Source organism: Equus przewalskii, chromosome 9 (assembly GCF_037783145.1).
Source record: "Equus przewalskii isolate Varuska chromosome 9, EquPr2, whole genome shotgun sequence".
Taxonomy (NCBI): domain Eukaryota; kingdom Metazoa; phylum Chordata; class Mammalia; order Perissodactyla; family Equidae; genus Equus; species Equus przewalskii.
Window position 1 is genome coordinate 77285646 of NC_091839.1, and position 288358 is coordinate 77574003.

At 39.4% G+C, this 288358-nt stretch overlaps 4 protein-coding genes across 40 annotated transcripts in view; 3 read left to right on the top strand and 1 right to left on the bottom strand.

Moving 5' to 3' along the window:
- The window catches only part of ARG1 (arginase 1), a 12487-nt gene extending 6920 nt beyond the window's left edge, over positions 1 to 5567 (top strand). For all 6 annotated transcript variants that reach the window (XM_008508175.2, XM_008508180.2, XM_008508177.2 and 3 more), the window contains exons 5-9: positions 1651 to 1810; positions 3035 to 3129; positions 4270 to 4374; positions 4585 to 4721; positions 4963 to 5567. In XM_008508175.2, the coding sequence (XP_008506397.1) occupies positions 1651 to 1810; positions 3035 to 3129; positions 4270 to 4374; positions 4585 to 4721; positions 4963 to 5129 (664 nt within the window). In that variant the 3' untranslated portion in view covers positions 5130 to 5567. The remainder of the gene's footprint in view (positions 1 to 1650; positions 1811 to 3034; positions 3130 to 4269; positions 4375 to 4584; positions 4722 to 4962) is intronic.
- A 1671-nt stretch (positions 5568 to 7238) lies between these two features.
- MED23 (mediator complex subunit 23) lies at positions 7239 to 46711 on the bottom strand. Of its 10 annotated transcripts, XM_008508183.2 has the most exons (30): positions 46388 to 46711; positions 45993 to 46024; positions 45746 to 45833; positions 43513 to 43637; positions 42297 to 42408; positions 40579 to 40677; positions 39635 to 39736; positions 39129 to 39198; positions 37722 to 37834; positions 36632 to 36727; positions 36073 to 36090; positions 30930 to 31130; positions 28738 to 28881; positions 27498 to 27643; positions 26292 to 26537; positions 24659 to 24801; positions 23456 to 23630; positions 22634 to 22797; positions 19843 to 19967; positions 18602 to 18807; positions 18332 to 18512; positions 17138 to 17308; positions 16488 to 16704; positions 14558 to 14794; positions 13429 to 13594; positions 12792 to 12864; positions 11602 to 11816; positions 10794 to 10914; positions 9970 to 10101; positions 7239 to 8364 (listed from the first exon to the last, which is right to left on the bottom strand). In XM_008508183.2, the coding sequence occupies exons 1-30, from the start codon at positions 46433 to 46435 to the stop codon at positions 8197 to 8199; spliced, it is 4134 nt and encodes a 1377-aa protein (XP_008506405.1). In that variant the 5' UTR covers positions 46436 to 46711; the 3' UTR covers positions 7239 to 8196. The 10 variants fall into 10 exon arrangements, with proteins under 10 accessions (XP_008506405.1, XP_008506406.1, XP_070413244.1 ...); XM_008508184.2 differs by lacking the exon at positions 36073 to 36090; XM_070557143.1 differs by lacking the exon at positions 45746 to 45833 and having other exon boundaries at positions 46388 to 46588.
- Positions 46712 to 46715: 4 nt separating this feature from the next.
- On the top strand, positions 46716 to 134757 carry ENPP3 (ectonucleotide pyrophosphatase/phosphodiesterase 3). Of its 12 annotated transcripts, none has more exons than XM_070557154.1 (26): positions 46786 to 46980; positions 57177 to 57416; positions 66065 to 66140; positions 70773 to 70895; positions 72599 to 72724; positions 75798 to 75858; positions 78913 to 79010; positions 85624 to 85703; positions 87770 to 87889; positions 88453 to 88562; positions 89824 to 89889; positions 90625 to 90697; positions 95495 to 95603; positions 98045 to 98173; positions 98536 to 98567; positions 101640 to 101767; positions 107305 to 107371; positions 109513 to 109600; positions 110915 to 111093; positions 113294 to 113345; positions 114431 to 114585; positions 119235 to 119370; positions 121642 to 121719; positions 122327 to 122459; positions 128405 to 128561; positions 134491 to 134757. In XM_070557154.1, the coding sequence occupies exons 7-26, from the start codon at positions 78944 to 78946 to the stop codon at positions 134659 to 134661; spliced, it is 2130 nt and encodes a 709-aa protein (XP_070413255.1). In that variant the 5' UTR covers positions 46786 to 46980; positions 57177 to 57416; positions 66065 to 66140; positions 70773 to 70895; positions 72599 to 72724; positions 75798 to 75858; positions 78913 to 78943; the 3' UTR covers positions 134662 to 134757. The 12 variants fall into 12 exon arrangements, with proteins under 12 accessions (XP_070413258.1, XP_070413257.1, XP_070413263.1 ...); XM_070557159.1 differs by having other exon boundaries at positions 46850 to 46980; positions 89827 to 89889; XM_070557157.1 differs by lacking the exon at positions 75798 to 75858 and having other exon boundaries at positions 46716 to 46980.
- A 46304-nt stretch (positions 134758 to 181061) lies between these two features.
- Positions 181062 to 288358, top strand: part of LOC103544232 (ectonucleotide pyrophosphatase/phosphodiesterase family member 3-like) — a 112718-nt gene continuing 5421 nt past the window's right edge. The window contains exons 1-25 of one of the 12 annotated variants that reach the window (XR_011522118.1): positions 181098 to 181339; positions 219037 to 219112; positions 223831 to 223953; positions 225658 to 225783; positions 237911 to 237971; positions 241095 to 241192; positions 248092 to 248171; positions 250227 to 250346; positions 250924 to 251033; positions 252157 to 252222; positions 252934 to 253006; positions 258057 to 258165; positions 259670 to 259798; positions 260161 to 260192; positions 262808 to 262935; positions 267971 to 268037; positions 269905 to 269992; positions 271308 to 271486; positions 273895 to 273946; positions 275045 to 275199; positions 281467 to 281602; positions 283251 to 283342; positions 284133 to 284210; positions 284802 to 284934; positions 286546 to 286702. Coding sequence is in view for 6 of the 12 variants with exons in the window: in XM_070557166.1 (XP_070413267.1) it covers positions 181130 to 181339; positions 219037 to 219112; positions 223831 to 223953; positions 225658 to 225783; positions 237911 to 237971; positions 241095 to 241192; positions 248092 to 248171; positions 250227 to 250346; positions 250924 to 251033; positions 252157 to 252222; positions 252934 to 253006; positions 258057 to 258165; positions 259670 to 259798; positions 260161 to 260192; positions 262808 to 262935; positions 267971 to 268037; positions 269905 to 269992; positions 271308 to 271486; positions 273895 to 273946; positions 275045 to 275199; positions 281467 to 281602; positions 284133 to 284210; positions 284802 to 284934; positions 286546 to 286702; positions 287961 to 288053 (2679 nt within the window). In the remaining 6 variants the exon portion in view is untranslated. Of the gene's footprint in view, positions 181340 to 215872; positions 216032 to 219036; positions 219113 to 223830; positions 223954 to 225657; positions 225784 to 237910; positions 237972 to 241094; positions 241193 to 248091; positions 248172 to 250226; positions 250347 to 250923; positions 251034 to 252156; positions 252223 to 252933; positions 253007 to 258056; positions 258166 to 259669; positions 259799 to 260160; positions 260193 to 262807; positions 262936 to 267970; positions 268038 to 269904; positions 269993 to 271307; positions 271487 to 273894; positions 273947 to 275044; positions 275200 to 281466; positions 281603 to 283250; positions 283343 to 284132; positions 284211 to 284801; positions 284935 to 286545; positions 286703 to 287960 lie in introns of those variants that run through there. The other 11 variants (XM_070557166.1, XM_070557165.1, XR_011522119.1 and 8 more) reach the window with 11 other exon arrangements.

Here is a 288358-nt window from a genome sequence, read left to right on the forward strand (position 1 = left end):
GCGCTATCCTTATCTATCACAGCAGAAAATACATATACAATACATATGAAATGATTTTGGCAAAATATTCAGCAGAGGCTTACATTTCTAAATAAATAAGGACTGAGGAAATTCATAGTCAGCTTACTATACTTCACCACTGATAATAGGAACAACTCTTTTAGGCCAACATTTAAAAGTACGTGTTTTCCACTATAAAAGTAATAATTACAAAATTTTTGAAACACACACAAATGTTAAAAAAAAAAAAAACAGCAGTAATTGTAGCTACCTAATAACCATTTCAACTGGAATTGAAAATCTAGCATATTTCCTTCACGTTGTATGTTTTCCCTTGTATATGATTTTGTTTTACAATTGCGTGTACGTGTTTATCTACAGTACAAATTTCCTTCCGTTACTTCACATATATAAGCATAATATTTTACTGTTGCATAATTTTTCATCAGGGTATTATATCACTATATGTATCCATACTGTCAGATACTCACGGTATTTTCAAATTTTCACCATTACAAATAATGTGGAAAAGATCATCTTTGCGCACAAGCCTTTCTAACGTTTACTCTTAAGGTCAAAGGATATGTTCTCAGAAGTACGATCTGATCAAAAAGTACAAACGTTTCAAAGGCTCTTGATGCTGGAGTCAATTCCTTCAGCTCCCTCAGCTTTCTCCTTTAAAGCTGAACTCCGTTCCCAGGCTTTCTGTGACAAAACTGCAATTGAGAAACTAAGGCTCATTTCCTTTTTTGAAGTGGAAACATTTGTAAGTGGAAATTTTAAGAGAGGAAAATGGCCCAAAGACAAGAAACCTGAAGGGAAAACAAACATCAAGCTGGATAATCAACACCCTAACATCAAGGCAGGATTGCTTCGTCTTTGAGAGTCTACAAACTTGGGGTTCTCTGAATGAAACTTGAACATCCACGAGTGGGAGAATAGGCATTGTACGGCAAATCCTCATCTCTCAACTTTTGTGTAAAATATTACCTAGCTTTTCCATTCTGGCAAATTTTCTGGAGCCTGCAGCATTTGAGATGAACCTTGAGGGTTGTGGTCCTGGCTAAGGATGGGTCTTTAAATGTGGGGCAGGTTAAGCAGAAAGCAGGGCGCTGAATAGAGCGAGTGAGCACCGGGATATGCTGGCTGAAGTGGGTGTAAAGACTTCTGAGTGATGCTCCCTAACTGTAAAAGAATTGGAATTTAGGAAAAACGGAAGGACTCTCATAATTCATTTGGTAGAATTAAGAATTTACCAAGAGTGAAGAGAGTGCAGAAAATGAGCCTGAATTAACCCTGAGAACTGAGTATGTCTCGTGCTAAGGAATTTCTTGTGTGTCTAGTGTTTTTACACATATTTGAATTTTGGTTAAACTGTAATTTGCAATTTTATTAGAAGGTGGTTTCGAAAAAAAATCGCAAATATTTTAGTAATGCCATCGATGTAAATAACTTGTTAGTAACTATTAAGTGTAAGCTGTATTTTCTCAATTGTTATAATTGTTTAATTGGCATCTCCAACTTAAAACCCATCAGAAATATCAGCCACTCTGACTTAAAGGAAAACCGAGAGAGAGCACTGAGTTAATACTATGATGTATGTAATGATACTGCAAGCTTGATGTTCACACCAACATTTTTCCTCTAAAGCTTGGCCATTGGCAGCATCTCCGGCCACGCCAGGGTCCACCCGGATCTCTGTGTCATTTGGGTGGATGCTCACAGCGATATCAACACTCCACTGACAACCACAAGTGGGAACTTGCACGGACAGCCTGTGTCTTTCCTCCTGCAGGAACTAAAGGGACAGGTAAAAGGCTGGGTGGTTTTCTACTACCAAAGAATAATCTTTAGAAGTTTAGGTGGTGGAAGGGGAGTGAGAGCCCCTGTGCCATCTTATTCTTGGTGTAATCTCAAACCATTTTCTCAGCAACCAATAAGCAAAGGATTGGTGGGTAAAGGTGGTGAGGCTCTGTACCTCTACTTTACTTGATGGTTTGCATACTGACTCCATATACATCTTCCCTTTTGATTCTTAAACTACCCTTTTTAGTAGGTGGAACAGAGAATAATCCTTTATAAGCAAGTTAGCAGAGGTTCAGAGGTTAACCAACTTGCCCAAGACCACATGACAAGCGTATAGCAAGGCGAGGGCCAGACTGGTCTCCCGACATCACCTCTTTCTACTACACCTCACAGCATCTCAGTCCCACCAGTGTCCCCCCTTATGGGGTCTTTTCAGACACGGAGTTTTTAAATGCACATTACAGTGGTTTATTATTTAACATCTTTCCTGGGAGAAGCACATATCGAGATCAGAAGATGAACTACCCCCTTGTTCCCTAGAAACTTCTTTTCTGAAAGATGTAAGATGAAATTCCAGATTAAGATTTAACGTTGTCGCTCACAATTTTTATTGATATATGCAGTATATCAATACAATTTTTATTGATACAACTGTAGTATATTGGTCTTTATGATGATACTTGGGGATTCAAACCTCCTCATGTTAAATCGTCAGACATAACGTTTTCTAAACTGATGACCAAGTGATAGGTTTATACACTTGCAAAACCTGTGACTAGCACATGGGAACGGCCAAGCTTGGCTACAGGACATGGAAAAGCAACCGAGGTCTGGTCAAAATTTCCCTCAGCTACTCAAAGCCATCCTCTGGATTAAGTCCTGACTGAGAAAGAGAAGGAAGCGACGAAAGTAATGGAAGCACAGTGATTTCTTTACAGGAGTCTGGGAAGGTGGGGCCCAGTGGAAATGGGGTACAGAGCAGGCAAAGGCTGACAAGAGATTCAGGTTATGTCTGGGCCACAGGGTGAGGCTGGGTAAGGCCGAAGCACTTGAGCGTGCCACAAGAGGAGGCTGGCCTTCCCTTCTTAACTTTTATGATATTTTAATGATTTCCTCAAAAACTTATGTTTCGAATATAAGATACACGCAATCCAAAAGTCCATAACTTTCAATGTAAGATTTGCTCCATAGAGGCGTATATAACCAAATGGCAACACTGCGATTTTAGATCCCCGATGTGCCAGGATTCTCCTGGATGACTCCCTGCCTATCTGCCAAAGACATCGTGTACATCGGCCTGAGAGACGTGGACCCTGGGGAACAGTAAGTTTATTCCGTGATGCAATTTACTTTCATTTCTGTCCTTTTGCATGCTAGCTGTGCTGGTCAAACCTATGACAAAAAAGTATTTTAAGCCTCAAGTCTGTATGTCTAGATCCATATCTACATATGTTTACATATAGTCATGTGTCACTTAGGGATTCACTCTGAGAAGTGCATTATTAGGTGATTGGATCATTGTGCAAACATCAGAGTGTACTGAAGGAGAACAAAATGTGCCACCGCAAAATGTGTCTCTTTAACATGAGGATTATTTTAGGCTGATTATTTTCAAGAAACAAAAGACTCAGAAAGTTGTTCTTGTTGCCTCCACCTTAACTGCCTACAAGACTGCAGATAAATAAACCTGTCTCAGGAAGCAGCTATCACCTTAGCACAACAGGAACTAGGTGGTGGACAGGGAGGAACCTAGAAAAGCCCATTTCTTGGGCACCCTCTGTGTTTTTCTGCTTCTGTGTGGCCAAACACTTGTTTTCCAAATGTTTGCTCCTTGTCACCTACCTGTGAATTGCCTTCCTTGTCCTTGAAGTCCCTGAGTTTCCCCCCCAACACCTTCTTTTGTCTTTAGCTGGGTGGGGATGGTATTTAAGGTGAGGGCTTCTGTTATTTTGGAGAGCTACCTGGTTTTCCTGTGTTTCTCTCATGTATACATTTTATTCAACTTTTGTTTGTTTTCCTCCTGTTATTCTGTCTCATATCAATTTAATTCTTTGACCAGCCCAAAGAACCTAGAAGGGTAGAGGAAGATTTCCTCCTCCCCTACAGTACTCACACAAACCTAGATGGTATAGCCTATTACACACCTAGGCTCTAGAGTACTAATCTTATGGGACCACCATTGTATATGCAGTCTGTCCTTGACCGAAATGTCATTATGTGACACATATACACACACACATATATATATATGCAGGTGATTTTTATCTTAATGGACTTGCTATTAAAAATACATTGATACATACTTACAGTGTATTATATGTATTGATATACACATCACAGAACTTAAATATTTTAAGTTAAACATGTATCTTACCAAATTGAACTTTGCTTTAAAAGGAAAGAAGAGAACATAGTCAGCCTCCTTATTAATTGTAGATTATCTTAATATCTCCTCTTTCGCAGCTACATTTTGAAAACTCTGGGTATGAAATACTTTTCAATGACTGAAGTGGATAAACTGGGGATTGGCAAGGTGATGGAAGAAGCACTCAGCTATCTAGTAGGAAGGTATGATGCTTGGGTTCGTATGTGTAACATACATATTCTTAAAAGGACTTGACAGCAGTGCTAATCAACGTAAGTTATATAAAGTCTGTAAGTAAAATCACCTAACTTCACAGGGTTGTGACTTTTTATAAAGCAAGGTAAGAACTATATTTATCTACCAAGTATTAAACCACTGACTTTAAACTGAATTCTTTTCCCACCTCTTAAAAGAAAGAAAAGGCCAATTCATTTGAGCTTTGACGTTGATGGACTGGACCCATCTTTCACGCCAGCTACTGGCACACCAGTCGTGGGAGGTCTGTCTTACAGAGAAGGTGTCTACATCACAGAAGAAATTTACAAAACAGGTAGGTAAAAATCTGAGTGAATGATCAATACATACTTTGTCAATACATATCAATACCTCCCTGATCTGAAAATCAAGCCCCAGCCTGACACTTCCAGGATACCTGTGGCATGATGCAGTAACTATAGTGGTTTCCGGCGGTCACGCCCTCATCACCCTCCTGGATAGTATTTCAAGTCCAGGTACTGAATTTGAAATGTCAACTATTTAATAAATTGCATTACTTCCATTTGTCGTTGCAGGGCTACTCTCAGGATTAGATATAATGGAAGTAAACCCATCTCTGGGGAAGACACCAGAAGAAGTCACTTCCACGGTGAACACAGCGGTGGCAGTAACCTTGGCTTGTTTTGGAGCTGCTCGGGAGGGTAATCATAAGACTATTGACTACCTTAGCCCGCTGAAGTAAAGGTGGGACATCACATAAACATCTCAGCTAATGACGTAATTAGCAAATCTAATAATTTACTTAAGTTTACAGTTATCCTCTTAAAGATTTGGTCTTTCAGAAAAATGTTTTGCCTTAGTAAATATCAGTACAATTAGGATAAACTGTACCAATTTCTTCTTGGTGTAAAATTCAAGATCTGGAAATTCTAACTTTTGTGAAATTAAAAGGTTTACATTTCCCATTTTGGCAAAAGACTTATCCTTAGAAAGAGAACCATACATTAATTTTCAAAAAAAAATGTACTGGCAATAAAAATAAACACACACCTTCTTTAGGCCCCCACACATAGAGTGGGACTCCTGATGTCAGGAGGTAAAACCACCCCTCCTGAAAAGGGATCATATTTCCATGTTGTGCCAAACATGTAATTTTTATAATAAACTCTTTATAATAAGATTCTGTTGTATCTACATGTTTCTAAATACATGCAAAATACACACACACTCATCCTGCCTAAAACTATCAGGATTTAAAAAGCCACAGTGAAATCATCACCCCCCAAACATTGGAAGACCTTGGTGAAACTGAATCTCTGGCTCCGGTTTCTCCATCTGTGATGTGGGTAATCTTAAGGCCTGAGCAATCTCTAAGCTCATTAATGTTACATGACCATGTTTTACTTTTTCTAAACCTCAAACATGATATTAGTTTATTTAAGCATGTTTGCTATTCAAGCAAACTTTTGGGAGGAAAAAGAAAGAAATCTAGTGGCTCTTGCTTCTAAGATCTGCTAGTTCAGATGGGGGTTTCAATTAAAATTATCTGTGGCTTCCCAACACTCCAGCCTCACCCACTGCAATTAGAGTCTGTCTCTTTAGCTGAAATCCTTAAACCTCCTAAAAACTCACGTTGGCTCTGGAATACAGGGAGGAGAGTGGAAAAACAAATGAGAGTAAACTCTACTCAAAACCAGGGAAGTAAACTCGTGCCCTTCTCCCCAGCTTACATAGAGCTCAAGTGGACTCTGTAAGGAAGGAGCCCTGGGAAAGGATTTCTATTGCTGTAGCTGTTGTTTTGTTGTAACAGCTGTATGTTAAAGAACCTCTACCATCTGATTTTTCATACACAGCCCAGAATTTTAAACCTAACTACTGACACTATAGACTTTGTAAGATCAATATTTTACTGAATCCTTTTGGATAAGAGCAATTGAGATGATCTTGCTCTGGAGCAGATTCCCCAATGCAGTAGCCACATGTGGTTATCCAAATTAATTAAAGCTTAATAAAATTTAAAAAAATTCAGTACCACATTTCAAGTGCTCAGTAGGCACACGTAGCTCCCCACTACTGTATCGGACAGCACAGACACAGACTATTTCCACCACCTATTAGATGGAGCCACTCTAAAGTTACTACCACTTTTCAAAAACAACAACTTGTAGAATGTAATGCATATAAAGGCATTTTGTTCCCCTTAGGTGCATTCTAAACCCAAATAAAGCTTTCGTCTTCTATTAATGTCTCTGCTTAATAACTCTTTTAAAAGCCTATTTGGAGAAAATCACATTCCCATTTTTTAAGCTAGAAGAGAAAAAAAGAATTTTTAATAAATTAATTGGAATGTATATGTCCTTGAGAATAGTGATATTGATTTTCACTTCCTATATTCTATTTGTATAATACCAGAGTCACAATTATTCCCATTGTAGGATCTCAAAGCAATATATTCCTCAAGGCAGCAAGAATATATTGAGACTATGTTAACAATAATACTTGAAATCAATTCTAGCATAAAGTTTCTGGAGAATTTTAAGAATTTATCATTAACCTAAAAATTACTTACACCATTATGTAAATTTTAAGCTGGACTTGCATGGCAAATAAAGATTTAATGATGATAATAATATGAACCTTGAAGAGGAGAAAGGTCTAGGAGGAATGTATTTGGAAATAAAAATTTGAAGTATAGTTGGTTAAACTTGACTAATTCTTTTTTAAAGAACTGAATTAATTCCTAGGTTACTGTCAGTCACCAGCTGTGGTGTACAACCCATGGAGGTGGCCCAGTTCCCTGTTAAAACCACGCCAGCACACTGCCTGGCACACAGCAGACACTCACTCAAACTGAGCAATTAACCAGACAGTTTATTCATTCAACAGATTTTACTAATTATTTTTCAAGTCTTTTACAATCTTAATGCCATTTCCCCCAAATTAACAATATGTTTCTCAAAATCTAATAAACCCTAAAGAACCAAAACTTACACTATATTTAAAAGTATAAATACTTAAAAATTTTAAGATTATAAAAATTCAAAGATTCACATCATCTGCCAGGTGAGTGTGCTAACCTGGAAAAGCAATGAATTTATTTTTAAAAACAGAGATTGAAGAATCATGATTTAAGCACATTTTATTAAGTTTATGCATTTCTAGCTGTGTTATTTTCTTACGTGGCTTCCAACTCATTTCATACAGTAAGTTCAAGACCACAGCAAAGGCAAAAACTTGTCAATCTACCTCAATAGAAATATTAGCCCATTTACTTGGAAATCTACGATAAAAATTTTAAATCCTTTTTAAAAGAATATGAAACTGTGTTTGCTCCTGCAATGCAATGAAATCTAGAGTCCTTTACTTGACAAAAATCTTTTACACAAGATATACTGCAAGAGATTTAGCTTTAAAAGGATTTACATGTGTGGTGCCTTTAAAACAATGTATTTGAAGACTGAATAAATCATTAATAAAAAATAAAAACAAAGCCAATGGCTAGAATACGAAGGACTGAGTGTCCAGTCAGTCATTTGATCACAGACACCTCCGTGCCCCTACCTAGCTCTAATAAACTGTTATGGATATGAACAGCACGTAGCTTATTTGATCTCTCAGAGACAAAAATATAGCCAGGGAGATGGGAATTATAAGGTGTCAACAGATTCACCACTGGAATCAAAATAAAGCAATCTGAACGCCACTGCTTCTTCTGTATCACTGTGTAGTCCGAGCACGTTCAGATTTAAGAGATTTGAGTCCACTTCCGCGGACAGATGTAGTTCCCTTTCCCACAACACCCCGCGACTTCACTGAGTTACTGGAAGGGACACTGGCCCCTGAGCAGACGGGGGCGCTGGAGAGCCACTACTGACGGCTTGCGGAGGTACTGCAGCTGGGTCCATCTTGCTAATGTGTGTGATGAATCGAAGACGAAGTTTTAAAGCTGGTTTTAAATTACAGATAATCTTCTCTACCTAAAAAATGAAAACATTAAACAACATTTTAACCAGAGAAGTTCAACTTCCCACCTTTAAAGCGGCGATTTATACACATGTCCTGAGACGATACACTCGGGAGTGGAGTCGGGGGATGAGAAGTCTCTCCACATTTTAAGAAAAGCAGATAAAATTATTTCTCTCTTACGTGAGGAAAAAAACACGTATTCTCCCTCACGTAGACATTAAACATATGTACGTATGCGTATGTGCATATACCTGCATATGCATATGCTTACAAAAACATACCAGTCACCCCACTGCCAAAAGCTACTATAGTTTACACCAGAAATTTTACATATTCACTGAGTTGATCATCCTTTCAAAATGCCATCTTCTCAGAAGCAAGAAGCACAATTATATTTTGAAGTTCTTTGAATAACTTATGTCAGTAACATTTATCTACAAAGCTAATTTTTTTTGGCTCTAATTTATACTTGGGATTCAAAGTAAATAATATTAGATCTACTCTTACTTCAAATACTTTAGAGAAGTAAATACATCAAGCAGTTCCACAGCTTTCTCAGCTTTACTCACATGATCTTTGACTTTACTAGGAAAGATTAGCCCATTAATAATTTTGCCTTTCTGTGTTCCCTTGTATCAAAGTTTCTTAGGCCCAAATATAAAGGATATACAAGTAAAACATTTCTGTTTTGGTTCCCACTCAACTTTCCATGACAATCTTGCTGAGGCATAAAGGAGTTAACGTTCTCCCCACCCACGTCCCCAGCTTCAAGGAAAGAATCCAGTAGACTAGGACTTACATGTTTATATACCAGTTTACCTTTCTTTTCCATTATAGAAAGAAGTAACATTAAAGCAGGGAGGGGAGGTCATTTAGCTTCACCCATCTGCCCTACCTCCACCCTTCTAAAAGGCTGAGATTCTGCTTCCTAAAGAGATGAAACAGTTACGATTTAGGAGGTCCTTTCCACTTCACACAGCTCTACTGGGAAGTGGCTCTTTATATACTGGGTCAGAATGCGCCTCCTGTTTACTTCACCAAAGTTTATATGTCCTTTGAAGTGACACAGAACAAATCTAATACTTACTCCAAATGGCAACCCTCCAAATAGTAAGGACACGAACAATTTCCTAGGGCTTTTAAAATTCAAGGTAAGCATGGCAGCTCCTTCAGATACCCTTCATGAATTACTCTCCTGACCCTCCTGGCTTCAGTCCTTTAGTCACTGCAATTTGTCCAGGGTCCCCACAGTGCACCCTAATGACTGTGGATAAAAGCAGGACCTCCTTCACTCACAACACAACACCTCTCTGGTCTTTTCAGTAGCCATCCTGGACTGTTTCTTCCTAATGAGATTACTATTAATCAGCCCCCTAGGTCTTTTTCAGATGTCCTGCTTCAAATATCATGGGGGGAAAGTGTGAGAAATTAAACCATGTATGTACTTTAATACTATATCCAGAATAACATGCTCATGTAGCCTAAAAAGGTATATCAATCTTTTCCCCTTAAAAGAAAAACATTAACAAAATCCTCACCCAAACAAAAAAGTCTATCAACACATGTTCATGTTTTCTAAACTAAACATCATTAAAAAATAACTAAAGTTAACTTACTTGCTCTTTTACGCTGTCACCAGTAAACATATACTTCATATGATATAGGAAGTCACAGATGGGATCCATGTAATTTAAGTGGGCGCTACACTGGTCTACATTCAGCAGCATGTCATAAAACGCAACACCAATCTATTTAACAAATAATATAAAATTACTTAAATAGTCAAAAATGGTTCAATAACTCAGCATGATGTAGCTGGACACTACCACAAGAGTAGCACAGAGAGGTAACATGTTTGTTGAAGGAACTGTCACTGATTACACAAACTTCTATGCTCATGGGAGATATGACACGTCCTGCATTTATGACGGAATCCGTAGTGCTACAAAATGCCCCCTAGTAGGGCTTAAATATAATTTTTCTTCATAACTTAGTAATTTCTCTTAAAATTAAGAGACAGACAATCTCTTGTCTAGAAAGCATCTCTCAAGTTCTGGGATAACTGCGATCTCAGGGATCCTTTGGATTATACCTTCTAAGTTCCATTTGGTGGCTCCTACTTTAAGGTTCTATTCCTGGCTCATTTTCTTCTCTCTATACTCTTATCATAGGTGACTGATTTAATCCATTCCCAAGATTTTCATTAATTCTTCTGCACCATAGTGCAGGTGCTCAAATGCACTTCTCCATCCTTAACTTTCTTCTCAACCCTGAAGGTGTGGGTACTTTCCCTTGTATCTCCAGTTTAACACACCCCACAATAAACTCATTATAGGCATTCTAAGTTATGGGCTCACTAAGTCCTCTAACATGGGGGAAAAAGCCTAAGTAGATCTTTTAGAACTTAATCTTATCACAGAAAACCCAGATTATATTTTACCTCTATCATGCATCGAGTTCTCTCTTGCTGAAATCTTTGTAAAAATGGCCCCACAAGATGGTATACATAAAGCAACTGGAATTCAGTCTTCACTATAGGAAGCAGTACTTCAGTGAGAAACCTAAAATTTGAAGATAAAAATAAAAATCTCTTATGACTTGAAATCAGAATTGTTTGAATTTTGTCAACCCAAGTATTTGCAAAACTTGTAATGATTTTTTTTAAAGTTCTTCTTAATTTTGATAACATTTCTAATTAATTTCACCTCTCTTACTGGCTCTTATTTTCATCTGATTATTGAAATAAATTGCTTCATACTTAGGAGTCATTCTTAATAATAAAACTACTAAAAGACAGAGGTGAATTATCTGAAATAAAAAGAGAATAATCAATCAAATAGAAACCCCATTCCTGAGAAATTTGAATCTAATTAACGCCAATTTTATAGTCAAGAAAAATGATCAGAAAATAAGCTAATGTCAATTTTTCAGTTCAAAAGGCAACTTCTGGGATATATTTTGGAAAAAGCATGCATTCTGGGATATATTTTGGAAAAAACATATCCTGAAACTGTAATGGAAAACTAGATACCAGATTATTACTTGCATATACAGATTAATTTTTTTCAAACAATTCTTAAATAAAAGAGGCTTTCCGATTATACAGAAACTCTTAATTATAACTCTTATTTCAAAAGTTGTCCTACTGAATGAGATATATACCCCATGTGTAAATGAGATTTAAAAAAACCAAAATACAAAAACAAAATGAAAAAAGTAAAATTTCTTTAAGAAACCATAACACTTACTTGGGAATGAGAGAAAGCTGCCCGATGCTAGAATGGTGCCACACAGCATGTGCCAGAGCTAAGGTATAGCTGCAGCTCATCTCAGAGTAGGACTGATGGCAAGCAGTGAAATCAAAGAGGCGGAACGGATAGCCGACCCACTCTGTCTCGGATGTCAAGCTGGGACTGCTGATGACACTCACGATTCGGTCATGGAGGACAATCCAGTACGGCTCCTTTAAACCCAGAGGAAAGCCTGATGAAAAACAGTATTCCACCTCATATCTAGTATTTCACTCCAAAGCCTAAGATAACAGTGCTTCCTCACTTAAAAAATTTTCCTACTTATCTACTGTGTGTCTTTGCATAGTGGAGATTTTGAAATCAAAATTGCATGGCTTCATTATGAGTCAAATTAAGTCAATAACAACCTGGGGAGAGGTATCTGTGAGGTAGAGGTCTCCATGCATGTGTCTCTATACTAAATATAGTACCTGGTATTTACTATACAGTAAATTGACTTAACCAACATTTACTATACAGACAACAGTGGTACACATATATAATTCACAAATAAATATAGAGGGGTGTGAGGAAAAGATGATTCACAGAGGTGCATAATCAAGTAAGTCTGGGTCGCACGGGGATAGACATTACTGAGATTCAAAGATATCACAAGAGATGATTGTGTGGTGCTGACTAGACATGTGGCGGTCACAGACTTCACATGAGTGGAGAAGTCAGGGAAGGGGTCACTGAAAAAGCAAGCCCCAAGCTGGCAAGGAATGAGCAGGCTTAAGAGAAGCTGGCGAAGGAAGAGGATTCTGTCATAACGCCTTGTTCACTAACATACCAGAAGTCCCTGAAACGTGTCTCAACAAGCACTACCTGCATGAGCAAAGGCTCTAGATATATAACAGGTTAAGTGATTAAGAGGAGATCAGATTTGGATGCAAAAGCTAAAGTTGGATAGCAAGACCAAAGGATGGAGGAACCTGTAAGTCAGGTAGGTTTATTCAGATCTAATGCAGAGGGCAAACAAAATAGTCACTGTAGATTTTTGAAGCAATAATATGAAAGACAAAAAATATGAAACAGTTCATTAGCTTCATGATGTTTTTGCACAAAAGCATCCTATACGATCTTATTCTTTCGGCTGACAGGAACAGCTGCATTCCAGCACCACATACAAATCACGATTATGAACTCACTGGTAGAGCAGTGATGATCAAGCCGATTGCATTCATCCACGCTGTAATGTTTTCTCTTGGCACTAAAGGCTGACTGAAAAAGAATACAAATGTGCAACTATAAAAACATTTTATATGGTTGACAAGGGATCTTATTTTGAGAACGTATATAATTTGGGGGCTGACAACTGACCTATGCCAATAAAACAACAGTGGATTCTTATCGACTAAAAATTTAATATACACAAAAACAAACTAAGGCTTTTTTTTTCTGGTTGCCTCCTTTAACAACGGTCACTGGGCTGAAGATGGTCTATTTCCACTTATTTATACTTCTCCAATCATTATCCCCTACTTTATGCTGAACTTTAAGAAAGGAATCTTGAAAGTCTGTCTTTAGTGACAAGTTAACGTTATTCCTAAATTAAATGTCAAAACGCTAACAAAGAGAAGAAATGGGTACAAACAGAGGTCTTCTGACCCTGTCCAGGCTTTATTCCATTATACATATATCCCAAAGACAAGATCTGGAACCAGACAACAGTTACTATCCAGTGTGCATGGTCTTGGGACAACAGGTGTGTCTAACAGCTACAAATAAATATCATTCTCTTCACAAATAAACGAGAACTCTTACTGCATGAAACAGGATACACACCTTTTCAGGACGACATTTAGAAGGGCATTTCCAACATCTTCACCTGAAACAGCCAAGGCCATGAGCTCCACACAAGTAACATGCAGAGCGTGGGCAGCTGGGTTGGGAAACTCATTGAATCTCCAGTCACAGTTTGGGAAGGGACCAGGAGATTTGCCAGCCATTGGTGCAGATGATTAAAGAAATAACTATTTATTTTGAGCGTAATGGCTCACATTTATATAGTGCTTTACAGTTTTCAAAATGTTTCACATGTAAATGTCTCATTTGATTATCAATTTATCTGATTATGAGCCCCCAAGAAATGATTTATCAGAAAGACTAAGAGGCAAATAATACAAACCAAATACAAATAAGTTTCACATAACTGAAATGTACTGACAGCAACCATGTGATCAACTACAAGCCATAAATGGTTGGTCCTACATAGGTGGCCTCTTATAACTATGACATTATGATAGCTACAGATGCAACTAAGGTATCCCTAGGTTTCATCAACTGATTTCTTTTAATAGTTACAGGACAGCTAGTAAGCAAATTACTCTATAATGAGTAATTCTTTTACCCCAGGAAAAGAATTCTTTTGTAGGAAAATAAATCATGCCCATTTACGTAAAATTGCCCTATCTAGTAAATAGTGGCATGGTATATAGACATTAAGTATAGTGTACTGATAACTTAAAACATGAAATCAAAATGAAGAAATAAAATACCAGAATAGCAGCTTTTTCACTAAAAAAGAGAGAAAAATGTTTTATCTATTAATATTAACATTTTAAAAAGTATTCAGGGAGTTATTTAAAGCAACAGATTCTATATTCTCTCGTAGTGAATAGATGCATCTAATACAATACACGGTACACTTATTTAGGACTAGGAGTTTTTTCTTTGAAACAAATCTCCATAAAGTCTGTTTTTAAAAACAAATTTTAATGGAGTGGATTTCAGCCCATCTGGCATGATGCTGCTAATTTAAGATTTCAAAACTTTTATAGAAGTAAAAATAAAAATGATGTTTAAAAAAATTGAAGTCTTAGAATATATAAACATATTATCTCAAAAAGAAAAAGACGTTCTCATAATCAACAGTTATTTCTGATGAGTTTGGAAAATTATATAAAAAGGATATTATCTACTAGTCTGCCAATCAACTTGCAATAGTAGGAGTCATCTGGGACCCAAGGATTCTCTTCTCGTGCATTCATAGCGCACTTCAGGTAAGTGTCACTTAGACACCAGCCCTGAGGTCGATTGTCCTTGAGAGAGCCAATGATTGCGTGGACAAGTTTTCGTTTGAGAAAGGCACGATCTCTCAGGTGCATTTCATAATAGTGCAGAGTGTTATACAAATAAGTCACTGGACGATCTGCCAAGAAGAAAAGGGATCACAACAATGTTTATCTGGTTACTGACATCTGTGAAATCCTGTTTTCAAAACTACTGAAAAACAGCTCAGAAGATTATTAAACTATTTCACATGCTGGGTAAATTGCACACAATGCCTATTTTTATTTAGGACAAGGCGGAAGTCTTCTACTAACACACACAGCATGTATTTCAGGATATTCATCACACTCTGACTTAGCAATTTCACTTCTGAAAACTTATCCTATAAAAATGACATATGTGCAAGGAACGTCATTATAGCCCTGTTTACACTAGCAAAATATTAGAAACAGCCTTAATGGTCAAAAACAAGGGACTGATTTAGTAAATTATGGCATGAGTGTGGCAGCTTTTTATGTGCTGCTATAAAATAACCAACCCTAATACATCATAAAGATAGAAAAAACAAGATGCAGAACAATGCGTATACTACATTTTATTTGTGTTAAAAGAAAACCAACAGAGAATATCTAAGGAAGGATACACAACAAGCCAGTAGCAGTGGTTGCCTCCACAGAAAGAAACTGCCCAGATGGAGGACAGGGATGGGACTAATTACTTTTCACTGCATATCCTTCTGTACTGGGTACATACATTACCTAATTCAAAAGAGAAATATTTTTGAAGGAATGCTCTGGACTTCCTAGCTATTCTGTAGTGCTAAAACGCAATTCAGGCTTCTGCTTGGAAGGAAGACATCTTTGACAAAGGACTCAGAAGAACTGCCCTACAGATAATACACTTGATCCCCAGAGTGGCTGCTCAGGGCTTCTGCACTTCTTTCACTGACCCCACCACTCTCCAGTGACCATGCTTAAAACGTTAGAGTTGTCTTGGATTTCTTTCTTTCAATATTCTTCCCTCCATAACCAGCTCATCAAGTTTTAGTTCTTCTTTCTTGCTATCTGTCCCTTCTTTCTCATTTCCAATGCCTTCACACTTGTTTAGATACTGATCACACTCCTGAACTTTCTGACAGTCTTTGAAATGGCTTTCTCCTTCCAAGACATGCTGCCAACTACAGCTGCATTTATCTTTCTAAAATAATGCTCTCCATACCATGGCCTTACTTAGTCACTTCTAGTTGACTCTCAATTATCTTCAGGTTATAAAATAAAAACTTCTCAGACTGGCATTTAAGGTGATCTATAGTCAAGTACAATATATAAATTCTCAATTAAGCCCAAGGAGGTAATTGCTTTTCAAATGCTTTGTTTTTTCTACTTCCATGATTTTCCCAAAGGATTCCTTCTGCCTAGTATGCTCTCATCTCCTTTCTGTTTATACAAATCACATGCATCACAGTTTCAATCCTATCCATCCAGGAAGCCTGCCAAGATCTGTCTAATTCAAGTAACATCACTCTGTTCTGAACCCATATTTTCCTCCTTCTACACTTATGTGGCAATTAATCACACACTGCATAAAATAAGGTGTTTCCTGCATATCACTTTTTTTTTTGCTATTTAATACATTTGCAATGATCTACCAATTTATATTTTTATGTCATATTTTATACTTCATGGCATCATCCCACAGCACTTACCCTCAAAACACTTTTATTTAAAAAAAATTAAATAAAACCTTTACAACCACTATTGTCCCTATGGTCAAGTCCAGCCTACTTTTGTTTATAGAGCTATTAGATGGAATTAGAAGTTGAAAGAGCTCACCATGAAATTTATATAAGCCTCCTAGGTGATCCAGTAGAGTCTCCAGTGATTTGGATACTGGAAGCAACTCTAAAAATCTGTGGATTACTATATCAAACACTGGAAGGAATCGGAGACACACATTTCCAAAATAGATGGGCAGATAGGGCGACTGGATCTGCACGGGAGGGTCGACCTGTTCTGCCAAGCCCTCAAAATACAGCTTCTCTGGATATTTCTGTGCAAGAGAGGAGATGGTAAATGTTTAGGGCATCTTTCTTATTTTCTTAAAAAAACGAGCTAAATAAACTTGCCAATTTCAAAAGAATTATGAAACCATGTTTGCTCCTGCAATGCAATGAAATCTAGAGTCCTTTACTTGAAAAAAAGTCTATTACTCAAAGATACACCAAAAGAGACTCATGTATAAAAGGAGTTAGAGTAACTCTTTTCACTTTGTATTAAATACCCATGTCCACTAAAACTGCAGTTTCAATTTATTCTTCACATTAGAAGGATTACAGAACCTGGAGAAAATTTGGAGAGCTAATTTACTTCTATCCAGACCAGAGAGAAAACAGCAGAAACACAGCAAAACAGCCAAATCAATGAACCAAACAGCTAAGTATGGCTTAAAAAGGACGAACTTAAGCACGAATTAGAACCAGTACCTTGTGATAATTCATGTGCTTGGTGTGCCAGTCGTTCTGTAGCCAGTGCTCTGGGGAATTTTCCTTGACAAAGTCACTTACTCGATTTCTAAAATCATTTGGTTTCAGTAACAGCAACTGAATTATGAAATAACAAACCTGGGCTTCATTTCCTTCGTGACTACGCATGGCCTTTGGGGAACAACAGAAAAATTATATGAAAATGCTCATACTGTGCTAAGGTGTGGCTCTGCCACTCCTTTGGTCTAAATTGTCCAATGGTCTAAATTGTAACACAGTAAAAATCCCACTATTATTAGAATTTCTCTATATATCTAGTTTATTCCACACCAACTGTTCAGCCTTCCCCAAACATATCTGAGCCTTCCTTGCTATTGTGGCTCTCACCATGCCTTTTGTCTGGAACGTCCATCTCTATTTTTTGAAATTTAATCCATCCTTCAGGATCCATCATCTACGTGGATGTGATCTCTCACTGTTACCTGGCGATATTTTCCCTGCGCCCCTATCTTATCCTTTTATTTTAGTGACTTACAGACTTAGCGTATTTCCCCTACTAGATTATAACCAGCTTTATATCTATGTTTCACAGCTCAGAGGTTAATGTTAAACCAACTAAGCAAGCGCAAATATCACCACTAATAATACTTTTTTAAATGCAGCATTTTCCATCCTGGTTCAGTGTGTCTTTTCTTAAAATTTTGCCTGAAACAGACATCAAAGTCAGGAGAAAAAACCATTTGGGGAATATTGGGTGGCAATGAGAATCACTGAGCTATGACTGTGGCTACCAAAGTATCAGAAACGGTTATATTAGCACTTCGCAAAGAAATGTAGTAACTTTTTACTACTTCCTGCCTCTAATGGGAGCCTTTGAGAATCAACTCGAAGTCTAACTGCTTGTACTTTTAGAACATCACAGGCCAAGACCATGTCTGTCTTACTTACCTCTATACCTCCTGTGCCTAGTACACAGTAGATATTCAATATATACTTATTGAATGAATGAATAGAGAAATTGGGAAATCTCTACTTCCTTAGGGAAGTGACAGCAATGCTTGATTATAGTATAAATTCATTAAATCTTTAGAAGCAATATAAAGTAGATCAGCATGAGATCTATCAGCTACAAACCTTGATCCAAAAGAGAATGAGACAGCTCAGAAACGTATTCTTATGTAAGCATATTCTTACCAGGCAGAGAATTAATCTGTCCAGTGTAACAATGTTGTACTTCCATACCATGTCATTAAGAATTTCAATGCACTTGTTGAGCTGCTGACCCCCAGCTGATGTTGAGAACTCATACACCAGGAAATCTGCAAATGTTCTCACGTGGGCTACCAAGGCCCTGGCTCCAATTCTCTCTAATACTCTGGAAGGCAGAGAGTAAAAAATAAACTGTATTGCTGCATGGGTATAACGGTTTGCCAAATGGAACACAGATCTAGGTTTCTGGCTTACCTGTAGCCAATCTGATTAATATGATCTGTTTCCAAGAGCATTTTCCAGAGAAGACAAAGGAAGAGAGGAGGAGAGCCTTGCATAGAAAAGTGGGTGATGATGTCATTTTCATTGGTCATTGATTTCCACTTCCTGTATTCCTCCTCCACGTTTTTCTTCAGATTGAAACGGCTTTCCTGAGGTACATTATTTTGTTTGAAGAATGCCTAAAAGGAAGGTCAGAAGTTTATTACAATGGTTGCAGTAAAAAGAGCACTGGATGTAGAGTCAAGGAACCAGTTCTAGGGTTGACTCTGACACTAATAAACTCTAGGTGACCTGAAACAACTCAGTAATCAAGGCCTGAAGTTCCATATCTGGAAAATACATAGGCTTGAAGAGATTATCTCTAAAATTCCTTTTCCTATATTTCCTAAACAGAAATTCCAAGCAAGCTTGAATTCAAAGCTTTTTCAATCATCTGTTGATACTTCTGCTCATCTCTGAGGGAAAAAGAAAGGAAAAGAAATTTATGTACCCTTCGCTCGCTTCTTTTAGGATCTCTGTAAGGAAGATCCCTTATACCAGACCAGTGATTCTCAGAATGCGGTCCCTAGGCCAGCAGCAGCAGCATCCCTGGGGCCTGGGAGAAACGCACATTCTGAGGCCCCACCCGGACCTACTGAAGCAGCAGCTGTGCAGCGGGGGCCCAGCACGCTGCGTCTTCCCACGGCCCTCAGGGACTCGGAGAAGCTTGACAACTACTGCTCTAGACTATGAGAAGTTACAGAAAACACATGTTCATTTTGCCTAAAATTTTCTCTGAATAGCAGAGGACAGATGAGGTTTTCCTTTCTCCATGTTATAAAAGCCAAGTTCACAGTTCTTCTCCCTGTAACAAACTATTCAGTTAAGTGTAGCATATATGTACTCTGAAAAGCTCCATTAAATTATATTTCTCCCCATTTCAGTTCTATGAGAAGGAATTTTTCAGGTAGTGTGTTAATTCTCACAAGTTTCTAAAATTGTTAACTATTAAGATGAAACCATAATGATTAAATTTTTAGAAATGTATTCATTCCCAGAGTAGGACAAGAAATAACTCAAGAGATTTGAGTTTTCGGAAGTAATAGGAAAGATTAAAAAGAAAAAAAAAGCACTAATTTTCTTTGGATATCACCAAAGCTAACTCTCTAGATTAACACTGTAAATGGGAAGAAGGATTTCACACCTATTCAATAGGTAATTCAAGACCAGATTACCTGCAGTGGGCCTGGAAAGCAGCTAAGGGTGTGTGAAGCCCAATTATGAGGAGTAAAACTCATGATGGTCTGAAGTATGTCTTTACACCAAGTTCCCTGAATTGAATCAGAGCCTGTAAAAAAATCTAAACATAAACAAGCAAATGTAATCCAGATATAAGTGATCACAGGCAAAATTCATAAACGATTAGCACAGAGAAAGTCACAAACAGTTCTGCACACTCAGAGAATGTCAGTGAATGTCACCGCAGTGCATTCACTTGCCTAGCTAGTTAGAGTCAGCTTGGGACCTAAATTTTCTTAGTTTATCAATGATCTCAATTATTGCATTAGTAAAAAGGAACACAATCAGTGAAAAGAAGACAAAAGACATTTGGAATCGTTGTTTTAGGTTACAGAGCACCAAGGGTACAATGGTAGTACACCACTCTTGCTCATTGAGTTCACTATGACACTGAGGCATCAGCACCTTACCGGGCCAAGGGAATAATAGATTAAGAAAGTAGATATCTCTCCTGGCAGTTGAAAAGCTATTGACTATAAGTATAACTCTCTAAATCAAAGAGGTTTTATTATGTAAAACAAGATAGTTTACACAAATGGATTTGAGGTTGCTAAATTCAATAACCTAAATTTTTAAAGCACTTCTCAAAGTGTAGTCTGCAGACTCTGAGTTCCCAATATCCTTTCAAGGATTTGATGAAGTCAAAGCTATTAAGCAATAATACTACTAAATTGTGACTGGCTTTTTTACTGTGTGGATATGTGCACTGATGATGCAAAGGCACTGCAGCCCTCGGAACAAACCCATCAGTGGCACCACACTGTGCTAACAGCCCTTGCGATCTTCACCACCATACTCTCAGGGGAAAAAAGTGCCAGGTTCACTAAAATATATCCTTGATGAAGTAGTAAAAAGTATTATATTTCGACCCTTCAGTACACCTTTTTATAGCACTGTCTGTGATAAAATAGAAGTAGGTAGGCATAAAGTATTCCAGCTACACAGAGATAGGATGGAGATCTTGAGGAAAAGAACTTGTGCACTGGGTAGTGAGTTAAATTAGCTCTTTTTTTCATAGAATTCCAATTTTACTTGAAAGAACCTCTGACAGCAAACTATAGTTCTTCAGATGGGCATTTAATGGACATTTTCCTGAAAATTAACAAATGGAGTCTATAAACAAATTTAGAGAAAACAAAACAAAAAAAATAGACTTTAGAGAAAACAAATGACTGCACCTTTTCCCAACAATAAAATCTTACAAGTGAAAATTAGAATTTTGGAAAACTTGTATCCACCACCATGAGCCTGATAGTTTTCCAAAACTTAAAAATTGTCTAATGAAATTTGTAGTGATTTTAGCAACTGCAATTTTCTGATACTGTATAATGAAATGTGTCAACATTTGCAAGATCTGCATAATTCAGTGAACCAATATTTTCCAAACCACCAATTCATGAAGTTACAAAATATACATGGATTATAAAAAATCCATTAAATATACAAAATAGACCAATGGATTATAATGTAACAGAGTACAAAAAGTTCACTGATAAGATTTTGGATTCCACATTGCAACTAACCTTTAAGAAACTATCACCTGTCCAATTTTAGTGTGACAACAAACAATATTCATAATCAGCTGAAAACGCTATTAAAATACTCCTCCCTTTCCAACCTCATACCTATGTGAGGCCATATTTTCTTCACTTACTTTTACTAAAATAACATATTGTAACAGATTAAAGCAGAAGCAAATATGAGAATCCAGTTATCTTCCCGTCCATCAGACATTAAAGAGAGATACAAAAAAATATAAAACAATAGTGCCTCTGCCCTCACTTAAGTATTATTTTGGAAAATATAAGACTTTTTTTCATAAACAATGTTATTTAGGGGCTGGCCCCATGGCCGAGCTGTTAAGGTCGTGCGCTCCGCTTCAGTGGCCCAGGGTTTCACCAGTTCAGATCCCGGGCATGGACATAGCACCGCTCATCAAGCCATGCTGAGGTGGTGTCCCACATGCCACAACTAGAAGGACCCACAACTAAAATATACAACCGCATACTGGGGGGCTTTGAGGAGAAGAAAAAATAAAAAATAAATAAAATCTTAAAAAAAATGTTATTTATGTTAACACATAATAAATTTATTGTTATTTTTAACTGAATCAAATAAATATTTAAAAATCTCTATTTTAATATCCAATAAAGTAAAGATTGATAGATATAATCCATATAAATAGAAAATCTTTGGGAATTTCAACTACTTTTTTGAAGAGTGTAAAGTGGTCCTGAGACCAAAAAGCTCAAGATCCACTAACTTAAAAATGACGTTTAAGGGTTGGCCCCGTGGCCGAGTGGTTAAGTTCGCGCACTCTGCTGCAGGCGGCCCAGTGTTTCGTTGGTTCGAATCCTGGGCGCGGACATGGCACTGCTCATCAAACCACGCTGAGGCAGCGTCCCACATACCACAACTAGAAGGACCCACAACGAGAAATATACAACTATGTACCGGGGGGCTTTGGGGAGAAAAAGGAAAAAATAAAATCTTTAAAAAAAAATGACGTTTAAGATGGCTGAAAGCTGACGCTCAGCCTAGTTAAAATGATGGTACACAGAAGAACCCACACTAACAACTGAAATGGTGAAGCTATCAAAACACTTGTTTTTTTCCTGAACAAGTGAAAAGTGTCTTTTCTGCATGTGACTCCCTTAATCGTCAGCAGGAACACAGCACACTTAAATTCATCTGTGTTTGTCACTGTTGGTCGCATGTTCACCGTACCTGTCACGTGAGTTGCTCTAGCTAAGGTCAGTATCAAGGCTCGGTTCAGCTCCTCGGATTCCGCGGACAGCACCGTCTTGGGATCGCTAAGGAAGCGTGTGAACTGCGGCTGGACCTCCGAGCTACCTAAGGCTGTGATGAGCCTGAGCGCAGTGCTCTCCACACTGAAACGGGAGAGAACAAAAGGAAACATGAGGAAGCTGACTTGCCTATAAAATTTCAGAATTATAGAATTTAATCTAATTCTAGGTTAATTATAATGGAAAACCATACAAACTATGAATTTCTCTTCTTGATTAGAACTCTTCTGTGAGAATGAGCTTTCCTTACTTTGTTTAAAAAAATCTGAGGAGCCAAAATGTTACAGTGAAAACCATCTGACATTTTTACACATTTGAAAAAGATAGCTTGTAGCCGGTGGGACTAAAAAATTTCATCTGGATATACAGCATTTCAAAAACTACATTTTTCTATCTCAAATATATTTTCAATTAGAGCAAAATCAAAATGACATGCTACTTTAACCATAATCTGAAGTATATTTAAATCCAGTATTCTAAAGGGCTGAGTTAGAACACAATGTCAAAGGCCTCGGAAGTACTTATTCTCAGTTCCAAGACCCCACGGCAAGGACTCAACTATCTTAACAAGTTTCTGTTTAAAAAACTGGACTCGACTCCCTCTATACTGAAATTAAAATACTCTAGAAGGAGAGTTTTATGACAAACGAAGAAAAAAAATGACAAAGTACAGGATTAAGTTCCCCATCTCCAACAAAGTTTCTAATAAATCTTAAGGAAAGACAGTTTCCCATGAGCCCACCAGAGATGGAGCTGGTTCTGGTTTGTTTGTGCAACTGCAGCCAAAGTATGAAGATGGCTCAGGAGCTGAACTCGGTAATGAGGTTGAATATGGTGCATCCGGTAGCTGAACATCTCCAGGAGTGTGTGTAAGATCCCCCAGGCATGAGACTTGAAAACAGTGGGCAGAAGCTGACCTTGAGGAATAAGACAATTTAAAGTACCAATTATTAAAAGCTACTCATTAAAAGCTATTTGAAGAAAAGTCACATTGAGTAAAATCTATGTAAAGATTTGATCATGAACACACACACATATACACATATATTTTCTATTCTTTCTCCATAATTTATATTTTAATTGTAAGAAAAAAATGCAGATCCTAATTATAATGCCAAGTTTGCTTTTTCCTGCAATTTGACAAATGATACTCAAGTTCATCTGGAAATCTAAATTAAGAGACAAGATATGAAAAAAAATTACTCTACCTTCCTCACTTCTCAGTTCTCTTTTAAGCTATTTTTATAGTTAATTTTCCCATCCTTTTGAAGCATGAGAATCACTTTTTGATATACAAATTGCAGCATATCTGCTCTTATTCCCTCCTCTCTCCCAAGAAAGTTTGATTCAACTCTTAATTATCTGGGAGGAAGAGTAACTATGGTTAAAATTAAAGTTATACTGTATTGATGAAAAGTCAGGATTATCATGAATCACAAAAACACTTCCATATTAGAAAGTACCTATTTTTTAGAACTGCAGAGTAACTAACAGACATTATAATCTGTCTTCTGGACTGCAGGAAAACTGCTGCCCTGCTGCCACTCAGACTTAGTTCCCATTGCTGCCTCTGGGCCAACCAGCAAGACACACAGCAAAGGGGGCAAACAGGACCAAGGACTCCATGAGGACAGGGACCAGTCTGTCCTGCTCACTGTATCCCAAGCACCTAGTACTGAGCCGTTTTCTTACCACTTCATTAAAAATGCAACTCACTCCCCTGACGCTCACACTTCCTATCCTTTTTTGCTTTCCTTTTCTCTATAAGACATCACCTGATAAATTGTTTATTTCATTTATTTACTTTTTTTGTCTCCCTCATTAGCAGGTGACCTCTATGACGACAGTGGCTTCTGTGCACTGCTGAGTCCCCAGCACCCATAAGAGTACCTGTTGAATTAATGAATGGGTTAATGGTTACAAACACCAGAAAGTCCCATCTTACTGATAAATCCTTTGATGCCCAAAGACTCTATTTCCATATAGACCAGTAAACGACTGTAAGTTTCCACAAGGGCAGGAGCCAAGGCCACGCTGGACTTTGCATGAGCAAGTTTTATCACTCTGGTAGCAATGCTGTGAATAAGGCTGAGGAGAAACAAACGGAAAGAAAATAAAAATTCCCATTTTTGACACACATACAGGAGTTACTCTACTTATAGGGAACCCGGCATAAATCTGAACTTAACTATCTGAATTAGCTCCCTGTCAATCATTTTGGCTGTGTAGGACACTTGGCAGTGATGCCCTCAGAGCCTGAGCCTGGCCCTGGTCTCTGTGGCACTTTCAATGAGCGTCAGGAGCCCTCTGCTCACTGAGAAATAAGAACATGCTTGAATGGTTTTAGTCTGTTTTTCAAATATGTAACTAAAACCATTTGAGAAATTAAATAACTTTTGTTATAGAATTACTTAATAAGTCACTGCTAAGACCCAAATGTTAGGTTCTGACGGGGTTTTCTCTGTCACACATGCAGGTAAAGCACACGTACAATCCCATCACAGTGTCTACCATGTGAAAAAGAGCATGGCTTTTCTAGAACTGATGCCCCACCTGGAGGCCCACAGGTGCATTCTCTTTGACCTACAGTGTTTGAAGTTTGAGCCGATACTTAAGAGTTGAAAGACTAGAAATAAAAATCTGGATTTCTAGCCCTTCTCAAGAAAATTTAGAAGAGCTGGCTACACTAGTCTGCCTTCTTACACATTCCAGGAATTAGCTCAAGTGGCAGCACCATGGGATGAGCCCAGCACACTGCAGCCGGCCGCAATTCCCATCATATGCACATGCTTCCCTGAGCACTAGGATCCGGCTCGCCTTCCCTCAGCACCAGGTGTCTCTCACTTACATTATCGCCTTAGCTCCTAGGGGAACTTGAGGTGCTGGGATCATACCCAACAGAGCCTTTTCTGTCTTAGAAACCGTAATGTCGATTCTAAAAGCGCCCCTATTTGTAATCAATACAATAAAGGGCATTACAGTTTTTGCATCCCTGCACTCGGCAACTGTACTTCCAGCAAATTGTTTAATGAAAATGTCAGTTATGGACAGGTGCAAAGACAGCCATAAAGACCGTCTTCACAGCCATCTACACTAAGAAATTACAAACCACCTCAATGTCCAACAAGTGAGACTGGCTAAATAATCATATATAGCCACACAAAAAACTTCTTTGTAGCAATTAAAACAGCTGTTTTTGAAGAACATTGGCCCAAAAAGGTGTTTTACAGATTACTATGGGGAAAAAGGTGGTTAAATAGCATTAAAGTAAAAGCGCGTAAGGTAAAAACAAAACAAAAAACCTCCATAAATGCATATATTTATACATAGAAAAAAAAAAGACTCAAAAACTGTTTACAATGATTATTTCTCATGGAGGCATTACAACAATTATTTTCTTTGGGTTGACTTGTATATTCTAGAATTCCTATAATAAACACTATCATTTTTGTAATAAAATAAAACTGTTTTTTACAATGTACCCGACCATAAACACACATACATAATCATAAAATCAAGTCTGTACTGTACTGATACCAATTTCCTGACACAGGACCAAATAAATAAAAAGAACACACCTCATTTTGGCATGAACTGTCAGTGAATCCAGAAGGTTCATTGGTAAGGGAGTAATGGATCCTGAAGCCAAACAGCTCATTCCAGGAAGAGGGATCCTCATAATTCCATTTCCATAAATAGTTTCTACCAGAGCTCCCATGGGCAACGTAAAACATTCTGAATTTGTAGAGTATGCATTACACAGCAGGGCAATCTTATAGTCATTCATCTGTAAGCTTTTATTTCTAAGACTCTGCTGTAGGAACCTACAATTTTAAATTCCATTAAACAGAAAAAATGCAAATAATTTCCAGAAAGTTAACTTACGTTTTTAGAAAAGTTTAATTTCACCCAACTATTTACTAATACTATCTTCATTCCTACAGATATTATAGTTTCTGCCCAAAATGTAAAGTGGAAACACATCTAAAAGTTTGAATAGCATTTCAGATAGAAGTAATTATAAATTAACAATTAATGGATATTTGTTAAGTATGCACTATATACATAGCACTAAGATTCAGATAATGAAGAAATAACTCACAAATTGAGGAACTAGGTTTCTTTTTATTATCTATCTGCTTAAGCACAACAATATGCCTTCATTACAGAAGTCATTATGAGAAGACGGTTAAGGGGTTTCATAAAATGAAAGCCAAATGAAATGTGAATTGTGAGTACCCCCTCGTCTCCTATTTGGCAGTCCTTTTCAGAAGTTCCAGGGGGGAAGTCAGCTATTCCTAATGCCCGACTGAAGCCCAGTCCTATCTAAAAAGGGCATCTTTTTTGAGTAATCACAGCTTTGGAAATGAGGTAAGGGAGTACACCAGCCAGACCAGCTCAATCAATCCTCACAGCTCAGGGAGTGAAAGATATCTCAACCAGATCATGTTTAAATGCCAGTACTTAAGAAATTTTGAAACATTTTCACATACTTTTGGAAATTAAGAACTTTAAGGTAAACATGTAAAAGCAAAGATCAGACCTGAAAATTTAAAAAACATATATCCACATACATATAAACAGGATTAGCTAATCGTCTAGTTGTTTTCCGATGCAGGCATTGGTCAGTTTCTCCTGGTACGATATACACATTAAATATTCACCCTTACCTCCTGTGGGTGTGGGGAGATCTCCATACTTCACACAAATACCAAGACTAATATTAGTCTACAATATACTATTTATTAAGTAAAAAATTAACTGTCAAGCTACAAAAAACTTACTCATGGTGAAGCTTTAGGGAATGAGGTATTGGAATCTGTAGCTTGGAGTTGTCATTTTGGGCTTTTCTATTGAGATGAATCCAAATACAGGTCATTGCAAAGGCATGAGTTGACTGGGGTTTGTTAATATCAGGAACTGGAATATACTGAAAAATAGCAATTTGCACATTATAAGAAAGAGAAGAATTAACTAATTATATGTATTTTAGTAATCCACTTCTGATATATCTCTTTTTAAAATATCCTGTATAATTTAGATCCAGTTGTTCTTTGACTATTCCGTAATACAAATCAGAAGATCTAACAGCTATAGAATATTGAAACTATTACAAGATTGTTTTTACTTGCCAAAAAAATAACAGAAATTCACACGTGCTTACTCAAGCTTTTCCCTCTCTGCCACATAGCATTCACAATCATTTAAAAACTTTTATTCTTTAAAAATTAAACACATCATTATGAAGTCTTACTGAATGTGATAAATATACTGAAAACGTAATTTCTAAAAGTCACATATATGCTTTTCAAGAACATAAAAATTACGAAATCCACAATCTAAATGAGTATCATCAAACACATTATATGCTGACGGGTGAAATGACATGGATTTACTTTAAAACTGTGCCTCTGGAATTTGCTTTACAATTGTCCAGCAGTAACAAAAAAGATGAGGAAAGATGAAACAAGAATATTTCTTGGTGACGGGTACACAGGAGTTTATTTTTCTATTCACTCCACTTTTTTGTGTGTGTTTAAAAATTTCCATAATAACATGTTTCTTAAAAAATGGCAATCATCAATATATACCATATTTTACTCAAAGCATCTTATATACTAAAACACTGGGGGATATATTCAATTGGCAAACAAACAAAAAAGATATTAACAGACACTGATGTTATTTGGTCATTCAATGTGTATAGGTTAAAACAGCTTAATGTTTTTTAAAATTGTAAACCTATTTACAATGTAGAGAAATAGCTTGACATAATAGACGTTCAACTGTGATTTAAGATAAACTTCAGAAATAACCTAGTTGAATTTCTTCATATTACCTGAGTAAACTAATGTCAAGAAAAACTGAATGTCCATCCCATGATCATGGTTAGTCACAGAATTGGGAAAAGAACTCAGGTTTCCAACTTCCAAATCCAGAGTCCTTTTCACAAAATCACACTAAAACCCTTAAACACAAATTAGACATAATTCACTCACCACATTAACTATGCAGTAAACTTACTTCTTTTTCTGGGTATAGAAGGTCAAAGAGCTTCATGACAGGGAGAAAATCAGCTAGCGCATTTTTCTGAATACTTCCGGAAATGAATTGCAGGAGAACCCACATCAGATGATCTCTGCCTTTAATCAGTCCTCGCCCCGCTAACTGTAAAAGACGTTTAAATACACATCTAGACAGCTAGTTGAAGAGATGGATGTCAAATTTAAAGAAAACAGAAAGGAGAAATCTGCTCTCAGAAAGTTAGCATCCAACTTTGGCATTTACTAATTACTTAGTCTCAACTCAAGACACACCAAGCAAGGTCTTTTAAATTATTTTAATATTAGCTTTCCTTCCTGATCCCTAAAACAACTATGCATATCAAAAATTTAATGTTTTACACAAAGGCATAAAGATACCTGCACCCCTATGTTCAGTGCGGCATTATACACAATAGCCAAGAATTGGAATCAACCTAGTTGCCCATCAAGGGACGAATGGATAAAGAAGATGTGGTATTTATACACAATGGAATACTACTCAGCCATAAGAAACGATAACATCTGGCTGTTTGTGACAACATGGAAGGACCTTGAGGGTATTATGCTTCGTGAAATAAGTCAGAGGGAGAAAGTCAAATACCGTATGATCTCACTCATAAGTAGAAGATAAAAACGACGACAAACAAACACATAGCAATGGAGACTGGATTGTTGGTTACCATAGGGGAAGGGGGGGAGGGCCAAAGGGGAGGTTAGGCTCACATACAAGGGGATGGACTATAATTAGCTTTTGGGGGGTGAACATGATGTAATCTACACAGAATTTGAAACACATTATGATGAACATCTAAAAAAAAAGTATGTTTCATAATAAAAAAAGAAAGATTAAAAAAATTTAATGTTTTAGAACATAATTAAGTTGATAATGTGTGCATGAGAATCAAGTTTAATATGGGATAATTACTAAAAATATCTCATCAAAACACAAAGAATACTTTAATATGCCAAAAGGATGTTTTTTCAAACTTAAAATCCTCAAGGACTGGTTATCAAAAAACACTTTTTCTGGTCTCCTATAGATTACAACAGAAATCAATGGGGGTGGGGGAGTAAGTGGTGATTGAAAGGATTCTAACAACTCTTATGAAAAATTTTCCCAAAAGTAATCCATGCTGTAGAGAGATGTTATAAATATAACAACACTTATTTTATTCCCATTCGGTGTGCCTAAAACCTTATGACTAAAACCAACTCTTCCCCAAAATTTACTCTCGTACTTCCATTCTCTGTTTTGGATTCCTTGTTCTAACTTTCCACTCACTGCCAAAGTCAAAACCAGTGAGAGATCCTGGACTCCTGACTCCCTCTGTTACCATTGTCACCAAGTCCTATTCACCCAGCAGCACACCTGGTCTCTGGCTCCTCCCCTCTGTCCTGGATCAGGCCTCCAGCATCTCTCACCCAGACTACTGCAGTAGCTCCCTTATGAATTTCCTTGCCATTGATTTTGGTCCCAGCCATCTCTACATCTCTGTCTTCCTCCATGTGGCCACCAGCAGTAATTTTTTCAATTTGTTTATGATGACGTCATCCCCTCCACTCCCATTTGCCTCCCAAAGAAAATCTAAACTCTTTAGAACAAACACATGGCCATATAAAGTTCTCCATGTCTGGTCTTCTTGCCTTCCTCATCTCACCAGCTTTCCCCTTTATATTTTTCTTTCCAGTTCTCAGACCCTTTTATCCCTTTCCAAACGATAATCTTATTGCTATAAACACTTTCCTATCTTTTCCTTTTGGTAAATTTCTATTCGTCCTTTAAGTAAGCCATTCCCGATTTCTTTAGCAGGAACTATTCTCCTTCATTCCCATTGCAGGGAAACATGCTTCTATCATGTGAACTCTTAAATTGTAACCAAATTGTTTATACCTATATTTTCCCACTAGTAAGGAGCTCTTTGAGGGTACTACAGTGCCTTTTCATCTTATCTCCTCTGGTCTTTGCACTGTGAATATGTGGAATGAATAACTGAATCCAGTTTTTATAGTGACAGGACAGTGAAAAGTTAAGAAACCATAAAAGCACTGAACAAATCAGAAATCAGGGCTCAGAACTTCTGCCACTGCTGAAGTCACTAGGCAAGGTCCACACCAGTCTAAAACATACTAATCAACAGGTGAAGTGGCTCTGACAAAAGACTCAGTACTGACCTTCTGATGAAGAGAAAGGACCATATGTGGAAAACTTGCAAACTGGAAAAGCACAAAGAAAATGAGCTGACTTGAGAGATGCTGCCACAGGAGTTGGCTTGTGCCCCCATCGTCAAACTTCTCCTCGGTCTCAGATCGCTCCATGGCATAAACCACCAGGTCCACCAACTGGTCCTCCAGCACAGGGCAGCGCTGCTTGTGCTGTAGGGTAGAGATTAAATACAGTATTCCAAAAGCCTCCCGGTTAGTTTCAGAAGTTACCAGTTAATGGGCATTAATCGTGACGAGAGGCTGAGAAGCATGGAATGAAGTTGAACTTAGAAAGTTAAGGTTAGATTTAGTCTATTAAAGCTGCATCATGTTACATTTATCATAGAGGATGAGTTTCATTAAAAAATTAGTTTGAGGTCTCATAGAAAACAGATTTCCCATTTACTTTTGACTTTCACTACAGACGTCATCCTTTCGATTTGACAAAGGGCACTGCACGGAAGAAAACTTTGTTATTTATCCTTTGGAAAAAGGTAATTTAAAAGGCATATGAAATGGGGACAGCAGTATTAATTTTGCAATCTAACTCAAAATATGAAAACCCGGGATTTCCCAGAATCAAATACTGGATAGGAGAGCAAACAAAACAGTGTGTGAATATATTTATTTTGTTTACCCTAACTTTACGTACAGATGTATACCTAAATAGCTGCCAGATTACTCAATGCCTGTTTTTCAATGCGTGGTATTGATCCTGATACTGAAATTGAAACTTCCTCTACAAAAAAACTGATCTCTGCTCCTCCCTCTCAGAAGCCAAACATAATGCAGCTTTAATTTTAAATTAGACTATTTTAAAATCTAAAACAAGAAAAAGAATTGAGTTTAAACACTAAAAATGAAAATGCAACTTCCCTTTCTAGAGGCAAAAAGATTTATGCTTTTAAAAGTGATTTTAAAAAATATACTTTTACCAAAAGAAATATGTTAAGCCATATTTTAAGCCATTTTCATATTTCCTTTATAAAATATGTTATATGACTTACTGGTCAGGCTGCTGGAAGCCTTTCTAGTGAATACAGTTACTAATATAGATGCTTCCCCTCTAAACTTTAGATGTGATTATTAGTCTTTTGCCATGAAAAAGGGATATGATTTCTTTAAATTTAGGGGAAAAATGCAAAATGGGGAGAAATTTGGAAAAAAAATAAAACGTAATGAATAGCATCCCCTCTTTTGCATGCTCTTTGCCAGCTCCAAACTTGTAAAGCTCCAATATAGCTGCACTTTCTTAAAGCATGCAAATAAAACAAACATCTATCCAAAACAGTAAGCATCAATGGTTGTTTCATATTGTTTCCAAAAACACAATGCCATGATCACAGTTCAACCACATTACAGGTTTACGAATAGCAATATTAACACCACCAGTTGAGACTACAGTATTTTTCCTCCAGATGTAATTGTCATTATGAAGCAGAGCAAAGTGCAACAGACAACACTACAAACTATTTCTTAAACCAGCATGCAAAACTACTGTGTACAGGGCTTGAAATTCACTAGTTCTGCCAACCACCAACAACCTAAGAAATGTGTCAGACAACACAAATGTAGAGTGAGATCATTCAAAGTAACAAGAGTCAGAAAAATTTGTGAAAAGAAGTAAAGCCAGGATTTCCAGTAGGAATTTTTCATTAGTGATGGGAATTTGCTTCTAGTTTGGAAACTAACCAATTTGTCATCTATTCCTCCATCCATGATGGTCTTCCATCAATCTGCTTCAGGAAAAAAGAGCAAACTAAATAAAATTGGTTTTTAGCACCTGAGTCATTTTGGAGTTTCCCTTTTTAATATTAGCTATTTGCTTTAGGAAACTTGATTTTTACCTACGTATTTTTAGGGGTGTTGTGATGGTCATACAGTTAATGATTTACAGAGGAAAACCAAAACTATTAAAATTTTGACAAAGTATGAACAACCAGGAAATTTATAGTTAAAGCTGATGATCTTTCAATACATACCATGACTTGGGATTACCACCAAATTTTCTATTAAGAATTAAATCAGTTAGGAATGTCTGTGGTGCCAAATGCCCTGATGTCTGAGGGTAGCAGAATATCTATCAGGATTAACTCTATATTTCCCAGGTGTCTTTGGTTAAAGCCAAGGATATTTCATAAACCAAGCTTAGCAATAGCTTAAACATGTTGCCAATTTTAATAATACCTAAAAGAAAGAAAAGTCTGAAATATAAAATTATCTATACTGCTAACTACTTTAGAATAATGTTTTGCTCTAGTTTTCGATTACTAAAAGATACGTACAAAGTGGAACAAATGAAAATTTATAAAGCAGTTTAATGATCTGTGAATAAATGTTAATTATCAGTCACAGCTACTATAATTCTGGAAGCTAGTGGATGCTATGTCTGTGGAAATTCACAACTTACTTTCTAAAAGCTTCTGTAAATTTAAGTGTTCAAGACATAGGCATATAAGTTAGTTTACATCATATCTCTACACATATTTAGTTAAAATTTGTTTGAGCAATAAGAATCTAAATTCAGTATTTTAGCAATTCAGTTTCTGCATAATAGCTCGAAGTGTATTGGAAACATAGAGCTTTGGTAAAAGCTGAAAATCAGGCACAAGCCCTCAATAGAAATATTAACATTAACCTCCATCCATGCCCCTGATTCTTTCCCACCACTATTTCAAACGGCAAATGAGAATGCTTTTCAGTCATAGTAACCATATCCTATATTAAGTGGCCTCTGACACTTTTCATATAACAGTTGTGGCACTGCTTTTGTGGTGAAATTTTAACATATTGTACTTAGGTGGGTTTAATTTTTAAATCATTATTTCAGTGCTAGAAATCAATTTTAAAGCAATACCTATTCAGGACAAGTTGGAAAGACAAATCCCTTTGCATGTCATTTATCATATTCTCTGCCAATCAGAACTGGAGCCTTATGCCCGTTACTACTACTTTCAATGGTGCCTTTCAAAGACAAACTGAGGGATTAATCTAGTACGCCACTGTCTCAGGGTAGCCAGAGTTCACACGCCACCAAACAAGAGCTTGAGGAGTGTATCTATTTTGTAAGGCTCTTAATCAGTAGAAAGAACACAACCCCTTGCATAAAAACACAAAACAAGAGTCTTCCACTATGAACACTCCTCCTCACTGGTCACAGAGCTGGGCTATTTATGACCTTCTGAATGCAACCGATTTTAGGATTAAATATAGCCCAATTCCTACTGGAAAATGCAATATGGACAGCTCTTAAAAGGTTTCAAGCTTTAAGTAAATTATTGCATTGCTAGAGAAAGGACAAGAAAAGTATAGTGCAGGATATAGTTCTGTAATGGTAAAAGATGTGATAACTTGTCTATTTTTAATCATATGCTTCTTATACTGTGCATTCTCATTTTCTACTCTGCTTTTCAGGTGGTAAAAATATCAACTCAATTCAGCATATATCTTCCATCTCCAAGCCCACTCATTACAGAGTTTTCTACCAAAACAATTACTGATGAATTGTGAATTTTGACAATGTTTACACTGCAGTGGGACCAATACTAATAATGTTCTGTCAGCATTTCCATTATAAACTTTATTTTTTACGGATTTATGTCTTAGTCATAAACTTTAGGTTGAAACTTCTTATTAAAATGATCAGATCAGAAATACTCTTCTCTGAGTTTTGTCGACTTTTAGTTTGAGAAGAGCTGCTCCCCAAAAGAAAAATGCTACAGACGGCTCAGGATATTCTGGGGGAAGGTACTTGCAGCTCAGATGACCATGGGCACATTTATCCACCAAACTGTAAAAAAATGGAGTCAAGAATGACTTAAAAGTTCATTGCAAAAATTAGTTTTATGACATAGCATGGAGCATTCTTTCAAAGTGAACTGAATACTTACCTCTAACTCAAGTGAAGTTGATCAGAATTAATGACTTGGTATTAAGATGTTAAACTGACAGATTACAGGAGGTAGCTATCAATACTGTAGTGTGAGTAGTTTCAGTTTCACGTGTACAAAGGCTTGTCCAAACAAGGAAACTTGGTAAAGTTTTCAGAAGAAAAAACTTAAAATAAAAGAGATACTGCTACTAGGGTGAGGTTTGGCATGCAAAGTTTCAACACTGAGCAAGTTTTATGGCCAAGCTATATGTCCTTAAAAATAGGGCTTTATAAATGGAAGCACTGGCACAACCTTCACTATAGTATTGCAAACAGTAACGCTATTTTATGTAACCTAGACAAGAACGTCTTTTTAAAATCAAAAAGCTGGTCTATTTTAATATGTTGGGCTCAAAAAATTTTAAGAAAAATAATTGGAACCACTATTTTGCTTAAAATCTCAAAGGTGAAAAGTCCTGGAACAGACTTGGGACTGTACAAGAGTTCGGTTTATAAAGTTCGGCCAGTGTTTTTCTCCCGCTGTAGGTGAGCTTCAACTGAGAGGCTCGCTCTAGGAGGAAGACACTTCTGGCAAAGACTGACAAAGAAGGGTGTTTGTCAAGCAGGTGTGGGGTCACCTAAGAGTGTGACATTTCTTAGTCAATCCCCATGTTTCCAAAAAAACCTTTCCTGTATAAAGTTTACCACTCCAACTTTTAAAAGTAACATATCTCTATTAAAGTGCTTTTTTTCTCTTTTTTGTTTTGTTTTTAATTTGTTTTTGTTTTAAGGCAAAGCAACATAAGTACTTTTATTGATGTTGTTATTTATTTCTGTTTTAATAGTCTGGAAAGATGAAGGCCACCACAAATCTTTCCATTTCTCAAAAGTCCACCAGGCTAGCTTTAGCCTAAAGTATGAAAAACAGTAAAATGGAGTGGGAAGGAAAAACAACCCATCAAAAAATGACAGGCTTTCTTGGGTGCCAGGTGTTGTCTCTTTGTTGAAAAAAAAAAAAAAAAAGAATATTAAAAAAACAAACACCAAAAACCAAAACCAAAAACAATCCACCAAAAACAACTCTCACATCCCAAGAAGAAATGCATTTTAGTGGCCTTGGTCTCAGCATGGTCCTGCCAATTTCAAGCCCCGACCATACATGTATTCTCTAAATGGAATCAGTGGCTACAAAGCGGCCAGCGTATCGTTAGTCACAATACAACAGTAAGGTTGTGAACATACCTGAGCAATGTTCAAGGTCTAGAGCATTGGAGGATGGGCAGGACAAGACAGGACAGAACAAAAATAAAGGAAGAAAAAAAGAAAAGACAAAACAGTGACTATGAGGCCAGCTTCAAGGAACCCAGAGTCAGCACAAACCCTCCCACATGTTCAACCACCAAAATCAAACATCCACCAAAAAGAAAAAGAAAAATCAGCAATGAGGCCACGCTGAAGACACCAAGGGTTACAAAAATAGACACCCAGACAAAAAAAAGTCAAAAATTACGGTTCAGTCATGTGTAGGTTTCTCTGGCAAAAGGTATACTTGAAACTGGCCTTATAGAAAAAAAAGCAATGCAAAACAAACCAACTTTTAAAATATCTCCTTTTTAATTTAAACATTCTTAAAGCAATATATAAATGATAGGAACAATACATTGTTTAATAAACCATATAGTAAAAAAAAATCACCAAATAGTTCTTTACTGTTTTGCTCTGTTAGCTATAGCAAAGAAAAGAGAAAAGAATAGTGCAGATTCTACGCAGAATTTACTAGGTTTGCAGCATAGTACAGTACCTGCTTATTTAAACCTAGCATATTGCAGACCATATCCCTGGAATAAGGCTGCTCCAATACATATCTCAACAAAGCAGTCTGCGGTTCAAACAGATCCTTTAAAGAAAATAAAGAAAATTATTGCTTCAAGATCAAAATAAATATTAATTCAAATAATTTGAAATTGGGATCAAAAAATCCTCTAAAGGCACTTGTTACCTTCACACAGTAGGCAGTATCTAGTGGGAAAAAAAATCATAGGATTTTAGTGCTTACAGTTCACCTGTTCCCGTCCCTCATTTGATAAGTGATGTAGCTGAGGCGAGGGACTTGCTCAAAGACATACAGAGGACACAGTTAGAAATGACTTCAGCTACAGGCACACGAAAGTCTTAGGCATCACTGGAAGGCAAGGGTTTTCTGCTCGGAAATCTAATCAGAGGAAAGGAGGTAGTTTCTAATCACTCTCACACATGAATAAACACAAACACTATTTTCAAATGTGGAGAGGACACAGAATCTGAGAGCACAGGGGTTAAGGGTGTAGATTCTGGAATCAGACTGTGTTGGTTCAAATCCTGACTTTGCTACTTCCTAAAGCTGGGGCCTTAGTCAAGTTACTACCCGACTCTGGGTCTCAGTTTGATCATCTGCATCATGGAGATGAATGAGGAATAAGGGTTATTGCAGAGGCAGCCCTCATGGCTTAGTGGTTAAAGGTCGGCACGTTCCGCTTCAGTGGCCCGGCTTCGGTTCCTGGGCGTGGAACCACACCACTCATCTGTCAGTGGCCATGCTGTGGCAGTACTCACATGGAAGAACTGGAAGGACCTACAACCAGAATGTGCAACTAAGTACTGGGGCTTTGAGGAGGGAAAAAACAGGAAGATTGGCAGCAGATGTTAGCTCAGGGCAACCAGTGGAGCATAAATACCTGCAATATCATGAACCACAAGTATACCTGGATACTGGAACCACATGATAAACCTTAAACTATCTTTCATTAAATATTTACTTCTTCAGTCTATGAAGAGACAATTTAGCATCACATCATATAATCCAGGATAAAGACTTAGATGGACCAAAAGTTCCGTTATATTTAGCAACATACCTTATCATATGGCAAAAGGCCTTTCAAAGGAAAACGAAGAGTCGCAGGATCCAATTTCCATGAATTACAAATGGCACCGGAGTTATTTACAACTGGCAGAAGGCTGCAGCGGCCTGTATGTATCACAAAAAATGTTTTGACGTAAATGTGAGCCCAGCAATGCCTGTCCTTCATTCACTCTACAAATACTTAACGAATATCTATGCTGAACCAGGTACTGGTTTAAAAGATGTTTTAATTAGTTAGATGTCTGCGAATTTTCTTTGATTATTTTTTGTACAGATGGTTGGAGACAAATTCATATAGGCCTTCCAAACTCAAAAATGTTGCATTTGTCCAAGTATCCAGGACAGAGGTCAACAAACTATAATCCACAGCCCAAATCCAGCTGGCGACTGCTTTTGTGAAGTTTTATTGGAACACTGCTGCTTTAGCACTACAATCGCAGAGTTGAGAAGTTACAACACATTGTGTAGCCCTCAGAGCCTAAAATACTGACTATATCACCATTTATGAAAAGTTTGCAGACCTCCAGTCTGGGGTCAACATGATTAACTTTAAGCATGACGCAGCCAGAGGCCTTAGAGGTAGCAGAGGATCATCAGCTCAAATATCTGCCTGAGGAATATGCCACTTGGATGTCCCACAGGCACCTCAAGCTCAACACTGAACTCATCATCACCCTTCCCAAACCTGCACCACTTCCATAATTCATTAAAAGATACCAATATACACCCAGTCACAAAAGCTAGAAGCCTGAGATTTATCATCTAGTGTCTTTGTAGTTTTTCTACTTCCAATGTCTAGAACAGCACCAGGCTCAAAGGAAGTGCTCAAAATTTGGTCATTAACTAAATAATGGTCTACACTCCCAGACAGTTCTGAGGCCACCATGATTTCTAGAAATAATTCAGAAGTATACATGGGGACTGCAAAAATTGCCAAATCACATGCTTATTTTTAAAAGAAAATTCTGAGAATCTAACAAAACATGAAAAAATGGAAAACAAAATAAATGAAGCACAGAGCAAAGCCGTGAACTGGAACAGGCTGGAAGAGCCTGATTGTCCTGTGTACTGAGGCTATAGGGGGACAGGTCTGTTTCACTTCCAGCTGCCTGGAGGTTCCACGGAGCTTTACTAGCTCTGTTAAAAGTTCCCTCTGATTGCCAGGAACTACAGCTTCCAGAACGGTTCTACCTGAGGCTTAGGTCCAGGCCAGGCAGTCGCTTTTCCCTCCCTCTACCTACTCACAAAGTGCCTGAAAACAAGGAAAAGGCTACTATGAGGCTCCAAGAGAGTCACTAAAATGACGAGACATGTATGAGACACCATCTGTCAACTTTGTTCAACAGTCAGATCACTAAAAATTAGGTACTATTCAGTATGTTTTAAATGTTAATCCTACCACAAATGGAGTTTATCCTTGCTGTGGGCCTGAACGTATCCACAAAGTCTGACACCAGGTTTCCTAGTAACTAAAAACAGAACAAGACAAACACCAAATAAATATGAAAATAAAATCAAGATTGCTCTGAATATAACAATCATTTACATAAAACGAGATAATAAGTAAAGATTTAGTACAATGCCTGGCACATAAAATATACTCAAGAGTTAGTTCTCTTTTGCTTCCTTTCAAACAATTACTTACCCATTCACCTGTCCCTGAACTCAGCCAAGTCACAGCACCATGTCCTTAGCTATCTGATGAAGCTGTGTATATTTTATCACTTGGTACACAAACTATCTCAACAGGACAGCAGATAAATGAAAGAAATACATCAGAATGATAAAAAAAAATTATCTAACAATAAAAGTGACCATTTTCAAAAATAAATACAGAAAAAATAAGATTAATTATTATTTTTGATAAAAATTTCTATTAAAACTTTTGGAAAATTTCAAATTTACCCAATGTGGAAGTTTTCCCTCAGGATACAGTTTCCTGATCTCTGTGACTGCAAAATAGGCTGGTAATAAACAGGCATTTCTTTCCAAGATATATGCTATAACCTAAGAAAAACAAAAGGACAGTGTTGTTATTCTTGGCTAGTCCCACAAATAAGCCCTTTAAATGCAAGAATGGCAACAACAACAAAGATAGTAAAAGCAGAGATATTATTTCACGGATTTATTGGGCTAAAACTGTAACATAAAGGAATTCACTTATATGTGAAGAATCTCTGAAAGTAAAGATTAATAAACAATGAATTGTTGATGGTTACTAAATAACATCGTAAATGCTTTAAACAGTGGTTGAGTCCAATAGGAGAGTAATGCACCAAAGTAACATCTTGCAATATTAGTTACACAGCACAAAGATATTTTAAGTGGTCCATAAGCTGATGTCTTGTAACGGTTGAAAGTACTTTAATATTTATATTGTTGTTTTTATAATTAAAAAACAAAGTAAAACTTGAAATATAATCAAGGTAAAATAGAATCTCTAAAACTAAAAGTGATTTTTGTAGAAGTAAACAAAAGGAATATTTCACAAACTACTATAAGCTTTAAAAGCACAAAACTATATAAAACTAGATATTTTTCTTTCTTTCCTTTTTGGTGAGGAAGACTGGCCCTGAGCTAACGTCTGTTGCCAATCTTCCTCTTTTCGCTTGAGGAAGGTCGTCCCTGAGTTAATATCTGTGCCGGTCTTCTTCTGTTTTACTTTGGTATGTGGGACACCACCAGAGCATGGCTTGACGAGTGATGTGTAGGTCTGTGCCCCAGATTCGAAGCTGTGAACCCCAGGCCACTGAATTGGAGTGTACGAACCCAACCACCACACCACTGGCCAGCACCAAAACTAGACATTTTTTGGGTTATGATCAATGAATTAGAGACATCTAAATTACCTCTCTTGCTGCTAGAAGCTGCTGTACAACCGCGGAGCTCACTGTATTGGGAATCGTCAAGATTTTCTCCAAAATCACTTTTAAGAGATCTCGAACACCCTGATAATAAGAAAAAAGTCATAGGTTAAAACTCAGTAACGTCCCCTGTGCTAATTAAAACATCTAAAGGTTTCAAGATTATACACTCAGAAAAAACTGTTAGCTTCAAGGTCACACCTTTCATCTCCCTGAATCAGAGCTCACATTCAACTCCTTAACGTCAACCTAAGAGAAGAGTCATGTTCCAAAATAGAACTCTGAAGAATATCTTGCAATATGAAGAAACGTCACTTAGAAGTGAAAATTAAACCTTCCATACTCTGCTAAACTTTTTGACCCTCATAATACTGGAAGAGTTTCTATTGTTACAACGGTCAAAAAAGGTTAACTTGTGTATATAGACAGAAATACGCTTGAATGGAACTTGAAAATACTCTGAAAACATGGGCCATAATATTACACTTCCTGGCAGGTGACCCTTTCTGCCCACCCCCTTTGGCATTCTAACTTTACTCGCTTCTCATCCATCACACACCTTACTCCCTCAAACTTATCCAACAAGGCTATTACGTTAACTGGTCATTTCCTCATTCCTATTACCTGTTGTGTTATTTCAGAGCAGAATCTGATATATAGAGAAGAAATTTCATTCAACATGCATGTCTTGAGTATAAACTATATGATCAATCTTGTAAAAAAGAGACAAAACATACACATGACAGAAATTAGAAGCAATTATAAAGCACCAAACAAGGAAGAAGGTAAAAACTGCAATATTAATCTGCTAAGGAAACTGAAGTATAAGAGAAAATAATCAGAGATTCTTGGAATTAATTTTGTATTAAATAATGATCTAAATCAATAATGATCAGCTGTCATTTTAGACTTAAGGAAAAACAGACAAAAAGCAAAGGGGGAGGATTTGGCAATTCTTTCCGAAGGCACACTAGCAAAAGTGGCTAGAATGGAGTAGAATGGCTTCTGCAACTATGGAGAGCCTGAGCTGTGTTACGACACACAGTGGAGAGTGAGTCCTGTTGGTCTCGGTCAAGAACAGAGTGCTGAAGACACGAGCTAAGGAAGAACACATGTCCAAGGGCAGTCGAGGCAGAGGTGCAGCAGGACTTGCTCCCTTCATCAGCTGAGGCCTACATACCTTCTCCTTCCACACAGCACTGCTCTGTGCTCTTTCATCTGAAAGGGGCCCGACATGATAAGACCTCTGACATGAAGGACCCCGAGTCTGCTTGGTGACTTCCCTACTCATCATGAAAATACATTACCCACTTGCATTATATTTTTTCTGAGGAAGATTCGCCCTGAGCTAACAGCTGTTGCCAGTCTTCCTCTACTTTACGTGTGGGTCACTGCCACAGCATGATTGATGAGTGGTGTAGGTCCATGCCCAGGATCTGAACCCGAGAATCAGGGGTGCCAAAGTGGAGCACACCAAACTTAACCACTCGGTCATGGGGCTGACCCCTCACTTGCATTTTTAAGAATGTTAGGAGGGGGCAGAGAAGCTGTGGGGAACATTGAGCAATTTTAAATCCCATTAGGAAATACAACAAAAAATAGATAGCTTCCACTTCATTTCTTCCATTTGAAATTAAGATATATACCCTGAAAAATTAATCAACGCCTGAAAGTGATTACTTCTTATAATTAGGAAAAAGTACCTTGTAATCCACTCCTCCAATTATTTTCCGAACCAGTTTAAATGTTAAGGCCCAAAGCTGTGTTCTTTCCCATTCAAGAGTGTCAGAGTTTATCAGGGATTCACAAACCATCCTGGAAAATAGGAATACCCATTCCAGTTACAAGACAGAATTTTGCAATTTCTCTAATAACCAAGGTCTGCATACTCCAGACACTGTATTTGTCATAGTAAGCATTTTTGATAAAGGTACATTATTACTCAAGAACACTTTAAAAAAATTACATACAGTATTTTACATTTTTTACTTGTATGAAAGATTAAACACAGAGTAGAACTAAATGATATTAATTATGTTATACTTTTACTAGAAAGAAATCTAAAAAGCTATTGGTTGAATGTTTACCATCTATCAGTTTGTGGCAGATTGTATTTTTCCAAGATAGCCGCAACCAGATTTTTGATCCCACACACTTTTGAAATGTGACATTGATACTCTTCCCATGAAGAGGGGGGAGAAAGTCTACATTCGTTCGCCTTAAATTTGGGCAGGCCTAAGACTGGCAGAAGGGACACTGTATGACTTGCACGTGTGGGTTCCAGCTGAGGTCCCAGATGACAACCAGGTATTAACCACCAGACATATGAACAGGAGAGCCTTAGTCATGACTCCTGCCCTAGCCACCATCTGATAGCAATCATGAGACACCAAGAAAAAACTGCCTACTGAGCCTACCCAACTACCATAACCATGAGTGTTAATCACAAAATGATTACTACTGTTTTAAGCCACGGAGTGTCGAGGTAATTCATCACGCAGGAAAACATAACTGGAAAAAGTTCATCAAAGTGAGTCATCTTAGCTTCTCACAGCCTGCCTGGATTTGAGCCTTTAAGTATTCAATTCTAAGAATACTGCATCCTAGAAATCTAAAACCTGAGGTATTATGGAGGATTACTTGTTGGGCCTACTTTCCTTCTTCATTCCCTTATCCTTCTACAACCACCTTGATCAATTTCCAAATATTAATAAAAAGAAAACTCTTTGAGAACTGATCGGTGGTTGCCAGGGGAAAGGGGGGTGGGGGGAGGGCACTAGGGGTGAAGTGGTGTACCTACAACAAGACTAATAATGATGTACAACTGTAATTTCACAAGGATGTTAACTTCCATAACCTTAATTAAAAAAAAAAAAAAAGAAAACTCTTTGGATTGCTCATACCCACAAGTAAACATACCTGGGTGGAAGGAGGCCAGTCTCAACTGCCATTGCTAAGCAGTCATAAAGAAAAGAAATTCTTTTGGGACTATGCTGGCCATGAATGAATTTAACAATCCACTGGATACATTGTTCATGAGATTCCTGGAAAGTTAGAAAACCATTATATTTTAGGTCTAAAGTTATATTCTGTAGCTAACAAACAGCTAAGACTACACCTGAGAGTACATCAAGACTATGAATAAGATACTCCACTATAAATATTTGTGGATGAAAACAAGTAAAAAAAATGAAAAAATTCAGGTTTAGTATTTCAGTCATATTAAGCTTTAAATCTTATAATTATATAGATTAAACTCCCACTATTTTTATCACATGGGACCTCCAAAAAGAATAAGATTTTAACATATTCATGGTCGATAGATAACTTTAATAAAGATTGCATAAAGCATTGTAAGCAGTGTTCCTAAGGGCAGAAATAAATATTCCTGTCACTGGGGGGAAAAACTCATTATGAGTTAGTACATTGGCCTCATGAGAATTTAGTGTGAATCTAACCCCTAAGAGCCCAATTATGGACCCAATGACATATCAAATTTCTAGAACTGCACAACTAAATATAATACCAAACTATAGTGACCATATCAAAGTCTGTCGTCTAGGACACCCTCAAGAAGATTCCCTATGTCCTGCCCCTCTGCACTTCCACTGTCCTTCATACACACTTCTACTGCTGAATGTATAATGCTGACTTATAAATGTCTATTTTTTTCCTGGCTCACCTCTTAGAATATAAACTTCTTGAAGAGAAGAGCCATACCTTACCTCACATTTAATGTTTAATAAAATAACTCATGTTTAATGAATTATTAAAAAATTAAAATATGTTGTAAAGATATTCAACATCACTCACAGAAATGCAAAATATAAACCATACTGAGATAAAATTTCTCATGTTTTAGAAACTTTAGAAAAGTTCATTAACACCCTACTGTGAGACTATAGAGAACAGATACCCTTACACACTGCTGGGGGAGTATAAATTAGTATGACCCTTTTGAAAAGCTATTACACAAATTCTATAAAAATTACAAGTAGACATAGCCTCCGATCCAGCAATACCACTTCCAGGAATTTATTGTGTCCCATGTATATTATTAGTATTGTTTAAACTGGAGAAGGTAAGACGCAACCTAAACGTCAGTCAGTAGGTCCTGGTTAAATAAAGGAAGGTGCAGCCATATAAGAAAGCCTGCTATAAGAAAGCAAGAAACGGAGGAAGGCAGAAGTAACTCTTAAGGGATCGATGTAGAATTACTTTCAGAATTTAATACTAAGAGTAAAAAAGCAAGGTGCCAATGAACAGTGTCCACACTATGGGAACATTCCATAAAAAGGATTCTATATGCATAAAATACTTTTCAAAGGAAATAAACGGGGGATACTGGCTTCAGACAGGGAAAAAACAGGTGATTAAACTAAGAGAAATGAAAGGCAGACTTCACTGGGTCCACCTTTTAGCACCTTTTCCATTTTGAACCATATGAATATATTACCTATTAGAAAATAATGAAAACAAATGTAAAAAAATGAATGTACTGCCTCTATGTGATCCATGTCTGTGATCCATGCCAGTGGCTCAGCTGCCAACCGTCCTCATTTTCCTACCCATAACGCCCCCTGAGGAGATAATGCACTAGAGGAACATCAGCTCTTTAAAGACCACACATTTTGTCTTTTTCGTGGATATGTTTTCTGGTGACTGTTCTTTGCTACTAAGTTTTACTGCTCTATCCTCATCGTTATTATATTTTTGCATCCTTATTACAGAACCTTTATATCCTTATTGTGGCATCTATGTATCTTCCCTATGGCATCTTTATTATAGCATCTTTGTAGCAATGCTGTGTCAGTTCCTTTATTGAGTAAATGAATGAAATTTTTATCCTTCAGAATCCCTAACACAGCTGTCTTCAAGTGCACCAAAAAAATCAGAATCGGATCAAAACGACCTTACATAATCTAACATGAGGGAGATTTTAAAGAACATCTTACACTGCTTTGTCATCAACTTGACTTCTCAATACAGATTCTCCACTGGGAGAACACAAATGGAAACCAGAATAGACAAATAAAAGGTGATGACATTTATTTCTCCGCTTCCAGAAATATCTTAATAGCAACATCAAAGCAAACCTAAAAAAAAGGAGTCAAAAATTATCAGCTGAATGTATTGAAAACGCAGTGCTCACCTGAGAAAGACCACCCCAAAACTGTCTGAAGGCCCCCAAACAGCTAATTAGTTTTGTTTTTTCATCTTCAGGGGTGTCCATAAACATGCTAAAAAAACAGAAATCACATGATTTACCACTAGTCTTAAAAGAGGTAATTCCACATAACCAGAACAGTGGATCCTATAAACCTCCAAAATCAACCCAAGAAAATCCTACAAAGATATGCTCACGTAAAAACACGAAAATCTGCCATGCATATACTCACCCAGGGAAAGCCTCTTCTATAATTTCCGTTTTCTGTAAAAAAAGAAAAGTAAATGATGTGAATTACCAAAAAAAAAAAAAAGAAGAAGAAGAAAAAGAAGGCAGGGGGGTCCAGGAACAAAACATTACAATATAACACAGGGCGCGTCCCTCTCAGCAGCAGCACGCAGACACCACCACCACCTGCCCGGCCTGTCTCCGAGGGCGCTGGGGATGCAGCGGGGCCCTTGCATCTGTCCGCAAGGAGAACGGCTGACCCCTGCGCGCACACCGTGTCTTACAAAGGGGCGGTGGGGCGAGGCGGCCGGGCCTGCTACTCGCACCGCTCCCCGGTCTCCCCGTTCGTTCCCCCTCGGTGGCCCCGCCGTCGCCCCCGCTCCCCGGCCGTCCACTCACCACCACCTCCTCAAAAATGCTCTGTAGTTGCGTCTCCATCTGGACCATCGCCCCCGCCTTCCTCGGACGCCGGCGCGGCCCCGACCAGGAACAGGGGCCGAGGGGCGGAGACGCCGCGGGAAACACCCGCGCTCCTCGGCGCTCGGCCGAGCGTCCCTCCCAGGGCCCGGCCAACCACCGCAGCCCGCACGGAAGCCCGGAAGCGCCGGGTGCGCGCCGATTCCGAAACCCGCAGAAACCGGAGAGCCAGCCAGAGGGTTCCGCCTCGGGAGAAGGGCGGCCCGCGGGCCAGACGACAGCGCCCCCACGTGGAGCCTCGAGCCTACGTCCCCCCGAGGCGTCGTCGGCTGCAGGCCGCCACCTGCGGGCTGGAGCGGGAGCTGCGTCCTGCTCGGGCTACTGCTTTTGCATGTGGAGAAGGAATAAAGCTTGAAGCCCCGGGGCTGCCGCCTTGGGGGAACGCTCCTGCCGGAACCCGGGGTCAACCGGAAGTCTGTGAACTGCGACCCCGGGAGGGAGCTCCCTCAGCGGCCTGGGGCCAGGAGTTGAAATCACACTTTTCCTCGTGACAGGACCCTGTTTTCTCAGCAATGGTAATGTCAGAGTGTTGCAGGCTTTCAAGGAAGGTGGAGAAAAGACGAATGAACGCATCATGATTGATTTTTACTTAGAACAATCCGAAAATAATACCTACCGTTTTCAGTTATAGTCATCTAAAAGTAGCCATATTGATCACTTACTGAATAACTTAGGCTCTTTGGTGGGGTGGGGGCGGAGACGGGTGGCAGAGGAGAGGTCTGACCCACTGGTGTGGTCACAGCAGGAGCCAGGTGCGTGAGTGGTGGGTCCCCTCCGCTTCATTCTTTTGAGCCTCGCTTTGACATCTTCGTGGCAGCTGGCCCGCCTTCTTCAAGCTGATTTAGGCGTCTCTTCTGTATCCTCATATAACACCTTTGTGCCTAAGTAGCGGAGTACTTCCTTTACGGAGTGTTTAGTCACCGTTGGCTCAGTGCTAGGCGCGGATGTTGGCGATTTAGTGACCTGTGTTGCAGTTATGGGTGTTGCTGAAGGTCCAAGCTGGAAGGACACCAGAGCCAGAATTGTTGAAATCCAAGTCCCCTAACGATCTCCTGTTCTTTTTTGTGCGCTAACCAGATGCTCTTATTGCAGATCGTCTTTACTCAGATGCACTTCTGAGACAGTTTTCACTAACTCTCTGGACGATTTCCATACAGTGGCGCTGGAGACTGGTCTAGAAATGGATGGCCAGTTTTTATTCAATGAATGGAGCATCAGTAAGCATAATAGAGAAATCGATTTGTATTTGTTTCTGGCCAAAATATAACCTTTTTATTATACAAGTCCTGGCCAATATTAAGATTTGCTGGCGTTTGCTGAGAACACACTGATTTGCAAGGACAGAGCCCCAGTCATTGACCTGGCAGAAACTTAGTTCCCTCCTGTATCCACATGCAACCACCATATGCCATTGTTACCACGGGATAGCTTCTAAAAGCTGAGATGCAAGGTTTCAGATTTCCTGTGGGAGAATGGCTTCAAGAGTTAGGCTTAGGGTCTTAGTTTGCTTTGGCTGCGGTAACACAGTATCCAGTCTGGGTGGCTTAAACAACAGTTGCTTTTTTTCTCAGAGTTCTGGAAGTCTGAGATCAAGGTGCTAGACATCTGAGACCACAGTTTCCCATTTTAGTCAATGAGTCATGATCCATATTATCATTATTTATTTTGATAAATGTATCGATCATATATATTTATAAGTGATAGGGGTATCAGTGGGTTGGTTTCTTTTGAGGTCTTTCTCCTTGGCTTGCACATGCTCATCTTCTCCCTTTGTCTTCACATGGTCTTTCTTTTGTGCACGTCTGTGGCTATTTTCCTCTTCTTTTTTGCTTTTGTTTTTGTTTTTTTGAGGAAGATTAGCCCTCGGCTAACATCCGCTGCCAATCCTCCTCTTTTTTTGCTGAGGAAGACTGGCCCTGAGCGAACATCCACACCCATCTTCCTCTATTTTATATATGGGATGCCTACCACAGCATGGCTTTGCCAGGCTGGCCCCTAATTTCCTCTTCTTATAAGGACACCAGTCATGTTGGATGAGAGCCCACCATAATGACCGTATTTTAGCTTAATTACTTCTTTAAAAACCCTGTCTACAAATATAGTTACATCTTCAACATATGGATTTTGGGGGGCATAAAATTTAGCCCCAAAACTCCTCCCTGTGGTCCCCAAAATTCGTGTCCTTCTAGCATGCAAAATACCTTTACCCCATCACAACAGCCCCAAATCTTAACCCATTCCAGCATCAACTTTAAGTCCCAAATCTTATCTAAATATCTTCTAAATCAGGTATAGAAGACACTTGAGGTATGAGTCATTCTGAGGCAAAATGCCTCTGCAGCTGTGAACTTGTAAAACCTGATAAGTTATCTGCTCCCAAAGCACAATGATAGGACAGGCCTCAGCCAGGTATTCTCATTCCAAAAGGGAGAAATTGAAAAGATTAAAAGGGTCACAGGTTCCAACCAAGTCTGAAATGTAACAGGGCAAATTCCAGTAGATTTTAAGGGTTGAGAATAATCCTCTTTGGCTTCATGCTCTGTCCTCCAGGCCCCCTGGGATGGTGGCAAGAGTGAGGAGGGCTTCTATGGGAGGGTACCCCTGTGGAGATTGTAGGCACCTGAGTGGGATGAGGTGGGCATCCAAGCACGGGAGGGGGTGGTGGTGAGATTGAGAGGCTGGTTCCCTACAAGGGAGTTTATCAAAGAAGCAAAAATAGTAAGTTCAATGAGAGTCAGGTTTGACACTGTGGGAGATGGGGGATACATAAACAGAAAGGGGAAAAGTAGAATGAACCCCGTAGTGCTTGGTAGGAATTGGAATTTTGATATAAACTCATGGATTTCAATAGCTAGTTTTGGAAATAAGTAGAGATGATAGGTATAATGTGCACACACACGTAAACACACATGTGCACACACTCATACATACATTATTTAGCTCTAGGAATGGAGAGGGCCTGGGAGCAGCTGCTCCAGTGATCACACCTGCAGCTCAGATCTAACTACCGCTCTCGACTTAAAGGAGTCAGCATCTTGGCAGTAATGCTTGCTCACAAGGCTGGGCCAGGGAAAGTACAAGAGAAGCATGAAGCATCTTGTTTTACCAGAAAGCTAGAAAATTCTTAAAGAATAATGGGAGCTTGAAACTGTTCCCACTGGCCGAATTAGTCACAATAGGAGCATCAAAGTGAATAATGATAATAATGGATTATAACTCATTGAGTAGAATAGGAAACCGTGGGTGCATAAAGATGTAAATAAATAGATGGGTAAATGAAAATTTTGCTGAGAAATTGTATATTTTGTACAGTTTCAATGCAATTTCACATATAATACGTATTCATAATAATGAGTATTATCATAAGGGTAACTTCACAGTGGAGAAGCTGGAAGCCACCACTTTAATCAGGTGATCAAAGTGAACAGAATAAGGAAGGGGACAAATTGAAATCATGCACTGCCTTTTAGGATGTGTAAGAAGGACACAGCATCATTACACTTATTCTCCTGCCACCGTTTTATATCCTGAATCTTCATGGGGAAAGAGAAGACAATACTGCATTGAGGGACATTCTACAAAACCAGTGTGTGATATTCAAATGTGTCAAAGTCAAGGACGTCAAGGACTAACTGAAAAACTTCCAGGATGAAGGAATTGTTCCATGACAACTAAATGCAAATGTGATTTTGAATGGAATCTTTTCACTCTAAAGGACAACTGACAAAACCTGAATGGGATCTGAGGATTAGATGGTAGAAATGTATCAGTGTTAGTTGTCTGATTTTTATAGTTATGTAGGAAAGTGCCCTTAGGTAGAGGATATGTACACACTGAAGTGCTTGGAGAAGATGGGAGACCAGGTTGGCAACTCACTCTAAAATAGTTTAGGAAAATTTGTTCTTTGTGTTGGTACCTCCAACTTTTCTATTAGTTTGTAGTTATTTAAACATAAAAACATTTACTAAAGGTGAAATCACATTTGCGAGAAATAAAAATAACGCCAGCAGTTGCCTCCATGTATTTGAATACGAAAGATAGACTCTTCCAAACCAACGCTCAGTGACAAGAAAGAGATGGTCCTGTTAATTCTGTGTGCCATAAGCAATAGTCAGTCTGTTCTGTTAAAATAGTCCCCTGAGTCCTTATCTTGGAATTGCTATAAAATGGTATAATTTCCTGAGCAGAAAATGTCAAACCAAACTACAATGTTCACTAGAATGAGAAAAGAGCAGATAAGAAGAGGACTGGTTGGAGATGGCTTTCCTCAAAAATGACTAAGCTCTCAGTGGGAAGAAAAATTACCTGGAGCAGCTAAAAGCAGATGGAGCAAAAGGGGGAATTTTGCTCACTTAAGGAAGTGTGCTAAGGGTCAAAAAAGTGCAACTCAATTGGCTCAAGGTGGAGGCTTGGTGCTGGGAACTGGAACTAAGTCAGAAGTTCAGGAGACAAGGAAAGACAAGGAGATGGAGGTGCCCAGAAAGTCCACTACAAGGTGAGAGCATCCTGGAGGTCTCTGTGGAAAAGGCTGATTATATTTAGATCATGGTTAGAGCTGGTCTCATGACAAAGAGTTGGATCAGCCTGGAGAGGGAGGCAGGGTAGACGGCACTCAGAACTGGAGGACCCTGAAAGCCAGGATGGGAAGTCTGAGTCAGCAGCTAATGAGATGATTGCTTTGGGCTTGTAAATAATGGAGTGAGCTACAAGAAAGAAAAATAAGATAAAATAAACCACTTGGTTTAGAAGAAATATTGGACTAGATCTGAGGGTCAGAGGATGTACCTGCTTCCCTAAGGAATAAGGTATCACAACTCTAATGGGAAGCTGGAAACCCTGGATGCTGAGGATGGAGATGAAGCAGCTTGGGGGCTTTGGAAGATGGGAGTAGAGGATAGGGAATAACTCAGCAGATGCCATCAGCATGTGAGCGACTTAAGGACATCATCTCTGTCTTCATGTTTTCTATTCTAAATACTAATAAAATGTCATAAATAAATAAATGAATAAATACATGAAAGGACACTGAAATTGTAAAGGAAGCTGTGGAGAGTAAGCTGGGTTCCATGTAACAAGCAGATAAGAAGTTATCCTGTGTAATCAATGAAGTGAAAATCCCGTTGGCCAAGACCATAAAAAATCCCATTGGCCAGGTATCAGAGTCCAGCGGTTTTTGAGGACTTTGCCCTAGTCCTGGGGAGTGAGCCATTGCTTGGGGATGGCATGGTGGGGGTAGGGGATGGAGGTGGGGATATGGGTCCTTGCTTCACTGGAGACCAGGAATACTGGAAGCCAGCGCTTTCTGGATTTTAGAGTGAGGAGTAAAGTGAACTAACATGAGAACTGTCTCCCCAAGGTAAGGGCTAGAGATAGGGTCTGCAGATGGACTGGAGATGACACAAAGACTGGACGACTCTGATAAGCACCTGTGTCAAGCTTGCTGAGTGACCTGAATCTATGTATGTAGTTGTAATTACAGACACACACGAACAAATGGACTCTGGTATTAAATAGCCTAGGTTCCCATCCTGACGCTTCCCACTTAACTGTGTGCCAAGCCCTTTAACCTCTTGAAGCTTCAATTTTACCAACTGCAAAACTGTCAATTCCTGTGGGAAGGAAAGGGGAATGTGCTTAAAGAATTCAGTCCATACCAGGCATAGAGGAAGCGATCTATAATCGGTAGGTCTGGTTACCTTATGCACTTTAACTCCCTCTTTGAGACAGCTGGGCCCGTCAGCAGAGTTCAGGTGATGTGGAGAACTCCAAAATAAATTGAAAAGAGGGAGAAAGTCCTTGTCTCAGGGGTAAGACCTTTGGAGGGGACATTCACACTTTGTTTGTGCGTGGGTAGGTCAAAAGGAAAGTATCCTGATAGTTCTGAGGCTGGAAGGATGTTACTGGGGAGCTGTTCTGGGAACCCCTGTAAAGGAACATCATCTAACCATGTTAGCGTTTGTGTATGTGATGGAGGGCCAGGATGGGGACAGGAGTGGTTGCACAGTAATGAGTATTGTGTGATGCTGTATCGAAAGAACTTAACTTTGACCAAAAAGAGGTGTGGTCTTTGTCCTTGACTTCTGGAAGGTAATCTCTAAACTCTTGGGATGTGATGGCTGACAGAAGTGTTTTGGTTTGCCTGGGGTCATCTTAGATAGATTAACAATGTGATTGAGGTGGAGAAGGTCATGAAGTATCAGTTCAACTTCTGGAAGGACTGAACTTTGAGATGGACAGTCTTGTGCCTCATTATGTGGGCAGTCAACCATGCCAACATAACGGAGCCCCATAAAATCTCTGGGCACCAGGCTCAAGTGAGCTTCCCTGGTTGGCAATATTTCATATATGTTGTCATGTATTGATGCTAGGAAAGTAATGCTGTCCACTACTCCATGGGGAGAGGACAACCTGAAACTCTGCATTTGAAACTTCCCTGGACTCTGTCCTATGCGCCTTTTCCCCTTGGGTGATTCTAATCTGTATCTTTTAGCTATAATAAACCATAACCACGGGTATAATATGAGTCCTTCTAGAAAATTATCAAAGCTAAGAGTTATCTTAGAAACTCCCAAACTTGGAATTGGTGTCTGTAGTGAGGCTGATCTTGGGGACTGTTCCTTCTAACTACACATGTCACAATTCCATTTTTGTTGGTGGGAGGGAGGGAAGGAAGAAGAGGGGGAAGGAGGAAGAGAAAAAAGAAAATGTCACCCACTGTCTATCTGTGATAGGTATATGTTTGCAAGCACATGGAGAAAGCATGGAAGTATTTTTGCTAGTGGAAGGCAGAATAACTCCCCCTGCCCACCACCCACCACACACAGAAAGATGTTCAAATCCTAATGCCCGGAACCTGAAAGTATGTTGGATTACATGGCAAAGGGGAATTAAAGTTGCAGACGGAATTAAGATTGCTAATCAGCTGACCTCACAATAGAAAGGTTACCCTGGATTTTGTAGGTAGGCCCAAGGTAACCAAAAGGGCCCTTACATGTGGAAGAGGGAAGTGGAAGAGGAGAGTCAGAAGGACATGTGACTAAGGAAGAATGGTCAGAAAGATGCCAGATTTCTGGCCTAGAAGATGGAGTCAAGGGGCCATTAGGCAAGGAATGTGGTTAACTTGCAGAAGCTGGAAAGGGTAATGAAACAGATTCTTCCCCTAGAGGCTCCAGAAAAGAAACAAGCCCTGCTGATAGCTTGATTTTAGTGAGATCTGTATCAGACTTGTAACCAATAGAACTGTAAAATAATAAATTTGTATTGTGTTTTGAAGCCACTGGTTTGTGATAATTTGCTACAGCAGCCACAGAAAACTAATAGAAATGCCTGAGTATCAATATTGGCTCCCTGAGAGGGATGGGAGAGATTATTTGACTTGTTATTCTTAAGTAATACTTAAAATAGAGTGGCAACTTCTTTCTTAGAAGATATTCTCTTTACTTTTGATGCAGAAGAGTCCAACATGAATGTTCTACAAATAACTCAACCTCATTAGGTCCAAAACCTAACTTGTAATCTTTCCTGAAAACTTGACTCCCCTCCTGGTGCCCCTCTCTCTGCCAGTGATGCCACTCTTTTCTTAGCCACCTGAGTTCAGAATCAGTCTCTAAGCTCAGGGGTGCTGCCTTCATATTTCTCAAACCCAACAGTTATTTTCTATTTTCACTGCCTTCATCTGGCTTGTCCCCTGTCATAGAACTGTGACAGCTATGCCCACCTGGCCTCTCTGCCTTCCTCTCTCCCCACTCCCGTCCACTCATACTTTGGCTTTTCATTTCCTCCAGACTCACATTTTAATTTCTTCAATTTAGCCTTTTCCATTTCTTTTGTCTTTCTTTTGCTACAAAATGCCTTCTTATTCCAAATTTATTATTCTTTCAATCATACCTCATAGATTTTACAGACTGAAGAATTCTAATTTTTATATTCTATTCTGCCTTATAAAAACCTCATTGTCCTGGATCATTTTATTTATATATAGGAGTTTTGACTCAAATAGTACTTTAACTCATATTAGTAGTGTTCATTGTGTTGTCCAGAATTAAAAACTTTAGTTTTCCAGTTATACATTTTGAAATCAATTCCTAATATTATTAATATAATTAGTAACTCCTTTTTGCAGTTATAATTTTTCAAAGTATTATATGTAAATATTAAAAAGATGACTAATTCTCCAAAGGTCATATTAAAAAATAACAGTTCCTGACCAAACTTCTCCCCACCTTCAACTCTCACTCCCCAGACGTAACCATTTTCAATTCTTTTTCTTAATGACATACTCTTTTTTTTTTTTTAAAGATTTTATTTTTTTCCTTTTTCTCCCCAAAGCCCCTCAGTACGTAGTTGTATATTCTTCGTTGTGGGTCCTTCTAGTTGAGGCATGTGGGACGCTGCCTCAGCGTCGTTTGATGAGCAGTGCCATGTCCGCACCCAGGATTCGAACCAACGAAACACTGGGCCGCCTGCAGCGGAGCGCGCGAACTTAACCACTCGGGCACGGGGCCAGCCCCAACATACTCTTTTTTTTAAAGACTGGCACGTGAGCTAACATCTGTTGCCAATCTTTTTTTTTTTTTTCTTCTCCCCAAAGCCCCCCAGGATGTAGTTGTATACTCTAGTTGTGCCTCTGGTTGCGCTATGTGGGACACCGCCTCAGCGTGGCCTGATGAGCGGTGCCCTGTCTGCTCCGAGGATGCAAACTGGTGAAACCCTGGGTCACCAAAGTGGAGCGTGTGAACTTCACCACTCAGCCACGGGGCTGGCCGCATGACATGCTTTATCCCACTATTTCTTGCTATTTCAGTTTTACGTATTAGGTATTGACTTCTTATTATGAAAGATGAGTATTTAGTGTTCCATTTCCTCCTTCTCCATCCTAATCATGTATCAGAATTTGTTGGTTAGATAATTATAGACTATTTACATTGTTCTGTCTCTATAGCTGTTATTTACACTTTAGCAACACAGTGCATTCTGGTTACACTTTCCTTTTCTGGGGTTTGTCTTCGGAGTTAATATTTGTCTCCTGTTTTTTTCTTTGCTTAGTTTTGAATGTGCCTATCACTACTTCATCCAGAAACCTCTGCCTGAGATATTAATCTCCTCTCTGGAAGTGTTTCGTCTTGCTCGAGGGGACATCCTTCCTGGAACCTCTGCCCTCCGCTGCCAGTCAGATTGGCTGCTCCCTGAGCCACCTCTTGGCCACTGTCCAGGGGTGGCATCCTGGTGGTTCTCTTTTGCTCTCTCCTATCTGCACCTCTCGTTGCTCGGTTTCATGTCTTCCTCTTCCTCAGTTTACTCCCTTGTTTTGGGATGGAGGAGAGCAAATCCTCCATTAACTTCCTCAGAGAGACTGTTTCTTTCCCCTCAAGTTTTCATTTTGAAAAGAAATTAAACCTTGAGAAAAATTGCAAGAATTTTACAATCAACACATATTTTAAACATTTTACCACATTTGCTATTTCCCTCTATCTCTTCCTTTCTCTCCTCTCTGTCCTTCCCTGCTCTCTGCCAATCTAATTATCTCTATGTGAACTATTTGAGAATTATTTACAGATGTCATAACTTCACCCTTAAATACTTCATCATATTCCTTCAGAAAGTCAGGCATTTAGACCTAACTTGCATAACAACAGTACACTTATCACTCTCAGGAAAGTTAACATCCATACAATACTATTGTCTACAATACATCCATACTCACATTTCCTCTATGGTCCTGATCATGTCCTTTACTTACTGCTTTTTTCTTCCACCCAGGGTCCAGTCACGGGTCTTGCACTGATTTAGTTTTTAGGTTTCTGTAGTCTCCTTTAATCAGAACAGTTCATTAACCCTTTCTTTCCCCCACTTTTCATAAAATTGACATTTGAAGATTCCAAGTGAGTTGTTTTGCAGAATGTCCATCAATTTGGATTTGTCTCATTTCTCATGATTATATGCAGGTTAAACATATTTTATTTTCTGTAGGTGTGTTATTTAGGTCATGTTGTATATAACTTTCAAAGGGTTGTTTCTTAGAAGGTTTAACTCTTCGCCTTGGAGACTGATGTAAGCTATATAGGAAACAAATACATGCAGATATACACAAATAAAGTTTGTGCATAATTTCAAGTGGCTCACAGACCTTCTCTTGAAGCCTACCCATGCAAGTCCATGAGATTTTGGCAGACTCTGCTGTAAACACAAGCAGCATGGGTGATGGGACTCACGTTCCCACTACTCAGCAATAGAGCTTGAGTTACTTTTGTTCTTCTGGTGAGGAAGAGTTGCTCTGAGCTAACACCTGTTGCCAATCTTCCTTTTTTTTGCTTGAAGATTAGCTCTGAGCTAACATCTGTGCTAATCTTCCTCTATTTTGTATGTGGGTCACCACCACAGTATAGCTTGACGAGTGCATTAGGTCCACACCTAGGATCCAAACCTGCAAGCCTGGGCTGCCAAAGTGGAGGGCACTGGAGTTAACCATTATGCCATGCAGTCAGCCCCTTGAGTTACTTTTTAAGTCCATAATGTTTCTTAGAATATTACTTCTTAAGGTACTATTGTGTGCTTTTTTTCCCCGAAGTTCATTATGTTCAAGTTATAACCCCCAGTTAGGATTCCAACCTAAGAATGTGACTGTATTTGGAAATAGAGTCTTTAAAAAGATAATTAAGTTAAAATGAGGTCATTACAGTGAACCCTAATCCAATATGACTGGTTTCCTTAGGAGAAGAGAAGATTGTGACGCAGACAGAGACACAGACGTGTATGTACAGAGATGACTATGTGATGATGCAGGAGAAGATAGCCGTCTGCAAGTCAAGGAGAGAGGCTTTTGAAAAAACCCACCCTACTGACACCTTGATGTTGGACTCCCAGCCTCCAGAACCGTGAGAAAATAAGTCTCCGTTGTTTAAGCCCCCTAGTCTGGGGTACCTTGTTCTGGCAGCCCTACAATCTAACACAGGTACCTTTCTGAATTCCCTTAGAAAAGTTTATCACTTCCTCTATTCCCCTGGTGCTTCATTCATACCACTAGTATAGCACATTCACACTACGTTATGGTTGAAAATGTCTGTTTCTTCTACCAGACTGAAGCTCTTTAGACTAGATACAGAAACTGAACATTCTTGCATCTCCTAACTCCTGGCGTAAACTCTGGGCCTTGGTGGTACTCAGTTATCATTTGTTACTCTGGATTGAATAACAGCATCCAAAGTACATTTATTTCATGGGTGAGGCTTCGTTTGATGTAATAGCTATTTCTGAAATGCTGGATGCAGAGAGAGATTTGGATCACATGCAAAGTTATATCTATAAACTTATCAGAATCTATACCAATTTGCTTCACTAGACATTTATGAGGTGGACTTAGACCTCTAAGGTTATTTCTGAAACCATTACATAAGTTATTCAGCAAGTGTTATTGAATGTCTTCTAGGTGGTGGCCATTGTGTTAGACACTGGAGGAAAATGGAAGCCTAAATTACCCAGTCCCTGCCCCCATGGAAATGACATGCCTGAGGGTTTGGGGAAATAACCCACTTCCTGCTAGAGTTCAGAGAAGTAGAATGAACCCACAGCCTGTACCTTCATGGACCGGCACTTGTGGGGCTGCCTCCCAGCCTTGGAGAGCCCAGGGAGCACGGTGGCCCTCTGCTTAGGACCTCTCTTCTGGTGATGTCTCTAGAATCTGAGTCGTGAGAGAGGCCCTCTTAAGAACACTGAACACAAGAAGAGCCTACTAAAGCTTAGAAAATTACAGGAAATAAAATGGTTTCTGAGTTTTGAAATGAACAAGAGAGGGCTGCTAGAATTCTAACACTAAGAAGTCAGATTTCTGCACTGGAGGCAAGGCTAGAGAAGCAGTCCTCCAGGCCCCAGGGACACCCTGAGAAATGACGGCTGTCCAGTAGAAAACAATTGCGACACCACAGAAGGTGTGAAATCAGGTTTCTGACTTTCTGAATCATCAGTTGTAGTAACCAATGGTTCAAGTGACAAGCTGGCACAGATTTCTCTGGTTCAGTACATTAGTGCCAGGCTTTGAGGCCTGGAAGAATTAGGGGGTAGATCGGGGATCAGCAATACTGCAAAGGGTCAGTTAGTAAATATTTGAGCTTTGTGGGCAGAGGGGCAAAACCAAAGATAATATGTAGGTTTGCATATGAAATCAAAGATGTGTGCACTTACAAGAGAGGAAAGAAATTTTCACACATTTTTAATGATAAAATTCAAAATGATATAGTAATAGAGTACATTTTTTCCTTTTTGGTAATATGGGTCTGCTAATAAGAAGAATGGAACTCTTGTTTTTCCCTCAGCGTTGAGGGAAAACATTTTGTGTAATTGAGGTTCAAAATTACTGTTCCCTATCTCCAGGTTGATTATAAATGTTTATCTGTGCTGACCAGTCATGAGATTGTGTGTGTTTCATTTTGGAAAATGTCTTTTCCCGCCTTAGGTACTGCAAAATACTGATATTAGTTCATGAGCATTGATTCTACTTTATCATAGCCCTTGCGTGGATGTCTGGGAACTCAGCCACTTTACTGATGTTTCAGTTCCAAGGACTTGGGTCCCATAGTCAATGCTGACATTTGCCTTGTCCTCTCTTGTATCCCATTGCCTCTCAGCCTTGCTTTGGCGTTGCTAACACCAGTCCCACCTAGACAGCTGGTTCTAGATTCAGCTCCAGTGTTGGATCTCCCATTGCCAGGGACTAGCGTCTGTCCTTCCTATACCAACGGCCTACGTGGTTAGCTTTCTGCTCACGGCATGCTCACCCTCTCCCTGTGGGTTTTTCTGCCTTTTCCTCCTGGTGGGCCCTCCTTGAAGTTGGCCACCTGCCCACCTATCCCTGCTGTTATGTTATTTGAGGTCTCCCTGCCTTGATAGGCTCCTTCTTGCTGCTGGACCTGAGCCTGGTGTCTGCTTCCTCTCACCACCCCACTCCATGGATCAAGTTTCTGTGGACTTTCCCAGTCTGGCTTGTGCAAAAACCATCCAGGCTCTAGTGCCAGAACCAGAATGAACAGGTTTATGAGACTTAAGGAAGTTGATATCAACAGGCCTCTGGGGCTTTCCCGAGACTACAGCTAGTGGGTTTCCTGTGATTTTAGAAAACTTCTTAGAATGGGCTTAGAATGCTGTGGACACAGGGACTTGTAGAATGTGAAAAATGTTTATGATTGATGAGGGATGTGAGGGCAGCTGCCTTTCAGAGCACATTCTAGGCCATTAAGCATCAGAATATGCAGAGTGAGGCGTTCAGAACCCAGAAGGTGCCGATTGTTCTGAAGCTGAAGGGAAAAGAAGAGAGAGGCTTCTAAGTTAAGCAACTTAGGAAGTGTAGGTTCAGATCTGGATGACTCAGACAGTCTATTCCAAAGTCTAAGTTGCGTGGAAGGTGTGGATTTGGCTGGTGTCCACTGCCCAGGTGAACTGTTAGGAATAAGTTTCTAAGACTTGAGAGATCGAAAGAGGTTGAGGTTTAGGGTTCAGTTAGGGGAGTTGGTATAGCAGAAAATATAACTAGACACTGGTTATGACTAGATGTTGGGCAAGGCCAACCTCTCTGCTCTACCTACCTGTATATGCCCTGGGTAGATTCTCTGAGGTTTACTCACTTCAGGAGCCGAAGGACTAAGATATTTCCCCCTTATAATATTTAAAAGTTAGTAATTTAGAGATAATCTTAGATGACCTTAAAAATAAAAAAAGACTTTGATGTCAAGTCAATTAACTTGTAAGTCACAGAGACAAGACTTTATCAGAGGCCTCTTGACTTCCTTACCTAGTGTTTTATGTGCTCTCAGGGTTGAAAAGGGGTGCGAGATGAGGGTGGAAGAAGAAAGGAGGGAGATTCTGGCCATGTGGGAGATAATGAATCCCAGAGTGAAAATATAAAGCCAGAGTCAGTGGTACCCTAGTAAACAAAGCTGGTATCGGATCAAGTGACATCTTGGAGAGTACCAGGAAGCAGAGTCTGAAAGTGCAGCTAGGGTATCAAGTAAGCATTCTGGAGTCAAGGTGTACAAATTCACACAGGAAGTATCAAGGCAAGAAGTTAAAAATCAACAAGACAGTCAGAAACCTTGAGAACAGATCCTGGAGGTCCAAATACAGGAGAGAGGTCATAAGTGAGGCAAAGCCTTAAAAACAAGGAAAAATGTGAGAAGACGTTCAAAAGGTGTATCAGTCAGGGTTCTCCAGAAAACCTGAACAAGGATAGAGAGAGGGGAAGGGGAGGAGGAGGGGGTGGGAGGGGAATGAATTGGCTCACTTGATTGTGGTGGCTAGCAAGATGGAAATTTATAGGGCAGGGCTGGCTGGCAGGCTGTAAACACAAGTTAATGCCCTGGTCTTGAGGCGGATTTCTTCTTCTCTGGTTAAACTCATTTTGTTCTCAAGGCCTTCAACTGGTTGGATGAGGCCCACTCACATTAGTGAGGGTAATGTCTTTTACTTAATGTCAACTGATTGTGGATGTTACCCATCTACAAAATACCATCACAACACCACCCTAGATTAGTGTTTGATTAAATAACTGGTTGCTATGGCCTAGCCAAGTCAACACGCAAAGCTAACCACCACAGAGGGGAAGATAACAGCAGGAGTGCTGTGAACCAGTGTCCAGCAGATGAGATAGATTGTCCTAATGGCAGAGAGGCAATTAGAACCCTGAAGCCCAGAAAAATAGAAAGCAAATGTCAGATGTTGAGATAAAAGTCATAGATCCTAGGAATCTCCTAATTTTGAGGCAAATTGTGATGTAGGCTTGATCTTCCTTTACACATTCAGTATGAGTCAACAACGACAATAACAACAAAACACCCTGAAGAGGGAGTCTGAGGACCTGGTGGAATCTGACTTCTGCGCTGTCACTAACCAAGGTGATCTTGGGCAAGTGATCCGGCCCCTTGGGTCCTCTGGCCTTATCTGCAAAATGACCAAGTTTGATTAGAATCTGGAGTGAATGTTTGCAGAAGAGAATTCAAAAGTGTATTCACCGCTCAAAGCAAAGTGTTTACACTGACCTTGGATATGTATAAAACCCCTTGGCTGCATATAAAATCCCATATCAAAAGCACTGCTGTCTTAGCCCAAACTCCAGAAAATTCTAATTCAATTGAAGTGGAGCCCGGGCTTTAGAATTTAAAAAGTTAAAATTAAAAAAACTACTTTGGCTGCTTCTAAGTTTATCTTGTGCTGAGAACCACTTGCCAAATGTATTCAAATATGTTTTTGTTCATTTCTGAATTTTAAAGTCCTGGTAATCCATTGTGGTCCATGGAAAGAAGTCTGCAAGACCCTGGATTAGATGATCTTGGTGGCATTTTCTAGTTTGAAAACTAATTCCTTCTGTTATAGCAACAAATGCAGATGCTTCCACTAGTGAGGCCTATGGGTGGAAGTGGTGAAGTGGGGATGTCCTGGACCGAGGGAGTGATGGGGAAAGAGGGCTCAAACCCTCACAGCCATGAGAGGAAACGTGGCTCTTATGCTGAAGATGTTTCCTTACAGGAGTGGACTTCACAGAAAAAGGGGTTTGATGCGATTTTCAGAAATATCCTTAACACTTAGGAGTCATTGTATATTAGGATGGATTCTTATCCTCTTTCTTTCCTCTGCTTTTAGGGTTGGAATAGTTTACAAAAGTATTTTCCGAAGAGTGGACTGCAGCCTAGAGGGTTTTTACAATCTTTACGTTAGAAAAGAGTTCTTGAGCTTCATTTGACCAAAGAGGTTATCAAAGGACTGATGTTCCCTGGGATCACGCTTTGAGAATTTCTGCCTCAGGGTCATTTAAACTGGAAGAGCTTAATGCCCACGATTTACTGTAGCACTCTTTGACCACAGTGCTATTTATTTAGCTTCTTTCATCATAAAGCTGTAACCCCTTGGCTGCATGAAGGACATGCATCAGGATGCTGTGGTCAATATATATATATATAAAAGAGAGAGTTTAATTGGTTAGTGAAAGTTTCCTTGGGTTTGGGGAGTTAGAAGACTTGGGTTCTAGTTCCACCTCTGGCGTCTGGTAACTATGTGACTTGGGACAGGTGAATCCCATCACTTAATGTCAAATAATCAGAGCGTTACTTTACTCATTTACAAAATAGGGCTGAAATGTTTATAACGGATATTGTTAAGTTTGACATGACATAATGCATATAAAAACATATCAAATTATGAACAATGTAAAAAACAAGACATAATTATCACATAATTAAATACTTTATATAGGTTCAACAGAGTTGGAATTCCTGCTATGGTTAAAGCACATTTTTAATATGTTGGTTTTCAACTGTGACATGAAGTTTATATAAATGTAGAAACTCCCTGGAATTTCTGTAACAAGGCCTTTTGTTTTGGGTTATTTTTAAAGAAAATAAATGGTCAGATTGTATTAAAATTTGATTATTGTAGCATTCTTTTTACATACATTTTGCTTAACATTTAGTATAAACTGTGAAGAGGACAAGATTGTCTACAGTGTACTGGAAATGAACTTTCATCTCTCAACACTATTGTCACTACAGTTTTTTTCCTCTCTCTCGATTGCCCAATCACTAAAGAGCTGTGACCTTCCTAAACATTTAAAAGTCAGCCCCAGCCATGTAACTCGTACAGTTTCTCTGCCAGAGTAGCAAAAGGAAGGAATACTGTAGTCTGCTAGTAAAACAGGTTTATGTAGTTAACAGAACAATGGATTCTATGCTGTCTTTATCAATGGAAGAACCTGTTAAGAAGAACTCTATTAAGAAACTTAAAATAATTTGTTTTGTAAGTATAGTTTTTAATTCTAGTCTTTCTAGCATTGTGAGAAATGTTAAGTGTATGACTCTCTATTTATAGTTGTGTTGCTATATTTAAATGTAATGTTTTAAGTGATTGTGTTCAGTTTTATCCCTTATGACAAGTTAATCATATTTTACAAATTTGAGTAACATCAAATTCATATTTGATCAAGCTAAAAAGTTGGGATCAGTGGCAGGACACTTTGCGGCATTGATTTTACTCTGATTATAATTGGTAACCTCCAAAGTTACCTTTTTATTGCATGAATATTTTAAGACCAGAGCGTGAGAAATTAAAACCCCAATCTTATATTCTTTATTGGACTGCTGATTTTATCCCATTTTACTTAACTCCTAGAGATCGTCTCTTTTTCCTGTTTTCACTTTGTTATTCATTTGTATGGTAAGATCTTCCCTGTCATGAAAAGAAATCTTTCTTTGATTGTATTACTCTTTCTTTTTCCTTTACCATCAAACTTTTGGGAAAGAGGGAGTTGTATCCACTGCCTGGGTTTTCTCACTACCCAACTTCTGTTCTCTGGCTTTGTGTTTACTGTCATCCCCTCGAAAGTTGGTCCTTCTCCCCTGTCCTTGTCCTGCTGAGTATCCATAACAACAATATATGGATGTTGTTGAGTATTTTCTCATTTTGAATTGTTCTTTCCCTTTGCTTGAATGATGGCTTTGAAATTTCCATTTTTATGATGTTTCTCCTTACCTGCATTCTTGGCTGATTTATCTTTCTTTTCATTGCATGTTGCACTTAAGTGTTCCACCAAATCCTATCTAAGGATCTTTGCTTCAGGCAATCTCATCTTCTTTCATGGTGCAGTTTTCTCCTGACTTCCCTACTCTAGTTAGTGTCACCACCGTTCCGTGACTCAAGCACAGTTTCGAGGAGTAAATGACACATGTGGAAGCATTGGGCCCAGTGACTATAACAAAGGAGACCGTGAAGACATTCTATTTATTCAGTATTCTTCTGGGAACTTTGAGTGGTCTTCTAGTTCTTAGGCCGTTTATTATATTTATCCTATCTCACAAAGTCAGGAAATTATAAGCTCCTTGGGAACAAAATTTGGACATCATTTATTTCCCTTCTTTGTATCTTTCTAGGGTTTATTAGTACATATAATATTTTAAAATCGTAGTTTGAAAGGTACCCTAATGTTCCCAAATTTTAACGAAAGTTTCAATTAACAAATTTAAAAGTATGTACTGTGTTTCTAGGATGTTAAATTCAGCTGAGCCAAAGCCAAATGCTGCGTTCTCAGTGACTGCTGGAGCCTAGAGTGCTCCTCTCTGCACTTTGTAGAGAGCTTGAGCTAGGTTAAGATACAGATGCACCTCGATATCAAGAAACTTATTCAGAAGTACCTATTTAGAGCAAATGAATATATGGGAGATTGAAAATGAAACTTCTTACTCTCAAGGAGCTTACAGAATAATGCAGCGAGACGCTAAGATTTAACACTACACAGTTTTAAAGCCTCCCAAGGACAGCAAGATGTTTATTTTTCCAGCAAGTTTGAATGGTGAATGGACCAGCCCTAAGATGTCAACCAAACTATGCCAATTTGTAAATCTATGATGCATGAAATTTACCATGGGAAAGTTTCCCAGTGTTTTGTTGCCTGGTAGTATTCCTAGCCACACTCCCCTGTGGCTTTCGAGCGTCATAATAAGGAACTAAGTGCAAATGCTGTTATTTAATAACTGTTTGTGATCCCCTTTTCCTCTCCATCCTCTCCACTGAATGCACACCTGCTGGAGGGTCATTGACCCTTGGGATAGCTTTGAAACTTCATATGATCATTGTTTTCATAGTTTTAACATATTTCCCCAATTGTTGAATTCTCCTGTATTGTAAGAGTTAGATATGTTAATTTTTCAGCTGATTTTCAGAATAAATGTAAACAAAAAATCTGTAGTTTATGTAGGTCTATATTATCTAAGCAAATTTTGATTTTGTGTTTTTTTCTTTCATAAAAGTGATACTTTTTAAAGCCACAACAAAGGTTACTGGTAGTGTAAAACGGTTTCCTAAGGAATCTGTGTGTTTGTTGCATTTATATTCTTTATGTCAATACACATTATTCAAGCTCTATCATCCAGCATGCTTATCATTGGACTTAATGGATGGAGAAAGAGGTCAGTGGGAAGAATTCTCCTGAATTATATCACAGTTTAATTCTAGTCAGAGCATAAAGTCCACTACACTGAAGAGCTTTGTCAGCAGTCGTGGTAATGAATGACACACACGATTTTTGGTCACACAGCTTCCAAGTTACCCTACATTATTGGTTTGAGCTGTAGAGTAGAGCAGGTTGTTTGCCAGTTAATTAATTGGACACTGTATTTTTACGTATGTTAAATATTCGCATTATCCTCTGATGGACCGGATGAGGAAGAAGAACCCTGCTCCCTAGGAATGAAGTAGTGAACATTTCACAGTTTTGGAGTGCTTTTAGAGAAATGATTTCCAAGCATCTGTCTAGTTAAGAAAGAAAACTGGGCAAAAAGTAAATGGCTCCATTGGTTTCGTTCACGCTTTAACTTAATCTGGGATTAAGCTCACTGGGAGTTATGTATTTGAATTTGAAGATCTGTAATAAATGGTATTTAAAAATTCTTCCCAAACCTTTCTTACTTCCAGGCATTAAATGAAATTATGTACCTCTATCATTGTTGGATCTGGTATCAGGCATAACTAGCACACTGTGTGCCCTTAATATTCACTGAGGGAGCCTGGTTGTCTGGATCTTTGTACATTTTAAAAATATTGTAAGGTCACTTTCCTTTTTTGTAATAGGTTCTTCTCGCTTTGTTGGTGATTGTGTCACTTGGATTAGGGCTGGGCCTTGGACTCAGGCAACCGGAAAAGCAAGGTATACCCCTCAGCAATGCCTCGGAACACGCTATGGTGCCGCTTGCCCCTCACCTTCACCTGTGAACACGTGTGCACTCCTCTCCCAAGCTCTTTCTCTCCTCCATGCGGCGCTCTCTTACGAGGCTTCTCCTTCTGCCAACCCCACTTACTGGGAGCCCGCATCCCTGGTTGGCACTGTCCACTGTCTTTTCTGGATTTTGCTTTTGCCCTCCTCCCCCTGCTCCTTTGCGATTCATATCACTCCAGAGTTTTCTCTGACTTTTCCTCACCTTCATCGAGGACTTTGATCCCTGATCAGAGCTTCCTTCTATCCCCGCTCCTCCTCTAATCTTTACTGTCTGGTGATAAACTTGGCCTCGAAAGTCTTTGTTGCTCCATTCCCAGGACCTCCTGCCCCACTCCTGCCCCTTGATATCACGTTAGTGTTGCTCCATCCCTGAAATCTCCCTGTGTCTTGGTTGGGCAGTGTCACATTCCTGCAACATAGTGCAGAATAAAAGCTTCACATTTTTTCTCTCGTAAGAAGGAAAAAAAACAAAAAGGAGATGCATGCCCCAAAATATCAATAGACCTCATGTTTCTTTTGTCATATCCCATTAGTGTGCATAGTAAATAAACCACTTACAAGTGGCTCTATAAAAAGCACTTTCTATAGTCTTATCATGTGTTGTTTTCACACTTTTACTAAGGGGAAGTATGAGGTCAAACGTTAGATCATTTATTCCCCTTTTTAATTTGACTCCACTGGGGAAAGTCTTCTCAGTCCTTCATTAGGGAAGATGACTGATAATTTTCCAGTTATGTTTCCATTTAAGAATTAACCAACACTCAGTACCCCTAGTGTAACAGGGGAGCACAGTGGAACAGAAAATGTGGGCATTAGCTGGAAAATTACTGTCTTTTCTTGCTCCCTTGGCTCTTGTGTTTCTGAACTACAGTACCAGTCCTAGATCTAAGAGATGTCAGCAGGGCATTTTGGTAGTAGTATTCTGATGTTACTGTATATAGGTGAATGTCATTTCTTGCTTATTTTATCCCACAGATCACAAATTAATTGCAAGAGGCATATACTAATCTCCAAAAAAATCTCCTATTAGTCCAGCTCTTTCACTTCCGTCCTTCCTTTAGTACAACTGCTGGTTGGCTTCCCCGAGCCAGAGTCATTGTTCCTTATTCTCTCCCTTCGTCTCAGTCCATCAGCCCTCATGTGGCATCATGCCCTTCCCCCTCCCTCTCCGCCCTCCCAGAGCCTTGATATTTAACTCCAGTCCCTCTTTGCCAGCCTCCTTAACATATGCAGTCCCTCATTCTTCCATCACAACTGTTTCCTAATACCCCACCCTGGACTGTTTTCACCATTCTCCACTCCAATTAAACCACTTTTCATAGGCGATCTATTTTTTTTTTAGTTTGAATTTTTAAACTAGTTTTTCTAGTTTGAGTTTTTATGCATTCTTACAAATTTATTGTTATGTGTGCACGTACTTTTTACTTATTCTTTTACAGTTGAGAGCTGACTAGGTGCTAAGTACTATTCTAATTACTGAGGATACAGTGGTGAAGAAAACAGCCAAAAATCCTTCAAAGAGTTTACATTTTAGCAGGGAATATAGAGAATAAAAATGTAAATAAGCAAAATATATATTGTATGATAGGGAAAATGCTAAGGAATAAGTAAACCTAAAAAAGGGAAATATGAAATATTGAGTGAGGGTGGGGTGGGGTGTGTGTATGAAGTGACTTTTGTAAAGAGCTGAAGGAAGTGAGGGGGAAACAGGGATATTTTGGGGATGAACAGTCCAGGCGAGAGGAAACAGCAGGAGGGAAGGGCCGGGCAGGAGCTTGCCTGGGCTGTGAAGAATGCCATTTAGAGAATAACAGGAAGATCAGTGAGCTAGAGCTAAGAGGACCAGAGGGAGGGAGTCATCAAACAAGATCAACCAAGAGGAGCCAGATCAGAGAGGGGTTGGTGGGCCACAGTATGGCCTTTGGCTTCCCTTCTGAGTGTGATGGGAAGTGATTGGAGGTTTTGAGCAGAGGAAAGACATGCTGTGCTTTGCTTTTCAACACAATCACTCAGGCTGCTGTGTTATGAATAAATCGCAGAGTGAAACTAGGTTGAGAGAGACCAGTTAGGAAATTATTGCAATGACACAGACAAGCCTTATATCTTGGACCAGGGTGGGAGCATTGTAAGTGGTGAGAAGTATTTGGATTCTGGATATCTTTTGATGTGGTGGATAGATTTTATTGACAGATTGGCTGTGGAGTGTGAAAGAGAGGAGTCAAGATGACCTCAAGATTTTTGGTATGAACATCGGAAAATATGACATTTCCATAATTGAGATGGGGAAGACTGTAGAAGGAGCTGATTTCAGGAGAATAATCAGGAGTTTCTTTGGGATGTGTTAAATTTGAAATATCTACTAGACGTCCAAGTAGAAAAGACAAGATGATTGTCTTGTTAGATGGTAGTTGAGGCTGACTTTAGAGGGCAAGTCTTGGCTGGACATACAATGTAGTGGCTATCAGCATCCTAATTGGGGTTTAAAGCAATGTGACCAGGGTGTGCCAACCTTAAAGGAATGAGAAAATGAGAGGGGAAAAAAACAGAGAAGGAGACTAAGAAGGAGTGGCCAAGACCGTGGGAGGAAAGCCAGGTGATTGTTGTGTCCTGGAAGCCAAGTGTGGAAAATGTTTCAAAGGAGGAGAGTGAATGTAAAAATGTGAGTGTTTTATGTAAATGGAATATAAATATTTTTATCTTTCTTTTTCACTGAGTGATTTTTAAGATCCCTCTAAATTGCTATGCTTGCATCACTTCTTATGCATCTATCTACTTACTACATAGCACTCTTTGGCATGTATCCAACACACCCTTTGACTTATGCCCTCTCCCAGTGCTGGATACCCAGGTGACTTTAGTTCCCCAACACCACATAAATCCTGCAGGTTCTCTTATGGATCTGTGTTGGATTTGCTTTGTCACATACCCAGCAATGGCAGTCCTGGATCTTAGGGTTTACATTTTAACTTGGGTAAGTAGTCCCCGGTTGCTTTCTAGAATGGCTGCCACAGCCTACCCTGCCTTTACCATGCATCCCCACCAAACCTAGCATTATCTGGCTCCCTCATTTTTGACAGTGTAAACTTGGGTATAGAGTGAGATGTTTGATTTTAATATTTGTTTCTCTGTTCTGCTGCTCCAATCTGTGTTGCTTGCTCTCTCGGTTTGTTTGTTGTATGATTGGTGTTTCCTTAGCCTCTCCATTGTCCTGGATCTCATATTTTTTGGATCTCTTTTTTGGTTTTACTTCCTCATTTTGCTGAAGGACATTCTTCAGTAGCTTTCTAAAATAGGATGCATGAAAGATATAACTTGAGTTCTTACCTATCTAAACACATCTTCATCATTCTAACCTAACACTTGAGAGTTTGAATTCTAAGATGAAAATAATTTTCCTCTAGCAATTTCAGACATTGTTTTCCTGGCTTCTAGCTTCCAATGTCACTTTTAAGAAATTTTATACCATTCTGACTTGAGACCCTTTATAGGTTGCTCATGATCTTTCTCTGGGAGCTTTCAATATCTCTTTATCCCTGTTGATCCCTTGGTGTGAGTTTTGCCCTGGGAAAATGGGTGAGCAATTTTGTTGTAATAATTTACACTCTTCGGTTCTGGGAAATTTTCTGAATACGATTTCTTTGATAATATCATCTCCATTTTCTTGTTTTCACTTTTAGGTACTACCTCTCTGTTTTAAGGTCAACTAAATAGTAGCCTTAATTACATCTGTAAAGTCCCTTTGCCATGTAAGGCAACATATTCACAGTCTCAGAGATTAGGGCATGGAATCTTCTTGGGAACAATAATTCCCACTACCAAACCCCTCTATTGAATTTTTTATTACTGCTCTCATGTTTTTATTTCCAAGAGCTCTCTGAATGTTATTTCTCTCTCTTTTAATTATGGCTTTCTTTCTTATTTCGTGGAAGCAATATCTTCTCTTTTCAGAGGACCTCAATATTAGTTGTGCACGTGTGTGTGTTTGTGTGCCTGTGTAACTCTTCTGCTCCCTGCGTTGTTTCCTTTTCCACCAAGTTTTTCTTTTTTCCTGTTTGTTTTGGTCTTTGTCTTTCATGCTGGATGCTCCCTGCCATGCTCAGATGTCTGGTAGCCATCTGTTCACATTTAAGAGTAAGGCTGATTCATCTTTTCTCATCATTGCTAATCCTCTATGTCTGCTGTCCCTGTGATGAGAGCCACTCCTCCTAATTTCCTCCAGATTATGAGCCTTCTATTCTCTAGTAGGAGGTGTGGTGGGTAGTCATTGCATATCCAAACTTTCAACCAATTCCACTATTTTTAGCCTCTGCCTGTCCCACCCACCCTCATCTAATGGTACTCGGTATCTCTGAGTCTGGGACGTCTTTGGGGTCCTGGGGGAAAATCACTCATTATTTGTCACTCTTTATTTATTACTTTGCACTGATGGATCATACAGCACCATAACAATTGCCTAGTTGTCTGTCATAGTCTGTGCTAGTACTTCTGTGTGCTTCTACCATCTAGCTATGAGATATTGGATACTCTCTAAGCATTGATTTCCTTATTTCCTTCACTCTACAGGCAGCTGCAGGAAAAGATGCTTTGATTCTTCATATAGAGGATTGGAGGGCTGCCGTTGTGATGTGGGATGTAAAGACCGAGGCGACTGCTGCTGGGATTTTGAAGACTCCTGTGTGGAATCAAGTATGAATTCCAAGCATAAGTTGTTTAGCACGTTGATTGTGCCATCATTGCTGCACGCGCAAATGCTCACCACACACCTTGTGATCAGTTTGCTAGGGCTGCTGTAACAAAGTGCCAAAGACTGGGTGGCTTACACCACAGAAATTCATTTTCTCACAGTTCTAGAAGCCAGAAGTCCAAGATCTTTGTTTCTTCTGAAGACTGAGAGACACTCTGTTCCGTGCCTCTCTCCTAGCCTCTGTTGGCGGGCTGGCGATCTTGGCGTTCTCTGCCTTGTGGCAGCCTAACTGCAAACTCTGCCTTCATCTTCATGCAGGTTCTCCCTGAGTCTTCACAGTCCTCCCTGTGTGTGTCCGTGTCCAAACTTCCCCTTTTTGTAAGAACCCCCACCACACTGGATTAGGGCCCGTCCTAATGTTCTCACTTTAACGTGATTATCTGCAAAGATCCTTTTCTAAAGTCAAGTCACATTCATGGCAGCGAGGGTTAGGACTTCCACATTTCTGAGGGGGTACAATTAAACCCATAACGTCTTGTATGCAGGAGCTAGGATTATGCTGTCTTCCTTTGCAGTGCTAAATGCAGAATGTACACTTCAGTTAGCTGAGGTTGAGGAATAACCTACAGCAGATGAAATGCCGCATAATTGCTTATGTTCAATGGAGTTTCACTATGGTGTACGTTAATGCTCTTATTTAGTTTCATTTTCAGTAGTTCTCAGATTTCAGGTGCATAAGGCTCACTAGGAAGGCTGGTGATTCTTGGTGATTCTGATGCCAGCGTCCTCAGAACACAACTTAAGAAACTTTGTTCTCTAAGTGGAAGACACAGTTTGCAATGTTTGATTTCTAAGAAATCAGGGAAGGTGGGGAGTCTAGAGGGTCAGGAGAGTGAACGTTAGAACAGTAGAGCTCCTTACGTTATGCTCTCTGCGAAGGGCAGGAGGGAGGGGATGACCTAGTCTAGATAAAGTCTGTATTCCCTTTCCTTAATCTCCTGAAATCTTTTCTTTCTTAGTAAATACTAAACAGTGAGGAATGAAGAATGCTGTGCACAACTGAAGCACGCAGCAGCCGCCTCTCCCGTGGGTTTGTCTAAGCGCAGGACTGATAGTGATTGTAGTCACTGCTCATGAGCAGGTGCGCTGGGAAGCAGCCTCACTGCAGCCCCTGGTTGTTCTTAGCGTCGGGACTTGTTTAAACTGACCTCGTCCTAAGTCTATAGCCAGGGAGACACCAGAAACTTGGTGGGGAGCTGCTGTACCACTGCTGTCACTCTCAGCTGGGAGGCCCCTGACCTGCCTACACTCTTACGGGCCTGACCATGTTCCTGTTCCTTCCTTGCTGCCTGTCTGTAGACAAGGCTGGGAAAAGCTGCTCTTGAGTGGGAACAATCGCTGAGGGTTAGTGGTTCTTCACCATCGGGAGCTCCTACCCTTGGGTGAGAATAGGATTGATGTTTAGAGTTTCTCCAAACTCAGAGGTGAACCTCTCTAGGTAGCCCAGCATCTCTCTCTGCGACTCGTGCCAAATGAAGAAAAGCAGTGGACTGTCCCTTATTTGTGTTATGTAATTTCATTTACTAATGCAGGTAAATCAAGAATTTGTACAATAAGACAGGGAGAAATGCATTAAATTTATATTTTTAGTATTGGATACTTAAAACAAGTTAAGTGCTCAGAACTGAATTTTGTAATTTTACAGCTCAAATATGGACCTGCAATGTGTTTCGTTGTGGGGAGACCAGACTAGAATCCAGCCTTTGCTCTTGTTCAGATGACTGTTTGCAGAGGAAAGACTGCTGTACTAACTATAAGAGTGTTTGCCAAGGTAAGCAGAGGATGTTGACCCATTTGCCTCTGAGAGTGCAGTGACCTGAAGCTGGCTTAGGCTGCAAAAATTTAAACAAGTCAGAGAATCTTTAGCTAGCCCATATAGAAGAAAAGACAAAAGTTCACTGCGGGAAGAAACGTGGTTTGTGCACCATAGAGGAAGGGAGGTCATAGCGTAGATACAGGAAAGAAGAGAAACCTTAAAGTCCTGTATTTCTCTGTAAGGCACGGTCTTTTTCAGTCCAATGACTCTTCTAGACCTGTGGTTTGGGACACCAGATGGCAGATCCTAAAGTTAGAACATCATAAAAGAAGTTATCTGGCTTAAACATCAGTCTGTTAAACCAAGGTTGTTGTTGAAACAACTGTGTACTGAGTTGTTAAATTACTGATTTAGGACCCCCAGGAAGTTAAGGCAAAGCCATAATTATCATCCAGGTTGTTCAACTGCTGCTTCCATCCACCTGCCACTTTACAGATGATGCAGATTTTTTTCTTAAATCACCACTCCCTCAGAACATCTGATGAGATTTATGAAAAATGCACATATGCAGCTAGCAACAAAATTCCTTCAAGCTATCAACTCCTTTTTCATAACACCATATCCAATAGAGCTAACTAACTTACAGGTTTAATATTTTTAGACAAAAAAAGGGATTAGGTTGAATTCTGACTTTTTAAATAGGAGGAAAATGTTATAATAGAAATATTATTAGCTATAATCTCATAGTAGAAAATAGATTTTGCACTAATAGAGGAATCCGTTCTTACACAAAATATAATTGAAAATCAGCTAAAAAAGGCAATCAGAAAGGAAAATAAAAGTCTGAAATGGTAACTCTGCTTTTAAATAATAACTGCTTGATATTTAATAGTGAATTGTGTATCATTAAGAATCCCTCTAAATTCACAAAGGCAAGTATTGTCTCTGGTTTGCTTATTTCTCTAATGAGTTCACTGATCATACTGCCTCTGACCTCTATATTCTCCTGCCTTCTATCCCATTGTTATAACTCTTGACTTTTATCTCAAGACTGATCCTCAGGTCATGTGGTAAATTTTTCCCACTGAATTCATCACACAATATTGTTTGAGTTTAACAGAAACAAAACTAATTGTTATAAGCGGTGTTGAAGTTTACCATTACCACTAATTTGTTACTTTGTTGGAGTTAATTTAATCATTTCAGCTTATTTTTTAAATTATTGAGAATGTTTTCTCACTCTAAAGATTCAACACTTTATATTTAAAGATATTAAATGATTTTTGCCAAAACTATATCTTCAGACAGTAGTATGAGGGAATTTGAATAATTTTTGTACAGGAAACCAGCTAGTTACTTTCGTATTTTAAGTTTAGAACTTTTAAAACCTTTATGGTAAATTTCTAACCCGTAAAAAGGAGAGAATAGTATGATGTCTTCCCCATATGTCCATGACCTAGCTTCAGCAAGGATCAACTGATGGCCAATCTTGTCTCATATTGACACAGTATAATTTTCAAAAAGATAAAAACACAACTCTCATATGATTGTAAAGTGAACATGTCGAAGATTTATTAACTCATTAATGAGATAACCAACTGGAATATTAAGCTGACTCAAAGAGAAATCAAGAGACTGAGAATGTATAGGACTGAAAGAATGTTGGAATACAATCACTGAAACTCTAATTTTTGGTGGGACAGAAATGATTTGCATTTCTACAGGGCAATTTATTTGCTTTCAGACAAGAATCAGCCATATGGCTATTCATTTCCACCAATTACCCTTCTTGAGTTGTAGAATGAGTTGTAAAGAATAAGCTAGGTAAAGGTACAGACTCCTGGGTAATTAGATAATTCATAGGTGGGCTTTTTAGATAATTCCTACTTTGAAATGAAGTTGTGCTCAGCCCTCTTTTTGCTTATTTCCAAGTTTTGAATTTTTTCTTAATAAAATATACTCTTTATTACCCCCAACCTATCTCTCAAAATTTTAGATTATGTCAAAACAAAACCTAGAGTTATAATTCATTTGTAAATATTTTCAGTGTATCTAAAAAGCATAAGGATTTAACAAAATTATAATGCCATCAATATATGTAAAAATATCAATTATTTGTCATCAAATATCCAGTGTTCTAATTTTTCTATTTCATAATATTTTAAAAAATAGGATCCAAATAGATTCCATACATTGCAACTGGCTGATATATTTCAAGTCCTTTAAAAGTCGATTCTCTCTCCCTCTTTTTTTTTGCCTTGCAATTTACGTATTGGAGACATGAGGTCGTTTGTCCTGTAGAATTTTCCAGTCTGGGTTTTGCAGATAGCATGTCCTGTGACTTAAGCAGTGTATCATCTCCTGTATTTCCTGAAAATTGGTAGTTAGCACCAAAGGACTGTTTAGATTCAGGTTTTGTTTATTTATTTAGCATGTGTACTTCATACATCAGGATATTATTTCTATTAAGAAGCACATCTTGTCTGCTTGTCTCCTTTTGGGGGATGTTAGTTATTGATCGTTGCCTAGATCCACTGGTGTTGCAAATAATGACATTCAAATTCTATCATTTCAACTTTGCTAATTAGCTGGAGTGTTCTATTAACAGGAATGTCCATTTTCTGGTTAAGATCTTAAGTATTTGTTGTTTCAGTTTTGTCCATTTGATATCAATTATTGTCACTGGCTATGTTTCCTTTTATTCATGCCTTCTTTTTTCTTTAGATTGTATATCTATATTTATTAACCTAGGGTTTTTTTAGCAGTTGGGAAAACATTGTCCATGAAGAAAAAAACATTATCAAAAAAGGAAAGAAACTGTCCCTCTCTGGCTAAAGGCATCCCCTTTGTTTTTCTGGGTGAGGATGGGCTTCCTGGTATTCAGTTAGTGCAGATTTCTGTTCTGTGTGGGTCACGAGAGGCACTGACCTGCCATCGTGTGAAATGGCGCTAAACACGTTCTGGAAGAATTGAGCCACTGGAGGGACAGGAATTAAGTAGTTTTGAAAGGTCATGTCCATTGAACTTTTGCTTCTCTTTTCTTGTCCCTGGGGCAGTCATCTAAAGCTTTTGATCCGATGCTTTTCAGGAGAAAGCCCATGGGTGCAAGAGGAGTGTGGCACAGCCCAGCAGTCTCGGTGTCCAGAAGGGTGAGAACACCATGGGGATTTTCATCCTCCTTTCACAGAGGGCACCCGGGAGTGTAGCTGAGCGGCAAGGGGGAGTTTCCTCCACTCTGTTTACGTTGTAAAATGAAAAGGTTAACAAACGATGAGATTCCTTGTGGCTTCCAACTCATAACAGAATTTTGTTTGCTTTACTGTTTACAAAGCATATTTATATTTATTACATTCATGTCTTACCAGAATGGCTTGAAAAATTGGTTGAAGTCCTTATACTAACATTCCCATGGTTCCTATGGTCAGGAGTAGAATTTAGGTCTAAGTTACCCCGGGCAGAACTCTTTGCTATTAACATCCTGGCACCTCAAATTTGTTCTTCCTGAGGGAAGGGGAAGCGGTTTGTCCCTGGAAGGCCTCACAATGAAAGGTGGACCTTGAAGAATGAGTGAGGGGCACTCTGTCAGGTGGGCATGGGTGATGACCACGTGAGGTGACACCCGTCACCCCACCCCTCCATGCGTCTCCTCCTTCTTTCTTAATGAATTTTCTACACATTGTAGTTAAAACAGTCTCAATTTTCCAGTTTTATTTTTTGAGATATAGTTTATATATATTTAAATATTCACATTTATGTGTACGGTATAATGAGATTTGGAAATTCGGAAACCTGTGTAACTCACAGATATAGAATATTTCCAAGATATAAAATATTTCCACTGTTTCAGAAAGATGCCTCATGTTCCGATTTCTATCACCGTGGATTCCTGTTTTAGCATTTCATATAAATGGAATCATACCCTATGTTCTCTTTGGGTCTGGTATTTTGTTGCTTAACCCAATGTTTTTGACTCATCAATGTTATTGAATGCCTCATACCTCCCAAGGGTTTTTGCACAGCACATTTTCCCCAATTAAACATTGGTCCCATGCTCTTTTCATATTACTTTTATTTGTTCTTTAGGGCTTGGTTCACATGCCATACCCCCTGGAGAGCCAGCTCTCACCTTACAAAGATTGAATCTGACGTCCTCCTGTCTAATTGGATAGCACCCTGCTCAAATCTAGCCCTTAACCACGTCTGTTTATTTCTCAGTTTCATTGCTAGATAAGGGCTGGAATCCTTTCATGCCTTTATTCTCAGCACAATGTCTGACTCAAATATTTGTTAAATGAATTGCTCTAGAATAAATGCATCTTCTGGGAAACCAAACGGACTTGTCCTCCAGACTCTCCTCACAGCTTCTTTTACAATGTGGAATTAGATGGCTGCACTGATATTTTTTCCAGCTTTACTCAAGCACATTAAAAGAACGGAAATTATTCTTCTTATTTTTAGCTGGTGTGAGCATTCAAAGTTTTCTTCATAATAATATTGGGTGTTTGTCAGAATTTTTAAAGACTTTTTCTAACCAAACTTCTCGGAAAAGTATATTTTTGTTAAAAAATTTAGACGTGAAACTGCTTGAGCACAGAGTTGAAAATAATTTCTTTTGCATTCTCACATGCATGCACTTGTTTGGAATTTAAAACAAATTTACTGTCTTCATAGTTGCTATTTACAATAGCCCTAAATGGGAAAGTACGCAAATACCCAACAACACTAGAATGAATAAATTGTTGTTTAGTCATTCACTGGAATACTAGACAGCCATGACAATGAATGATCTACAACTATAGACAACAATGCGGATGAATCCCAAATGTAATGTTAAGTAAAAGAAGCCAGACACAGCAGAATACATACTATATGGTTCAGTTTGCATATAAAGATAAGTGCAAAAATAGACACCACTAATCTATGCCCTTAGAAGTCAAGATGGTGATCACCAGTGGTGGAAGTGTGGTTGACAGAAGTTGGTGATTAGAAGGAACCATGAGGGGAAGGTTCTAGGGTGCTGGTAATATTCTGTTTCTTGATCTGGATGATGGCCACACAGTGGAGTTCAGTTAGGAAAAATTTATGAAACTATACATCTCTGAAAAGTGTGTGTGTGTGTGTGTGTATGTATATAAAATACAAGTAAAATTTAAAAAACAAAAAAATATTGAATGAAAAAAAGACAGTCTCTGCTATAACCCAAAGGTTACCTTCCATCATTTTAACTTAAATACTCATCCAAAAAGAGACTGTAATGCTTTTAAGGTTAATATTAATATTCTGAGATGTTAGAATAAAGAGTCAAGAAATGTAGAACTTTAGAATAATAAAACACCTTGTAAGCTACAGAGTTGCTAAATTTCATATCATAATTACATCCAAAAGAAGGTAGAATAATTGTAACTTTTATGATATTTGAGTTTGAGCATTGAATTCAGTTGTCATGGCTTTTGGCTCAGTGCCAAAGCCAGGACCGTGAAAGGTCTGCAATATAGAACGTGATTTCTGGTGATGTTTTGTTAATCCCCTGCTTGCATGCCACTGACCTCTGTTGGAAAACCACAATTAATTAGCTCTGTGTATTCTTATCACTGTGAAACGCTAAATATATCTGAGGTGAGGCAATGATAACAATGTGCTGTGTTGTGATGATTCCAAAGTATCTGCTAAGTGGGTTGGGATTGAATTTTGAGAGGTTGAGGAACTGTTTAGGATTAAATCGTTAGTAAAGAATGAAGCCAAGAAGTGAACCCAAGTCTTGCTGAGGGCGAAGCCCTTCCTTTTGCTCCACAGCACACTGCCTTTCATCGTAAACTCTCGGGGCTAGAGAAATTTCATATATGACATGCCTGGCTCTCACAGACAGCCAATGCCAAGGAGTACACGGGAATAAGGAAAGTTAGCCAAAGTTATTTAAACTCTGGCACTCAAAGCTTGGTAGATCGCAGAGTTGAAAGACAGATAATTTACGTAACACTTTTTCTTTTTATAATTGAACATTTATATTAAGGGTTACCATCATAAAGGAAGTATAGATTGTTAAGGGAAATAATTTTTAAAAAGAGAAAGGAACAGTTGACCTAGAACTATTTTCTTAGTGTACTTTCTAAGCATTTTCTAATTTGGAGAATTGTAAGTAGTATAGAAAAGAGTGTATTTATTTTTCATCAAAATAAAGGACTAATTTTTGTTTCCATTTTCAGATTTGACCTGCCACCGGTTATTCTGTTTTCCATGGATGGATTTAGAGCTGAGTATTTACAGACGTGGAGTCCTCTCATACCTAATGTTAATAAGCTGAGTAAGTCTTCTCCAGCTGGAGGCAGGCAATGAGAATGACGCATCATTAGTCAATCTCTGGGTGGTGCACTTTTCTCGCTGATCTCTGACGTCAGTGGTCTGTCTTAGCACAGGGCCTCTCAGGATCCTGATGACTTTACTACCTGGTGTCTATTTTCGTGCCTGTTGGCTGCTCCTTCCTTTTTTTGTAGCATGTTCATCTTTTTGTTTGTTATTTTGATTGTTCCATATTTGAATATAACTTCTACTCTATGGAAATCTGTTCATATCTACTGTCTCAAAAGTGGCATTTGTCAGACCTGGGTGCTGGGTCTTCACAGGGTGAATGTGAGCAGCCAGGACAAGGTCCTGAAGGATCCTGAGTAGACTGGACGGAGCCAGCACATACCAATGCTCCAGTAGGTAGAAAGTCCGGTATCTGTACCTGGTTCTGGAATCAAAGTGCCTGGAACCTGGCTCCACCGCTTAGTAGCTGTGAGACCTCGAGCCAGTTTACCTCACCTATTGGTGCCTCAGTCTCCTGGTCTGTGAAATGGTCACCTCCTACCTGATAGGAATTCTGTGAGAATATATATGTAGTATACATTGCATGATTTTAAGTGATTCCTATAATCACTCCTTTTTTTTTTATCATCTTTATCATGTTGTTATACATCCACATTAGGGCAACTGGCCTTCATACAATTTTATAAAGTGAATAATAAAGAGAAATGGACTCCCCAGGGACACAGAGCTATGAAGTGTCAGAGGGTTGGCCCCAGAGTCCATACTCTTCTCTCCTGCAATTCCTCTCTTTCTGCCAACTTCTACCAGGCCCTCTTTTCCTTCCAAGGTCCTCAAAGTTTATAGCAATTTTACTGGTTTCCTATTTTTATGTTTCTGCCAATTATTGAAAAATAGCTATTTGGCCCTGAGTCAGTTGATTATGTGTTCTGGGTCTCCATTTCCTCATTTATAAATGAGAGGATTAGGTCTAAGGATTTCTACTGCTAGTTCCAACTCTAAAATGCCATGGTTGTAGAAAGGGAAACTCCTTCTGCCTACAACACAAGGTGCTTTGTCCCTTCAGCTTCTCCCTCACTCCTTGAGGCAGATGTTGGGGCTCTGCCAGAACTGGCTCCAAATTCAGGACCTGTCACTTACTGCTGATTTACTTTCCCCTGGAAAGTTAACTGACACCTCTCAGTTTCTGTTTCCTTGTCTGCATTTCCCTTGATCATCTGGATATCAAATCCTGTGTCCAAAAGGGAAGTTAACTAGCCAGGCTGTACTAAACGCCTTTTGAAGTAGAATTATTTGGTTCACTCATCCCTTTGAGAGTTGGAAATGACACGAATGAAATATTGGACCATTGAGAGCTTTCCTCTTTCTAAGGTTTAAACTACTTTCTGTAGTCACCCAAACAACATCTCAATCCTTTCACTTGTGAAGACATCACTAACCAGCTCTACCAGGGCAAAAGGGACTCTTAGTTACTAGGAGGCCCAATCAAGAGTGGATATGGTGGAAGAGCTGGGATTAGGGCTCCCAGGAATGGTAGGCTTGAGGGGAGGTATGTGACAGCAGACATCCCTTTAAGGAAGTCTGGGACCCCATCTCTGGTGTCCATCAAACTGCCTGGGTTGGGCTACAGAGATTCTGGAAACTGAGCCTGAGTGAGTCCTATCAGTGACTAAGGGGACTCTGGGACTCAACTCTAGTGGGGAGCTAAGGTCTTTGTCTTGTGTCAGTGTGTGTGCGGGCAGACAAAGAAGGGCCAGGCCCAAGATCAGGAAACTGTCAGGTGAGATGGAAGCGATTCTGTTGGAACTAGAAGTCAGGCTTCCTGGAAAGTCAGTGGGAAACTGAGGATAAAACAAGATTAGTAGTAACAGGTGGATCTACAAGCAGCATGTGCAGAGCTGTGAAGATTAGAGCAGTGAGGCTGACATTCATGGAAAATAGAACTCACATTCTCCACAGCAGATGCCGTTTGCCATCTGCCTTTTATTTATATTTTTTTGAATTTTACTGTGGCAAAAACACTTAACCTTAGATCTACCCTCTTAACAGATTTTTAAGTGTCTGATACAGTGTTGTTATCTACAGGCACAGTGTTGTACAGCAGATCTTTAGAATTTATTCACCCTGGGTAACTGAAATTTTATACCCATTGATTAGCAACTCTGCATTTTCCCCTCCCTGAAGCCCCTGGAAACCACCATTCTATTCTTTGCTTCTGTGAGTTGACTCTGTCAGATGCCTCATGCGAGTGGAATCATGCAGTATTTCTTTTTCTGTGATGGACTTATTTCACTTAATGTCTGCAAGGTTCTTCTGTGTGGTTGCATATTGTAGGATTTCCGTCTTTTTTAAGGCTGATTAAAGTTCCGTTGTACGTGTGTGTGTATATATATTCACACAAACAAACCACCTAAAAAAGTCCATTTATCTCTTCATGGACATTTAGTTTGTCTCCACATCTTGGCTACTGTGAATAGTGCTGCATTCAGCATGAGTGTTAATATCTTTTTGGGATCCTGATCTCAGTTCTTTTGAATAAATACCCAGAAGTGGGATTGCTGGATCATATGGTAGTTATATTTTTAATTATTTGAGGAACCTCCATGCTGTTTTTCATAGTGGCTGCACTATTTTGCATTCTCACCAACCATGTACAAGGGTTGTAATTTCTTCTGATCATTACCAACACTTGTCTTTTGGGTTTTTTTCATAACAGCCATCTAACAGGTGCAAGGTGATATCTCATGTAGTTTTGATTTGCATTTCCCTGATGTTTAGTGCCATTTATCATGTTTCCTTATACCTGTTGGCCATTTGTATGTCTTCTCTGGAAAAACATCTGTTCAAGTCCTTAGCCCATTTTTTAAATTAGGTTATAAGTTTTTTTTCTATTGAGCTGTAGGAGTTGATATATTTTAGAAATTAACTCTTTATCAGATATATGGTTTGCAAATATTTTCTCCCATTCCATATTTTGCTTTTTCACTCTCTTGATGGTTTCCTTTGCTGTGCAGAAGCTTTTTAGTTTGTTATAGTCCCACTAATCTAATTTGCTTTTGTTGCCTGTGCTTTTGAATCATATCTGTGAATCATTACTAAGACCAATGTCATGAAGCATTCCCCCTATGTTTTCTTCTAAGAGTTTTACAGTTTCAGGTCTTACATTTGAGTCTTTAATTCATTTTGAGTTGGTCTTTGTTTATGGTGTATGATAAGGGTCTGGTCTCACTCTTTTGCTTGTGGACGTCTGGTTTTCCCAGAACCGTTTGTTGAAGACATTATTCTTTCCTCATTTTGTATTCTTGACATCCTTGTTGAGGATCAGGTGACCATATATATGCTGGTTTATTTCTGGACTCTCTATTCTGTTCCATTGGTGTATATGTCTATCTTTATGCTGGCACCATACTGTTTTAATTACTGTAGTTTTGTAATATATTTTGAAATCAGGAAATGCGATGCCTCTAGCTTTGTTCTTCTTTCTCAAGACTGTTTTGACTATTCAGGTACTTTTGTGGTTCCACAAGAAGTTTAGGATTGTTTTTTCTTTTTTTGTAAAAGACGCCATGGGGATTTTGATAGATATTGCATTGAATCTATAGATCTCTTTGGGTAGTAGGGACTTTTTAACAATATTAAGCCTTCTAATCCATGATGTCTTTCCATTTGTGTATGTCTTCTTTAATTTCTTTCATCAAAGTTTTATAGTGTTCAGAGTACAAAATCTTTCACTTCTTTAGTTAAGTTTATTCCTAAGTGTTTTATTCTTTTTGCTGTTATTGTAAATGGGATTGTTTTCCTAATTTCCTTTTCACAGTTCTTTGTTAGTTTATAGAAGCACAACTGATTTTTGTACGCTGATTTTGTACCCTGCAACTTTAATGAATTCCTCTATTAGTTCTAACAGTTTTGTGTGTGAAGTCTTTAAGTTTTCTATATATAATATCATATCATCTGCAAATAGGGACAATTTTGCTTCTTCCTTTGTGATTTGTATGAGTTTTTATTTTTCTTGCTAATTGTTCTGGCTAGGACATCCTATACTATATTAAAAAGATGTGGTGAGAGTGGGCATCCTTGCCTTCTTCTGAATATTAGTGGAAAAGCTCTCAGTTTTTCATTGTTGAGTATGCTGTTAGATGTGGGCTTTCCTCATATAGCTTTTATTATGTTGAGGTAATTTCCCCCTATTCCAAGTTTGTTGAGAGTTGTTATCATGAAACGGTTTTGTATTTTATCGAACAATTTTTCTACATCTATTGGGATGATCATGTGATTTTTATCCTGTATTCTGTTGATGTGGTGTATTGTATCAATTGATTTTCATATGTTGAATCATCCTTGCATCCCAGGTATAAATCCCAATTGGTCATGATGTAGGATTCTTTTAATGAGCTGGTGAATCCAGTTTGCTAGTATTTTGTTGAAGATTTTTGCATCTATGTTCATCAGGGGTATTGGCTTGTAGTTTTCTTTTCTTGTGCTGTCTTTGTCTGGCTTTGGTATCAGGGTAATGCTGATCTTGTAAAATGATTTTGGAAGTGTTCCCTTCTCTTCAATTTTCTGGAAGAGTTTAGAATGATTGACATTAATTCTTCTTTAAATGTTTGGTAGAATTCACGAGTGAAGCCGTCTGGATCTGGGCTTTTCTTTGTTGGAAGATTTTTGATTACTGATTCAACTTCCTTACTAGTTATAGGTCTGTTCAGACTTTCTGTTTCTTCATGATTCAGTTTTGGTAGGTTGTACATCTCTGGGAATTTATCCATTTCTTCTAGGTTATCCAGTTTGTTAGCTATAACTGTTCATAGTAGTCTCATAATGGTTTTTATTTCTGTGGAATTGGTTGCAATGTCTTCTCTTTCATTTCCGATTTTATTGATTTGAGTCTTCTCTCTTTTTTTCTCAGTTAGTCAACTAAAGCTTTGTCAATTTTGTTTATCTTTTTAAAACACCAACTTTAATTTTGTTGATTTTTAAAATTGTCTTTCTATTCTCTGTTTCATTTATTTCTGCTATAATCTTCATTGTTTCCTTTCTTCTGCTAACTTTGGGTTTCATTTGTTGTCTTTCTAGATGCTTGAGGTGTAAAGTTAGGTTGTCTGTTTGAAATTTCTTCTTTATCAGTGTAGATGTTGATCACTATAAACTTCTCTTCTAGTACTGCGCTTGCTGCGTCTGTGCGTTCTTCAGCTGTTTCACCTACTCATCCATTTAGTCTTCTGCATCTTCTTATAGTTCATAGTTACCTTAGAAATACATTTATTGGATTCATATTTTCATATCTTTTTAGTTGGTACTTTCTTTTCTAAAAACACGATTTTTTAAGGAGTAAAATATGTAAATGGTAAACATTTTAAAACAACATTAACGGGTATATAGTAAAAAAAATCAACAAACAAAAAAATTCTGTGTTTCCTGATCTTTCTGGGTTTTTCTGCAGAAGCAGCTACCCTTATTGGTTTAAAGTGTCCTTCCAGAATTATTCCTTTCAGTCATAATTTAGATTACTAAAACCTGGAAGAAACAATGGTAGAAGATCTTGCTTTCGGGGAGCTGTTCTACTATGGCTCTGGTTCAGACGGTTGATCCGACATGGCAGCCTGAGTCCGTGGATAGGCAGCAGGTGTGTCCTGTGTAGGACATCCTTACTAGGGAGGTGTGATGTTTTCACAACACTGGGAGCTTAGTATTTTCTTTTATACCCTGTGCCTTTAGGCATTTAAGAATTTGCGTAAGCCATGTTTCAAGGAAATAAAAACAGAAACTGACTTTATATCTCTGTTTCTTGTATGATTTTTTCCCTACTTAAATTCCTTTAATTATATAAGTGGGACGGATGTCATTTTTATTATCTTATATAACTTCTTAACAATATTAAATGTGTCTTTCCCTGATTGAGGACATGGTTTAATTTTGGCGATATTGACTACAAAAGAAAAGAAAAAAGCTTATGTTAGTCTTTAATTTTACCTATGATTCAAGCCCTAGAGCAGGCCACAAACTGAAGGACGTCAGAACCACTTGGGGTGCTTGTTAGACATGTCGTTAGACATGAGCTCCCTTTCTTCCACCTTCCACCCACCTCCACCCCCAACCCCAGCAGAGTCCTGTTTAGTAGACTTGATATGGGGCCAAGAAGATTCTGAAGGAGGAAATTCCTGGATCATATTGGGAACACTGAAGTAGAGACTGGGAAGGAGACCAGCTCCAAGCCTGTTTGAGAAGACATTCGTTATGTCAAGCTGCACAGTGTGTCCTTTTCTGAACAACAATCACTTTCCGTTTTTTTTTTAAATGTGGATCTAATCTATAATGGTGAAGCTTCTTTCAGAATTAGAGTTAACATGATTTTGGAGTGGGAAATGTCTCGTATTTCACTGCTGCAGTGGAAATGTCAGTGTGTTCTTGTGATTTAGCTCACTCCGCCCCTAAAAACTCACATTCCTTGGAATGGAGGAGTTCTAGGTGCCAGAATTTCCACCTCTTTCCATCTTCAATCCATTCGGTAGATTTCTATTTCTCTGGGAAACTTTCCCGTTCAGATTTTTAGTTATCTGACAAACTTCTGAGGAAGTAACCCCTTAATTTCCCACTCTACTTTGTTGCAGAAACATGTGGAATTCATTCAAAATACCTGAGACCTGTCTATCCAACCAAAACCTTCCCTAATCACTACACCATTGTCACGGTAAGTGCTTGACCCAGCGGAAGACTGAGGCCCAGGCAGGCGACTGACCCCACCAGAGGTGCCCAGGCAGCCACGGCCATGCCCCAGGCTCACATTCACAAGCGCATGTGGTGACAGTTTGAGGCTTACTTCGGGCTGGGCAGGAGCGTGTAGGTGTGAGGCCGATCCAGGTCTGTGTGGAGTTAATGACAAGGGAGTGTCCCAGCGTTAGGCTAATGCACTGTGTGTGAGGCCAGGTGGCCTCTTGGATGTGACAAATACCATTTTCCTCTGATCTTTTGATTTGCCTCCACTCATTTGAAAGTCTGCTGGGAAGGGCAGGCTATGCATGAGGACAGCCTCTTTGATGTGGGGAATTTCTTCCTTTCTTAGTCTTTTCGTTCTATGTAACTTGATAAAGGATTCTGTTTCACCAATGAATTGATGCTGCTTATGTCTCTTTAGATAAAGCAAGTAAATTCTCCTTGATGTAGAAAAAGACAAAAGTGAAACAACTGAAATGAACTCAAAGGAAAATTTTGTTAACACATAGATTTAGAACACAACTTAAGGAAGCCTCTGCCAAGGCCTTTATTGAGTCTTTACCACTTTGCATTTAGTCTTTCATTACTGTCAAGCAGTAACTATAACTTATTGAAATTTTAACCCTAGTAAATATGTATGTATAGATGTATATATGTGTATGTATATTATATGTATGTATGTGTGTATGTATATGTGTGTATATATATATACACATATATATACACACAAATATATGTACATATTTGCAGATTATATATTTGCAGATTTACCAACTCATTAAAATTCATTTGTAACCCCAAAATCAATACTTACGACCTATTCATAGTCATTTGTGGACATTCACAGAGCGGCAAAAAATTCGAGTTGCCCAGCTTGTATGTTCCCAGCTGGGGTCTAACAAGGTGACACTCTGCCTTCTTGCTTTAGCTCTCACACTGTAAACAAATGTTGCTTTCATAGGGTGTTGTCTGTTTAGTGCCATGTTTCTCACATGTTCGTTTTATTGGTGGTTTTGCTCTTTAAAACGGCCCTCTAGCATAGCGCTGACGTGCTGTCCAGTGTTCCTGTGAGCAGGAGGCTGTGATGTGCATACAGAGGAAACGCGTGCACTAGATAAGCTCCATTCAGGCCTGAGTCATTGTGAACCAACAATGTCTCCTAAATAAGGGACCTTTAAACAGAAATACTCGTAAAACAAGGTTGTGTATTGATCAGTACGCAGAAATGTGACCAGAGGCTCGCAGAAGCCCAGCCCTGTGTTCTCCCTTGGAGCAATGCTTCCATGTCCGCTGTTTAGCGTTGGCAGCAACCTTATAGAACATCACTGCAGCGGATAACAAGGATCGACTGTATACATACATCCGTATGACAATATGCATACATAATACATATGCACATGTATGTATATATAAATAAGGGATTATGTGAGTGCTATTCATTTACTGTATGAGAGTAGATGTATTCGTATTAATATATATACTAATGTTCTGAAATAATAACCCTGAAATCCATCTAAAAGTAGTTACCACTGCATGAGATATCATAGGCATAGAGAATGTGTGGAATGATTGAGTGAATATTTGTGATTGGATTGAAGGAATGATTGGATTGAGGGATAAGTGGATGGGAGGGTGGAGATGGAGTCTTGGCAGCCTCCCTTTTAAAGTGCTGGAACACACTTGAACCCATTTAGCCAGGATATTTGATACTTAAGAGCTTCTATGTAGTAAATTTCTTGCTATTATTGCCAACATAACCAGTGGCTAATCATTATTGTAATATGGGTAATTTTAATTCACAAATAATTCTTAATCACACAAGAGGTATATTAACACCACCAACACAAACCGTCTGCCTAATATTGTTCATTTGCTGCTATAAACCATATATATATATGTATATTTGGGTTTAGATCCAGGAGTTTTATATTGAAAGATATATGACATCCTTCCAAGATATGAGTTATAGATCTTATGTTTCAATTTAAATAGGTGTTTTATTAATATTTTATCTTAAATCTTGTTTTGAAATGATCTTTTTAGGGCTTATATCCAGAATCACATGGCATCATTGACAATAATATGTATGATGTAAACCTCAATAAGAGTTTTTCACTTTCTTCAGTGGAGAAAAATGATCCAGCTTGGTGGCATGGACAACCAGTATGTAGCCTTCTACATGTGGCACCAAAGTAACTTCCATTTTCCAATGTGACAGCAGGTCACTCTTCTCTCTCCAGTTTGAGTTTTACATTATCTTTCTAATTTCTAAGGGCTGTGGGTGGGAAAGCGTGTCACCACTACTTATAGTAATAATTTGAATCTTGTAAACATTTATAGTTCATTTTAAACAGTTATTTTATCTAAACAGCCTTTTCTTGAAACTTGTATGTTGTATTATAAACATATTAATCTGGAAGTTACTTGGAAAGATTATCTGTTAACTTTTTTCCTCATTCTTTACAAAGGAAAGAGAAACTATACAATTTTACCAATTTGAAAGAGTGATTTTCCCTCTTACTACATTACTACATTTTTGATTTTGGGGTGGATTCCTGGATAGTTAACTGATACAAAGACAAATTTTCAATAATTTAAATAAATTTTAATAATTAAATAAATCTTGCAATTGTTAATATTGTTCAGTTTCTAATAAGTGGCACCATGTCTACCCAAACTGATTATTCTCTTGACTTCCATTTATCTTAAATTTTCTCTTCCTGTAGGTCTGGCTGACAGCAATGAATCAAGGTTTAAAAGCTGGCACCTACTTTTGGCCAGGATCAGACGTGGCTATAAATGGCTCCTTTCCTTCCTTATATATGGTTTACAACAGGTAGTGAAGCACTTGTAGATATTTCCCTGTCTATGCAGGAATGATTAGGATTTTTTCCGTCTTAATCTTGGTGGTAATTCTATTCTTCCGGTTTGGGGACCAAAAATCTTATAGTCATTATTGATTCCTCACTCTTGCATCCGTCATCCAGTCTGACAGTAAATGCTTGTGGCTCTAATTCAACATATGTGCAGCCTGAGAACTTTCTGTTACCTCCAGCATTAACACTCTGGTTTGGGGTGTCATCATCTTTTGCCTGTCTTCCTGGTGTCGCCTCTTTACACGACTCCCTGCTTCTGTTCTCATCCGCTATAAACAATTCTCAATCTACCAGCCAGATGGTTAATTAAAAAAACAACTCCAGCTATGACACTCTTTGGCACTAAAACTTCAATGGCCTCCTTTCACTCAGAGTAAAAGCCCACAAGGCCCTTCGTGGTCTGACCCTGACTGTGCCCCTGCCTGTCAGACCTCCTCTCCCACTCCTCCTCCCGGTGCTCACTCTGCTCCAGCCACGCTGACCTCCTTGGTGGCCTCCACACTCCAGGCTCGCTTCTGCTGTAGGGCCTTTGTGCGGGCTGCACCCTCTCACTCCAGGTATCCATCCACAGCCCACCGCCAACCCTCCTTCAGGCCATTGCTCAAAATTACCTTCTAAACGTTGTCTTAGCCTGATCACACTAAGATCTCAAATTCAAGGCCCCTTTCTCAGTGCCCCTTTCTCTGCTCTAGTCTCTCTCTTTTTTCTCACCTGTTAATGCTCTGTATAATTTATTTATGTGTTGGGTTTATTGTTTATTGTTTGTCTTCCTGCTAGTGAATGTAATCTCCAGAAAGGAAAATGCCTTGGGTTTGTTCCTGATAAATTCTGTTTAAAATGATCAAATAGTGACTGGCAATACATGCTCAACATACTTAAGTGCAAAAATGAATGAAATGAATAAAAATAAACAAATCGAAGGAATGGATAATAATTAATGGCCTCTTATTTTAGTTGGGGGAAAACTGAGGGAGGGAAGGATGAGAAGGAAAGAAAAAAACATAGATTAGTTTATGTGAAGCAAGTGGGTCTCTATATACTTTATATATTAAAGTAGGGAAAACAGGGACTCCTTTGAGTCATACTGAATCCATTTCAGTATTTTGTTCACATATGAACACAAAATGAATATCTGAAAATATCAACCTGCCTTCCTGAGCAGGAATATAATGGAATTATTCTTGACTTGATTGATTTTTTTAAATTATTTGCCATTTTCAGTAGTGTCCCATATGAAGAGAGGATCTCTACATTGCTAACCTGGCTGGACCTGCCCAAAGCTGAAAGGTAATATCTAGTGTCAGAGAAGTACTGGCACAGTGGGATATTTGCAGGTGTAAAATAAAATTATTTCTTTACTTTAAATGACCATTTTTGAAAAAAACTTGGCATTTCTTTTTAATGGGCAATGCTCAAGAATTATTTCTGAGAGCAGTTGACTTTTTGCTCTTGAGAGTGTGGTTGACATGATGGGACAAGAGAGATAGAGCAAGTACCAGAGAGCAGAGGCAACTACCACCACAAGATATGGACTGGGAGCAGGACCGAGGTGGATCTGACAGTCAGTCATGAGGACTGACTCAAGGAGCCAGGGGTGCCAGGGCAAGGCCATGGCAACAGGCTGGGTCAGGGCATCCTGAAAGAGAGTGCCAGGTCAACAGTGCATCTGAAACCAAACATTTAAAGGAAATTTAAAGGAGGGGCAGAACAGAATCAGCAAAAAGTCAGAAACCCAGAAATATGAAGTGCTGAGGCACATCAAGAGAAGTCTTACCAGTAAGAACAAGACATATTTTCATTACTGAGTCAGACCAATGCTCACATCCCAGAATGTCGTATTTAATCCCCATCAGGAGGCAATCCCCACTGGGGCAAGTGGAACCACTGGACCCAGATGAAGAGATGGAGGCCAGAGAAAGAGAGAAGGAAACAGCCACAAAGCTCTAGATCTACAAAATCCCCAATCCAACCTGTACGTTTATTTCAAACTGATGTCTTTCTCTGTTTCAATTTCATCCCTAGACCCGATTTTTATACCCTGTATGTGGAACAGCCTGATTCCGCAGGACATGAAAAAGGACCAGTCAGTGCCGCAGTAAGTATTTTGAAAACAAGTGTTACATCATCTAGCCCTAACCCACAAAAGAAAATGATGTTCTATAATTCCCAATGAATACAAATGTATTTGATAAAGTAGTTAAGTCTAAAAAGGAATATCTGCCTTATTACCCACATTTTGACACATTTTATAAACAATTATTGACTACGTACTTTGATGTAGTGCTGTTATTTATACAATGATCACATCAAGGCTAGATACTGCATGGGCCAAATTAACATGTTAGTGCAGCCCATTGCAAGCAGGGTCCCCTGCAAGTGCATGGTGGAATACCCAGCTGTCTGTTCGTACAGTTTCATTTATAAGCGCCTTGTAATTGAACTTAAGACATTATTGCCTCAGGCAGAGTTATTCCCCTCCTGGGCCACCATTATAACTGAAGTAGACTTTTTAATATTAGTTTCTTCACTATATAAGCCATTTTGTTACACTTTTACTACAGAAATATAGTCCTTAAATATTACTTAAGAGAAAAAATGTCATCTCTGTTCTAAAATCCACTGAAGCCTATTTTGTCTTCGATATGACGCAATGCTGCAAAGGTCCCCATGAATATGGCATTTGCCTACCCCATGGAAACTCACTTCACCATCGTCCTCAATGGGAATGCAAGCATATTTATTCTGGGAGCACGACTTTGCAGTTTATCAGAAATGCCCTTCTTCTTCTTTCCCTTTAAGCCCAAATGCTTCTTAATGAAAGGCCCTGCTCAAGTCTGACCACTTTAACTCTTTAGACTCCTTTGTATTCCAACACCACGCACTGCATCACAGGATTCAACACTTAATCAGGTTATTCTAAAGGTGAACGGCTTAGGAAATATCTGAAGCATAGTCCCCATTTCTTCTTTTCTCTTTCGATTGTTATCTGTATTTGATATGATTAATTCCTTGAGAGGGGACTCTACAGTCTGCATTTGTCTGAACTGTACAGCTGACAGGATTAGGCACGATATCTTTTTCTTCTGTTCAGTGCTCCAGGTTAGCACCCAGATAAATTTTAAGTATAATTTTGAAAAGTGCTGCAAAGGAAAAAAGCAGGGTGCCCTGAGAGGTCTTGGAGGAGGTCCTAACCTAGTGTGGGGCTGGTTAGAAAGTTCTCCTCTGAATAACAAAAAGGAAGAAAGATCACCAATGACCCGATTGAGGGAGGAGTTGAGCACATTAGAGGAACACAGAAAATGAACAAATGGACAGATGGCGAGATACATGGACAGCAAGATAGTGGTAAGAATAAGAATAGCAGCTAACCCTTGCTGCGTGCTACTCAGTGTCAGGTACTGTTCGAATTGCTAGATGAGTACTATCTCCCCCCAGTGTCTGGAGCATTGTGATCCCAGGGAGAGGGCTCAGAGGATGCCTAGAGAAGGAGGCAGGCACCAAATCATGCGGGTCCTTATGGGCCATACAAAGTGCAATGGGAAGCATTGAGGCATTTTGATCAGGGCAGTGACATGATCAGATCTGTGTGTATTTACAGATCACTTATATTGTGCAGAAGAATGGGTTGGAAGGAGCAAAAGAAAATGGGGATAGACAAGTTAGCTTTTGCAGCATTCCAGAAAAGAGATTGTAGTGACTTGGACTGGGGTAGTGGCAACCATCATGGATGGAAGAAGGTGCATTTGAGCTTCATTCAGGAGCTGGTCTTGCCATGATGTGGTGTGAGACGGGTGACCGGGTATGGATCATTCCAGGTTTCCACCAGAAGCAGGCAGGTGGTTCCACTTAGGTTAATAAGACCTCTGAAGGGAGATAAGCTTGGGGGAGAAGATCATGTGATTGATGTGCCTGTGACATGAAGATATCCAGAAGGCCATCGAATATGGATTGAAAGCTCAAAGTGGGTGAAGGTCAGACAGCTTGGCAGCATGTCGATGGTGCATGAAAGGGGAGATGAGCTGATGAGAGAGTGGATAGTGGAAACAGAAGAGGGCTTCAGACCAGCCTCATTTGAAAGTTAAGAAGAGGCAAAATGATGGAGAAACTGGCGGGCTTCATGCTTCATTGTTGTTGTTAACAACAGAGTTGTTATGACATAATTAATTAATTATGTCAGAGTTAATATAACATAATTTAAAAGTAAAAAGGCTATTTTAGTTTATTTTGACTCATTTACTATGTTGAAAGCTTATTAACTTGTTCTAGAGTTTTCAGTTATCAACACTTTTCTTATTCTTGCTCTACAAGCCCCTTAAGGCCTACTGTTAACAGTTTCTGGTGCTTCTAATATTGTATTAGGCATTTCTAGGGGCAAAGAAGATGAGGCCTTTACTGCCAGAAAGTATGTTGAAAGGGCCAATAATGAGTTAATGTACAACTTTTTTTTAAAAGAAATCTTTGAAAATTTGATCGCTTAAACAGCGTTTAAACGGGAAGGTTATTATGGGCTGCTGTAGCCAGAGAAGGCTTTATGAAGTGGGGATTTAGAGGGTGGGAGGATATGGATGGGCAGGAGGGGATGGGAGAGGCGTTTGAAGTGGGGTGAAACCAGCAACTTCTCCATAGCAGATGTGTTCCACTGAGTCTCTAGTACTGAAGTTGAAGTAGGCACAGGATGTCCTGACTGGTCTTGAGTAACTTTAAATAATGGTCTAATACTTTAATAAGAGTCAGCTGTGATTGATTATTGAAAAACCAGTTATTACATCTCAGATGGAGTGAAAGGTTGGGAAGAAGAATTCACTTCTGAAAAGAAGATTGAAATTCAGAACAGACTGATTTAAGTGTTGGTGCTGCTCATGTCCGTGGTGGGAGGATTTCCCAGCCCTGAGGAACTCCACTTTTGGGGAAGCAAGTGGAGGTAAAACCAGAGAGGCAGGAAGTTGGGCCTTTTGAAAAACAGATATGTCAGTGCTGCATAGAGCTTCCGGGTAGCAGGTTCCTCTGCAACCTTGAATTCCATTTTACAAAAAGGGGCTTCTGGATCGAAACAACAAGTGTTCATTGAAGGTCTTCCCAGTTAATTCGTTATCCCAGGATTGATTTTACTGCTTCCACAGTGCCCACTGTGAAAGCGAATGATCATGATTCCAAGGGAAAGGGGCCACGTTTTCTACCCAAACTTGGTTTCCCCCACAGCTGCAAACATTTCTATCCCTGGTAATGAACTTATCCAAAAAACTGCTCACTCCTTGCCCATTAAGGGGATTTCTTGATCCTTTCCTTCATCTGGGCCAGAGTTGGGGGCTGGTGCCCAGTCACTTCACATTCCTAAATGTGCCATCTAGAGAGTGTGGGCTTTGTGTGCTTAGGAAGCGTGTGATGAGTTCGGTTGCGTGGTCTTTCCTTGCAGGAGCTCATGCTCTCCTGGGGAGGCGGACACGCACACAGACGGTTTCCAAAGTGGGGAGAGTCCAGTGGTAGCAGAACGCCAGGGTGCTGGGAGAGGCCAGAGGAGGGGCTCTTTGTGCAGTTGGGAGGAGTTATGTGACAGGGGACATAACTATGTCCTGATGACAGGTGGGAACTGTGACTCTCACTGGCATACCAGAGGGCATGGTCACCCTAAGGATGGGGGTCAGGAAAGCATGCTGGAGTTGACAGATTTGGCAGTAGATAGAGATGTTTGAGTTCAAGTCCTGCTCTGTCCTTTATTAACTGTGGGGCCGAGAACACGTTACCGAACTTAAACCTCAAGTTTCCTGCTCTCTACGACTAGAAGTCTGGCAGCACCGTCCACGAATGTTTGCTGTGAGGATTTTGTGAGAGAACAACCTAAAGCTCTTAACGGTAATTGGCTTGAGAAATTCTCGCTCAAAAAAAGGCAATCGTTATAACAGGACTACAGGACGTTAAAGTTTTTTTCCCAATCGTACTGCTATTAGACTTTCTTATTCACTGAAAATAATAATGAAAATTATGTCAGTAAAAGGTATTCACTTGAACCCTGTCAGTTCAATGTGCTATATTGATAAAGTGTAGAAAAATTTAAAAACACAAAAGAATGTAAACAATAAAAATGAATTCCAATTCACCATTCAGAGACAACCACTGTTAATATGTTTTTGACATATTTCCTGTTCATTTTCTGTGCATGTGCCTTTACTAAGAAATGGTAAATACCTTTTAAAACAAAGTAAGGCTTCTGCAATGTCTATGATTGCTTCTATAGTTTGGTTTTAATTTTTTATGTTTGGCATTGTATTGTGAGCATTTTCCTATGCCATGTTCTTTACAAAATATTTTTGAAGGGTTGTTGAGTATGCTTTCTTAAGAATGTGGAATAATTTATGCTTTTTTTGTATTTAAATGATGAATAAATATTGTGATGAACATCCTTGTTTGTAAATCTCCATTTGTATTCTAAGTGTTACTTAGGGCAAATGCCCAGAAGTAGAATTATTAGGTTCCAGGGTCTGCCCCTTTTTAACTCTCTGGTTACACATTGTCACATGAGCCTCCAGACCATGGGCAACCATTTAAGCTCCTATAGAACAGTCTGTGACCCCACTCCCCAACACTGGTCATTATCATGAAAACCTTTGCGGTTGAATAATGTTTGCTGACTATGAACATTTTTCTCAGATATTTATGGCCTAGTAGTCTATCTTCCTTTGTAGAGAACATGGTTTAATTTTTTCATTTGTAGAAATTTAGGGAATTGGTATTTGGTGAATGTAGTAGTGTGGGTGCTGGACTCTGATGTCTTATTTCAAAGCCCAACAATTCAGGGAAGGAAACGTGTTTAATTTTCACTCGATTAGATAATGATTTGGTTAATTAAACTGTAATTCATGGAGACAATCTGAACTCCAGTTTCTTTTTTCCTTAGGTAATTCAAGCATTGCAGTTGGTAGATAACGCTTTAGGAATGTTGATGGAAGGCCTGAAGCAGCGGAATTTAGACAATTGTGTCAATATAATCCTTGTGGCTGACCATGGTATGCCTTTTTTTACATCATATTTTAGCGTTGATTCCATCTTATCACTTCAGGGAGCAGACATTAATAATAATGCTATTTTAAATTCTGTACTTCTGCACCTAGAAGCTCTTGGATAAGCAAAGAATAAATTTAGTTGTGGGTTGTGATAAATAGAGGACTAAAATTAAAATTTCTAGTTCAATTATTCTAACATCCATTCATACACTTAATTTTCTGTAAAAATGGGCTTAGTAGTACTGAACAGGGATGTGATTGGGTTGTTATTCAATCATAACAAGGGCTTTTGGGCGATATTTTCAGCGGTGTTTCACTCACATGGATTGGCTGCAGTTTACTATATTCCGTGGTTTTACCATGTCCTGTGTATTATTTTTTAAATTTTTTTTCAAAAAGAATTTTTATCTTGTATCATGGTTTGAGATAAGAATGGGTTGTTTTTGTTTGTTTAATAAGTCATCCAAAAATAGTAATGGCCTAGGAATGCCAGTGAGAAGAATTTTTCCAAAATGTGAATCTTTCTCAGTATATTTTTCTCAGTTATAGTTACATAGAGTGTATTTTATTTTAATGTTTAATTGGTACTACTGTCTATGCCCTCCTCTTTGATTCTTCTTTTCTTTTCTTTTCTTTTTCTTTTTCTTTTTTTTGAGGAAGATTAGCCCTGAGCTAACTGCTGCCAATCCTCTTCTTTTTGCTGAGGAAGGCTGGCCCTGAGCTAACATCCATGCCCATCTTCCTCTACTTTATATTGGAGACACCTACCACAGCATGGCTTGCCAAGCGGTGCCATGTCCGCACCTGGGATCTGAACCGGCAAACCCTGGGCCACAGAAGCGCAGAATGTGCGCACTTAACCACGGCGCCACCGGACTGGCCCCATCTTTTCTTTTTCTCTTTTGGGGTCAATATTTTTTAACCTGCTACTGAGTAATTATCTAGAGTAATGATTTATCTTAAATTATTTTAGTCACAAATCAGTGTTGAACTATGTGCTTTTTTTCCAATTATTTCATTGAGGTCATATTGTTTTATAACATTGTGTAATTTCAGGTGTACATTATTATATATCAGTTTCTGTATAGACTACATCGTGCTCACCACCAATAGTCTAATTTTTATCCGTCAACATATATATGTGCCCCTTTGTCCCTTTCACCCACCTCCAGCCCCCTTGCCCTCTGGTAACCACTACTCTGTTCTCCTTATCCATGTGTTTGTTTATCTTCTATATATGAGTGAAATCATAAGGTGTTTATCTTTCTCTGTTTGGCTTATTTTGCTTAAGAAAATACCCTCAAGGTCTCAAGGTCCATGTTGTTGCAAATAGGATGATTTCCTCTTTTTTGTGGCTGAGTAGTATTCCATTGTATGTATATACCACATCTTCTTTATCTATTCATCAGTTCATGGGCGCTTTGGTTGCTTCCACATCTTGGCTATTGTGAATAATGCTGCAGTGAACATAGGGGTGCATAAGTCTCTTTGAATTGTTGATTTCAAGTTCTTAGATAAATACCTAGTAGTGGGATAGCTGGATCATATAGTATTTCTATTTTTAATTTTTTGAGAAATCTCCATGGTGTTTTCCACAGTGGCTGCATCAGTTTGCAATCCCACCAGCAGTGTAGAAGGGTTCCTGTCTCTACAACCTCTCCAAAATTTGTTATTTTTTTGTCTTGGTGATTATAGCCCTTCTAATAGATGTAAGGTAATATTTTAGTTTTTGTTTACATTTCCCTAATAATTAGTGATGTTGAACATGTTTTCATTTGCCTGTTGCTCATCTGTATATCTTCTTTGGAAAAATGTCTGTTGATCTCCTCTGCCCATTTTTTGATCAGGTTATTTGTTTTTTTGTTGTTGCTGAGTTGTATGAGTTCTTTATATATTTTGGCTATTAACCCTTTGTCAGATACATGATTTGTAAATATTTTCTCCCAGTTGGTGGGTTGTTTTTTTTGTTTTGTTCATGGTTTCCTTTGCCTTGCAGAAGCTCTTTAGTCTGATCTAATCCCATTTGTTTATTTTTTCTTTTGTTTCCCGTGCCCAAGTAGACATGGCATTCAAAAAGATGCTGCTAAGACTGATGTCGAAGAGTGTACTACCTATATTTTCTTCAAGGAGTTTTATGGTTTCAGGTCTTACATTCAAGTCTTTATTCCATTTTGAGTTAATTTTTGTGTGTGGTGTAAGATAATTGTCTACTTTCGTCCTTTTGCATGTTGCTGTCCAGTTCTCCCAACACATTTATTGAAGAGACTTTCTTTTCTCTACTGTATGTTCTTGGCTCCTTTGTTGAAGATTAGATGTGTGGTTGTATTTCTGGGTTTTCAATTCTGTTTCATTGATCTGTGACATAAAGTGTCTTCAATTTGACATGATCAAAGACAACCAGTTGCTACCATCTATATACATTCAGGGAATAATTTCTTTTCCAGGAATGGATCAGACTTATTGTGACAAAGTGGAATATATGACTGATTATTTTCCCCAAATAAACTTCTACATGTATGAAGGGCCTGCCCCCCGCATCAGGGCTTATAATGTGCCTCAAGACTTTTATAGCTGTAAGTATGAAGATGCCCATATGGAACAAAAAGGTAAACCTTAAAGTAAGTAACCATGGCCCCCGATTCTGAGGAGGTGGGGATTACCAGGCCACTCTTCTGACTTCTTGGGAAGACCACACAGAAGCAAGTGAGAAATTCCCTTGTGTGAGGTTAGTCAGTCTGTAAAGTCTTCGGGAGGAGCTAATGTTGTTGGGTACAAATACATTCCTTCCATTCTTAAATGCTGAAATAATTTTTTATTTAATTTTACCAGATCATAATCATTAATAAATTAATGTGTCAGATTCCCCTGTGTGTTCACATTTGTTGCAGTTATCCAGTATCATTGTAATGTGATTTATTTTTTTCCTTTGAAACAGTTAATTCTGAAGAAATTGTTAGAAACCTCAGTGTAAGTATACAGCCTCCTAATGAATCTCTTTAAGTTAATGTAATGTCCTTAATCTGGTTTCAGGAAATTTGTATTCTATATTTCTGAGTCCAGGCCACTTGTAATTTATGTTTTAAACCCTCCCTCAACCTTGTCTTATGTGCGTATCAGTTACTTTCTTCTCAGTTGTTTCCCTTTGGCTTTGGCACCGTCACAGGAAATCGGTTTAGGGTAACAGTGGCGCTGACGCCTGGTTTTCCTTGAATGGGCTGATGTTTCCTTCAAGTCTCAGGCAGCATCGCTTTTCATGTTTTCTTGTGGGGAATGACAGACTCTACACATCTTTTTGGATAGGTCAGAAAAACCATCTGCTTTCCCCCTAAGGATAACTGCAGCTGCTTTTGATTGGTTCCCATGTCCCAGGTTGTAAGTGAATGAGCAGGACAAATTCCGGATAGTTTAAAACAATCTGGACTTTCCAAGGTGGAGTTCACCACTCCTGGAGAGACCTGAAATATTCTTGTGTGGTAGTTTGACTAGTTCTCTATTTAAGGTATATTTACAAATACATATCTATGATATAGAATTCATGAGTTCACCACTTCTTGGCATGGGGCTTGGCTTATTTAAGGACAGTTGCCATGCAAGTATAGTGAAAATGATTAGGATGAAATGTGAACGACTGAAGATAAGGAAACACCGGCTAAGGAATGGTTACCAAACCTGAGATCCACTGCGAGTTTGAAGTGGGAATGACAGCTAGAGCAGAAATCCCCCAGGGTGTCAGTCCCTCCTTTTTCCTCTTACCCCGCCTAAGAGTCTGATCTTGAGTAAGCAGATAGACAATGTCACCCCCTACTGGTGAAGGGTGTACATGCAGTGCGTTCACGCTGGTTGGGTGAGTAGTGAGCATTTTCAACATGTGGACTCTCAGTCTGCACATTACTATCCCTTTTTTCCGTCACCTCATGGTCCATACAGCTGAAGTCCTCTTGGTGGGATGAGGAAGGGCAAATCCCCAATAATCCGACTGGTGCAAGGAGATTGGATACCGCAGGCTCTGGAAATCCATTACATGGCATCCCATACATGGAGAGGGCCCGGAGCTCCAGGACCCCCAGAATGGACTACCATTTCATGAAGTAGTCTATTATTCCCGGGAAGATATTCCATGTGGTAGTACAATATTCCCAGTAATGCTGTTCTCTGGACCTGTGTTGAGCTCGTATTAGACAAACGTAACCACACACGAACTGGCAACTCTAAGTCCCACAACATGCTGGCTGCATGACCGACGACAGCATCGACTTTGTTCTTAGATAAAATGACCCAACTTTTATCTCAGTTCTTCCGTCTTCATCTCAAATGCAAATAACCCAGTACTTCTTCAGAGGTTGGCAGTGTGCCCCCAATTTTCTCTGGATTTACTCTGGCTACACAGATAGCTAGGAAACCATGACTCATCAAATGATCTGTGGTCCTTAAGGGCACATTCTAGTCCCTTGTGTCTTTGAGGAAGCTGCATACTCAGCAGCTGCCATCATGCGCTTGCCTGGAAGTTACCAAAATACTGGCTTAAGAAGGAAGTAATGATAAATGAAAAAGTGGAAAAACAAGAAGCCTGGAAAAAATACCAAAATAGGCAAGAAAAAACTGGCAGAAATATCTGTGCAATAAATACTTTTCTCTTTCCCCTTTTCATTCCATAACTCTCCTTACTCCCCTGTTTTCTATATTTCTTTTTAAATGATTTTTTTGGTTCAATTTCAGTGTCTCATTTTTCTTATATAAATTGAGCATGAGATAATAGTGACACAGATTTGAAATATTTGATGTGGGTCAAGTCTGCCCCAGCTAGAGAAGCCCAAGGTGACCTGGCCTGCATGCTGATCTATATGATCCAATGGATTTTATGGTGTGGATTAAGGCTGTGCCAGGGAGAGAAGCCCAGGGCATCCTTGCCTACATGCGGATCTATATGACCAGATTCATATCTAAAGTTATATGACCACACAATAACCAGACCCCATCTGCACTGAAATCATTTAATGACTTTTTACATCATGTTTTCTTTTTCCAGTAAAAATAAGTCACGTACCCATGCCTTATAAATTTAGCCCTAACCCTCAACACATGGCAGCAGTAGCAGCTCTGACTGCCCATGGGTCCTGTCCCCATGCTATTCCATACTATTCTCTAAATAAAAGAGCACTACTGCCAGACCTTGAGAGTCCAAGAAATCTTTCTTTTGACTCCTCGGCTCACCGTCCCCGCATCACTATTTATGAGATTATTGAGGCTTAACCTAAATGAGAAAATGAGGAAGTAGAAAAAATTCATTTCCTCATATTTTTATCCATTTTTTTTCTCCTGTTTTTCAAAAGGTCATGCAGGAGACAAAGTTCCTTTGTAGTTCTGTTTCTCATTTTGTCACTTTTTTTACATGAATAAATGATAATATGATTTGCATTTTTACATAGTTTTAAAATATGCCATCTATTACAACAGTAATTACTAAAGAAACAAAGTTTCACTCCAGTTTGTGAGAAATCTATGAACTTTTTACAAATAGGGAGACTGTACTAGATTTCAAAAACTGTTGACTTGGAAATTAAGCAAATGTAGATTATTTAAAGGGTAAATTAAGTCAATTGTAATGGGATTTTTTGGTTCAGTTAGACTGATTTAAAAATTTTTTCTCATAACTACTATGGATTATATACTTTTTATATATAATTTAGACTCAAATGTTGTATTTGCCACTCTAAATCTAGACATATCTATTCTCTGTCAAAAAGGAGGAGAGATTTATGGAGCTTTAAACTATATACACAGAAATAAAAACTTAGAACATCAGACAGTATAGTTTACCTCATATATTTAATTGCAACCTGAATTTTATTGCAACAATAAAAGCACTATAGTTAGGGAATGCGGTGGCATTGATAATAGGTTTAATCTCCCTGTTTTGTTAGCCAAGCTTAAATCCTCTTACTTCTAAAAGGTGCTTAATAGATTGTCTTAGGAGATGAAATTGTTGAACTAGCTTGCATATTTTATGTGTCATGAAGAAATAATTTACCTATTTTTCAGTGCCGAAAACCTGATCAGCATTTCAAACCCTATTTGACTCCTGATTTGCCAAAACGATTACACTTTGCCAAAAATATCAGAATCGACAAAGTTCATCTTTTGGTGGATGAACAGTGGCTGGCCGTGAGGTTTGTGTGTCTATTTGCTTATCTCACAGTACTTTTAACAACCGTCTTTGGTTATAAATTTTCTTACCTTTACCCTTCTACTACTATGATCATGGAAGTTTCCTGAGCATGGACATTCTCTTGAAATTTAAATCTCTCTAGCACTCCTGTATTTGAGATGACTGTTGTTAGATTGCTGATCTTAGCATCCTCATCTTCACAATTATCGATAAGAGTGAGGAGGAAGGCTGGCACTGTTGATCGACTGTTCCAGAGACCGTCCATACCAGCACATTCTTAACCCCCACTGAGGTCTCCTTTAGGCGGCAGACAGGACATAAAGATGATAACAGCTGCCTTCCAGGCTGGTAGTGACTGATTACATGGCTTTTTAATTAAGATGTTTGTTGTCTGTGTGGTTTTATAAAAGAGCACATTTATGATTATAAGGCCAACCTAACCAACTAGTTGTAACATTTATTTCATTTTTCTAGTTATAATTCTAATTCATGTTGATCATTGAGCATTTGCAAAATATAAGCATGTTTCGAGAAAATAAAAGCTATTCTGAATCACTCCATCCCAACATAACCAAGTAATTCACGGCATAATGCAATTTTGTTGATGCGTGCTCCATGTGTGCTGAGCCTGTTCCAGGCACTGGGGATTCAGACATGATTCCTGCCCTCCTGCTCAAATGGAGAAGACTGATAACAAGCCAGTAAACAAATAAGTACACACTTTCAGGTAGTTTAACGAATGGTGCCTATTTCTGAATTTCATTCCAGCATTTTTCCGTGTGATAGTGGTTATAAATGGAGTCAGGATCATGCTGTGTTTTCTGGCCTATCTTGTGTGTGTGCTGCGTCATGCCAAGGGGCTATGAGGACAATGGGAATACAGTGGCCGAGAGAGATGTAACAAAGAGGAGACGGAAGACAAGAGAGCTGAGCTCTACCATCAGTGTGTGCAGGACGAGAAAGTAGAGATTTGACAGAGCCTGTTTTTTAAGACATGTAACCAGGAACCCACGCTGTTGCTCTAGGGCGGAGGGTGTGCAGCCCACACCGGTCACTAGATGGCGGTGATCTCTCGTCTCAGGATTGGATTTGCCCAGCCTTTCCTGCTATGGCCCAGGACAGGTTCTCTGAAAGAAGATGAAAGTGTGAACAAAATTAAGCTTTACTAATATTAGGTATATAAGATTGTAAGTAATGTGTACATGCAATATATAAGTAAATGTGGGTAAGTTCTCCAAATATTTACTGTTAAGTGTGTGAGATTAAAGAAGTTAGGAGGCCACTGGCGCAAAATGCGAATGTGCCCATCCATCCAACAGCATGACTGATGGGTTATAGAAGGCGAGTCCAGCCACCAGAGTACCTCTGGGTACCACTCATTCACACTCAGTCTCAAATGATGAGCTGTGCGTTGAACAGCAGGCAGTGAGCTGTAAAAAGAGCAGCAGCCCGAGAGGTCAGGGCCTGGTACCCGGCCTGCCTTGTGGTGGGAATTTGGATAAATCCATATCTTGGGCTTCATCTTCCTCATCTGTAACCCAAGGTGAGCCTGGTTTCTTATTCTCTTGCGCTTAGCATACGAAGTAAACTAACTAACCTCAGAGGAACGTTGGCTGCAGCCCTCCCCAGATCAACCCAGGAGTCTCAGCTGACCTGATCCCGGATCCTCTCGATCTCCAGTACTTACACCTGAGGCTCACGAGACCTACTTTCTAAGGGAAAGTTTGTTGTCCTCAGTAATGATGTTCAATGTTCGGTAACTAGACTAGATTTGCATTTCAAGAGAATAGCAAATTTCATCATTTAGTGTAATTTCTTCATCATCATCATCCTTATTTTGCCTAAAATGTGTTGGATTTTACTAATTTGGGGAAACCCAATTATCTGAAACTACAGTTAAAGTATTGTTAAAGTGCTCTTTTAGAGAATGAGAATAATAGCTTTTGATCTTATGATTGGAAACTGACAAATATCTCCCAGGCACCTTTCTAAGAACTGGAGAGAAAGACACCTTCCCTGCCATAAGGGTCTCACCCAGGTGAGGAGGAGGACAACAATTATAATCAGGTGTAACAAGCTCTGCACTAAGATCAAGTACAATGTTCAGGAAAACAAAAAGAGTGATCACACCCCCAGGTGCGAATGTCAGAGAATGCTTCTTGGTGGGGCGATTCCTGCTCTGGGTTTTGAAGACTCAGGATGGGTTAGGCTAACTGCTGGCATCCGGCAGGTCTGCCGTGTGCAGTTTTGCAGTCTGTGCCTTGTACGAGGTACTCAGCCAAGAAGATGAGTGGGTGCTGAAATGTAGCCATTGCTCAGCTCATCAAGCCCTGATGGGGCTGTGTCTGCAGGAAGAAAGGGACCGCTTTTCTTCGCTGGAGGGCACTGGTCTGCTTCCCAGACCTTGAGAACTGCCAAGCTGTGCCTTCTCAAGGTGCTTCTTTTTCTAAAAGCATTGCCCAGAGCAGTGGGTGCCTTTTTAAAGTCAGCAGCAGCTCTGGGGCAAGAAGGGTAGAAAGAAAGAGTCAGACAGACGGACTAGATTCCAGAAATTGCAAGTAGTCTCGTATTGCTAGAGCACTGGGTGAATGAACCTGCCCTCTGCATGAAGGACTTTATCTGTCGTGACCAGGGAATGTGACTTTGACCATGAAGAAAGTAGGAGACCATTGGTAGCCACAAGGTGGCTGGAGGTGAATGTAGTGGGATGTGCATTTCAGAGAGCTCACTCCAGCTGCCGAATGGAGGAGGATGGTCAAGTGAGTGGCAGGGAGCCCAGTTAGAAGGTGTGCAGTGACCAGTTCTTCAGCCTTATGACAGCCCAAGGGATGCTGTGGAGCCGGTGGGATGGTAAGACTAATTAGGTAGCACATTGTCAGGAAGACATGTGTGGTGAACTTAAGACAGATTTCCCAGGATAGTACGGGCTCATCATGTTCTGTCCCACATTTGTACTCATTAAAACGTGTGTTTCCAACAGTGATAAATAGTCTTAAATACGACTAGGCATGTGGGTGTGCATGCATGAGCATGTGTCTGTGTGTGTGTCGGGGGGCAGATTCTGGATAACCAAATCAGAGTCAGGATAACCAATTAGGAAGTTGGTTCAGGTCAGAGGAAATGGGACTCGAGCTTAGAATGGTGACAGCAGAAGGGAAAGCAAGGGAAAGTGTGGAGGGTACCACAGAGAAAGAGAGGACTTGGCAACTGATTGTGTACCAGGAACGAAGTCGTGCTCATCTCCCCTCTGTGTCATCGCCAGCTGTGGCAGAGAAACCTGGCCTTGATTTCAACTTTATTAATTAGCCTTGGAGAAGGTAAAAGAGAATTTGTTTCAAAAGAATTCATACAGTGCTTGGATGTTGAGCTAAATTTTGACAGATAAAATCAACTCGTCTTTTCCAAATGCCAGCTTCCATTTTTCCATATGTAATTTCCAGAGCCACTGGATGGTTGGAAAGCATGAACAGGAGCAGTTAGAGGAGCAAACTTCTCAAGTTCTCCTTTGGAAAGTAATAGAAAATAGCACGTTTTCTAGCAATATTTTTTATCTTTTACTTCCAAATAATGCTATGCAATGTTTACTAAAGTTTTCTAATAGAGTTGGGTTAGGAGTTGAAAATACAAAAAAGGTAGATTTTTCTGAAAGTCGAAAGATAAATAAAGGCCTAATTTTAGTAAATTTTACCAAGGACTTGGTTTAAAAGACTTTCTCTTTCTTTCATTAATGAGTACTCTAACCTCCCACACAGAATTTAAAACTTAATTGTCCCCCATGAAATACTTCCAGTAATCTCGGGGAACCAAATATCCATGCAATAAGGATAAAAATGTTTTTAAACAACTTTTACCTTACGCCAACCGTTTTATTGGAGTTAACTGAGAGGAGGACGCGCACTGGCCCCTTAGTGTGACTGAGTTTAAGCCCCTTGTAAACAGGACGCCTGTGCTCTCCCCATTCCAGGCAGTCCTCAGCCTCTCCTGCCTTCCCTCTGCCCGGCAGAGTGGAGTGTGGCCTGCTCAGTGTTGTGATTCATCTTTATTTAACCTGAGTAGGAGTCAGTTATGAATTTTTTAAAAGTTGATTTTTTAAGACACTAAAATAAAGTCCTGTTTTCAGTTAAGCCTACAATATAAAGACAAACAAAAACATTGTGTGTGTGTGTGTATTTGCCCTGGGGATTGGGAGGTGGGGAGTGGGGAAGCAAATGAGAGGAATCTTTCAAGGCCAACCATTGGAAGCAGGAGTCTTTTTCTCTCCTTAGAGACCTAATTTGAACCAATATAACATTGTTGCTTTAAAGAAAGTCTAGGCTGGGGGACTGGTCCAGTGGCGCAGAAGTTGAGTTCACGTGTTCCACTTCAGCGGCCTGAGGTTCCCCAGTTCGGATCCTGGGTGTGGACCTTCGCACTGCTTAGCAAGTCACGCTGTGGCAGGAGTCCCACATATAAAGTAGAGGAAGGTGGGCATGGAGGTTAGCTCAGGGCCAGTCTTCTTCAGCAAAAAGAGGAGGATTGGTGGCAGCTGTTAGCTCAGGGCTAGTCTTCCTCAACAACAAAAAAATCTAGGCTGGGACTGACCGCTGGCATAGTGGTTAACTTCACATGCTCCACTTCTGTGGCCCAGGGTTTACTGGTTTGGATCCCAGACGTGGACCTACTCACCACTTATCAAGCCATGCTGAGGCAGACGTCCCACATATAAAATAGAGGAATATGGGCACAGATATTAGCCCAGGGACAATCTTCCTCAGCAAAAAAAAGGAGAAGATGTTAGTACAGGGCTAATCTTCCTCAAAAAAAAAAAAAAAGTCTAGGTGCGTTTATTGCTATTTTGTTTTCAAGTATAAAACCTGACTATGTATAAAACTGCTAATACTGCTCAATTCAAAGATTAAAGTATAAAAAGTAGGCAAAGACAAATTAATTAAATTTGAAAAATTGTTCAAGTCATAGAGCAACAGCCTGTGGAAGACAATCTCAGAAGTTAAAAATAACCTCTGACTTTAGGGAATATGCTGGCTGCCCCTCACCAAGTGTTCTATTAACTCGCCCTGGGTGTTCTTTGTTCGTGCTTTGATATTCTTTCACTAGACTTCTCCACTGTAAAATAGGAGTCAATATTTTTCCTAGTTCCAAAGATTTATTTCTAAAGTCCTGAAATCCTTCAAGTGACATATTAATCAAACTGTTTGTAATCACGCAGACAGTTACGTGTAAAGGGGCAGGTGAGCTTGAAGCCAAATTCTTTCTTAAAATCTCTCCCTCCGCTGTCATCCTTTTGTTGCTGTCTATGAGTCAAAGGCTTTGAATTCTATGTACAGATCTTGGAATTCTCCTTCCGTCTCCCCTGCCATTCTGCTTGGTCCCTGTGGTTATGAATTTGAGCATGAAAATAACTATATTCATGCTGTTGTTCACAGAAAAATTTACTTATGTGAAAGCAGAAGCTACATAAAAATCCGTTAAAGCTCAGTCATATCATAAGGTGTCATATCAATATACTGATCACAGTGTAATACTATTATTTCTTTATAGGAGTAAAAGTTATTCATCCTGTGGAGGAGGCACCCATGGTTATGACAATAAGTTTAAGAGCATGGAGGTAACGTACTGCTTTTTTTTTTTTTTTTAACAAGTATTTATTGAGCACTTACTTTGTGATGGGCAGTGTTCAGGACTCTTGAATACATCTGTGAAGGGAACAGAAAAGATCCCTGCCCTCAAGTAGTGTTCATTCTAACAAGGGGATACAGGTAACTGGCATAATAAAGGAATATATTATTTGCTATGTTAGGGATAAGTGCTATGGGAAATAAAGAGAAAGTAAAGCAGAGTAGGTGGAGACTGGGGGTGTTATGGGTGCCATGAAGGCAGTATGAAACCTTAAATAAGGTGGAGACAGTGAGATTCATTGAGATGCCATTTGAGCAGAGACTTGAAGAAGGTGAAGGAAGAACTTTTCAAATACTCAGGGCAAATGTCTCAGGCAGAAGAAACAGCCAGTGCAAAGGCCCAGGAGTGAGTGTCTGCTGTGTCGGGAGAGCCCTTATAGCTATGGGAGGATGGTAGCTTGTGGCTGGCGCTGATGGAGGGGAAGGGTGAGATGCAGCTGGACATGTTGAGTTCCTAATATGTGTTAGACGTGCACGTCAGGATGTTACACAGGCAATTAAGAGAGAGTCTACCTGGAGATCCGAAATTGTGTTTGAGGTGTATAAAACATTTAAAAGATATGCACCTAAATAAGATGCTCAGGGACTGAATGTAAGGGAGAGGAGGACAAGTACAGAGCCCTAAGCATTTCTCTTAGAAGAGGTGGGGAGAAACAGAATTCCCAGCACAGAGACCTAGAAGTCGAGCCAGGGAGGCAGGAAGGAAACCAGCAGCCTCTGTGTTGGGGAAGCCCAGGAATGCGCTCTCTGGAGGAGTCCAGGAGTGAAGGGCAGCCATGTCCTCCAGAGGTGGAGCTTCATGGCTCTATGGCCTGGTGGTCTTCTCTAGATCCGTCTGTAGCGCACACACACTACATACATATACACACACAACACATACGCATACACTACGCACACAGCACATACACACACACCACACACACGCACTATACACATACATTCTAAAACAGCACACACACTACGCATACCACACATACACACATACTACACACACCACACATATGCACACAACACACACACACACACTTCACACATGACACATACACACAGACTCACACTACACACACTCATACCACACACATATACACACACTCCCACTCTACACATATACACACAACACACACCCCACACATATGCATACACTACACACACACCCCACATATACACACAGGCCTATCCCTTTCCAAATAGCAAAAAATGTTAGGCTCTTTTGAAGGTACTGCCTCCTAACATTGTCATGATGAGTTATACCTCTTTGTAAATATTTGAAAAATCTCTAGAAACAGAGCACTTCTCTGTTAGTTAGGGGGCTATTTGATAATTAAGTTAATTACTGCAAGAAAATCCTACACCTCCAATTCTTTGCTGACTATCTTGGGAAAAAAATATGTGTATAAAATATCCACGTATAAAATATACACATATAAAATAAAAAAATATATATGTATATATCCCTGTTACCAGAAAACAATCGCTTATTTATCTTTGATAGTTTTCTTCTAGTTATTTACAATCTAAAACAATTAGATCTGCTATAAACAAAATAATTGTTGACATTAATTAATGTAAATAAAAATATTTGGGTCTCTTCATCCTAAAAATAAAGGGGCGATACATTTGAGAAATCATAGAAGTAGTGCAAAAATTTAATGCTTAGAAACTTCCACATTTTTTGCCATGTGTTAACATATTTGAGCAATGATGTGAATGGAATATAAAAAGAATACGAGATGTTATGTGACGAATTGCTAACTTCTGTTGCCCAGCTGTGGTGGAACTGTGCTGATGTGGCTTGTCCACTGTTGCTTGTAGTCTCCTAGCCTGTTGACATCTGACGTGCTGTGGACGCAGGTAGAGAGAGAAGGGAACACAGTGTGGATTATATTTGATTGAGATTGTACAACACCACAGCTGGAAATGATGTAGAAATCATTTCAGATCGGAACAGAAATCCTTACAGAAGCCTAAGCTGCAAATGGGAGAGCTGGTATAGAAGGAAAATTGTGTCTCTTCCACCATCTGTTTCTGAGTTTAGATGGCATCTAGTAATAGTAGGACTGTTTCCACCTAGGCTATCTTTCTGGCACATGGACCCAGTTTTAAAGAGAAGACTGAAATTGAACCGTTCGAAAATATTGAACTCTATAACCTAATATGTGGTAAGTATGTCCATATAAACACAACGGCGAAATGTGGATAGAGTTTTAAAATATATATTTTGAAATTGGTGGTACATTGAAGCCCAAAGGTGGATGCTCTGCACTGAGAAGACGGAAAGTAGAAAAGATGAGGAAGAAATGTTTATTCTTCAGAATTATTCAGCTATAGGAATGAAGTCTTTTTGTCCTTCTAGGAACAATAAACATTAGCTCTCAGGAGACCAGCTTTTCTATTAGTTACTATATGAAAATTTAATTTAATAAAACAGCTAAAGAAAATTAGACTTCCAACTTTTCAAAGCAGGAAAAACACACTGAAAAACACAAGTATTTTCTTGTAATTACAGAGAGAAAGCTTCTGGAATAACAGGATGGTAAGAAAATCCTATTTGGAGAGACACTTGTTACCACACTCAGTCTTAACAAATCTTAAAGAATTCGAGTTTTGGGGCATCTCACCTGCCCTTTCTGCCTCGTGCCTGCCTCAGACCGCTGTGTTAACAAGTTGTTGATGTCAGCAAGGCAGGGGGCGCGTTGTTTCACCTTTGGCCAAAGGACTCTGGACAAAGTATGCTCACAGTTGTCGCTCTTAATCCTGTCCTGGCCTGTGGTGATTGAATGTGACTTGGAGACCAAACAGCGTCATTTAAAAGTCACGTGTTGTCGCCTTAAGAGCTTCAGTTCTCGGTGCCCAAGGCTGAGTGTGTGGTCAGGCTGCTGGCCCTGTGGGAAGAGGCTTAGAAGGAACCAGATACGATTCCGGGTCTAGGAGAGACCTACTGGGCAGTGCTCAGCAGGAGCCACTTAAACGCCCATGTCTGTGAAATATTTGCAAGTTTTGTTTTTATAGAAAAACATTAGAAAAAGTTCTCTACATATTAAGCAAAATTCACTAGTTTAATTTTTAAATAGTATCTGTCCTTAGAGAATTTTCATAGAATTAAGTAAAAGTACTGCAAGTAAGATTGTAAATTATTTAACTTCTTTCAGTTTGTTTTTACTAAAAGGATAGCTTTTATGCTAGAAAACCATGATATGTTTAAGGAACAAAGGGATGATTTAAACAATGATGTTTTTCTCTGGAGGAACAGAAACGCTTCCTAAAAGTTCCTGCAACTGGTCCTGTTCTCCAGAAAGGCTGGGTGATGGGAACCCGGGGGAAGAAAGTTAGTAAACTGAACGGCATGTGCGGGACGCGACTGCATTGCCGCAGAATTTATTGAAGGAAGTGAACAGGGGGCCTTGTTTTTTCTCCCATCTTCCAGAGATGTTGTTGCCTTCCAACTTAAAACTACTCTGAATTTCTTAAAACAGATCTTCTACACATTGAACCAGCACCAAACAATGGTACCCATGGCAGTTTAAACCATCTTCTGAAGGTGCCTTTTTATGAGCCATCCCATGAAGAGGAAGTGTCAAAGTTCTCTGTTTGTGGCTTTACTGTTCCGTTGCCCACAGATGCTCTCGACTGTTCGTGCCCTGAGCTACAAAACGTAAGTAATAACTTCATGTATCCATACGAATGAAAAGGGGCAAACTACATCTGTAACCAGGGTAGCTGACAACCAGGTTTGTGTTCTAGCTCGGATATTTACTAAGTAATGTATGTGGTTTCTCTGAACCTTATCTGGAAATGAGAAATACAGTATAGGTTTAAGTATGTGAATGTGCTTTGTAAACCGGAAAGCACTATTTGGAAGTTGTTTATTCCCTTGTAAGCTAACTGTCCTTAACCATTCAAGACAGTAGAATGTTGGAGCCCTTTGGTTTCCCTCAGGAACCATCCCTCTTACAGCTCAAGAATCAGATGGTCAAGCTTGGTTGTTTGTAGCAAATACCCTTGGCTGCGTGGCTGCAGGATTGTGGTCTAGCTCAGACACACCCCCTAGGGTGTATGCCCTGGAGTCTACCCAGCGAGAAACCCAGCCTCCAGAGCAGGAAGGCCTCCTTTGGGGAGCAGTGAAGTGTCCCGTCAGGCAAGTGGAGGCTGGCTGACAGGCAGTCAGCATTGGGAAAGCCTTTTTAGTGGGTCAGGTGCCTGGCTGAGTTCAGGGGCAGGACTTCAGATCCCAGGAGACTGAGCAAGGTGAGGTTCCAGCACTGCGAGGGCCCCCCCAAAGGCCTGGAGTCAGAACAGGAGCTATGAGAGCAAGGACCAAGCCACCCTGTGAGAACTGGAGCCCCTGGATGGGGCTGGAATTGCAGAAGGGACTTGAAGCCCTGTCGTCAGGAGTCCATCAAGCTAAAACCGATGTCAAGGTGCATTTGATGCCGAGTTCTAACTAAACAGAGCTAAATAAAACCTCTGCCTCAGGTGAGAATTATTCCTCAGAGCCAGGAGTCAGCAAAACTCCACATTCTCTGTCCTCAGAATACCACTGCACCTCATAAATAAATAAACGTGTAAAGAAATAACCAACCAAAGATGCTTTAAGGAACAAAAGTCCAGTCAAACACCCCAATGATAATCAAATCCACAGCAAAGATCAGAGTGGGGTGTGTGGGTTTTCTAGCTACTGCTTCGAATAACCTCAGTGGAACCCCTATTTAAAGCAACAATAATAAACATTAAAGGTGGATGTTGCATTCCCCATTTTAGAGATAAAGGGGGCTTAGAGAAGTTAGGTAAATTGTCCAAGGTCATAGAAGCTTGGTTTCCCTGACTGCAAACTGCAAGTTCTTCTCTGTGAAGAATGCCCTTTGCTCTTCAAGGTGTGGTCCCAGGATCAGCATCTGCACCACTTGCAAGCTGGCGGGAGATGCAGAATCTCAGCCCCGCTGAGCTCAGGCTCCCTGAGTCAGAATCTTCATTTCAACACGCTGCAAGGGAGTTGTGTGTGTGTTAGAGCTTGAGAAGCCCTGGGGTGTTGTTACCTCAAGTTAGTAGATTCCAGCTGTGGTCAGAGGCTCGGCCTCATTATCAATTTCATCTTTGCAAACTCTCACAACAGAAAGTATTCCAGGGAGTAGTCGTTCTCTATATTTCTGAGTAAGTGGCAGAATTGGAAGGTAAACTCAAGTGAGTCTGGTTTCTTTGTTCAGTAGTAAACATTCAAGTGACTACTGCAGAAATAAATTTGATCACTATCAACGCAAATAATCCATAACAAATCTGTAAATCAAAGTTGGGGTGAGTTTATTATGAGCCAACTCTCAGGACCATATAGCCCAGGGGAGTCCTTTCACAAAGGAAGGGAGCGTTCCAAAGAAGTAGTGTGTACAGAGTAGTTAAATACCATTGAAGAGCATACATCACATATGACAGGAATTTCCCTTTTACGGTAGTCATGAGATTGCTTTGGTGGCACAGCAATTCAGTGAACAGAGCAAGTCGGTGGTTTCAAGGTAGATGGTCACAAGGTGAGTGCAGCAGGTCAGCAATTAATCCTTCGTTTAGGGAGAGGTGCTTATCCTTAAGGAAATGCTGATGTGGGCAAAGTTATATCCTTATCTTTAAAGGCATTCTTATTGTCTTTGGGACTTAGTAAATATTTAAAACAGATATACAATGCACGCTCAACAGGTCACGTCAGGCCCTTTTGGAAAAACAAGTTCAGGCCAAATTAGTTTTAACCCAAATGGCTTCCTCATATACTCCACTATAGCCTATTGTTTGTCATCTATTTATCATCACCTTTTAAAACATATGTCACATATGTTTTGCTTTCTCCCCTCTCCCACATTGTCTTGCAGGATACTTCGCTAGAATACGTGAATCAAATGCTAAATCTCACTCAAGATGAAAGTAAGTCAATAGAAAACATGTTAAGTCTTTGATGTTTAGACCTAACAAGACACAGCCTTTTTGGAATTCTTCAAAATAAGCTCACAGGGGCTTTGAACATAAAGATTTTATTGCTAATGTACAGGAGGACAAAAACCCCCAGATCTAATAACAATAGCAAGCATGGGGTAGTTGCAGTGGTTCCAAGAACATAACAAATTTCTTGAAATGGTCACGTCTCATCCTCAGTCCCCTACTCCCTTTCTGAGATGTGAAGAGATCAAACTGCCTGGGTTTGAAGCCTACTTCTACTGCTCTCTGGCTGGGTAAACTGGCCCAAATCACTTAACCTCTCTGTGCCTGTCTCGTCATCTATAATAATGGTACCCACCTCATGTAGTTGTAAAGATTAAAAGAGTTAATCCATGGAAAGAATTTAGAACAGGGCCTGTCCTGTAGCAATGTTATCATTACCTGTTATCTTTTAAGTATTCTTGTATTAGACTCACTAGGCCTGTTTCATCATTTATAAAATGGGGACACCTCCTTTATAGAGTTGTTATGAAGATTAGAGGAGTTAATGTGCGTGTGCACTTAGAGTAGCGCCTGGCTCCCAGTAGGAGTTCAGTAAATGTGTTGGTTGTTTGATACGCTTCTTATGATCTGCTGAGTGTTATTCCATGGCATGAATACACTGCAGGTTTTTAAACTATCAATAATTGGTGGATTTTTAGGTTATAGGAGCAGACAATTAAAAATACATAAATACATTGGGACATACTTTTTATAAAATTCCAGTTTCTTCCTTATGACAATTATTACTGTAGGTCATCTTTGTTATAATGTATGTACTTTTGATTTTGAGGTTTTCTCTCTTCAAATATGTCCTATAAATTGTTAGCTGCTTGGCTAAATTACTTATTGAAGCCTTAGTTTTGTAATTTGTAGAATGGAATAATAACACCTAGCTCATAGGGTTGTAAGAATTAAAAGAGATTAAGTATGTAAAATATTTATCAGAGTGCCTGGCACAAAATCAGCCATCAGAGTATGGTAGTCATTGTGCGTAGAAATGTTTGTTAATTTTACAAACATTTTTATTTTAGTAACAGCAACAGAGAAACTAAATTTGCCATTTGGGAGGCCCAGGGTTATGCAGAAGAACAAGGAACACTGTCTCCTTTATCATAGGGAATACATCAGTGGATTTGGAAAAGACATCAGGATGCCCCTTTGGAGCTCATATACAGTTCCCAATCCGGTAAGTTCTTGTCTCCATTGATCCATGCAGTCTAGGAAGAGTTCGTAGTTCTCTAATATTCTAAGAGTTGAATTTCGATTTTCAGTAGAGATCCCAAAGGGAGCTCACTGGCCTGTGGCTTGTACAACAATGTCCCCGGTATTGCTTAAAGGTATTTAAAGGTGGTCTGTGGGTGCAAAAGAGGAACACATTGTGTTTTGCCTGGAGGAGAAATTAGAAAGTGTTTGCAGGCCAACTGTCCAATTGGCAAGACAGATAGTAAAGAAGATTTCAAAGAGAAGCAACAGGAAGTACAGAGGCACACTATTCATTTGGTATATCCTAAGTATATGGTGGGTGCACCTAGAAAGTGATGGTAAATAGATTATAAAGGGCTTTGTATTTATTTGAATATTTAACAGATAACTTTCCCATCTGCTGTGTGCTGTAGTAGGCACAAAGGACACACCGTGAATGAGAGCTACCTCTTCCCTGAAGGCTCTAGCTCTCTAATAAGTCAGGCCAGACTTAGATGTACAGGTTTGCTACATCACAGATCTCTCCAGACTGAGGGTGGAACCCAGTTGTTTAAACCCTCTTCCCTCTTCACTATCTGGCAAACTTCTTTTCCATAAATGATGCTGGGACATTTGGCTACCATAAGAAAGAAAATATTAGACTCCTATCTCACACCATATACAAAATTAAATTGCTGGTGAATTTATAGATATAAATGTGAACAGCAAATGCATATTTTCTTTTGTATATATCTTTATGACCTTAGGATAGAGAAGGATTTCTTAGGACACAAGAGCAACAAGAAAAATACAGAGGAAATTGATTAATTTGACTATACTAGCATTAATGTGTGACAAAAAGACAAAAGTTATGGATGGGACAATATATTTGCATTGTACCTAAGAAACAAATTATCAGTATCCAGAATAGTAGTTAGGATCCAGAATAGCTAATAACATTCCTACCAATAAACAAGAGAATGATAAGCATCTTAGTTAATAAATGGGCAAAGGATATGAGCCAAGCAATTGAACTTCATTAGCAACCTGGGAAACATAAATTAAAGCAAAAATCCAAGTCTGCTCAATGTCACTCCAAATACTCCTTCAGGGCAGGAATAGTTTTGTTTAATGTGTCCCCAGCACAGTAGAGTCGCCCGGTAGATGCCTCCTCAATGACTGCATTGGATGAATAAATCTCCACCATTATTTTTAAAGACTTAAAGACAAAGCAGAACTTTCAACCAGAAGGATAAATAAATAGTCAAGAAGCTGTTTTTGTAGAGAAAACCCTAGTATTTTAGATCCAAAGACTCTGACGACAAACCTCAACCTGTTACTGTTCTTCCTCAGGGTACAGATGTTCCTCTTTTTGTGGAAAGGAAGTGATTGGCTGTATCCAGATTATTTTCTCTTGTTCCAGTTCGAGATTTCTGGAGAAAAATAATCACATTTTCCCACTCCCAGTTAAAGCTTTGTGTTCTGAAAGCCGACTCTGCTGCTGACAATGGTTTAATCGTGCTCAGTGGCGGGGGAGCACTACTTTTGTTTCCCAACGTGGGCAAAAATTTTAGTTACCTGAGTTCATATGTATGGTTAATGGCAGCATCACTTAATGTGCACAATGTTCTGTTGTTTATGATTTTCTTCAACCTGCTATGAAACATACTATGAAACAACAATATGAAGTTATTTATTCTTTGAAATAATTTCTATTTGTTTTTGTTTTTGAGAGGGGCAGTCTATTCAAGGCCAGTCTTATTATTTAATTCTCTATTTTGAAAAGTCCAGGGACTAGGGCTTATGTAGAGCTCAAACTAAATTGTTTGAGCACAACTTCCACAACTGCAGTCTCATAAAAATTACAATAAACTTCCCTCCTTAACATTTTCCTAATTTTAACTATTGAATACAGGCATTTCTTTTTCCTTACATTATGGAAAATGCATCTATGACTACATTAATGTATTGGACATTTCTTCAAGTAAAATTCACTAAACATGTGAAGTTCTCGAGTAAAGTGATAAAGACGTGTGGTAGAGAACATCAACTCACATATTCTGGATGTCTGTGGGGGCTGACTCAGTCAGCAGTCGATATTCTTGGTTCTCCCATTTTGCAACATATGTATGTGCCCTTTATGCCAAGTGAAGAAACCTGGTCATTCAGAACTGTTGCTATGATGTGTTTTTGAAAGACTCTAAACCAATGTTTTTAGCTTTCCAACGTCTGCTGCCAGGAGAGTGAAATAAATGGTGAGATGTGCCTCTATCGCAAATATCTTCCTATTTCTTGGTTCACTTCTTATTTTGTTGGGCGGATACCACTCGGGAGCTTCCTGAGACAGGAAGAAGGGAAGATACATATTTGAGACTTTGTGTATCTCAAAAGATTCTTATTTAATATATGCTTAATCGATGGTTTAGCTTTAGAATTTTAGAAAGAATTTTTCTTCAGAATTAATGGTTATTAATAGGACATTAGACTACCTGGACTGATTGATACTCTAGTGTTTCATATGTTCCTTACTTTTTTCCATGTCTTGTCTTTAATTCCACTTTTTCAGAGATATTGGCAACTCGATGTTATACATCTTACTGATTGTTTTACCTCTCCTGTTATATTTTTAAATCCCAAGAGCTCTTTCTGTCTTCTCTCCCCTTTTCTATTGCTTTCTGTTCTTTACGGATGCCATGTGTACTCTTATCTCTCTGAGGAGCGAGTTTTCTTCTGCTCTCTGCATTGTCTCTCTTTCTTCTTGGTTCTCCCCCTGCCCTGAAAATGTCTGGTGGTCCTTGGCAGCTGGCTCATATTTTAAGGGTGAGGAACATGGCTGGGGCTTGCCAGCTGATAGGCTTCACTGTAGGTTGATCAGGATGAGAGCCAGCCATTTTGTTGGGGATTCCCAGTTGTAAGTATCTAATCTTCTTTTCAGGCTGATTTGTTTTCCAAAGAAAGGAAACTTCTAATCTGACCCAGCATATAAGATTGGCAGGCTACATGGGGGCAATGAGACTGGGGGAAATCTTACCATTCGGCATATAGATTTTTATTTAATCTCATTGCTTTCAATATGGCACACCTGCTCTCTGGGATGTCTTGTGTGCTTTAGTCTGATCATCCCTCTGGTTCAGCCTCTCCAGTGAGTAAACATTCTGTCTAGCTTCTTTTACAAATTTTCAACCTATCCTCTTTCCAGCCCTACATACATCCCCCGTCTTTAGGAAACTCCAATTTCTACCCTTGAGGTTCTGCAGTAGGAATTAGCTTCTTTGTGCTTTCCTTAACCATAGGCTCTTTGTTGTCAGTGTTTATTGGTCTGTTAAGTTGGATTACAGTAGTAAAATATCTTTATCTGATTTCCAGCTTTGGAAAAATTTTTATCATCCCTTACATATATGCCTTTAGAAGGTAACAGAGATAAATATTCCATCAAGTTGAGAAGTCTACTCAAATTCTCTATAGTGTTTTCCAGCTGAAGTGTTGCAGTGTGTTAGGGGTACCTTCTCTGGTTGGCTTTCCCCAGACTTCCCTCATCTTCATCTCCTGCCTGTTCTATACCTTCTCATGGTGCGCTCCTGCCTATGAATATAGCACATAGTGTACATTGCCTTTTCCCTTGTGAATTGACCTTCTACATTTTATTTATTTATTTATTTATTTTCCCCAGCTTTATTAAGATATGTGACATATAACATTGTGTAAGTTTAAGGTGTACAACATGATTTGATACATGCATATATTTTAAATGATCCCCACATACATTTTAGACTCCATAGCTGATTTTTGCTTTTAGTACAATGCAGTGAATAGAGGAAGGACGTCCTAATTTAATTTAATCTTCTTTTTTGTAAATTGTAAAAATATTTGTTAAGAAATATATACATTGTGGGCAGCAGAGGGCATAAAAATCAAAATCTCAGAAAAAATGAAATGAATAGCAAAATGTTTACTTATTTATGATTATATGCTAGTCAAAATGTGATAATTATGTAATAGTATACTACCTTTAATACTTGGGTTAGGCAGCACAATTATAGGATGCCTGCTAGTGAATAAATTATTGTGTTAGCCTTTAAATGGAGCTACAAAGAAAATTATTAAAACAAATATTACTCTATTTCATGATGAGTGAAGCATAGCTACAAGTTTATTTAAATCCCCAAATAAGTAAGTTTCGTCAACTAGAGCTTTTTGAATTAATCTTAGGTTGATTAGAAGTTCCTACCCAACCAAAGAATAACATCCTTAGTTCATTTGAGTATGTTAAAAATAAATTGTTTATATTTTATTTTCCATTTTATTGAAGTACAACATATAGCCCCACCTGAAAGTTCGATCCTGAAAAGGATTTTGGTTTTTAGCTGTAGCTCCCATTATTCTTTTGCTCTCAGTTGAGGTTTCATTCTGCAAATATTCCTTTCCAAGGTGTGTTTGATTTGCCCTCCCTGTGTCCCTAACCAGAAGGGAACCACAGAAGAAAACATTGCTGAAGATGTCCATTTCCATTGCTTGCATAGACCCGATTCATTAAGAAAATAGGAAAAGGTTAAATGAAAAACATTCTAGGGAAGTTACAAACCATATAAGGTGATGGGTGAGCCACGCTGTGGGCGTTATTTTCTCTTTTTTTTCTTTTCTCTCTTTCGACAGGGAGACACATCGCCTCTTCCTCCCACTGTCCCAGACTGTCTGCGGGCTGATGTCAGGGTTGCTCCTTCTGAGAGCCAAAAATGTTCCTTCTATTTAGCAGACAAGAATATCACCCACGGCTTCCTCTATCCTCCTGGTTGGTATAACTCTTTTTGAGAGCAGCAGCTTAGAAAGCCCTTATCAGCTGGCTGTGGGCATGTGCCTTAAACATACGCTCCCCCCTCCCCCAAACTACCTGCTCTGGCTGAAGGAGCTGCCTGGAGGCCACCAGGGGTTGTGGGCGGACCCAAAGCAGAGTGACAGCTGTCGTGAGACTGATAGCACCTGCAGTGGGAACCACAGGGCAGCTCCAATCTGGCCCAGATGTTCAGAGGGTTTGGCAGGTTTAAGTTTAATTTTAAAACTGAAGATTCTTTGGGGAGGGACACAAACGTCTAACAAAACTGTTTTTCTACTGCCCAAGCTCAGGGCTGCGTGGAGAATGCAGCTGTGGAAGAGCTCAAAGAGCTCAGGCAAGAATTCAGGCCTCTTATGGCATAGGCTCAACAATTTTAAACTGTGGATTAAGTAGCTGAATGAACTTTAAGTTCATTTGAAAAAGCGTCTATCTCTCTTGGGAATATGCGAAAGCCAGTGTGATTTTTCTAAAGCTCAAATCTGTTCCCTGTTCAGCAGTCCATGTCATTTTCATTAACTCACCTGTGAGATTATCATCACTTTCAGCTTCTGGGAATGGGTTTACTCCTGAGAATTGACTTCATTTTCTGGAAGCCAGGACCAAAGAGGTCCTTTAGACATTTATAGCTTAGAGATTGTGAGATTTATAATGGGAAAAAAGAAAGGCTTAATAAAGACAAGTAGCACAGCAATTTAAGCCCCTAACATGGAATTAGGACAAATAAACTGATATATCTTATTAAAATATCTAGCGACAATTAGAACTACCAAACTTGTGCAAACCCTGGGATAAACGTAAATAGTTGCAACATTTTATTAATGAAATTGTTTAAACTGGCATATAAAATTGGTCTGTTAAGCCATAAGATATTGGTTGATAATTAAATGTTTGCCTGATCAAGGAAATGAAATTAATAACTAAGCAGCTTATCTCAAAAAATATTAAGGTGAAAATGAAACTCCCTTCTAGCTTTCCACTGTAAATTGTTGGTTAGAAATTCCATTATAAGCTGATGGTTATTTTTCTCTGAAAGGAGGTACTGTTATGCTGATTGTGGTCCCAACTTTCCATTTAAAGAGTAGAAAAGGCTTGTAGGGGATCTGAGGACAGTGAACAGCATGTGAAACCTTAAGGGAAAAAACACCAGCAACTTGTTCGCCCTTGCCTTCTGGTGCCCACCCCTTGGCCTTTCACTTGTCTTCGCTAAGATACCCAAGTGCAGTTTAAATATAAAAGGTATTATAATATGCATTTCTAGGCTTGCAGCTTTTAAATCCTCACCCTGTTTCTGTGAGAGGGACGCCGTGAGACAGATGGAGCCCAAGTGACAGAGCACATTGCTCGGGGGTTCAGCTGGTAGGCAGGGGAGCTGGGGTTCCAATCTGGGCAGTCTGTGTCCAGAGCACGCGCCCAGCACTCACTCTGCTGGACGGCACCTCCACGACTCCTCAGAGCCAGTCATTTGCGGTGTCATCAGTCAGCAGTCTTCATTGGGTTACAACTCACTTTCTTAAGAAAATTGTATTTTGGAAGAGCGATTTGCAATTGCTTTATTATTTAGTGCACATTTAACAGCTGTGCATTCATGCTGGTGTTATATTTGTTTCCTTGGGCTGCTGTAACAAATTGCCACCAACTTGGTGGCTTGTACCAACAGAAATGTATTCTCTCAGAGTTCTGGAGGCCAGAAGGCTGAAATCCAGGTGTCGGCAGGGCCCCGCCCCTTTGACGGAGAGAATCCAGAGGAGAATCCTTCTTTGCCTCTTCCAGGTTCTGGGACTCCAGGCGTCTCTTGGCTTGTGGCTGCATCGTTCCAGTCTCTGCCTCCGTCTTCACATGCTTCTCCCTGGGTCTCTCCTCTTCTCAGCCCTCACTCTCCTTAGAAGGGCGCCAGTGCCTGGATTAGAGCCCACTCTAAATCCAGGATAACCTCATCTCGAGACCCTTACCTTAATCACATCTGCACAGACCCTATTTCCCACCTTCCCCCTCACGGGTACAGGGGTCAGGACTTGGACACATCTTTTTGAGGGTCTCCATTCAACCCACTGCAGGTATCAAATGTGTGAAACTGCCTGCATTACTGCTGACCTCGACTGACAGGAGAGTGCTTAGTATTTTGGTGTTTTGACTGCTAATAAATTGACAATAGTGTGCAGTAGTAATTTGCCCATTATGTAATATATTTTCTCTTATAGCTAGATTTGATAAATTTCACTTGTTTTGCAGCAAACAACAGAACTTCTGAGAGTCAATATGATGCTTTAATTACAAGTAATTCGGTTCCTATGTATGAAGAATTCAAAAGTAAGTATATATTTAGATTATTAATTTAAAAATACCTACATGGCTCTGTGAACTTACAAACTAAACAGATCTTTTATTGCAATTTGTTTCTGATATTGAGACATTTTGTTCTAATGTTTTAATTATAGAAACAGGAAGAATCTCTGACATCATTTCTTTTCAACTTACCTCAACTTTGGGTGACTTGCTAGAATTTTGACAATTTGTTTTTAACCCTAATTTAACTGTAAAGAGCTATTCACAAGACAAAATTTTATTGACACTCACTGTAAGTGAAGGATGTCTATCCCTAGAGTCGTAACTAATAAGGCAGTGTGTGTTTTCTGGCATGTTTAATACTCACCGTCCCCAAAGCAACTGAGCCCTAGGGAGGAATTTGGAGACATATTTAACTGTAATTTCAAGACTGTAACGACATCATCAACAAAACGCTATCATCAGTATGGCCATTTATCATCGCATGAACTATTTTGTAGAATTATCCAATCAGCACTGATAATTCCTGAAGCAGAGTTTGATGCTATTTAAATGTACCTGTCTATAGTAGAAGACACTTCTATGTTCAGTAGAGGTGGATATTTTCAACATCTTATTCTTTTGTTTTTAGAAATATGGGATTACTTCCACAGTGTTCTTCTTGTAAAACATGCCGTGGAAAGAAATGGAGTAAATGTGGTTAGTGGACCAGTATTTGATTATAATTATGATGGTCATTTTGATGCTCCAAGTGATATTACAGAGTGAGTAGTTTGAAACCAAACAATTTTTTTTGACAATTGGAAGAATTTTAAAATAGGCTCCAAATTAAATGATATTAAGGAATTATTGTTTGTTTTATTAGGTATGATGATATGGTGGTTGTATTTTCTTTTTTAATTTTATTGAGGTTGTATTGGTTTATAAGTGTGTAATTTCAGGTGTACTTTATTATGTATCAGTCTATGTGTAGACTGCATCGTGCTCACCACCAATAGTCTAGTTTTTATCCATCACCGTACATATGTGCCCCTTTACCCCTTTTGCCCACTCCTCTGACCTACTTCTCCTCTGATAACCACTAATCTGTTCTCTTTATCCATGTGTTTATCTTCCACATATGAGTGAAATCACATGGTGTTTGTCCTTCTCTGTCTGGCTTATTTCGCTCAACACGATAGCCTCAAGGTCCATCCATGTTGTTGCAAATGGAATGCTTTTGCCTTTTTTACGTCTAAGTAGTATTCCATGGAATATGTATACCACATCTTCTTCATCCACACATCAATTGATGGACACTTGGGTTGCTTCCTCATCTTGGCTATTGTGAACAATGCTGCAGTAAACATAGGGGTGCACAGATCTCTGTATTGTTGATGTCATGTTCTTTGGATAAATGCTAAGAAGTAGGATAGCTGGATCATATGGTATTTCTATTTTTAATTTTTTGAGAAATCTTCATACTGTTTTCCATATTGGCTGCACCAGTTTGCATTCCCACCAGCAGTGTGTGAGGGCTCCCTTTTCTCCACATCCTCTCCAACACTTGTTATTTCTTGTCTAGTTAATTGCAGCCATTCTGATGGATGTGAGTTGATACTTCATTGTAGTTATGGTTTACATTTCCCTAATAATTAGAGACATTGAACATCTTTTCACGTGCCTGTTGGCCATCTGTATATCTTCTTTGGAAAAATGTCTGTTCCTATGGTCTGAGGATTTTTTTGATCGGGTTGTTTGTTTTTTGTTGTTGAGTTGTATGAGTTCTTTATATACTTCGGAGATTAACCCCTTGTTGGATATATGATTTGCAAATATTTTCTCCCAGTTGGTGGGCTGTCTTTTTGTTTTGATCATAATTTCCTTTGCCTTTCAGAAGCTTTTAATCTGATGTAGTGCCATTTGTTACTTTTTTCGTTTGTTTCCCTTGCCTGAGTAGGCATGGTATTCAAAAGATGTTGCTAAGATCTATGTGAAAGAGTGTACTGCCTATATTTTCTTCTAGGAGTTTTATGATTTCATGTCTGACATTCAAGTCTTTAATCCATTTTGAGTTAATTTTTGTGTATGGTGTAAGATAAAGGTCTACTTTCAGTCTTTTGCATGTGACTGTCCAGTTTTCCCGACACCACTGATTGAAGAGACTTTCTTTTCTCCATTGTATGTTCTTGGCTCCTTTGTCAAACATTAGCTGTCCATAGATGTGTGGTTTTATTTCTGGGCTTTCAATTCTGTTCCATTGATCTGTGCATCTGTTTTTGTGCCAGTACCATGCTGTTTTGTAGTACATTTTGAATTCAGGGATTGTGATGCCTCCAGCTTTGTTCTTTTTTCTCAGGATTGCTTTGGCTATTCGGGGTCTTTTGTTGTTCCATATCAATTTTAAAATTCTTTGTTCTCTTTCTGTGAAGAATGTCATTGGTATTCTGATTGAGATTGCATTGAATCTGTAGATTGCCTTAGGTAATATGGATGTTTGAGCTATGTTTATTCTTCGAATCCCTGAACGTGGAACATCTTTCCATTTCTTCATGTCTTCTTCAATTTATTTCAATACTATCCTATAGTTTTCATTGTTTAGGTCTTCACCTCCTTGGTTAAATGTATTCCTAGCTATTTTATTCTCTTTGTTGTAATTGTAAATAGGATTATATTCTTGACTTTTTCTGCTAGTTTGTTGTTAGGGATAGCAATGCAACTGATTTTTGTAAGTTGATTTTGTACCCTGAAACTTTGCTGTAGTTCTTGATTATTTCTAATAGCTTTCTGGTGGATTCTTTAGGGTTGCCTATATATAGAATCATGTCATCCACACACAGTGAGTTTTACTTCTTTCTTTCCAATTTTGATAGCTTTTATTTCTTTTTCTTGCCTGATTGCTCTGGCCCAAACCTCCAGTACTATGTTGAATAGGAGTGGCAAGAGTGGGCACCCTTGTCTTGTTCTTATTCTCAGAGGGATGTCTTTCAGTTTTTCACCATTGAGTATGATGTTGGCTGTGGGTTTGTCATATATGGCCTTTTCATGTTGAAATACTTTCCTTCTGTACCATTTTGTTGACAGTTTTTATTATAAGTGGATGCTGGATCTTGTCAAATGCTTTCTCTGCATCTGTTGAGATGGTCATGTGATTTTCATTCCTCATCTTGTTCGTGTGGTATGTCACATTGATTGATTTGCAGATGATGAACCATGCCTGTGTCTCTGGTATAAATCCCACTTGATCATGGTGTATGATCCTTTTAATGTATTGCCGCATTCAATTTGCCAATATTTTGTTGAGGGTTTTTGCAGCTATGTTTGTCAGCATTATTGGCTTGTAATTTTCCATGTTTGGGTTGTCCTTGTCTGCTTTTGTATCAGGGTGATGTTGGCCTCCTAGAATAAGGAAGCATTCCATCTTCTTCAAATTTTTGGAATAGTTTGAGAAGGATAGGTATTAAATCTTCTTTGAATGTTTGGTAGAATTCTCCAGGGAAGCCATGTAGTCCTGGACTTTTGTTCTTTGGGAAATTTTTGATTACTGTTTCAATCTCTGTATTTGTGATTGATCTATTCAGATTCTCTATTTCCTCTGGATTCAGTTTTGGGACATTGTATGAATCTAAGAATTTATCCTTTTCTTCTAGGTTATCCAATTTGTTGGCATATAGTTTTTCATAGTATTCTCTTACAATCCTTTGTATTTCTCTGGTATCTGTGTAATTTCTCCTCTTTCATTTCTAATTTTATTTATTTGAGCCCTCTGTCTTTTTTCCTTAGTGAGTCTGGCTAAGGGCTTGTCAATTTGGTTTATCTTCTCAAAGAACCAGTTCTTACTTTCGTAGATCCTTCCTACTGTTTTTTTGGTCTCTATTTCATTTGTTTATGCTCTAATTTTTAATATTTCCCTCTTGCTGCTGACTTTGTTTTTGTTTATTCTTCCTTTTCTAGTTCTATTAGGTGTTGTTTAAGTTTACTTAGTTGAGATTTTCTTTGTTGAGTTATGCCTGTATTGCTAGAAATTTGCCTGTTGGGACTGCTTTTGCTGCATTCCATAACAGTTGATATCTTGTGTTTTCATTTTCATTCATCTCCAGGTATCTTTCTAACTTCTCCTTTGATTTCTTCATTGACCCAATGGTTGTTCAGTAGCATGTTGTTTAGTGTCCACGTATTTGTCACTTTCCTAGTCTTTTTCTTGTAGTTGATTTCTAGTTTCACAACACTGTGCTCAAAAAAGATGTTGATATGCTTTCAATCTTCTTAAATTTGTTGAGGCTTGCCCTGTTTCCCAACATATGATCTATGTTTGAAGATATTCCATGGGCACTTGAGATGAATGTGTATTCTCCTGTTTTTGGGTGGAATGTTGTCTCTCTCTATAGATCTAGTAAGTCCATCTTGTCTAGTATTTTGTTTAAGATCACTTTTTCCTTATTGTCTTTCTGTGTGGATGATCTATCCATAGGTGTAAGTGGGGTGTTGAGGTCCCCTACTACTATTGTGTTGCTGTCAACTTCTCCCTTTAGGTGTGTTAGTAGTTGCTTTGTATTCTTTGGTGCTACTGTGTTAGGTGCCTTTATATTCATAAGTGTTTCATCCTCTTGGTGGAATGTCCCTTTTCATCATTATATACTGCCCCTCTTTGTCTGTCATTGTCTTTTTTCTCTTGAAGTCTGTTTTGTCTGATATAAGTATGATAACACCTTCTTTCTTTTTTTTGCCATTTACTTGGCATATCATCTTCCTTCCCTTCACTCTGAGTCTGTGTTTGTGTTTAGGGCTGAGATGTGTTTCCTGGAGGCAGCATAGTGTTGGGGCTTGTTTTTTAAATCCATCCAACCACTCTGTCCTTTGATTGGACACTTCAATCCAGTTACATTTAGAGTGATTATTGATATGTGTGGGCTTAGTATTGCCATTTTATCTCTTGTTTTCTTGTTCTATATTTCCATTGTTTCTTTTCCCTTATATTTCTGATTACCATTTCAGTTTGGTGGTTTTCTGTGATGGATTTCTCAGTTTTCTCTTCTTTTATGATTTGTGGCTCTGCTCTGATTTTTGGTTTAGTGGTTACCATGAGGTTTGTATAAAAGATTTCATAGATGAGATAGTCGACCGAATGCACTTTTGATTTGGCAATAGTGTATTATGAGGGGAAATCTCAGTGTTTTAAATAAAAGCTCCGTATTTTAAACATTACAAAGTATATTTATATAGAGCTGTTATTGTTGATTCTTTTCTATTATACTATGTAAATAGTTAGCCAAAGCTTTATACAGCAAAAATTTAAACTACTGGGCAAAGAAAAATCGTCCAGGAAAAGTTTAGCAAAATTTTTATTTGGAAAATTTCTAAACCAGTGGGCAGAGGAAAAGTAATTCTATAAAGGTTAAGGAGATAGAGGAGGCTCACTGTACTATTGATAAATATAGAACCAGTCCTGCAATACAATAAATGTAAAAATCAAGTAGCGATGATTCATAATATTGTCTTATAGTGAATGATTCATAAAAGTATCTCCGAGGAGAGGGTGGCGGCTTCATGTAGAAAACTAGTTCTGCTAAACTGTACATCTTTCTGCTAAACTGTACATCTTTGTACTAAACCTGGTCCTAAAAGGTTTCTAAGAATTATCTTTGAATGCAGCACACAGGAATAGAGAGGTTTAGAAGTACCATCCATTATTTCTCTTTATTATAAAAATGTGGAAAGGGCCAAACTAAACAATTGTACTGTCTAAGCATAGATTATTTAAAGCAATGATTTCTACCTACACCTTCCCATAAAGTAACGTTTATGACTACTAAATGTGTGGCCCTTTCCTATTTTGTTTGCCATGTCCTTATTTCAGTATTTATTGATCTTATATGTGACCATTTAATAATTCTAGCAAACTCTTTGAGCAAACTTTACTGCTATCAAAGCACTTTCTAAGCACATTCATAGTCTTCACTTAATCCACAAAAATCCCTATTTTAGATTCCATTAGCCCCCATTTACAGATGAGGAAACTGAGGCACAGAGGGGTTAAGTAACTTGTCTATGTTTCACAACTAGTAAGTAGTGAAGCCTGAATACAAACCCAGACAGTCTACCTGTAGTCCACGTAGAAATTCTGAATCACAGTAATACCAGCTCATGTTCCTTTCAGTGGACTTATACTAATAACTTACCTTTATTTTGCACTTAAAACTTTTAAAAGCACTTTCATGTTCATTATCTGAAACTCAAGGATGTCATATCAGTTGTATGGATTTATCTATGTGTCTACATTGTGAAGTTGGTAGCACAGGATGACCTCCCTGTTAAAGTAGAGGAAATTTAGTAAGTCATAGGATGTGAGAGGGTTAGTACACAGGCAAACATCTAGTGGAAGTACACAGCTGGAGTCGAAATCAGGGCTCTGCCCCAGCCCCTCTTCTATTAGAGAGCATCACATGAGTTATGGAGTCAACAGAACTAGGAAACCCAGGAGGCATGATATCACGCTCTGCTTTTCTTTGTATTCTAATATTTTCCCATAATATTAAAATGACCAAATTTGGACTTCTAGAAGTCACTGGCTCATTGAAGTCAAAAAATATGAGATAAGATTTTGTATTTTCTATTCATTTACTTTCTTTACTCTATTATTACCTTAGCATTTCTTTAAAAATATATAGACATTTTTAGTCTTTAGAAGCAAAAGTATAATAACATCAAATCTTTTCAATTATTTTTTCAGATACGTAGTCAACACCAGTGTTCCCATCCCAACACACTACTTTGTGGTGCTGACTAGCTGTAAAAATAAGAGCCGCACCCCTGACGCTTGCCCTGGGTGGTTGGACGTCCTGCCCTTTGTCATCCCTCACCGACCCACCAATGTGGAGAGCTGCCCTGTGAGTACACCCTGGGAGAGTCCCGGGCAGGAGAAATGATGAGTCAGAGCTCATCGGCCTTTCGTAAAAGTGGCTCTGACTACAGCAGTACATTTTTCAGGTGTTTTGTGGGTAGAGATGTACTAAAAATGACCTCATTTTTAAACTTTTCCTTTGACTGTTGATCTCTGTGTAATTAATATCAATTTAAACATCTATATGTCTACATGAATATGTGTTTATATATGAATATCTTATGTATTTTATTTATATGCATTTCATTCAAACTTACTAATAATGGGAGGGGTGGCGTCTTATTAATATTTTGCTTCTGGTCATAAACTTTAAAGTTCTGTTCCAAAGTTGGCATGAAATTAATGTTTCCTGAATGACTATGTAAATATAAAAACTTCATCAACTTGAAACATGAGGTCTGAAATTAATTGCATATATATATATATACATAAAAAAATAAGTTGGTTCAAGGAACATTCATTTTTTAACATCATGTATTAGTCTACCTGAAAATCTTTTTGGCTCAAGGCAAATTATATGTAAATAGTTACTTCAACTTGCATCCATGTTCTTTACAGAAAAAAATATTTATCTTGGTGATTGGATTTTACAGAAGTTACTCAAAAAATGTATTGAGTACCTATTTAGCACCTAAATGCACAGTATCGTGATAGGAAGTGTTTATAATGAACCAAGGAGGCATACGTTGTCTCTGTCCTCAAGGAGTTCATGTATAATTTTGATATATAGATGAGGATGCATGAAATATAGACACATAAATGGGTCAATCAATAGTATAATAATTATTTTAAAAACTAAAAAGTATGGAATATCACAAAGATGGGATTAATTGCGAAATACTCTTATAAAGATTGAGTGTTTCAAACTCAAAACACATTTGGCTAGAATAATCACTAAAGGTTACATGAAATGAGGTGGGAGTAGGACTGGGCCCTGAAGGATGAGAAGAATTTGAATAGATTGCGCATCAGGAAGAATCGTCTACTGAGGGAGTGAAGAATGCAGAGGATTTGGTAAGTGACTGGATGCAAGAGGGAAAGCAAAAGGGAAACTCAAAGATAAATCAGAGATTTTAAATATGGGTAATTAGGTAAAGGAAAGAGGGAAATGAGAAATGAGACCTATTTTGGCAGATAGATAGGATAATTAAGTTTAGGCATGTCAAGTTTGTAGAAATGGGTGTTCACATGGAAAATTCCATATGCTATTAAACAGTGGATATTAAAGCTTAGGTTCTAGGCCACATTGGGATTCGTCTCTGTTCTTTCAGGTGTTCAACACATAACTGCCTGCACCATACTATGTACTATGGGAGATACACAGATAAACCAGACAGGAATTCTACTGAAAGGGGCTCATAGTCTAGATGCCCTTAGAAGCCTAGTAAAATAGAATAAGGAAGAGATAAGTGGCACAAAGAGGGACAGATAAAATTGCTGTAGGGTTTTGAAAGAGAAATGCTCTCTGGTAGGGAAGGTGACATTCTAGCTGGGTCTTGAAGATAGGATTTAAACGTGAGTGTTTGAAAGGTCTTTCAGTGACTAAAGATGGAGGACAAAGGTTAGAGACTAAACAGCGGGTCACACCTAGTCCTAGAGTGAGGAAGAGTTTTCAAACAAGAAGCTATCAGGAGCTGTTGTCTAGTTGAATCTCTTCCTACTTTTCTTGTCAGAATTTTATTTAGTTGAGACAAGGGTAAGCCATCATTCTTCACTTCCTCTTCCAGTGGCAGACATTGGTGACTGATAGAGTATGGTGGTGCTCTTTACCACTGATTTAAGATTGAAAGTTCTTGGGGGCTGGCCCCATGGCCTAGTGGTTAAGTTTGGTGCACCCTGCTTCAGTGGCCCATGTTTGCAGATTCATTTCTTGTGCGTGGACCTACATCACTTGTCAGCCATGCTGTGACGGTGACCCATATAAAAGTAGGGGAAGATTTCCACAGATGTTAGCTCAGGGCAAATCTCCCTTAGCACAAAAACAAAACAAAACAGAAGAGTTCTTTATCACAGAGTTTCTGGGTATCCATTGTGGATTGTTTAGAATGGATGTGCCAAGAAGAAACTATTTGCTCTTCTTGGTCTAGCACTTATTACCTTGTATTAGGACTTTTTAAGATGAACCTTAAGTAGCTTCATTGTTTCCTGTCCTCCTTCTCTTCACCTCTGTACACCACTACCAATTTATTCCCCTTGAAATTTAGTTTTTCATTATGACATACTCTCTCATCCCCAAACTTTGATGTGAATAAGAAAACAAAAACAGACAAAAATCTCCCAGGCTGTGCTTAAGGCTCTTGACAATTTACCCTTAGTTGACCTTACAGACCCAACTTCCAGGCCAACTGAAGTCCTTGAAATTTCTTGAACACATCTTGAGTTTCCCTACCTCAACATCATTGCTCATGCTCTTCTCTCCTCTAGAATGCTCTTTCTTTTCACATCTGCTAAAAATTCCTCCTACACATCAAGGTAAAGTATACACAGTACGAAGCCTTCTTTGATCATCCAAGTGGAGATGATCTCAAAATTAAAAGGCTATCATCTCTGTTGAGCGAGACATCATCTCAAATGAATTGGAGATTATCCAAGATTTTAAAGGAAATTGCAGTATAGTAATAAGGATATGACATCTTTAAAGATAATTACAAGACATAATATGATGAGTATAAAACAAACTTAAACAAAGCTATGATTATAAGAGATTGTGAACTTAATAAGATGTGGCTTTCAATTAGATATGTGGGAGGGGAGAGGCAGGATGAGAGAGAGTCAAAGGTGACTGAAAATTTAGGCATGACTGGGCAGGAAATATATAAGACAATCAGTTGTTTTGGGAAGGATGACCTTGCTCTTGGTGGTCTTTAGATTGAGAAACTAATTGAATATCTGGGAGGATATATGAGGAGCAGTATAGAATAGAACTTAAATACATGGCTTTTGGAGTTGGACATCCTGAGTTCAGTTATTGACTTGATGTGTTTGGGTAAATAACTGAAGATCACTTTGCTCAACTGTATAAAAAAAGTCACTTCCCCTCATGAAGTTGTCATGGGGATGAAATGAGATATTTCATGTAAAACCCTAAGAATTCCCAAAAAATAGTAAGCAAATTATGGCCATTATAAATAAATCACATTTTGTGATGGAGTTACATTCTAAAGTCAACATAAAGTGAAATCCCATGCAGAGAAAATCCTCTATAATCAGATCACCCAGAAAGGACAGTTATGTACACAAACTGTACCTTAATAAGCCAGTATTTCCACCAGCATTGGAACAGGGAATAGTGCTTTAAGTAATGAGGAAACACTTGGCTTGCTTTAAGGGTCATGTTGTATGCAAATTCTGCACTTTCAAATATTCTAATCACTGAGTGTGGGGAGGTGCTCCCACCAGAAGGGGTTTAGAGAACTGGCAGCAGTTGTAGAAATGAGAGCGTCACGATTCCACCTCACACATGGTCTGAGGAACGAGATTCATATTTCTTCACTTGCTTTCTTCTTTCTCTCATTCCTTCCATCTTTTCTTCCCTCCTTTCCTCTTTCTTTTTCCCTCAAGTTTGTATTGTTAAATTCCTATCAGATAAATGGGAATGTTGCCCTGAGTCCAAGTGACTATCATTATTGTAAATCACTCAGCAGATATTGGAAGACACACAGGTTTGGAACTTGGAAGAGAAATCAGAACTGTAGAGATAGATCTGGAATTAAATCATGGGAGTGAAATAAAATTGCCAAAGGGAAGAAAGCAGAGAGAAGAGGGAAATTTAGGAAATGCCTGTACTTCCAGGATGGAAAAAAACTAGTCAGTTAAGGAAACAGAAGTTGTCTTCAAAGAAGTAAGCAGAGCTATGGAAGACAAAGGGGGCACTTTCAGCAGCTTAGGGTGATCAACCAAGTGAATGGTCTAAAAAAAATCTGCTCAATTACGTCATCCTTGACAAGACAGTTTCATTAGTGTGGTGGCAGCAATAAGCAGACTGTAAGTGGTTAAGGAGAGAGAAGAAAGACATCCTTAGGGGAAAGAAAACTGAAACTGATATTGCCTCACAACTCTAACAAAGTGAGTTGTATTTTAGGGGTAGAGAACACTTCTATTTATGTAACAGTTCTAATACATATATAATCAAATACATATGTATAAATCAATTACATATACAGTCAAAAGCACTTATTTAAATATAGCTCATAAAAACTGTGTATATGCAAGGCTGCTGCTCCGTTGGCGTGCTCTGTTTGGATGCACTGGTCCAGCTAGAGCAGTTGTCTATAGCTGGCCTCTGTTCAGATTGGTTGGTGCTGGTGACCTACCTGGTACGAACTAGCTTGAGTATCACCCCTGCCTACATGTAATTATGTGTTCTACCTTAAGATCATTTAATTGCAGTTTAAAAGAGGGAAGACGGTCAGGTGTTCACTAAACATTCAGTTGGATGGATACCAAATAAGCCAGGAGAGACTAGAGTGATATAAACCAAGTGGGAGGAAACTTCAGGAAAAAAGTGATCAAAAATAGTAAATACTGCTGAAATGTGAATTAGGAAAGGCAGGAAAAAAAGACTGAATTAGAATCCCATTGGAAATATAAGCTAGAATTAGTATACTGCATATTTATTACTTAAAAAATTAACTCACATCATGAATATCACACAGAGAAATGCTTCAGTGGTTAGAAGCGAAAAGTAATTTCCCCGTATACTTCCTGTGGCTCCAACAAGAGCTGCTTATTTTAAGGCTGCATATTTAAAAAAACAAGCAAACCACTGTGCTGAAGTCAAATGAAAGTTATTAACACACACTCATCTAATTAAACAAACCTTTAAACTGTCTTACTTTAAAAAAATTTAACTGAAAATTAGCAATATCATAAGAATATCAGAAAATTAGTAAATAAAGAATAAGGAATTTCATGGAAATCCATGGCTCTAAATTATTGAACTTTTGTATAATAAAAAAACCTATACAAATTCAAACGGCCAAGAAATATCTGAAAAGATACTCAACTACAAGATCTCTTGCGGCAATAAAATTTAAACAAGGATAAAGCTCTCTTTCACCCCGTGGTTTGGCAAGGATGCGGGGAGTTGGGGGTTATCGTCCTCTGCCAGTGGAAGTGTGAATTGGTGTGAACACTTTGAGCAGTGCTAGGTTTCATATCTGGCAGAGTCAAAGTTGCATCTACTCTCTGACCCAGCGATTCCGTTTACATATCCTAGAAACTCAAGTTCTTGAACACAGGAGGCAGGTGCCAAGTTATTCATTACAGTATCATTTATAAGGCCAAAAATACTATCAACATGGCGACAAAAAAATAAACTGTGCTACCACAAACCACAGGTAAAAACAAATGACTTAACTAGATCTAGACACATCACTATGCATAGATTACAAACACAACACTAATGCAAAGTAATCCTAGAATACCACTCATAACATCGTTTATGGAAACTTGAAAACTCATAAATCAATACCATATATTGTATATTGACGTGCAGTAAAATTGTGTAAACAGTCTGGATTCACACTGACTCCTGATAATGATTAGCTCTGAGTAGAGGAACATTGGGGACTTAACTTCATCTCTAATATTTCATTTGTTAAAAAAATTTACGTCTGAAGTCAATATAAAAATGGCTAAAATGTGACTTTGTGATGCTCTGTATTTGCTATAGTATTCTTTATTTATTTTAATCAACAAAAGTTAGCCGTATCAATTAAAGTTTTAAGGCAAAACTACAGGAACAAATATCAAATCAGTCTGTCGTACACTTGAAACTAACATCATGTTGTAAGGCAATTATCCCTCAATTAAAGAAAACACAGGACAAAGGAGGACTTCTAAGTAATGAAAGATCTTCCTGTTAATGAAAAATCACGGCCTATGGAAAACAGTCTTTTGTTTCTCTTTTACAGGAAGGTAAACAGGAAGCCAGCTGGGTTGAGGAAAGATTGAAAGAACACGTTGCCCGGGTCCGAGATGTGGAACTTCTTACTGGGCTTGACTTTTACCAGGAAAAAGTGCAGCCTGTCTCTGAAATTTTGCAACTAAAGACCTATTTACCCACATTTGAAACAATTATATAATCTAATCTGTAGGAGAATTTTGGCAAAATGTAAGTGACTTTTTGTGGTGAAGAATCATAAAATAAAGTTTTCTATTTTTCCTTAACTCCTCAAAAAGCTATGTTGCATAATTTTTGATATATATTTCCTTCCCTCTTTTTCATTTCTGTGAACATGCATTAGTTTAAAGTTACATTTTTCTTTTGCACAGAGATTATGCCATGTTATACCTTCCTTACTATATTTATTTTCTCACTTGTATCTGTGGCTGTATTTTTCTGCCCAGCATTATCTAAACAGAAGGGAGAATAAAAGAAGTCGGTCCCACTTTGGAATTGAATCCATTCTGCAATCACTTTTGTCATAAAACTTTTTATATTTGGCTATTAGGCAATATTTACTAACATAAAAAATGCGCGTTACCTTCATTTGGCAGTTTCAATTGTAAAAACTGTGCCAGCAGATATAATTTGCACCAGTGCATGAAAATATCATCTTTTACAGTAGCAAGGGCCAGAAAACAACCTAAAAGACTGGTCGAACAAATTGTGGAATTTGTTTAAATAAACAATGGAATGATATTCCAATATTATAAAGAAGTAGATCTATATATTGAATGTTTGGCTCTTGTTAAATGGGGAGCAAGTGATAGAATAGCATGGATAGTATGCGTGCTGTCATTTTCTAGAGATTGACAAACTTTTTCTGTAAAGGGCCAGATAATAAATATTTTTAGGCCATACAGTCTCTGTTGCAACTACTCAACTCTGCCATTACATCATGGAAGTATCGTCGATAATATGTGAAAGAAATTGGAGTGGCTGTGTTCCAATAGAACTTTATTTACAAAAACAGATAGAGGGCTAGATTTGGCTCACAGGCTATAGTTTGTCAACCCCTGATTTATATAATAAAGCCAAGGTGGGGAGAGGCAGGAATTACTAGTAAAAAGAGAGGGAGATAAAGCTTTTATTTTGTCACCTTTGGGATTGCCTAAAATTAAAAAAAGGAGATACATGTGTACATGTATCTCTCTAATTTTTCAAAATGTGGTTATTAATCACAGAGATTCCAGTACTTATTTGAGGGGCAATACCATTGGTCAGAGTTTTGGATTACCAGAGTGGAAATGTTCCACATTCATTTCTCATATACAGACCAGTTTGTCCAGGGGACAGAGGCTTTGCTGGTGATGAAAAATCTTGTGAGCTGAGCTTCAAAAAACCCTCCAATTTCCATTAGAATTTCAATTGGATTATGGTCATTAATTCCAATTAATTTGAAATGTTAACTTACTGCCATTGGATTTTTTTTTTTTTACATATTTTCTCCACTTGTAGGATTTAGTTTAAAATTTTATGCAGTGAAAAATGTACAGTACAGAGAGGCTGAAAGACAAGACACAAATTGGAAACTATTTGCAGCTATATGGTAAAAATGTTACTACCCTAAATATCGATGGAATTCCCGCAGTCAGGGTCCCCTGCCCCACTGCAGCCTGGGAACTAGAGGAGACCACACGGGACTGAACTCCACTGTGGGGAGACGAGGGGAGGATGGGTGCAGCCCTGAGCTGAGCTGAACTGTGGATGCCCTTGTGGCTTCTGAGTTTCTCTGAAAGCCGCTGTATCAGATCAAATGGGTGCTCAACATAGACGTAAACATTTCAGTCACAGAAAAATGAAAGTTAGGTTTTATTGCACAGAGATTGTGTGATGTTATACCTTCATTTTGTATATTCATTGTCCCATTAAAAAGAAGTAGGTAGGAGTAAAATCATTCTGAAGGAAGGAACACCAGTGATTTAAGGCGTCATGGAATGACAGGGGATTTGCAATTGCTACTTTATATCTTTTGTTATGTAGCCGATATTTTATAATGAGCTTGTTTTATTTTAAAAACCTGAAAATGTAAAAAAATAAGGTTAGTTGCATTCTTTAAAAAGTATTTATTTAGAAAGAATTTCAAAGATACAGAAATGTTGTAAGAATAATATAAAGAACTTGTATACCCTTCCCTGAGCTTCGTCAATTGATAGTATTCTTGTTGTATTTACTTATATTTATCTTTATTTTACCCCTGAACTTTCTCCCCATTTGCCTCTCAATACTTCGCGTGTTTCTCCTAAGGTCGAGGACAGTAACTCACACAACCCGAGTCAGGAAGCTTAGTGTTGATACAATACTATCGTTTAATTGACAGATCTAATTCGAATTTTTCTCATATTTTCAATAGTGTCCTTCATACTATTTTCTTTCCTGGGATGCAAACCAGAGTCGCTCGTTGCATCAAGTGTTCTTGTCTCTTTGGTCTCATACATGCAGCACTTCTTCAGCCTTTGCCAAATAGTGCTGGCGTCTTTGAAGAGTCCGGGTCGCTTATTTTACAGACTGTCCCTCAGTTTGGGTGTCTGACACTTCCTCGTGATTGGATCCAGGTTTGGCATTTGGGCAGGAACACTACGTTAGTGACAGTGTCCTCAGTGCTTCCTCTCTGGAAGCACAAGATGTTGGTTTGCGCCATTGTTATTCGTGCCAAATCTGATCTCTTGGTGCAGTTGGTGTTCACCAGGCTTCCCTCTGTGAAGACACTATTTTGGCCTTTGTAGTTTATGTTGTTCATGAGAGGGAATAATTGAAATCTTCTAAATATCCTGTTTCCCCTTAAATTGTCACCTGTTGACTTGAGTATCCATTAATAATTCTTCCCTGATTCAGTTTTTACTAGGACATTTGCAAAGGGTGATTTTTTAAACCATCGTTATTCCTTCTACATTTATCGGCATTCGACTCTAAGAAAGCACGTTCTCTTCTTGTTTGTTTATTATTTGTTTGTTATCTATATAGGCTCATGGATTCTTTTTTAGTCCAGTGGATTAAAATACACTATAATCATTACTTATTTTGGTTCTCCAATTGTCACAGATTTGGCCCGTGGGAGCTGCTTTAAGGGGCTCTTGTATCCTATTGATATACCCGCATCATTTCTGAGCACTTCCTTACTTTTAGGTACAAAATATGTTTTAGGCTCATCTTGTACTTTCCTTGTGCTAACTCTGGAATGAGCCATTTCTCCAAGGAGCCCTGATTCCCTTTAGTGAGCGCTGGTGCCTGATTACTTCGGGGGTGTCGTTGCACCCAGGCCCCTCTAGTCAACAAAGCAGAATCTGTATCTACATCTCTGCCTGTCTCTCTCTTTCTACCTCTATTTATGTTTATAACTACATACATAAAAGCCATGAGTTTAATTACCATCCGGTTCCACATGGTTCTTTCTAAGCCTTTCTGTATCTCCCTTCTCCAATAGTGAGAAACTTGGTTCCCAACATCATCGATGTATTTACTCATTTGCTCAATACAATACATGGAAGATCGGAATTGCTAACCAACACCACCAAGACAAAGAAATCTACTAAGTAGAATTCAAGAAACGTTTCCAGTTCTTTGTGTCTCTAGACTAAGAATTTATAGTCAGAATTCTGTGTTTCAGAATTGGTCGGATAATCTTTTCACCCCCTTCAGTGTAGTTACATTATTCTTTGAAGTAGAGTAGTATTCATTTGTTTCTGTTTATATTCCATTTAGAGGTTGTTCCATTTTTGTTGAGTCAATTTTATTGAGTATGCAAAATATTAACATAGTTCCAAAAGTTAAAATTAGATGAAAAAAGACACTCAGAAGAACTGTCCCCCCTTTCTCCTTCCAGTCCTTTCTCATCTACCCTGCGTAGACAACTAATGTCATTAGCTCCTGGTTTATCACTCCTGTATTTATTTTTGCAAAATTAAGCAGATAGAGACTTTTAAATTTTCCTTTCTTACACAAAATTTGACAATATATCCATATCAGTTTACACAGATCTTCCTCATCCTGTCTATTCCTGCACTGGCCTCCACCGTATAGATGGACCATAGTTGGTGGGAGGTTTTTTTTGACTTTTTGTTTTTTTTAAGAGCAATTTTACATTTACGATAAAATCGAGAGTAAAATACAGAGATTTCCTGTCTACCACCTACTCCTACACATACATAGCTCCCCATCATCAACATCACTCAGCAGAGTGGTCACTTTTTCCCGAGAATGATTCTACATTGACACACTATAATCATCCAAAGTCCATAATTCACCTCAAGGTTCACTCTTGGTGTTGTATATTCAATGGTTTTGGACAAATGTATAATGACATATATCCATCATTATAATATCCTACAGAACATTTCCACTGTCCTAAAAATCCTCCATTCTCTGCCTTCATCTCTCTCTTCCAGCCCTGTCCCACCACTGGCAATCACTGTTTTATTGTCTCCATAGTTTTGCCCTTTCCAGAATGTAATATAGTTGGAATTGTAGAGAATGTACCTTTCTCAGATTGGCTTCTTTCACTTAGGTATATGCATTTAACTTTCCTCCATGTCTTTTCACAGCTTTATAGCTCATTTCTTTTTAGCACCGAATAATTGTCTGGATGTACTAATTTGTTTATTCATTCACTTACCGAAGGACATCTTGGATCCTTCCAGGTTTTGGTGATTATGAATAAAGCTGCCATAAACATCTGTGTACAAGTTTTTGTATGGGCATAAGTTTTCAGCTGCTGTGGTTAAACACCAGAGAGTGATTGCTGTATCATATGGTAAGAGTATGTTCAGTTTTCTAGGAAACTGCCAAACTGTCTTTCAAAGTGGCTGTACCATTTTGCACTCTCATCAGCAGCAAATGAGAGTTTCTGTTGCTCCACATCCTTGCTAGTATTTGGTGTTGCCAGTGTTTTGGATTTTCGCTATTCCAGTAGACGTGTAGTATATCTCATTGTTGTCATTTACTTTTTTGAAAATGGAAATATCTACATGTTTATGTTTTGTTGTCATTCACCACCCATCCTCACTGGCATAGGTTGGCGCTGAGGGGGCCAGAGGCTTCCTGGAGGTCAGAAAAAGACTCAGAGATTAATAGACATCATCAATATAAGGTAATAGGGCAACATCAGGGGTTTTTGTCCACTGGGCAATGCTATAGAGGCATTGCCGCAAGATGAGGTGAGAAATGACAGAAGCCATTTTGCTCATTTCCACCCTCCCCTCCCACAGGAAAATGCCTTCTGCTGCTAAGACCCTTGTTACATTCATGTGTGGCCTCTGGTCCTCCGATACCCGAGCCGCCTGCACGGCGTTGCAGGGGTGAGATAGGGTCCCTTGGCCTTCCCTCTAGTCGGCAGAGGGGTTGGGGGTGGGATGTGTGTGTAGGGGGTGGGCTAGGATGTTTCCAGGCTGCAGCTGGGGGCGCTGGGGGTGGCTTTGCGGATCTTTGTTTTGGCTCCAGCTTCTGCCAAAAAGCCACCAGAACAGCATTTGGCTCCTTATTGCTCTTTTCTAGAGGGGTGCCTGTCACCACCTGGAACCCTGGCAACTGCCCGCAAACTGTTCTCTCTGAGCCTGGCTCAGCCTCAGTCGTACTGCTGCGGGAAGAGGAGGGAGGGCGGGGAACCCTGGCCACCAGCCCCTCGGACTCAGCATCCCACTTCGCTCTGCCTCCTTGCTAGGTGGCCGGCGCTGGACCATGTGCTGGCTGCACTCTCCCTGCCCCTGCAGGCACTTTCTGCCGTGGCCATGCACTCCTGGCTTGCCCTCCCTCCCACACATACTCATCCAGAGAGAGATCAAAGTCAGTGGCTCTTCTTGTAACTGCCTTGCTTTTTCTTCCATCTTAGCTCCTGTTGTATGCTGTCCCATGGTGGGAAGAGTCCACCCCACAGCTGTTGTAACTGCCTGGGCTTTTGATTGGTTTTTCTCATCATTTATCATGCCCAGGATTTCCCCTACCTTTGTTGTAAGGCAGCCCACAGTGAGTAAAAGCCACCCCTTGGCAGCAGCAATGGCCTGGGTTTCCTCATGCCCTGGACTTACCCTAGACCCTTTGGCATTTTGGGGCACTCCTCATGCTCACCCAGTGGGTCCCATCCACCAAGGATGGTGGCGATTGGCCCCCATAGGGAGGACACTGGGCAACCTGCGATTACCCCTGTGGATTTCCCTTTCCCGTTGCCCAGAGTCTTGGTATTCAGGGGGCTTTACTTCATCTCCTGGCTGGCTTGCCAATTGTCTGGCTGCACACCCAGTTGAGTAATCAGTGCAGGATAGGCTGTGGTGACACCAAAGAAAAGACCCGGAGTCAGCTAAGGAGACATATAGGTTTATTGGGAGTTACAGGGAATGTCCAGAGGCCACTGGCTGGGTGGAAGTGTGTACCCGCTGCCATGGATGGGGAGGGTGTTGCTTATAAAGACAGGGGCAGAAAGCCTCTATATTTGACAAGAAGGGCTATGCCTGGTACAGCCAGAGTTCCCAGGAATAGTAGCTCACGTCTGGGCTCTGTGTGTTGCTTTAAGATGTGATGTTCTTTGAGTGAGATAAGGTAAGATCCGGGCTGGCCACACCCTGGATTGTTACAAATCCCAGTAGCTGGTTTTCCTGCCCAGATGGTTGGTCTCCTGCCTAGAAGGGGGCTAGAAGGACACATGGCTGTTGAAGGGCACACAGGCTAGTGCCCCTAACACTTGTGCTTGATCTTAGTACGAAAGTTTTAAGTTTCTCACCATCAAGTATGATGTCAGTGATAGCCTTTTTTGTAGATATTCTTTATCAAGTTGAGGAAGTTCCCCTCTATTCCCAGTGTACTGAGTTATTTATTATGAACAGGTCCTGGATTTTGTCAAATGATTTTTCTTTTTCTTTTTTTTGGTCATCAAAATTAATTTATTCTTTAAAAATTTTTTTTACTGAGGTAACATTGGTTTATAACATTATATAAATTTCAGGTGAACACCATTGTATTTTGATTTCTGTGTAGACTACATCATGTTTTCCATCCAAAGACTAATCGCCATCCATCACTGTGCACATGCGTTTTATCACTCCTCTCACCCTCCTCCCTCCGCACTTCTCCTCTGGTACCCACCAATGTAATCTCTGTATCAATATGTTTGTTTGTTGTTGTTTTTATCTTCTATTTATGAGTGAGATCATATGGTATATGACTTTCTCCATCTGACTTATTTCACTTAGTGTGATCCCCTCAAGGAGGTCCATCTATGTTGTCCCAAATGACGAGATTTTATCTTTTTTTATAGCTAAGTAGTATTCCATTGTGCATATATAACACATCTTTTTTATCCACTCATTCATTGATGGACACTTAGGTGTTTCCAAGTGTTGGCTATTGTGAATAATGCTGCAGTGAACACAGGGGTGCATATGTCTTTATGCATTCATGTTTTCAAGTTCTTTGGATAAATACCCAGCAGTGGAACAGCTGGATCATGTGGCAGTTCTATTTTTAACTTTTTGAGGAACCTCCATACTGTTTTCCCTAGTGGCTGCACCAGTTTACACTCCCACCAGCAGTGTATCAGTGTTCCCTTTTCTCCACATCTTCTCCAACACTTTTTATTTTTTGCCTTATTAATTATAGCAATTCTGACGAGTGTGATGTGATATTTCATTGTAGTTTTGATTTGCATTTCCCTAATAATTAGTGATAGTGAACATCTTTTCGTGTGCCTTTTGGCCCTCTGTATATCTTCTTGGGAAAAATGTCTGTTCAGACTTTTTGTCCATTTTTTAATTGAGTCTTTTGTTTCTTTGTTGTTAAGAGATCAAATGCTTTTTCTGCATTGATTGATATGATCATGCGATTTTTCTCTTTGAGCGTGTTGGTGTGATGGATTACATTAATTGTTTTCCAGATGTTTAGCCAGCTTTGCATACCTGGGATAAATCCCGCTTGATTGTCATATATAATTCTTTTTATACTTTGTTGGATTTGATTTGTCAATATTTTGTTGAGAATTTTTGCATCTATGTTCATGAGAGATATTGATCTGTAAGTTCATTTCTTATAATGTCTTAGTCTGGTTTGGGTATTAGGGTAATGCGGCCTCATGAAATGAGTTAGGAAGTATTCCCTCTGCTTCTATGTCCTGAAAGAGATTGTAGAGAATTGGCACAATTTCTTCCTTAAATAGAATTCACCAATAAATCCATCTAGGCCTGGCGCTTTCTGTTTTTGCAGGTCATTAATAATTGATTCAATTTCTTTAATAGATATATGCCTATTAAGATCACCTATTTCCTCTTGTGTGAATTTTGGCAGATGTGTATTTCAAGGAATTAGTCCATTTAATCTAGGTTATCAAATGTGTGGGTTACCATAGGCTATTAAATCAATCTCCTATGTAGGGCCTTTAGATTGTTTCCAATATTTTGTAGTTACAAATATACAGCAATGAAGAACCTTATACATATGTAGTTTTATTGGAAGTGTACCTTCAGCAAAAATTCTGAGAAGTGGATAAATATATATATATATATTTATGTATGTGGGTATATATATATATAATAGTTTATTTTTAAATAATAGAAGTTTCTTTATTTAAAAATAAAAGCTTATTTTTAAAAAATAAAAGTACTATATTGGCACAATGTTAATTCCTAAATTGGTACCCTATTCAAAATCTGCATTTACTGAGATGTCATTCTCCCCTACCAAAAATGAAAATAATCTATTTTTTCTGAGTTACAAAAGTAACACATGCTTATTGTTAAACTATCCAAACCACACACACACACACACACACACACAAACACAAACACTCACATATATAGTTAAGTATACGTATACTTAACTAAATATATATACATTTCATATATAGACTACATATTTAAAAATATATATTATACTTTATAATATATACATAAGACATTAAAATCACACATAATCCTATCGGCCGATGATTATAACAGTTGAACCTTATTAACCCATGGCCCCTGGGCATAGCTCTCCTTTGAATGTAGTATTTGAACATGGGATGTGAGGAAATGTCCATCCATGGTACCTTTGGTTTCTTCTCAGAGGCCTTTCGTATTTCTGAGGAAAGTACTTGTGTTTTGGGGATTTAGAAAACTCTGTGTATCAGAAAGTGTAACTTACTGGAGTAAGTACAGAAATGACTGCTTGACATTTCGATAAATGTCTTGATCTTTTACACATTTGTACCCGAGACGTGTAGCTGAGGGTTAATAGAGACTCACGTGGTGTAGTAAGAATCCGCGTTAGCATCCATGGCCAGTCATCCCAGTCCTCTCGGGGTGCTTGTTTCTTTAGGACAAGAGAACTATATCATCACAGGTGCTTTCTCATCACAGGTGGTTTAATTGTCTTTCCTTTTTATTTTGCTGACATTGAAATATGTATCAGCTAAATTTTTGGCAAGTGCTTTTCCTATAAATGAGAACTTAATACAACAGAATTGCTTGCTTTTAAATCGAGTGAACCACTGCTATTTTAGTTATATGTATTTTGGTAGGCAGGCAAAAGGGACATTGTTGTGCGTTCCAGTGTTACTGAATCAAGGATTACAATTAACTGTTGTTTGTAGAAAGGAAGCTGTCTAATCCAAGTGAGGTCAGCTAAGGTCTTGGGAGCAGACTTGGAAAGAAGGGAAATTCTAAATGCTGGCTTATTTTCCAGATTTAATTACAATTCTGGAAATATATTTTCTCAATGCATCTTTCTTTCCTTCCTTCTTTCTCTCTTTCTTTCTTCCTTCCTTCCTTTTTTTCTTTTATGTTTCAGGGTTTTCAATACCATCATTGGAATTAAGGGAGCTCACTGTCTGTTCTTCTAGAAAGTATTAGAAAAAAATAAGTTTTCTGGACAAGTAGAAGTAGATGGATGTAGATGAATGGGATAAAGAGGTACACCTATGGATGTGCCAAGGATTCATCCTTAGCCACTAATTTAGCCAGAATTTAGTACAAGAATGTCCCATCAGTGTTCGATCATTTTAGAATAAGTAAATAGAATTTCTCAGAGTCTGTATCTGTGCTTTAGTTTGGGCTGATCTTGACCTTGTAAACCCCATCTGGTTTGGGCATCTGAATTCATTTCCAAATTACATTTGGGTTCTCTGACAATCCTCTTGCCCTAGGGAAATCTCTTCCTTCCTCCACCTCCATCCCCACCCCTGCCTCACCACTGCCCCACCACCACTCCTTGTCATCTGTTTACTTTGGGAGGGCTGGGCATGGGAATGGAAACAGGACATAAACTGAAACAGTTTTCAAAAGCACAAACAAGATTGTTGGAAGAAACGACTTCCTTTTTACACAGCACCCTTGGCAGACCACAATCTCTCCCTGGATCAGTGGACTCACGCTTGAACAATCTTCCAGACAGAAAAAAACCTCAGCCTTCCAATGACAGAGAATTCGTGCAATTCTTACTCATCCCAAATCCACAGTATAAACGTAGCCAGATAACGACTAGTAAGGTACAGCACTGGACTTGGAGCTGGGCTGGTTCTCTCATCCTAACATGTTATGTTTCTCACTGTGTAAATTAAAGATTCACAGTCTAGAAGAATTCGGGAGAGGCCAGCTAGTTCATCTCTTAAGGCTCCCTCCACTAAAGAATAATGTTCCATATCTCTAAGGGATATATAAAGACCTTAAACAATTTTTTCTATTTCTTGAAATTAATAAAATTTGCCTAACAGTTAACACAGTGTCTTAAAATGTGATATCTATCGATTTTATTTCTAATAGTTTCCTAAGGAATCACCTATTCTCATTTGAGTGTTATGATGCTGTAGTGTCTGATAAGACCTTGAGTTCCCAAGCTGCAGACACAAGGGTTTAAATCCTGCCTTCCTAGCTGTGCAACCTGGAGCAGGTTCCTTAAACTCTACAACTTGGTTTCCTCATCTATAAAAGGGGGATCATTTAGTACCTGCCCCATAAAGTTGTTGTGGGGATTCAACAAGTTACGAGACACAGAATGTGTACAGTGGAGGCTCTTAACACGCTAGCATCACCCTCTCTCAATCCTATAGAAAGCACTCTTTTTGAACTAAGCAGGCAATCGCTTCTGCTTCACATGGGTGAGGGCACAGTCTCAGTGACTCAAATTTTGTGGATTGTGTCAGGTTGGTCTTTTCCCTGTGATTTGGAGGTTTGGCTTCTATACTTCCTGCCAGGATGAGTTAGCCACATTAATAGTGTCCTCCATCATGGTTTGTGGTTGCCCTGATCTTTAAATTTAGCCTGCCTTTACTACAATCCTGTTCATTGGTTCGGACCAAGAATATTTTTTATAAGTTATGGCCACATTAGCAATTTAAGACAAAAACAAATAGGAACCATGATGTGGTGAATCCCATTACTCTGGGATATCGAAAAACCAGGAATGGGCTGGCCACAGTGGCTTAGGTCAACTGGCCTTGGAAGTAATTTCATTTATCCTCCAGATCTGTCTGGACCTCATATCAGAAAACCGGTTTCTTTTGCAGAGATTTCATCCACTATCACCTCGGATTCTGATTTCAGTCTCTTACAGGATTTAAGCAGAGTTTTCCACAAATTAAGAATAGAAATTTAGCATCAAATCTTTAATTGATGACTTCAGTACTCAATGTCTCCCTTTCTTGCTGTCCTTTTGAATCTGAAGCCAACCACCTTTTCCTATTCATTCAAGCTACATGTCCTGCCCATTCAAGACCTTCTCAGTGAGTGTATCTATTCAACTAATGTCTATGGATCTTCCTTTATGCTTCAGGCATTGTTCTAGGGGCTTTGGATAGTGAACAAACTCAACAAAGATCCCTGCCCTTGAGAAGCTTATATTCTAATGGGGAAGACACAATAAATACAACAAACAAGAAAATTAAGTTATACATGTTAGAAAGTGATAAGTGCCATGGAAGAAAAGAAGTAAGTCAGAGTAAAAAGAATCAGGACAATGGGTCGTGGGGATGTTGGGGGCAGGCTGCAAATACATTAAACAGGGTGGACAAGGTGGGCCTCCTTGAGAAGGTGAGATCTGAGGGAAGACTTGGAGGCGGCGAGGCATTGACCAGGCAGATGTGCCGGAACCTATCAAGGTGCGTGCCTGGTGCGTTCAAGGAGCAGTAGGAAGCCCACACAGCTGTCAGGAAAAATTGCTTGTCCTCTCATAACCATCTCCTGGGATCCACTTTTAGTATAAAATCTAGATAAAGATTTTTTTAAGTTGCAATAAACTCAAAAAGTGATCAAATTGCTTTCTTTTTGTCATGTTTAATACATTTTCTGAGTCACCCTGTCTCAGAATAAAATCTCCTTGCAAGCAGAGACAATCATGAATGGGGCATATCCAGTTCTAGTTGGTGGTAGCCCCAAGTATGAGTCTGCATTTTACCCTCTATTCACATTACAGTGTTAGGATAAGTCATATGAAATTGCCATTCTTATAGCTCAAAAACTGCTAGAGATTGACAATTTTGTATGGTTTAACCTAAACCCCAATTTGGTAACATAAAAGTATCACAAAGTGTGCTGATTTCCAGAGATGTACTTTGACATTGTCATGTTTTGATGTAGTCTGTCATCGTGGAGTCATAACTGTTTGCTTTATGAAACGTTTTCCACTTTACACCACGTACCAAACACTTTCACATATCTCCTCAATTAATTCCACAATCTTGTGATATAGTCATGATTACTCCCAGTTCATACATAACAAACCTGATAGGAATAGAAATGGAATTATTTATTCAAGACCACAAAGTTACTAGAATGCTGAGCCGGAATTTGACTGCTCTTTCTGACTCCAATTTCAGTGCTCATTCTATATGACTACAATCAGTCTATTACTATCTACTACTACTTCAAGATATTGAAGGATACAATAATTTCAAAACTCAAGTCTTGCTTTCAAGGAGCTGATAATCCAGTTACAGTAGTGTTTTCTAAGGTTCTGTGGAATTCTAATCTCCAGGTGTGATGGTTCATTTTATGTGTTCACTTGCCTGAGTCTATTCTGGATGTTTCTGATCCATTTAAATCTGCGGACTTTGAGAAAAGCAGATTGCTCTCTATAATGTAGAAGAGCCTCATTCAATCCGTCAAAGACCTGAATGGAACAAAGGGTTGACTTCCCCAAGCAAGAGGGAATTCTCCAGAAGACTGCCTTCAGACCTCATCTTGGACATCAGCTCCTCGAACCTCAATTGCATGTTGACTCCTCCCTGGGTCTCCAGCACGTCAACACCCTGCAGAGTTTGGACTCGCCAGCCTCCATAATTGCATGAGCCAATTGCTTAAAATAAATAAACAAATCTTATTACATATATTTAATATATAATATATATTTACATATATATTCTGAGTTCTTTTTCTCTGGAGAACCGTGACTGACTGATAGACCTGGGATGCTTCATTACGAAAAAGTCTATCTGTTTAGAAATCACTAAGTAATATCACATCCTTTGGAAATGCATACTGTACACATTAATATATCAAAGGCTCCAAGGATTTTTTTTTCAGTTCAAAAAATATGAGGGGACTATAATTAAAAACAAGAGACACCAGCAACCTATGCATATAGTTGTGGTGTTGGAAAGAATACACTTTTGTAAATGTGGAGCAACGGAGCCCATTTGTACAAACCAGTGCTCATGGAAGGGCCTGCCAAGAGTTGGCAGGCAAGCACGGGAAGAGGAAGTGCTGCATGGTGGGTAAAGGCGGGGCTCCTGGCCCGTGTTGTGTGAATTCTGTGTGCTTCATTCTCATCAGCAGAACGAGGTAATTTAATACGTGTTGTGAGGATTCAGTGAGATAACCTGAAACATGCTGAGAGAGACTGAAAAGTGCTGCTGCTATGATCTGTTGCTTGTTCTGAAAATTACCGCGAGCCTGTGGATGCCGATGAGAAAGCATTTAGATGGGCCTTAAAAATAAGATTACAGATGAATAATGCACTTTATTGAAAATAAATGGAGCAGGGGCTCCCTCTGCCTACCGCTCTGGTTCATGTTGGGCCCTATGATGGTTCAGAGCAGCTTCCTCTGCAAGTTCAAAATGCAAGACCACCTACCCTGTGCCCCATAAGTTATTTCCTCACGAACCGAACTCATGTTGGGCTGTCGCCCAGAGACGTAAACAGTAATACACATATCTGGTTGCTTCTGCTACTCTTTCTTTTTCCCCTTCTTCCCACAGTCCTCTGAGGCCAAAAGGGAGCAGCCTCTTCTCCTTGTGGACCCTCCCCAGTGAAAACTGCATGTCTGTGCAGTCAAGCCGGCCCTGGATATGTTCAAGGGGAGGTCAAGGAATTTAGGAATTTAGGTAATCATTTCCCCAAATAATAAATCATAAAAGGCTAGTGTCCTTATGCAAAGTCCTATTTTTAAACATCAGAACACAAGTCTTTCTTTTTCTTCTGGTATTTGATAAAAGAATGCAAAACATATTAATTTCCCATACTTAAACCTTATCCACATTTGGGCAAGTCAGGATAAATGGCTTGTGCTCAAATTAGGCAAAAAAAAAAAAAAAAAAAAAAAATCACCTTAATTCTTTTGAAAACAATTTTTTTTTTGAGAATTGAAGTTGCTTCTTGCTCAATAAGGTGTATTGGGGGGCTAGTTATTAGTTACCTTGAAATGGTGCACATGGCCTCAAAATCTCATTACCTTGCTATTTACCAGAAGTATCCATCAACTTTAATTCAGGATTAAAAACGACTTTATCAGAAATTATATTGTTCTTAAAATTGAGATTTCAAAAAGTTTGAGGCATCAGGAAATCTGACTATCAATATAGCTTGTAAAATAATATATATATTAAACATATGTATATGTAAATATGCAAATTAAAAATATATATGCATATGTATAAATTGTCCTCTTCAAATGAGATGGCATGTCTGAAATGACAATGTACCCCAAGAAAAAGCATTAATAAGATTTATAAAAATTGTAAATAAGTAAATCAGAACTTTTCTAGAATGCCACAAACTTGTAAAGAGAGACTCACTTTATGAAAATGCTACGGATTTAAGTCGTTGGCAATGAAATAAGAGAAAAAGGAAATGGTGAGAGGTGGAGGATCTTGACACCAAATCCATGGGAGTTTGGGTTTTGAGATTCTTGGCACCCTCTGTGCTCCTGAGTGAGCCAACCACAGGGAAAGTACACAGTGTGTCCCTGGATTCATCAGTGTCCCCACAGGGGAGATTTCCTGGAATGTCAGAGCTTTCCTGGAATCTCTGTTTCCTGTGGTTGAGGAATGGAATGGCTAAAACCCTTCATGGACATCCTACTTACTTCATTTCTTGGAGACCTTGCTGGATTTCTCACCCTGAGGTAAGGAAGAGACAACTCAGTCACAGAGGAGCACTGTTGCATGAGCTGCAGCAGGACCAGTGGTGTACCTGAGAGTGTCTCAGTTCATTTAGCTTATTTCCATGACTTTTCCCTGAGCACACAATTCTGACCTCCTTGGTTGACACTGGACTCAGGTATGGAAAAAGTAAGATAACGTGTTTATCTATTTTACAAGGTCTTTAGGCCAACTGGCAGGCCTGTAAAATCTGAACAAGCCAAGATTTCCTACGGATTTCCTGACCTACACCCAATGCCTGAAGAGAGCATACACCTCGTCCATCAGAGAAATCCATCAGGGAAGAAACTAGATTCACTGTCACAGACAGATCTAATGAAATCAGTCTCCTTGTTGCTTCCTAAGATTTGAATGTATTTCACCGGTTCTCCATGCCTCCCTCTGCAGAGTAAGTGAGATTGTGTGCCTTTGGCAGCTGCACATAGCAACACAGGGCAAATCTTTAAACTCTCTAAGCACCAATATTTCCATCTACCAAATGGTATAATAATAGAATATATCAGGGTCTTTTTATAGGTTAAAACATGTAAAGAGTTAATTATGTGCTTATCACAGCACCCTGTACAGTTTGAGTGTTCTGAATAATTGCTTTTCATACAGAGAAGTTGTATGAACATCAAGGTGGTTAGACGAAGAGTAGGGTGCACTTAGAATCCAGAGTCCATTCCTCTCTATTTGCTATTGACTGCTTCCTACCCTTGGATTCAATCTTGAAGTTTTCTCAAACGCCTTCTCCTCGTTAAAAAATTATAATGCCATCTCACCTCCAAGGCCCGGGCTCTTTACCTCTTCCACCTCACCTGCTCTGATCTTCCCTCACTAGCTCTGTTACTGCCACAGTGGCCCCCTGAGCATTCCTTGGACGGGCCAGGCAGGCTCTGGCCTCAGAGCTGTGCACTTGCTGGGCCCCTCTTTCTGGAACACTCTTCCCCCAGATATCCTCCCTCACCGCCTCCAGGTCTTTACTTAAATGTCACCTCAGTGTGTTCTTCCCTGGCCACCGTGATTAAAATTGCAGCCACCTCCTCTCTGACGCTCCATCTCCTCCTCCCAGCTTATTTTTCTCCATTGAACTTACCACTTGCTAATATACTGTACATCTCATTTATTTATTTTCCTTTCTGTCTGCACTCCCCACTAAACTCAAGTGCCAGGAAGGTTAGGGACTGTGTCTCTTTCAGTCCCTGCTACATTCCCAGTGCCAGCCATGTAGTGGGCTCTCGATTTCTTTCTCTCTGATACAAGGATGGATGCCCGTGAAAAATGGGCACAGGGGCCTTGCTGGTGGGAGTGGAGATGAAACTAGTTGGAAAGGCAGCAAGGTGGTCAGATGGACCACGAGGTGGGCAGACGGAGGGATTTGAGGACCTGCTGGCCCTGAGGGGAGTAGACCTGCCTCCAACCCGCCAGCTCTAGACGGGAAGTAGATTGGACCTCTGATGAGGACTTCTGGGCAACCGTGTCGCTGATAGTAAATAAGAGCAGTTTTCTGAAAACAGAACTCTGAGGAGGACAACCCAGGACAACCACACCTTCAGATCTGTGCTTCTAAGGTTGAGGATTCTCAGGGCCCTTGAAAGCCTGGCCTATGTACAAAGATGCTCCATTTTTGATTAGAGAATGTACAGACCATAAAATCTCTAGACCTCACTCCTCTGGAATCATCATTGATGAAGAAGAAATGTAAATATCTAGTAAATCTTAGGTATAGAAAGCTAGCCAAGTCATCATCCTTTTGTCAGTTCCCATTGGTTACTCTGTGTGGCAAACTGGCTTCCACCTTTATTTCTCCATAATAAATTATCAACGTCACAACATGTGTACATTAACATTTCCTCATAATTCCAGCATATGTGATGTTAACTTTGCCCGTGGGTTTTCTGGGAACTGTTAGTGCATTCTCGTCAGCAGAGCTGTACTCCAGGATTTGGAGACTAAGCAGCAATTAATCATGAAAAATACTTTCTGGCTGTAGTAATGGAGTCTGGCTTCAATAGTTTCCTACGGTTACTTAGCAAAAGGCTTAAGTAAGCCCATGCTGATAAATGGGAGCCAGGCTTCCCCCCACCCTCTTCCGTCCTTCTTCTCTCCCAGGAGAGGGGGGGAAGAAAATTGCTCTGTCTGGGGTGGCAACCCTTCTTGCAGCCAAACTCTCTTCCAGAGCGCCATCAGTTCACTCTGCAGCAGGGAACTCAGGCCTCGCGGGTGACCCTGAGCACTGGGTTACAGTTTCCACAGAAAGGCCGACTGAGGAAGAGAAGGATGGGGCAAACGCAGAGCACCTGTGCCCCGGGCCAGGGAGCTGACGGAGGCTGGATCTCTCTCTCTTGCACCCTGGGAAGCTGGTGGTGTCCTTGATACCCACTGTCAGTGCAGACCTTGGCTCTGGCATGAGTCAGGCAAATGCCCACCAGGAACAGAAAGGGGAAAAGTCTGGACAGCACTTCAACATTTCTAAATGTGTGCCCCACCTGGAAAAACAAATTAACAGTAAATGATTTGAAATTTCAAAATAAACATTTTTATTTGGTTTTCCAAATGTAAAAATCCCATCATAATGTTGATATGCTTTGGGGTTTTTTGAAACACACATGCCTCCCTGACAGTCAAACATACCCCACAGAAAATCTTTGGTCTGAAATGTGGACGATCCCCTCAGGGGTCCTGGTTACCTGGGGCTTCACCTTTATAAACACTCCTGGTATTTTGGTTCTATTAGGCGTGTGTGGCATGCTATCCAAAAGAAAGGATGGCAGTTGTCCTGGTAACTTGATTAAAGGAAACAGCCAACTGAGTAATTCAATTTGATAAGCATATTTTCTTCCTTCCCTTCTAGTTTGCCTGCTGTTTATGGAAAAAAGGAAGTGATTCCCAAATTTAAACTTGTGCACAGATTGGCTCTATACTGGTGGAAAATTTAGAAACATAGGATCCTATGCAAACCAAGTGATTATTTTTTATGAGTTTCATTATTTCCCATGTGAGCTTGTTCAACATGCAGGAGAGTAATTTCAAAGTGCTGTTTCTGCATTATTCACAATAGCGAAGACTTGGAAGCAACCTAGATACCGATCCAGGGGTGAAGGCATAAATAAGATGTGGTATATATACACAATGGGATACTACTCAGCCATAAGGAATGATGAAAACCAGCCATTTGTGACAACATGGATGGACCTTTGGGGTATTATGCCAAGTGAAATAAGTCAGAGAGGGAAAGTCAAATAGCATATGACCTCAGTCATAAGTAGAAGATAAAAACAATGACAAACAAACACAGAGAAACAGAGATTGAATTGGTGGTTACCAGAGGGGAAAGGGGGAGAGAGGAGGACGAAAGGGGTGGTTAGGCACACGTGTGGTGATGGATTATAATTAGTCTTTGCTTGGTGAACATGTTGTAATCTACACAGAAATCAAAACACATAATGATGTACACTTGAAATTTATATTCTGTTGCAAACCAATGTTACCACAATAAAAAAAAGAATAAAAACAAAACAAAAAAAACAAAGTGCTGTTTCTTTAACAGGTTGATATCTTTCAAAGACTTCTTTCTACTATTAGCCAAAGAGTAATTTAAAATCAGCAAAATCTTTAGTTATTAGTGATAATAATAAAACATCTTGGTATTATTATGTCTAATTATGTTATGTATATCATATAATAACACAGTTTTGGAAAGAAAGAAACAGGGGATATTGAGGGTGGGGAACGAGGATCAAGAAATATCCAGAATCTTCCCTATGAAAAGATATTTGATTGTTGCTTACTACCTGAATACCGATGTCCCCTTGGGATAGCAGACTCAAAGGGAGTGACACTGGGCCAGGATCCGGTCAGAAAGATGTCACATTCAGCAGCAAACAAATCTTCTGTGATTTCTTTAGGAATGAAGGTCATGACAGTGAGGGAGGGGAGCGGGAGGGTGGGTGTGCTTCTCTCATCACAGATCTTATAAAAAGAAGCACATGGACTTTTATTTTTAAACTCAAATTTTACTTTGAAATAAAGTGTCATTTTCTTGCATAGAGTTCTGTATATTTAGAAATTTACTTTGGGTCCTCAGACATATCTACAAATTTACACAATTGTCACCTCAGGATAGAATGTCCTTTGGAGCCATTAAGAACAACCAGTCTGGGGGCCGGCCCCGTGGCCCAGTGGTTAAGTTCGTGCACTCTGCTGCAGCGGCCCAGGGTTTCGCCGGTTCAGATCCAGTGTGCGGACATGGCACTGCTCATCAGGCCATGTTGAGGTGGCATCGCACGTGCCACAACTAGATGGACCTGCAACTAAGATATACAAGTATGTACCGGGGGAATTTGAGGAGATAAAGCAATAAAAACAGTACCCACTTCAAGAGGTTACTGTGAAGATGAAATTCAATAGTGTCCTTAAATGCCTGGCATATAATAAATATTTAATAAAAGTCAACAGGAGAGCAGAACTCCTTAGGGGGAGTTAAGGATTGGCCAGATTCCGGTTTGAAAGGCAGTGGAAGGACAGATGGGACTTAATGTATGTGAGGCATTTAGAACAGCATCTGAGTATAATAGGCAGCAATGTGGGATCGCTATTAGATTTGCTGTATTGAGAGGTTGGGGGTGGGGACGGGAACGCTCTTGTATTGCTTGTGGGAGAGTAAATTCACTTACTGTATGTAGGGGGCCATTTGCCAGGATCTTTAGGAACAAAACAAAGTGACAATCCAGCATTTCCGTGTGTAAGGATGCATCCTACAAATGTAGTCACACACGTGGGAAACACAGCACAGGCAAAGGTGCTCATTGGAACGTTGTTTGTAGCAGCCGGACTAGAAACAGTCTAATATGCCCCTCCATCCACAGGGGATTGGTTTAAAAATGTGCATCCTTGGTACAATGGGATATTGTGAAACTGCTGAAAATGAGTCTCCTCACGAGTAAACAGAATTGATGAGACCGCGCTCGTGCACAGGCACACGGCGGCACAGCTCCCAGCGGTCACCGTTTACTGAACTGCGAGAAGTGGAGCGATCACAAGCCGACTCTGTGAGCGCCTAGCTCAGCGCCTAGCGTACTGAACATGCCCCCAAAGCGGTGATAATATTGTTTTATTATTTATCGTCACTGATTTTCCCCGTAGAATAGAGTCCCATCTCAACCAGGCTCTCTGAGGCACCCATGGTCGTTTGTATCAATGCCTGCCGGAGATGCCATTGGCTTTAAGCTGATAAAAATGGCAAGCAATAGCATATACTGGAGTATATGAGGAAGCCATTTGGTGGAAAGCTGATTTGGCCTAACCTTGTTTTTTCCAAAAGGGCCCGACGGGCGTTGAGTATGCGTTGTGTATCTGATTTCAGCAGGTGCTATGTCCCAAAGACAAGAACAAATGCCCTTAAGATAAAGGTGCAACTTCCCCCAAGTTGGCATTTCATTGAAGACAAGCATCTCTCCCTAGGCTAGGAATTGATTGCTGAGCTCACCTGTGACCACCCAGCTGGAGATGATAGACCTGCTTCCTGCTGTGTCCATCGAGACAGGGGACCTACTACCTGTTATGTTCATCAACTACTGTGCCAGCAGGGCAATCTCATGACTATTGTAAAAGACACATTTTAATCACATGCGATACATGCTCTCTGATGGTATATAACCACTCTGTACCCCCCCACTTCTTTGGAGGGCTCCATACCTTTGTGGAAGGAGTCTCCTGGGCTATATGGCCCTCACATCTGACTCATAAGAAACTCACCCCAATTTTGATTTATAGACTGGTTATGGACTATTTTTGCATTGACAAAGCCTTTGCTCAAAAGGAGCAGCTCCACCTCTCAGCCGCTTGCCTGCCCGGGCTGCCCCCAGCAGCTGTCTCCCAGCCAGCCCCAGGCACGGCTCACTGCCGGGGAGACGAACCCGCTTGAGTGAATCCTTCCAGTACTCTTTGTCTCTACTGGGGATTACTCCACTGCGTCCACAGCACAGCCGCTGCTGGAGAGAGCGCTGCCGGGTCTGCTCACGTGGCAGCCTTGCTCCGAGCTGGGAAGCCAATTGCTTCCTTGTGGACAAAGGCCTAACACTGTGACCTACGGAGTCCACATTCCCTTGTTTGAAAGACACATAATAATGGACTAAAATAAAATTTTGATACATTTTATGATTTGTGGCTTGTAAGGTTCAAATATCTCTATTCTGAAGAAAGCATAAGAATAACCCAAACGAATCTTTATGTTGCATATTTTCAGTCTACCAAGCACTCATTGCTGTGAAATGTCTTTGCAAGTTTAACTTCATATCACTGAGAAGAAAAAGCACAAAACATTCAATTTCCTGTTATAATAGGTCACTTGTTACTTAGTGTCTCAGAACTCAAGTTAAATCAGAAGAAAAAACTATCTTCACTGATTTCCTTCCTCAACATCTTTCTGTGACTTGCTTTCTTTTTGAATCTCCTTTCAGATCCATGAGTTTTCATATTTACTGTGACTTCTCTTATTTTTAAATGTATGTTTTACTAATTTGTTTCTGTTCCAATTCTCAAACTGTGTACACCTGAATCACATTTTAAAATTATACCATTGTGATCATCCTTTGAAGTTTTGTTGTTTACTTCTCAATTCAAGCGCCCCCCTGCTCGCTGGATCCCCAAACTCTTTCTGGCAATGTTAGGGTGATCTTGAATTGTTTTCATGTATGAAAAGGAACCCATAAAATTGGTTGTCAAGAACTGATGTGTGTCTACTCTCCAGTTTATGACTCATGGTCGTAATATCTCATTTCTTCCTATTACAGATCTTACATGACCCATAAAAGCCATGTTTCAAAATCACCTTGAAACCGAGGATGAAGGAGTGAAAGTTTCCCTGGATTAGGATGAAACGTGCCTGTACCCTCAGGGAAACGTGGGAAGGAAAGCAACCACAGTCTCTGAGCTTGCCTTGCAGAACAGCAGGAGGATCACTGATAAAGGGAGTAGCTTGCTGACAGCCCTCTGCCTGACTAAGCATCTCAGAGGAGCATTGAAAGCTAAAATGACCAATTGTACGCTTCACACATCACAGACTAAAGATCCACCACACGCAACACGTAGGAACAACCCTCACCCCTCAAACTGCACCCACGACCCATGAAGAAATATGAAAGACAGCTGTCCCTGCACAGAGGACTCGTAAAACTTCAGTTCCCAAGGCCACATGTTCCCACTCCCCATCTTATTCTCACAATACGCTTTGGAGAAATGCTTACATCTGCTCACAGGCAAGCTAATTAGTAACCAGAAGAAAATAAGGACTTGCTAGCAGAAAATTTCTGTCCTCTACCCAAACTGTTCCTTCTGTCTGAGATAAGGAAGTAATTGAGGTTTTCTTAGATTCCTCAGGAATATTGCCTTCAGCAGATCTGAAACCCTGTGTCTATGGAGTGGCACCCAAGGATCCACAGTCATCCATCACCTGACATTCCTGAGCCCCCTCACTCACCCCATTTGCCTTATATAAGTCATTTCTAAATCAATTCCCTCTTAAGATGGGATTTTTTAGGATGATAGTCCACCACCTGCCAATTGGCTAGCTTATTGCTTATTAAAGTTCTTTCTCTACCACTGCCTGCTGGGCCTTTTATCTTGTGACAAACAGATCGAGCCCTTGCTTGGTATCAATCTGGGTCTGTGGTCTTATTTCCACTTCCTCGAGTTAAGCCCTACATTATCTCTTACTCTTGCGTCAAGCATCACTTCCCCAGGGAATCCTTCTCTGACCACATCCTACCCCCACCACAAACTGATCCAGACACTCCAGTTATATAATCTAGCTTCTTATGCTTTTTCACCATAGTGTCTATTACAATTTTTGTTATAATTCTCAGGACTTATTTGATCAGTATCTGTGTCCCGTAACTAGACTCTTAAACTTCTTGAGACTGGTGTTCTCTTACTCTTTTATCCTGAGCCTAGAATAAGGCTTTGCTCATAGTAGGGACTTGATAAATATTTGGTGAATAAATGAGTAAATAAGTGAATGCATAAAGAGGTGAAAAAAATGAATGAATGAATGTGGTTCTGGTCACCAGAACCATGACCAGCATAAGTGGCACTCAATAAAATGATAGTATTATTGCCAGTCTCCAGTCTAGATCAAATCAATTTGCTGAGTATTTCTGTTTGTCAAAGTCCTGATTATGGTTTTAGAAACTGAACGTTACATGCTCCTTCAAATATGCTGTTTCCTGTCATTGAATTGTTTTCCATAGCTGTGCAATAGACAGATATGTAGACAGAAATAGATTTACATATATGTGTATGAGTACATGTAGATATGTATTAATAAACAATAAATCAATGAATTTTAAGATGTAAAAATATGTGAAATAGTTTTATCTATTTAGTAGTCATGCACATTAAAGTGTACATTCACCTTGATTTTATTTCATTTAATTAAAAGAGTTAAATTTTTGTATGAGTTTTTGCAGTCCTTATCAGTATTTCCACAATCAAGATACATAGCCAGGAGTAAACCAAGTTAATTGTTCAAGTATTTTTTGAAACTTTGATTTTCTTCTCTTTAATTGGAATACTTTAATAAAATTTGCAAGTTCAAGACTTTCATTTTTCTTTAGAAAAAGTATGATAATTGCAATAAATGGGAATTTCTGGATAATTAATTTTTCTGTTATAATAAAGATATTTTCAATTTTAATTCTCAATTTGAAGCAAGGACTCAGAATTTCTTGATTTTAGATCCATGTGGAAAGTTTGAAACTTGTCAATAATTACCATTCCATTCATCTTACATTTAACTTCTTAAAATGAATTTACTTACAGCTCATAGACCATGAAGACATGTTGAAAGCATTTTTCCCCCACTGAAATCATTTTCTAGATAGAATATTTACACACAGCAATACTTCCGTAAATTTTTCTCTTGGAACCAGAATATCACAACCAATCCTGTCTTTTAATTGGCTTGTCAAACTTTCCAGTAAACTTTTTATCTCTTATTTGATTTGCAGAAACAGCTTTTTCAAGATATGGGTGGGCCGAGAGTTCACTCAGTCACCTTATTCATTCAGTCCCCAGATGCCAGCAGCGCATCCCCGGTCTCTTTCTCTCCACTGTCATGTGCTTCGGCTGTACCCAACTGCTTGCCCTGCCACTCCTGGAAGGGCTCACACTTCCTCATGCCTGTGAGTCTTTGCATGGGCTGCTCCTCATCCTGGAATATCACCCTTCTCATTCTTTGCCTCACTAACTCTTACTGGTCTTTCAAGATTTGCTCAGGCATCATTTTCCCTCAGGAAGTCTTCCATGACCCCTGTTCGAGTCTTTTTGTGTGAGTAGAGAACCCCACTCCAATTAGGTGATGGGAAAAAGGGGGGTTATTCTTTCAAGAATACAACAACAGATAAAATCGAAAGACAGTAAGTGAGTCAGAGCTGAGTTACATGGTCCTGAGCTGGGTGCTGAGAATCAGGAGGTCACTTCGTGTTCTCTCCTGACTCTGCTTCTCTCCAAGTGTCTGCTCCACACTTCCCTTTCTGTCTGTTCCAGATTCCTCTGCTGACTCACCTTGCACACAGCCCAACATGGGCTCCCTCAGCCGCTCTTTCTACATCATGACATTTCAGCTATGTCTGGTGCAAAATTCTCAAGTAATAAGAAACCTCATAGCTCAAGCCAGAGAAAACTGCAGTCACAGCAGAGTCAATGCATGGGCTGGATTTCTGTGAGGCATCCGTCTCTGAGCAAATCACTTGTGACTACAGCGGCAGAGCCACGTCTTAGGACATGTGGGCTGCACCGGCTAGTGGCTCTCAGGGGAATAGGTTTTCTAAAGTGGACTCTGGGAGACATAAGCAGTGATCATTATAAGGACTCTGGACCTCCAATTTGGGATCGATGCCTTTCTGTGGGCTCCCAACACATTGTGCTGCCATTTCATAGCTTCCAACATAGTGTCTAGCAATTAATTGTTAACATTTTCTCTTTCTTCCCCAGTCGGGTAGGAGCTTCTCGTGTGGATGGACCATTCTTGTTTTCCTTCTTCATCCCTGGTGTGTCAAGTACAGTCCTTGATATACAGTAGGTAATCAATAAATGTGTTCAGAGGGCTGGTATGTTATTAGCATTCAGTATGAACATTTTCAGTCTATGTCTTCCATACTAAATATATTATTTTGGTAATTATATGGTAACTAATTAAATATATTAATATGGTAATTTCTTGCCACTCAGTTCTGGAGTCCTAGAGTCCAAAGTCTCTGTTTTATTTTCTCTACAGAATAAAACTCCAGTTTTCTGCTGACCAATGGGGAAGAGAGAGTCACTGCCTGCATGGAGTTGGGGAGAGAGTCTGGCCCTCTATCTGCTTCTCAAACAGACTTTCAACAATCCTCCTGCTTTTTAGTCTTACTTTCATGTCCTCTAACAGAAGTACCTGGTGCAGCCTGTTTTACACATATATCTGGGCGCAACTTAGCTGTCTTCACTTCTGGTTTAGGGTTAAGCTTTCTTAGGTCTACTAAAGCAGTCACCAAGTGTCCTTCTGCTTTTCCATCTAATGTTATGTTATTTTGATCATCTCTTCTCCAATTCTGCTTGTCCTTGTGGATTTATGCCCTTAAAAATATCATTCTGTTGTTTTAGTGTGGTTCTGGGAGAAATTAAAAGTAGATGTATGTGTTTCATCCATTATCTTTCCCACAAATTCCCTGTTTTCATTATTTCATTTTTATTTTTAAAAATCAGCTTCATTGAGGCATATTTTATATACAGAAAATTCTTTCATTTTAGGTGTACTATTCCATGAGTTTTGACATATGCATGCATGCAGTCATGTAGCCACCACAATCATGACATAGAGCATTTCTGTCACTCCAAAAAGTCCCCTGGTGCCCATTTATAGTCAACACTGACATGCTTTTTGTCACAACAGTTTCACCTTTCTAGAATTTCACATAAAATGATTTATAATATTCCCTTATCCCTTTAATGTCTGTAGGATTTGTAGTGTTTGTGTCACTTATTTCATTCACAATAGTGGGAATTTGTGATATTTCCTTTTTTCCTGGTAAGTCTAACTAGAGGTTTATCAATGTATTAAGCTTTTCAAAGAAACATCTTTTGGTGTCGTTGAGATTCTTTACTTTTTTCTGTTTTCAATTTCATTAATTTCTGTTCGTCTCTTTATTATTCTCTTCCTTCTGCCTATCTAAATTTAATTTGCTCATCTCTTTCTAACTCATTGATTTGAGACGTCTTTCTTTTCTAACGTTAAGTATTAATGTCATAAAAATTTCCTGTAAGTATTGGTTTAGCTGCTTATTACAAATTTTGATACATTGTGTTTTCATTTTCATCAAGTTAAACATATTTTCCATTTTCTCTTGTGATTTCTTCTTTGACCTAAGGGTTTTTTAGAAGTGTGCTATTCAAGTTCCAAATATTTGAGAATTTTGTTTATTTTTAGCTTGAATCTGTTGTGTCCAGAAGACATACTTTGTATGATTTCAATCCTCTTAAACTTATTGAGGTTTGTCTTATAATCTACATTGGTTTGTGTACCATGAGCACATGAAAAAAGGTGCATTTGCTGTTGGGTGGAGCTTTCTATACTTGCCAACTACGTTGATTTCGTTGATATTTCTATTTAATTCTTCTATATCCTTACTGATTTTCTACTTTATCAGTTAGTGAGAGGAATGTTGAAATCTCTGAGTATTATTGTAGATTTGTCTATTTCTTTCAATTCTTTAAGGTTTTCCCTATGTTCTCTGTTATTAGTACATACACATTCGGGATTGTTAGGTTTTCTGGATAAGATGGTCGCTTTATCACAATGAAATGTGCTTTTCTTTGGTAATTTTTTTGTTCTGAATAATACTTTGTCTAATATTATTATAACTATGCTAGCTTTCTTTTGATTAGTATTTGTGTGGAATATCTTTTTCTTTTATCCTACTTGTCTTTACATTTAAAGTGGATATCTTGTTGGTAGCTTAAAGTTGGGTCTTGCAGTTTTATTCAAAAGTAAAATCTCTCTTTTTATTATTTATGTTTTATTTTTAAAAATTTTAATTTTCATTTTTTATTGAAGTAACACTGGATTGTAACATTGTATAGCTTTCAAATGTACATCATAATATATTTTGAATTCTGTGTAAATTACATCATGTTCATCACCCAAAAACTAATTATAGTCCATCACCACACATGTGCCTAATACCCCCTTTTTCTCTCCCTCCTTCCCCCTTCCCCTCTGGTAACCACCAATCCCAATCTCTGTCTCTATGTGTTTGTTGTAGTTTTTATCTTCTACTTATGAGTGAGATCATATGGTATTTGAATTTTTCCCTCTGACTTATTTTACTTAGCATAATACCCTCAAGGTCCACCCATGTTGTCACAAATGGCCAGATTTCATCATTTCTTATGAGCGAGTAGTATTCCACTGTGTATATATACCACATCTTCTTTATCCATTCGTCCCTAGATGGGCGCCTAGGTTGCTACAAGTCTTGGCTATTGTGAATAAGGCTGCAATGAACATAGGCTTGCATGTATCTTTATGCATGTGAGTTTTCAAGTTCTTTGGCTAAATACCCAGCAGTGGGATAGCTGGATCATATGATAGATCTATTCTTAATGTTCTGAGGATACTCCATACTGCTTTCCATAGTGGCTGCACCAGTTTGCACTCCCACCAGCAGTGTACGAGGGTTCCTTTCTCTCCACACCCTCTCCAACATTTGTTGTTTTCTGTCTTGTTAATTATAGCCATTCTGACTGGAGTGTGGTGATACCTCATTGTAGTTTTGATTTGCATTTCCCTGATCATTAATGATGTTGAGCATCTTTTCATGTGCCTGTTGCTCATCCGTATATCTTCTTTGTAGAAATCTCTGTTCAGATCTTTTGCCCATTTTTTAATTGGGTTGTTTGTTTTTTCATTGTTGAGACATATGAATTCTTCGTATATTTTGGATATTTAACCCCTTATCAGAAAAATGGTTGGCAAGTATCTTCTCCCAATTGTTAGGTTGTCTTTTCATTTTGTTGATGGTTTCCTTTGCTGTGCAGAAGCTTTTTAGTTTTATGTAGTCCCATTTGTTCATTTTTTCTTTTGTTTCCCTTGCCCTGTCAGACATGGTACTTGAAAATATGCTGCTAAGACCGATGTCAAAGAGTATACTGCCTATGTTTTCTTCTAGAAGTTTCATGTCTTACATTCAAGTCTTTCATCCATTTTGAGTTGATTTTTGTGGATGGTGTACGGTAATGGTCTACTTTCATTATTTTGCATGTGGCTGTCCAGTTTTCCAAATACTATTTATTGAAGAGACTTTGCTTTCTCCACTGTATGCTCTTGGCTCCATTGTCGAATATTAGCTGTCCATAAATGTGTGGGTTTATTTCTTGGCTCTTGATTCTGTTCCATTGATCTGTGTGTCTATTTTTGTGCCAGTACCACACTGTTTTGGTTACTATTGCTTTGTAGTATATTTTGAAATCAGGGAGTGTGATACCTCCAGCTTTGTTCATTTTCCTCAGGAATCCTTTGGCTATTTGGGATCTTTTGTTGTTCCATATAAATTTTAGGAATCTTTGTTCTATTTCTGTGAAAAATGTTGTTGGAGCTTTGATAGGGATGGCATTGAATCTATAGATTGCTTTAGGAATCATGAACATTTTAACTATGTTAATTCTTTCAATCCAAGGGCACGGAATATCTTTCCATTTCTTTGTGTCTTCTTCCAGTTCTTTCAACAATGTTTTATAGTTTTCAGTGTACAGATCTTTCACCTCTTTGGTTAAGTTTATTCCTAGGTATTTTATTCTTTCTGTTGCAATTGTAAATGGGATTGTATTCTTAATTTCTCTTTCTGCTACTTCATTGTTAGTGTATAGAAGTGTAACCAATTTTTGTATGTTGATTTTCTATCCTGCAACTTGACTGTATTCACTTATTATTTCTAAAAGTTTTCTGGTGGATCCTTTAGCGTTTTCTATATATAAAATCATGTTGTCTGCAAAGAGGTAACAGTTTCACTTCTTCTTTTCCAGCTTGGATCCTTTTTATTTCTTTTTCTTGCCAGATTGCTCTGGCTAGGACTTCCAATGCTATGTTAAATAAGAGCGGTGAGAGTGGGCATCCTTGTCTGGTTCCTGTTCTTAGAGGGATAGCTTTCAGCTTTTCTCCATTGACAATGATATTTGCTGTGGGTTTGTCATATATGGCTTTTATTATGTTAAGGTATTTTCCTTCTATACCCATTTTATTTAGAGTTTTTATCATAAATGGATGCTGTATCTTGTCAAATGCTTACTCTCCATCTATTGAGATGCTCATGTAATTTTTATTCTTCATTTTGTTAATGTGATGTATCACATTGATAGATTTGTGGATATTGAACCATCCCTGCATCCCTGCAATAAAACCCACTTGGTCACGATGTATGATCTTTTTAATGTATCGTTGTATTTGATTTGCTAGCATTTTGTTGAAGATTTTTGCATTTAAGTTCATCAGTGATATTGGCCTGTAATTTTCTTTTGTTGTATTGTCCTTGTCTGGTTTTGATATCAGGATAATGTTGGCTTCGTAGAATGAGGTAGGAAGCCTCCCCTCCTCTTCAATTGTTCGGAAGAGTTTGAAAAGGATAGGTGTTAAGTTTTCTTTGAGTAGAATTCACCAGGGAAGCCACCTGGTCCTGAACTTTTATTTTTTTGGAGGTTTTTGATTGCTGTTTCGAGCTCCTTCCTGGTGATTAATCTATTCAAATTCTCTACTTCTTCTTGGTCCAGTTTTGGAGGGTTGTAAGAATTTATCCATTTCTTCTAGATTATTCAATTTGTTGGCCTACAGCTTTTCATAGTATTCTCTCATTATCTTTTGTATTTTTGAGGTGTTCATTGTAATTTCTCCTCTTTCATTTCTGATTTTACTTATTTTAGTCTTCTCTCTTTTTCTCTTGGTGAGTCTAGCTAAGGATTTGTCAATTTTGTTTATCTCTGTTAACTGTCAGCTCTTGGTTTCATTGATTTTTTCTTTTCTTTTTTTGTCTCTATTTCATTTATTTCTGCTCTAAGTTTTATTATCTCCTTCCTTCTGCTGATTTTGGGCTTTGTTTGTTCTTCTTTTTCCAGTTCCTTTAGGTGCACTGTTAGTTTGCTTATTTGGAATTTTGCTTATTTGCTGAGGTAGGCCTGAATTACTATAAACTTCCCTCTTAGAACCACTTTTGCTGGATCCCATAGATTTTGGCATGTTGTATTTTGATTTTCATTTGTCTCCCGGTAATGTTTGATTTCTCTTTTGATATCTTCATTGACCCAATCGTTGAAAAGTAGTATTTTGTTTAATCTCCACATTTTTGTGGCTTTTCTGATTTTCTTCCTTTAGTTGATTTCTGATTTCATAGTTTTGTGGTGAGAAAAGATGCTTGATATTATTTCAATCTTCTTAATTTTATTGAGATTTGTTTTTTGGCCTAATATGTGATCAATCCTGGAAAATGTTCTATGTGCATTTGAAAAGAATGTGTATCTGTGGTTTTTGGATGGAATGTTCTATATATATCCACTAAGTTCATCTGGTCTAATGTGTCATTTAAAGCCAATGTTTTCTTACTGATCTTCTGTTTGGATGATCTATCCATTGGTGTAAGTGGAGTGTTAAAGTACCCTATTATGATTGTGTTACTGTCTATCGCTCCTTTTATGTCTGTTAATAATTCCTTTATATATTTGGCTGCTCCTATGTTGGGTGCATAGATATTTACAAGTGTTATATCCTCTTGTTGGATTGGTCCCTTTATCATTATGTAGTGCCCTTCTTTGCCTGTTGTTATAGTTTTTATTTTAATGTCTATTTTGTCTGATATAGGTATTGCTACTCCAGCTTTCTTTTCTTTGCCATTTACATGGAGTATCTTTTTCCATTCCTTCACTTTCAGTTTGTGAGTGTCTTTAGGTCTGAAGTGTGTCTCTTGTATGCAGCATATATATGGGTCTTGTTTTTTTATCCAATCAGCCACCCTATGCCTTTTGATTGGCATTTAGTCCACTGACATTTAAAGTAGCTATTGATAAGTATGTACTTAATGTCATTTTGTTACTCTTTTCTCGGTGTTTGAGTAGTTCTTCTCTGTTCCATTCTTATTCCCTTACTTTCTTCTTTTGTGGTTTGATGGCTTTCTTTAGTATTGTATTTTGTTCCTTTCTCTTAATAATTTGTGTATTTACTATAGGTCTCTGGGTTCTGATTATCATGAGGTTCATATATAATAATCTACATATATACCCATCTATATTGAGTTGATGGCCTCTTTTAGTTTGACCTCTTTCTAAAATCTCCACTTTTGCTCCCCCCCCCATTTTATGCATTTGATATCATATCTAACCTCTTATTTTGTGTGTGTGTATCTGTTACCTTCTTGTCATTGAAATAGGTAATTTTGGTACTTTTGTCTTTTGAACTCCATATTATCTTCATAGGTGGTTGATCTGCTACCTTTACTGTATTTTTGCTCTTACTAGTGATTTTATTGCCTGTTTTGGGGGGTAATTTTCTTATTCCTATTTATGGTCTTTTCTTTCCCACTTAAATAAGTCCCTTCAGCATTTCCTGTAAAAGTGGTTTCCAGGTGATTGATGCCATTTAATTCTTGCTTGTCTGAGAAACTCTTTATCTCTCTTTCCATTCTGAGTGATAACCTTGCTGGGTAGAGAATTCTTGGCTGTAGGTTTTTCCCTTTCAGTGCTTTAAATATATCATGTCACTCCCTTCTAGCCTGCAAGGTTTTGGCTGAGAAGTCAGCTGATAGCCTTATGGGATTTCCCTTATTTGTCACTTGTTGCCTTTCTCTTGCAGCTTTTAGGATTCTCTCTTTATCTTTAATTTTGGGCATTTTAATGATAATGTGTTTTGGTGTGGGCCTCTTTGGGCTTATCTTGTTTGGTGCTATCTATGCTTCCTTTTCTTGGAGGTCTGTTTCCTTCATTAGGTTAGGAAAGTGTTCAGCTATCATTTCTTCAAATAGATTCTCTGCCCATTTGTCTTTCTCTTCTCCTTCTGGGACACCTATAATATGAATTTTACTGCACTTGATGTTGTCCCAAAGTTCCCTTAGACTGTTCTTGTTATTTTTAATTCTTTTTTCTTTTATCTGTTCAGCTTGAGTGATATCCTCTAGCCTTTCATGCAGCTTGCTGATCCGTTCTTCTCTATCATCTACTCTGTTATTAAGTCCCTCTAGTGAATTTTTCATTTCCAGTATTGTATTATTCATTTCTGATTTGTTCTTTTTTTATATTTTCCAATTCTTTGTTGACATTCTCACTGTTTTCATCCAATCTTCTCTCACAATCAGTGAGCATCTTATGAGTTTTTGTTTCAACTCTGTGTCAGGTACATTGTTTATTTCTGCTTCATTTAGTTCTTTTTCTGGGGTTTTGTCCTGTTCCCTTACTTGGTATATATTCCTTTGTCTCCTCATTTTGCCTCTTTCTCTGTGCTTATATCTGAGTACTAGGTAGGTCAGCTATGTCTCCTAATCTTGGAGAGGTGGTCTTATGTAGGAGATGTCTTTTGGGGCCCAGCAGTGTGCTTCCCTCTTATCACCAGTTCCAAATGTTCCAAGAGTGACCCCTGTGTGGGCTACATGTGTCCTTCTGTTGTGGCAGCCTTGCTGTTGCTACAGGTGCCCAGGGAGTCTAGGCTGTCACCCTGGCTGGCTGGTTGTAATTTTCACCTGTGTGTAGCTGCTATGGACCCTTCAGTCACTTCATCATGTTTGGGGAGCCCTAGCAGAGTTAGCTGCAAGGTCTAATAGCACATTACTGTTACAGTTTTCCTGTTAAGTGACTAGGCCCCCATTGTGGCTGGTTGCTAGGCTCAGGGGCTTTCAATTGCTGTAGGCCTCTGTCCTGCAAGGCTGTTGTCAGCTATCTCATGATTGTAGCTGAGTTGGGCTGGCCCCAGTCACTGGAGCACCAAATTGTTTCAGGCTTTGGAAGGCAGGGTGGACACCCTGTGTGGCTGTTTGTGGAGCACAGGTTTTCTGTTGCTGATGAGCCCCACACCCCATTGGTCCATAAACACTGTCAACACAGTCCTGGCCCGTGAACATGACCTGGCCCCCTGGAGCATACCCAGTCACCCCACTGCAGAGGCCTCCACATGTTCCACCAACATCCCCCCACACTCCACTGCTCCTCACACACGCCATGCCCTACCCTGCAGAGGCAGAGCCACTTGCCTGCCTGAAGGGGATTCCGGCACCCAGTCTATGCAGATCAAAAAGTTGCCTGAGAGCTTGCTCTTGTGTGGGGCCAGTCCCTAGGGTGGGCTGCCTACCCTGCCTGAGCTGGATTAACTCAGTGCTCCAGTGTGGGGGGCAGAACCTTGGGCTAACAAGCCAGGGGGAGAACTCCAATGGAGTCTGGCAGTGTCTGCGTCCACACACCTGTACTACGTCACAATAACAGATGCCTCCAACCTCTCAGTCCCCGGAGAGGTCTCACCTCTCACTGAGATGCACCCAGAGCCTATCAAGTGAATCTCTTTTCACCAAAGGACTTTGTACCTGTCTTTCTGGTGACTTTAGGTTGCTTCTGAAACTGGTAAATTTGTGTGTGGGACCTTTAAGAGCCATTTTTTTTCCAGCTTCGGTCCAATAGCTTTTCTAGGGCTATTCCCTATTGTAGTTAATAGCAAGCAAAGCCAGATATTACGAGACTCATCTCAGTTTTGCTGAGTGTGAAGGATGCTTATAGTAGTAATGCTCCACCATTCAGATACCTCACTCCTCCAGGGAAGGCTGCATACCTTAGGGTTGTTCCTGGCCAGATGTGGAGGGCTGTGGCTTGTGAAAGTGGCTTTTTTCTCTCCAGAAGGAATTTCTGCCTCTTCCATCTCAGTCAAGAGTGTCCCTTGTTGTGGGAGTCCTTTTTTTCCAGTTTTGAGTTGTCTCTCAGGGGTAATTGTTCAAAAAATAGTTGTAGCTTGGTAGTGTTCATGGGAAGAGGTGAGTTCAGAGTCCATCTACATCACATCTTGACACCAACCTACACTCTCTTTTCAGGTGACTGTTTAAGTTTAAATGGTGGAAGGTAAATTTGGAGTTATAGCAGAGACTGTCTTTTCTTCATTCAGTATTTTTTTATTTTTTAATTTTTACTTGTATTTTATATACATACACACATTCATACACACGGTCCAGAGATGTATAGTTTCATAAATTTTCCCTAATGAACTCTACTGTGTGGCTATCAGGCAGATCAAGAAACAGAATATTACCAGCACCCTAGAATCCTTCCCTCATGCTCCCTTCCAACCACCACCCTCTGCCAAACACATGCCCACCACTGGTGATCACCATCTTGACTTCTAAGGGCATAGATTAGTTGTGTCTATTTTTGCACTTATCTTTATATGCAAACTGAATCATATAGTACGTATTCTGCTGTGTCTGCTTCTTTTACTTAATGTTATGTTTGAGATTCATCCACATTGTTGTCGATACTTGTAGATCATTCATTGTCATGGCTGTCTAGTATTTCAGTGAATGACTAAACCACAACTTATTCATTCTAGTGTTGATGGGTATTTGGGTACTTTCCAGTTTAGGGCTATTATAAATAGCAACTATGAACACAGTAAGTTTGTTTTAAATTCTAAACACAGTGCATGCATGTGAGAATGCAAAAGAAATTATTTTCAACTCTTGCTCAAGCAATTTCAGATCTAAATTTTTGAACAACATACTTTTCCAAGAAGTTGGTTAGAATGTCTTTAAAAATTCTGACACACAACCAATGTTATTATAAGTAAAACTCTGAATGCTGATACCAGCCGAAAATAAGAGAATCATTTCAGTTTTTTTCAATGTGCTTGAGTAAAGGTAGAAAAAATAGCAGTGTAGCCATTCAATTCCACATTGTGATAGGATATATGAATGTGAGCATTTCAATGTATATAAACTATACCTCAAAAAAAATGGAATATTGGGACTGTTTTAACTACAATGCAAAGAAAATTCATCAAGAAATTACAGTGACATCTTGCAATTTGAACTGGAAAATATTTGTTTCATAAGGTCATTAGCTGATTTAAAAATTTGTATTCATAAATATGCCATCAAAATAAACTTGCAGTGAAAAATAGGGTCAAACATCTATGGGATCAAGGTATTAATTTGATTCTCATGCAAAATCTTCTGAACTTGGCATTATTATTATTATTATTTTATAGATGAATTTCAGAGAAGTGACTAATGCAAGTGCAACAGGCAAAACCAGGAGTCAAACTAAAGTCTCCTTTTAATTCTAAATTGGCTCTTCCACCCAGAAGCTGCTGAAGAGGGGTGCTGGACCTGAGGACTGGGGTAAACCAACACAGCATTTTACAAAAACGGACAGGTTATCCACACACATCTTTTAAATGAAATTATGCTCTTAAAAAATGCCTCCACCAGTTCTTCCTACAGCCAGGTATGCCTTTCCCCTGCCTCGTCTTCACTGTCATCCTCTCACGGCTTGAGCCAGAAGACTGAGATAGGTGAAGGGCAGAGGGGCAACTGGAGGACAGGGAGAATCCACCCTGCCTCTGCGGTGAAGGTGGGCACGTTTCCAGGGGCGGGCAAAGTCTGGGCAGCAGCCGTCATAGACGTGTGGACTGACTCATGGAGGGGTGGGGTGAGGGGTGTCACCTCACGTGGTCAGCACCCATGCCCACCTGACAGAGTGCCCTTCACCCATTCTTCAAGGTCCACCTTTCATTGTGAGGCCTTCCAGGGACAAACCTCTTGCCCTGCCCTCAGGAAGAACAAATTTGAGGTGCCAGGACGTTAATAGAAAGAGTTCTGGCTGGAGTAATTTAGACCTAAATTCTAGTCCTGGCCATAGGACCTTGGGAATGTTAGTATAAAGACTTTAACCAATTTTTCTAGTCATTGTTGTAAGGCTTGGATGTAATAAATTAATATGAAAATGCTTTGTAAACAGGAAAGCAAACAAAAGTCTGTTATGAGTTTGAAGCCACAAGGAATCTCATCGTTTGTTAACCTTTTCATTTTACAACGTAAACAGAGTGGAGGAAACTCCCCCTTGCCGCTCAGCTACACTCCTGGTTGCCCTCTGTGAAAGGAGGATAAAAATCCCCATGGCGTTCTCACCCTTCTGGACACCGAGACTGCTGGGCTGTGCCACACTCCTCTTGCACCCATGGGCTTTCTCCTGAAAAGCATCAGATCAAAAGCTTTAGATGACTGCCCCAGGGACAAGAAAAGAGAAGCAAAAGTTCAATGGACATGACCTTTCAAAACTACTTAATTCCTGTCCCTCCAGTGGCTCAATTCTTCCAGAACGTGTTTAGCGCCATTTCACACGCTGGCAGGTCAGTGCCCCTAGTCACCCACACAGATCAGAAATCTGCACTAACTGAACACCAGGAAGCCCATCTCACCCAGAAAAACAAAGGGGATGCCTTTAGCCACAGAGAACAATTTCTTTTTTCTTTTAATAGTTTTTTTTCCTCAAGGGCAATGTTTTCCCAACCGCTAAAAAAATGAGTTTAATAAATATGGATATACAATCTAAAGAAAAGAGAAAAGAAAGCATAAAAGAAAGAAATAGCCAGTGAGAATTATTGATATCAAATGGGCATAATTGACACAACAAATAGAGAAGGCCTTAAGTAAAAGATTCTTACTCCATGGATGTTTCTGTTCATAGAACACTCCAGCCAAATGACAGAATATGAATGTCATCATTTGCAACACCAGTGGATCTAGGCAATGTTCATCATTGGCGAACATCCCCCAAAAAGAGACAGGCAGACAAGATGTGCCTCTTAATGGAAGTTACACTTACACCTATGAAGTCTATTTGCTAAATAAATAAATAAAACCTGAATATAAATGACCCTTTGGTTCTAAGTTCCAATTTTCAGAAATACAGGAGATGGCACACAGCTTAAGTCACAGGATGTGCCATCGGCAAAACCCAAACTGGAAAACTCTACAGTACAAATGACACCAATTCCCCAAACTGTAAATTGCAAGAGGAAAAAATGTGGAAGAGATAATTTACTTTTTTTTTAAGGGAAAGATTCACCCTGAGCTAATATGCGTTGCCAATATTTCTCTCTTTCTGTTTTTCCCTTGCAAAGCCCCACTGTGTGGTTGTGTATTCTAGTTGTAAGTCCTTCTAGTTCTTCTATGTGAGCCACCACCACTGCCACTGTGTGGCAACTGACAGACGGTGGTGTGGTTCTGTGACCCGGAAATGAGCCCATGCCTCTGAAGCAGGGAGAGTGCTCAACTTTAACCTCCAGGCATCAGGCTGGCTCGAGAATCTACTTTAAAAGACTTCAAATATATCAGCCAGTTGCAATGTATGGAATCTAGTTCAATCTTCAAACAATCTTTACAAAGACTATTATGAAACAAACAGAAAAATTTGAACATTGAATATTTGATGATATGTTGGGATCTATTGATGGTAATATAATTTTGTTAAATACTTATTTTTTTAGATACATACATATTTATGGATATATGATATTAACTTTAGGGTTTGCTTTGAAATTATCTAAAATTTTGGGAGATAGGTTATGGGGAATAAAGACTATTTTTTTTAAGAAAAAAATTCAAAACTTGTAAATAAGCAAAAAGAGGGCTGATCACAACTTCATTTCAAAGTAGGAATTATCTAAAAAGCCCACCTATGGATTATCTCATTACCTAGGAGAATGTACCTTTACCTAGCTTATTCTTTACGATGCATTCCACAACTCAGTAAGGGTAGCAGTTAATTGGTGGAAACGAATAGGCATTTAACTGATTTTATCTGATAGCAAATAAATTGTCCTATAGAAACTCAAATCATTTCTGTCCCATCAAAAATTAGAGTTTTAGTGATTTTATTCCAAAATTGTTTCAGTCCTATACGTTGTTAGTCTCTTAATTTCTCTTTGAGCCAGCTTAATATTCCAGTTGGTTGTCTAATTAATGAGTTAATAAATCTTCAACATGTTCACTTTACATTCATATGAAAGCTGTAATTTATCTTTTTGAAAATTATACTGTGTCAATATGAGACAAGACTGACCATGAGTTGATCATTGCAGAAGCTAGCTGATGGACATATGGGGAGGACATCACACTGTTCTCTACTTTGTATAGGTTAGAAATTTACCATAAAGCTTTTAAAAATTCTAAACATTAACTATAAAAGTAACTAGCTGATTTCTTGCACAAAAATTATTCAAATCCCCTCAAACTACTCTCTGTAGATATAATTTTGGCAAAAATCATTTAACATCTTTAAATATAAGGTATTGAACCCTTAGAGTCAGAAAACATTTCAGTTTATTTAAAAAATAAACTGAAATGGTTAAATTAACTCCATCAAAGTAACTGGTGGGTGGTAGCGTAAAATTCAACACTGCTTATAACAATTATTTTTGTTTCTGTTAAATTCAGACAACATTGTGTGATGAATTCAGTAGGAAAATTTGCCACATAACCTGAGGATCAGTCTTGAGAGAAAAGTTAAGAGCTATAAGATTGGGATGTGGCCGGCCCCGTGGCTGAGTGCTTAAGTTCGCAAACTCCGCTTCGGTGGCCCAGGGTTTCGCCAGTTCGGATGCTGGGCCCGGACATGGCACTGTTCTTCAGGCCATGCTTAGGCGGTGTCCCACATGCCACAACTAGAAGGACCCACAACTGAAATATGAAACTATGTAGTGGGGGCTTTGGGGAGAAAAAACAGAAAAAAAAAGATTGGCAACATTCGTTAGCTCTGGTGCCAATCTTTAAAAAAAAAATAAGATTAGGACAGAAGGCAGAAGAATATAGAGTTCAGAGGCAGTATGGTCGGTGAACTTGTTAGATCAGTAAGCAAACCAGAAACAATACTTGCCTTTGTGAACCGGAGGGATTTTTTTTTTTATTGAGGTCATAATGGTTTATAACATTGAGTAATTTTATTGTACTTGTTATGTCAGTTTCTGTATAGACTGCATTGTGCGCACCACGAATAGTCTAGTTTTTATCCAAGACCATACATATGTGCCCCTTACCCCTTTCCCCACCCCCACCACCCCCTTCCCCTCTGGTAACCACCAATCTGTTTTCTTTATCCATGTGTTTATCTTCCACATCAGTGAAATCAGGCAGTGTTTGTCTTTCTCTGTCTAGTTTATTTCACTTAACATAATACCCTCAAGGTCCATCCATGTTGTTGTAAATGGGACAATTTTGTCTTTTATATGGCTGAGTAGTATTCCATTGTATATATATACGACATCTTCTTCCATTCATCAGTTGATAGGCACTTGGCTTTCTTTCACGTCTTTGCTACTGTGAATAATGCTGCAATAACACAGGGAAGCATAGATCTCTTTGAATTGTTGATTTCATGTTCTTTGGATATTACCCAGTAGTGGGATAGCTGGATTGTATGGTATTTCTATTTTAAATTTTTTGGGAAATCTCCATACTGTTTTCCAGTATGGCTGCTCCATTAAGCATTCCCAGCAGTCTATGAAGGTTCCCTTTTCTCCACATCCTCTATGTCTCATCTTGTTATTTATAACGATTCTGATGGGTGTGAGGTGATATCTCCTCGTAGTTTTGGTTTGCATTTCCCTAATAATTAGTAACTTTGAACATTTTCTTCATATTCCTGTTGGACAACTGTATACCTTCTTTGGAAAAATGTCCATATCCTCTGCCCATTTTTTGATTGAGTTGTTCGGTTTTTTTTGTTGTTGAGTAATATGAGTTCTTTATATTTTGGAGATTAATCCCTTCTCAGATATATGATTTGTAACTATTTTCACCCAGTTGGTAGATTGTCCTTCTGTTTTGTTCATGATTTACTTTGCCTTTACTTGCCTTTGGTCGGATATAGTCCCACTTTTAAAATTTCTTTTGTTTTCCTTACCTGGGTAGACATGGTATTTGAAAAGATGTTGCTATGACTGATGTCAAAGACTGTACTGCCCATGTTTTCTTCAAGGTGTTTTACGGTTTCAGGTCTTACATTCAAGTCTTTAATCCACTTTCCTTTCGACATTGTATGTTCTTGGCTGCTTTGTCGAAGATTAGCTGTCCACAGATGTGTGATTTTATTTCTGAGCTTTCAATTCTGTTCCATTGATCTCTGTGTCTGTTTTTGTGCCAGTACCATGCTATTTTGATTACTACAGCTTTGTAGTATATTTTGAAGTCAGGGATTGTGATGCTTCCAACTTTGTTCTTTTTTCTCAGAACTGCTTTAGCTATTCGAGGAATTTTGTTGTTCTATGTAAATTTTAGGATTCTTTGTTCTCTTTCTGTGAAGAAAGTCATTGGGATTCTGATTGAGATTGTGTTGAATTTGTAGATTGCTTTAGGTAACATGGACATTTTAACTGTATTTATTCTTTCAATCCATGAGCATGGAATATCTTTCTATTTATTTATGCCTTCTTCAATTTCTTTCAAAAGTGTCTTAAAGTTTTTAGTGTATAGGTCTTTCACTTCCTTGGTTAATTTATTCCAAGATTTTTTTTTCTTTGTTGTAATTGTAAATGAGATTGTATTCTTGACTTCTCCTTCTTCATTATTAGGTATAGCAATGTAACTGTTTTTTCTAAGTTGATTGTGTACCCTGCAACTTTGCTATGGTTGTTTATTTCTAATAGATTTCTCGTGTATTCTTCAGTGATTTCTGTACATAGAATCACACTATCTGCAAACATCATGAGTTTTACTTCTTCCTTTCCAATTTGAATAATTTTTCTTTTTTTGCCTAATTTCTTTGGCCTAAACCTCCAGTACTATGCTGAATATGAGTGGTGAGAGTGGGCATCCTTGTCTTGTTCCTGTTCTCAGAGGGATGGCTTTCAGCTTTTCACTCTTAAGTATGATGTTGGCTGTGGGTTTGCCATATACGGCCTTTATTGAGTTGAGGTAGTTCCCTTCTATACCGATTTCATTTAGAGTTTTTGTCATAAATAGCTGTTGGACCTTCTCAAATGCTTTCCCTGCCTCTATTGAGATGACCATGTGATTTTTATCTTTCATTTTGTTAATGTGGTGTATCACATTGATTTGTGGCTGGTCAACCATCCCTGCCTCCTTGGTGTAAATCCCACTTGATCGTGGTGTATGATCTTTTTAATGTATTGCTGTATTTGGTTGTCCAATATTTTTTGAGGATTTTTGCATTTATGTTCATCAGCGATACTGGCCTGCAATTTTCCTTCTTTGTGTTGTCCTTGTCTGGTTTTCGTATCAGGGTGATGTTGGCCTCATAGGATGAGTTAGGAAGCTTTCCATTATCTTCAAATTTTTGGGATAGTTGGACAAGGAGAGGTATTAAATCTTCTTTGAATGTTTGGTAGAATTCTCCAGAGAAGTCATCTGGTCCTGGACACTTGAGTTTGGGGAGGTTTTTGAGTACTGTTTCATTCTCTTTACTTGTGATTGGTCTATTCAGATTCTCTATTTCTTCTTGATTCACTCTTGGGAGGTTTACGAGTCTAAGAATTTATCTATTTCTTCTGGATTACCCAATTTGTGGCATATAACTTTTCATAGTATTCTCTTGTAATCCTTTGTATTTCTGTGGTATCTGTTGAAATTTCTCCTTTTCCATTTCTAATTTTATTTACTTGAGACTTCTTTCTCTGTTTTTTTAGTGAGTCTAGCTCAGGGCTTGACAATTTTGTATATCTTCTCAAAGAACAAGCTCTTAATTTCATTGATCCTTTCTGTTATTTTTTTCAGTCTCTGTTTCATTTATTTCTGCCCAAACTTTCACTATTTCCCTCGTTCTGCTGACTTTGGGCTTCATTTGCTTTTCTTTTGCTAGTTCTCTTAGTGTAGTTTAAGATTACTTATTTGAGATTTTTATTGTTTATTGAGAAAGGCCTGTATTGCTGTAACTTTCCCTCTTAGCACTGTTTTGTGGCATCCCATAAGAGTTGGTATATTGTATCTGCATTTCATTTGTCTCCAGGTATTTTTTTAATTTCTCCTTTGAATTCTTCTTTGATCCAATGATTGTCCAGTAGGATGTTGTGTAGTCTCCTCACACATTTGTGACTTTCCTAGCCTTTTTCTTGTAATTTATTTCTAGTTTCATGGCATTATGATCAAAAAAGATGCTTGATATGATTTCAATCTTCCTAAATTTATTGAAGCTTGCCTTATTTCCCAACCGATGCTCTGTCTTTGAGAATGTTCCATGTGCACTTCAGAAGAATGTGTATTCTATTGTTTTTGGATGGAAAGTTATACATATTTCTATTAAGTCCATCTGGTCAAGTATTTCATTTAAATCCACTATTTCTTTGTTGAATTTCTGCCTTAATGGTCTATCTTTTACTTTTGGAAGGGTATTGAGGTCCCCCACTGTTTATTGTGTTGTGTCAATTTCTCCTGTTAGGTCTGTTAATAGTTGCTTTATATTCTCTGGTGCTCCCATGTTAGATGCTTATATATTCATAAGTGTTGTGTCCTCTTGGTTGAATGTCCCTTTTATCATTATATACTGCCCCTCTTTGTCTCTCATTATCTTCTTTATCTTGAAGTCTACTTTGTTTGATCTAAGTATGGCAACACTTCCTTTCTTTTGTTTGCTATTTGCTTGGAGTATTGTCTTCCATCCCTTCACACTGAGCCTGTGTCTGTCTTTAGAGCTGACATATGTTTCCTGCAGGCAGCATATTGTTGGATCTTGTTTTTTAACCCATCCAGTCACTTGGTGACTTTTTATTGGAGAATGTGTTCTATTTACATTTAGAGTGATTGATATTAGAGGGCTTACTACTTCTGTTTTATCTCCTACTTTCAGGTTCTTCAATTTTTCCACTGTTAATCTTCCCTTGTATTTCTGACTGCCATTTGAGTTTGGTGGATTTCTGTGATGGTTTTCTCAGTTTTCTCTTTATTTGTGAATTATGGCTCTGCTCTGATTTTTTGTTTAGTGCTTATCATGAGATTTGTATAAAAGATTCATAGATGAGATTGTCCATTTCCTGATATCCTCTTATCTCCATTAGCTCAAGCATGTTCCATTGTTTTCCTGTTTCCCTTCTGAGTTATTGTTGTCACAAATTGTTCTTTTCTGTATTGTGAGTTTGTGAGTAAATTGAAGTGTTTATAGTTATTTTTGATGCTTTCCTTCCCTTTATCTTTCATGTTATAATTAAGTATTTGCTTAATTTTTGTATAGGTTAGAAATTTGCCATGAAGCTTGTAAAAATTAAATGATTTTATTCTCTCTCTTAGGAGTAGGGGTCAGGTAACTTAAATATTAAAAGGATAAATTTAAATTTGTATGTAAAGTTGGGGAAATGTTAAACACATTGTTGGCATTTAGTGATAGTAGTCTAATTTTGTGGTGTTATTTGTAACACCATTTTATTAAGGAGGAACAGAAGACTCAGAGAGTTCTTGTAATCTGTACAAGGTCACGTAGTTAGCAAGCTTCTTCCAGAGGGCATGTTTTTGTGCTTACAAAAAAGAAAGAGAAATCAGAATGTCATACAAAATCTTAAAAATAACGCCAAGGAAAATTCTTTTCTGTCTCGTAAACATTGAAGAACTGTGTGGTTTTCCTCTTTTTAGACTGGGCTAGATGTCTGTGGTGTTGTCCTGGGCACTGGGAGGGAGCTGGAGAGGCTCTGGAGCAAGCAGCTGCCAAGATAATTACTCCACAGCATATCTCACTTTGTAAAAGCCGAGAGGAGTTGTTTCTCAACTTTGAGAAGTCATAGTTCCAACACACATAAGTGGGTTTTGTTTAGTGTTTTGGTCTCATCTACATCCAAACTTTCAGGCACCAAGGGAGAAATGTTTAAACCTTTCTGTTTAGTGAAACTTGAGGAATCTTGTAAAACCTTAAACTATCATCTTTACTGCGTGCTAGAGCAGGACCCTCCATCGCTAACACAGAGGGGTTTAGGACTGAGGATGAAAAACTCGTTGTTCACCTTTGCACGAATCAGAGAAGTTGTGTAGCAGTTGCATGTCTCATAACTTTATTGTCCTTTGGAGTTTGGAGCTGTCCCTCAGACTGGAATATAGACAAGACCAGGCACAAGTTCCACAGGCGTTGCTGAGTGCACAGCTAAACAATGTGAGTGCCATACTCGAGCCATTTTTATTCTTCAGGTTTTAGAATTTCAACTGGATTTTTATAGTTACACATAAAAGTCCCAGCTGGCACAGGAGAGGGAATGAGCATAAGGCAGAGGCCACTTCCTGGTGGCCCAAGTGCCAGGCCCACTCTGCAGATGGGTTACATTTTGTTTGGCCTTTTAGGTGTCTAAAGAAATTGTTTTTCTGAACGTTATAGACAAAATTTTGCAATCTGGAGCATTCACACAAACATCTAAATTTCCTGTTTCTCTTGAGAAATCTCTCTGCCCAGAGTGGGCTCTCAGTGTGCTAAGTGAACACTGCGCCCTTTAACAGGGCACGCAGTTCACCTGCAGGGGGCGCCTCCGTCATCAATGCTCCTGGAGATGCCCTGATGTTTGAGTTTGTGACCCTGCAGGCTGTACGCTGACTTTCCAATGGGCGAAACCTTTACAGCAACCTATTGCCTCCCCGGGGTGCAGACAATACATTGATTGCAATTGCTTTGTCAGGTTCAAAGCCGCTTTGGAACGTCTCTGATGAGTTGCTTTCAGAATTTTGACACTTATTTGATCAATCTCCATGGAGCAAATCTTGTCCTTGAATCTAAGTTTTGGAAACAGTTAAAGGAAAATTGGGAGCCAAGTTTGGGGATATAAAATATGCATGATTACAAAATACTGAAAACCTGTTTCTCTTGAGTGGTTTGTAAGCTGACTCAAAGGTACTTCAAAAGAAAACCAACTCAATAATGCTGTGAGGGATGGCCTCTACTCCTTCCAGATGTCAGTTACCCTTTCCACTAAGCTGTCATCATGTCCTAATTATGACTCCATTATGCAGAGACGACTTGGTTTAAATTTCTGGTTTATTGCCCTCACCCCCTTCCACCAGACTGAGCACCACCTGGGAAAAACATACTTTTATTCCTCTTTGAGATGGTATGCTTAGTTGGAGGCCAGAAGATTAAATCGAAGGATTCATTATTGAATGAATGAGTCAATACAAATGGAACGCATCCCAAACCCACTATTTTAAACAGGACAAGATACCTCTGTTAAACATCCCTTCTCATTTTTAAAGACATTTGTATGTATTCGTGTAATCAAAATGAGTTGACAATGAACTGTTTCTGCATTGTCTAACTTTCCCTGGTCCCTGAAGTCAGTCCCGGGGTCTTGCAAAGCACTTGAAAGTCACTGGATTCCCCTTGACAGGCAGGACGCACTACGCTCCACACTTGTGGTTTTTTTGTGAGGAAGGAAACGTAAAAGTTGTAGAATCGGAGGTGAATCAAAACCCACCAAGAATTACAGCCGACTGTTCGCGTCAGTATCAGAGCCTTTCAGACTGTGTTCAATTGTCCGATATTGCTAACCAAGTGTCAGTGTCAACCCCAGGACGGCGCAACGCCGACACTTTGAAGCCTTCAATGCAGCGAGTCTAAAAGGACTAATTAAGCAAATAAATTAAAACAAGAGCAGTGGCAAAAACCCAGACGCCGCATAAAACTACGACAGACTCAGTATCCCTTACACATGTGCGTATTTGTAAAGCCAGATATTTTAAGGTTGCCTATTCCTCTCTGGGTAGCGAGTGGCAGGGCTGTAGGGAATTCTTGCGTGTTTCTACAGAGGAGAAACGGTCGCCTTCTCCACGGCCACCCTATAGGCTATTTGCATGTTCAACTGGGAACGCAGGGGCTGTCCTGACCCCGCTCTCCCGCGTTTGAGAAGCTGCACAGCCTGGCGGCCGCATCCTCCTCCTGCTCCCGCTCTATTTGGGGCCTCATGAGCTCATGGCCTGTGCAGACCCCACTCTGCGCTTCCAGTCCTGCCCGCGCTGCCAGGCCATGCAGGGCGATTCCTGCAAGTGCGCGGACGGTGCCCAGGGCGCGAGCAGGGGCGGCTGGGGGCAAGGTTAAGATGGGCCCACGCAAAGGACCCGAAATAACCGACACGCCGGGAGCCCAAAGTCAGACAGGAAGCCAAACAATCCGGGGCGTCGGGTTGCTTTCCCCACCCTCCGAGGTCGGGGCGGGGGCGCGGGGCCAGGGGTACGGCGGGCGGGGCGGGGAGGGGCGGGGCGGAGCCGAGTGGGGCGGGGCCGGGGTGGGGCCTATTAAAGGTGCCCCGGGGCGGAGCGGCGGCGCCGGGTCTCGATGGAGTGCGGAGAGGGCGGGCACGGCCGCCGGGTAGGCTCAGCGGTGAGCGGCCGCGACCCGAGCCGCGGCCACGCGTCCCCGGCGCCCGGGGACCCACAGGTGGCCGAGTCCCTGCTGGCCCCCATGGAGGTGGGGGAGGAGCCGCTGGAGAAGGCGGCGCGCGCCGGCGCGGCCAAGGACCCCAACACCTACAAAGTGCTCTCGCTGGTAGGTCGGCGGCCCGGCCCGGGGGCGGGAGGGCGCCCGGCTGGTGCGCCCCGAGCGCGGTGGGCCCCGGGCCGGAAGGAGGCCCCTCTCCGCGCCCCTCTGCACCGCCGTCCGCGCGCGTCCCCCGCCTCCTGCCTGTGCCTGGGGGGCGTTCCCGCTCACCTGCGCGCGGATGCTCCCGAGGGCCTGCCGTAGGTGCGGGCTGCGGGCCAGTGTGGTCTTCAGAAACACCCCCTCCTCCCCAGACAGTACGAGGATTTCCGAGGGGAAAACGACCTGCCCGAAAGTTGGTCTCAGGAAGGAGTAACTGGGTCCCCCCCCAGCCCCCTTTGGGAGACTGGGTGCAGCATTGATGACTTTCCTTGCGCGAACTGATTCTGCTTGTAGGATTTAGCGGAGCTCCTGAAGTTTTATCAGGACCTTTAGGAAATACCTTTTCCTTGGGCTCTGTTTATGAATTTCTTGGCAGTATTATCCTCTGCTGCTGCACCTCTGGCTGTTTGACACAGAAGTGTCTTAGGACTTGCTTCCTCTAGTAGGACAGTTGTGGATACCTTCTGCCCCATTAGGGGGGGTCTTCTGCTGTAACACAAATGGAATTGGGAAGCATTCTTACCTCATGTCGGTTTTTTTTGTTTTTATCTTCATTCTGGTTTATTTCTTGCCAGACCAAATAGTTACCTCATGTCTTTTGATGAAATACTGTGGCACATTAATATACACCAAAACTCATTGCCGTCTTTTTGAACCTCTTCATTAATGATTGAACTGAAAGTGAAACCTCTTATCCCCTCTTCTTTCCCTTCCCTGCTTTAATACCCTTCCTCCCCCCAGACCTTACCCAAATGACGCACTTCCCCGGGGAAGAGTCTCCAAAAGGAGCTTGAGTTGGCATCAGAGCACTCAGGGCCATGTCTTCTAGAAAGGAGCTGCAATGATGGGCTTCCTTTTTCACGTTAAACCTCAGCATGCTTTTCAAAAGCTGAAGAAATGGATTGACTGATTGCGTCTGGGGTGGGGCTTAGTAGAGGCCAACTGCTGAGGTGGTCCTCAGCCACACAGGCTTTATCCAGTCGGGTAAACCCAGCAGTTGCCTTGCAGACAGATGATCAGGGGCAGTGTGACTGCTGCATTTTTCTGAACATATTTCAGGTAAACCTGGACGATGTAGGGATGTGAGAGTGGAGGCAGAGGGAAGATCCTGCCCCCCTTTGCCCCTCCCCAATGTGGTGTTTGATCCCAGGGGAAGACTAGCATGTTCTGCTCTGGGATTTTGGGTCCCGGAAATGCTCGTGCCTGGGCACTGAGCTGGACCGTGGGAAACACCCAGAGGGCAAATCCAGGTGTTATTCTCCACATGGTTCAGAGGACATGGTAAATACTGATGCCTCTCCTTGGTTCCGAGCTAAGTTTTGAACTGAAGTGTCAGCCTCCACTGAGGCTGGACTTGAAGATTTCTTTGAAATGCCTGTCTTGTTCCCTGGCGTCATTTTAAAGAACAGGTAATTTTCAACCACATTGTGATGCATTTCTCCTTTCTCCCGTGAGCCCTTCTGCAGCAGTATTTTGTGTGTGTGACCTTCTGTGCATATGGATGCCTGTACCTGTGTATGTGTGAAGGGCCCTGTGTGGGTGGTGGTGAGTGAAGATTCCTTTCACTTTTCGGTGAAAACGTTTTCCGTGAGTGGCAGAAGTTGGCCTTGTTTATCAGAAATTTGGGTATGAAAATGATTAATTCTGTTGTTAGCTCTCTCCCCTTCCTCTTTCAACACATTATCTTATCTCTAGAATGCAGTCTGGAGAATATTCAGGGTAGTTCTCTGCTCTTGATTTGACTTGGAATTGACATTGCTCTTTGCTTTGTAAAATTTAATATCCGTCCAGCCATAGTTTAGCATTTTACTTCAAAATGACCAGAGCGTCTTAGAGGCCAGAGAAGTCTCCAGTTTGCCCCTTATGCTATTTGTGTCACGTGTTCTAATAAAGTGCTCCACAGATTTCTAGGAACCCAACAGACTGTTGTGTTTACTGCTTGACCTGAGACAGTGCCTGATGGTCACTGTCACTCTTGGTTGAATGAATGAATGCATTGCGTTTTTACTTAGCCCGGGTGACATTTTGACTTGGAAAAGGGCAAGATGGGCAGACTGAATACACAGCTGCAGACCCATATGTCCAGTTGAAGGTCAGGAATCTAAATACAGATGCAGTAATAGAGATGACGCTTGGGTGTAAATTCAGGGATGAGATCCACTGGGCTGTGATTGTGTTAGCGCAGAGGGAGACGGCAGAGGAGGTGAGTGAACTATAAACACAAGTTCCCAACTAAGGTCCGTGTGCCTGAGGGGCCACAGAGGCCCTCCGTGACGACCTGGATTCAGAATCAGGGTCTAGCCACTGGGCGCTCCCTCACGTACAAACAACCCGTGTGTGACCATCTGGCAGGTACAAGTGAGGCCATCCTGCTGGTACCAATGACAGTCTCCCACACTATACCAGAGCCTCTCCTTTTGGGTGCCTTTGCTGTCACACCCCAAATTCACTCTCTGTGCTTCTTGTAGGGAACCGTTTTCTCCAGCCTTGCTTTCTATTACTTGCTGTCTCTGCTTTGAGTCGTGTTCTGGTCTTTCTCTCGCTCACCCCTTACATCTGCGCTATGTCCACTCCATGCGGTCTCTCTCTCCTGGATACACAGCTACCCTTTCAACACCTTTCTCTTTTTCGCTTCTCTTCCACTCTTTCAGTTCACTCTGGACACTCAGGTTTGCCATCTCCTCCCCCGTCCTATCCTAGTCTTGACTCTGGAGAGTATCCCTGGTGGTTGTGTTGAGAGACCTATGTGTTCTGTATTATAAAGAACTAGAATGATTAACCTTATTAGAATATTTACAGAAATTTTTATCTCTCAGCTTCTCATCTTCCTCCAGCTAACTCTTTTTTTCTCAGATTTCAGTATTAAAGATAAATGAAAATAGTTTTATATTCAGTTTTGAGTTTGGTAAATTCCATTGCAAAATATTTGTGTGACTTTTAAGGTAGAGCAGATGTATTTCATCTATATTATGGGCTTTTTGGATGAGCCAGAAAGCTTAATTGTGGTTTATAACTTTTTTTTTTCAGTAGAGGAAGAGGCATTTCAAGTTTCAAACAAATTAGGAATAAATAAGCATTTGAAATACAACTTGTGATTAGAGATCTTCCCTGGTTAAAATAAACACGCCTCCGTCAACCATGAAATTTGTCCCAAACAACAAGCAATAAACAAGAAACCTTTTAGCACATGAGGTCAGGGCAGAACGTGGGTTACTCTGCTGGCCTAAGTCCTCTGCAGCAGGAACGGATGTTCAGAATGCTGACCCCAAATGAAAACCCTTTGGCATCAAATAAGATCCAAGTTATATATTTGCCAAGAAAGTGTAATAATATATTTAAAAGGGCTTTTGGAAAGAGTGACTAGAATGTTCAGCTAAATATTAACTAGAACACTCGATTTCCTGGAACCAGAGAATCTGCAGTTTTTAGACAAGCACCTCAAGTTACTCAGATATAGTTGGGTCATTTACTCCACTTCTAGAAATAATTGGCTAAATTTATAGGCAAAACTCACACTGTTTGTGGGTAGAAGACTATAAGTGACAGGACTGACATGTTGTTCCCTGGCATCGTTTTGAATTATTAAAAAACTAAAATATGTTGGAAAGATGTTCAACATCACTCAGAGAAATGCAAAATAAAACCATACTGAGATAAAAATTTCTCATGTTCTAGAAACATCAAAAAGTTGATTGTCACTCTACTGTGCAACTATAGAGAACAGATACCCTAACACACTGCTGGGGGAGTATAAATTACTGTGACCCTTATGAAAAGCTATTAGGCAATTTTTATAAAAATTACAAATACACATACCCTCTGACCCAGCAATGCTACTTCCAGGAATTTATTGTGTCCCGTGTATAATATTATTAGTATTGTTTAAAGTGGAGAAGGTAAGAAGCAACCTAAATGTCATTCAGTAGGGTCTGGTTAAATAAAGGAAGGTGCAGCCATATCATAGAATATGATGCTGCTATAAATAAGCAAGAAAGGGAGGAAGGCAGAAGTAACTCTTAAGGGATTGATGTAGAATTACTTTGAGGATTTAATATTAAGAGGAAAAAAGCAAGGTGCCAAAAAACGGTTACACAGTATGGGAACATTCTATAAAAATGATTGTGTATGTGTAAAATACTCCTAACTGGAAGCAAACGGGGCATATTGGCTGCAGACAGGGAAAGAAACCAGGTGATTAAGCTAAGAGAAATGGAAGGAGATTATTCATTGGTTCCACATTTTGGTATCTTTTCCGTTTTGAACCATATGAATATGTTACCTATTCAAAAATAATGAAAACAAATGTAAAAAAAGGAATGTATTGCCACTATGTGATCCATGTCTGTGATCCATGCCAGTGGCTCAGCTACCAACCGTCTTCATTTTCCTACCCATAACACCCCCTGAGGAGATAATGCACTAGTGGAACATCAGCTCTTTAAAGACCACACATTTTGTCTTTTTCATGGATATATTTTCTGGTGACTGTTCTTTGCTACTAAGTTTTACTGCTCTTTCCTCATTGTTATTATATTTTTATATCCTTATTATAGAACCTTTATATCCTTATTGTGACATCTATGTATCTTCCCTATGGTATCTTTATTATAGTATCTTTGTAGCAATGCTGTGTCAGTTCCTTTATTGAGTAAATGAATGAAATTTTTATCCGTCAGAATCCCTAACACAGCTGTTTTCAAGTGCACCAAAAAAAATCAGAATAAGATCAAAATGACTTTATATAATCTAACATGGGGGAGATTTTTAAGAACATCTTACACTGCTTTGTCATCAACTTGACTTCTCAATACAGATTCTCCACTGGGAGAGTACAAATGGAAATGAGAATAGACAAATAAAAGGTGATTACAATTATTTCTCCGCTTCCAGAAATATCTTAACAGCAACATCAAAGCAAACCTAAAAAAAGGAGTCAAAAATCATCAGCTGAATGTATTGAAAACACAGTGCTCACCTGAGAAAGACCACCCCAAAACTGTCTGAAGGCCCCCAGACAGCTAATTAGTTTTGTTTTTTCATCTTCAGAGGTGTCCATAAACATGCTAAAAAAACTGAAATCACATTATTTCCCACTAGTTTTAAAAAATGTAATTCAACATGACCAGAATAGTGAATCTTATAAACCTCCAAGATAAACCTAAGTAAAACCTTACAAATATACGCTTGTGTAAAAACACAAAAATCTGCCATGCATATACTCACCCAGGGAAAGCCTCTTCTATAATTTTCATTTTGTGTAAAAAATAAAACAAAAGTAAATGATGTGAATTTAAAAAAATGAAAGGCAGGGCCCTCCTGGAACAAAACATTACAATGTAACACAGGGCGCGTCCCTCTCATCAGCAACCCGCAGTCACCACCACCACCACCTGCCCGGCCCATCTCCAAGGGCGCTGAGGATGCCGCGGGGCCCTTGCATCTGTCCGCAAGGAGAACGGCTGACCCCTGTGCGCACACTGTGTCTTACAAAGCGGAGGTGGGTAGAGGTGGCCGGGCCTGCTCCTCGAGCCGCTGCACAGTCTCCCTGTCCGTCCCCCCTCGGTGGCCCCGCCGTCGCCTCGGCTCCCCGGCCATCCACTCACCACCACCTCCTCAAAAATGCTCTGTAGCTGCGTCTCCATCTGGACCATGGCCCCCGCCTTCCTCGGACGCCGGCGTGGCCCCGACCAGGAACAGGAGCCAAGGGGCGGAGATGCTGCGGGAAATGCCAGGGTCCTCGGCGCTTGGCCGAGAGTCCCACCCACCACCCAGCCAACTACTGCAGCCCCCATGGAAGCCCAGAAGCGCCGGGTGCGCGCAGATTCTGAAACCCACAGAAACCAAAGACCCAGCTGGACGGTTCTGGTTGGGGAGAACGGCGCCCACGGGCCCGATGACAGTGCCCCCACATGGAGCCTCAAGCCTATGTCCCTCCAAGGCATCATTGGCTGCAGGCCGCCACCTGCGGCTGAAGCAGGAGCTGCGTCCTGCTTGGGCCACTGCTTTTGCATATGGGGAACGAATAAAGCTTGAAGCCCCAGGGCTGCAGCATTGGGGGAATGCTCCTGCTGCAACCCAGGGTCAACCTGAAGTCTGTGAACTGCGACCCCTGGCAGGGGGCTCCATCAGCAGCCTGGGGCTGGGAGTTGAAACCACACTTTTCCTGATGACGAGACCGTGTCTTCTCAGCTATGGTAACCTCAGTGTCTTGCAGGCTTTCAATGAAGGTGGAAAAAAATACATGAGGAGTGATGTCAGCAACATGGCAGAGTGAGCTGTCCCTTTGTCTCTCCCCTTTTGAGTGACAACAACATGGACATTCACTGAACAATGGAGGATATCAACACAGAACAATAGGACATCTGAGAGCCCCACACAGCTATACATCTGAAGGTGGATGGCTGGGTTCCCAGGAAGCAGGGGAGATAAGTGCTACCCATCCCTAGCAGCAATGAGCCAGGTTATGGGTCCTCACACAGCGGCCGGCACTACTGTAACAGGAGGTGGGGGCAGACCAGACTGTGGGCAAATGCTCTCTCAGCTAATGGGAGCACCCACCATACTGCCACAACAGCGCTAGTAGGAATGCACCCTGGTGTGACCATAAGAGGAGGCATCTGCAGTGCTGCATGTGTGTGCAAGTGCTCTCCTGTCCCATGGGAGCACCAACTGTGCCGCCACAGCCCCAACGAATAGCCCCTCGTCTGGACCATGGGACGAAACTCCACCCACCAAGCACAGTGGGAGCAGAGACGTTGGCACTCCCATGTGCTCAAACTCTGTCCTGGCCTGCAGGAGCACCCACCATACCCATACTGCTCCCAGCAGATGGGGCGAGATAGAAACATGGCTCCTACTTACCCCTAGCAGTAGCAGGTGAAATCTGTGACCTGATCATGCTACTAATGCACCAGGAAAGGATCAGTTCATCAAAAGCCATGAAAAACTACAGTAACACTTTTGAGCAGAAGGAAAAGGAAAAGTCTCCGGAAACCAACGAGAAGTAACAGAAATGTACAGTGGAAATGACAGAGAATTAAAAATAGTTATCATCAACTGAAAAATTACAAGACATCTCAGAAGGAGAGTACAGTGAGCTCAGGAATAAAATTAGTATGAAGAAGGAATACATCACCAAAGAGATGGAAACTCTAAAAAAACCAAAGAAAAATTCTGGAAATGAAGAACACAATTAATGAGATAAAATTGTAGAATCCATAAAAAATAGAGCTGATTTTGTGGAGGACAGAAGTAGTGATTTAGAGGAGAGAAATATAGAAATGCTTTAGGTGGAGGAGGTTAGAGAAGTAAGATTTAGGAAAATGAAGAAATTCTTTAAGTAATATCTGACCTGATTTGGAAAAGCAAGGTAAGGATTATAGGTACAGAGGGAGACAAGAGGGAGAAAGAAACGGAGAGCTTGCTCGAAGAAATAATAGCTGAGGACTTCCCAAACATGGGGAAAGAACTGGACTTACAATACATGAAGTCAATAGAACTCCTAATTACATCAATGCAAAAAGACCTTCTCCAAGGCACATAATAGAAAAACTGGCAAAAGTCAGTGACAAAGAAAAAAATATCAAGGGCAGCAAGGCAGAAGAAAATAACCTAAAAAGGAACCTCTGTCAGGTGATTAGCAGATTTCTTGGCAGAAACCTTACAGGCTAGGAGAGAATGGAATGATATATTCAAAATAATGAAAGACAAACAGTTTCAGCCAGGAATGCTCTATCTGGTGAAACCATCCTTCCAATATGATGGAGAAATAAAAGGTTTCTCAGATAAACAAAAGCTGAGGGGGAGTTCACTGCCAGCATACCTCCCTTAGAAGAAATGATAAAGGATGCACTCATAACTGACACAAGAAGGTAAAGGTCTACGTAGCTTTGAGCAAGGAGATAAATAGACAAACTCAGAAAACTGAAGCTCTCTATCAGAACAGGTTAGCAAACATTTAATTATATAATAAAAGATAAAGGGAAGGAAAGCATCACAAATGCTTCAATTTAGTCACAAAGTCACAACACAAAACAGAATAATTTGTGACAACAATAACTCAGAAGGGGAAGAGAACAGGGATGGAACCAGCTTAGGCTAATGGAGATAAGAGGCTATCAGAAAATTGACAGTCTTATCTATGAGATCTTTTATACAAATCTCATGGTGACCACTAGACAAAAAATCAGAGCAGAGCCATAATTCACAAATAAAGAGAAAACTGGGAAAACTGTCACAGAAAACCACCAAACTGAAATGTCAGTCAGAAATACAGAAGAGAGTAACAATGGAAAAATAGAACAACAGAAAGTAAGAGATAAAGTGGAAGTATCGAGCCTTCATATATCAATAATCATTCTGAATGTAAATGGATTGAATTCTCTAAAAAAAGACACAGTGGTTGGACAGGTTAAAAAACAAACCCAACTTTATGCTGACTCCAGGAAACACATCTCAGCTCTAAAGACAAACATAGGCTCAATGTGAAGTAATGGAAGATGACACTCCAAGCAAATGGCCAACAAAAAGAAGGTGTTGCCATGCTTATATCAGACAAAACAGACTTCAAGATAAAAAAGACAATGAGAGACAAAGAGGGGCAGTATGTGATAAAAGGAACCTTCCATCAAGGGGACATAACACTTATGAATATATATGCACCTAACACAGGAGCACCAAAGTATACAAAGCAACTATTAACAGACCTAAAGGGAGAAATTGACAGCAACACAATAATAGTGGGGGACCTTATCATCCCTCTTACATTAATGCGTAGATCATTCAGACAGAAAGTGAACAAGGAAACAATGGCCTTAAACGAAATACTAGACCAGATGAACTTAATAGATATATATAGAAAACTCCATCCAGAAAACAGCAGAATACACATTCTTCTCAAGTGCACATGGACATTCTAGCTGATAGACCACATGTTGGGAAACAAGGAAAACCTCAATAAATTTAAGAAGATTGAAATCATATCCAGCATCCTTTTTGAACCCAGTGCTATGAAACTAGAAATCAACTACAAGAAAAAAGGTAAGAAAGTCACATATATGTGGAGACTAAACAATATGCCACTGAACAACTATTGGATCAATGAAGGATCAAAGGAGAAATTTAAAAATACCTGGAGACAAATGAAAAAGAAAATAGAACCTACCAACTCATGGGAAGCAGCAAAAGTGGTTATAAGAGGGAAATTCATAGCAATGCAAGCACGCTTCAACAAACAAGAAAGACCTCAAATAAGTAATCTTAAACTACATGTAACAGAGCTAGGAAAAGAACAAAGCAAGCCCAAAGTCAGCACAATGAGGCAAATAATAAAAATAGAGGAGAAATAAATGAAATAGAGCATAGTAAAACAGTAGAAGGATCAATGAAACTAAGAGTTACTTCTTTGAGAGGATAAACAAAATTGACTAACCCTTAGCCAGACTTACTAAGCAAAGAGGAGAGAAGTCTCAAATAATTAGACATGAAAAAGTAGAAATTACAATGGATGCCATAGAAATACAAAGGATCATTAGAGATTACTATGAAAAACTATATGTCAACAAATTGGATGCCTAGAAGATATGGATAAATTCTTAGATTCATACAACCTCCCAAAAGTGAATCAAGAATTAATTAAGAATCTGAATACACCATCACAAGTAAAGAGATTGAAACAGTAATCAAAAACTTCCCAAAAAACAGAAGTCCAGCACCAGATGGCTTCTCTGGAGATTTATACCAAACATTCAAAGAAGATTTAATACCTTTTCTTCTCAAACTATTCCAAAAAATTGAACAAGAAGGAGCACTTCCTAACATTTTATGAGGCCAAAATCACATTGATCCCAAAGCCAGACAGGAACAAGACAAAGAAGGACAATTACAAGCCAATGAATATAGATGCAAATATCCTCAACAAAATATTGGTAAACCAAATACAGCTGTACATTAAAAGGATCATAAACCATGATCAAATGGGATTTATACCAAGGAGGCGTGGATGGTTGAACATCCAGAAATCAATCAATGTGACACACTCCATTAAAAAAAATGAAGAATAAAGATCACATGATCATCTCAATAGATGCAGAGAAAGCATTTGACAAGATCCGGCATCCATTTGTGATAAAAACTCTCATTAAAATTGGTATAGAAGGAAAGTACCTCAACATAATAAAGGCCATATATGACAAACCCATAGCCAACATCACACATATGGTGAAAAACTGAAAGCCATCCCTCCCTCTGAGAACAGGAATCAGACAAGGGTTCCCACTCTCACCACTCCTATTCTACATAGCACTGTAGGTTTTGGCCAGTGCAATGAAGCAAGAAAGAGAAAGAAAAGGTACCCAAATTGTAAATTAAGAAGTAAAACTGTTGCTGTTTGTGGACGACATGATTCTATATATAGAAAACCCTAAGAATCTGCCAGAAAGCTGTTAGAAATAATCAACAACTACAGCATAGTTGCAGGGTACAGAATCAACTTACAAAAATCCCCATATAACACCAAGTGCTTTGTTCCTTCAGCTTCTCCCTCACTCTTTGAGGCAGATCTTGGGGCTCTGACGAACTGGTTCCAAATTCAGGGCCTGTCACTTGTAAAACGTGATGAGTTATCTGCTTCTAAAGTACAACAATAGGACAAGCCTAGGACTTACATTCTCATTTCAAAAGGGAGAAATTGAAAAGATGAAAGGGGTCACAGGTTCCAACCAAGTCTGAAATATCAGGGCAGATTCCATTCTATTTTAAGGCTTGAGAATAACCCTCTTTGGTTTGATGCTCTGTCCTCCAGGCCCCCTGGGATGATAGCAAGAGTGAGAGGGTTTCTATGGAAGGATAGCCCTGTGGAGATTGTAAGCTCCTGAGTGGGAGGAGGTGGGTATCCAAGCATGGGGTGAAGTGGTGGCAAGATTGGGAGGCTGGTTCCATGTGGGCGATTTGATCAAATAAGCAAAAATACTAAGTTCAATGAGAGTCAGGTTTCACACCGTGGGATAAGGGGGATACATAAATAGAAAGGGGAAAACTAAAATGAACCCTGTGGTGCTTGGTTGGAATTGGGAATTTTGATATGAACTCATGGATTTCAATAGATAGTTTTGGAAATAAGTAGAGATGATAGGTGTAATGTGTGCACAAACACATGTCCGTTTACACGTTCATACGTACATTCTTTACCTTTAGCAATCTAGAGGGCCTGGGAGTAGCTGCTTTCCAGTGATCACACCTGGAGCTCAGATCTAACTACCACTCTCTCTTACATGAGTCAGGATCTTTGGGGTAATGCTTGCTCACAGGGCTGGGCCAGGGAAAGTACAAGAGAAGCATGAAGCATCTTGTTATACCAGAAAGCAAGAAAATTCTTAAAGAATGATAGGAGCTTGCAGGCGTTTCCACGGGCTGAGTTAGGAACAGTATGAGCATCAAAGTGAATAACGACACTAATGGGTTATAACTCATTGAGTAAAATAGGAAACCACGGATCCACAAAGATGTAAATAAATAGATGGGTAAATTAAAAATTTGGTGAGAAATGGTATATTTATACAGTTTCAATGTAACTTCACATACAATACTTATTCATAGTAATGAGTACTAATAAGAGTAACTTCACAGTGGAGAAGCCAGAAGCCACCGCTTTAATCAGGTGATCAAAGTGAGCAGCATCAGGAAGGGGACAAACTGAAATCAGGCACTGCGTGATAGGTTGGGTGAGAAGGATATGGCATCACTACAGTTATTTTCCTGCCGAAGTTTTATTCCTTGAATCTAATCATGGGGAAATAGAAGACAAAATCACGTTGAGGGACATTCTACAAAACTGGTCTGTGACATTCAAAAGTGTAAAAGTCAAAGACATCAAGGACTAACTGAAAACCTCTTCCAGGATGAAGGAATTGTTCCATGACAAGTAAATGCAAAACGTGATTTTGAATGGGATCCTTTTACTCAAAAGGACAATTGACAAAACCTGAGTGGGATCTGAGGATTAGGGGCTGGCCTGGTGGCATAGTGGTTAAGTTCATGCATTCTGCTTCAGCAGCCCAGGGTTTGCCATTTCAAATCCTGGGTGTGGACCTGGCACTGCTTTTCAAGCCATGCTGTGGCAGCATCCCACATACAAAACAGAGGAAGATGGGCATACATGTAAGCTCAGGGCCAATCTTCCTCAGGAAAAAGAGGAGGATTGGCAGTGGACGTTAGCTCAGGGCAAATCTTCCTTAAAAAAAGAAAAAACCTGAATGGGATCTGAGGATTAGACGGTAGAAATGTATCAATGTTAGTTGTTTGATTTTTGTAGTTATAGGAAAATGCCCTTATGTAGAGGAGATGTACACACTGGAGTGCTTGGAAAAGATGGGAGACCAGGTTGGCAACTTACTCTAAAATAGTTTAGGAAAAAAATTGTTCTTTGGCTTGGTACCTCCAACTTTTTAAATAGTTTGTAATTATTTAAAAATAAAAAAATTTACTAAAGATAAAGTAAGAATAAAGAAATCACATTTGCAAGAAATAAAAAGAAAGCTAGCAGTTCCCTTGAAATATTTGCATAGGAAAGGTGGATTCTTCCAAACCAATGCTCAGTGACAAGAAAGAGATGGTCCTGTTAGTTCTGTGTGCCATAACCAATAGTCAGTCTGTTCTGTTAAAATAGTCCCCTGAATCCTTATCGTGGAATTCCTGTAAAATGGTATATAATTTCCTCAGCAGAAAGTGTCAAACCAAACTACAATGTTCACTAGAATAAGAAAAGAGCAGATAAGAAGAGGACTGGTTGGAGATGGCTTTCCTCAAAAATGACTAAGCTCTCAGCGGGAAGAAAAATTACCTGGAGCAGCTAACAGCAGATGGAGCAAAGGGGAATTTTGCTCACTTAAGGAAGTGTGCTAAGGGTCAAATGAGTGCAACTCAGTTGGCTCAAGGTGGAGGCTTAGTGCTGGGAACTGGAACTAAGTCAGAAGTTCAGGAGACAAGTAAAGACAAGGGAGATGGAGGTGCCCAGAAAGTCCACTACAAGGTGAGAGCATCCCGTAGGTCTCTGTGGAAAAGGCTGATTATATTTAGATCGTGGTTAGAGCCAGACTCTTGACAAAGAGTTGGATCAGCCTGGAGAGGGAGGCAGGGTAGACGGCACTCAGAACTGGAGGACCCTGAAAGCCAGGATGGGGAGTCTGAGTCAGCGGCTAATGAGACGATTGCTTTGGGCTTGTAAATAATGAAGTGAGCTACAAGAAAGAAAAATAAACCACTTGGTTTAGAAGAAATATTGGGCCACATTTGAGGCTCAGAGGATGTACCTACTTCCCTAAGGAATAGGGTGTCACAATTCTGATAGGAAGCTGGAAACCCTAGATGCTGAGGATGGAGATGAAGCAGCTTAGGGGCTTTGGAAGATGAGAGTCGAGGGTAGGGAAGAACTCAGCAGATGCCATCAGCATGCGAGCAACATAAGGGCATCATCTCTGTCTTCATGTTTTCTGTTCCAAATTATAATGTAGTGTCATAAATAAATAAATGAATAAATGAGTGGAAGGACACTGAAAGTGTAAAGGAAGCTGTGGAGAGTAAGCTGGGTTCCATGTAACAATCAGATAAGAAGTTATCTTGTAGAATCATCAAAGAAGTGAAAATCCCATTGGCCAAGACCATAAAAATCCCACTGGCTAGGGATCAGGGTTCAGTGGTTTTTGAGGACTTTGCCCTAGTCCTGGGGAGTGAGCCATTGCTTGGGGATGGCATGGTGGGGGTAAGGGATGGAGGTGGGGATATGGGTCCTTGCTTCACTGGAGATCAGGAATACTGGAAGCCAGCGCTTTCTGGATTTTAGAGTGAGGAGTAAAGTGAACTAACATGAGAACTGTCTCCCCAAGGTAAGGGCTAGAGATAGGGTCTGCAGATGGACTGGAGATGACACAAAGACTGGACGACTCTGATAAGCACCTGTGTCAAGCTTGCTGAATGACCTGAATCTATGTATGTAGTTGTAATTACAGACACACACACGAACAAATGGACTCTGGTATTAAATAGCCTAGGTTCCCATCCTGACGCTTCCCACTTAACTGTGTGCCAAGCCCTTTAATCTCTTGAAGCTTCAATTTTACCAACTGCAAAACTGTCAATTCCTGTGGGAAGGAAAGGAGAATGTGCTTAAAGAATCCAGTCCATACCAGGCATAGAGGAAGCGATCTATAATCGGTAGGTCTGGCTAACTTATGCGCTTTCTTTAACTCCTTCTCTCTCTAAGACAGCTGGGCCCATCAGCAGAGTTCAGGTGATGTGGAGAACTCCAAGATAAATTGAAAAGAGGGAGAAAGTCCTTGTCTCAGGGGTAAGACCTTTGGAGGGGACATTCACACTTTGTTTATGCATGGGTAGGTCAAAGGGAAAGTATCCTGATAGTTCTGAGGCTGGAAGGATGTTACTGGGGAGCTGTTCTGGGAACCCCTGTAAAGGAACATCATCTAACCATGTTAGTGTTTGTGTATGTGATGGAGGGCCAGGATGGGGACAGGAGTGGTTGCACAGTAATGAGTATTGTGTGATGCTGTACCGAAAGAACTTAACTTTGACCAAAAAAGAGGTGTGGTCTTTGTCCTTGACTTCTGGAAGGTAATCTCTAAACTCTTGGGATGTGATGTCTGACAGAAGTGTTTTGCTTTACCTGTGGTCCTTGGGCCAACTGTTTCTTGCTAGTTCAGTTTTAGGTGTTATATATTGACTTCTTACTATGGAAGATGATTGCTTAGTGTTCCTGAAGACCCGTCAACTTTCCTTCTCCATCCTACTTATGTATCAGAATTTGTTGGTTAGATAGAGTATTTACATTGTTCTGCCTCTATAGCTGTTATTTATACTTTAGTAACACAGTGCATTGTGATTACACTTTCCTTTTCTGTATAGCCTTTTGTTTTGTCTTCGGAGTTAATAATTGTCTCATGTTTTTCCTTTGCTTAATTCTGAATGTGCCCATCACTACTCCATCCAGAAACCTCTGCCTGAGATATTAATCTCCTCTCTGGAAGTGTTTCGTCTTGCTCGAGGGGACATCCTTCCTGGAACCTCTGCCCCCGGCTGCCAGTCAGATTGGCTGCTCCCTGAGCCACCTCTTGGCCTGTGTGCAGGGGTGGCATCCTGGTGGTTCTCCTTTGCTCTGTCCTCTATGCGTCTCTGGTTGCTCGGTTTCGCGTCTTCCTCTTCTTCCATTTACTCCCTTATTTGGGGATGCAGAAGAACGCGTCCTCCGTTAACTTCCTCAGAAAGACTACTTTTTCCTGTAACTTTTTATTTTGAAAAAAAGTTAAACCTAGAGAAAAGTTGTAAGAATTTTACAATCAATATACATTTTAAATATTTTACCACATTTGCTATTTCTCTCTGTCTCTTTCTTTCTCTCTCTCCTCTCCGTCCCTCTCCCACTCTCTACCAATCTAATTATCTCTATGCAAACTATTTGAGGATCATTTACAGATGTCAGAGTTTCACCCTTAAATGCTTCACTGTATTCCTTCAGAAAGTCACGAATGTAGACCTAACTTGCATAACAACAGTACACTCATCACACTCAGGAAATTTAGCATCAATACAATAATGTTATCTAAAATATGTCCATACTCACATTTCCTCAAGTGTCCCAATAACGTCCTTCACTTATCATTTTTTCCTTCCACCCAGGATACAATCACTGGGTCTTGCACTGCATTTAGTTGTTAGGTTTCTATAGTCTACTTTAATCAGAATGTTTCACTAACCCTTTGTTTCCCCTAGTTTTCATAAAATTGACATTTTTGAAGATTCCAGGAGAGTTTTTTGCAGAATTCCCTCAATTTGGATTTTTCTCATTTCTCATGATTATATTCAGGTTAAACGTATTTTATTTTATGTAGGTATGTTGTATAGGTCATGTTTTATATAACCTTAAAAGGGTTGTTTCTTAGAAGGTTTAGTTCTTTACCTTGGAGACTGATGTAAGCTATATAGAAAACAAATACATACAGATTCATATGCATATGCATACACACACACAAAGTTTGTGCATGATTTCGTGTGGCCACAGACTTTCCCTTGAAGCCTGTCCATGCAAGTGCATGAAACATTGGCAAAGACTGCTGTAAATGCAATTGACTTGGGTGATGGGACTCACAATGCCGCTACTCAGAAATAATGCCTGAGTTACTTTTGAAGTCACTTAATATTTCTTAGAAGTGGTACCTCTTAAGATACTGTTATGGGCTGACTTGTTGCCCCAAATCTCATGTGTTTAAGTTCTAACTCCCAGCACTTCAGAATGTGACTGTATTTGGAAATAGGATCTTTAAAGAGGTAATTATGTTAAAATGAGGTCATTAGGGTGGGCCCTAATCCAATATGGCTGGTTTCCTTATGAGAAGAGAAGATTGTAACGCAGACAGAGACACAGACATGTACACAGAGAGACAATTGTGTGAAGGCACAGGAGAAGACAGCTATCTGCAAGTCCAGGAGAGATGCCTTCAAAGAAACTTACCCTGCCAGCAACTTGATCTTGGACTTCTAGCCTTCAGAATTGTGAGAAAGTAGGGGCCAGCCTGGTGGCGCAGCGGTTATGTGCGCATGTTCCGCTTCAGCGGCCCTGGGTTCGCTGGTTTGGATCCTGGGTGTGGACATGGCACCACTTGGTGAGCCATGCTGTGGCAGGTGTCCCACAGATAAAGTAGAGGAAGATGGGCACGGATGTTAGCTCAGGGCCAGTCTTCCTCAACAAAAAGTGGAGGATTGGCAGCAGATGTTATCTCAGGCTAATCTTCCTCAAAAAATAAGAAAAAGAATTGTGAGAAAATAAATCTCTGTTGTTTAAGCCCCCCAGTCTCGGGTACCTTGTTTGGCAGCCCTACACTCTAACACAAGTACTTTTCTGAATACTCTTAGAAAAGTTTATGATTTCTTCCTCTATGTCCCTGGTATTTCATTCATACCACTAGTATAGCACATATCACACTGTATTATGGTTGAAAATGTTTGTTTCTTCTGCCAGACTGAAGCTCTTTAGACTAGATACAGAAGCAACATTCTTGCATCTCCTGACACCTGGCAGAAACTCTGGGCCTTAGTGGTACTCAGTTATCATTTGTTACTCTGAATAGAATAACAGCATCCAAAGTACCATTATTTCAGGGGCAAGGCTTCCTTTGAGGTAATAGCTATTTCTGCAATGCTGCATATAGAGAAAGATTTTCATCACATACAAAGTTATATCTATAAGGTTGTTAGAATCTATAACACCTTGTTAAGCCATGCTGTGGCAGGTGTCCTACATAGAAAGAAGAGGAAGATGGGCACGGATATTAGCTTGGGGCCATTCTATCTCAGCAAAAAAGAGGAGAATTGGCAGAAGATGTTATCTCAGGGCTAATCTTCATCAAAAAAGTGTTAAAACATCAGCTGTATTTCAAATGAAAAGTCATAAACATTATAATCATCCTCATCAATTTACTTAGTTCCATGTAATCAATTTTTGATCTTTTGTTAGTAGTTTTATGAGGTTATCAGTTCTTCCTCTAGAGTTCTGGGATTTTTTACCCAGCTCAGTTTTATAATCTGAAAGTTTATCAGAAACCTGCATTCTAGAGCAAGTGTCAGAGTCCTTTCTGTGAATCTCTTTGAAGATGAAACATATTTGCACAAACATCAGAGCAAAACAACTATCTACAAATAACAAAACACTCAAAAATGGCAACTAAGACACTATTTTTTTCTGTAACATATAACACTTTGAGATAGTAACCAGAGTTACGACTGAAAACCAGGACAGATCAGAATTTTTGGAATGTTATATAATTAAAAAAAATTATATTAATAACATTTATCTATGCAGTATAAACTAGGAAGGCTTATTATTATTTATTTGGTAATGTTTTCTATGTAATTTAACATACCAAATAAGTTTAATTAATTTAATATCTTCCTTTTTGTAGAAAGAGAGAACACATTTTTTTTAGGAGTCTCAAGGCTGATTGGAAATTTTAGAGTTCTCTTTTAAGTCAAAAGAAAGACTAATTTTGGGAGAAGTTTGTCAAAAATATCAAAAGGTTTTAAAACACTTGGTCAATAGGAAACAATGCTTAGTTATCCATTCAATCACAGTGACAACAAAAAATGTCAAAGGCAAACAAAGAGTTAAAACAGTAAAAAAACAAAACAAACAAAAAACAAACCTTAATAGAGAGACCTCAGTCTCTTTGAACATAAGAAATTATTTTAACAAAACATAGATTTTCTGTCTTTTAGGTAAACTTACTCAAAGCTGAAGAAAAATGTTTTATAACCTCTTTATCCAGAGCAGACCAAAAGTTCAAGAAAACTATCTTTTTAAGAGAGAAAGCCAAATCTAATTTTGTACCAGCTTGCTTTTGACATTGAAACTTATTCATTTAATTGAAGTCATTTTAATCTCAGCCAAGTTGACCATGCACAAAACTCCTCAGAGTTTTAGCTCCACAGACCTTCTGTCACTTACTTTTGACATTCAGAATTTGTCCCATGCCTTCTTCTCTTTTTTTCTTTCCTAGTACTTTAGGACAAATTTATCATTCTTAACAAAACAAACAAAAACATCTCTATTTTTTATATCTTCTTTACTGAAAACATATATTTTACTTTTCTTATATAAAGACTTTTTAGAAATACATTTTCTCATACAAAATTTCCCAGCATGCACAAAACATGTTTATCAATAAAGCCTAAACATCTTTTAGTTTCTCTGAGATAAGAAACCAAAGGCAGACAAATCTATGCCTGGTAATCAATTTTTAATATTTTATGTTGTTTTGAAATGACTTAGATACCCATAAACTTTTATTATTTAACTTAATTTAGTAAAACTCTAAAGTTCCTCATTATCAAAAAGATTTTGGAAGCTATTTTTCAAGCATCTATACCATAAATCATAATTATTGTACCCAAAAACTTTTACCCATTTTTATCTATTTAAATTATTTTTAGAGGCAGCCCTGATGACCTAGTGGTTAAAGTTCAGCATGCTCCGCTTCAGCGGCCTGGGTTTGGTTCCCGGGCATGGAACCACACCACTTGTCTGTCAGTAGCCATGCTGTGGTGGTGGCTTACACAGAAGAACCAGAAGAACTTGCAACTATACATAGCTATGTCCTGGGGCTTTGGAAGAGGAAGGAAAAAAAAGGAGGAAGATTGGCAATAGTTGTTAGCTTAGGTCCAATCTTCCCCTAAAATAATAAATAAATAAATGAACAAATAAATAATTTGTTTCCAACAATTATGTTTTGATCACTCTCAAAAACTTCATGTGACATTAGAGCAGTTAGTGAATTAAGTACGTACACTATAACACCTAATTATTGTTAAAAATTTCTCCCCAAAACTTTCCTCCTTTTCACATTTATTTAGTTTACTTGTTCCCAATAATTACAGTTAGATTGTCTACAAAACTCTCATGAGACATCAGACAAAATCAGCTATTATATTTTGCTGACAAATTTTGTAACAGAGATAACATGTTTTTATCATATCCAATGTTGATAACTCTGAAATCATATTTATTTCAATTTCAAAACCAAGACACTTAATTAAGCTTTCATTTACCAAAGATCATTTTGTATCAAGTTAACTTGAAAGACATCTGGGCTAGTTCCTATTATATTTAGAAATAACCTATAAAAGTGCTTACTCCAAGCCAATTAAATAGAGTTCTTTTAGAAATTATGTCATCTGGAGGCAGACAAATACATATAGAGACAGATAGACACAAACAGAGATCTTCACATTTTTAACCAGGTCTCAGGTACAAAACTCCAGAGAACAGTTGGGTCCAAACTGTTTTTCTGGCAAATACACCTGTTCAGGTATCCAAAGAGATTTACTAAAGATCTTTTTCTTTTTGCTGTAAGGATCCTTTTTAGAGCTCTTTTTGAAATCACTTTGTCTTTTAGAACTTTTTGCACATTGTCAATGCAAATAATCAATAACCAATCTTTAAATCACAATTGGGGTGAGTTTATTATGGGCCAACCCTCAGGACCATATATCTCAGGAGAGCCCTTTCACAAAGGAAGGGAGCGCTCCAAAGAAGTGAGGTGTACAGGATGGTTATATACCATCAAAGAACATGCATCACATATGATAGGAGTGTCCCTTTTACAATGGTCACAAGATTACTTTGCTGGCAAAGCAATTTGGTGAACACAGCAGGTCAGTGGTCACAAGGTGGGTGGTCACAAGGTGAGCATAGCAGGTCAGGAATTAACCATTAGTTTAGGGAGAGATTCTTAGCTTTAGGAAATGCTGATGTGGGGGCAGCTAGATCCTTATCTTTAAGGGCATTGTTCTTGTCTTTGGGACATGGTAAATATTTAAAGCAGATATATAATGCGTGCTTAACAGGCCAGGTCAGGCCCTTTTGGAAAAACAAGGTCAGGCCAGATTAGTTTTAACCCAAATGGCTTCCTCATATACTTCAATATATCCTACTGCTTGTCATTTATTTATCATTTTACCCCTTTTATCTATAATCTTTTGATAGAAAGCATTGATGCTCAAAATATTGTCCCTCGGTACCTGGGTGGTTGTTGCCTGCCCTGGGTCCATCATGTCCCTTGGTGCTAGGCTTTTATGTTATTTATTTACCCAGTTGTCCACATTTGGAGGAAATAATCTGATATAGTGGACAAGCATAGAGGTATATATATATTAACAGAGGAAGCATTTCATAGGTTTTCTGATTAATTTTAGATTGTTGCACAAACATTGTACATGTGCCTTTCTATGACTCCTTATGTTTACATTGTTTACAATTACAGAACTAGTACAGTAATGATAGTAATTCAATATTTGAAAAGATTATTTTAAAAATGAGTTCTTAGACATAGTCCTTATCAGAAAAGGAAATTTGTCCAGGATTGTAAGATCAATCCACCATCTCAAGTCGCTGAGCAATCATTACTCTAGGTCGCATGCCAGTTTTACAACACTGAGTAAAGAAAGCAGCAATTAGTTTGAATACTGTGACTATTACAAGAATTCCAAGAAGCAATTGAAATGGCAATCCAGATCAAGAATGGGAACGGACACCTGAAGGGAGCCAACCAAACAAATCAAGACTGGGTGTAGGATCATGTAAGGCATTCATCTGTTTTTTCACGTGCTTTAGCAGAGGTGACACATTGGAAGATTCATCAGGCATAACAACACAGCATTCAGTTTGAATGATTGTACATGTACCATCTTGGGTTGCTGTTAGAGTATCTAAGGCCATACTACTTTGAAAACAGCCTTTCTCATTAAAGACATTTCAGTATTTAATAAAGCTATTCCTGCTTGACTATCATTAAGGGCTTGTTGAGTAAATTTAGTCATATCTTCTATATGTGATATGACATCTTGTAGCACCAAGGAAGGAAAAAATCTAGCCACTAGGTGGTCATACCAGTGGAACACTGAACAAGCCCATCTGACCTTAGGGAGGGGAGATTGGCAACAGATGTTGGCTCAGGGCGAATCGTTCCTTGTAGTCAAGAGAAGCCTAGGGTGCAGTGCCCTAGCCATCCAGGTGATAGCCAATGCCAGAGGTTTGTTGCATATAACCACTGAGTTCCATTAGGAACTACCTAATAAATGCCAGGTCTTCAAGACCAGTCTGTTCTAAATCAATCACCTTCTTTAAGTATGATAGTATTCTGACATGACTCGGGGGATATACAACCCATATTTTGAGTATAATCTAGTAGATTTTGTTTGGAATGATTTCTTGGTTCCCAACATGAAGGTGCTGGTGTGTTTAAAGATCCATGGCTAGGAGTAAGCCAAATATATCCATCCCCAAATTAGTGTGGAACCTTCCACAGTTCTCACTGTAATATCTGGTTTCTTTTGTTTATTTGTTACTTGTTTGGATAGGTGGATGGTCTGAGTAACACAAAAAGAGTAGCCATGCCCTGTGTAATTAATAGTATGGGCTGCTGGCCATGTTCAGGATCATAATTAGTAATATCAGATGAACTGCAAACATTGGAACTAGATCTTTCCTTCATGATAAATTTCTTTAGAGCTTTCCACTCTGTGCCTTGAAAGGGAGAGACCCACCAAGGCAACCCAGAGGTGCTAAAAAGTAGAAGTTGGACACATATCCAACAATTGGACTTATTTTTGTGTGTAACAAAGGAATGTGCCCATTTCAGAAAAATGTTGCCATCAGAGGCCCATTTAGATGTGGACTGGAGAAACAAACGTAGTATCAGGAAAATCTTCAATGGCGCTTTTGTAGATAATTAAAAGTTTTTTTAATTGGCTTCTAATCTTCTTATAAAGTTGGGGGAGTAAAGTATTGGGGTAGGAAAAAGGTAAGACGACCTAGAAATTGATTATTGTAGCAATTACATAAAGTTGAAACATTACAAGGGTTTAAATGAGGAGATGTAAGGTTAGGAATACAGGTCTGGTCTGGAGTCTTGTGACAGCCATCTACAGCAGATGTCGTCTTCTTATCCTGGTTTGGAGATGCTCACCTTGGGCAGTCAAAGTTGGGTGTCAGAGACTGGAGTTGAAACCCCTTCAGGTAGAGAAGCATTTTTTCAAATGAGAAATGTGAATCTATGAGTCTACACCTTTTGACTTTGCAGCACATGGGTTGGTTAAAAGTACCTGATATGGTCCTTTTCAGTGGGGCTCCAAAGAGTTCTTTATCTGGTGTCTTTCTCAATAAACAAAATCTTCAGGTTGTAATCCTTGGTCCTTGAGTTCTTCATCTCCCAGAACTCACTGTGAAAATAATCAGCTACCAACCTCTTATTTCTTTTAAGTGCCTCAATGAGACCTTGACAATAATGTGAAATATCTCCTTTAAGTAAAGTTTGTTCATACATTCATTTGTCTAATTGCCGTCCAGTTATTATTTCAAAAGGAGACAGCCACTGTTTACCCAAGGGTGTGAATCTAAGATTGAGGAGCACTGGTGGAAGAGCTTTTGGCCATATGAGATTAAATGCTTCTGAAACCTTTGCCAATTGAGTTTTGATTGTGCCATTAGTTGTTTCCACCAATCCTGGGGACTGGGTATGGTAAATGCAGTGGAGATGCTGCATTATTGGCTGAATGTTTCAAATAAATTTGATTATTTGTCCAGTGAAATGAGTTCCTTGGTCACTATGTGACTCAGTAGGAATTCCCCAAATAGGAATTATTCTTTCCAATAGTAATTTACCTACTGTTAGAGCTGTGGCCCTTCTGCAAGGAAAGCCCTCAACCCAAGGTGAAAACATACAGATCGTTACCGAATAGAGCTTTATCCTTGAGATGGTGGCATTTGGGCAAAGTCCAATTGCCATACCTCAAAGGGTCCCTTAGGAAGGGGAAAGTGGCCTTGTGACCCATGAGGTGCTTTCCCTAGCTTATAGTTTGGGCATATAACACAACAAGTACAGGCTTTATGTGCCACAGTTGGAGAAATTTTCCAAAAGTATTGTTTTCCCCATAAAATCATCTTTTCAGGTGCCCAATGGATTAATTGGTGTATATGCTGCAGCAGTGGCAATTGTGCTCCAATAGGTACTATGGGTTTCTTATTGGGCCTGAACCACATCTGTGAGGGGGTGTCAAAAATTCCCCCTTTTTGTTGCCATAACTGTTTCTCTTCTTCCATGGCAGTTTCTTGAGCCTGTATAAGGAAGTCTTTTACTGGGTTAGCAGAGTTAATAGGAAGCAGCAGACATTCTTGAGGCTGGATAGGGCAAGCTTTCAAGACTGCTTGTTTAGCAGTTGTATCAGCAAGTTGGTTTCCTTTAGCTTCCAAAGTACCAGATATGGAATGCCCTGGTATTTTAATAATTGCTAGTTGTCTTGGTAGTTGTATAGAATTTAATAATTCTGCAACCTGTTTCCCATTCTTTGTAGGTTGACCTGAAGAGGTTAAAAACCCTCGTTTCCACAGCATTCTGAAGTCACGTGCTGCTCCAAAAGCATAACAGCTGTCACTGTAGATATTTGCTACCTGGTCTCTGGCCAATTGACAAACTCGAGTTAAACCAATTAATTTGGCTCGCTGTGCTGAATTTATCACTGGTAAATAAGAACTCTCAGTATGTCCACTGAGGATGTTACTGCGTATCCAGCCTGATAATGTCCTTGTTCATCCTTTAAGTAAGACCCATCTGTAAACCAAATTAGATTAGCATTATCAATGAGAGTTTCTTGCACATCATTCCTAGGAGTAAGTAGGTAATCAGTTAATAAGATTCAGTCATGGGCATCTTCCTCCTGTGACACTGGAAGTAAAGTGGCAGGGTTAAGATTATTACATCAGGCTAAGGTAATATTAGGTGCAGAGAGCAACAGAACTTCATAGGAGGCTAGTTGGCTCACAGGGTAATGCTGAGTGTGATGAAAATTTAGGAGAGAGTCAACTGAGTGAGGAACATAGATAGTTGAAGGAAACCCCATCACTATTTCTTCCGTGGTCTCACGTAAGAGGGCTTGCATAAGGGCTGCTGCTGAAATGGCTCTCATATGAGGCAGAAGCCCTTTTGCCATGGAATCTAACTGCTGACTAAAATACCCTGTAGGTTGATGTTGATCTCCATGTTTTTGAGTTAAGATACCTAAGGCATTTCCTCTATCTTCGTGTACAAAGAGGAAAAATGGCATGCTGTACTTAGGGTGTCCTGAGGCTGGCGCTTGAGCCAAAATAGACTTTAAGATAGTTACTGCCTTCTCTCCTTCTGGTGTCCATCCAATTAAATCAGGCTGGTCAGACGTTGGTAGTGTATATAAAGGTTGGGCAAAAAGTGAGAAGTTAGGTACCCAGTTCCTATAATATCCAGTTAGTCCTAGCAATCTCCTTAATTGTTTCTTGGTCTTAGCAGAGAAAAAGCCAAGATTTCTTTAATCCTTTCAGAATCAATCAACAGTCCTTCCTTAGATATTAAGTGCCCTTGATACTTTACAATAGGCAGGCAAAGTTGTAGTTTGTCCTTGGACACTTTATGGCCCTTAGATGCTAACTGTTCTAACAGATAAATTGTGTCCTTCTGAGAATCCAACTTAGTCTTTGAACACAAGAGCAGAGCATCCACATATTGAATTAAAGTGGAGTCGTTAGGGAATTCTGTATTAGCTAAATCAGCCTTGAGTAGTGGGAAAAGTAATTGGGGCTTTCAGTATAGCCTGTGGCATAACTGTCCAGGTATACTGGTGATCTTCTCACATGAAGGCAAAAAGATATCGACTATTCTTTTCTACAGGAATGCTAAAGAAGGCACTGCATAAATCAGTGACTGAGAAATAGCAGCTGTTAGTTGGAAGGGCAAAGTGTATGGGTTTGGAACCACAGGATGTTGGGGAATCACAATGTTATTTATAGCTCTCACATTTTGAACAAATCTCCAGCCCTTCCTATTAGGCATTTTTACTGGCAATATAGATGTATTACAGGGACTGGTACAAGGAAATGTAAGTCCCTTTTCAAGAAATTCCTTATGATAGGCCTTATCCCATTTAATGTCTCTGGTTAAGTGGATATTGCCAAATATTAGGTGGAGGCTTAGAGTTGTCCTCAGTCACCTTAATAGCAGTGGCCGAATTAATTTTCCCAATAGATGAAGAGAATGATGACCATAATTCTGTAGGCACTTGTATCAATAGGTCATCAGTTTTCTCTTCTATTTGAGTCATTGATTTCACAATCATCAACCTTTCAGTAACTACATTTTGATCAGCATCTTGATTTTCTAAATGTAAAACCATTTCACCCTTTTGTGAAAAGGCAATATGGGCATTATATGCTTCTAGAAGATCTCGTCCAATCAAGTGAGTTGGAGCACATTTAACCATGAGAAACATATGTTTTCCTGTGATGATTCCTAATTGAAAAATTATTGGTTTGGATTTAAAAACCTGCATTGGAAAATTTGAAAACCCTACGTTTTGAACTGTCTGTTTACTCCAAGGGAGAGGGCAGTGGATAAAGGTAGGGGTGAGGACAGATAATGTAGCCCTGGTATCTACAAGGGCCTTTGAAGTTTCCCCTTTGATAGTTATCTCAGTTTCCTCTAAGGTATTTGTGAGGAGGAGGGGAAGCGCCCTCTGGTAAACCTGGAGCATCCCTATTCCTGTTTCCTGTTTATTGTCGTCATGCCGTAAATCCCATTTGAGTTCCTGGCAATCTCGGTTGAAGTGACCAGGCTTTTTGCAATAGTAACAGGCATGGTCACTTCATTTTTGGTTAGATTTTAAAAGGATGGCTTTTCTTGGGCCACTAAGCTGTTGCAAGCGTATACTCGTAACCTTAGTGGCTTTTTCTTTTCTCTGTAAGGTTTTAGTAGTTCATCTGCAGTAGCGACGAGAGCACTATTGTGCGTTAAAGTCCAAGCCAATTCATGTCTCTTAATTAAGTTTGCTAATTCCTCGTCTAATCCTTCTAAGAAAATTGAATTTAAAGTTGGATCATTTTGATGATCCTGAAAACTTTTGGGAGCCATTCCAGAGTGCTGTTTGAAGGTTTTCTCAAGCCCTTCACAATAATCAGAGATTCTTCAGGGCTATGCTTGTATTGATGGACTTTGGCCCAATCTATTTTCCTGGGAAAAATTACAGGAATGGCTTTATATAAGTCTTGAGCAATATCTCTACACTCCTCAAGGTCATGAGGCTCATGCTTGTGGAAATCCTCCAGGGGATCTCTCCAATTTGCCTCTTTTATGCATTCCTTTGCTCTGCTCTCAGACACCAGCAAATGCACAAGCTGATAAAAATCTGAATATCCTGGTGCATATGTTCCAATAATTAAATGAAATTCTTGAGCAAACCTTAAAGGATCCTGCAAAGAGTTGGAGAAGTCCTTCATTAAATTCTTAAGTTCTGTTCTGGTCTAGGGAGTATACACAAGAACAGGCTTACCTCTACCGGTAACAGGTTTCTCCTTAAAGGGAGACTATAACTTCAGGACTTTCAGTATCTGCTCCCTGAGAGTTACTTCTTGTTTTCTCTAGGGGTGGAGGAGGAGGTGGATGAGAAGGAGGAGGAGGAGGAGGAAGCAGAGTGGACACGTTGGGGTATGGAAGTTCGTAAAGGAAAGGATATAAGGGTGTTGAGGGAGAAGAAGAAAGAGCTGAGCTCTGAGGCGCCAAAGCAGTGGTGGAGGAGATGGAAGAGATAAAGGGGGTGGGACAGCTTCTGACTTCTTATCTTTCCTTAATTCAGAGGCAGTCTCTGACTGTAAAGAAGTCATTTTATCATTATTATATTTTGAAGCCTCTAATTGCCAATTGTAATAAGCTTCCCACTTGTTTTGTTTTAGTTTTATAGTCTGCTTTTTCAGCTTATGTGTACAAATACAGTGGTTTTGACAGGTCAAACATTCCCCACTTTGGCCATTTAAGACCTAAGTCATCCTTAATTAAGGTTTCCTGTTTTGTTAAAGACTTGCAAGCATTGTTTCTGTGTGCATTGTACATGAAACCAGCTGGAGTTCCAGTGCGGGGGTTGGCAGGCTTTACAAGCCTATTTTCCCATTCTATTTTATTTTATTTTTATTATAAAGTCTGAACAATTTCTAAGGACAGCATCGTAGGTCAAAAGTGTGCCGCTTCTGAGTGTTACTCCCTAAAGAAATGTCATAAACACTCTCTTACGTTTCTTGGTTTCTCTTGCTGGCCGTCTAAAATGGCCATGGGGGCTCAGAGCGTGTGAGCAACCAGCTCTTATATGTGCTCCCTTGGACAAGCCTTTAATTAATTAATGTGAATGATAGTGGAGTTCCCTGTGGGACCACGAGCATTGATCCTCTGACACTCCCACAAGGTTCTCAGTCGCCTGAGAATGCCTTTTGGCCTGGAGGAGTGGATGTCCCTTTTCTTCGGAGCTGAGCAAGTTCAGACTCTCATTTCTCTATCAAGCAGTTTGTCCAGACTTTATAAATGCAGATATTTTCAATTTTAAAGCTGAATTAAAAGGACAATCAACTCAGTTCACTCCAAGCTTCTCCTAAGCTCCCCTGGCCTGGGAAATAACTCCTAGGTTTCTCTTCACTTAGGAAACGTACCGGTACCCCTCAAATTTTCTAGTCTCAAGACCTTAAACAGCTCATATAAACTCTTGGAATGTCAACTTAAAATAAGGAGGTTTGGGTTTCAGGAGAGCTTACTGGTGTCACCTGAAGAATGCAGTGACCCAGGGGGGCTCAATGGGCCTCTGTGATACCAAGCGCCGGTTCAATGTAGATTCTGAGTGATCTCCAGTGGCTTTCACTGAAATCCTGCTGTGAATACACCAAGAAATGTCAATGCAAATAATCCACAACCCATCCATAAATCAAAATTGGGATGAATTTATTATGAGCCACCCCTCAAGACCGTATCGCCCAGGAGAGTCCTTTCACAAAGGAAGGGAGCGCTCTAAAGCAGTGAGGTGTGCAGCGTGGTTATATACACTGTCAAAGAGCATACATCACGTATGATAGGAATGTCCCTTTTACAATAGTCATGACATTGCCTTGCCGGCACAGCAGTTCAGTGAACAGAGCAGGTTGGTGGTTACAAAGTGGATGGTCACAAGGTGAGCACAGCAGGTCAGCAATTTAATCCTTAGTTTAGTTTAGGGAGAGATGCTTTTGCTTAAGGAAATGCCAATGTGGAGGAAATTCCATCCTTGTCTTTAAGGGTATTGTTCTTGCCTTTGGGACATGGTAAATATTTAAGCAGATATACAATGCATGCTCAATAGGCCACGTCATGCCCTTTTGGAAACACAAGGTCAGGCCAGATTAGTTTTAACCCAAGTGGCTTCCCCATATGCTCCACTATATCCTATTGCTTGTCATTTTTTTATCAGTATTAATCAAAGACTGCATTCCATTGTGAGAGGTTTTGTTTCACTAGCATGGTTCACTCAATCTGGCATGTTTAATTATTTAGTTCTTTTCTTTTAAAGAGGCAGTAAGTATTCCTGATTTCATTTAGAATCCTGAAAAGATTAAAATAGGCTTCCCATTGGTTGTTTAATTTTATAGCTGGCTTTTTCCAATTGCATAAGCAAATACATCAGTTTGGGTAAACTGAAATTACCCCATTTCTTGAAACACAGAACAGTAATTGCAGGCACACAGATACACACACACACAAGCAAAACAGAGACTAGTCCACCAGATACTGCACAGTCCTTTACTATTCTTTCCCTCAGGAGATGGCGCCTAAACAAGATAGACCCAAAAATCTTTTTGAATCCCCAGGCAGAGGGATTTTACTTGGGAATTTACCCCAAGGTGACTTACCCTGCTCCACATATGAGCCCTTCAACTCACCAGAAGCAAAAACAAACAAACAAACAAACAAATCTAGAATTTGTTTCCTTGTCACAAGAAACGTGTGTCCAGGGCTAGTGGTGCTGGGTCAGACAGAAAGTACTGGGGACAGTCCCTAGGGCAAATCACCTAGGCAGCTGCTGGACTGCTACCCAGGAAATCCCAGTTGGTCTGGGGCCGCAGAGCCGTGGGCAAAGAGCCTCCTGTCTGGCTTGCCAAATTGTTGCCTAACACAAACACAGGTTCATTTACTCATCGCACAGTAGGGCCAATAACTGAAATGTAACATCAGGCTTGTGGCAAGGAAAGAAGGTTTGTTATTACTGAAAGGCAGCCAGACGAGGATTAGGAGCTAAAACTCAGATCCACCTCCTCAAAGGGAAAACTGTGAGGGTTTTTATCTGGGGTTTTAGGTAGGGAAGGGGAGAGTGTGGCCTTGCTGGTTGGCGTCTTCACACCAGCGTGTGTTCAGCATTGTGAGGCTGAAGGTTAACATCTGGACCTTGAATTTCTGGAGAAGACAGCTCACTCATATACTAAGGAGAGACAGGAAGACCTGGTTAGTTTTAAACAACAGTTGATGATGCTGAATATGCACAGCTGTAGTTAGCAAAGATTATCTCAGAATTTTGGCTCTGGGGAAGAATTTTTAACCTCTTTGTTCTCAGTTTCAGTAGGGCAGATTTGTGCGCGTGAGGCAAAGTTAGAGAAGCAGTCCTCCAGGCCCCAGGGACACCCTGAGAAATGACAGCTGTCCAGTAGAAAACAATTGCAACACCACAGAAAGTGTCAAATCAGGTTTCTGACTTTCTGAATCATCAGTTGTAGTAACCAGTGGTTCAAGTGACAAGCTGGCAGAGATTTCTCTGGTTCAGTACATTAGTGCCAGGCTTTGAGGCCTGGAAGAATTAGGGTGTAGATCGGGGATCAGCAATACTGCAAAGGGTCAGTTAGGAAATATTTGAGCTTTGTGGGCTGAGGGGCAAAACCAAAGATAATATGTAGGTTTGCATATGAAATCAAAGATGTGTGCACTTACAAGAGAGGAAAGAAATTTTCACAAACTTTTATTGATAAAATTCAAAATAGTATAATAATAGAGTATATTTTTTTTATAGTAATATGGGACATGGATAACAAGAATGGGACTCTTGTTTTTCCCCAAGGTTGAGGGATAACATTTTGTTTAATTGAGATTCAAAATTAATGTTCCCTATCACCAAGTTGATTATAAATGTTCATCTGTGCTGATCAGTCATGAGATTGTGTGTGTTTCATTTTGGAAAATGTCTTTTCCCACCATAGGTACTGCAAAATACTGATATCAGTTCATGAGCATTGATTCTACTTTATCATAGCCCTTGCGTGGATGTCTGGGAACTCAGCCACTTTACTGATGTTTCAGTTCCAAGGACTTGGGTCCCATAGTCAATGCTGACATTTGCCTTGTCCTCTCTTGTATCCCATTGCCTCTCAGCCTTGCTTTGGCGTTGCTAACACCAGTCCCACCTAGACAGCTGGTTCTGGATTCAGCTCCAGTGTTGGATCTCCCATTGCCAGGGACTAGCGTCTGTCCTTCCTATACCAACGGCCTACGTGGTTAGCTTTCTGCTCACGGCATGCTCACCCTCTCCCTGTGGGTTTTTCTGCCTTTTCCTCCTGGTGGGCCCTCCTTGAAGTTGGCCACCTGCCCACCTATCCCTGCTGTTATGTTATTTGAGGTCTCCCTGCCTTGATGGGCTCCTTCTTGCTGCTGGACCTGAGCCTGGTGTCTGCTTCCCCTTACCACCCCACTCCATGGATCAAGTTTCTGTGGACTTTCCCAGTCTGGCTTGTGCAAAAACCATCCAGGCTCTAGTGCCAGAACCAGAATGAACAGGTTTATGAGACTTAAGGAAGTTGATATCAACAGGCCTCTGGGCCCTTCCCGGGACTACAGCTCGTGGGTTTCCTGTGATTTTAGGAAAGTTCTTAGAATGCTGTGGACACAGGGACCTTGTAGAATGTGAAAAATGTTTATGATTGATGAGGGATGTGAGGGCAGCTGCCTTTCAGAGCACATTCTAGGCCATTAAGCATCAGAATATGCAGAGTGAGGCGTTCAGAACCCAGAAGGTGCCGATTGTTCTGAAGCTGAAGGGAAAAGAAGAGAGAGGCTTCTAAGTTCAAGCAACTTAGGAAGTGTAGGTTCAGATCTGGATGACTGAGACAGTCTATTCCAATGTCTAAGTTGCGTGGAAGGTGTGGATTTGGCTGGTGTCCACTGCCCAGGTGAACTGTTAGGAATAAGTTTCTAAGACTTGAGAGATCGAAAGAGGTTGAGGTTTAGGGTTCAGTTAGGGGAGTTGCTATAGCAGAAAATATAACTAGAGACTGGTTATGACTAGATGTTGGGCAAGGCCAACCTCTCTGCTCTACCTACCTGTACATGCCCTGGGTAGATTCTCTGAGGTTTACTCACTTCAGGAGCCGAAGGACTAAGATATTTCCCCCTTATAATATTTAAAAGTTAGTAATTTAGAGATAATCTGAGATCACCTTAAAAATAAAGAAGACTTTGATGTTGAGTTAAAAAGAAGTTAAAAATCAACAAGACAGTCAGAAACCGAGAGAACAGATCCTGGAGGTCAAAATAAGGGGGAGAGGTCATAAATGAGGCAAAGTCTTAAAAAGAAGGAAAACTGTGAGAAGATGTTTAAAAGGTGTATCAGTCAGGGTTCTCCAGAAAAAAAGAACAGGGATAGAGAGAGGAGGAGGAGGGGGTGGGAGGGGAATGAATTGGCTCACTTGACTGTGGTGGCTAGCAAGATGGAAATTTATAGGGCAGGGCTGGCTGGCAGGCTGTAAACACAGGTTAATGCCCTGGTCTTGAGGCGAATTTCTTCTTCTCTGGTTAAACTCATTTTGTTCTCAAGGCCTTCAACTGGTTGGATGAGGCCCACTCACATTAGTGAGGGTAATGTCTTTTACTTAATGTCAACTGATTGTGGATGTTACCCGTCTACAAAATACCATCACAACACCACCCTAGATTAGTGTTTGATTAAATAACTGGTTGCTATGGCCTAGCCAAGTCAACACGCAAAGCTAACCACCACAGAGGGGAAGATAACAGCAGGAGTGCTGTGAACGAGCGTCCAGCAGATGAGATAGATTGTCCTAAGGGCAGAGAGGCAATTAGAACCCTGAAGCCCAGAAAAATGGAAAGCAAATGTCAGATGTTGAGATAAAAGCCATGGATCCTAGGAATCTCCTAATTTTGAGGCAAATTGTGATGTAGGCTTGATCTTCCTTTTACACATTCAGTTTGAGTCAACAATGACAATAACAACAAAACACCCTGAAGAGGGAATCTGAGGACCTGGTGGAATCTGACTTCTGCGCTGTCACTAACCAAGGTGATCTTGGGCAAGTGATCCGGCCCCTTGGGTCCTGTGGCCTTATCTGCAAAATGACCAAGTTTGATTAGAAGCCAGAGTGAATGGTTGCAGAAGAGAATTCAAAAGTGTATTCACTGCTCAAAGCAAAGTGTTTACACTGACCTTGGATACGTATAAAACCCCTTGGCTGCATATAAAATCCCATATCAAAAGCACTGATGTCTTAGCCCAAACTCCGGAAGATTCTGATTCAATTGAAGTGGAGCCTGGGCTTCAGAATTTAAAAAGATAAAATTAAAAACCTACTTTGGCTGCTTCTAAGTTTATCTTGTGCTGAGAACCACTTGTCAAAGGTATTCAAATACGTTTTGGTTCATTTCTGGATTTTAAAGTCCTGGTAATCCATTGTGGTCCACAGAAGAAGTCTGCAAGACCCTGGATTAGACGATCTTGGTGGTATCTTCTAGTTTGAAAACTAATTCCTTCTGTTACAGCCACTAATGCAGATGTTTCCACTAGTGAGGCCTGTGGGTGGAAGTGGTGAAGTGGGGATGTCCTGGACCGAGAGAGTGATGGGGAAAGAGGACTCAAACCCTCACAGCGATGAAAGGAAACGTGGTTCTTATGCTGAAGATGTTTCCTTACAGGAGTGGACTTCACAGAAAAAGGGGTTTGATGTGATTTTCAGAAATATCCTTAACACTTATGAGTCATTGTATATTAGGATGGATTCTTATCCTCTTTCTTTCCTCTGCTTTTAGGGTTGGAATAGTTTAGAAAAGTATTTTCCAAAGAGTGGACTGCAGCCTATAGGGTTTTTACAATCTTTACGTTAGAAAAGAGTTCTTGAGCTTCATTTGACCAAAGAGGTTATCAAAGGACTGATGTTCTCTGGGATCAAGCTTTGAGAATTTCTGCCTCAGGGTCATTTCAACTAGAAGAGCTTAATGCCCACGATTTACTGTAGCACTCTTTGACCACAGTGCTATTTATTTAGCTTCTTTCATCATAAACCTGTAACCCCTTGGCTGCATGAAGGACTTGCATCAGGATGCTGTGGTCAATATATATATATAAAAAGAGAGAGTTTAATTGGTTAGTGAAAGTTTCCTTGGGTTTGGGGAGTTAGAAGACTTGAGTTCTAGTTCTACCTCTGGCGTCTGGTAACTATGTGACTTGGGACAGGTGAGTCCCATCACTTAACGTCAAATAATCAGAGCCTTACTTTACTCATTTACAAAATAGGGCTGAAATGTTTATAACGGATATTGTTAAGTTTGACATGACATAATGCATATAAAAACATATCAAATTATGAACAATGTAAAAAACAAGACATAATTATCACATAATTAAGTACTTTATATAGGTTCAACAGAGTTGGAATTCCTGCTATGGTTAAAGCACATTTTTAATATGTTGGTTTTCAACTGTGACATGAAGTTTATATAAATGTAGAAACTCCCTGGAATTTCTGTAACAAGGCCTTTTGTTTTGGGTTATTTTTAAAGAAAATAAATGATCAGATTGTATTAAAATTTGATTATTGTAGCATTCTTTTTACATATATTTTGATTAGTATTTAGTATAAACTGTGAAGAGGGCAAGATTGTCTACAGTGTACCGGAAATGAACTTTCATCTCTCAACACTATTGTCACTACAATTTTTTTCCTCTCTCTCGATTGCCCAATCACTGAAGAGCTGTGACCTTCCTAAACATTTAAAAAAGTCAGCCCCACCCATGTAACTCGTACAGTTTCTCTGCCAGACTAGCAAAAGGAAGGAATACTGTAGTCTTCTAGTAAAACAGGTTTATCTAGTTAACAGAATAATGGATTCTATGCTGTCTTTATCAATGGAAGAACCTGTTAAGAAGAACTCTATTAAGAAACTTAAAATAATTTGTATTGTAAGTATACTTTTCAATTCTAGTCTTTCTAGCATTGTGACAAATGTTAAGTGTATGACTCCCCTTTTATATTTGTTTGCGTTGCTATTTAAATGTAATGTTTTGAGTAATTGTGTTCAGTTTTATCCCTTATGACAACTCTAATGCCAAGTTAATACTTTTAATCATATTTTACAAATTTGAGTAACAGCAAATTAATATTTGATCAATCTAAAAAGTTGGGATCAGTGGCAGGACACTTTGCGGCATTGATTTTACTCTGATTATAATTGGTAACCTCCAAAGTTACCTTTTTATTGCATGAATATTTTAAGACCAGAGAGTGAGAAATTAAAATCACCAATCTTATATTCTTTATTGGACTGCTGATTTTATCTCATTTTATTTAACTCCTAGAGATAGTCTCTTTTGACTATTTTCACTTCGTTATTCCTTTATATGGTAAGATCTTCCCTGTCATGAAAAAAAATCTTTCTTTGATTGTATTACTCTTTCTTTTTCCTTTACCATCAAACTTTTGGGAAAGAGGGAGTTGTGTCCACTGCCTGGGTTTTCTCACTACCCAACTTCTGTTCTCTGGCTTTGTGCTTACTGTCATCCCCTCGAAAGTTGGTCCTTCTCCCCTGTCCTTGTCCTGCTGAGTATCCATAACAACAATATATGGATGTTGTTGAGTATTTTCTCATTTTGAATTGTTCTCTCCCTTTGCTTGAATGATGGCCTTGAAATTTCCATTTTTATGACGTTTCTCCTTACTTGCGTTCTTGGCTGATTTATCTTTCTTCTCATTGCACGTTGCACATAGTGTTCCACCAAACCCTGTCTAAGGATCTTTGCTTCGGGCAACCTCATCTTCTTTCATGGTTTTAAGAGTCATATTCTCAACTGAGAATTCTAAGTAAGCCGCCAGCTCTAACCTCTTGCTGAGTTTTGGTCACAGAATTTCAGATGCCTGCTTGCCTTCTCCTCATCCAGGACCTCAGGCCAAAATCAAGTGCACAAAATTCTCTCGCCTATCCTGCTGCAGTTTTCTCCTGACTTCCCTACTCTAGTTAGTGTCACCACCGTTCCGTGACTCAAGCACAGTTTCGAGGAGTAAATGAAACATGTGGAAGCACTGGGCCCAGTGACTGGAACAAAGGAGACCGTGAAGACATTCTATTTATTCAGTATTCTTCTGGGAACTTTGAGTGGTCTTCTAGCTCTTAGGCCGTTTATTATATTTATCCTATCTCACAAAGTCAGGAAATTATAAACTCCTTGGGAAGAAAACCTGGACATCATTTATTTCCCTTCTTTGTGTCTTTCTCGGGTTTTTTAGTACATATAATATTTTAAAATCGTAGTTTGAAAGGTACCCTAATATTCCCAAATTTTAACGAAAGTTTCAATTAACAAATTTAAAAGTATGTACTGTGTTTCTAGGATGTTTTATTCAGCTGAGCCAAAGCCAAATGCTGCGTTCTCAGTGACTGCTGGAGCCTAGAGTGCTCCTCTCTGCACTTTGTAGAGAGCTTGAGATAGGTTAAGATACAGATGCACCTCGATATCAAGAAACTTATTCAGAAGTACATATTTAGAGCAAATGAATATATGGGAGATTAAAAATGAAACTTCTTACTCTCAAGGAGCTTACAGAATAATGCAGCGAGACGCTAAGATTTAACACTACACAGTTTTGAAGCCTCCCAAGGACAGCAAGATGTTTATTTTTCCAGCAAGTTTGAATGTTGAATGGACCAGCCATAACATGTCAACCAAACTATGCCAATTGGTAAATCTATAATGCATGAAATTTACCATGGGAAAGTTTCCCAGTGTTTTGTTGCCTGGTAGTATTCCTAGCCACGCTCCCCTGTGGCTTTTGAGCGTCATAATAAGGAACTAAGTGCGAATGCTGTTATTTAATAACTGTTTATGTCCCCCTTTTCCTCTCCATCCTCTCCACTGAATGCACACCTGCTGGAGGGTCATTGACCCTTGGGATAGCTTTGAAACTTCATATGATCATTGTTTTCATAGTTTTAACATATTTCCCCAATTGTTGAATTCTCTTGTACTGTAAGAGTTAGATATGTTAATTTTTCAGTTGATTTTCAGAATAAATATAAACAAAAAATCAGTAGTTTATGTAGGTCTTTATTATCTAAGCAAATTTTGATGCTATATTTTTCTCCTTCATAAAAGTGGTATATTTTAAACCACAACAAAAGTTACTGGTAGTGTAAAACAGTTTCCTAAACAATCTGTGTGTGTTGCATTTATATTCTTTATGGCAATACATGGTATTCAAGCTCTATCATCCAGCATGCTTATCATTGGACTTGATGGATGGAGAAAGAGGTCAGTGGGAAGAATTCTCTTTAATTATGTCACAGTTTAATTCTAGTCAGAGCATAAAGTCCACTACACTGAAGAGCTTTGTCAGCAGTCGTGGTAATGAATGACACACACGATTTTTGGTCACACAGCTTCCAAGTTACCCTAAATCATTAGATTGAGCTGTAGATGAAAGCAGATTGTTTGCCAGTTAATTAATTGGACACTGTATTTTTAAGATGTTAAGTATTCTCATTATCTTCTGATGAACGGGGTAGGGAAAAAGAACCCTGCTCCCTAGGAATGAAGTAGTTAACATTTCACAGTTTTGGAATGCTTTTAGAGAAATGATTTCCAAACAGCTCTCTAGTTAAGAAAGAAAACTGGGCAAAAGGTAAATGGCTCCATTGGTTTCCTTCACACTTTAACTCAATCTGGGATTAAGCTCACTGGGACTCCTGTATGTGAATTTGAAGATCTGTAATAAATAGTGTTTAAAAATTCTTCCCAAACCTGTATTTCCAGGCATTAAATATAATTACGTACCTCTATCATTGTTGGATCTGGTGTCAGGCATAACTAGCACACTGTGTGCCCTTAATATTCACTGAGGGAGGTTGGTTGTCTTAGGGAGGATTTCCGTACATTTTAAAATATTGTAAGGTCACTTTCCTTTTTTGTAATAGGTTCTTCTCGCTTGGTTGGTGATTGTGTCACTTGGATTAGGGCTGGGCCTTGGACTCAGGCAACCGGAAAAGCAAGGTATACCCCTCAGCAATGCCTCGGAACACGCTATGGTGCCGCTTGCCCCTCACCTTCACCTGTGAACACGTGTGCACTCCTCTCCCAAGCTCTTTCTCTCCTCCATGCGGCGCTCTCTTACGAGGCTTCTCCTTCTGCCAACCCCACTTACTGGGAGCCTGCATCCCTGGTTGGCACTGTCCACTGTCTTTTCTGGATTTCGCTTTTGCCCTCCTCCCCCTGCTCCTTTGCGATTCATATCACTCCAGAGTTTTCTCTGACTTTTCCTCACCTTCATCGAGGACTTTGATCCCTGATCAGAGCTTCCTTCTGTCCCCGCTCCTCCTCTAATCTTTACTGTCTGGTGATAAACTTGGCCTCGAAAGTCTTGGTTGCTCCATTCCCAGGACCTCCTGCCCCACTCCTGTCCCTTGATATCACGTTAGTGTTGCTCCATCCCTGAAATCTCCCTGTGTCTTGGTTGGGCAGTGTCACATTCCTGCAACGTAGTGCAGAATAAAAGCTTCACATTTTTTCTCTCGTAAGAAGGAAAAAAAACAAAAAGGAGATGCATGCCCCAAAATATCAATAGACCTCATGTTTCTTTTGTCATATCCCGTTAGTATGCATAGTAAATAAACCACTTACAAGTGGCTCTATAAAAAGCACTTTCTATAGTCTTGTCATGTGTTGTTTTGACACTTGTACTAAGGGGAAGTATGAGGTCAAATGTTAGATCATTTATTCCCCTTTTTAATTTGGCTGATTAACTACTAGTTTGACTCCAGTGGGGAAAGTCTTCTCACTCCTTCATTAGGGAAGATGACTGACAATCTCCAGTTATGTTTCCATTTAAGAATTAACCATCACTCAGTACCCCTAGTGTAACAGGGGAGCACAGTGGAACAGAAAAGGTGGGCATTAGCTGGAAAATTACTGTCTTTTCTTGCTCCCTTGGCTCTTGTGTTTCTGAACTACAGTACCAGTCCTAGATCTAAGAGATGTCAGCAGGGCATTTTGGTAGTAATATTCTGATGTTAGCGTACACAGATGAATGTCATTTCTTGCTTATTTTGTCCCACAGATCACAAATTAATTGCAAGAGGCATATACTAATCTCTGAAAAAAATCTCGTATTATTCCAGCTCTTTCACTCCCGTCCTTCCTTTAGTACAACTGCTGGTTGGCTTCCCCGAGTCATTGTTCCTTATTCTCTCCCTTCATCTCAGTCCATCAGCCCTCATGTGGCATCGTGCCCTTCCCCCTCCCTCTCCGCCCTCCCAAAGCCTTGATATTTAACTCCAGTCCCTCTTTGCCAGCCTCCTTAACATATGCAGTCCCTCATTCTTCCATCACAACTGTTTCCTAATACCCCACCCTGGACTGTTTTCACCATTCTCCACTCCCATTAAACCACTTTTCATAGGCAATCTATTTTTTTCTAGTTTGAGTTTTTAAACTAGTTTTTCTTGTTTGAGTTTTTATGCATTCTTACAAATTTATTATGCATGCACACACTTTTTACTTATGCTTTTACAGTTGAGTGCTGACTATGTACTAGGTACTATTCTAATTACTGAGGATACATTGGTGAAGAAAACAGCCAAAAATCCTTCAAAGAGTTTACATTTTAGCAGGGAATACAGAGAATAAAAATGTAAATAAGCAAAATATATATTATATGATAGGGAAAATGCTAAGGAATAAGTAAACCTAAAAAAAGGAAATATGAAATATTGAGTGAGGGTGGGGTGGGGTGTGTGTATGAAGTAACTTTTGTAAAGAGCTGAAGGAAGTGAGGGGGAAACAGGGATATTTTGGGGATGAACAGTCCAGGCAAGAGGAAACAGCAGGAGGGAAGGGCCTGGAGCATGCCTGGGCTGTGAAGAATGCCATTTAGAGAATAAAAGGAAGATCAGTGAGCTAGAGCTAAGAGGACCAGAGGGAGGGAGTCATCAAACAAGATCGACCAAGAGGAGCCAGATCAGAGAGGGGTTGGTGGGCCACAGTATGGCCTTTGGCTTCCCTTCTGAGTGTGATGGGAAGTGATTGGAGGTTTTGAGCAGAGGAATGACATGCTATGCTTTGCTTTTCAACACAATCACTCAGGCTGCTGTGTTATAAATAAATTGCAGAGTGAAACTAGGTTGAGAGAGACCAGTTAGGAAATTATTGCAATGACACAGACAATCCTTATGTCTTAGACCAGGGTGGGAGCATTGTAAGTCGTGAGAAAGCTTTGGATTCTGGATATCTTTTGATGTGGTAGATAGATTTTATTGACAGATTGGCTTTGGAGTGAGAAAGAGAGGAGTCGAGAATGACCTCAAGATTTTTGGCATGAGCACCTGAAAATATGACATTTCCATAATTGAGATGGCGAAGACTGTAGAAGGAGCTGATTTCAGGAGAATAATCAGGAGTTTCTTTGGGATGTGTTAAATTTGAAATATCTACTAGGTGTCCAAGTAGAAAAGTGAAGATGGTAGTTAGATGGTAGTTGAAGCTGACTTTAGTGGGCAAGTCCTGGCTGGACGTACAATGTGGCTTCTATCAGCATAATAAGTGGAATTTAAAGAACTGTGACCAGGGCACGCCACCTTTAAAGGATTGGGTAGGTGAGGGGGAAAAGAGCACAGAAGGAGACTAGGAAGGAGTGCCTAGGAGTGTGGGAGGAAAGCCAGGTGATTGTTGAGTCCTGGAATCCAAGTGTGGGAAATGTTTCAGAGGAGGAGAGTGAATGTAAAAATGTAAAGGCCTTTTATGTAAATGATATATAAAAGTTTTTGTCTTCCTTTTTCACTGAGTATTTTTTAAGATCCTTCTAAATTGCTATGCTTGCAATCACTTCTTATGCATCTATCTACTTACTACATAGCACTCTTTGGCATGTATCCAACACACCATTTGACTTACGCCCTCTACCAGTGCTGGATACCCAAGTGACTTTAGTTCCCTGACACCACGTAAATCCTGCAGGTTCCCTAATGGATCTGTGTTGGATTTGCTTTGTCACATAATTTGCTCTGTCCCAGTAATGGCAGTCCTGGATCTTAGGGTTTACATTTTAGCTTGAGTAAGTAGTCCCTGGTTGCTTTCTAGAATGGCTGCCACAGCATACCCTGCCTTTACCATGCTTTCCACTAACCCTGGCATTATCTGGCTCCCTCATTTTTGGCAGTTAGAGTTGGGTATAGAGTGAGATGTTTAATTTTAATTTGTGTTTCTCTGTCCTGCTGCTCCAGTCTGTGTTGCTTGCTCTCTTGGTTTGTTTGGTGTATGGTTGGTGTTTCCTTAGCCTCTCCATTGTGCTGGATCTCATATTTTTTGGATCTCTTTTTTTTGTTTTACTTACTCATTTGGCTGAAGAACATCCTTCAGTAACTTTGTAATATAGGATGCATGAGAGACATAACTTGAGTGCTTACCTGTCTAAAGACGTGTTCATCATCCTAACCTAACACTTGAGAGGTTGGCTAGATATTGAATTCTAAGATGAAAATAATTTTCCTCCACAAATTTGAAGATGTTACCTTCCTATCTTCTGGCTTCCAGTGTCCTTATTAAGAAATTTGATAATGTTCTGACTTGTGACCCTTTATGGGTTGCTCATAATCTTTCTCTGGGAGCTTTCAAGATCTCTTTATCCCTGCTGATCGCTTGGAGTGAGTTTTGCCCTAGGAAAATGGGTGAGCAATTTCATTGTAATAATTTACACTCGTTGGTTCTGGGAAATTTTCTAAATATGATTTCTTTGATAATATCTTCTCCATTTTCTTTGTTTTCACTTTTAGGTACTACCTCCCAGTTTTGAGGTCAACTAAATAGTGCCTTTAATTACATCTGTAATTACATTACATTTATTACTATAAATGTACTTAATTACTATAAATGTAATTACATTTAATTACATCTTTTCCATATAAGGCAACATATTGATAGTCTTGGGGATTAGGGCATGGAATCTTCTTGGGAACCGTAATTCTCCCTACCACACCCCTCTATTGAATTTTTTATTACTGCTCTCATGTTTTTATTTCCAAGAGCACTCTGAATGTTATTTCTCTCTTTTTAATTATAGCTTTCTTTCTTATTTCATGGATGTAATATCTTCTCTTTGCAGAGGATCTCAATATTAGTTATGTGTGTGTGTGTTTGTGCACGTGTGTAACTCTTCTGCTCCTTGCATTGTTTCCTTTTCCACCAAGTTTTTCTTTTTTCCTGTTTGTTTTGGTCTTTGTCTTTCATGCTGGATGCTCCCTGCCATACTCAGATGTCTGGTAGCCATCTTTTCACATTTAAGAGTAAGGCTGATTCATCTTTTCTCATCATAGCTACTCCTCTGTGTCTGCTGTCCCTGTGATGAGAGCCACTCCTCCTAATTTCCTCCAGATTATGAACCTTCTATTCTCTAGTAGGAGGTGGGGCAGGTAGTCGTGGCTCCATATCCAGACTTTCAACCAATTCCACTATGTTTAGCCTCTGCCTGTCCCACCCACTGTCATCTTATAGTGCCTGGTGTCTCTGAGTCTGGAACCTCTCTAGGGTCCTAGGGGAAAATCACTCATTATTTATCACTCTTTATTTATTACTTTGCACTGATGGATCATACAGCACCATAACAATTACCTAGTTGTCTGTCATAGTCTGTGCTAGTACTTCTGTGTGCTTCTACCATCTAGCTATGAGATATTGGATACTCTCTAAGCATTGATTTCCTTATTTCCTTCACTCTACAGGCAGCTGCAGGAGAAGATGCTTTGATTCTTCATATAGAGGATTGGAGGGCTGCAGGTGTGATGTGGGATGTAAAGACCGAGGCGACTGCTGCTGGGATTTTGAAGACACCTGTGTGGAATCAAGTATGAATTCCAAGCATAAGTTTATTAGCACATTGATTGTGCCATCATTGCTGCACGCGCAAATGCTCACCACACACCTTGTGATCAGTTTGCTAGGGCTGCTGTAACAAAGTGCCAAAGACTGGGTGGATTACACCACAGAAATTCCTTTTTTCACAGTTCTAGAAGCCAGAAGTCCAAGATCTTTGTTTCTTCTGAACACTGAGAGAAACTCTGTTCCGTGCCTCTCTCCTAGCCTCTATTGGGGTGCTGGCGATCTTGGCGTTCTCTGCCTTGTGGCAGCCTAACTCCAAACTCTGCCTTCATCTTCATGCGGGTTCTCCCTGAGTCTTCACAGTCCTCCCTGTGTGTGTCCGTGTTCAAACTTCCCCTTTTTGTAAGAACCCCCGCCACGCTGGATTAGGGCCCGTCCTAATGTTCTCACTTTAACGTGATTATCTGCAAAGATCCTTTTCTAAAGTCAAGTCACATTCATGGCAGCGAGGGTTAGGACTTCCACGTTTCTGAGGGCGTACAATTAAACCCATAACGTCTTGTATGCAGGAGCTAGGATTATGCTGTCTCCCTTTGCAGTGCTAAATGCAGAATCTACACTTCAGTTAGCTGAGGTTGAGGAATAACCTACAGCAGATGAAATGCCACATAATTGCTTATGTTTCCATGGAGTTTCACTATGGTGTAAGTTAATGCTCTTATTTAGTTTCATTTTCAGTAGTTCTCAGATTTCAGGTGCATAAGGCTCACTAGGAAGGCTGGTGATTCTTGGTGATTCTGATGCCAGCGTCCTCAGAACACAACTTAAGAAACTTTGTTCTCTAGGTGGAAGACACAGTTTGCAATGTTTGATTTCTAAGAAATCAGGGAAGGTGGGGAGTCTAGAGGATCAGGAGAGTGAAGGTTAGAACAGTAGAGCTCCTTACGTTATGCTCTCTGCGAAGGGCAGGAGGGAGGGGATGACCTAGTCTAGATAAAGTCTGTATTCCCTTTCCTTAATCTCCTGAAATCTTTTCTTTCTTAGTAAATACTAAACAGTGAGGAATGAAGAATGCTGTGCACAACTGAAGCACGCAGCAGCCCCCTCTCCCATGGGTCTGTCTAAGCGCAGGACTGATAGTGATTGTAGTCACTGCTCCCAAGCAGGTGCGCTGGGAAGCAGCCTCACTGCAGCCCCTGGTTGTTCTTAGCGTCGGGACTTGTTTAAACTGACCTCGTCCTAAGTCTATAGCCGGGGAGACACCAGAGGCCTGGTGGGGAGCTGCTGTACCACTGCTGTCACTCTCAGCTGGGAGGCCCCTGACCTGCCTTCACTCTTACGGGCCTGACCATGCTCCTGTTCCTTCCTTGCTGCCTGTCTGTAGACAAGGCTGGGCAAGGCTGCTCTTGAGTGGGAGCAATCGCTGAGGGTTAGTGGTGCTTCACCATCGGGAGCTCCTACCCTTGGGTGAGAATGGGATTGATGTTTAGAGTTTCTCCAAACTCAGAGGTGAACCTCTCTAGGTAGCCCAGCATCTCTCTCTGCGACTCATGCCAAATGAAGAAAAGTGGTGGACTGTCCCTTATTTGTGTTATGTAATTTCATTTACTAATGCAGGTAAATCAAGAATTTGTACAATAAGACAGGGAGAAATGCATTAAATTTATATTTTTAGTATTGGATACTTAAAATAAGTTAAATGCTCAGAACTGAATTGTGTAATTTTACAGCTCGAATATGGACCTGCAATGCGTTTCGTTGTGGGGAGACCAGACTAGAATCCAGCCTTTGCTCTTGTTCAGATGACTGTTTGCAGAGGAAAGACTGCTGTACTAACTATAAGAGTGTTTGCCAAGGTAAGCAGAGGATGTTGACCCATTTGCCTCTGAGAGTGCAGTGACCTGAAGCTGGCTTAGGCTGCAAAAATTTAAACAAGTCAGAGAATCTTTAGCTAGTCCATATAGAAGAAAAGACGAAATGTGTTCACTGTGGGAAGAAATGTGGTTTTTGCACCATAGAGGAAGGGAGGTCATATCATAGATATTAGTGAAAAGAAGAGAAAGCTTAAAGTCCTGTATTTCTCTGTAAGGCATGGTCTTTTTCAGTCCAGTGACTCTTCTAGACTTTTGGTTTGGGACACCAGATGGCATATCCTAAAGGCAAAACCTCATGAAAGAGGTTATCTGGAGCAAACATTGGTTCATTATACCTATGTTATTGTTGAAACAACTGTGTCCTGAGAGGTTCAGTTATGGATTTAGGATCCCCAGGGAGTTAATGCAGAGCCAAAATTATAATCCAGGTTATTCAGTTTTGATTCCACTTGCTGGCCAGTGGTGTAGCAGTTAAGTTCGCACACTCTACCTTGGTCACCTGGGGTTCATGGGTTCAGATCCTGAATGCGGACCTACACATTGCTCATCAAGCCCTGCTATGGTGGCATCCCATATACAAAAATAAAGGAATATTGGCACAGATGGTAGCTCAGGGACAATCTTCCTTAAGCAAAAAGACAAAGATTGGCAATGGATGTTATCTTAGGGACAGTCTTCCTCATGAAAAAAAAGGCTGAAGTGGTAACTCTGTTTTTACATAATATTTCTTGATATTTATAGTGAATATTATATCATTAAAAATCCCTCTGAGCGATGTCCGCATAATGGCGGAGTGAGTTCTTCCCTCAGTCTCTTCCCTTTAGTTACAAGTAAATGGACATTCATTAACCAGCAGAAGACTTTCTACACAGCCCAACAGGATTTTTTTTTTTTTAGAATGAACACATGCTAAAGATTTATTAACTAAAAATGTATTAACTAAATGTGAAGAGTTAGCTAAAGACTTATTAACTCATTAATTATTGAATTAGCAAGATAATAAAGCTGTTCAAAGAGTATTTTGAAGAACTGGGTAGGGGCCGGCTCTGTGGCCAAGTGGTTAAGTTCACATGCTCCACTTCGGTGGCCTGGGATTTCGCTGGTTCGGATCCTGGGTGTAGACATGGCACCGCTCATCAGGCCATGCTGAGGCGGCGTCCCACATGCCACAACCAGAAGGACCTGCAACTAAAAATAAACAACTATGTACCGGGGGGCTTTGGTAAAAAAAGGAAAAATAAAATCTTTAAAAAAAAAGAACTGGATTTAAGAAGAATTTTAGAATAAGACTGATCTATAGGGCAGTAAAAAAATGTAACCTTGGGGGCTGTCGTTTCTACCTGACAGAAATTATTTGCATTTCCACTGTATCTACCTTCAAGTTAATACCTAATTCCACAAAGTCTAAGATCTTAATTCATGTACAAGTCATACAAAAAGGTCTGTTCAAAAGTCAAACAAAGGAACGTTACCCTAGATAATGAAATAATCCATGAGCGGGCTGGTTAAACGATGCCCCAGTGTGACACTAAAGCACACACTGCACTCTGCCTTACAGCCAACCAACAGGATTTTTGAGAGATCTACACATCTGAAGGTGGATTGACTGGATCTCTGGGAGGCAGTGGAATTAAGTAAGCTCACCCCCTTCCCCTCCCCAGTGGCAGCAAGACAGTTCATGGATCCTCACACAGCATCTACTCACAACTGTAAGAGAATGTAGGGACAACCTGGCATGCGCAGATGCTTTTGGAGTTGCAGCCCAGCCTGCAGGATTGCCCAATGTGCCGTGGTGACCCCACCCATGGGAATGCTCTACAGCAAGTGGCATGGCTTAGCCTCCAAAGAGATTGAAACTCTAAGCAAAAAAAACAAACAAAACTTCTGGATATGAAGAACACACTTAATGAGATTTTTAAAAATCTAGAGTCCTTAATAAATAGAGCTGATGTTATAGAGGATAGAATTAGTGATTTAGAGGATAGAAATATAGAAATGCTTCAGGTGGAGGAGGAGAGAGAACTAAGATTTTTTAAAAATGGGGAAATTCTTCAAGAAATGTCCAACTCAATTAGGAAAAGCAACATAAAGTTAAAGGTATTCCAGACAGAATGGGGAAATTCTTCAAGAAATGTCCAGCTCAATTAGGAAAAGCAATATACAGTTAAAGGTATTCCAGACAGAGAAGAGAGGGAGAAAGGAGCAGAGAGCTCATTCAAAGAAATAATAGCCGAGAACTTCCCAAATCTGGCAAAGAAACTATACTTACAAGTACATGCAGCCAAAAGAACTCCTAATTACATCAGTGCATAAAGACCTTCTCCCAGGCGTGTACTATTAAAACTGGCAAAAGTAAATGATAAAGAAAAAATATTGAGGGCTGCAAGGCAGAAGAAAATAACTTACAGAGGAATCCCTATCAGGCTTTAAGTGGATTTCTTGGCAGAAACCCTATACACTAGGAGAAAATGGAATGATATATTCAAAATGCTAAAGAACAAAAACTTTCAAGCCATTTATGATAAAAACTCTGAACAAAATGGGCATAGAAGGAAACTACCTCAATATAATAAAGGCCATATACGACAAACCCATAGCTAACATCATACTCAATGGGCAGAAACTGAACGCCATCCCCCTGAAAACGGGAACGAGACAAGGATGCCCTCTATCACCACTCTTATTTAACATAGTACTGGAGGTCCTGGCCAGAGCAATCAGGCAAGAAAAAGGAATAAAAGGAATCCAAATAGGGAGGGGAGAAGTGAAACTCTCGCTGTTTGCAGACAACATGATCTTATATATAGAAAACCCCAAAGAATCCATTTGAAAACCGTTAGAAGTAATTAACAACTACAGCAAAGTTGCAGGGTATAAAATCAATTTGCATAAATCAGTAGCATTTCTATACTCCAGTAATGAACCAACAGAAAAAGAACTCTAGAATACAATACCATTCACAATCGCAACAAAAAGAATAAAATACCTTGGGGTAAATTTAACTAAGGAAGTGAAGGACCTATATAATGAAAATTACAAGGCCTTTCTAAGAGAATTGGATGACGACATAAGATGGAAAGACATTCCATGTACATGGATTGGAAGAATAAACATAGTTAAAAATGTCCGTTCTGCCTAAAGCAATCTACAGATTCAACGCCATCCCAATCAGAATCCCAATGACATTCTTTACAGAATTAGAACAAAGAATCCTAAAATTCATATGGGGCAACAAAAGACCCCGAATTTCTAAAGCAATCCTGAGGAAAAAGAAGAAAACGGGAGGCATCACAATCCCTGACTTCAAAACATACTACAAAACTACAGTAATCAAAACAGCATGGTACTAGTACAAAAACAGGTGCACAGATCAATGGAACAGAATTGAAAGCCCAGAGATAAAACCACACATCTATGGACAGCTTATCTTTGACAAATGAGCTGAGGGCATGCAATGGAGAAAAGAAAGTCTTTTCAACAAATGGTGCTGGGAAAACTGGAAGGCCACATGTAAAAGAATGAAAATTGACCATTCTTTTTCACCATTCACCAAAATAAACTCAAAATGGATCAAAGACCTAAAGGTGAGACCTGAAACCATAAGGCTTCTGGAAGAAAATGTAGGCAGTACACTCTTTGACATCAGTATTAAAAGGATCTTTTTGGACACCATGCCTTCTCAGAGAAGGGAAACAATAGAAAGAATAAACAAATGGGACTTCATCAGATTAAAGAACTTCTTCAAGACAAATGAAAACAGGATTGAAACAAAAAAAACAACCCACTAACTGGGAAAAAATATTTGCAAGTCATATATCTGACAAGGGCTTAATATCCATAATATATAAAGAACTCTCGCAACTCAACAACAAAACATCAAACAACCCAATCAAAAAATGGGCTGGAGACATGAACAGACATTTCTCCAAAGAAGATACACTGATGGCCAATAGGCACATGAAAAGATGCTCATCATCGCTGATCATCAGGGAAATGCAAATCAAAACTACACTAAGATATCACCTTACACCCGTTAGAATGACAAAAATATCTAAAACTAATACCAACAAATGTTGGAGAGCTTGCAGAGAAAAAGGAACCCTCATACACTGCTGGTGGGAATGCAAACTGGTGCAGCCACTATGGAAAACAGTATGGAGATTCCTCAGAAAATTAAAAATAGGACTACCATACGATCCAGCCATCCCACTACTGGGTATTTATCCAAAGAGCTTGAAGTCAGCAATCCCAAAAGTCCTGTGCACCCCAATGTTTATTGCAGCACTGTTTACAATAGCCAAGACGTGGAAGCAACCTAAGTGTCCAGCAACAGACGAATGGATAAAGAAGATGTGGTACATATATACAATGGAATACTACTCAGCTGCAAAACAGAACAAAATCATTCCATTTGCAATAACATGGATGGACCTTGAGAGAATTATGTTGAGTGAAATAAGCCAGCAAGAGAAGGATAATCTGTGTATGACTCCACTCATATGAGGAATTTAAAATTATGGACTAAGAACAGTTTAGTGGATACCAGGGGAAAGGGGGGGTGGGGGGTGGGCACAAAGGGTGAAGTGGTGCACCTACAACATGACTGACAAACATTAATGTACAACTGAAATTTCACAAGATTGTAACCTATCAATAACTCAATAAAAAAAAAAAAGAACAAAAACTTTCAGCCAAGAATACTCTATCCAGAAAAACTATCCTTCAGAGATGAGGGAGGAATAAAAGCTTTCCCAGGGAAACAAAAGCTGAGAGAGTTCATTGCCACTAGACCTCCCTTACAAGAAATAATGAAAGAATCCCTCATACCTGTAACAAAAAGGCAAAGGATTACAAAACAAGGAGATAAATGGAATCTGAACATTCCAGCTCTATGTCAGAATAGGTCACTAAACATTTAATTATAATGTAAAAGACAAGGGAAGGAAAGCATCAAAAATAACCGTAACACTTTAATTTAGTCACAAACTCACAACACAGAATGGAAGAATTTCTGCAATGAAAAGTCAAAAGGAGAAGAGGAAAGAGATGGAACTTGCTTATGCTAATGGAGGAAAGATGCTGTCTTAAAATTGACCATCTCATGAGATCTTTTATACAAACCTCATGATAACCACTAAAGAATAAATCACAGCATAGCACAAATCATAAACAAAGATAAAACCATGACAGAAACCCACCAAACTGAAATGGCAGTCAGAAATACAAGAGAAAAAACAATGGAAATATAGAATTACTGGAAACAAGAGATAAAATGGCAGTACTAAGCCTTCATATATCAATAATCATTCTAAAATTAAATGGATTAAATTCTCTAATGAAAAGACACAGAATGGTTGGATGGATTAAAAATCAAGACCTAACAATATAATGCCTCCAGAAAACACATCTAAGCTCTAGGCTCAATGTGAGAGGATGGAAGATGATACTCCAAGCAAATGGCAAATAAAAGAAAGGTGTTGCCATACTTATGTCAGACAAAGCATACTTCAAGTTAAAAGAGACAATGAGAGACAAGGAGGGGCAATATGTAATAAAAGGGGCATTCTGCCAAAAGAGAATAACACTTATGAATATATATGCACCTAACAAAGATGCGCCAGAGTATATAAAGCAACTGTTAACAGACCTAAAGAGAGAAATTGACAGCAACACAATAATAGTAAGGGACCTTAACACCCCTCTTACATCGATTGATAGATCATCCAGACAGAAAGTCAACAAGGAAATAGTGGCCTGAAACAAAATACTACATCAGATAGACTTAATAGATATATATAGAACATTCCATCCAAAACCAGCAGAATACACATTGTTTGTAAGAGCACATGGAACATTGTCAAGGACAGACTATATGTTGGGAAACAAGGCAAGCCTCAATAAATTTAAAACAATTGAAATCATATCAAGCATCTTTTCTGACCACAATGCTATGAAACTAGAAATCACCTATAAGAAAATGCTAGGAAATTCCCAAATATATGGAGACTAACCAACATGATACTTAACAACTCTTGGATCAATGAAGAAATCAAAGGAGATATAAAAAAATAAGAGACAAATGAAAATGAAAACAGAACATACCAACTCTTATGGGATGCAGCAAAAGCTGTCCTAAGAGGGAAATTAATAGCAATACAGGCCTACCTCAACAAACAAGAAAAGTCTCAAATAAGGAATCTTAGTCTACCCCCAACAGATCTAGAAAAAGAAGAACAAACAAAGCCCAAAGTCAGCAGAAGGAGGGAAATAATAAAAATTAAGGCAGAAATAAATGAAATAGAGACTAAATAAACAATAGAAAACATCAGTGAAATTAAGAGCTCGTTCTTTGAGAACATAACAAAAGTTGAGAAACCCTTAGCCACACTCACTAAGCAAAAAAGAGAGAAGGCTCAAATAAATAAAATTAGAAATGAAAGAGGAGAAATTACAATGGATACCACAGAAATACAAAAGATTTTAAGAGCATACTATGAAAAACTATATGCCAATAAATCGGACAATCCAGAAGAAATGGATAAATTCTGACTCATACAATCTTCCAAAACTGAACCAAGAAGAAATAGACAATCTGAATAGACCAATCGCAAGTAACAAGATTGAAATAGTAATCAAAAAAACTTCCAAAAATTAAAAGTCCAGGACCAGATGGATCCTCTCAAGAATTCTACCAAACATTCAAAGAATTTAATACCTATCCTTCTCAAACTATTCCAAAAAATTGAAGAAGATGGAATGCATCCTAACGCATTCTAGGAGGTCAACATTACCCTGATACCAAAAACAGACATGGAAAACACAAAGGAGGAAAATTACAGGCCAGTGTTGCTGATGAACATAGATACAAAAATCCTCAACAAAATATTGACAAATTGACTACAGCAGTACATTAAAAGGATCACACACTATGATAAAGTGGGATTTATATCAGGGACACAGGGATGATTCAACATCCTCAATTCATTCAATGTGATATACCACATTAACAAAATCAGGAATAAAAATCACATGATCATCTCAATAGATAGAAAGCATTTGAGAAGATCCAACATCCACTTATGATAAAAACTCTCAGTAAAACAGGTATAGAAGGAAGGCACCTCAACCTAGTAAAGGCCATGTATGACAAACCCACAGCCAACATCATACTTAAGAGTGAAAAACTGAAAGCCATCCCCCTAAGAACAGGAATAAGACAAGGGTTCCCAATCTCACCACTCCTATTCAACATAGTACTGGAGGTTTTGGCCAGAGCAATTAGACAAATAAAAGAAATTAAAAAAAAAAAAAAAAGGAATCCAGATTGGAAAGGAAGAAGTAAAACTCTTGCTGTTTGAAGACTATATGATTCTATATAGAGGGAAACCTAAAGAATATACCAGAAAGCTATTAGAAATAATCAACAACTACAGCAAATTTTCAGGGTACAAAATCAACTTACAAAAAATCAGTTGCATTCCTATACACTAATAATGAACTAGCTGAAAAAGAAGTCAGGAATACAATTCAATTTACCTTCGCAACAAAAAGAATAAAATATCTAGGAATAAATTTAACCAAGGAGGTGAAAGACCTGTACAATGAAAACTATAAGACATTGTTCAAAGAAATTGGACAAGGCATAAAGAAATGGAAAGCTATTCCATGCTCATGAATTGCAAGAATAAACATAGTTAAAATGTCAATATTACCTAAAGCAATCTGCAGATTCAATGCAATCCCAATTAGACTCCCAATGACTTTCTTCATGGAAATAGAACAAAGAATCCTAAAATTTCTATAGAACAACAAAAGACCCCAAATAGCCAAAGGAATCCTGAGAAAAAAGAACAAAGCTGGAGGCATCACAATCCCTGACTTCAAAATATACTACAAAGATATAGTAATCAAAACAATATGATATTGGCAGAAAAACGGACACACAAATCAATAGAACAGAATTCAAAGCCCAGAAAGAAAACCACACGTCTACGGACAGCTAATTTCATCAAAGGAGCCAGGAACTTACAATGGAGAAAGGAAAGTCTCTTCAATAAATGGTGTTGGGAAAACTGGACAGCCAAATGCAAAAGAATGAAAGTAGACCATTGTCTTTTACCATACATAAAAATTTGCTCAAAATAGATTAAAGACTTGAATGTAAGACCTGAAATCATAAACTCCTAGAAGAAAATATAGGCAGTACACTCTTTGACATCAGTTTTGGCAGCATCTTTTCGAATACTATGTCTACTTGCGCATGGGAAACAAAAGAAAAAATAAACAAATGGGACTACATTAGACTAAAAACCTTCTGCAAGGCAAAGGAAACAATGAACAAAATAAAAGACAATCCATCAACTGGGAGAAAATATTTGCAAATCATATATCTGACAAAAGATTCATTTCCAAAATATATAAAGAACTCATAGGGCCTGGCCCTGTGGCATCGTGGCAATGGATTGGCCGGATCTTAGCTTAGGGCCAATCTTCCTCACCAAAGGAGAAAAAAAAGAACTCATACGACTCAACAACAAAAAACAAAACAACCCAGTCAAAAAATGGGCAGAGGATGTGAACCGACATTTTTCCAAAGAAACTATACAGACGACCAACAAGCACATGAAAAGATGTTCAATGTCACTAATTATTAGGGAAATGCCAATCAACTACAAATGAGATATCACCTCACACCTGTCAGAATTGCTATAATTAACAGGATGAGGAATAATAAGTGCTGGAGAGGATGTGGAGAAAAGGGAATCCTTTGACGTTGCTGGTGGGAATCAAAACTGGTGCAGTCACTATGGAAAACAGTATGGAGATTTCTCAAAAAATTAAAAATAGGAATACCATATGATCCAGCTATCCCACGACTGGATATTTATCCAAAGAACATGAAATCAACAATACAAATAGATCTATGCACCCCTATGTTCATTGCAGCATTCTTCACAGTATCCAAGACATAGAAGCAACCCAAGTGTCCATCAACTGATGATTAGATAAAGAAGATATGGTAAATATATACAATGGAATGCTACTCCACCATGAAAAAAGAAAAAATTGTCCCATTTGCAACAACATGGATGGACTTGGAGGGTATTATGTTAAGAGAAATAAGCCAGAGAGACAGACAAATACCAAATGATTTCACCCATATGTGAAAGATAAACACAGGGATAAAGAGAACAGATTAGTGGCTACCAGAGGGGAAGCAGTTTGGTGGGTTGTGGAAAAGGTAAAGAGACACGTATGTATGGTGAGGGATAAAAACTAGTCTATTGGTGGTGAGCACAATGCAGTCTATACAGAAACTGGTATATAATAATGTATGCTTGAAATTACACAGCTATAAACTAATACGACCTTAATAAAAATTTTTTTTAAATCCCTCTAAATTCACAAAGGCAAGTATTGTTTCTGGTTTGCTTATTTCTCTAATGAATTCACTGACCATACTGCCTCTGACCTCTATGTTCTCCTGTCTTTTGTCCCAATCTTATTACTCCTGACTTTTATCTCAAGACTGACCCTCAGTTCATGTGGCAAATTTTCACACTGAATTCATCACACAATATTGTTTGAATTTAACAGCAACAAAAATAATGTTTATAAGTAGTCTTGAAGTTTACCCTACCACCAATTGGTTACTTTGATGGAGTTAATTTAATCATTTCAATTTATTTTTTAAATAAATGTAAATGTTTTCTCACTCTAAGGAGTCAACTCTTTATATTTAAAGATGTTCAAAGATTTTTGCCAAAATTATACCTTTAGAGAGTACTTTGAGGGGATTTGAATAATTTTTGTCCAAGAAACCAGCTTGTTACTTTTCATTTTAAGTTTAGAATTTTTAAAAACTTTATGATAAATTTCTAACATATACAAAGTAGAGAACAGTATGATGTTTTCATCATCTAGCTTCTGCAATGATCAACTCATGGCCAATCTTGTCTCGTATTGACGCAGTATAATTTTCAAAAAGATAAAAACACAACTCTCATATGAATGTAAAGTGAACATGTCAAAGATTTATTAACTCATTAATGAGATAACCAACTGGAATATTAAGCTGGCTCGAAGAGAAATCAAGAAACTAAGAATATGTAGGACTAAAAGAATGTTGGAATACAATCACTAGAACTCTAACTTTTGGTGGGACAGAAATTATTTGCTTTTTTACAGGATGATGTATTTGCTACCAGACAAGAATCAGTTGTGTGGCTATTCATTTCCACCAATTAACTGCTACCCTTACTGAGTTGTGAAATGAATTGTAAAGAATAAGCTAGCTAAAGGTACATACTCCTAGGTAATGAGATAATCCATAGGTGGGCTTTTTTTGATAATTCCTACTTTGAAATGAAGTTTAGTGATCAGACCTACTTTTGCTGATTTCCAAGTTCTGGATTTTTTTTCTTAATAAAATATACTCTTTTTTCCCCCAACCTATTTCCCAAAATTTTAGATAATTTCAAAGCAATCCCTAGAGTTAATATCATTCATCTGTAAATATTTTCCATATGTATCTAAAAAAGATAAGGATTTAACAAAATTAGAATACCACCAATATATTTAAAAATATCACTGATAATTATTTATTGTCCTCAAACATCCAGTGTTCAAATTCTTCTGTTTGTTTCATATTTTTTTAAAGATTGTTCGAAGTATGATCCAAATAGATCCACACATTGCAATTGGCTGATATGTTTCAAGTTTTTTAAAAGTAGGTTCTTGAGCCAGCTCTCACAGCCTCGTGGTTAAAGTTCAGCACTCTTTCTACTTTGGGGGCCTGGGTTAGTTTCCCAGTCCAGGAACCACGTCACCTGTCTGTCAGCTGCCATGCTGTGGCAGGAGCTCACATAGAAGACTGGAAGGACTTACAACTAGGCTATACAGTCATGCACTAGGGCTTTGGAGAGGAGAAATAAGAGGAAGATTGGCAACAGATGTTAGCTCAGGGCCAATATTTTCCTGCCAAAAAAAAAAAAGTTAGATTCTCTCTTCTACCTTTCTTCCCCTTGCAATTTATGTGTTGGAGAAATGGGACCATTTGTCCTCTAGAGATTGCAGATTGCATGTCCTGTGACTTAAGCAGTGTGTCGTGTCCTATATTTCTTGACAGCTGGTGGTTAGAGCCAAAGGATGGTTTAGCTTCGGGTTTTGTTTATTTAACACATATACTCATAGGTGGAGGTGTTACTTCCAGTAAGAGGCACGTCTTGTCTGCTTGTCTCTTTTTGGGGGGATGTTAGCCACTGAGGATCATTGCCTAGATCCACTGGTGTTGCAAATAGTCACATTCATGGTCTGTCATTTATACTTCATAAATTAGCTGGAGTGTCCTATAAACAGAAACATCCATGGAGTAAGAATTTTATATTTTTTTTGAGGAAGATTAGCCCTGAGCTAACATCTACTGCCCATCCTCCTCTTTTCGTTGAGGAAGACTGGCCCTAAGCTAACATCTGTGCCCATCTTCCTCTGTTTTATGTGGGACGCCTACCACAGCATGGCTTGACAAGTGGTGACTAGGTACACACCCGGGATCCGAACTAGCGAACCCTGGGCCACCTAAGTGGAACGTGTGCACTTAACTGCTGCGTCACCCGGCGGCCCCCATGCAGTAAGAATTTTTTAGTTAAGATCTTAACTATTTGTTTTTTCAGTTTTTCCCATTTGATATCAATTATTCTCATTGGCTATTTCCTTTTTTTAATGCCGTCTTTTCTCTTTTCTTTAAATTGTATATCTATCTTTATTAAGTACTTTTTTTAGCAATTGGGAAAGCATTGTCCCTGAGGAAAAAACCATTCTTAAAAGAAGAAGGAAGAAAATGTCCCTCTCTGGCTAGAGGCATCCCCTTTGTTTTTCTGGGTGAGATGGGCTTCCTGGTGTTCAGTTAGTGTAGATTTCTGATCTGTGTGGGTCACTAGGGGCACTGACCTGCCAGCGTGTGAAATGGCGCTAAACACGTTCTGGAAGAATTGAGCCACTGGAGGGACAGGAGTTAAGCAGTTTTGAAAGGTCATGTCCATTGAACTTTTGCTTCTCTTTTCTTGTCCGTGGGGCAGCCATCTAAAGCTTTTGATCCGCTGCTTTTCAGGAGAAAGCCCATGGGTACAAGAGGAGTGTGGCACAGCCCAGCAGTCTCGGTGTCCAGAAGGGTGAGAACGCCATGGGGATTTTTATCCTCCTTTCACAGACGGCACCCGGGAGTGTAGCTGAGGGGCAAGGGGGAGTTTCCTCCACTCTGTTTAGGTTGTAAAATGAAGAGGTTAACAAACGATGAGATTCCTTGTGGCTTCAAACTCATAACAGACTTTTGTTTGCTTTCCTGTTTACAAAGCATTTTCATATTAATTTATTACATCCAAGCCTTACAACAATGACTAGAAAAATTGGTTGAAGTCTTTATACTAACATTCCCAAGGTCCTATGCTCAGGACTAGAATTTAGGTCTAAATTACTCCAGCCAGAACTCTTTCTGTTAACCTCCTGGCACCTCAAATTTGTTCTTCCTGAGGGAAGGGGAAGAGGTTTGTCCCTGGAAGGCCTCACAATGAAAGGTGGACCTTGAAGAATGGGTGAGGGGCACTCTGTCAGGTGGGCATGGGTGCTGACCACGTGAGGTGACACCCGTCACCCCACCCCTCCATGAGTCAGTCCACACGTCTATGACGGCTGCTGCCCGGACTTTGCCCGCCCCTGGAAACGTGCCCACCATCACCGCAGAGGCAGGGTGGATTCTCCCTGTCCTCCAGTTGCCCCTCTGCCCTTCACCTACCTCAGTCTTCTGGCTCAAGCCGTGAGAGGATGACAGTGAAGACGAGGCAGGGGAAAGGCATACCTGGCTGTAGGAAGAACTGGTGGAGGCATTTTTTAAGAGCATAATTTCATTTAAAAGATGTGTGTGGATAACCTGTCCGTTTTTGGTCCGTGCTGTGTTGGTTTACCCCAGTCCTCAGGTCCAGCACCCCTCTTCAGCAGCTTCTGGGTGGAAGAGCCAAGAATTTAGAATTAAAAGGAGACTTTAGTTTGACTCCTGGTTTTGCCTGTGGCACTTGCATTAGTCACTTCTCTAAAATGCATCTATAAAATCAGAACAATAATAATGATGCCAAGTTCAAGAGATTTTTGTGTAAGAATTAAATCAATATCTTGATCCCATAGATGTTTGACCCTATTTTCCAGCTGCAAATTTATTTTGATGGCATATTTATGAATATAAATTTTTAAGTCAGCATTATGCTAATGGCATTATGAAACAAATAAGTATTTTCCAATGAAAATTGCAGTATGCCACTTTAATTTCTTGTAGAATATTCTACATATTGTAGTTAAAACAGTCCCAATATTCCATTTTTATTTTTTGAGGTATAGTTTATATACATTGAAATGCTCACATTTATGTGTTCTTTCACAACGTAGAATTGGAAGGCTGCACTGACCTTTTTCTAGCTTTACTCAAGCATATTGAAAAAAACTGAAATGATTCTTCTTATTTTTGGCTGGTATCATCATTCAGAATTTTCTTTATAATAATATTGAGTGTTTGTCAGAATTTTTAAAGATTTATTCTAACCAAACTTCTTGGAAAAGTATGTTCTTTTTCAAAAATTTAGATGTAAAACTGCTTGAGCACTGAGTTGAAAATAATTTCTTTTCCATTCTCACTTGCATGCACTGTGTTTGGAATTTAAAACAAACTTAGTGTGTTCACAGTTGCCATTTATAATAGCCCGAAACTGGAAAGTACCCAAATACCCATCAACAGTAGAATGAATAAGTTATGATTTAGTCATTCACTGGAATACTAGACAGCCACGACAATGAATAATCTACGACTACAGGCAGCAATGCAGATGAATCTCAAACATAATGTTAAGTAAAAGAAGCAGACACAGCAGAATACATACTATATGATTCAGTTTGCATATAAAGATAAGTGCAAAAATAGACACAACTAATCTATGCCCTTAGAAGTCACGATGGTGATCACCAGTGGTGGAAGTGTGGTTGGCAGAGGTTGGAGATTAGAAGGAACCATGAGGGGAGGGTTCTAGGGTGCTGGTAATATTCTGTTTCTTGATCTGGGTGATGGCCACACAGTGGAGTTCAGTTAGGAAAAATTTATGAAACTATACATCTCTGAAAAGTGTGTGTGTGAATGTGTGTATGTATATGAAATACAAATAAAATTTTACAGACAAAAAAAGTGTTGAGTGAAAAAAAAGAGTCTCTGGCTATAACCCAAAAGTTACCTTCCATCATTTTAACTTAAATACTCATCCAAAAAGAGACTGTAATGCTTTTAAGGTTAATATTAATTAAAGAGTCATTAGAATTATTAGCTATTAGAATATTAGAATAGATATCAGAATAGAATAAAAAAATGTAGAACTTTAGAATAATAGAACACGTCATAAGCTATAGAGTTCCTAAATTCCATATCATAATTACATCCAAAGTAAGGTAGAATAATTGTAACTTTTATGATATTTGAGTTTGAGCATTGAATTCAGTTGTCATGGCTTTTGGCTCAGTGGCCAAAGCCAGGACCGTGAAAGGTCTGCAATATAGAACGTGATTTCTGGTAATGTTTTGTTAATCCCCTGCTTGCATGCCACTGACCTCTGTTGGAAAACCACAATTAATTAGCTCTGTGTATACTTATCACTGTGAAAGGCTAAATATATCTGAGGTGAGGCAATGATAACAATGTGCTGTGTTGTGATGATTCCAAAATATCTGCTAAGTGGGTTGGGATTGAATTTTGAGAGGTTGAGGAACTGTTTAGGATTAAATTGTTAGTAAAGAATCAAGCCGAGAAGTGAACCCAAGTCTTGCTGAGGGCGAAGCCCTTCCTTTTTCTCCACAGCACACTGCCTTTCATCATAAACTCTCGGGGCTAGAGAAATTTCATATATGACATGCCTGGCTCTCACAGACAGCCAATGCCAAGGAGTAAGCAGAAATAAAGAAAGTTAGCCAAAGTTATTTAAACTCTGGCACTCAAATGTTGATAGATCTCAAAGTTGAAAGACAGATAATTTACATAACACTTTTTCTTTTGTAATTGAACACTTCTATTAAGGGTTACCATCATAAAGGAAGTACAGATTGTTAAGGGAAATAATTTTTAAAAAGAGAAAGGAACAGTTGACCTAGAACTATTTTCTTAGTGTACTTTCTAAGCATTTTCTAATTTGGAGAATTGTAAGTAGTATAGAAAAGAGTGTATTTATTTTTCATCAAAATAAAGGACTAATTTTTGTTTCCATTTTCAGATTTGACCTGCCACCGGTTATTCTGTTTTCCATGGATGGATTTAGAGCTGAGTATTTACAGACGTGGAGTCCTCTCATACCTAATGTTAATAAGCTGAGTAAGTCTTCTCCAGCTGGAGGCAGGCGATGAGAATGACGCCTCATTAGTCAATCTCTGGGTGGTGCACTTTCCTCGCTGATCTCTGACGTCAGTGGTCTGTCTTAGCACAGGGCCTCTCAGGATCCTGATGACTTTACTACCTGGTGTCTATTTTCGTGCCTGTTGGCTGCTCCTTCCTTTTTTTGTAGCATGTTCATCTTTTTGTTTATTTTGATTGTTCCATATTTGAATATAACTTCTACTCTATGGAAATCTGTTCGCATGTACTGTCTCAAAAGTGGCATTCGTCAGACCTGGGTGCTGGGTCTTCACAGGGTGAATGTGAGCAGCCAGGACAAGGTCCTGAAGGATCCTGAGTAGACTGGACAGAGCCAGCACATACCAATGCTCCAGGAGGTAGAAGTCCAGTATCTGTACCTGGTTCTGGAATCAAAGTGCCTGGAACCTGGCTCCACCACTTAGTAGCTGTGAGACCTCGGGCCAGTTTACCTTACCTATTGGTGCCTCAGTCTCCTGGTCTGTGAAATGGTCACCTCCTACCTGATAGGAATTCTGTGAGAATATATATGTGGTATACATTGCATGATTTTAAGTGATTACTACAATTACTTTTATCATCTTTATCATGAACTTCTACATCTGCATTAGGGCACTTGACCTTCATACAATTTTATAAAGTGAATAATAAAGAGAAATGGACTCCCCAAGGACATAGAGCTATGAAGTGTCAGAGGGTTGGCCCCAGAGTCCATATCTCTTCTGCCCTGCAATTCCTCTTTCTTCCCCCTTCTAATAAGCCCTGCTTTCCTTCCAAGGTCCCCAAAATTTATAACAATTTGAATGGTTTCCTGTTTTTATTTTTCTCCGAATTATTAAAAAATAGCTGTTTGACCCCCAAGGAAGTTGATTACCTTTTCTGGGTTTCAGTTTCTTCCCTTATAAAATGAGAGGATTAGGGGCTGGCCCCGTGGTGGAGTGTTTGAGTTCGTGCACTCTGCTTCAGCGGCTCAGGGTTTCACCGGTTCAGATCCTGGGCACAGACCTAGCACCGCTCATCAAGCCACACAGAGGCAGCGTCCCACATAGCAGAACTAGAAGGACTTACAAGTAGAATATACAGCTAGGTACTGGGGGGATTTGGGGAGAAGAAGAAAAAAAAGTGGAAGATTGGCAACAGATGTTAGCTCAGGGCCAATCTTTAAAAAAAGAGAGAGGATTAGATCTAAGGATTTCTACTGCTAATTTCAGCTCTAAAATGGCGTGATTGTAGAAAGGTAAACTCCTTCCCCTACAATACAAGGTGCTTTGTCCCTTCAGCTTCTCCCTCACTCCTTCAGGCAGATCCTGGGCCTCTGCCAGAACTGGCTCCAAATTCAGGACCTGTCACTTACTGCTGATTTACTTTCACCTGGAAAGTTAACTGACACCTCTCAGTTTCTGTTTCCTTATCTGCATTTTCCTTGACCATTTGGACATCACATCCTGTGTCCAAAAGGGAAGCTAACTAGCCAGGCTGAACTAAACTCCATTTGAAGTGGAATTATTTGGTTCGCTCATCCCTTTGAGAGTTGGAAATGACACCAATGAAATATGGGAGCATTGAGAGCTTTCCTCTTTCTAAAGTTTAAAATACTTCCTATTGTCACCCCAACAATATCTTGATCCTTTCACGTGTGAAGACATCACTAACCAGCTCTACCAGGACAGGATGGGCTCTCAGTTACCAGGAGGCCCAATTAAGAGTGGATATGGTAGAAGAGCTGGGATTAGGGCTCCCAGGAATGGTAGGCTTGAGGGGAGGTATGTGACAGCAGACATCCCTTTAAGGAAGTCTGGGACCCCATCTCTGGTGTCCATCAAACTGCCTGGGTTGGACTACAGAGATTGTGGAAACTGAGCCTGAGTGAGTCCTATCAGTGACTAAGGGCACTCTGGGACTCAACTCTAGTGGGGAGCTAAGGTCTTTGTCTTGTGTCAGTGTGTGTGCGGGCAGACAAAGAAGGGCCAGGCCCAAGATCAGGAAACTGTCAGGTGAGATGGAAGCGATTCTGCTGGAACTGGAAGTCAGGCTTCCTGGACAGTTAGTGGGAAACTGAGGATAGAACAAGATTAGTGGTAACAGGTGGATCTGCAGGCAGCACGTGCAGAGCTGTGAAGATTAGAGCAGCGAGGCTGACATTCGTGGACAATAGAACTCACATTCTCCACAGCAGATGCCGTTTGACATATGCCTTTTTCAAGTTTTTTTGGAATTTTACTGTGGCAAAAACACTTAACATGAGATCTACCCTCTTAACAGATTTTTAAGTGTCTAATACAGTATTGTTACGTACAGGCCCAGTGCTGTACAGCACATCTCTAGAATTTATTCACCCTGGGTAACTGAAATTTTATATCCATTGATTAGCAACTCTGCATTTTCCCCTCCCTGAAGCCCCTGGAAACCACCATTCTATTCTTTGCTTTTGTGAGTTGACTCTGTCAGATGCCTCATGCAAGTGGAATCATGCAGTGTTTCCCTTTCTGCGATGGGCTTATTTCACTTAATGTCTGCAGGGTTCATCCGTCTGTTTGCATATTGTAGAATTTCCATTTATTTTAAGGCTGAATAAAGCTCCGTTGTACATATGTGTGTATATATATATGTATTCACACACATACCATTTTAAAAAGTCCGTTTAGCTCTTGATGCACATTTAGGTTGTTTCCACATCTTGGCTATTGTGAATAGTGTTGCACTGAACATGGGAGTGTTAATATCTTTTCAATTTCCTGATCTCAATTCTTTTGGATAAATACCCAGAATTGGGATTGCTGGATCATATGGTAGTTGTATTTTTAGTTGTTTGCATAAACTTCATACTGTTTTTCACAGTGGCCTCACTATTTTGCATTCTCGCCAACAGCGCTCAAGGGTTGCAATTTCTTCCCATCCTCGCCAACACTTGTCCTTTGCCTTTTTGATAGTAGCCATCCTAACAGGTGCAAGGTGATATCTCATGGTGGTTTTGATTTGTATTTCCCTGATGTTTAGTGACATTCATCATTTTTCTTATACCTGTTGGCCATTTGTATGTCTACTTTGGAAAAAACATCTATTCAAGTCTTTAGCCCATTTTTTAATTGGGTTATCAATTTTTTTTTCTATTGAGCTGTAGGAGTTCATTAGACATTTTAGAAAATAATCCTTTATCAGATATATGGTTTGCAAATATTTTCTCCCATTCCATATGTTGCCTTTTCACTCTCTTGATGGTTTCCTTTGCTGTGCACAAGCTTTTTAGTTTGATACAGTCCCACTAGCCTAGTTTTGCTTTTGTTGCCTGTGCTTTTGGTGTCTGTGAAATCATTACTAAGACCAATGTCATGAAGCCTTCCCCCTGTGTTTTCTTCTAAGAGTTTTACAGTTTCAGGTCTTATGTTTGAGTCTTTAATTCATTTCAAGTTGGTTTTTGTTTATGGTGTATGATAACGGTCCAATGTCATTCTTTCACGTGTAGGTGTCCAGTTTTCCCACATCATTTGTTGGAGACACTCTTCTTTCCTCGTTGTGTATTCTTGGCATTCTTGTTGAAGATCAGTTGACCATATACATGTGGATTTGTTTCTGGGTGCTCTATTCTGTTCCATTGGTCTATATGTCTATCTTTATGCTAGTACCATTCTGTTTTAATTACTGCAGCTTTGTAATATATTTTGAAATCAGGAAGTGCTATGCCTCTAGCTTTGTTAATCTTTTTCAAGATTAGTTGGCTACTCAGGTACTTTTGTGGTTCCATAAGAATTTTAGAGTTGTTTTTTCTGTTGTTTTAAAAAATGCTATGGGGATTTTGATAGATATTGCTTTGACCCGGTAGATCTCTTTGGGTAGTATGGACATTTTAACAATATTGAGTCTTCCTGTCCGTGAAGATGGATGTCATGGATTTCCATTTGTTTGTGTCTTATTTAGTTTCTTTCATCAGTTTTATAGTGTTCAGAGTATAAAATCTTTCACTTTTTTAGGTAAGTTTATTCCTAAGTATTTTAGTCTTTTTGATGGTATTGTAAATGGGATTGTTTTCCTAATTTCCTTTTCACAGTTTGTTATTAGTGTATAGAAACACAACTGATTTTTGTATGCTGATTTTGTATCCTGCAACTTTACTGAGTTCATTTATTAGTTCCAACAGTTGTTTTGTGTGCAGAGTCTTAAGGGTTTTTCTATATATAATATCATATCATCTGCAAACAGGGACAATTTTGCTTCCTCGTTTCCGATTTGGATGACTTTTTTCTTTCTTGCTAATTGTTCTGGCTAGGACATCCTATACTATATTAAAAGGAAGTGGTAAGAGTGGTTATCCTTGCCTTCTTCTGAATCTTGGTGGAAAAGCTCTCAGTTTTTCATTGCTGAGTGTGCTGTTAGCCACAGGCTTCCCACATATGGCTTTTATTATTTTGAGGTAATTTCCCCTGAATCATAGTTTGTTGAGAGTTTTTATCATGAAAGGTATTGAATTTTTATCAAACACTTTTCCTACATCTATTGGGATGATCATGTGGTTTTTTTCCTGCATTCTGTTGAAGTGGTGTATTACATTAATTGATTTTCATATGTCAAACCATCCTTGCATTCCAGGGATAAATCCCACTTGGTCATGGTGTAGGATTGTTTTAATGTTCTGGTGAATCCAGTTTGTTAGTATTTTGTTGAAGATTTTTTTATCTGTGTTCATCAGGGCTATTGGCCTGTAGTTTTCTTTGCTTGTGCTGTCTTTGTCTGGCTTTGGTATCAGGGTAATGCTGATCTTGTAAAATGATTTTGGAAGTGTTCCCTTCTCTTCAATTTTTTGGTACAGTTTGAGAATGATTGGCATTAATTCTTCATTAAGTGTTTGGTAGAATTCACGAGTGAAGCCGTCTGGATCTGGGCTTTTCTTTGTTGGAAGATTTTTGATTACTGATTCAACTTCCTTACTAGTTATAGGTCTGTTCAGACTTTCTGTTTCTCCATGATTCAGTTTTGGTAGGTTGTACATTTCTAGGAATTTATCCATTTCTTCTAGGTTATCCAGTTTGTTGGCTATAACTGTTCATAGTAGTCTCATAATGCTTTTTATTTCTGTGGTATTGGTTGCAATGTCTTCTCTTTCATTTCTGATTTTATTGATTTGAGTCTTCTCTCTTTTTTTCTCAGTTAGTCTAGCTAAAGCTTTGTCAATTTTGTTTATCTTTTCAAAACACCAACTTTAATTTTGTTGATTTTTAAAATTGTCTTTCTAGTCTCTGTTTCATTTATTTCTGCTATAATCCTCATTGTTTCCTTTCTTCTGCTAACTTTGGGTTTCATTTGTTGTCTTTCTAGATGCTTGAGGTGTAAAGTTAGGTTATCTATTTGAAATTTCTTCTTTTTCAGTGTAGATGTTGATCACTATAAACTCTCTCCTAGTGCTGCGCTTGCTGCGTCTGTGCGTTCTTCAGCTGTTTCACTTACTCGTCCATTTAGTCTTCAGCATCTTCTTATAGTTCATAGTTACTATAGAAATATGTTTATTGGATTTATATTTTCAGATCTTTTTAGTTGGTGCTTTCTTTTCTAAAAACACGATTTTTTAAGGAGTAAAATATGTAAATGGTAAACATTTTAAAACAACATTAATGGGTATATAGTAAAAAAATCAACAAACAAAACAACTCTCTGTTTCCTGATCTTTCTAGTTTTTTCTGCAGAAGCAGCTACCCTTATTGGTTTATTGTGTCCTCCCAGAATTATTCCATTCAGTCATAATTTAGATTACTAAAGCCTGAAGGAAGCAGTGGTAGAAGACCTTGCTTTCGGGGAGCTGTTCTACAATGGCTCTGGTTCAGATGGTTGATCCGAAATGGTTGATCCGAAATGGCAGCCTGAGTCCGTGGATAGGCAGCAGGTGTGTCCTGTGTAGGACATCCTTACTAGGGAGGTGTGATGTTTTCACAACACTGGGAGCTTAGTATTTTCTTTTATACCCTGTGCCTTTAGGCATTTAAGAATTTGCGTAAGCCATGTTTCAAGGAAATAAAAACAGAAACTGACTTTATATCTCTGTTTCTTGTATGATTTTTTCCCTACTTAAATTCCTTTAATTATATAAGTGGGTTGGATGTCATTTTTATTATCTTATATAACTTCTTAACGATATTAAATGTGTCTTTTCCTGATTGAGGACATGGTTTAATTTTGGCAGTATTGACTACAAAAGAAAAGAAAAAAGCTTATGTTAGTCTTTAATTTTACCTATGATTCAAGCCCTAGAGCAGGCCACAAACTGAAGGACATCAGAACCACTTGGGGTGCTCGTTAGACATGTAGTTTTTTTGAGCTCCCTTTCTTCCACCTTCCACCCACCTCCACCCCCAACCCCAGCAGAGTCCTGTTTAGTAGACTTGATATGGGGCCAAGAAGATTCTGAAGGAGGAAATTCCTGGATCATATTGGGAACACTGAAGTAGAGGCTGGGAAGGAGACCAGCTCCAAGCCTGTTTGAGAAGACATTCATTATGTCAAGCTGCACAGTGTGTCCTTTTCTGAACAACAATCATTTTCCTTTTTTTTTTTTTTTAAATGTGGATCTAATCTATAATGGTGAAGCTTCTTTCAGAATTAGAGTTAACATGATTTTGGAGTGGGAAATGTCTCGTATTTCACTGCTGCAGTGGAAATGTCAGTGTGTTCTTGTGATTTAGCTCACTCTGCTCCTAAAAACTCACATTCCTTGGAATGGAGGAGTTCTAGGTGCCAGAATTTCCACCTCTTTCCATCTTCAAACCACTCGGTAGATTTCTATTTCTCTGGGAAACTTTCCCGTTCAGATTTTTAGTTATCTGACAAACTTCTGAGGAAGTAACCCCTTAATTTCCCACTCTACTTTGTTGCAGAAACATGTGGAATTCATTCAAAATACCTGAGACCTGTCTATCCAACCAAAACCTTCCCTAATCACTACACCATTGTCACGGTAAGTGCTTGACCCAGCGGAAGACTGAGGCCACAGGCAGGTGACTGACCCCACCAGACGTGCCCAGGCAGCCACGGCCATGCCCCATGCTCACACTCACAAGTGCACGTGGTGACATTTTGAGGCTTACTTCAGGCTGGGCAGGAGCGTGTAGGTGTGAGGCCGCTCCAGGTCTGTGTGGAGTTAATGACAAGGGAGTGTCCCAGCGTTAGGCTAATGCACTGTGTGTGAGGCCAGGTGGCCTCTTGGATGTGACAAATACCATTTTCCTCTGATGTTTTGATTCGCCTCCACTCATTTGAAAGTCTGCTGGGAAGGGCAGGCTATGCATGAGGACAGCCTCTTTGATGTGGGGAATTTCTTCCTTTCTTAGTCTTTTCGTTCTATGTAACTTGATAAAGGATTCTGTTTCACCAATGAATTGATGCTGCTTATGTCTCTTTAGATAAAGCAAGTAAATTCTCCTTGATGTAGAAAAAGACTAAAGTGAGACGATCAAAATGAGCTCAAAGGAAAATTAAGTTATTTAACACATAGATTTAGAACACATCTTAAAGACGCCTCTGCCAAGGCCTTTATTGTGTCTTTACCTCTTTGCAATGTCTTTCATTACTGTGGCTCAGTAAATATAACTTATTTGAATTTTAACTCAAGTAATTGTATGTTTTTATATATATATGTACATATATATGTGTGTGTATATATTAATATAACATGTATATATTAATATATACAAACATGTATATTTATATATGTATTTGCAGATTCCATATTTGCAGATTTACCAAGACATTAAAATTCATTTGTAACCCCCAAATCAATACCTATGACCTATTCATAGTCATTTGTGGACATTCACAGAGCGGCAAAAAATTCGAGTTGCCCAGCTCGTATGTTCCCAGCTGAGGTCTAACAAGGTGACACTCTGCCTTCTTGCTTTAGCTATCACACTGTAAACAAATGTTGTTTTCACAGGCTTTGTCTGTTTAGTGCCATGTTTCTTGCATGTTCGTTTTATTGGTGGTTTTGCTCTTTAAGATGGCCCTCTAGCATGGTGCTGAAGTGCTGTCCAGTGTTCCTGTGAGCAGGAGGGTGTTGTGGGTACAGAGGAAACGCATGCGTTAGATAAGCTCTGTTCAGGACTGAGTCATTGTGAACAGACAATATCTACTAAGTAAGGGACCCTTAAGCAGAAATACTCGTAAAACAAGGTTGTGTATTGATCAGTACACGGAAATGTGACCAGAGGCTCGCAGAAGCCCAGCCCTGTGTTCTCCCTCGGAGCAATGCTTCCGTGTCCGCTTTTTAGTGTTGGCAGCAACTTTATAGAACATCACTGCAGCCGATAACAAGGATCGACTGTATACATATGTCCATATGACAATATGCATACATAATACATATGCACATGTATGTATATATAAATAAGGGATTATGTGAGTGCTATTCATTTACTGTATGAAAGTAGATGTATTCGTATTCATATATGTAGTAATGTTCTGAAATAATAACCCTAAAATCCATCTAAAAGTAGTTACAACTGTATGGGATATCATAGGCATAGAGAATGTGTGGAATGATTGAGTGAATGTTTGTGATTGGTTTGAAGGAATGATTGGATTGAGGGATGAGTGGATGGGAGGATGGATGGAGTCTTGGCAGCCTCCCTTTTAAAGTGCTGGAACACACTTGAAGCCATTTAGCCAGGATATTTGATACTTAAGAGCTTCTATGTAGTAAATTTCTTGCTATTATTGCCAACATAACCAGTGGCTAATCATTATTGTAACGTGGGAAACTTTAATTCACAAATAATTCTTAATCACACGAGAGTTATATTAACACCACCAACACAAACCATCTGCCTAATATTGTTCATTTTCTGCTATAAACCATATATATATATATATGTATATTTGGTTCAGATCCAGGAGTTTTATATTGAAAGATACATAACGTCCTTCCAAGATATGAGTTATAGATCTTATGTTTCAATTTAAATAGGTGTTTTATTAATATTTTATCTTAAATCTTGTTTTGAAATGATCTTTTTAGGGCTTATATCCGGAATCACATGGCATCATTGACAATAATATGTATGACGTAAACCTCAACAAGAGCTTTTCAATTTTTTCAAAGGGGACATTTGATCCAGCTTGGTGGCATGGACAACCAGTATGTAGCCTTCTACATGTGGCACCAAAGTATCTTCCATTTTCCAATGTGACAGCAGGTCACTCTTCTCTCTCCACTTTGAGTTTTACTTTATCTTTCTAATTTCTAAGGGCTGTGGGTGGGAAAGCGTGTCACCACTATTTATAATTATAATTTAAATCTTTTAAACATTTATAGTTCATTTTAAACATTTAGTTCACCTAAACAACCTTCTCATAAAACTTGGACGTTGTATTATAAACATATTAATCTGGAAGTTACTCAGAAAGATTATCTGTTAATACTCTTCCTCCTTCTTTAGAAGGGAAAGAGAAACTGTACAATTTTACCAGTTTGAAAAAATTATCTTCTTTCTTACTACCTTACTACAGTTTTGATTTTTGAGGTGGATCTCTGGATAATTATAGTTTTTAACTGCTACAAAGACAAACTTTCAATAATTTAAATAAATTTTAATAACTAAATATATTTTGCAACTGTTAATATTGTCCAGTTTCTAATAAGTGGCACCATGTCTACCCAAACTTACTGATTACTCTCTTGACTTCCATTTATCTTAAATTTTCTCTTCCTGTAGGTCTGGCTGACAGCAATGAATCAAGGCTTAAAAGCTGGCACCTACTTTTGGCCAGGATCAGACGTGGCTATAAATGGCTCCTTTCCTTCCTTATATATGGTTTACAACAGGTAGCAAAGCACTTGTAGATATTTCCCTGTCTACGCAGGAATGATTAGGATTTTTTTCTGTCTTAATCTTGGTGGTAATTCTATTCTTCCAGTTTGGGGACCAAAAATCTTGTAGTCGTTATTGGTTCCTCACTCTTGTATCCCTCATCCAGTCTGTCAGTAAATGCTTGTGGCTCTAATTCAACATATGTGCAGCCTGAGAACTTTCTGTTACCTCCAGCATTAACACTCTGGTTTGGGGTGTCATCATCTTTTGCCTGTCTTCCTGGTGTCGCCTCTTTACACGACTCCCTGCTTCTGTTCTCATCCGCTATAAACAATTCTCAATCTACCAGCCAGATGGTTAATTAAAAAAACAACTCCAGCTATGACACTCTTTGGCACTAAAACTTCAATGGCCTCCTTTCACTCAGAGTAAAAGCCCACAAGGCCCTTCGTGGTCTGACCCCGACTGTCCCCCTGCCTGTCAGACCTCCTCTCCCACTCCTCCTCCCGGTGCTCACTCTGCTCCAGCCACGCTGACCTCCTTGGTGGCCTCCACACTCCAGGCTCCCTTCTGCTATAGGGCCTTTGTGCGGGCTGCACCCTCTCACTCCAGGTATCCATCCACAGCCCACTCCCTCCCCTCCTTCAAGCCATTGCTGAAAATTACCTTCTCAACATTGTCTTAGCCTGATCACACTAAGATCTCAAATTCAACCCCCCCTTTCTCAGTGCCCGTTTCTCTGCTCTAGTCTCTCTCTTTTTTATCACCTTTTAAAATAATTTCTGGCAATACATGCTCAACATGCTTAAATGCAAAAATGAATGAAATGAATAAAAATAAACAAATCGAAGGAATGGATAATAATTAATGGCCTCTTATTTTAGTTGGGGGAAAATGGAGGGAAGGATGAGAAGGAAAGAAAATAACATAGATTAATTTATGTGAAGCAAGTGGGTCTCTATATATAAAGTAGGGAAAACAGGGACTCCTTTGAGTCATACTGAATCCATTTCAGTATTTTGTTCACATATGAACACAAAATGCATATCTGAAAATATCAACCTGCCTTCCTGAGCAGGAATATAATGGAATTATTCTTGATTTGATTGGTTTTTTAAAATTGTTCGCTCTTTTCAGAAGTGTCCCATATGAAGAGAGGATCTCTACATTGCTAACCTGGCTGGACCTGCCCAAAGCTGAAAGGTAATATCTAGTGTCAGAGAAGTGCTGGCACAGTGGGATATTTGCAGGTGTAAAATAAAATTATTTCTTTACTTTAAATGACCATTTTTGGAAAAAACTTGAGATTTCCTTTTAATGGGCAGTGTTCAAGAATTATTTCTTAGAGCAGTTGACTTTTTGCTCTTGAGAATGTGGTTGACATGATGGGACAAGCAGAGGCAACTACCACCACAAGATATGGACTGGGAGCAGGACCGAGGTGGATCTGACAGTCAGTCATGAGGACTGACTCAAGGAGCCAGGGGTGCCAGGGCAAGGCCATGGCAACAGGCTGGGTCAGGGCATCCTGAAAGAGAGTGCCAGGTCAACAGTGCATCTGAAACCAAACATTTAAAGGAAATTTAAAGGAGGGGCAGAACAGAATCAGCAAAAAGTCAGAAACCCAGAAATATGAAGTGCTGAGGCACATCAAGAGAAGTCTTACCAGTAAGAACAAGACATATTTTCATTACTGAGTCAGACCAATGTTCACATCCCAGAATGTCTATTTAATCCCCATCAGGAGGCAATCCCCACTGGGGCAAGTGGAACCACTGGACCCAGATGAAGAGATGGAGGCCAGAGAAAGAGAGAAGGAAACAGCCACAAAGCTCTAGATCTACAAAATCCCCAAATCCAACCTGTACGTTTATTTCGAACTGATGTCTTTCTCTGTTTCAATTTCATCCCTAGACCCGATTTTTATACCCTGTATGTGGGACAGCCTGATTCTGCAGGACATGACAAAGGACCAGTCAGTGCCGCAGTAAGTATTTTAAAACCTGTAACATCATCTAGCCCTAACCCAAAAAGAAAATATTTCTTAATTCTCATTGAATACAAGTGTAGTTGATAAATTAGTTAAAAGTCTAAAGGGAATATCTGTCTTATTAACCACAAAATAGTTTAGAGTCTAAAAAGGATGTCTCCCTTATTAATCAAATTTTGACTCATTTGATAAATGCTTACTGACTACATACTTTGATGCAGCACTGTTATTTATACAATGATCAAATCAAGGCTAGATACTAATGCATGGGCCAAATTAACATGTTAGTGCAGCCCATTTCAAGCAGGGTCCCCTGCAAGTGCTTGGTGGAATACCCAACTGTGTGTTCATACAGTTTCATTCATAAGTGCCTTATAATTGAACTTAAGACGTTATTGCCTCAGGCTGAGTTATTCCCCTCCTGGGCCACCATTATAATGGAAGTAGACTCTTTAATATTAGTTTCTTCATTATGTAAACCATTCTGTTACACTTTTACTACAGAAATGTAGTCCTTAAATATTACTTAAGAGAAAAAATGTCATCTCTGTTCTAAAATCCACTGAAGCCTATTTTGTCTTCGATATGACGCAATGCTGCAAAGGTCCCCATGAATATGGCATTTGCCTACCCCATGGAAACTCACTTCACCATCGTCCTCAATGGGAATGCAAGCATATTTATTCTGGCAGCACGACTTTGCAGTTTATCAGAAATGCCCTTCTTCTTCTTTCCCTTTAAGCCCAAATGATTCTTAATGAAAGGCCCTGCTCGAGTCTGACCACTTTAACTCTTTAGACTCCTTTGTATTCCAACACCACGCACTGCATCACAGGATTCAACACTTAATCAGATTATTCTAAAGGTGAACGGCTTAGGAAATATCTGAAGCATAGTCCCCATTTCTTGTTTTCTCTTTCGATTGTTATCTGTATTTGATATGATTAATTCCTTGAGAGGGGACTCTACAGTCTGCATTTGTCTGAACTGTACAGCTGACAGGATTAGGCACGATATCTTTTTCTTCTGTTCAGTGCTCCAGGTTAGCACCCAGATAAATTTTAAGTATAATTTTGAAAAGTGCTGCAAAGGAAAAAAGCAGGGTGCCCTGAGAGGTCTTGGAGGAGGTCCTAACCTAGTGTGGGGCTGGTTAGAAAGTTCTCCTCTGAATAACAAAAAGGAAGAAAGATCACCAATGACCCGATTGAGGGAGGAGTTGAGCACGTTAGAGGAACACAGAAAATGAACAAATGGACAGATGGCGAGATAAATGGACAGCAAGATAGTGGTAAGAATAAGAATAGCAGCTAACCCTTGCTGCGTGCTACTCAGTGTCAGGTACTGTTCGAATTGCTAGATGAGTACTATCTCCCCCCAGTGTCTGGAGCATTGTGATCCCAGGGAGAGAGCTCAGAGTAAGCCTAGAGAAGGAGGCAGGCACCAAATCATGCGGGTCCTTATGGGCCATACAAAGTGCAATGGGAAGCATTGAGGCATTTTGATCAGGGCAGTGACATGATCAGATCTGTGTGTATTTACAGATCACTTTTATTGTGCAGAAGAATGGGTTGGAAGGAGCAAAAGAAAATGGGGATAGACAAGTTAGCTTTTGCAGCATTCCAGAAAAGAGATTGTAGTGACTTGGACTAGGGTAGTGGCAACCATCATGGATGGAAGAAGGTGCATTTGAGATTCATTCAGGAGCTGGTCTTGCCATGATGTGGTGTGAGACGGGTGACTGGATGCGGCCTCAAGGATGATTCCAGGTTTCTACCAGAAGCAGGCAGGTGGTTCCATTTATGTTAATAAGACCTCTGAAGGGAGATAAGTTTTGCGGAGAAGATCATGTGATTGATGTGCCTATGACATGAAGATACCCAGAAGGCCATCGAATATGGATTTAAAGCTCAAAGTGGGTGAAAGTCAGGCAGCTTGGCAGCATGTGGATGGTGCATGAAAGGGGAGATGAGCTAAGGAGAGAGTGGATAGTGGAAACAGAAGAGGGCTTCAGACCAGCCTCATTTGAAGGTTAAGAAGAGGCAAAATGATGGAGAAACTGGCGGGCTTTATGCTTCATTGTTGTTGTTAACAACAGAATTGTTATGACATAACTGGTTAATTATGTCCGTTACTATGACATAGTTTAAAAGTAAAAAGGCTATTTTAGTTTATTTTGACTCATTTACTATGCTGAAAGCTTATTAACTTGTTCTAGATTTTTCAGTTATCAACACCTTACTTATTCTTGCTCTACAAGCCCCTTAAGGCCTACTGTTAACAGTTTCTGGTGCTTCTAATATTGTATTAGGCATTTCTAGGGACGAAGAAAGTATGTTGAAAGCTCAACATTAGCTCAATAATGAGTTAATGTACAACTTTTTTTTAAAAGAAATCTTTAAAAATTTGATCACTTAAACAGCGTTTAAACGGGAAGGTTATTATGGGCTGCAGTAGCCGGAGAAGGCTTTATGAAATGGGGATTTAGAGGGTGGGAGGATATGGATGGGCAGGAGGGGATGGGAGAGGCATTTGAAGTGGGGTGAAACCAGCAACTTCTTCATAGCAAATGTGTTCCACTGAGTCTCTAGTACTGAAGTTGAAGTAGGCACAGGATGTCCTGACTGGTCTTGAGTAACTTTAAATAATGGTCTAATACTTTAATAAGAGTCAGCTGTGATTGATTATTGAAAAACCAGTTATTACATCTCAGATGGAGTGAAAGGTTGGGAAGAAGAATTCACTTCTGAAAAGAAGATTGAAATTCAGAACAGACTGATTTAAGTGTTGGTACTGCTCATGTCCGTGGTGGGAGGATTTCCGAGCCCTGAGGAACTCCACTTTTGGGGAAGCAAGTGGAGGTAAAACCAGAGAGGCAGGAGGTTGGGCCTTTTGAAAAGCAGATATGTCAGTGCTGCATAGAGCTTCTGGGTAGCAGGTTCCTCTGCAACCTTGAATTCCATTTTACAAAAAGGGGCTTCTGGATCGAAACAACAAGTGTTCATTGAAGGTCTTCCCAGTTAATTCGTTATCCCAGGATTGATTTTACTGCTTCCACAGTGCCCACTGTGAAAGCGAATGATCATGATTCCAAGGGAAAGGGGCCACGTTTTCTACCCAAACTTGGTTTCCCCCACAGCTGCAAACATTTCTATCCCTGGTAATGAACTTATCCAAAAAACTGCTCACTCCTTGCCCATTAAGGGGATTTCTTGATCCTTTCCTTCATCTGGGCCAGAGTTGGGGGCTGGTGCCCAGTCACTTCACGTTCCTAAATGTGCCATCTAGAGAGTGTGGGCTTTGTGTGCTTAGGAAGCGTGTGATGAGTTCGGTTGCATGGTCTTTCCTTGCAGGAGCTCATGCTCTCCTGGGGAGGCGGACACGCACACAGACGGTTTCCAAAGTGGGGAGAGTCCAGTGGTAGCAGAACGCCAGGGTGCTGGGAGAGGCCAGAGGAGGGGCTCTTTGTGCAGTTGGGAGGAGTTATGTGACAGGGGACATAACTATGTCCTGATGACAGGTGGGAACTGTGACTCTCACTGGCATACCAGAGGGCATGGTCACCCTAAGGATGGGGGTCAGGAAAGCATGCTGGTAGTTGACGGATTTGGCAGTAGATAGAAATGTTTGAGTTCAAGTCCTGCTCTGTCCTTTTTTAACTGTGGGGCCGAGAACACGTTGCCTAACTTCTTAAACCTCAAGTTTCCTGCTCTCTATGACTGGAAGTCTGGCAGCACCGTCCACGAATGTTTGCTGTGAGGATTTTGTGAGAGAGCACCTTAAAGCTCTTAACGGTAATTGGCTTGAGAAATTCTTGCTCAAAAAAAGAAAAAAAAGGCAATCAGTGTTATAGCAGGACTACAGGAGGTTAAACATTTTTTTCCCAATCCCGTTGCTATTACACTTTTTTTTCCCCAAATCCCCCCAATACATAGTTGTATATCTTAGTTGCAGGTCCTTCTGGTTGTGGCACATGGGATGCCACCTCAATGTGGCCTGATGAGCAGTGCCATGTCCGCGCCCAGAATCTGAACCGGCGAAACCCTGGGCCGCTGCAGCGGAGCGTGCGAACTTAACCACTCTGCCATGGGGCCTGCCCCTGCACTTTCTTATTCAGTGAAAAAAAAGAATGAAAAGTTGTGTTAGTAAAAGTTATTCACTTGAACCCTGTCAGTTCAGTGTGCTATAAAGCATAGAAAAATTTAAAAACACAACAGAACCTAAACAATAAAATAAAAATGAGTTCAGTTCACCATGCAGAGACAACCACTGTTAATATGTTTTTGATATATTTCCTGTTCATTTTCTGTGCATGTGCCTTTGCTGAGAAATGCTAAATACATTTAAAAACAAAATAAGGCTTCTGCAATGTCCGTGGGTGCTTCTATCGTTTGGTTTTAATTGTTTATGTTTAGCATTGTATTGTGAGCATTTTCCTATGCCATGTTCTTTAAAAAATATTTTTTAGAGATTGTCAAGTGTGCTTTCTTAAGAATGTGTCATTATTTATTTTTTCTTGTATTTAAATGATACATAAATAATGTGATGAGCATCCTTGTTTGTAAATCTACATTTGTATTCTAAGTGTTACTTAGGGCAAATGTCCAGAAGTAGAATTATCAGGTTCCAGGGTCTGCCCCTTTTTAACTCTCTGGTTACACATTGTCACATGAGCCTCCAGAGCATGTGCAACCATTTAAGCTCCTATAAAACAGTCTGTGACCCCCACTCCCCAACACTGGTCATTATCATGAAAACCTTTGCGGTTGAATAATGTTTGCTGACTATGAACATTTTTCTCAGATATTTATGGCCTAGTAGTCTATCTTCCTTTGTAGAGAACATGGTTTAATTTTTTCATTTGTAGAAATTTAGGGAATTGGTATTTGGTGAATGTAGTAGTGTGGGTGCTGGACTCTGATGTCTTATTTCAAAGCCCAACAATTCAGGGAAGGAAACGTGTTTAATTTTCACTCGATTAGATAATGATTTGGTTAATTAAACTGTAATTCATGGAGACAATCTGAACTCCAGTTTCTTTTTTCCTTAGGTAATTCAAGCGTTGCAGTTGGTAGATAACGCTTTAGGAATGTTGATGGAAGGCCTGAAACAGCGGAATTTAGACAATTGTGTCAATATAATCCTTGTGACTGACCATGGTATGCCTGTTTTTACATCATATTTTATCGTTGATTCCATCTTATCACTTCAGGGAGCAGACATTAATAATAATGATATTTTAAATTCTGTGCTTCTGCACCTAGAAGCTCTTGGATAAGCAAAGAATAAATTTAGTTGTGGGTTGTGATAAATAGAGGACTAAAATTAAAATTTCTAGTTCAATTATTCTAACATCCATTCATACACTTAATTTTCTGTAAAAGTGGAATGAGTTGTACTTAACGGAGATTCAATTGGATTGTTATTCAATCATAAAGGTGCTTTTCTGGCCTCCTTTCAGCGGTGGTTCACTCACATGGATTGGCTGAAGTTTACTGTATTGGCTGGTTTTACCATGTCCTGTGTATTATGTTTTTGGTTTGTGTGAATAGACTTCTATAAAGTCCCTGTCACTCCATGTTTGTCATTTGAGGTGAATTCTCCATTTCGGCTAACCTGAGTGTTAAAGGATGTGGGACAGCCACCACGCTCTCTGCCACCTCACACAGTTTGGAACTCCTCATTCATTCAACACGTATATTTTAAGGGCTTACTCAATGCCGTGTACTTCACTAGACATGGCATGTTCACAGGTACATGTAGCAGAAGTGGACCTTTTCCCACTGGGTGGTCAGAACCGTCTTCTCTAGGAGGACATTCAAGCTGAACTGCAGGAGCTGTGGAGGAACCAGGCCTGGGGTGAGAAGAGCAGAAGGTGCTGTCTGCACAACTTCTGTTTGCATTTTACAACATCAAGATAATGTGGAAGATAGCAGTTTATTCTAAAAATTTCTAAAATGGTTCCCTAACACTTTGGTCCACTGTTTTAAAGTTAAAAGAAATATTTTAATGCACATTCTGTTAAAAGAAATTATAAAAATAAAAATCAAAAATGATAAAATAATAAAAATACAAATTTTGATGTACTCTGAAGAATCTTCAAATAAGGAAGCTTTAACTCCCAAATCTTTTTTACAGCACGTGCTGTTTATATAAATGTAAATAATACACTTACGAAAAGTAAATATTCTCTAATCCTTATTCTCTTAATGTATTGTTTTAGAAAAATGCATGTTACTACACTTACGAAAAGTAAATATTCTCTAATCCTTATTCTCTTAATGTATTGTTTTAGAAAAATGCATGTTACTTTTTTTATTTAAAAATATATTATGTGGCTTTGTGTACAAGTCAGATGTTATAAAAATCAATTAGCTTCCTACAGAGGATTTTCTTCCTGGAAATTACCTTAATTTATCTACATTGAACAAATGCTCTGTTTATAACTCCTGTCTGTTCTTCGCTCATGAACATGAGCCTTCTCTTCCACTGCCAAGACTTTCAAGGTCTGCTATTTGGAGCAGAGTACAGGGCAGATTGTATAGGTTCTCAGGTAGCTTGGTTTGAGATCTGTGACATCAAGTATGCCCTATCTGATGTGAGCAAAGACAACCTATTGTTACCATCTATATACATTCAGAAGATAATTTTATTTTTTTCCAGGAATGGATCAGACTTACTGTGAGAAAGTGGAATATATGACTGATTATTTACCCCAAGTGAACTTCTACATGTATGAAGGGCCTGCCCCCCGCATCAGGGCTTATAATGTGCCTCAAGACTTTTATAGCTGTAAGTATGAAGATGCCCATATGGAACAAAAAGGTAAACCTTAAAGTGAGTAACCATGGCCCCCGATTCTGAGGAGGTGGGGATTACCAGGCCCCTCTTCTGACTTCTTGGGAAGATCACACAGAAGCAAGTGAGAAATTCCCGTGTGTAAGGTTAGTCAGTCTGTAAAGTCTTCGGGAGGAGCTAATGTTGTTGGGTACAAATACATTCCTTCCATTCTTAAATGCTGAAATAATTTTTTATTTAATTTTACCAGATCATAATCATTGATAAATTAATGTGTCAGATTCCCCTGTGTGTTCACATTTGTTGCAGTTATCCAGTATCATTGTAATGTGATTTATTTTTTTCCTTTGAAACAGTTAATTCTGAAGAAATTGTTAGAAACCTCAGTGTAAGTATACAGCCTCCTAATGAATCTCTTTAAGTTAATGTAATGTCCTTAATCTGTTTTCAGGAAATTTGTATTCTGTATTTCTGAGTCCAGGCCCCTTGTAATTTATGTTTTAAACCCTCCCTCAACCTTGTTTTATGTGCGCATCAGTTGCTTTCGTCTCAGTTGTTTTCCCTTTGGCGTTAGCACCGACGCAGGAAATCGGTTTGGGCTAACGGTGGCGCTGATGTCCGGTTTTCCTTGAATGGGCTGATGTTTCCTTCAAGTTTCAGGCAGCATCGCTTTTCACGTTTTTTGTGGAGAGTTACAGACTCTACACATCTTTTTGGACAGGTCCGAAAAATCATCTGCTTCCCCTCTAAGGATAACTGCGACTGCTTTTGATTGGTTCCCATGTCCCGGGTTGTAAGTGAACGAGCAGGACAAATTCCGGATAGTTTAAAACAATCTGGACTTTCCAAGGTGGAGTTCACCACTCCTGGAGAGACCTGAAATATTCTCGTGTGGTAGTTTGACTAGTTCTCTATTTAAGGTATATTCACAAATACATATCTATGAGTTCACCACTTCTTGGCATGGGGCTTGGCTTATTTAAGGACAGTTGCCATGCAAGTATAGTGAAAATGATTAGGATGAAATGTGAACGACTGAAGATAAGGAAACACCGGCTAAGGAATGGTTACCTAACCTGAGATCCACTGCGAGTTTGAAGTGGGAATGACAGCTAGAGCAGAAATCCCCCAGGGTGTCAGTCCCTCCTTTTTCCTCTTACCCCTCCTAAGATTCTGATCTTGAGTAAGCAGATAGACAAATGCCACCCCCTACTGGTGAAGGGTGTACATGCAGTGTGTTCATGCTGGTTGGGTGAGTAGTGAGCATTTTCAACATGTGGACTCTCAACCTGCACATTGCCGTCCCTTTTTTCCGTCACCTCATGGTCCATACAGCTGAAGTCCTCTTGGTGGGATGAGGAAGGTCAAATCCCCAGCAATCCGACTGGTGCAAGGAGATTGGATACTGCAGGCTCTGGAAATCCACTACATGGCATCCCATACATGGAGAGGGCCCAGAGCTCCAGGATCCCCAGAATGGACTACCATTTCACGAAGTAGTCTATTATTCCCGGGAAGATATTCCATGTGGTAGTACAATATTCCCAGTAATGCTGTTCTCTGGGCCTGTGTTGAGCTCGTATTAGACAAATGTAACCACACATGAACAGGCAACTCTAAGTCCCACAACATGCTGGCTGCATGACAGACGACAGCATCGACTTTGTTCTTAGATAAAATGACCCAACTTTTATCTCAGTTCTTCTGTCTTCATCTCAAATGCAAATAACCCAGTACTTCTTCAGAGGTTGGCAGTGTGCCCCTAGTTTTCTCTGGATTTACTCTGGCTACACAGACAGCTAGGAAACCATGACTCATCAAATGATCTGTGGTCTTAAGGGCACATTCTAGTCCCTTGTGTCTTTGAGGAAGCTGCATACTCAGCAGCTGCCATCATGCGCTTGCCTGGAAGTTACCAAAATACTGGCTTAAGAAGGAAGCAATGATAAATGAAAAAGTGGAAAAACAAGAAGCCTGGAAAAGAGACCAAAATAGGCAAGAAAAAAACTGGCAGAAATATCTGTGCAATAAATACTCTTCTCTTTCCCCTTTTCATTCCATAACTCTTTACTCTCCTATTTTCTATATTTCTTTTTAACATGGTTTTTGTTCAATTTCATAGTGTCTTACTTTTCTTATATAAATTGAGCATGAGATAATAGTGACACAGATTTGAAATATTTATGAGATTATTGAGGCTTAAACTAAATTAGAAAGTGAGGAAGTAGAAAAACTCATTTCCTCATATTTTTACCTGTATGTTTTTTTCTCTTCTTTCTCAAAAAGGTCACAAGGAAGATAAAGGTCCTTTATTATTCTATTTCTCATTTCCTCACTTTCTTTACGTGATAGATAACAATATGATTTGCATAGTTTTAAAATATGCCATGTAGTTACAGCAGTATTTACTAAAGAAACAAAATTTCACTCCAGTTCATGAGAAATTCATGAATGTTTCACAGATAGGAAGACTACTAGATTTCAAAAACTGTTGACTTGATTTGAAAATTAAGCAAGTGTGTAGGTTATTTAAAGGGTAAATTGAGTCAATAATGAAGAGATTTTTTTGGTGCAATTAAAGTGGTTTTTAAAATTTTCACTCATATTTACTAATGTAGTATATACTTTTATATGTAATTTAGACTGCAAAGTTGTAATTGCCACTCGAAATCAAGACGTATGTATTCTCTGTCAGAAAAGGAGGGGAGATTTATGGTGGTTTAAGATATATAGACAGGAATAAAAACTTAGAATATCAAACAGTGTAATTTACATCATATTTTTAGTTGCAACCAAAATATTGCAACAATAAAAACACCTATTATTCTTAATAATTAGGGAATTAGACGGCATTAATAATAGGTTTAATCTCCGTTTTATTCACCAAGCTTGAATCCTCTTAGTTTTAAAAGGTGCTTAATAAATTGTCTTAGGAGATGAAATTGTTGAACTAGCTTGCATATTTTATAAATGTCATAAAGAAATAATTTACCTATTTTTCAGTGCCGAAAACCTGATCAACATTTCAAACCCTATTTGAGTCCTGATTTGCCCAAACGACTACACTTTGCCAAAAATATCAGAATAGACAAAGTTCATCTTTTGGTGAATCCACCCTGGCTGGCCGTGAGGTTTGTGTGTCTATTTGCTTATCTCACAGTACTTTTAACAACCATCTTTGGTTATAAATTTTCTTACCTTTACCCTTCTACTACTATGATCATGGAAGTTTCCTGAGCATGGACATTCTCTTGAAATTTAAATCTCTCTAGCACTCCTGTATTTGAGATGACTGTTGTTAGATTGCTGATCTTAGCATCCTCATCTTCACAATTATCGATAAGAGTGAGGAGGAAGGCTGGCACTGTTGATCGACTGTTCCAGAGACCGTCCATGCCAGCACATTCTTAACCCCCACTGAGGTCTCCTTTAGGCGGCAGACAGGACATAAAGATGATATCAGCTGCCTTCCAGGCTGGTAGTAACTGATTACATGGCTTTTTGATTAAGATGTTTGTTGTCTTTGTGTTTTTTATAAAAGAGCACATTTATGATTATAAGCCCAAGCTAACCAATTAGTTGTAATATTTACTTCTTTTTTCTAGTTACAATTATAATTAATTTGATTGTCGAGAATTTGCAAAATATGTGTGTTTCAAGAAAAAGCCATTCTGAATCACTCCATCCCAACATAACCAAGTAATTCACGGCATAATGCAATTTTGTTGATGCGTGCTCGATGTGTGCTGAGCCTGTTCCAGGCACTGGAGATTCAGACATGATTCCTGCCCTCCTGCTCAAATGGAGAAGACTGATAACAAGCCAGTAAACAAATAAGTACACACTTTCAGGTAGTTTAACAAATGGTGCCTATTTCTGAATTTCATTCCAGCATTTTTCCGTGTGATAGTGGTTATAAATGGAGTCAGGATCATGCTGTGTTTTCTGGCCTATGTTGTGTGTGTGCTGCATCATGCCAAGGGGCTATGGGGACAATGGGAATACAGTGGCCAAGAGAGATGTAACAAAGAGGAGGCGGAAGACGAGAGAGCTGAGCTCTACCATCAGCGTGTGCAGGATGAGGAGCTGGAGATTTGACAGAGCCTGTCCTTTAAGACACGTAACCAGGAACCACGCTGTCGCTCTAGGGCGGAGGGTGTGCAGCCCACACCGGTCACTAGATGGCGGTGGTCTCTCTTCTCGGGATTAGATTTGCCCAGCCTTTCCTCCTATGGCTCAGGACAGGTTCTCTGAAAGAAGATGAAACTCTGAACAAAATTAAGCTTTACTAATATTAGGTATATAAGATTGTAAGTAATGTGTACATGCAATATATAAGTAAATGTGGGTAAGTTCTCCAAATATTTACTGTTAAGTGTGTGAGATTAAAGAAGGTAGGAGGCCACTGGCACAGAATGAGAAAGTGCCCATCCATCCAACAACATGACCGATGGGTTATAGAAGGCGAGTCCAGCCACCAGATTACCTCTGGGTACCACTCATTCACACTCAGTCTCAAATGATGAGCTGTGCGTTGAACAGCAGGCAGTGAGCTGTAAAAAGAGCAGCAGCCCGAGAGGTCAGGGCCTGGCACCTGGCCTGCCTTGTGGTGGGAATTCGGATAAATCCATATCTTGGGCTTCATTTTCCTCATCTGTAACCCAAGGTGAGCCTGGTTTCTTATTCTCTTGTGCTTAGCATGCAAAGTAAACTAACTAACCTCAGAGGAACGTTGGCTGCAGCCCTCCCCAGATCAACCCAGGAGTCTCAGCTGACCTCATCCCGGATCCTCTCGATCTCCAGTTCTTACACCTGAGGCTCACGAGACCTACTTTCTAAGGGAAAGTATGTTGTCCTCAGTAATGTTGTTCAATGTTCAGTAACTAGACTAGATTTGCATTTCAAGAGAATAGCAAATTTCATCATTTAGTGTAATTTCTTCATCATCATCCTTATTTTGCCTAAAATGTGTTGGATTGTACTAATTTGGGGAAACCCAATTATCTGAAACTATAAAGTATTGTTAAAGTGCTTTGTAGAGAATGAGAATAATAGCTTTTGATCTTATGAATGGAAACTAACAAATATGTCCCAGGCACCTTTCTAAGAACTGGAGAGAAAGACACCTTCCCCGCCATAAGGGTCTCACCCAGGTGAGGAGGAGGACAACAATTATAATCAGGTAACAACCTCTGCACTAAGATCAAGTACAATGTTCAGGAAAACAAAAAGAGTGATCACACCCCCAGGTGCGAATGTCAGAGAATGCTTCCTGGTGGGGCGATTCCTGCTCTGGGTTTGGAAGACTCAGGATGGGTTAGGCTAACTGCTGCCATCCGGCAGGTTTGCCGTGTGCAGTTTGCAGTCTGTGCCTTGTACAAGGTACTCAGCCAAGAAGATGAGTGGGTGCTGAAATGTAGCCATTGCTCAGCTCATCAAGCCCTGATGGGGCTGTGTCTGCAGGAAGAACGGGACCACTTTTCTTTGCTGGAGGGCACTGGTCTGCTTGCCAGGCCTTGAGCACTGCCAAGCTGTGCCTTCTCAAGGTGCTTCTTTTTCTAAAAGCATTGCCCAGAGCAGTGGGTGCCTTTTTAAAGTCAGCAGCAGCTCTGGGGCAAGAAGGGTAGAAAGAAAGAGTCAGACAGACAGACTAGATTCCAGAAATTGCGAGTAGTCTCGTATTGCTAGAGCACTGGGTGAATGAACCTGCCCTCTGCATGAAGGACTTTATCTGTCGTGACCAAGGAATATGACTTTGACCATGAAGAAAGTAGGAGACCATTGGTAGCCACAAGGTGGCTGGAGGTGAATGTAGTGGGATGTGCATTTCAGAGAGCTCACTCCAGCTGCCGAATGGAGGAGGATGGTCAAGTGAGTGGCAGGGAGCCCAGTTAGAAGGTGTGCAGTGACCAGTTCTTCAGCCTTATGACAGCCCAAGGGATGCTGTGGAGCCAGTGGGATGGTAAGACTAATTAGGTAGCACATTATCAGGAAGACATGTATGGTGAACTTAAGACAGATTTCCTAGGATAGTACGGGCTCATCATGTTCTGTCCCACATTTGTACTCATTAAAACGTGTGTTTCCATTTCCAATAGTGATAAATAGTCTTAAATACGACTAGGCATGTGGGTGTGCATGCATGAGCATGTGTCTGTGTGTGTGTCGGGGGGCAGATTCTGGATAACCAAATCAGAGTCAGGATAACCAATTAGGAAGTTGGTTCAGGTCAGAGGAAATGGGACTCGAGCTTAGAATGGTGACAGCAGAAGGGAAAGCAAGGGAAAGTGTGGAGGGTACCACAGAGAAAGATAGGACTTGGCAACTGATTGTGTACCAGGAACGAAGTCGTGCTCATCTCCCCTCTGTGTCATCGCCAGCTGTGGCAGAGAAACCTGGCCTTGATTTCAACTTTATTAATTAGCCATGGAGAAGGTAAAAGAGGATTTGTTCCAAAAGAATTCATACAGTGCTTGGACGTTGAGCTAAATTTTGACAGATAAAATCAACTCGTCTTTTCCAAATGCCAGCTTCCATTTTTCCATATGTAATTTCCAGAGCCAGTGGATGGTTGGAAAGCATGAACAGGAGCAGTTAGAGGAGCAAACTTCTCAAGTTCTCCTTTGGAAAGTAATAGAAAATAGAGCATTTTCTAACAATATTTTTATCCTTTGCTTCCAAATAGACCTTTGCAATATTTATCAAAGCTTTCTAATAGAGTTGGGTTAGGAGTTGAAAGTATAAAAAAGCTAGATTTTTCTGAAAATTGAAAGATAAAGAAAGGACCAATTTTACAAAATTTTACCAATGACTTGATTCAAAAGACCTTTTCTTTCTTTCATTAATGAGTACTCTAACCTCCCACACAGAATTTAAAACTTAATTCTTCCCAATGAAATACTGCCAGTAATCTCAGCGAACCAAATATCTATGCAATAAGGACAAAAATGTTTTTAAACAACTTTTACCTTATGCCAACCGTTTTATTGAAGTTAACTGAGAGGAGGACGCGGACTGGCCCCTTAGTGTGACTGAGTTTAAGCCCCTTGTAAACAGGACGCCTGTGCTCTCCCCATTCCAGGCAGTCCTCAGCCTCTCCTGCCTTCCCTCTGCCCAGCAGAGTTGAGTGTGGCTTGCTCAGTGTTGTGATTCATTTTTATTTAACCTGAGTAGGAGTCAGTTATGAATTTTTTTAAAAGGTGATTTTTTAAGACACTAAAATTAAGTCCTGTTTTCAGTTAAGCCTACAATATAAAGACAAACGAAAACATTGTGTGTGTGTGTGTGTGTGTGTGTGTGTGTGTGTGCCTTGCCCTGGGGCGTGGGAGGTGGGGAGTGGGGAAGCAAATGAGAGGAATCTTTCAAGGCCAACTTTTGGAAACAGGAGTCGTTTTATCCCCTTAAAGACCTAATTTGAACCAATATAACATTGTTCCTTTAAAAAAAGTCTAGGTTCATCTATTGCTATTTTGCTTTCATATGAAAACTAACTAAAAACTGCTGATACTCTTCAATTCAAAGATTAAAACATAAAAAGTAGGCAAAGACAAATTAATCAAATTTGAAAAATTGTTCAAGTCATAGAGCAACAGCCTGTGGAAGACAATCCCAAAAGTTAAAAATAACCTCTGACTTTAGGGAATATACTGGCTGCCCCTCACCAAGTGTTATATTAACTTGCCCTGGGTGTTCTTTGTTCGTGCTTTGATGTTCTTTCACTAGACTTCTCCGCTGTAAAATAGGAGTCAATATTTTTCCCAGTTCCAAAGATTTATTTCTAAAGTCCTGAAATGCTTCAAGTGACATATTAATCAAATTCTTTGTAATCACGCAGACAGTTATGTGTAAAGGGGCAGGTGAGCTTGAAGCCAAATTCTTTCTTAAAATCTCTCCCTCTGCTGTCATCTTTTTGTCGCTGTCTATGAGTCAAAGGCTTTGAATTCTATGTACAGATCTTGGAATTCTCCTTCCGTCTCCCCTGCCATTCTGCTTGGTCCCTGTGGTTATGAATTTGAGCATGAAAATAACTATATTCATGCTGTTGTTCACAGAAAAATTTACTTATGTGAAAGCAGAAGCTACATAAAAATCCGTTAAAGCTCAGTCATATCATAAGGTGTCATATCAATATACTGATCACAGTGTAATACTATTATTTCTTTATAGGAGTAAAGATTTTTCATACTGTGGAGGAGGCACCCATGGTTATGACAATAAGTTTAAGAGCATGGAGGTAACTTACTGCTTTTTTTTTTTTTTAACGAGTATTTATTGAGCACTTACTTTGTGATGGGCAATGTTCAGGACTCTTGAATACATCTGTGAAGGGAACAGATAAAGATCCCTGCCCTCATGTGGTGTTCATTCTAACAAGGGGATATGGGTAACTGGCGTAATAAAGGAATATATTATTTGCTATGTTAGGGATAAGTGCTATGGGAAATAAAGAGAAAGTAAAGCAGAGTAGGTGGAGACTGGGGGTGTTACAGGTGCCATGAAGACAGTATGAAATTTTGAATAAGGTGGAGACGGAGAGATTCATTGAGATGCCATTTGAGCAGAGACTTGAAGAAGGTGAAGGAAGAACTTTTCAAATACTCAGGGCAAATGTCTCAGGCAGAAGAAACAGCCAGTGCAAAGGCCCAGGGGTGAGTGTCTGCTGTGTCGGGGAGAGCCCTTATAGCTATGGGAGGATGGTAGCTTGTGACTGGCGCTGATGGAGGGGAAGGGTGAGATGCAGCTGGACATGTTGAGTTCCTAATATGTGTTAGACGTGCACGTCGGGATGTTACACAGGCAATTAAGAGAGAGTCTACCTGGAGATCCGAAATTGTGTTTGAGGCGTATAAAACATTTAAAAGATATGCACCTAAATAAGATGCTCAGGGACTGAATGTAAGGGAGAGGAGGACAAGTACAGAGCCCTAAGCATTTCTCTTAGAAGAGGTGGGGAGAAACAGAATTCCCAGCACAGAGACCTAGAAGTCGAGCCAGGGAGGCAGGAAGGAAACCAGCAGCCTCTGTGCCGGGGAAGCCCAGGAATGCGCTCTCTGGAGGAGTCCAGGAGTGAAGGGCAGCCGTGTCCCCCAGAGGTGGAGTTCATGACTCTACACTACATACATACACACACACTATACACACCACACACACCCCCCACACATAGGCATACACTACACACGCACCCCACGTATACACACAGCCCTGTCCCTTTCCCAATAGCAAAAAATGTTAGGCTCTTTTGAATGTACTGCCTCCTAACATTGTCATGAGGAGTTATACCTCTTTGGAAATATTTGAAAAATCTCTGCAGACAGAGCACTTCTCTCTTAATTAGGGTGCTATTTGATAATTAAGTTAATTACTGCAAGAAAAACCTACATCTCCAATTCTTTGCTGGCTATCTTGGGAAAAAAATATATGTGTATAAAAATACACATGTAAAATAAAAAATATATATGTGTATATCCCTGTTACCAGAAAAGAATTGCTTATTTATGTTTGATGGTTTTCTTCTAGTTGTTTACAGTCTAAAACAACTAGATCTGTTATAAAGAATATGATTGTTAACATTAATTAATTAATATAAATAAAAATATTTAGGTCTCTTCATCCTAAAAGTAAAGGGGAGATACGTCTGAAAAATCAGTGGGTTTATAGAAGTTGTGCAAAAATTTAATGCTTAGAAACTTCCACATTTTTTGCCATGTGTTAACATATTTGAGCAATGATATGAATGGAATATAAAAAGAATACGAGATGTTATGTGACAAATTGCTAATTTCTGTTGCCCAGCTGTGGTAGAACTGTGCTGACGTGGCTTGTCCACTGTTGCTTGTAGTCTCCTAGCCTGTTGACATCTGATGTGCTGTGGACGCAGGTAGAGAGAGAAGGGAACACAGGGTGGATTATATTTGATTGAGATTGTGCAACATCACAGCTGGAAATGGTGTAGAAATCATTTCAGATCGGAACAGAAATCCTTACAGAAGCCTAAGCTGCAAATGGGAGAGCTGGTCTATACCAAGGAAAATTGTGTCTCTTCCACCATCTGTTTCTGAGTTTAGATGGCATCTAGTAATAGTAGGACTGTTTCCACCTAGGCTATCTTTCTGGCACATGGACCCAGTTTTAAAGAGAAGACTGAAATTGAACCGTTCGAAAATATTGAACTCTATAACCTAATATGTGGTAAGTATGTCCGTATAAACACAACGGCGAAATGTGGATAGAGTTTTAAAATATATATTTTGAAATTGGTGGTACATTGAAGCCCAAAGGTGGATGCTCTGCACTGAGAAGACGGAAAGTAGAAAAGATGAGGAAGAAATGTTTATTCTTCAGAATTATTCAGCTATAGGAATGAAGTCTTTTTGTCCTTCTAGGAACAATAAACATTAGATCTCAGGAGACCAGCTTTTCTATTAGTTACTATATGAAAATTTAATTTAATAAAACAGCTAAAGAAAATTAGACTTCCAACTTTTCAAAGCAGGAAAAACACACTGAAAAACACAAGTATTTTCTTGTAATTACAGAGAGAAAGCTTCTGGAATAACAGGATGGTAAGAAAGTCCTATTTGGAGAGACACTTGTTACCACACTCAGTCTTAACAAATCTTAAAGAATTCGAGTTTTGGGGCATCTCACCTGCCCTTTCTGCCTCGTGCCTGCCTCAGACCGCTGTGTTAACAAGTTGTTGATGTCAGCAAGGCAGGGGGCGCGTTGCATTTTCACCTTTGGCCAAAGGACTCTGGACAAAGTATGCTCACGGTTGTCGCTCTTAATCCTGTCCTGGCCTGTGGTGATTGAATGTGACTTGGAGACCAAACAGCGTCATTTAAAAGTCACGTGTTGTCGCCTTAAGAGCTTCAGTTCTCGGTGCCCAAGGCTGAGTGTGTGGTCAGGCTGCTGGCCCTGTGGGAAGAGGCTTAGAAGGAACCAGATACGATTCCGGGTCTAGGAGAGACCTACTGGGCAGTGCTCAGCAGGAGCCACTAAACGCCCATGTCTGTGAAACATTTGCAAGTTTTGTTTTTATAGAAAAACATTAGAAAAAGTTCTCTACATATTAAGCAAAATTCACTAGTTTAATTTTTAAATAGTATCTGTCCTTAGAGAATTTTCATAGAATTAAGTAAAAATACTGCAAGTAAGATTGTAAATTATTTAACTTCTTTCAGTTTGTTTTTACTAAAAGGATAGCTTTTATGCTAGAAAACCATGATATGTTTAAGGAACAAAGGGATGATTTAAACAATGATGTTTTTCTCTGGAGGAACAGAAACGCTTCCTAAAAGTTCCTGCAACTGGTCCTGTTCTCCAGAAAGGCTGGGTGATGGGAACCCGGGGGAAGAAAGTTAGTAAACTGAACGGCATGTGCGGGACGCGACTGCATTGCCGCAGAATTTATTGAAGGAAGTGAACAGGGGCCTTGTTTTTTCTCCCGTCTTCCAGAGATGTTGTTGCCTTCCAACTTAAAACTACTCTGAATTTCTTAAAACAGATCTTCTACACATTGAACCAGCACCAAACAATGGTACCCATGGCAGTTTAAACCATCTTCTGAAGGTGCCTTTTTATGAGCCATCCCATGAAGAGGAAGTGTCAAAGTTCTCTGTTTGTGGCTTTACTGTTCCGTTGCCCACAGATGCTCTAGACTGTTCGTGCCCTGAGCTACAAAGGGTAAGTAATGGGCTGGCCTAGTGGCCTAGTGGTTAAGTTCACCACACTCTGCTTCAACAGCCTGGGTTCAGTTCCCAAGCACAGACCTATACCACTTGTCAGCAGCCATGCTGTGGTGGCATCCCATATACAAAATAGAGGAAGATTGGCACAGATGTTAGCTCAGGGCGAATCTTCCTCAGCAAAAAACAACAACAACAAAACCCCTACATAATAAGTTCATGTATCCATACGAATGAAAAGGGGCAAGCTAAATCTATAACCAGGGTAGCTGACAACCAGGTTTGTGTTCTAGCTCGGATATTTACTAAGTAATGTATGTGGTTTCTCTGAACCTTATCTGGAAATGAGAAATACAGTATAGGTTTAAGTATGTGAATGTGCTTTGTAAACTGGAAAGCACTATTTGGAAGTTGTTTATTCCCTTATAAGCTGACTGTCCTTAACCATTCAAAATGGTAGAATCTTGGAGCCCTTTGGTTTCCCTCAGGAACCATCGCTGTTACAGCTGAAGAATCAGATGGTCAAGCTTGGTTGTTTGTAGCAAATACCCTTGGCTGCGTGGCTGCAGGATTGTGGTCTAGCTCAGACACACCCCCTAGGGTCTATGCCCTGGAGTCTACCCAGCGAGAAACCCAGCCTCCAGAGCGGGAGGGCCTCTTTGGGGAGCAGTGAAGAGTCCCGTCAGGCATGCGTGGAGTCTGGCTGACAGGCAGTCAGCATTGGGAAAGCCTTTTTAGTGGGTCAGGTGCCTGGCTGAGTTCAGGGGCAGGACTTCAGATCCCAGAAGACTCAGCACAGTGAGGTTCCAGCACTGCAAGGGCCCCCCGAAAGGCCTGGAGTCAGAACAGGAGCTGTGAGAGCAAGGACCAAGCCCACCTGTGAGAACTGGAGCCCCTGGATGGGGCTGGAATTGCAGAAAGGACTTGAAGCCCTGTCGTCAGGAGTCCATCAAGCAAAAACCGATGTCAAGGTGCATTTGATGCCAAGTTCAAACTAAACAGAGCTAAATAAAACCTCTGCCTCAGGTCGAGAATTATTCCTCAGAGCCAGGAGTCAGCAAAACTCCACATTCTCTGTCCTCAGAATACCACTGCACCTCATAAATAAATAAACGTGTAAATAAATAACCAACCAAAGATGCTTTGAGGAACAAAAGTCCAGTCAAACTTCCCAAAGAAAATCAAATCCACAGCAAAGATCAGAGGTGGGGGGTGTGGGTTTCCTACCTACTGCTTCCAATAACCTCAGTGGAACCACCATTTGAAGTAACAATAATAAACATTAAAGGTGGGTGTTGCATTCCCCATCTTAGAGATAAAGGGGGCTTAGAGAAGTTAGGTAAATTGTCCAAGGTCATAGAAGCTTGGTTTCCCTGACTGCAAACCGCAAGTTCTTCTCTATGAAGAATGCCCTTTGCTTTTCAAGGTGTGATCCCAGGATCAGCATCTGCACCACTTGCAAGCTGGCGGGAGATCCAGAATCTCAGCCCCACTGAGCTTAGGCTCCCTGAGTCAGAATCTTCATTTCAACACGCTGCAAGGGAGTTGTGTGTGTGTTAGAGCTTGAGAAGCCCTGGGGTGTTGTCACACCAACTTAGTAGTAGATTCCAGCTGTAGTAAGCATGCTCGGCCTCATTATTAATCTCCTCTTTGCAAACTCTCACAAAAAGAAAGTATTCCTGGGAGTAGTAGTTTCTTTATATTTCTAAGTGGCGGAATTGGAATTTAAACTGAAGCAAGTCTGGTTTCTTTGTTCAGTAGTAAACATTCATGTGATTACTGCAGAAATAATCTTGATCACTATCAATGCAAATAATCCATCACCAATCTGTAAATCAAAGTTGGGGTGAGTTTATTATGAGCCAACTCTCAGGACCATATAGCCCAGGGGAGTCCTTTCACAAAGGAAGGGAGCGCTCCAAAGAAGTAGATTGTACAGAGTTAAATACCATTAAAGAGCACACATCACATATGACAGCAATGTCCCTTTTACGGTAGTCATGAGATTGCTTTGCTGGCACAGCAATTCAGTGAACAGAGCAAGTCGGTGGTTTCAAGGTAGATGGTCACAAGGTGAGTGCAGCAGGTCAGCAATTAATCCTTCGTTTAGGGAGAGGTGCTTATCCTTAAGGAAATGCTGATGTGGGCAAAGTTATATCCTTATCTTTAAGGGCATTGTTATTGTCTTTGGGACTTAGTAAATATTTAAAACAGATGTACAATGCACGCTCAACAGGTCACGTCAGGCCCTTTTGGAAAAACAAGTTCAGGCCAAATTAGTTTTAACCCAAATGGCTTCCTCATATACTCCACTATATCCTATTGTTTGTCATCTATTTATCATCACCTTTTAAAACATATGTCACATATGTTTTGCTTTCTCCCCTCTCCCACATTGTCTTGCAGGATACTTCGCTAGAATACGTGAATCAAATGCTAAATCTCACTCAAGATGAAAGTAAGTCAATAGAAAACATAAGTCTTTAATGTTTAGACCTAACAAGACACAGCCTTTTTGGAATTCTTCAAAATAAGCTCACAGGGGCTTTGAACATAAAGATTTTATTGCTAATGTACAGGAGGACAAAAACCCCCAGATCTAATAACAATAGCAAGCATGGGGTAGTTGCAATGGTTCCAAGAACATAACAAATTTCTTGAAATGGTCACGTCTCATCCTCAGTCCCCTACTCCCTTTCTGAGATGTGAAGAGATCAAACTGCCTGGGTTTGAAGCCTACCTCTGCTGCTCTCTGGCTGGGTAAACTGGCCCAAATCACTTAACCTCTCTGTGCCTGTCTCCTCATCTATAATAATGGTACCCACCTCATGTAGTTGTGAAGATTAAAAGAGTTAATCCGTGGAAAGAATTTAGAACAGGGCCTGTCCTGTAGCAATGTTATTATTACCTGTTATCTTTTAAGTATTCTTGTATTAGACTCACTAGGCCTGTTTCATCATTTATAAAATGGGGACACCTCCTTTATAGAGTTGTTATGAAGATTAGAGGAGTTAATGTGCGTGTGCACTTTGAGTAGCGCCTGGCTCCCAGTAGGAGTTCAGTAAATGTGTTGGTTGTTTGATACGCTTCTTATGATCTGCTGAGTGTTATTCCATGGCATGAATACACTGCAGGTTTTTAAACTATCAATAATTGGTGGATTTTTAGGTTATAGGAGCAGACAATTAAAAATAAGTAAATACATTAGGACTTACTTTTTGTAAAATTGCAGTATCTTCCCTATGACAGTTATTACTGTAGGTCATCTTTGTTATAACATATATTCTTTAGATTTGGGGGTTTTATCTCTTCACTTATGTCCTGTGAGCTGTTAGCTGCTTGGCTAAATTACTTATTGAAGCCTTAGTTTTGCAATCTGTATAATGGAATAATAACACCTAGCTCATAGGGTTGTAAGAAATAAAAGAGATTAAGTATGTAAAATATTTATCAGAGTGCCTGGCACAAAATATGCCATCAGAGAATGACAGGTATTATGCATAGAAGCGTTTGCTAATTTTACAAACATTTTTATTTTATGTTATTTTTATTTTAGTAACAGCAACAGAGAAACTAAATTTGCCATTTGGGAGGCCCAGGGTTATGCAAAAGAACAAGGAACACTGTCTCCTTTATCATAGGGAATACATCAGTGGATTTGGAAAAGACATCAGGATGCCCCTTTGGAGCTCATACACAGTTCCCAATCCGGTAAGTTCCTGTGTCCATTGATCCATGTAGTTCTCTAATATTCTAAGAGTTGAATTTCGATTTTCAGTAGAGCTCCCAAAGGAGCTCACTGGCCTGTGGCTTGTACAACAATGTCCCTGGTATTGCTTAAAGGTATTTAAAGGTGGTCTGGGGGTGCAAAAGAGGAACACATTGTGTTTTGCCTGGAGGAGAAATTAGAAAGTGTTTTCAGTCCAACTGTCCAACTGGTAAGATAGATAGAAAAGAAGATTTCAAAGAGAAGCAATAGGAAGTACACACTATTCATTTGGTATATCCTAAGTATATGGTGGGTGCACCTAGAAAGTGATGGTAAATAGATTATAAAGGGCTTTGTATTTATTTGAATATTTAACAGATACTTTCCTATCTGCTGTGTACTGTAGTAGGCACAAAGGACACACTGTGAATGAGAGCTACCTCTTCCCTGAAGGCTCTAGCTCTCTAATCAGTCAGGCCAGACTTACATGCACAGGTGTGCTACATCACAGATCTCTCCAGACTGAGGGTGGAACCCAATTGTTTAAATCCTTTTCCCTCTTCACTATCTGGCAAACTTCTTTTCCATAAATGATGCTGGGACATTTGGCTACCATAAGAAAGAAAATATTGGATCCCTATCTCACACCATATACAAAATTAAATTGCTGGTGAATTTATAGATATAAATGTGAACAGCAAATGCATATTTTCTTTTGTGTATATCTTTATGACCTTAGGATAGAGAAGGATTTCTTAGGACACAAGAACAACAAGAAAAATACAGAGGAAATTGAATAATTTGACTATATTAGCATTAATGTGTGACAAAAAGACGAAAGTTATGGATGGGACAATATACTTGCATTGCACATAAGAAACAAATTATCAGTATCCAGAATAGTAGTTAGGATCCAGAATAGCTAATACGTTCCTACTAAGAAACGAGAGAATGATAAGCATCTTAGTTAATAAATAGGCAAAGGATATGAGCCAAGCAATTGAACTTCATTAGCAACCTGGGAAACGTAAATTAAAGCAAAAATCCAAGTCTGCTCAATGTCACTCCAAATACTCCTTCAGGGCAGGAATAGTTTTGTTTAATGTGTCCCCAGCACAGTAGAGTCGCCCAGTAGATGCCTCCTCAATGACTGCATTGGATGAATAAATCTCCACCATTATTTTTAAAGACTTAAAGACAAAGCAGAACTTTCAACCAGAAGGGTAAATAAATAGTCAAGAAGCTGATTTTGTAGAGAAAACCCTAGTATTTTAGATCCAAAGATTCTGACGACAAACCTCAACCTGTTACTGTTCTTCCTCAGGGTACAGATGTTCCTCTTTTTGTGGAAAGGAAGTGATTGGCTGTATCCAGATTATTTACTCTTGTTCCAGTTCAAGATTTCTGGAGAAAAATAAGCACATTTTCCCACTCCCAGTTAAAGCTTTGTGTTCTGAAAGCCGACTCTGCTGCTGACAATGGTTTAATCGTGCTCAGTGGCGGGGGAGCACTACTTTTGTTTCCCAACGTGGGCAAAAATTTTAGTTACCTGAGTTCATATGTATGGTTAATGGCAGCATCACTTTCTTAATATGTGCCGTGTTCAGTTGTTTATGATTTTCTTCAACCTACTGTGAAACATACTATGAAACAACTATATGAAGTCGTCTATTCCTTAAAATAATTTCTATTTGTTTTTGTTTTTGAGAGGGGCAGTCTATGCAAGGCCAGTCTTACTATTCAGTTCTCTATTTTGAGAAGTCCAGGGACCAGGCATTGCATGAAATTAAGGGAAATGTTTATATTTTTAGTACTTTCTTCTGCTGTGTTGCACTTCCGAATTTACATGAGGTTTAGGGGAAATCAAAGGCAGAGAGATTTTAAGTGGGCTCAACTAGGAGTTTAGTACAATTCTTTTTTGTTACTGTTTTAAAACTAGCTTCTTTGTTACCAAAAGTTCCTCTGCTTTTACTGATCCCACAGAACTGCTTGTGTATTTCTCCCTCCCTGTGACAGGATGGAATTCTAGCAATTTTCTGCTTTCTAATTCAGAAATTACTCTGTTAGTATGTTGTGGTTCAAGAAAATTACATACAAGGATGTTTTGAGATTCACATAAAAATGTTGTAAATCAGCTCTGTGTTTGAAAAATCAGACTTTAAATAAGCACTCTGGAGCATGGGCCCACTTGGCTTGCGCCTTTAAGTTTTGTGGAGCTTTTGTTTTTCTGTGGTTTTGGTGGGTTTTTGAATTTTTGTTTTTGTTGTTATTATCTCAGAAGAGTTCTGGGGAGGTAGTTGTGATTTGAAATCATGGTCCTACAACAACTGTTTTGAAACCATTAAGGTTGATCAGACTGTAGATGGGTCTTTTGTTCCGGGCCTACTCAGTAGGAAGATGTGAACTGCTGAAATGAAAACAAGTGAAAAGCTGAAAATAAGAGTAAAAATTACAAGTATCATTTAGAATATACATTTCAGAAATTTCATATGAAATCAAAGGGCTTTCTGAGAGAAGAAGATCCTATGTACTTTGAACATGTCTGCCTCTCTCTGTCTATATATGCTTATGTCTCCCATATTGCTGAATTTTTAAAATGCCTTTTTTGTTTCTAAGGCTTGTTAGCTCTGATATCATAAATTACAACCAATCATGTTTTGTGAGTCTTTAAAAACTAGAGATGTTGTTAGGTATTGCAAAAATTTTTTTTAACTGTAAGAAATATTTTTCCCTGTAGAAAAAATCACAGGACCGGAAAAATAATTAAAAATCTATGAAGTTATTATGCTTGCCATAAGGCAAGATTGTAACTATCCAATCTGCAAATACTTAGGTTTTAGCTTTTACATTCAGCCTACAGGATAGAGAGTCTTTAACTTCCATGGAATAATTCTGTCTCCTAGTTTGTTTTATCCCCATGCCAGACTAGAAGTGAAACCACCTTGCTTTCCTGTCCACGCTCATCATCTACTTCTCGTGAAGAATTTTAGGAGTGAGGGAATTCAGATTTTATCTGAGAACCTGAGTTCTATTTATCATTTTCCTGACTTTCTATCCCTGGCTTAAAAACCTGTAAGGAACTCTGGAAAGATGGCAGGATTCAAGCTGTTTATATGTGTGTGTCGGTGGGCAGGGGGTTCCAATGCCTTCTCTCAAGAGCCCAGGACTCAGAAGTGATGTGACCACATCTCCCTCCACTTCTAGAGGACCGCCTATTGCGTAATCTCACCTTTATAAAAGGAGGCCTTGTCCTGTCTTTCCTAGTCCTGCTGCACTTGTATTTGAGGGTTTAAGTTTGGTGTGTAAGAAACGAGATTTTCAATTAGGAGAAAATGTGTAAATTTTTTTAATACTTTCTGGCTAGTGCCATCCTGGTCCATTGCCCCCAACCCAAAGTCTATCCCACTTTGAGAAAATAGTCAACATTTTGCCCAACTAAATTGTTTGAGTGCAACTTCCACAGCTGCAGTCTCATAAAATTTACAATAAACTTCCCTCCTTAACATTTTCCTGGTTTTAACTATTGAATACAGACATGTCGTTTTCCTTACATTATGGAAAATGCATCTATGGCTACATTTCTTCAAGTAAAACTCACTAAACATGTGAAGTTCTCGAGTAAAATGGTAAAGATGAGTGGTAGAGAACATCAGCTCACATATTCTGGATGTCTGTGGGGGCTGACTCAGTCAGCAATCGATATTCTTGGTTCTCCCATTTTGCAACATCTGTATGTGCCCTTTATGCCAAGTGAAGAAACCTGGTCATTCAGAACTCTTGCTATGATGTGCTTTTGAAAGAATCTAAACCGATGTTTTTAACTTTCCAACGTCTGCCACCAGGAGAGTGAAATAAATGGTGAGATGTGGCTCTATTGTAAATATCTTCCTATTTCTTGGTTCACTTCTTATTTTGTTGGACGGATACCACTCGGGAGCTTCCTGAGACAGAAAGAGGGGAAGATACATTTTTGAGACTTTGTGTATCTCAAAAGAGTCTTATTCAATATATGCTTAATTGATGATTTAGCTTTAGAATTTTAGAAAGAATTTTTCTTCAGAATTAATAGGAATTAATAGCACATTAGACTACCTGGACTGATCCTCTAATATTTTTGTATATTCCTTACTTTCTTCCATCTCTTGTCATAATTCCACTTTTTCAGAGTGGAATCTGCAACTTCATATTATAGATCGTACTGAATATTTTATTTCTGCTATTATATTTTTAAATCCCAAGAGCTCTTTCTGTTATCTCTTTCCTTTTCTATGCTTTCTGTTCTTTCTATACGGATGCCATATGTACTCTTTTCTCCCTGAGGAGCGAGTTTTTCTGCTCTCTGCATTGTCTCTCTTTCTTCTTGGTTCTCCCCCTGCCCTGAAAATGTCTGGTGGTCCTTGGCAGCTGGCTCATATTTTAAGGGTGAGGAACATGGCTGGGGCTTGCCAGCTGATAGGCTTCACTGTAGGTTGATCAGGACGAGAGCCAGCCATTTTGTTGGGGACTCCCAATTGTAAGTATCTAATTTTCCTTTCAAGGCTACTTTGTTTTCCAAAGAAAGGAAACTTCTAATCTGACCCAGCATATAAGATTGGCAGGCTACATGGGGGCAATGAGACTGGGGGAAATCTTACCATTCGGCATATAGATTTTTATTTAATCTCGTTACTTTCAATATGGCACACCTGCTCTCTGGATGTCTTGTGTCCTTTAGTCTGATCATCCCTCTGGTTCAGCCTCTCCAGTGAGTAAATATTCTGTCTAGCTTCTTGTACAGATTTTCAACCTATACTTTTCTTTCCAGCCCTACATACATCCCCTGTCTTTAGGAAACTCCAATTTCTACCCTTGAGGTTCTGCGGTAGGAATCAGCTTCTTTGTGTTTTCCCTAACCATAGGCTCTTTGTTGTCAGTGTTTACTGGTCTCTGAAGTCAGGCTACAATAATAAACAAAATCTTTATCTGATTTCCAGCTTATGAAAAATTTGAGAAGTATCTTCATCATTACTGTCTTTTTAAATGGGCTTTTAGAAGGGAGCAGAGGTAAATGTGTTCTGTCAAGTTGGGAAATCTACTCAACTTCTGTATAGCGTTTTCCACCTGGAGTGTTGCAGTGTGTTAGGGGCACATTATCTGGTTGGCTTTCCCCAGACTTCCCTCATCTTCATCTCCTGCCTGCTCTATACCTTCTCATGGTGTTCTCCTGCCTATGAATGTAGTACACGGTGTATTCTGCCTTTTCCCTTGTGAATTGATCTTGTACATTTTATTTTCTTATATTTTGCCCAGCGTTATTGAGATGGAATTCACATATAACACTGTAAGTTTAAGGTGTACAATGTGATTTGATACATGCATATAGTTTTAAATGATCACCACATACGTTTTAGGCTCGAAGCTAATTTTTGCTTTTAGTACAATGCAGTGAATAGAGGAAGGACATCCTAATTTAATTTAATCTTCTTTTTTATAAGTTATAAAAATAATTTGTGAAGAAGTATATATATTATGGGCTGTAGAGGGCATAAAAATCAAAATCTCGGAAAAAATGAAATGGATAGCGAAATGTTTACTTATTTATGATTATATGTTAGTCAAAATTATGACAACTATGTAATACTGTATTACCTTAAATTCTTGAATTAGGCAGCACAATTATAGGATGGCTGGTAGAGAATAAATTATTGTATTAGTCTTTAAATGGAGCTACAAAGAAAATTATTAAAAAATATATTCTTCTACTTCATGATGAATGAAGCATAGCTACATATTTATTTAAATCCCCAAATAAGTAAGTTTTGACAACGAGAGCTTTTCTTTGAATTAATTCTGGGTTGATTATAAGTTCTTGCCAACTGAAGAATAATGTCCTTAGTTCATATATGTATTTTTTAAATAAACTGTTATTTTCCATTTTTATTGAAATACAACATATGTCCCCAGCTAAAAAATCGATCCTGAAAAGGATTTTGGTTTTTAGCAGTAGCTCCCATTATTCTTTTGCTCTCAGTTGAGGTTTCATTCTGCAAATATTCCTTTCCAAGGTGTATTTGATTTGCCCTCCCTGTGTCCCTAACCAGAAGGGAACCACAGAAGAAAACATTGCTGAAGACGTCCATTTACATTGCTTGCATAGACCTGATTCACTAAGAAAATAAGAAAAGGTTAAGTGAAAAACATTCTAGGGAAGTTACAAACCATATAAGGTGATGGGTGAGCCATGCTGTGGGCGTTATTTTCTCTTTTTTTCCTTTTCTCTCTTTCGACAGGGAGACACATCGCCTCTTCCTCCCACTGTCCCAGACTGTCTGCGGGCTGATGTCAGGGTTGCTCCTTCTGAGAGCCAAAAATGTTCCTTCTATTTAGCAGACAAGAATATCACCCACGGCTTCCTCTATCCTCCTGGTTGGTATAACTCTTTTTGAGAGCAGCAGCTTAGAAAGCCCTTATCAGCTGGCTGTGGGCATGTGCCTTAAACATACGCTCCCCCCTCCCCCAAACTACCTGCTCTGGCTGAAGGAGCTGCCTGGAGGCCTCCAGGGGTTGTGGGCGGACCCGAAGCAGAGTGACAGCTATCATGAGACTGATACCACCTGCAGTAGGAACCACAGGGCAGCTCCAATCGGCCCAGATGTTCAGAGGGTTTGGCAGGTTTAAGTTTAATTTTAAAACTGAAGATTCTTTGGGGAGGGACACAAACGTCTAACAAAACAGTTCTTCTGGCTACTGCCCAAGCTCAGGGCTGTGCGGAGAATGCAGCTGTGAGAGAGCTCAGGCAAGAATTCAGGCCTCTTATGGCATAGGCTCAACAATTTTAAACTGTGGATTAAGTAGCTGAATGAACTTTAAGTTCATTTGAAAAAGCGTCTCTCCCTCTTGGGAACATGGGAAAGCCGGGGTTATTTTTCTAAAACTCAAATCTCTTCCCTGTTCAGCAGGAAATGTCATTTTCATTAACTCACCCGTGAGATTGTCGGCACTTTCAGCTTCTGGGAATGGGTTTACTCCTGATAATTGACTTCATTTTCTGGAAGCCAGGACCAAAGAGGTCCTTTAGACATTTATAGCTTAGAGATTGTGAGATTTATAATGGGAAAAAAGAAAGGCTTAACAAAGACAAGTAGCACAGCAATTTAAGCCCCTAACATGGAATTAGGACAAATAAACTGATATATCTTATTAAAATACATAGAGACAATTAGAACTACCAAACTTGTGCAAACCCTGGGATAAACGTAAATAGTTGCAACATTTTATTAATGAAATTGTTTAAACTGGCATATAAAATTGTGTCTGTTAAGCCATAAGATATTGGTTGATATATAAATGTTTGCCTCATCAAGGAAATGAAATTAATAACTAAGCAGCTTATCTAAAAAAATATTAAGGCGAAAATGAAACTCCCTTCTAGCTTTCCACTGTAAATTGTTGGTTAGAAATTCCATTATAAGCTGATGGTTATTTTTCTCTGAAAGGAGGTACTGTTATGCTGATTGTGGTCCCAACTTTCCATTTAAAGAGTAGAAAAGGCTTGTAGGGGATCTGAGGACAGTGAACAGCATGTGAAACCTTAAGGGAAAAAACACCAGCAACTTGTTCGTCCTTGCCTTCTGGTGCCCACCCCTTGGCCTTTCACTTGTCTTCGCTAAGATACCCAAGTGCAGTTTAAATATAAAAGGTATTATAATATGCATTTTTAGGCTTGCAGCTTTTAAATCCTCACCCTATTTCTGTGAGAGGGACGCCGTGAGACAGATGGAGCCCAAGTGACAGAGCACATTGCTCGGGGGTTCAGCTGGTAGGCGGTGGAGCTGGGGTTCCAATCTGGGCAGTCTGCGTCCAGAGCACGCGCCCAGCCCTCACTCTGCTGGACGGCACCTCCACAAGTCCTCAGAGCCAGTCATTTGCGGTGTCATCAGTCAGCAGTCTTCATTGGGTTAAAACTCACTTTCTTAAGAAAATTGTATTTTGGAAGAGCGATTTGTAATCGCATTATTATTCTGTGCACATTCAACTGCTGTGTGTTCATGTTGATGTTATGTTTGTTTCCTAGGGCTGCTGTAACAAATTGCCACCAAGTTGGTGGCTTGTAACAACAGAAATGTATTCTCTCAGAGTTCTGGAGGCCAGAAGTCTGAAATCCAGGTGTCGGCAGGGCCCCGCCCCTTTGACTGAGAGATTCCGGAGAAGAATCGTTCTTTTTTTTTAAAGATTGGCACTGGAGCTAACAACTGTTGCCAATCTTCTTCCTTTTTTTTTTTTCCTGCTTTATCTTCCCAAACCCCCCGTACATGGTTGTATATCTTAGTTGCAGGTCTTTCTAGTTGTGGGATGTGGGACACTGCCTCAACGTGGCCTGAGGAACAGTGCCATATCTGCGTCCAGGATCTGAACCCTGGGCTGACTCAGCGGAGCGCGAGAACTTAACCACTCAGCCACGGAACCAGCCCCTAGAATCCTTCTTTACCTCTTCCAGCTTCTGGGACTCCAGGCGTCTCTTGGCTTGTGTGGTTGCGTCGCTCCAGTCTCTGCCTCAGTCTTCACATGCTTCTCCCTGGGTCTCTCCTCTTCTCAGCCCTCACTCTCCTTATGAGGGCGCCAGTGGTTGGATTAGAGCCCACGTTAAATCCAGGATAACCTCATCTCGAGACCCTTACCTTAATCACATCTGCACAGACCCTATTTCCCACTTTCCCCCTCATGGGTACAGGGGTCAGGACTTGGACACATCTTTTTGAGGGTCTCCATTCAACCCACTGCAGGTATCAAATGTGTGGAACTGCCTGCATTACTGATGACCTCGACTGACGGGAGAGTGCTTAGTATCTTGGTGTTTTGACTGCTAATAAATTGACAGTAGTAGTAATTTGCCCATTATGTAATATGTTATATTTTCTCTTATAGCTAGATTTAATAAATTTCACTTGTTTTGCAGCGAACAACAGAACTTCTGAGAGTCAATATGATGCTTTAATTACAAGTAATTTGGTTCCTATGTATGAAGAATTCAAAAGTAAGTATATATTTAGATTATTAATTTAAAAATACCTACGTGACTCTATGAACTTACAAACTAAACAGATCTTTTATTGCAATTTGTTTCTGATATTGAGTCATTTTGTTCTAATGTTTTAAATATAGAAACAGGAAGAATCTCCGACATAATTCTTTTCATATGAATTTTTATAATTTGTTTTTAACCCTAATTTAACTGTAAAGAGCTATTCACAAAACAAAGTTTTATGGACACTCATCATAAGTGTCTATATGATGATGAGTGTTTTTCCCTAGAGTCATAACTAATAAGGCAGTGTGTGTTTTCTGGCATGTTTAATACTCACTGTCCCCAAAGCAACTCAGCCCTAGGGAGGAATTTGGAGACATACTTAACTGTAATTTCAAGACTGCAACCACATCAACAACAAAAAGCTATCATCAATATGGCCATTTTCATTGCATGAACTATTTTGCAGAATTTTCCAATCACCACTGACCATTATTGAAGCAGAATTTGATTCTATATAAATGTACCTGTCTATAGTAGAAAATAATTCCATATTTAGTAGAGGTAGATATTTTCAACACCTTATTCTTTTGTTTTTAGAAATATGGGATTACTTCCACAGTGTTCTTCTTGTAAAACATGCCGTGGAAAGAAATGGAATAAATGTGGTCAGTGGACCAGTATTTGATTATAATTATGATGGTCGTTTTGATGCTTCAAATGAAATTATAGAGTGAGTAATTTGAAACGAAATGGACTCTTTGATTTGCAATAGTGTAGCATGAGGGAAACCCTCAGTATTTTAAATAAAAGCTCCGTATTCTAAACATTACAAAGTATATGTATGTAGGGATGTTATTGTTGACTATTTTCTACTATACTACCTAAATATTTAGCCAAAACTTTATATGGCAAAAATTTAAACTAGAAAAGGGCAAGGAAAAAATGTCCAGGAAAAGCTTAGCAAAATTTTTATTTGGAACGTTTCTAAACTATTGGGCAGAGGAAAAGTGTGATTCAGTAAGAGTTAAGGAGATAGGGCCGACTCACTGTACTATTGATAAATGTAGAACCAGTCCTGCAATATAATAAATTAAAAAATGAAGGAGTGGTGGTTCATAATATTTTCTCCTAGTGAATGATTCGTAAGAGTATCTCTCAGGAGAGGGTGTAGGCTTCATGTAGAAGACTAGTCCTTCCAGACTGTACATCTTTGTACTAAACCTGGTCCTAACAGGTTGCTAAGAATTACCTTTGAATGCAGCACGCAGGAATAGAGAGGTTTAGAAGTACCATCTGTTACTTCTCTTTATTACCAAAACGTAGGAAGAGCCAAACTAAACAATTGTACTGTCTAAGCATAGATTATCTGGAGCAATGATTTCTACCTACACCTTCCCATAAAGTGACATTTATGACTACTAAGTGTGTGGCCCCTTCCTATTTTGTTTGCCTTGTCCTTATTTCAGTGTTTATTGGTCCTATATTTCACCATTTAATAATTCTAGCAAACTCTTTGTTTGCACTCTATTGCGTGCTTGGTACTTTTCTAGGCATTTTCATAGACTTTATTTAATCCAAAAAATGTTCCTGTATTAGATTCCATTAGCCCCCATTTACAGATGAGAAAACTGAGGCACAGAGGGGTTAAGTAACTTGTCTATGTTCCACAATTAGAAGGTGGTAAAGGCTGAATACGAACCCAGACAGTCTTCCTTGAGACCACGTAGAAATTCTGAATCACAGTAATACCAGCTCATATTCCTTTCAGTGGACTCACACTAATAACTTACCTTTATTTTGCACTTAAAACGTTTAAAAGCACTTTCATGTTCATTATCTGAAACTCAAGGATCTCATATCAGTTGTATGGATTTATCTCTGTATCTACACTGTGAAGTTGGTAGCACAGGATGACCTCCATGTTGAAGTAGAGGAAATTTAGTAAGTCATAGGATGTGAGAGGGTTAGTCCATAGGGAAACATCTAGTGGAAGTATGCAGCTGGAGTTGAAATCAGGGCTCTGCCCCAGCCCCTCTTCTATTAGAGAATGTCACATGAATTATGAAGTCAGCAGAACTAGGAAACCCAGCAGGCATAGTATCATGCTCTGCTTTTCTTTGTATTCTAATATTTTCCCATAATATTAAAATGACCAAATTTGGACTTCTCTAAGTCTCTGGCTCATTGAAGTAAAAAAATATGAGAGAAGATTTTGTACTTTCTATTTATTTACTTTATTTTATGCTATTTTTACCTTGGCATTCCTTTAAAAATATATAAAGACATTTTTAATCTTTAGAAACAAAAGTGTAACACCAAATCTTTTCAATTATTATTTCAGATACGTAGTCAACACCAGTGTTCCCATCCCAACACACTACTTTGTGGTGCTGACTAGCTGTAAAAATAAGAGCCACACCCCTGACGTTTGCCCTGGGTGGTTGGACGTCCTGCCCTTTGTCATCCCTCACCGACCCACCAATGTGGAGAGCTGCCCTGTGAGTACACCCTGGGAGAGTCCCGGGCAGGAGAAATGATGAGTCAGAGCTCATCGGCCTTTCGTAAAAGTGGCTCTGACTACAGCAGTACATTTTTCAGGTGTTTTGTGGGTAGAGTTGTACTAAAAATGACCTCATTTTTAAACTTTTCCTTTGACTGTTGATCCCTATGTAATTAATATCAATTTAAACATCTATATGTCTACATGAACATGTGTTTATATTTGAATATCTTATGTATTTTATTTATATACATTTTATTCAAACTCACTAATAAGGGGAAGGGTGGCATCTTACTAATATTTTGATTCTGGACACAAACTTTAAAGTTCTGTTCCAAAGTTGGCATGAAATTAACGCTTCCTGAATGACTATGTGAGTATAAAAACCCCATCAACTTGAAACATGAGGTCTGAAATTAATTACATATATACATACACAAAATAAGTTGGTTCAAGGAGCATTCCTTTGTTAACATCATGTATTAGTCTACCTGAAAATCTTTTTGGCTCAAGGCAAATTATATGTAAATAGTTACTTCAACTTGCATCCATGTTCTTTATAGAAAAAAATATATATCTTGGTGATTGGGTTTTACTGAAGTTACTCAGCAAATGTATTGAGTACCTATTAAATGCATGATATTCCTTTTTTTGTTTGTTTGTTTTTTTTTTTTACTGAGGTAACATTAGTGTATAACATTATATAAATTTCAGGTGTACATCGTTATATATTTCGATTTCTGTTTGGATTACATCATGTTCACCACGCAGAGACTAATTACAGTCCATCACCACACACATGCCTAATCACCCCTTTCACCCTCCTGCCTCCCCCCTGCCCCTCTGGTAACCACCAATCCAATCTCTGTTTCTGTGTGTTTGATTGTCATTGTTTTTATCTTCTACTTATAAGTGAGATCATACAGTATTTGACTGTCTCCCTCTGACTTATTTAGCTTAGCATAATACCCTCAAGGTCCATCCGTATTTTGACAAATGGCCAGATTTCCTCATTTCTTAGTATTCCATTGTGTGTATATACCACATCTTCTTTATCCCTTCATTCGTTGATGGACACCTAGGTTGCTTCCAAGTCTTGACTATCGTGAATAATGCTGTGATGAAATAGGGGAGCATGTATCTTTATGCATTCATGCTTTCATGTTCCTTGGATAAATGCCCAGCAGTGGAATAGCTAGATCACGTGGTAGATCTATTCTTAATTTTTTGAGGAATCTCCTTACTGTTTTCCACAGTGGCTGCACCAGTTTTTACTTCCACCAGCAGTGTATGTGGGTTCCCTTCTTTTCCACAGCCTCTCCAACACTTATTGTTTCCTGTCTCATTAATTACAGCCCTTCTGATGGGAGTGAGGTAATATCTCATTGTAGTTTTGATTTGCATTTGCCTGGTAGTTAATGATGTTGAACATCTTTTCATGTGCCTATTGGCTATCTGCATATCTTCTTTGGAAAAACGTCTGTTCAGATCTTTTTAATTGCACAATATTCTGATAGAAACTCTTTATAATGAAGCGAGGAGGAATACATTGTCTCTGCCCTAAAGGAGTTCAGGTATAATTTTGATATATAAGTGAGTATAAATGAAATATAGACACGTAAATGGGTCAGTCAATAATATAAGAATTATTTTA

What these genes read in the sequence shown, in the direction of transcription:
- MED23 (XM_008508183.2), bottom strand. Translation starts at nt 46,435, where the DNA reads ATGGTCCAGATGGAGACGCAACTACAGAGCATTTTTGAGGAGGTGGTG. An exon ending in AGCTTCTAGCAGCAAGAGAG is followed by an intron (nt 39,737 to 40,578) that starts GTAATTTAGATG and finishes TGTTTTTCTTAG; the next exon opens with GTTATAGCATATATCTTGGA. An exon ending in GTGACAGCGTAAAAGAGCAA is followed by an intron (nt 8,365 to 9,969) that starts GTAAGTTAACTT and finishes TTCATTTTTTAG; the next exon opens with GTAGAGAAGATTATCTGTAA.
- ENPP3 (XM_070557149.1), top strand. Translation starts at nt 63,161, where the DNA reads ATGGATTCTATGCTGTCTTTATCAATGGAAGAACCTGTTAAGAAGAAC. An exon ending in AAATTGTTAGAAACCTCAGT is followed by an intron (nt 98,568 to 101,639) that starts GTAAGTATACAG and finishes CCTATTTTTCAG; the next exon opens with TGCCGAAAACCTGATCAGCA. An exon ending in CGGCTTCCTCTATCCTCCTG is followed by an intron (nt 119,371 to 121,641) that starts GTTGGTATAACT and finishes CTTGTTTTGCAG; the next exon opens with CAAACAACAGAACTTCTGAG.